Genomic DNA, 240201 nt, shown 5'->3' with positions numbered 1-240201 from the left:
CTGCACAGCTGCTGGAAGTAGGAGTCAAACCAGACGGGCTGTACACAAACAAACACAAAGCTCACAAAGTGCTCACATATGGATGCATTAAAAAGCAAAGCTCATCTAGAAGGGTGAGTTGTCCCAAAGTGAGGGGACGGAGGCACAAAGGAGGCCAAGAAGAGAGGGAGACAGAGAGAGAGAGAGAGAGAGAGAGAGATGAGACGAAAGGGAAGAAGGGTGGGCGTATTCATCCATGGCACGGAACAAAAACTCCACTTCTTCTCTTCAGAAAAAACTCACAGGAAACCAATGTAGAAAGCCCTTTTCCCCCAAACTCTGCTCTTCTCAGCCTTATCCTTGACCTCTCGCTTTAACCAAGATTTGAGACAGGTTGTCAGGTCATTTCACAGGATTGGAAAGCACATTGAGTTTGTATGTAAAATGGAAGTAATGGGATTTCCATATCAGTAGAAAATGGTGAAAGTTTTCTTTTTTTCTCTCCTTATTCATTTGGCCAACATCTGGAAGTGGAACAAACAGCCTGGTTACTCTTCTGTGTCTGAGTAAACCTCCCATGTCTTCTGCCATCATGCAGCTCCAGCAAAACTAATACACAAGGGTAGAGTCACCTGACAAAATAAACAGCATACAAAAATACAGGTTAATAACGACTGTGCTGCTGTCAACTATATTAACATTTTAAATGAGTGATTACTGAGAAGGTTAGAGGTGGCGAAAGTTGGCTTCTTAATTTTACTGACACAGAACCATGACCACGCTTAGGTCACTGCTCTTTAAAAGCTCAGTCTCCTTCCTGTTCACTCTCTCGACTGTTTCCACGAAACGTAATTCCTATATTTTGGAGGCTGAGGATGGAGGCCTGAAATGAAGAGAATCAAATGTGCTTTCTTTCAATCGGAACATAGTCTGATATGGGGAGAGGCCTTGCATGAGATGCTGACAGATTTGATGGTGTGTAACATGTAACACATGCCATTCAGTGGAACTTTTATTAAGGCTGGGGATCACACAGTGTCATGGATGTGTGTGGACATTTTTGACATGAAAGGCCTTGCACAAAAAGAAATATGCGCTAATATCCTCAGTGGAAAAAAACGTTTCACCTGACTGAAACACAAACTGGCAGAATACAGCAGAACACTTTTGTTTAGTTTGGTATGTTATGGAATAACTTGTCAAAAAGTTGTGATAACTATTCCAAAAAAAATGTATGTTCCAGTTTTTGGCATACTTCAGTCAGGGGAACCAAGCACAGTTGTCCAGGACCTCGGGGCCCGGTCACAGAGAGCAGCTTCACATGCTCCATCTCACATTCCCTTTTAGAAGCTGCGATCTCTCACCAGGCATTTGCCCTCTTATGTCTGTGTATTCTTTGAGTGCTGAGTTGCATATGTGAGTACCAGCGGACTGCTTCATATAAGTCAAGGAGGTTTCCATAGTTACCCTCCTCTCTTTTGACCAAAACAAGGGCACACCACCAACTGGACTGGAAAGTGTTGTGCGTGTAGTGTCGTTGGCCACAGCGGAAATGGGAAGATGATGAAATTTACGTCACACACACCCTATAGTGGACCTCTGTGGACACGAGTGCATGGAAAGTATGAGCCAGGCCTTGTCGAGAAACAACAATAGTTTAAAGTGCATGAACAACTTTTCGTTCACAGCCAATAGTCAAGACTCGACTGATAAGAACAGTTGTAAATCAGGTGTGAGTATCTACGTCATCATTTTCAAAAGGTCTCCATTTCTGCCGTAAAATGGACAGCAAACATACCAGAGAAAGGTGACACGTTTTAAAATGAAAATGTGGTGAAAATGAGTACTGTGGATGTAAAGCCTGTCCCAAAACGTGGGAGACCACAGACGCAATGAATTTTGTCACCAATTGTCAATGTTTTAATCCTGACAAATCACAGACTACACAATCTAGTCAATACTTGGCGTTTAATCAAACAGTTTCAGAGAGGAAATTCCAGGGATTTGAAACTCTCACTTCAGAATATAAACAGACATGGACGCGCACAATCTCTGTTTGGTTGTGATACCTCAAGTTTGTCGGGAGATGGTCTTCACATTCATCTTAATGCCCTGTGGGCAGCTCATTGGTTACTGTGGGGTTCTGCTCACGCCCCAATCGCTGTTTAGTCGTAAATATCAAACATACTTATGATTTGAAATCGAGAAGACTCTGATGCGTCCGATGACGTTAAAAGTCTGTTAACCTCTCACACTTCAAGATAATTTGGCCAGATAATCTGTTCAAATCAGCCTAAAATCAAGAGACACCCACAATTGTCAGAAGAGCCAGATCTGGACCAAAATCCGGCCAATTATCCTCTAGTGTAGGGCAGGCTTAACCAGTGCTGACCCTGTTATGACTTGGCCCATGTACCCTGCATCTTGCCCAATGTCATGTGAATGGCTCTATGTAGCTCCTCCCATGATCAGCAAAGTACATCCAACCTGGCAACCCTGCTTATTTGAAAGACTAGGTGTGCCTTTTTTCCAGCAGGGAAGTTTTCAGATACAGCCTGATCCAAATCTGATTCTCCAAACAGACTGAAGCTGCTCTGTTCTGAGTCGTGATTTAATATAAACTACCAACACAGCAAATTTTGTTCTGTGTCGAGCATCGGGAGTTCAGTCAGGCTGAAGATAACAGTAGACAACAGTAGTGCCCCTCCCACAGTCTCTCTGCTTTTAGTGAATTACAGAACAAGTGGTCACATTGAACTTGGGTGAAGCCATAAATAAAATGTCCCTTTTTTGAATGCATGACTGCAGGAGAGAGAGAAATCACAATGTGGATGTAACAGGAAGACATTTTTCAAATGCTCCTGCAATCGTCTGGTCTTTAGCAGTTAAAAACAGCCTCATGCTGATGTCATACACGACTAATAATCACGTTGAAAGGTCAGACGGGTGCCGCAAAGACATGCCAAATTACAGCACGCAGCACTGGGTCTTCTCTTCACTCTCTCTCCCATCGGCTGTGACTCAGAGGGCATACAGAAAACAAAACAGCCCTCTCCATTAGTCGCTGAAAAACTGGATTAGGATGAAAATTGTTCTTAGGCACCGCAAGACAAAACCAGTTTCTGACACACAGCACACCAAAAACACACACGGTTGTAGCTACAGTGAAAAACACCTTTGCTGCAGAGTCTGAGGGAGACACAAAAACAGGTCTGGAGATCAAGCGCAGGCCTTTTTATGGCAGCAGCACTTTTATGACTCTGTGTGAACTTTGTGGTTTGAAAAGCCGCTCTGAGAATAGCATGTGCCTTTGAAAACCCTTGTGCTGGACCATGGCGATGAAATATGTGCGGCAACGTGTGATCCCATTCTCTGACTGTCATTTTATGTCTTGTCAGGGATTCTAGCACAAAGTGTGTGTCTTGTAAAAAAACAAAACAGCGTGAATACGCACGCACGCGGCACATGGGTGTTGAAAGAGCCACAGTATGGGAGGTCACAGTGATCCAACCATCTGCTGTTGCAATCAGACACTGAAGCAGTGGCAAACACAAGCACACACACACATGTGTCAAGTTCACATGTGCACACACCTTCAACACACACAGGTTTAGCTAAATATACATGCTGTCCTCAAAACAGTGACACACATATCAAACCATACACACACACACACACACACACACACAGTCCTGACACACATTTTGAAAGGGCTGGCTGCCAACACACAAACACACGAGGGACAAACACACACACACACACACACACAGTCTGCAGGCTCAGATTGCAGGAAGCTCTTTGCACGCAGCTCTGTCCTCAGCAGCCGGTATTAATCAGCACAATCCACCTGCAGATCGTTATGGATCGCTTACTGCAACACACACACACACACACACACACACACACGCGCACACACACGTGTTTGCGCAGCATTCGTAGTGAGGACACTTACTTATAGGCATAACGCATTCCCTAGCCCCTTACCCTAACCGTAACCATCACAACTAAATGCCTAACCCTAACCTAAACCCAATTATATCGCTAACCCTCAAAAAAGCCCCTTTAAGAGCGACAGAATGTGAGGGCCAGACAAAATGTCCTCACTCTCCATGGTTTATGTTTTTGGTCCTCACAAAGGCGGCAATACAAGAACATTCACGCACGCACACACACGCTCCGCTAAAAGACTCTCGTTGACTTCCACTCATTTGGACAGCCTAACCACAGCTTTATCCATAACCTTAACCATAACCAATTAATGCAGACCCATAACCTTAACCTGTCCACATTTCAAACCTTAGCCCTAAACTCAACTAGTTCTTCAGATATGAGGTTCTCCCAAATTAGGACCAGGTTTGGCTCTCCACGAGGAGTACTGGTCCTGACAAGGACAAGGTTTAAGCCAGAAATGGTCCTAAAGAGGCAAAAAGCACAAGAACCCGCACACGGGCACGCCTACAATCAATAGATCAATACTTGAACACAGTTTAAAAAACACAGCGCACGTGCTGCCTGACCGTAGATAAAAACGTCACATCATGCAAACGTGGACTCATTATAAATCAATAATCTACATAGACTGATTCATCCCCGCTCCTCTACATGGTTCGTGTTAGGACTTGGAATTGCTCACTGTGTTTACTCAAACAACAACAACCAGAAAAATCACCCACGTACACGCGGGCGCGCACACCCCCGCACGACCCCTGTTGTAGGGCTAACCGGTTCCCCACAGGCGCGCCACGCTGCGTTAGCGCGGCCTCACCGGGGATAATTACAGCCTGGCGCGGCAGGGCGAGAGAGTGGCTGCGAGCCAAACACTGCTGCTGCTGACAGAGAGACAGAGAGGAGAGAGAGGAGAGGGGGTTACTGGAGCAACTGAGAGACATTGATTTATGGATTAAGAACCTAATCAATAGGCTGCTAATTTTCATCGATGCAAATCAATCAGCGCGCCCGTAAAACAAAAACAACCGAAGAGACCAGTCACACTTGTCTTACTTCGACCTTGAGCCTCGTAAACGACATTTTCTCTTCGCTCCCCCCCCACAAAAAAAAAGAAATGAAAAGGGAAAAAACAAAAACGCGGACGCAGACGTTCACGCAACCGCTTCCTTTTTATATAAAAAGAATAAAGACTGAAACCTTCAAACGAGCCTTATCTGAGACTCAGAGGAAGGAGAGAGCGAGAGAGAGAGAGAAGCGGTGGCTGCTTTCAGCGCAGCACAACCAACAACCCTCCCCCTTCCCTCCCTCCCCTCTTCCCCTCTCTCGTCTGTCGGCCTCTGTCGAGTTCCGCTCATAACCTCGCCACCCACCCTCCCAGTTCCCCGCCTCTCCCTGCTTTCCGCTGCTGCTGCCGGCGGGGAGCGCGCGCGCGCACACACACACACACACACACGCACAGACTTCTTTATACCTCGCACTCACGCTCTGACACGCACCCACAAGCACGCGCACACACACCTTGAGCGCATTTAGGCGAGCGCGCAAGCACACACACAGGGCACACACTAACACACAGACGCACACACAGGCGCACACACAGACGCAAACACAGACACACACACACACACACAGGCACACACGCAGACGCACACACACACACACAGGCACACGCAGACGCACACACACACACACAGGCACACGCAGACGCACACACACACACACAGGCACACAGACACACAGGCACACACACAGGCACACAGGCAGACGCACACACACGCACACAGGAACACACATAGACGCGCAGACACACATAGACGCACACAGACACACACAGGCGCACACACACGCGCACACACCACACACACAACACACACACACACACACAGGCACACACAGAGACACAGCACACACACACACACACACACACACAGAGGCAGGCAGCGTCAATAAAAAGCCCAGCGCTGTGAGAGGCCGCCGGCTCTCCACTCCCCCCTCCTGCCACTGCGATTAGCGGAGGCTGGCTGGCTGGGGAGAGGCGCCCCTCTGTTATCTGGGACGGTGGCAGCCTGTGTGTGTGTGTGTGTGTGTGTGTGTATGTGTGTAAGAGAGAGAGAAGGAGAGAAAGAGCGAGCGAGAGAGAGATTGATTTAACTCTTTCGGGTCCGTATCGCTTCAAGCTCCGCTCGCTCTCCTGCTCGCTGATAAGCTCAGGCAGCAGCAGCGGCAGCAGCGCTACAGCCGAGCTGATATTAGAAAGAAAGGAAGCAGGCAAACGCGGACATTAAACGCACCGTTCTCACGTAAATATTAATTCTAGTTGGGCCACTGACTGAGGTCATGTCCTCTGAAGAGGTCACACATATTGATCAAGGTGGTTTTTATGGCTTATTCTGATGGGTTTTTTTGAGCAGTCACAGCTAGAACACAGGACTGTAACACATCATTATAGAGCAGGAACCATTAGGGCTAATTAAATAATTAATTAGTGGATCAACTTAGTTCTCAAATGTGAGGATTTGCTGCCTTTCAGGTGAATCAGTGACAGCCCAAGCTTTTATGGGAAGAATTTTATTTGACTGGGGGCCCACCGCTTTGGGAGTCACCTGTGCTTACAATGAGACAATCATTTGGTTTTTCTTAATGTCATGACATAAACACGTTAGTCTGACTAAAATTGAGCTAGTCTTAGTCTGACTAACATTGTCCAATTACTGCTGCATGCATACACTTAGTCAGACTGGAGTCAGACTTTGCATTCTGTGCAGGCACCAACATTTCTTCCCAACCGCTGCTCCTCCACATCGAGAGGAGCCAGCTGAGGTGGTTCAAGCATCTGGTTAGGATGCCTCCTGGACGCTTCCTTGGGGAGGTGCTTGGGGCGTATCCTTCTGAGAGGAGGCCTCGGGGCGACCCAGGGCCGACCCAGGACATGCTAGAAGGATTATATCTCTCGGCAGGCCTGGGAACACCTTGGGATCCCCCTAGAGGAGCTGGCAGAAGTGGCTGGGGAGAGGGCGGTCTGGGCTTCCTTGCCAAGGACCCGAACAGATGTGCACTAAATGTGCAATTTTCAGCTTCAAAATAAAACCAAATCATTTAACATAAACACAAGCGCTATTGGGGGTTTAGTTCGCTTGTGCCTTGCCAGCTGAACGTTCCTCATCACACCTACAGTATAGCCTTCAGTTAGCAGTGTTTGGCAGTGTTGCCAAATACTTTCAATGAACAGTAACTAAAGTCAGCCTGGAGAAGTGCTAGATATACTAGATATCACTAGAACACGTCCTGTCCTCGGCAAGTTCCGACACGGGCGTGAAGAAAAAAAGATTAACAGTGAAATGGAATCGGAAAATAAGGGAAGGAGAAAAGAAAACCTATTTTCACAGACAGCGTTTTTACTTGAATGAACAGAGGAGTGATTGTTCTGCACACGGTCAGCTGTACTGCACGTCCACAGCTCGTTGTCTGTGACTCTGGGTTGTCTGTGTGGTCACACGCTCTCTCTCTCTGTGTCTGCAGTCAGACCGACTCTCTGCCTGCAGTAAATACAGCTCGATGAAGTTCACTCGAACTGACCATTTCCACTTTTGGAAAGTCGTTAAGCTTATGCCACAAAGTCGCGACTCACTATATTTGTCGCTTGTTTGAAGAAAAAAGAAGACGGCGGAGGTCTGAGAAGTCGCCAAGTTTTCAACACCGTTGTTTGGTCTGTTTGCTTTATGATAACTTTTATTGTTTTTCTTTCCCATGACTTGGTTCATCCTGTCTCCATTTCTGTGATTTCTATACATCGTAATGTGTGTAGAGTTGTCTTCGTCTTCTTCTTCTCTGTTTTTGGTGTAGCATCACAGCGCCACTTACCAGCCTGATATATGTCCTACAGCAGTTTGAGTCGTTTTGGGGGTTCTGTGTGGATTTTGTTGTTTTGAGGCCTCCGTGGTCTCGGTCGCTAGTTTCAGGTCTTCTTCAATAGACCATGATTTTGTACATTATGCTTTCATTTACAGGAAAATGGACAATAAAGAATGGTGAGTGACAGCTGGTATTGTCCAATAGCAGCCTATACTGTTTCAAAAACGGACATGGCGCTGGCCAAATTGCAAATCTCAGTCAATTTTTGCGACTAAGTCCATTTTTATAATCATTATTATATGGCCCCTTTACACCTTGCATTAGAATGTGTTTTCTGTAATCACATTGCAATTGAATAGCACCTGACCACTTATCTGCAAAACCACTTTGGGAGGTGGCACATTGTGACCACAGTGAACAGAGGTGTAAATGCAACAAGTCTCCGATGTGTCTCTGCTCCTCCCACAACAACTACGTGAGCAGAAATACGTCGGTGGCTGTGAGCACAGCTAAAGGAAGCGTCAGAACTGCGCGGTCTCCTCTGCGTTCATCGTTTTTCTGCTCATCGAACGCGACTTCTTCTCCTGCCTCGAAAAGCAAAGAGGAGTCCATGCAATAGCGCGGCTTCATGTGCAGCTAACGTTGTTGTTGATATGGCAGCACACAGGATGTAATGGTGTAATCTGGGTTGACCGTGATAGGATAGCAATTGGATCTTGATGCATGTTAATACCTGGTGTAAATGCATGAAGTGCTATCAAATCGTTATATGATCACAGGAAGCACATTCTAATACCAGGTCTAAAGGGGGCCTCTGTGTGTCAGTGGTTTCGGGTGTTGTTGATTTGCATTTCCCCCACACAAATTAGTTTGTCAGAAAAAAAATCAAACAATTAAAACCAAAGCCAGGGATGTAAAATGTGAATTAATCAGACACATTTTTTTCCCCTGCATGCACTGCATACCATGCTAATCTCAACTGAAATGGCCTTGAAACCAATTAAATCACTTCTACTGACAAGCATTTAAAGGTCTTTAGAAACCACGACATTAACACCATTAATGTAATTACTTGTAGCATAATGAGATTTGAAAGCTTGACTTTATTTGTTTTACTTTTTTGGTTTGTACACTTACTCAAAGTCAAAGCCAACGTCAAGAGTAAGGGGGAATCCTCTTGCGTTCATTTTTGAACAGCTTTTATGTTTACCTTTCACAGAATTTAACACCATTAACCTATCAGAGAGCCCAGGGCATGAATGAATGAAAAACATAAAGAAAATGAATGCTTGTTGTTGTCATAAACCCTGATGTTCGCTGGGGCTTTTGGAGAAAAACTGGGGCTTTTGGAGGCCCCTGGGGATCCAGGGCCCCATTTTAGTTGTCTGATTTGAATGGTTGGTTATCCAGCCATGGTCCAAAGGCTGCAGTAGGAAGTGAGTCTGTTACAAATCACCAGTTCTCTTTGTTAAGACTCCTGTGATTTGTAATGCATGATGCTTGACGAAGAAATGTGAGCACATTTTAAAAATATAGAGCAGTAAAAGTCTGCATCAAGTGTCAAGTCACATTCAAAAAAGAAAGTATGCGGATGAGAATTTAAAAATAACTCAATCATTTTTAGGCCATATCCCCATTTAAAATCCGGGTTGGGATGATTTGTTTACATGTCACCCCTATCTTTATCTTATACCTCGTGTTTCCTGTCAGTCTCGCGCACCATCTGTCAAAGCAAAGACAAAATGCCAGAGAAGATCCTCAGAATGGAGAGAAAAAAATGCACGGAAAGAAATGTAAACATAACTTAAGGGTAAGTTTGGCTATATCTCTTTTTTTCCTTAATGTCAAGAAATCCCATGGAAAGACCGACGAGCTGCTGTTGCATTGGCTGACATTTTCATTCACTGGGATGAACAAGGCTCGGTTTATTTTGGAGTAAATCCAGCATTTCAAATACAGGAGCCATAAATACTCACCACAACAACAAACAGCTATTATTAAAAAAACAGACATGTTTTTATATAGTTGGCTTTGGTTTAAATGAGGTTATCAATGAGAGTCCCTGTTGCTGTCCAGGGTAACTGGAAATTAAGAATTTGAACATGTCTTGATTTTTTCAGAGAGTGCTTTGATTTTTTTTTAATTTGATTTTAACATGTAATGCAAGTCTGTAAGTTAAAATAGAAATTTGAAGAGGATAGTTCAGGATTGGCTGAGACACTTGCTCTCACTGCAAACACGGCTGCCAGTGAGGATGTGAGGAAAACCAAAGTTTAGCCACTGAACAAAAGGCTCAACTAATAAAATGGATGCCTGCTTATGTATCATAAGAATATTTCCACTGCTTTATCTCATCATTAGACATTAGCCTTTTCCAAAAGAAAACCTGAAGATTGTGTTGCTTTGCAAATGGCTAACAGCCCACACCAAGGTCCATAGAGAAAGTCCACACTTTAACATCATATTACACAGTTGTTGATCCACCACTGTCTCCATCAGTAAATTCCAGTAATCTGTTTTATGACAGATGTTATAAAACAGGTGTTGGTGTTGAAAGGCATCATTCAGACTTAGGTGACACAAACTTAGCAAAGGTGGCAGCAGTGTGGACCAGCAGCTCCTATGTCATTGCTAAAAATGCTGATTTTCTTCCTAGTTAGAAAAAAGCTAAGATATGTTTTTTCTTGTGTCCCCTCTGGCAGGCAGCCATCTTATCAGCGAGAGCGAGCCTCAAAGTCTTAAACTAGTTCCAGGCAGCAGCAGCAGCAGCAGCAGCAGCACAACAGGATCCCGCACAGTGAAGTCAGACTGTGTGACATGGCAGTTGGTGTCAGACAGGATGGTCTGAGTATTTCAGAAACTGCCGATCTACAGGGATTTAAATGCACAACCATCTCTGGGGTTTACAGAAAATGGTCAGACGTTGTGTGTGTGAAAATGTCCTGTTGTTGCCAGAGGTCAGAAGAGATTGACCAGTCTGGTTCAAAAGGATAGCAACCACCAGTTACCGTTTAGATACTGTAACCACTCTTTTACAACTATGGTATATGCATGTGTTGCTAATAAAGTGGCCCCTGAGTGTACTGGGTTTTCTCCACCTAAATACCAGCTGATTTTTGGCACAAAAAGGGCAATCCCACACCTTTTTTTAATCATACATTGTGAGCCTATAAATCCATGAACCGCCTGCAGCAAAATGAAACGATGTGACGCAAGAGCTACACCACACTTCAACATGTATTTATACTTTTAAGACATTATTTGTGAGGGCTGTAATCGCCTCATTAACCTCCTCCAGCCGCACTTCTCCTGTACACTGTCTGTTGTTGTTGTTGTTGTTGATGATGATGATGATGATGATGCTCTAATAAACAGCAGGCAGGGAGGAAGCTGTGCACAGGAGCAACAAACAGCCCATCAGCTCTGCCTGGCGCGCTGTGGCTCCGAGGTGACAGCGCTCCGGCTTGTTTTTCACTGTCTGCTCTGCTGCTGCTGCTGCTGTCGCCTCTCTCTGTCTCTCTCTCTGCCTGTCTGTCTGTGTGTGTGCGTGCGTCACAGCTAGGTCATGGCCGGACTCCAACAATGGCTCCGGTTACTCGAGACACAACACACACACACACACACATACGCGGGCGCGCACACACACAGATCTGACAAATGATAGGGTGGTGAAGCGAGGCGAGGTGAGCAGCTAATAGTAGGCAGTGCGCCTGCCGACATGCCCGTGGGCCGCGGGTGTTAAATTGTATCCAATTACGGCGCATGCGACGATATGAGGAGGGAATAATAATTCTTCTTGCGTGACAGGGAGATTCGCTTATTTTCCGGGCTCTTTATATGGAGGGGGTGCGGGGCGTTCATACGCCTCCGTGTCTGTGTGTGAGTGTTCTAGTGTGGCGTGTTTGTGAGGACCAAAACACTTTAAAACCAGAGGGAGTGAGGACGTTTTGAGAAAGTGAGGACATTTTTCCTCACGTTCTGTTTCCCCTTAAAGGGACGTTTGGTTGAGGTAAGGGTAGGCATTTAGTTTTGATGGTTAAGGTTAGGGAATTTATTATATTACTGTGACGTGGCGGTGTAAGTGGACGGTGGGGAATAACGAGGAGGAGCAGAACTGTGCTTTGAAGCTCAACTGAGCCGGATTTATTTCCTTGCTGCAACAACAGCTGACCCCAAGGTTGAGATGTCCCCAGGGAAAGCCAAACAGGATGGCTAACCCACTAGCTGTGCTATCTGTGCTCGTTGCTAGCTGAACTCCTCTTCCTAACAACAGGTGTATTCCTTCGCGAACAGACTTCGCCTCCTCACAATAACAGAAAACCCTCCACAGAATTACGTCACAGCCAATTACACACTATCGTGGACAGTGTACACCTCCTCCAAAAACTAGTCCCAACAACACGGTGAAGCCGCACACAACAGTGTCCTTACTACGAATGCTGCGCGTAGTTGTCTGTGAGGAACATTTTCCAATGTAAGCTATCTTTGTAATGAAGTTTTAAATTGCTGTAAAATATGTACGGAAACGTATTACATTCACCTAAATCTGTTTCTTTCTAAAAGATTTCTTTTCTGGGTCTGTCTTTGAGTTGTTTTTTTTCAGGTCTGTTTTTTTTATGAGATTTGTTTTTTTTTCGCTCCTAACGCACCAGGAGGATCATGTAGCCCACGAGCCGTCCACGCTGTCAATTAAAGACAGAAGAATCTCCCAATGTCTCAAACCCAAATCAAAGTAAAACTGGATGAAACTGAACAACTTGGACATCTCATTCACTCAGATAAACTGACCCCACACTTGTAAAAACAGACCCCGAAATAAATAGATGAATAAATATTTTTTTAGGTGAATGCAATATGCTTCCGTAAATATGTACGAAGAGATGTGAAGAAATTGTGTTGAAAGTAATGCAAGTTCAGAAATAAAGTGAAGTGGACTGATTATTAATCTGCACTATAGTTCAACATCCCCATGTTCACATGTAAACAATAATATTTGTAGGTTACATAAGGTTAGGGTAAACAGCTAGGAATGCATTACGTTTATGAGTGTCCTCACTAAGGGTGATGTACATGAATGTGTGTGTGTGTGTAGGAAAAGTCTGGTTTTCTGGAGGACACACATTTCATTAATCAAATTCCAGTTAACCAGATTTGGAGACACGGCAGGGTCCGACCAATAATTAATAACCATTATTTGGGCAGCTGCAGGTCTAAAGGATGTCTCAAGGCACATTCAAACATGCACACTGCACGCGTGTTCACACACAAATGGAAATGCACACGCGCTGGAGTGGTGGTGCTGGTGGCACGGAGGAATGAGGGATTGCATCAATGTGAAAATGAAATAAACACGCCCAGGCTGAGCTTTGTTATGAAATGTCTCTCCTGCTCATTTATTTGATGGAGTGCGCAGTCAAGTAAAACGAGCAACAGTGCCACAAATGGGTGGGGGCACACTGCAAACGTGTGTGCGAGTGTGTGTGTGTGTGTAATTCAGTAGTCGGCCTCCGTGAACTGCAAACTTAAGTTGCACTCCGGTGTCATTGACGCCCGGCAGAAAAGTTCAACAACCCAAGGGTAAAAAAGGGTCAAGTGTCGGTTCATTAGTTCAACTTGTCAGAGAGGCAGCTGACAGCAGGAAGCGTGCGCCACGCCGACACTGATGAAACCACCTACATATGGGAAAAACCAAATGGGCCTAGGTTGAATACAAAGTGACTCTATTTTCCTGCCGGTCACACCTCAGCACTGCTGACTCAGGACCAACCATCACACGCCGCTGTAGCCGTGTCATGTGAGCAGCGTCTGTCATCACTACCACCCTGTTTTGACAGGGACTTAACAGAGACGCATGACTCTTTGTGTGAATATGTGTGTGTGTGTGTGTGTGGGGAGGGGGTTGTTTGACTAACAAAGTACTGTTTAGCTGTTCTTAAGGCTACACATGTTATCAGGCTCTGCTCAACTGTCGCGTGAGAGGGGCAGGTTCAAGTCTTTTCTTTACATTCCAGTCCAAGGCACGTAACAAAAATAGAGTGTACACATAAATATATACAGTACATCGATCTGATATAAATATCGCGTAGAAAACACGTTTGGTATTTCAGAAACATTACAAAGGAATACTTTGAAGATGACATCAACAGTAATGTACAAGTCATATACAAATACAAAGGAGAGACTCTGTACAAGCAACACTGGTGTTCGGGACGTATTTATCCTTCCAAGTCATATTTACGCTTTTTTTTGTTGCTTTAAAAAAAAAAAAAAAAAAAAATTCCCTTCTATATTTTCTCAGTATCCCTCTCAGAGAAACAGTTCCGTGCTGGGATCAATCTGAAGATGCTTTCATGTCTGACAAACAGTTGTTTTCTTTCTCTCTCTTTTTTTTAAAAAAAAAGAAGAAAAAAAGAAGCTGCTTTTCACCTCATCTCCTGCAGAGAAGCAAAAAGGTGATTTGCAGCAAATGCTAACACCTTGTTAGGATTGCCTTTCAGTTGTTCTTTATGCATTTTTCTTTTTTTATTTATTTATATTTTGGGGGAGGGGGGGCAAAAATACTGCAGGACGCAGGAATCGAGAAGGTGATGCAGAGAGGAAAATCATCTCAAGACCTGTGAGATGCAGGCGATGCCTTTAACATTAGAGCCACTCCTTTCTCGCTCCTCTTGGATGATGGTATTGCACAGAGCTGCTGCTCAGCACAGCCTCTGTGTGTGTCTTTAGGATATTAAATAGTAAAGGATGGGGATTAATAATGAAACCTGACAGCTCATCTCCGGCTTCTATCTGCCTGACTGTCCCCCCAATCTTCCCTTCCATTCCCTCCCTACCTCTTTTTTTCTTCCTCTCAGTTTCTAATCTGCTGTGTTTTTCTCTGGCTCTGACCCTCCTTCATTTTCCTTCCCTCCAGCTCGTTTGTCTCCCTCTCTCTGTTCCTCTCTCTCTTCTCAGGGCCCTCGGCCTTTCAGGGTCATGTCAGGAGAGTAGAAGAGCACGTTGGTGTCGTCATCGTCGTCGTCATCGCTGAGGTCAACCAGGTCAGCTTGTGTGTAGCGCACTGCCCCGGGGTGGTACTCTCCGATGCGAGTCCTGTCACACAGCCGCGATTGCAGAGCCAGCTAGAACAAACAAACACACACACGCCGTTTGGAATCAACACATGACTCGTGCATTTGTGAAGAGCATTTTTACACTGAGCGGTCTAATTTTCAAAATGTGTCCTTTTCTCTCTGCTCTGTCCATCCTGACTTAAAACTGGGGATAATGTTCATTTCCACTGTTTCACACTGTTTCAGATAAAAAGAAAACATCTACAACATGTCGCAGTGCTCACAAGGAGGAAGGACCACCATTCTGTATGGTAAAACAACATGATACTGATGAGAAGTGATAGGAGGAGGAATCACTGAACACCATCTATGACCTCTATGTTTTCTGTCCATGTGACTCATCATGTTGCCACGTCCTGGTTTGACTTGCTGTGTCGTCATTTTGTAAGGAAAAAAAGACACAGAGTTTGGGAGTTAACTCCTGGCATCACGGTTAATGCCACGTAGCATGACGTCGTACCGGTGTGACAACAACGAACAATGACATTGAATGTGACACAATAGACAACAAAGGAGGACCATCCAGCAGCTCTTTTTCCCCCCTGCTTGGTTTGTGGCTGTTTGTCTCAACAAGAGGTGAAGCGTTGTATGAGAATAAACAATGGGACATTCACACTGATCGCAAGGGATTGACATTTTTCTGTCTCCCAATCAGCTGCCTGTCACGGGTGGCGCTAGACCAGCTCCATCCATGACAGTCAGACCATAGGGCACCAAAGAATGGAATGGTTGGGGCTGGTTATTTTGATACCATTGCTATGAAAAAATATATACATATACTGTTCATTCATCCAAAGTGCATACACACATTTCCAGTGTTTGTACACTGCATAACAAATGATGCACAAAAGAACAGTTTGACTTGTAAACCACTCACTCCCCTCCACCAAAGTCCATTGCAAGCACAGCCCAGATTTTGGAACCACGCACAAAGAGCGCGCCAGGTGCACGCGGACAGTGCAAGCGTGAACTGAACTTCCGCCCCACTGGTAGGTGAAGCATTAAGCCTCGCTCACCAAGCAGAAATTCTTTTTGCACAACAGAAACAATCGCCACAGATAGTCATCCGAGCCTCGACCTGGTGACCCTCGAACCGGCTGACACCCCGACTCTCCTCCCCAGCAGGCCTTTCAGCTGTGAGCAAGCAAATCAGACGTGTTCGAGCTCGCTGTAGCGTTGCTCTGTTCTTCTTTGATAGGAATGGTTCCTATTCCCTGCGTCTAGACTTGTACGCCGACCCAATGGTGAAGTGGACAGGACCCTGACGTGCGAGTATATCAGGGTCTGCGATTTGTGATGCACACTTTTGGCACAAGGAACATGTGCACGGAAGTATACCAAGGCCTTTACTGGTCTAATGCTGACTCAGTTTATTTTTCAATTTGTGTTACTTCAAACACTGACATCACATGTGAACCTACGGATGGAGGCAGCAGTGGATCAACAACCCCTGTGAGCCATGATGGACTTTGGTGCAGGGAGTGAAGGGCTTACAAAGCAAAGCATCCAGCAGGTAACAGCAATGAAAACATTTTTTGTGATGACCTGACCTCCATCATTGCGATACAAGGAATAACTGACGCTTTGATAACTCAAGATTTACTCTCAAAAAACACATAAACCTTGAAATAGTTGTTCAACGATTTAGGTTCAATAACCACATTGTTCAACTCTGATTCAAACCGGATTAATTTACTGTATAACTTCAAGTGTCTTGCATCTGACTGATCTCTAAAACTGTAAGCATGCACACAAATACTGTTTTGTATGCATCATCTACAAAAACAACAGAAAACCAGCACTCTGCATTGAAGTGGGAGATATGTTAAGATAAGATGGATCTGTATTGATCCCCATGGGGGAACATTTTCAGAAAAGGAGGCTATTGCAGGAAAAATGATTGAGTGAGTAACTCTAGAGGACGTCACTCTGATTCATTGATGTTTGATTTTGCTTCTGTGGTGTTGGTCAATTATGTCGACCTTCAGCGCACGCATAGAGGCAAAAGGCCACATGGATTCTGATATTTCTGCTCTTATTTGTGTCCAGTGGCCATAAGTTGGATAACTTTTTGACCACATACTGAAGTGGTACAGGTCTCATTTGAAAATTGGTAGAGGTGATGGGATTTCTGTGTCACTTCAGCCTGCTAATCTGAATGTATGTTTTGCATTGGATAATTCTTAAAACCCATGTGTCAGTACTCCACCTTTCATGGATCATATCACGTGACCAGCATGAAACTAAAGTAGACTGTTTATGGTCCAGGCACTTGCTCAGTGTAGACAAGAAAACACTAAGAACCTGGTCATCAGCTGCAGCATTAAAGATAAAACCGCTCCTGTTGACTATAATCTTCTTTGATGATTCCTTTAAAGTGTTAAAACAATCACTTGCACAATACAGCTGTCACATTGTACTAATGTTGGCTTTGTGTGACAGGCTAATGATCAAGCTAATGATCATAAAAAGTGATTAGACTGATGTTCCCAGTACAACACAGCAGGAACTGTTGTCCTGTTCGTTCTTTTAGTCCTTGTTTAATTGTCAGACACGTGCAAATGCAAACTTAAATTTGAATTTTTTTAAATAAGAGCAATGTTTAAGTCTAAGCTGAAGGCCAGTGGGCCGTTTATATGTAGCATTTAAAAATGCATGAAAAGTGTGTGATAAAAAGCCACAGAGGTGTTGGTTTTTGTTTCTGTCGTTATTAAGCAACCAAAATATAGGCGCTGCAGACGTGACTGAGGTTGCTGCAGCTTCACTGAATTATTTAAAACATTTACAAAAAAAAAAAATCAAGACAAAGGTAAAAGTGCTGCTTTTTCCTCACCCCAGCTTTGCTATTTGATGGGTTCAAATTTAGATAATTTTACCTTGGAGAGAGTCTTGTGCTCATCTGTCACACATCACGTCTGTGCACCCAAAAGGAGGCGCACGTGAACAACCCTTCAACATTTGTGAGCATGTTACGCTTTTATTCTGCCTTGCTGTCCTGAAGAAACTGGAAGAAAATAAAGTATGGGACATTTTTGTTGTCGCACAACGCCGATAAGTGAGACCGATGTTATTTAAAAACATGGGGAGCGAGCATGGTGGGACACATGGAGATGTTGTTGTTCTGGAAAGCCACCATGCAAACCGGGGCAGCATCATGTCGGCACAGTTTGGTTCAGGGTAAATCATCAAAGCCAGCATCAAGGGTCTCCCTAATGTCAATGTACTTAGATCTAGGCTTAAAAAAAGGGTTTAAGATTGAAGCGATACTGAGGCATATGAAACCAGAAGTAGCTTTTTCCTGCATGCACACAGATGAAGAAGTAGTGAGAGGTGAGCTCACTGCAAAGCCACAGGCGGTTCAGCTGTATGGCTAGAATGCAGATCAATATCAGGGAAGGATAGAGAGGAACGGGGGGGTGGGCGAGCACAGGTGGGAGGGAAATGCTACACAAAGGAGAGCGGCAGAAATAATGAGATAAATGCCAGAAAAGCTGTAGCGGGGTACAGGGAACAGAGGAGGAGGCAGGGGAAGAGACGTGCATATACAGTACAGAGAGATAGAGATAGAGATAGACAGAGAGAGGGAGGACGAGAAGACTCAAAGACAGCCGCGGAGCAGAGAAGGAGGAAAAAACAACAACAGAGGGCTCGATAAAGCAAGAGATATAAAGCAAAGAGGCAGCAGTATGTTTACATGTACACAGAAACCATAATCCTGGCAGAAATAGGGACATGCAGGTAATTTTCTTGTTGTGAAACCCTTGTACACACGCAGCAGGTTTGAAATCACAACTGGTTACTTCGTTTTAATTTGGGTTGCACCAGTGAAGTCCCAGATTAGCTTCTGCTTAACTTCCAAAAGCATGCACAGAAAACAAAAAAACAAACAGGTAGGAACACATGGAAATTGTTGTTGGTGCCACAATTCAGTTCTCAACTCTGTAGATAAAAAAGTAGGACACTTCTTTTCAGGCTCTTAGTGGCAGAATATCAACTCATGTGTGCCGATCTTTACAGGACAAACCACTGGCAGCAGAAGGTCGAACAGAGACGAAGATGCACAGATTCTTCATACTCCCACACTCAGGTGTATGAGCACTTAATTTGAATGAGTTAACAACAATGAATCGTCAGCATGTAAGTCTTTTGTGTGTATGAGGATAAAAAAAATACTCAAGTTGGTTGACAGTGTTTCAATTACAAGAGCTTGCGCTCATAACAGCTCACCCTAACAGTCAATATCCTCTCTGCTGCAGTGCTAGTATCAGGGAAATCTATCCTTATCTACGAGGCTGTAAAGGCAAGGAGGACTGATTATCAAAGTGAGCGACCTTTTTTTTTTTAAACTGAACTAATTTAGCCTGACGACAAGCCCGTTCCTAGTTGAGGTCTTTTGTTTTGCACTGACCAATCAGGAGCCAGTAACATATCCAGCCCACAGGTTTTTTAAGTTGACATGGAAGCTGCATTAGAACATGATCAGTTTAACAAAAGTGTTTTTTGGAATAAAAATTGTGAAGTTATTTCTGTAGGTTGACTTTGGCCCCGTCCAGACCTGGTTCTTAACATCTGTCCTCAGTGATCTGATGCATCAGGATAGCGGTAAGTACAATTGATCATAGCATTTTAAATAAAAAATGCGCCTCATGTGACTATATGAGATGGGATCTGGTTTCCCCTCACTCTGTTCGAAATACACTCTGTCCTCACGTCTGGTCTCGAGGGCAAAACTACAGTATGTTTTTATCGAGTGTCACTGTATGTACGTGTCTGCTGTCAGTGTGTTTGTGTGTGTGTTGGTGTGTGTGTGTGTGTACGTGAGTGACAGGGTGAGACAGAGGAAAAAAGAAGCAGGCAAAAGCTTGTGTGAATCAAAGCCCTACTCATGCTGCTGCAACATGAAATTAGGTATTGTGATGATCAAAGTTGATACTGTGGCACTAGCTACATATAAATTAACATATGAGTGCGGATTTAAGTAAAATTATGGCTCATCAGAGGACATCACCAGGACGACACTGGAAGCAAAATAAGTCTGTCTACATGCAAGTCTATGAGAAAATGATCCCACTTCTTAAATGATTTATCACGTCATTAAAAACACTTTCCTGAGTTTTTGTCTCAATTAGCTACTTTCAGTCTTGAATACAGTTTGGTGTAAATTTTAAGTTATGTCCCATTTAATATTCATCAGAGGGCCCAGAAACATCCATCTCTGCCTTCTCTTCCTCAGCATCTGGAGGAGTCTTCCTCATCAGACTCCTTATTCGTCTTGCCCAAGGCCACAGAGGGTCGAGCAGACAAGCTTTCTCGCCGGGTTTCCCCCACGGACAGGACCTCTCCTCTATGAGACCAGGATGGTGGGTGCTTGGATACTATGCAGTGTAGAGTCGTCTCCATTTGCTGGTTCACCCTCTCAATTAGGCCATTGGACTGGGGGTGGATACCAGATGACAGACTGACACTAGTCCTGATGAAGATGCAGAACTCCCTCCAGAAAACTGATGTGAACTGGGGCCCCCGGGTTGGACACCACTTGGGGGAGACCATGGAGATGAAACATGTGCTGGAGATCAGCTATCTCTTTGGCCAAAGGGAGTTTGGACAAGGGCACAAAGTGGGCCATCTTGCTGAACCTGTCTATGACCGTTAGTTTGTGGCGTTCCCGTTGGATGGTGGCAGACTGGTAACAAAGTCACCAAGGATGATGAGGGGTTACAGGAGTCCAGCAGGAGACTGGCGTGAGGGTTTGTGCGGATTACAGATGGGACAGGCATTCACAATCTCCCAGGTCCTCCTCCTGGGTAGCTCAACAGAATCTCTGTTGCAGGACCTCCTGTGCTGAATTCCCAGATGGCAGGTGAGTCTGAAGCTGTGGACCCATTGTCGGAAGTCTGTTCTCAGGGGCTGAGGGATGAACAGTCGATCTAGAGGACAGGAACTGGGACCAGATTGATCCTTCAGGGCAGCCTTGACCACTTCCTCCACTTCTCAGGTAACATAAGCAACCAGGTGAAGAGCTGGAAGGACAGTGTCAGGTACAAGAGCAGAATCTTCTTTCCCTATGAACTGGTGGGACAGAGCATCAGGTTTAACGTTGCGGGAACAAGGACAATATGAAAGGGAGAAGTTGAAGTGCACAAGGAAGGCCTGGCCTACCTCGAGTTTGACCTCTTGGCCAGGACTTGATTGCTAAGACCATGGCTGGGTCTGATGGTACAAACAACCTTAGCCTCTTCCAAGGCAAATGAGTAGGGTTGCAGAGAGAACAGGATGGAACAGTTTGTGTGGAAGAGATTGCAGCCTCCAGGTCCCCAGCATAATGTTCCGGGACCCCCACTTGAAACATGAGGAGGATCAGGAGAGGCTGGGGCTGCTGGTTGACTTAGTGCTGCCACAAGCTGTTAGACTTGAGTAATCAGTGAGGCTAACATCTGCTTACTAGCAGCCGCAGCCTGGCATACTTCCTGAGGACTGGCAGCCATCATAGTCTCCCTCAATTCTCTCTAACCAGGATGGGTTCATCACTGAACAAATTGTACTGTAACCCAATTGCAGCACACTGACAAGTAAGCCTTTATTACAATAAAAGCACAAACACACTGATCAGACCCCTGTCAGGCACCAGTACAGTGGGAGCAGGCAGGGGAGGTAATCGAGGGTAGCAGAGTCCAAAACCAGGTAAACAGTCCAACCAGACCAGAGTCCACACAGGCTTAGCCAAACAAGTCCAAAAAGCGTGACAGAAGGCAGGAGGGTTTACCGGGACTTAGGCAGAGAAGGCAGGTCACAAGCAGGTACGGGGAATCCGGGGAAAAAAGGCTGGAAAGTCTGGCATCTGAAGAGCGAAGAACAATCTGACAAGGAGCGAATGAACTGCAGAAGCTTATATACTGGTTTGTAGTGATTGGTGAGTAGTGGTGAACAGGTGAGCTGAGTCAGTTGATGAGGTGGGCGTGGCTGAGACAGAGTGAGGCAGAGGAGATGTACTGGGAAGGGAGGTGAGCCATAGAGCAGAACTGTGACAGCAGGTGTAGGTGGAGTGGACAGGTTCTCGTTAAGGCACACTACCACTCTTCCAAATATGGTAACTAATAGTTTAAAAAGAAATGTATAGTGACCAATAAACTTATCTCTTGGCTTCCCACAAAAATTTGTGTCCGTACACCTAGAATGCTTTTGGAATAGGAAGCACGTTAATGCTGGAGTTTACAATCCAGTGGATGATGTCATGGCAGGTTGCCATTTGGAAAGCCAACCACCCACTATCTCTGCCATGAGTTACTGTATGTTATGGGCTGCAACTTGACCACCCTGTATTATTTTACTTCCAATTTGCTTTATTAGAAGAATATGCAGTAGATGTAGAGCCAACTATCACTCAGTTCTAACAAAAACAGGAAAAGAATTAGCTGTGTCGTGGCCACTGCTGCTGCTGCAAATGCAAAGTGTGATGGTGAGGGGCCAAAAACAGTGGCATGCACATACCCTTTACACCACAGGTACCTTCTCCCTACACATTTGCCTCAACTCTTCTTCAGCACCAAAGGGTGGTGTTTGTTACAGTCCAATTAGCAGGAACATGAAAAGTTTAAAAACAAATAAACAGAAACAAATCTTTAATAAACTAGAACTAAAAAGGCCATACAGGAACACTGCCAAAAATTAATCAGTGGACGAAGAAAAGAAATCCTTCACTATCTTGCAAAGCTATTAAAATGATTTCATCCAAAGCCTTCGTTGAAATCCCTCATAATGAGCTTTTACTTGAGAAGAGACCTTAACTTTAAATCTACAAAAAAATTTTTTTGTAACATTATGAATTGATTCAGAATGACATTTCAATCACAGTCCTTAAACACATGAGTCATTTTGGTGATTCATGCCATAATTTACACATTGCAGTCCAGGTAGAGGTGGATCTCCTCAGTTCCAGTATGGACAAGAGGAATAATTATTCCCATTGTTTTTGTGTTTTTTGTTTTCTCAGTGGGACAGAGTTTAATTAGCATTCACCCTTGGGTTAAATGACTACAAAATGCACACAGGTTTTCCAGTTTTAGCTCTGACAGAAGATTTCTTCTTTCTCTTCTTTATTTTTTATCAGTGATGTAAATTCCAGCATCATTTCTGGCACAACGCTAAGGCGTGCATTCTTTTTCCAAGACTTTAGCACAGACCATAGCCCGAGATTATTAAAACTATTTTTGTTTTTGAAAACCTAGCTTTTACAACTAGGGACAGTGCTCAGCATTTTCTATTCATTTACTTCATTTTATTAATGACTTCAAATCATTCACTTGCTGTTGAGTTTGAACCAGGGACCAAAGTAATAAATACAAAAAAGTGATGACTGGAACATTGCCTCTGAGCTCCATTATATTGTTGTTTTCTTTGTCATGTTTTTTTGGCGTCACATTTCACGCAAGGGTGAAATTGCGTCTAATTATTTGTCTTCAATTTCTGCCAACTGAAAATAGTTTCACCTAAATTTTACACACTGGACGCTCAAATGTCTCTCAAAGCAGCGCAGGTAAAAAGAGAACGGTTGAGAAGGGTGGAAGTCTTGTCGGGTACAAAAGCACAGACTCGTTGAGAGATGAATGTCAACCCCCCACCCCCCACTCCACCATCACCACCTCCTTCTCTCTCTTACCCCTCCTCTCCCCAGCCAATCTCACACCTGATGTGTGGGGGCTGCTGGGAGTCACATGCCAAGATGAATAACAACCAGCTGTTAGTCACGATAGAGCACGACCACACATACCGCCTGTGTGCGTGTATGTGTGCGTCTCTCTCTTTCTCTCTGTCATCTTCCTTCTCACCTTCTGTCTTGCTCTCTCTGACGTACACGCGCACATACACACACACACAAACAGCATTTTCTGTGTGATTTACGAACACATTGGGATTCCATTTGACTCCTCATCTCTCTCTCTTGGCTCAACACAGTGCAACGTTGACATTTGGGTTGAAGGTCACACCGCACATTCCACTCTTCCTCATTGTGCTCCTGACCCATTATCAGCCGGGGTTGGTGATACTGAGTAAGTGACAATGTGTGTGTGTGTACGTGCGTGGACTAAGACCACAGAGAATGTTTTGCTTTTGTGGTTCGATATCAGGTCCTGCTCATATCCACAGATACTGTCAATGTTTGTAGATGGAGACAAATCTGCTGGGAACTGTATTGATTGTGGTGTTTATTGAAATGCAACCAGTGTGGTTTGTGGTTCAAATGTAAAAACATCCTCCTCTTCATTTCATTTCCCTAAAAGCTAAGTAAGAGACGATTAAAGATTAAAATTAAGTAAGAGTTTTCATTTTACTCTTTAAATAAGGGGTTTTTGGGAGTTCAAACTTTCATTTTAGAGTGGATTGAGCTTGTTAGTCTGTTTTTTGTTAGTTTGGTAGATGTATGTTGTTTGTGTATGTTTTGTTTGATTTCGAAAAATGGCAAACTACCTTTTTTATATTGCAATAAACCCACTTAATAATCACAAGATAGTTTGTACTGCATATGAGCGAGCTAACTAAGATCTTATTGGTTCCAAAGGCTAATAAATTACTACACTATATGAGACAATTTTCTTGACATCATGATGATACAATTCATTCATAAACATATATATTTGCATTCACATATGCTGTAGGTCATGTCTATAGTACCTATAGGACATAAAGATACCTACAATTTGTAATGCATGATATCACCAATTTACATCTTATGTTCATTAGTTCGAATATTTGAGCAATTATAGTTCGAGGATACATTTTCAGATTTTCTGAAACTTGAGTAACTATCTAAATACATTTTGAGTGAGTAGAAAACTAATGTAGACAAAATATAAGACAATATAAACTGAGCTAACCAGCTTCTAGCCACTTTCGCGCTCATTGTTTCCAAAGTAATTTCTTACTGGGAAGAAAAGTTAAAAAAAAAAACACACATCCCTCCAGATGACAGATAAATAAAAAAACCCACAGCTGTATACAGTATAACTGCACTGTTGGAAGCTATCCCAACACAGGAGCTAACACAAGCTAACTGTACACAGCCTGCTCAACGTCAAACAGCAGACAACTGTAAAACACCAGAAGGCTTGTATGTTTAACCAGGCAAAGACAGACCAGATATCATTTTTAGGAGCTGGCAGCCCTAAAACAATCGGATCTAAACAGTGAATAGTGAATGTTGGACATACAATAAAATGGTGGCCAGAAACACAATCCAAATGGGATTGTCACGTTGTACTGTTTCTGCAAGATGACAGTCGTTTACTAACATGTCACAACAACATAAATGTATGCTCATCAGGAATTGGCCAGATAGCTATAAACTTTAAGTTGAGAGGCTAGCTCAACTTTATTTCTTCAAGCTTGAATCTTATGTCGTATTTGTTGGATGCAGTTATGTTTGTTTGAAAGGTTTGTTTCTTTTAATAAGCACACATTATGAGGTCTACACATAATCGATATTACTTTAAAAAACGTTTTTATACATATTGATATGGTTACCATTGGGGACTTTGTTGTGAAATACATACAATACCAAATTACTGAGCTTCTTGTATAGAAAAGGCAGATATTCTACACTTCACACATTATATAGCAAAGAAAACTGTGGCTGAGAACATGTGAAAGTAAAGAAGTGGAATGAAAAACACAGACTCACATATGCGTACATTTTAGTTGGGACCAAAGCAGGTGAACGTGACACTTCTCTACATGTTTGTTGAACAGAAAGTTTAATCCCGGTGCGTTTACATTTATATTCTACACAAACACTAATGACTTGGGTCCCCAACTAAAGCGATTACACCAGTATGTGTGTGTGATGTGTTCAGCTCCTCCAGCAGACACACCCCCAGCATCTCAGAGCAGAGAATGTTGCTGAATTTTACATGACTTGCATTCTGAAAGGTGTTTAGTAACACACTTTTCTGCAGGGTGACAAAGTCAGAAACAAGATTCTTTTTTCACTTTACAGGGTCTTTAAAGAAACCATGTTGGCATGGCTACAATCTGTTAAACAACTTTCAAATTACTTCATTCAACCTCGAAATAAAAATCTCACAACGTTATTAATCCACCACAATGACAAAAAAATGATATCACCACAAGCACTGAGACTGGCTTTACCATTTCTATTGGTTTTGGTCTCAAGGTCTGGTTGCAGACATATAGTTCTTCTAAAATCCTCACTCAAAAAACACCTGTGACCCTGAAATCAGTAAACAAATATATAAAAGAGAACAAATGGAGAGTGAGAGATGATGCATCTGTGACATTGCTGACTGCATCTTTTTGTTTAAGTGATGATTTGTGGCTCTATAGACATTCTATGACAGTGTCAGTGCAGCAGTGACAGCATCTTGGAGATGCAAACCTACAGGACTATTTTCTTTGGAGTGTCTTTGGGTGACAGTAGCTCAGTGGGAGACTGGAAACTGGAAGGTTATGGGATCGATTCTGACTCCACTAGTCAATCAAGACTAGAAAAATGCTATATAAATACAGACCATTTACCATTTTCAAGTTAATTCAATAATTTCAAATACAGAGCTAAAAATGCTCATGTACATGAAGTATTAGTGTGGAGGTTGCTGTACCTGCATGCCAGTCGGACTCAGTAGGCTCCACCAATCCCTATCCAGGCCAAAGACAAAGGCATTGGCCAAGCCATGAAGTGGTGCTGACAGGACGTGTAACAAGGTGAGGGGGAACGATGGACCCTGTGGGTAGAAGGCGTTATGGAGCCTAGTGGGAGAGAAAGAGAGACAGAAGTGTTAAATTCATCGATAAAAAAAGTTGTAAATAAAGAGACAAGCTGTAAGAGAACTTTAGAGGTGAGGATGGAGTAATTGGAGGAAAAGTCAGAGGCAGAGACGGCAACAGGAAAAAAGGGAGAGTGTTTGATAGACGGAGGAAGAGAAAGAGAGGGAGAGGACAAGTGAGTGACAGAGTGAGGGACAGGGTGAGAACGAGAGGTAATGAGAGCGAGTGGCAGAGGCAGAACAGAGAGGGAGAGAGAGAGGAAAAGGGGAGGGTGAAAGAGCGACTGAGCTTTATATCAGCGTTTAAGAGCCCATTAGGCAGCGTGAGACGGCTGGGCTGACACATTCTTGGCTGCCGCTTCGACAGCACGCAGCACTTTACAAGGACAGGGAGAAGTGTAGCGCTCAACTCCCTTCCTCTCCTTCTCTCCCCTTTCTCTCATCTCAGTTTCCTGCTTCTCCTTAACACAGTTTCACCGACCCGTCTTCTCCTTCTTTTCCATTCCATGCACGTTTTCCAACACACCGCCTTCCTTTTCCACAATATCTCTCCCACTTCTTTGCATTGAGTTTCATCTCTCTGGATATCTCATTTTCATCTTGACTCATGAGGATGACCCTCTTTTCTTTTTCAATTCCCCTCCATGTGCCTATCTCCCTGGGTGCCCGGGGCATGGCTAGGAGGTGAACCTGATATTGTGTGGTGTGGCTGCAAACTAATGGGTGCCTCGGAGAATGATGGTGCTCAGCCATTAACCCTGGATTAACCCTGTATTAGTGCTGCTCTCCGGGTGAGCCTGCCGCTAATGTCTTTTATTGATCTGCTAGCAAGACAATCAAACCGCGAACAGCTTACAGCATTTTCCGCATGTGCGTTGTTCCTGGGTTTGGCGAGTAAACTAACCGGCCATGGTGGTCGACCCCAGGGTAGAGAAAGTCAACCCCACCCCTACTTGTGTCCCACTGAAGAGGAAAATACAAAACCAAACCATGTGCTGTGGTTATAAGGTTTAACGCATGATACTTCAGTCACTCATCACTATGTGACGGTCAGACAATGAGGCTTGTCCATTTATAAAGATTATCATTTGGTGAAGTCTTTGGTAACGACACTGCTCCAAATACAAAATGAAACACTTCACAACACCGTAGCAAATATTGTGACATCTCACATGAGCATCACACACATCCATCAAAACACTAGCCTTGGTGGCTATAATTATCCCAGCTGTGAAAAAAACCTCACTTCCATAAAGCACACAAACATTTCCATAAAGGTACAGTATGTGTTTTATAAAACAATGTAATGTGTTGTTACCATGTAATCACACACAAAAATGAATCAATGGCGGTAAAATTTAAATCTTAATTTATGTAGCTTCTTTAGATACTGCAATGTTTTGCAAATATAACTCAAACAGGAGTAAAAAAAAAGGAGTATTTGTTGGGCAGTATTTTTGGCTGAGGATCAATACCTATTTGGTTTGTTAATATTAACAGCAGCAGGACGGTGACTTTAAAATTTTTTACAAATTGTGTAAACACTATAGCCATTTTGTAAAGCTTTTAAAATTAAATGAGGTACAAGCTCAACGGGCAAACTGGTAGTAGAACAAATGCATCAGGTTCGGTCTTGTCGTGGGATTTGATGGCAACTTAGGCAACACAATTTGTTCCTAACTTTATCATAAAGTTGAAGAGTGTTTGTAAAAAATGAGTCAAAGAGATAAATTGCTCCTTAAACATGCATCTTAGTTTAATTTAATAAAGACCTTGTGTGCCTTACAAAATGTTCACAATAAAAAACTAAAACAAGCTACTAATCATTTTAAGCATGGTGTATTTTTTGAGAGACTTTTCGGAATTATCTCAATGACTTTGTTCAAATGATTTAGTTCTGAACACTACCAAAAGAACACCACTATTAACGGTCACGTTTCTAAAATACATCTGGTTTCTGACTTAATTATTGTACGTCTTTTGGTGCCGTGTCTTGATTTGAATGTTCGAATGTCCGCGATCATTCTGTTTGATGGTGCATGTTCTCGTGTTTTAATGGGTTTTCTCCAGGCACTTCTGTTTCTTCTCACAGTGTAAAGACAGTGCAGTTTGTGGGTATTTAGACTGGAGTCTCTACAATGGCCATAGGTATGAATGTTAACACGAAAGGTTGCTCATTTCTGTGTATTGGCCTTGGAAAGGACTGGTGAACCGTCCAGGGTGAACTGTACCCTGCCTCTCGTCGGATGCCAGCTGGAATTGGCTTCAACTCCCCCAAAGCCCTCGACAGATACGACGGTACATATAATGGATTTTATGGATGGATTTTATCACTTATATTCTGTCTACGGCACATTTTGGTTTATGGAGTATCTTCAGCAAACACTTGTGTAATAGACAGCCTTCCCTTCAGCGTGCCAGTGTCCATTGAGGCTTTCCTCTCCTCGAGGCTGTGCCTTCCTTGAAAGGCAGTGTTTCAGATGATGGAACAAATCAGTTTTTTCCCCTCTTGAAGCAAAAGCTTTCCAACAGCATTTATGTTTGGTTATGTTTTTAGTCTCAAAACAGTCCTCACATGTCCATTTGGTCACCAGTTTGTCTTCATTTGCACCCATACATCCAACTGTAATTTCTCCACTTTTTCTACACAATTACGTCCATCATAAGAACTGGGTTACTGGGTGCTCACAGTCATTAAAATTGTGACAATGCTGACTTGAACTGTAAAGGGTGACCCACACATAAGAAGACCCTGTACTGTGGATGTCAACAAAAGAAACACCTTAAATCAAATGTAGAAGACACTTCAGCTTTATTTAACTATCAAGCACAGAAAGTGGCTATATTTTTGCCTTTCACGAAAAAACCCTGCAGAACTGCAGGTAAACGGCACAGAAGATGATTATGGAGATTTGTCCGCAAATCCAGTTATAATCCTCTCTTATCCTCTTTTGCAACATGAGGTTGCAAGATTTATTTGCCATTAATCTGTCATCATTTACCCTCTTACATCTCCTAGAAAAGTTTAAACAGGAAGAAACACACACAGGTTTGGTTGGTCAAGTGTTAAGACAAATCTATAAAAAAAACAAAAAAACCTATCTACTGTCAACTTGATGCCTAAACACTGCTTAAAATAAATTCACGCTAGTGGAGTGTCCTGGCGCTTGTTGGAGTAAGGACCATTTGAGAGTGGCGCTGCCTGTTTTCTGGGTTAGCCTATGCTGTATCTCCAAGGACCAGACCAGCTGCTGCTCACATTCATTTCACTTCCCATTAAAGGTGAAATAAATCAGGACTCCCCACACAACCTCCTTGGAGACCCAGGAGACACACACACACACACACACAGGAAGTTGTACACATGCAGATCAACATGAACACAAAGCTCACCCGTGCATGAGCATAGACGTGCGTAAATACAGTGTAACCTAGGTCATATGCATTGAGAATGTCAGGTGGACTGGAAATACCGCGTGTGTGTGTGTGTGTGTGTATGTGCGTGCGTGCGCGCGCGTGTATGCGTGTGTGTTCCTCTGACAGCACAGCAGTGAGAGTGAGCGAGTCTGTGTGAAGGGGGGCTATTTCTGGCGTCTCATTTTTTTCCCCTGCTGCTGCAAAGAAACGCGATCGGCGTCCGGGAAACGAGAGCTGGCAGCAAGCAATCATCTGCCTGCCACACATTCATACATGCACACACACACACACACACACACACACACACACACACGGCACCTCACAGCGCTGAGCAACACGCGCCATGGCAACGGAACAGCCGCAATTAGAGGCGAAGAGCCTTTCCTCTCCATCGAGGGAGAGACGGAGAGCGAAATGAAAGGAAGAAAGCAAGAGCAGGCAAGAGAGAGAGAGAGAGAAAGACAGGAAGGGGGAGGAGGGTGGGTGCGTGGGGGAGGGAGAGACGAGTGTCAGAGAAACAGCGCTGCACAGGAAGCAGAGTGGAAGAGGAAAGGAGCACACGATAAAGAGGTGAGAATGTGCAAGAGTGAGGCTGCGAAGGGGAACGAGGGCCGAGAGCGATGGAGGACGACAAGGCGGGGGAGGCGGGGGAGGAGGAGGAGAGGAAAGGGCTGAAGGAGTGAGGCTGAATGGAAAAGACTTAAAAGCAGAGGAGGCAGCGAGCGAGAAAGAGAAGCAGGGGGAGGAGAGATATCCAAAAAAGACAGATAGCGAGACATGAGCGAGACAAACAAAAGAGATTACGTGCGAGAGAAACCAAGATAAGACGAGGGAGAGAGAGAGAGAGGGAGAAGGCGGGGAGGTTAGATAGAGAGAACGGGGAAAGAGAGCGAGCGAGATGGAAAGGCCTGTGGTGGAGGAGGGGGGGTGCTGGTTCTCCTGTGTGCGCTGGGCTAATGAAAGATAAATGAGGGAGGCAGTGGTGGGAAGGAGAATGTAGCTGCGGGCAATGCCTAACTGAGCTTATGTGTGTGTGCGTGTTGGTGTATGTGTGTCACAGTTGACTGACCGGTGTTGGACAACAGAGATGATATTGTGCACCGTGTAAACTCAGGAGCAATTGGTCAACAACATTCAAGCTCAGGTGTACTTAGAGGCAACTGTAGCTTTAAGTCCAACTGTGCTGCCACCTGTAAGCATGCAGTCAATCATTAGTACTCACATGGTGTCTCCGAGCCTTGCTCACTTATTCAGCTCTTTCATCTATCATGCTGTCAGTCACTCTTTGAGCCTGTCTCTCCCTCACCCTCCAGAGGGACAGACAGTATTCCTCAACCACTGCCTCTTTCCCCATCTTTTCCAATATCCCACCTTGCCAGTTTCTACCACTTGCCAACCCTCAACTTCACTCCTGCCTCCATCAGACTTCCCCTTTACGTCTGCCTCTAATTGTCGCTCTGCACATCGTGACAGCTGGAGGAGAAAACACACTGAAACAGCCACGATGAGAACTCCCTCCCGAGGGTGGAGCGCAGACAGACAGAAAAGTCATCTTGACCCTGATCGCGCTTCCCCCTGTCTCTCGGTCTGACTGCCTGGCTTCTGCCACTGAGCCGCTGCTGACAGCAAATCTGAACTTTTCTCGGACTAAAGGGGATAATTCTGCCAATTCGAGTGTAATCCCTTGATTCAATGTGAGACCAGGGTGAGCGTCACAACTTTTAAAACATTTCTCTCAAATGTTTTGCTGCCTACAAAATATTGAAAAGACATGAGGCTGAGGATACCTTGCATGCATGATGATAAAGCCACTGCAACTATGGTGCATTATGGAGACATTTTCTACCACTTTATCCTCCACAGGAGGATAAGGTTGCGATGATAGGCACGGTCACACACTGGACAGATCGCCAGTCCGTCGCAGGGCCACACAGAGACAAACAACCATTCACTCTCACATTCACACCTACGGTCAATTTAGAGTGAACAATTGACCTTATCCCCATATTGCATGTTTTTGGACTGTGGGAGGAAGCTGGAGAAAAAACGCGGGGGGGAATGGCCCTTGCTCCATACAGGGCTCGAACCCGGGTTTTCTTGCTGCAAAGGCAAGAGTGCTAACCACTACACCACCCACATGGCCCAGTCACTGTACAGTAGCAGACATTTTGGACCACCATATATTACAATAGCCCACAATGGACAAACATGTAACATGTTTTGATGCTTGCTAACAAAGTAAAATCCACTAATTCAATCCAAATCCCTCAAAGCTGAATCAGATCTTTGCAATTTTCAAAGATATAACAAGGCAATCAGAGATGGCAGACTTCACACCATACAAGCCTCTGTCGGCCTCTGTTGGTCATATTGGCAAGTGTGGAAACACAAACAGACAGACAGACAAACTCTGTGGAATGAAGTTTATATAAGTTTGTTGTCACCCTATGTCAGCTGAGATTGGCACAGCGCCCGCCATGACCCTCATGTGGAGGATAAAGCGATGGCTGGAAAATGGATGGATGGATGGATATAAGTTTGTCTCACAAGATTTTTTATTTTCACTTGCCTAGTTGTGTGATGGCCTCACTGCGCCAAAGACAGCAGACAGGACTTTTATTGTTCAGTGACAACATGTGACGACTGATGAGCCACTCTAATGTGCACAAAGCTCTTATGTTTGTGACCCATCTGCAGGAATATGGTGTTCTCTATGGACAGGGACATGTGAATGTTCTTTCCACTGCATGTCAAGATCTAAATAAACCATGGTTTGCATTGTGTGCATGAGTTTCCAACTGTGACATACTCTACTTTGCTCGTAATGGCCCGACACATATACACACATTTTATTGCCCAAAACCAGAGCGATCTTTGGCCAAACAATTCTTGACTCACTAAATTTCACAAAATATGTGCAGAAGCACACCTGCACGGGTGCATGCACACGCACTAACACCGACGAACAAAGAGGCACACACAAACCCTGGGGACTGAAGCGGCTAACGTTCACCAACAGAATAAAACCCAAACAAAGAGACATCCTGTTTCCTGGAACACAACACCACTCAACCCCTCGGTGCTGGGAGCAGCCAGTAAACACACCACACACACCTAAAATACACACACGCACTAAATCTGGTGCATGCATACTGCCAGGCATGTTTCCCAGTGTCTGGTTCATGCGCTGGTGTGTGTCTCTGTGTTCAGAGAGCAATGCTACTGGCTGTGCCTTCGAGTGGTTTGCGCCTGTGAGTTTATCTGAGTGAGTGGCTCTGGCTAGAATTGCGTGTGTGGGTCTGAGTGAGAGAGCACAACAGTGCAAGAGGGAAAGAGAGAGAGCGAGAGAGAGAGAGGGAAGGAGGGAGAGCAGATGATAGAGTAGGCTTTAGCGATTCCCTGGAGTGTGAGGCAGCGTTTACGGCACTCTCAGAGCAGCCAGAGTGATGAATATTTAAAGACGTGCCTGAAAGAGCAGGGAGAGGGGGAACGGGGTGTGTGTGTGTGTGAGAGTGTGTGTATGAGAGAGAGAGAGTGTGCATGTGCCTGTGAATGTGTGCACGTGCCCAAGTATGTGCGATGGAGGTTATCTAGTGTCTCCTTTGCCGTTTGTGATTTTACATACCACATGGCTACAAAAACGTGTATGTGTATGACTGTAAGTGCCTGTATGTGGTTTGTATATCTGCGTAGTCTGAGTAGTAGATCTTTCATATTTGTGTCTAATGTATGACGTATGGATCTACATATACAGTTGCCTATATGTGTGTTAATATTTGTAGATATGTGTTAATGTTTGTATTATGGTAAAGTTTACTGTGTCTATACATATATATATATATATATATATATATATATATATATATATATGCATATGCATGTAGTATGATTTATTTGTGGATGTGCACCACAGCAATGAATGGAGGGCCTCAGTGTGTGTATGTCTGTGTCTGTGTATAGCCTTGGTGAGTGTGTGTCTGCTCTGTGTGTGCTTCACGCAGCCCTGTAGGCCAGCGCTCTGTCTCGCTAAACAGGGATTAATGGTGGAGCGTCTCTGCTGCTCAATGGGAGACGAATGGCAGCGAGGCTCATGGTCTTCAATTACACACCAGTAGCTGCCTGAGATACAAAGACGCACACACATGGGCACACAAAATATGTATGGCCACAATTCCACCAAATGTTATAGAGGCCACACATACAGAGGAGACCATTAGTGAGACCTCCCATAACTCACATGTATAGTGGGGAGGCATCACCCGAAACTCTACCCATTTACTTTGAATGGGATGGCGCAAAGCGTTGCCAAACTCTGTTGTGGTTACATTGCATCACTTTGCTCACACTGCGTGCAGTAAAAGTTGGGAAACGCTCAAGATGTCATGTTGTGCATATATTCCAACACAGGTGCAGCCAAGCAAATCATATTTTGCTTTAAGCTCAGGCACTACACTGTCCAAACAGGGCTCTTGGACAAAACTGTCCTCCCTGGTGATTTTGTGCATCAGACAAAAGCAAACATTAACAACTCTTGCTACAAAATCAGCCATAAATAAAACGTGGATGTAGTATGCTGCTTCTGCCGAGGGTGCCAATGCGGAAATTAGAGTATATTGAATAGCCCCCGGGGGGCAACTCCACTGATTGAAAAAGAAGTCCATTTGAATGGAAGTCTATGGGAAAATGGGCTTCTACTTCTCATTTGATTTATAACATCAGTAAACATTTTCCCGAGGACCTAATGTTCTCAATCGCTAGTTTTGGATCTTCGTCAATATCACACGATGTTCCGATTAAAGGAGCCTGGTTGCAGGTGACACTTCTTGCTCTGTCCACATCACGATTATGGAGGCTTCAAAATGTGAGCGCAAATTCTTACGGTGACGTCAGGACCAGTTCCAACTTGGCCATGAAATACACGACTCTGCCTAGAGTACCAAACACCAGGCCCACCCACATCAAATGAACTTGATGTCCCCCTTTAAGTTATTATTACACAAGCAAACATGGTCACAGTAGACAACAGTAGACAACAGTACACGGCATCCCACAACACAGGCACATTAACTGATTAATTAACTCAGACCAAGTATGCTATGAATTTTCTATGTGCTAATCGGCAAGGCTTTAAAATTATTTTCAAATTTAAATAATCCTAACTTTGCTTGGCACATGTTTGCCTCCAAACTTTGAGGAGAAAAAAAAAACAACCTCTAAGCTATGTCAAGTTCAAAACTTATTTTAGAACACAGGCCAATGCTGTCACTCTCATAGAGTAAATTGTCTCTGAAGAGAAAGATACATTTTAAAAAAGGCTTGCAGACAAGCAAAGGTGAGAGTTGGAACCTCGCAAACTGCCTTCAGCATGTGAGGAGCTCACTTGTTCAAGTAACCAAAACACACCACAGGAGATATTAGGGCATACAGTACAAACCACACACCAGCCTACACACACGGAGGCACAAACGCACATCCATGTGCGCTGAATGCAAGATATTCCGAGAGGCGAGGAACGGAAGGAAGGGAGTGTGGAAAGAAAGGAGAAAGCAGGGGCAAGCGAAGGAGAAGAAGACAGTGAGAGAAAGAGCGCATCCGGGGATACGCAACGCCAAACACAGCGAGATAAGAGTTAATGTATCCCCCCTTCCCACCCCTCCTTCATCCCTCCTGTTTGGCTCTCTCTTTCCTCCTCCCTCCATCCATCCCTCCTTCCCGCCCACCCTTCCTCCGCCTCCTCCCCGTTCTCTTTGAGGGATGAATAATAACTGCTGCTCTGAGATTTCCTCTCTCGTTTTTCAAAGTGCAGAGCGGAGATGGGGAAGGTCTGCCTGGCCGCGGTTTGCGGGCGTGAGTGCGCACGCTCGCGCACACACACACACACACACAAACACACACACACACACACACAGAAAGTGCAGACAGGCACTGAAGCACGCAGACACATGCACACGCTGTGTTGTTCTCCCTGCTTGCCTGAAGCAGGGAAATCAGATCTCCTCCAGAGAAAAGCGGGGGGGCTTAGACACTGTAGGGAGCCCATACAAAAATCCCCTTCAAGCACGTATAGGCCTATACACACCACAAAACCCACATGCAGTATCAAGGGAACCCAAGAATAACTAGGAGGATGCAAGCTTTCTCCTGGAGCGACAGGGTGAACTCAAGGTTACAGACACATCACTGGTTCAAGTCCCGTCGCTGGGGCCACTCTATCCATGCTGATGTACCTCCTTGCACTGATTGCTCACAGGCAACTAGCACTCCCCCTGCCTTGCGTCTCCCTTTACAGGGTTTTTCACACAAAGCCTTGAAGAAGAGGAGAAAAAAAGGACACTAAATGAGGACGGCGGTTCTCCCTGCTTGTGTGTCACAGAGAGGAAGGGTGTTAACAGAGAGCAAAAAAGTCCTTGTAAAAGACGAGCAGTCTGTCCAGGAGGAGCACTTGCTCATCAAGCCACAGAAATCAGCAGTGAGGTTCCGAGGAGAGGGTTTATTTATGCAAACAGGCGTACAAGCACGCACAGTAGGAATCTAGACAAGCCTTGTAAACAAACACACACCCACACCATAAAGCACACAAGGGAGGCGATGTGAGAAGCAGACTGTGAAAACTCTAGTCGTGCCCGGGCAGTGGTTACACACACACACACACACACACACACATTTGCTCACAGAGGGGAGAGTGGCAGAAAAATAAGGAGTAACAGAAAACGGAGAAGAGGGAGGACATAGAAGTGCTTGAGTGCGAGTGCCTGGTGCTACGTTTGTGCTGCCAAATGACGGAAAAGTAAAAGCGTGTGTGTGTGTGGGGTAAAACGGTGTATAATGACTCGTCCATGCGTGTATGTAAGAGCGCGTCAAGGAAAAGTAGGAGCGCTTTCCCATTTCAATTCACAACAGCTGGTGTCGAATTAACACATTTACCAGTGTGCATTTGGAACAGATTAAAATTGAGTGTGGCGTGTGTGGCGTGACTGTCTGTGCGCACGCGTGTGTGCGGTAACAGATGAAGGCCAGAACAAGTGTGTTTGTGTGGGAGTGTCTGTGTATTAACGCAATGGATCACGGCAGGGAGAAATGGTGGAGAGGGAAAGAGAGAGAGAGCGATGCAGAGCATGTTAGGGGGTGGGTGAGAGAGAGAGAGACAGAGAGCGAGAGAGAGAGAGAGACCCTACCCAGCGGCTTTAGCTGCTGCCCTGGGCCGTCTCTCTAAGCCCTGTTTAGGAGGCTTTGGAGCTCAGATAGAAATAATCCCCCACTCAGACACACACACACACACACGCACGCACATGCACACACACGAGAATGCTCATAGACAGTCATGTAAAAACACACAAGTTGAGGCGGACAAACAAGTGTGCGTGCACACACACACACTGCAACAACCAGTGACAGCACATTCGCCTTGACACAAAGCCAACCACCCACCTACACACACACACACACACACACACACACACAGAGCAAAACACACTAAAGTCTGTCTACTGCTTCTACACGGCATAGCAGAGAGACATCGGCACGGCACCGTGACAAACACTTTACACACTCCAGCACTCAGCAGAGGGGAGGAAAGGAGGGAGAAATGAGAGAGGGGAGGAGGAGGCGGAGTAGGATATGAGCCGGTGGGAGGGAGGGAGGGAGGTGAGTGAGTAGGGGAAGGGGTAAGAAGGAGGGGAGGCTAACAAATTAATAGGAGCCGGAGATGTATACAGCCAGCGCTGCTGAGCGAGGGAGGCGGAGGGGGGGGCAGCAGTGGTGGAGGAGGATGACGAGAGAGCAATTCATTCCCGTTTTCTCCTCGTTCGCTCTCTGGAGAAAGGCAGAATGGAGCGGAGCGGAGCAAGCAGCGAGTGCTTGTTTGCTCAGAGAGGGGAGGGAGGGAGGGAGGGAGGGAGAGAGAGAGAAAGAGAGAGTAAGTGGCTGAGGCTGGAGGAGAGAGGAAAAGTGATGGAGGAGGAGGAGGTGGGGGGTGACATGAAGACACAGGAGGAGGAAGACGTAGAGCCCAAATTAGGACGAGTGGAAGTAAGAGGGATAGAGGGAATGCTTAAAACACAAAAGAGGAGAGGAAGAGAAAGTGATACGTACAGAGAGAAGGGAGGACACGGGGGAGTGAGGAAAGGGAGGGAAGAAAGGAAGACAGGGCGTTTTGGGGTTAGCGCAGGATGCAGTTTGTCATCTTCATCAGCCGACAGTTCGAGCACGACATGGAGGGGGGTGGGAGGCTGGAATGGAATGGATGGAGAGGTGAAGGAGGAGGAGGAGGAGAGGGCGAAGGGGGAGAAGGTGCAGAGGGAGGGGGCGCAGTGTTTGAGCGGAGCCTTTGAAAGACGTTGACCCTGTAATTGACCTGTGTCTCCGCCTACATCGCAGTGGCGACAAGCAGAGCCGCTGCAGCTAATCACTTGGTAACCCTGACCTGTCAATCACACCGGTTCTGTGTGGAAGGGGAGGGAAGAAGGGAGGCGAGAACGGTGGCAAATGAAAGAGAGAGGGACAGGGACAGAGTGAGAGAGAGAGAGAGAGAGAGGGAAGGAGGAAGGGAAGGAAAGAAGGAGTAATAACAGCACCGGGGGTTATCATTTACTGGACCACTCTCCTCCAACCCTCAGTTGATGAGGCCCTCTTTTCGCAAAAAGCCAATAAAATGCTCCATACCTCAAATACACACACACGCGCACACACACACACACAAAATCTCCTCTACTGTTTGTGCTGCTAAAGCGAGCGCACGGCTTTGTGAGAGCTCAGATAAGAGAGAGCAAGAGGAGGAAGGGGAAAGCGGAGCAGCGAGGAGGGGAAGGCAGAGGGTGACGGGTTGAGAGGAGATAAGACATGCAGAGTGAAGCCAACATGCAAAAAGCTCTGAGTTCTATGTGCCATACAGGTGTGTGTCTGCATGTCTTACCTGTTGATGAGGGGAAAGATAGACACCAGCAGGTAAACAGAGGGATACCACTTCAACGGCTTGATCTCCTCAGCCAAGGAAACCTGTAGGAGAGGAAAAACCGAACACTGAGGCTATATCTAGACTACCATGTTCTCATTATTAAAGAAAGCCACACATGTTGGTGAGGATATGCCTGCCATCAACATTACCCTGGCATTTTAATTGACTTGAGGTTTTTGTTTCAGTTTCAACTCACTGTCAAAACAGAAATCCTTGCTCTTCATTTTTTCCTTTCTTGTTATTGTAATCAACTTGTTTACAGTGGCACACGTATGCCCAGTGTTCATGAATGGCCACACATTTTTAGGCGTGTTAGTAATATGTGCGCGGATTTCTGATGTGGAGCTGAAAACCTCTTCTGGCCGTAGTTAAAAATAAAAGTCAAATTAACACTGTCAAACACACACACACACACACACACACACACACACAGAGTCAGTGTCTTAACAGGAGGATCAGTGAACTGAGGCAAACAACAAAGGCCAATTAAAACCTAATGAAATATTAACCTGCTGATAATATGCAATATCCACACAGTTATGAGGAGAAACGCGGATTCCAATTAAACTGGAAGCCAATACTTTTCCGTAATGTGAAAGGAATGAATTCAATATCTCGTGGACAAGCAGAAAGGCAGGCAGTCGGGCAGGAAGACAGAGAGATGTGGCAGCAGCTAAAAGTCGAGGAGGGGGAGAGGCTGGCTGGCTGTGGAGAGCTTTTACAAGCCGTTATCTAATTCCCTTGAGAGGAGGACTCTTGCGTCCGGAAGAGGCTGAGAAGAGCGAGCCCTGGATCGATTTTCTGCGCTGTGCTGTTTTTCCCCCCTCCTCCCTTAGGCTAGAACGCACTAGCCAAGCCAGCGCAAAGCCTGCCTTTCCTTCTCTCCCTCTCTCTCTCTCTCTCTCTCTCTCACACACAGACACACACACACAGATACACACACTTAACCGGAGCCAGGAGGCAGGCCTACAGCTCTGGTCTCTACCCCCACATGCTGGAAATTAATTACTCACCAGAAAGACCCTGAGGCGTGCAAGCTCTAACACAGGCATTTTAAACAATTCAAATGAAAATCACGAGAGACCCCGGGTGGTATTGTATCTGTATGTGTGTGTTTGCGCGTACGTGTGCGCTGCTGGGTGACTATGGAATGCAACAGCTAAGTTTCCACCATGTAACGGATACAGGATGGATGTTGTCACGCGACAGGAGATGCTTCAAATTTAACAACCAGTAACCGGTTGCTCAGACCTATTAAGTAAGCAAAGTTTCCACCAAGCTGTAACGTTTGGTTACGTTCAGTTTGTTTGGGAAAAATTGCGAAAGTTATCAAAATGACCAATCTGTCCCGTCGTACCTTTTTTAGCCTTGTTTCTACAGCTACGTAACACAATATTTTGCATTTGTTCATCAAACGTTACATGATTCTTTGTGTTTTCTGTACCATCCCACGTCAGGCCCCTTTCTACGAGGTTACTTAGCACAGTGGTTCAAGGGTGGAGCTAAGGGTGGAGCACACTAGAGTCCATTGATTGGTTGACGGAAAATCTTCATTGTCTAGCTGCAACAGTAAGGGAAAGGGAAAAACACAATATATGTGCCAGAAGGACGTGTTTCTTTTAAAGAATATCTTTGAAAAATATCAGTTTGCAGCAGTAATCCATGGATGATGATAAAGTGTGATGTCATGCTATTTATGTACCGTAGCTGGCGCCGCGATCATAATCTGGCCTACACACCCTCATGTTGGAACTACACAAGGAGAAAACACACATTTGTGTCAATTATTATAGGAAGTTCTGACATCTATGACCATGCCAATCTGGATCTATCTCAAGTGTGCGGGTTTAAATATGTGTGTATTGGGAGAACCACGTTGAGGTCAACAGGGAAAAAGGGTCTGAGGGATGCTGCACGGAGAAAGATGGAAATTTGTGGGTGTGTTTTTGTGGGGGAATGAAATGTTTCCAGAAATTGGGTTCAAAAGTATGCACAGAGCCATGGAATTTCTGACAAAATTTAGGTGAGGTGTAGAGGCAGGCATGTAAGGAATTTCAGTTCGCAAGAGACAGGATGTGGAATAGTGGAGGAGGAGGAGGAGGAGGAAGAGTCTCGTGTTTTTAATTACAGTCCTCCCGTGTCAGAGGCCCCTGCGCTGCTCTGGAAGCAGAGGGGAATGAAACCGTAATTATTTGCCGCGGGCACAGCAGTCCCAACATTAATGACGCATGCTAGATTACAAATGGTTATGGGGAGCGACCTATCTCATCCACAAACACCTGGACTCACCCTTGATAGCTTCACCCTCATCTCACTGAAAATCTACTCTATAAACAACACCATCAGGTTTGCCCGATAAATGTCACATTAAACCTGGAAAGTATTTTGGATCAAGATAAAAATGATGAAGTTTTTTAAGAAGTTTAATGTTTTTCTGTATGATAACAGCAACCCCCACAACCCTCAAAATCCAAGCAGTATAAGTTGGAAGGACAGATGTTTGGCACTGGATATTCTCCTCATGATAATCATCTACATCTATGTACAATGAAATTATTGGTAAATAAAATCATTGTATGTATTATTGTTTTGACAAAATTGCTGAGTCTGAATTTCACTTTTCAAGTACACACAAAATGATTCTAGAATTCCACATCAACCAATGTGACACAATGGTGATTCAACTGATACATATTTGACAATTTGTAACTTTCATTTTGAAACTATATAATACTTCCAAATACTTCCAAAGAGATTGAGTGCCACATTAGAATCCCATATGATTTTCAGGGAAATTTAAATCCCAAAGCCCAAAAGGAAACAGAGGAGAAGAACTGTAGCTGCAGAGTCCATCCCAAAAAAAAAGGAGGTACATATGATTTTTCCAAGCTATAAGTGTTTTTCTTTAGAGCTGTTTACAAACACAACTGTCCTTCCAGCTTTGGTTCTTCGGGATGTTGGTGACATAGATAGAAAAATGAAATGAGGACACACAAGTGTAGATGTGATGCTCAACAAGACAGGATGTTGTGTAGGTAAAAAAAAAAAACACACACACACACATCTACTGTATAAGCAGACACATCACATTGTGAGTCAAGGCAAAGCTTGTGTGGCTCAGTAAACAAACACCCTGGGAAGATAACGAACAAGCAGCTCGCTGTTTGCTCAGCCAGCTTTGTTGCTACCCGACGGGACTGAGCTGCTGTGTGTGCAGTTGTGCAAATGTGTGTGTGTGTGTGTGTGTGTATGTGTGTACATGTCATTCTATAATAGTGTGGAGGAAATTTAGCCTAAAACCATCACTGTGAGGACACTTTGGCCAGTCCAAACAAAGAAGGGCTGTTTGATGTTAGGTCAAGATTTGGTTTTAGGGTTTTGGTTGAGAATATTGTTTTATTTCGCATTATTGGCATTAAGCGTTATAGGCTAATAAACATATCTAATCAACCTGTGCTGCTGCAAGGTCTCGCGAGGCGCAGTAAGTGTGTGTACTCACGCAAGACCACAAACAAATCGTTCAAGACACCACAGATGTGTCACAACCATGTGACTGATGGCCCCCAATAACTGTCAACACAAGTTATGATACGTCATCACCACAGTCAGACAGACACACGGATAGAAGGGGGGTGGGGGTGGGGTGTAGTGCCGGGCTTAGTCAAAGAGAGAAAGCGAGAGGAAAAAAAAGATCAAGATCGGTGAACGGAGGAAACGACAAGTGTCAGCACGAAACATGAGGCATGTGCATGTGTGCATGAATGTGTTTTTGACACAGTAACAGAGAACATGTGAGGCGCAGGAGGAGGGAGATTTGACAGAGTGAATGGAAATTACCACAGCCAGAGGTCCAGCAGGAATCGCTTTTTCTCGCTTTCACACACACACACACACACACACACGCACACCCACCCTCACAAATCAGCACTCGCTGACTTGGCAGGCACAATCAGGGAGGCTGTTGTTGTTTTAAAGCATCACAGCGCGTGCATAAACTCTCCTAAATATTCATGTCCATGAACCTGGCTCGCTGCTTTATTCATGCTGAGTATAAGAACAAGAGTGCGAGAGCGAGCGACAGAGGGAGGGAGAGAGAGGAAAAGAGAAGAAAAAGGGGAAAAAAAAGAGTGTGTGAAGTGAAAGGCTAAGAGACAAACAGATGGAAGCAAGAGGAGCGCCTGGGGAGGAGATAATATGAAAAATACGAGGAAAGGGAGAGTGAGATCAAAAACGGCTCCCGACTTATTTACACTCTGTGCTACACATAGCAATTAGCCCACATGAATGGTGTGCGTGTGTGTGTGTTGCAACCACGACTGACATTGTTCAGGGTTACGCCAGTTCAGTGTGCAGTGATTACATCTACCACTTAGGGGCAGCATCTACATAACCTTAACCCTAACCTGCCCTCCACACCTCACCCTGCAGGGTGGAGCAGAGCAGAGCAAAGGGAGGAGGCGGAAACTAAAAGCAGGACAGTGAGGGATCTGCTGCTGCCGTCAGATGTTTTACTTTTCAGGAGTCGTGCTGCTGTAGCTACAACCTTTGCGGAGGACGCCATGATCAATTTTAATGAGTTGGCGTCTCCATAGCAATGCTTGATGTGAGAGCAAGTAAGGGTTCAGTGTCTCGCTGGAGGACACTTCAATGTCTGCAGCCATAAGCAGAGCAGCTGATATAACTTAGCAAGACGCTTTCAAAGTATCTCAAATAGGAAATACTTTACAACCGGCATTTAACCAGGAATCCATTCAAAGTGGTGAAAAAATGCAACTAATTAGGTATTTTTGTTCAACCATGAGTGTAATGCTGGCTTCTGACCAAGATAACCCTTTTAAATCTATTTTATCGGTCTTCCAAGAGTTCCCTCCAGAGCCCCAGATGCATATGAGTCAAACAAAACTAGTTCATCGTTTAATGATACTGTAGGATTGTTCACTGACCATCTAACATGTTTACAGCTGGTCAGCATTGAAAAACGTGACGAGACATAATACTAAAGAAATACAGTAACTGCTTATATTTCAGGGCCGTCTCTGCTGAAAGGCGTTTATAGTTCTAATCGACACAAATTGACATTTAACCAGGTCAGTGAAGGCTGACTGTTGTGACATGCACCTGTCATTGTACTGGACAAGTGCTAATAATTTTTTTCTAACCTGTATCCAGTCAATGCAGCTTTGATTTCACTGAGCTCAGAATGAGTGAATGAATGAGTGTTATTACAGCTCAGAATGGGTGTTGTTGATGACATGACATTAACAATATTAAGCACATGTGTACAGCTGGGACTGTTAACTGTTCTTTCCTCTTTCTTTTCATTAAGTGAAATGACTGAGCACCAGCTCATCATTTTTGTTGTTTCATCACATGACGCAGTTTTTTTTTCTGGTCCTTATGATTGTGTCATGTGAACAATGAGGGTGCATCAAAATCAAGTTATCGGCAATTTTGGCCATAAACTTTGCATCTCCATTGATGTGCTTGGAGTACAATGCAATTTTGCACCAATTACATTTAGAAAAATTTAGCAGCTAATTTCCCACCAAATCATTTCTTTATTTTTCCAACACCTTATGACACATAATCTGTCAATCCAGCCCCTTTGCCTTTGATATAGCCTGTTCAAGTTGGCAATGCTTCCCTTTTATTCTGCCTCATCTTTCTGTATATAAAAAAAAAATCAGAACAGGGGCAGTGGTGTTTCCCAGACATGAAAATGACAGTAGTCATAGAGCTGAATCAATGTCTACCTGATGTCAAGGCAGACATAGACCCTGCTGTTCTACACATTACACACCTGATTCCCAAAGACCTGCATTCAAACTAAACTTCACACATTGGGGAAGAACAATGTCGGCTCTGTTCTGTCAAGTGTAAACAAGTAAAGCTGATAAAATAAGGGATTTTCTTAATGGTAAAATAGTTGGATCTCTGTTTAAAAGTGTCAGTCTTGTAATTAATCCTTTCCCTCTTCTCTTCACTGCTAATTCAGTAAAGTCAGGAAGACATGCATAAATGCATGCCCATATTTATAGACACGTTCACGCACACTCACATGAAGAGAGTCAAGAGGGCAAATTTCTCCCCCGTTGGGTTTGACACCTACACAGCGTGACCGCAAATGCTAATCCTGCACACACTCTAATCCCCACGCCTGTGTGTATGTGCATGTATGTGTGTGAGTGTTGAGGAATGTGATGATCACACAGGCCATTACCTTTCGTCTCTCCCTCTCTGGGTTGAAGGTTCCCAACCATGACTGCAACTGCTCGAAAAGGACACACAGTGGAGAGAAAAGGTCAGGGCACTTACTTTTGCAAAAACAAACAAAAACTGCAAAAAACAACAACAGTCATTTGGTATTCATTACTAGACTAGCCCTAGATTTAAACACAGGTGCATAGAGTGATAAGCTGGAACAAATATCGCGTTGGTTTCCATGCAAACTCAAAATCCTTCCACCTTCTCCCTCATCCTTGCAAAATGGTAAGACGTTACAGGAGACTGCAGAGTTTGGAGGTAGACAGAAGTAGGGCTGCAATGATTAATCAATTATTAACAGATTAACAGAAATTAATAGTGGTTATTTAAAATAATTTAAAAAATCTCTATGATGTTTTTTTCTTCTTCAATGTGAATATGTCCTTGTTTCAAAAAGAAATAATTTAAACTGAATAATTTTGGGTTGTGGACAAAATAAGACATTTAAGAACATCATTATTTTGAAGTTTGGGAAACACCGATCAACCTTTTTTTGACATTTTATGGACCACACAACTAATTGATTAATTGAGAAAATAACTGACAGATTAATCAATTATGGGACTAATCCCTGCACAGGCGCTTCCAGCATGTCACAGAAGAGGGAACGGATCAGCGAAAGTGCACACAATATTCCATGAGAAAAAAGGAGATGCAGCGGGCAGAGAGAAAGGGGAGAAAATTGTTGTAAGTGTGAATGAAAGGGGGGGGTGGAGTGGAACAATCATGGCACATCTGAAATCTCTAGAGAGAACGTGGGAATACTTTTCCCTCTTCCTCTGACTCCTCTCTCAGGGGAATGCTGGGAAAATGTCAACAAACAAACACACACACACACACACACACACACACACACACACACACACACATGACTGGGATTTGTAATGGTGGGACAGCATGAAAACTAGAAGGTTTTTGTAACCTAAGACATCACAGACAAATCTCTGGAGGCCCCATGTAAGCGTCACGCACGCACACACACACACACACAGGAAAGGCAGTGTGAAGGATACACACTAACACTTCTTTTGTTCTGCTATTTATTAACTCAGCGTTGCCATGGTTTCTCTGTGCTGATGTGCCTGTGATGGTAAACCTATACGTGACTACGGTGTGTTCATGCAGTGCAAGAAAAGAAAATGGTCACAGCCATTTGGTCATTAGATCAAACTTATTAGTAGCAGCCACTTTGCTTCACAGCTGAACGCCACTACCCATCAAAATCAACACACAGTGATAATAAGTGGCAATATCATTAGGCATTGACCAGGTCTCTGGTGTGTGTACCCAGCTTTTGTTGTAATCTTGGTTAAGCAGTGACACAGAAAAGCAAGCAACCGCACCAGTTAGTGTTTAGGCGTGAGGCATTTAGGAGTGAATGAGGGAATCACACCTGTAAAACAAACACTCTCCTCTCTGTCCACCCTCTTAATAACTAATTAGCTTTCAAACCTCACTAGTTAGTAAAAGCTTACACAGTCACTGAGACTCTACGCATGTTTTTCCAAAAAACTTACTTGGTAAGCTACTTCCCATGCTATTACAGACTCCCCCTCGCCCTCTCCCATCAATCTCTGGAAAGTGGAGAAACTTCTGTGTCCAGCTAACATCCCACCTCTCTTCACTCAACCTCCTTTTTCTTATCCTTTTCCTCGTTGCATCGCCACCTACCCTGCTTTCAAAGCTTTTGAAATTCTTTCAAGTGAGACAGCCTGCAGCTGAAAAAGAGATAAGGCTTGAGCTCTTCATAAATATGATAGAGAAAGCAAAACGGCAGAGTGAAGGCGGAGAGGGGGAGACACACGGAGGCAGAAAAGAGAAGCTGTGGAAAGGGGGAAATGAGAGGGGGACAGAGACAGGGACAGGGACAAGCAGAGAGATAAATGGACTTAGAAAAGAAAAGAGGAGGAAAGTGAAAATGAGAAAGGTGGAAAACAGAGATACAGAGAGAAAGAGGAGAGGAAGAGGGGGATAAAGCAGAATACTGTGAGCTGAATGAGTGATGAGATGCAAAAAGAAACCCAGCAGCATTCATTCTTTCTTTCTTTTTATCATATTCATGATAAAGAGCTGTGTAGCCTCTTTTCTTTCTTTTTCTTTTTCAGCTACCTGCTGTCCGTCATTGACGGCGCCCGTCTGCAGACGGCTATCTGCAAAATCAGTTTCACTGAGCCGTCTCTAACTCTGAGGACAAAACACAGAATGTACACCTATTTATTCTCGGTCTGGGAAGGCTTCAGTTGGATTCTCTCTTTCTGTATTTGATGAAATCACATTAGAAATCCACACACACACACACACACACACACACATTATAGTAAACACAAGTGGCACTAAGGCCACATTGTGCGGTGCCGTCAGACTCGGGGAATGGCAGCTATGGGACATTTATGGAATGCTGCCTCTGAGCTAGTACTGCACCCTTACCTAACACCACAAACTACAAGCTAGCACAGAGTGAATAACTAAGTGTTTCCTTGATTAATCAGTGGATTATGTACTCTGATACTTAAAATAGTGAAAAACATCTATTGCACTAGTGATGGTAGGCAACAACTTTTAATACTTTATTGTTCCAGCAATGTAATTAAATCGAATAAAAACATTTTATAATGACTTGTGTAAAATATTGTTTATGATTAAGATTAAAGCCAATTTGTATGAACTTAAAATTATATTATTTCAAATTTAGTTCCACGATGTAGCCTGACTATAGACATATTTCAACAAACAAAATATTGTATAATATGATTAATCAATATTTTTGGCTTCTTGCACCTTGAATCTTACTTTAATAGATTTGTCTGTATAAATCTATTCTTCTACAAACATTAAATCCACTAATAAGTAAACGGACAATCAGATAAGGTTTTGCTCAAACAACTTGGCTAAACTACAGAGGCCAACTAGCACTTGGGTATTGTGTTTGTTTTGCCACGTCACCATGATCTAAGCAACAGCATATCACTTTGATCATCACACTGTTATCAACATGTCTAAGAAAAGATGATTGTTTGTAAACAGTACATTGTTTTGGCATTTTTTTGTTTTGTTTTTATTTCATTTTACTTTAATACTGAACCTGGATCTAACTCATAAAAGAATATATGACACATCTTTTAGAGAATTTATCTACCTTATATTTTCCCAAGATTAATTTCTCTCCCGGATCGAAAAGAAAAGGCAACTGGCAATTCTCTCCTATCTTTCACGAATGTCAATTTTCAAAAAGGTTACAATGCATTTGGATTAAGCCTAATTGCCGGTGCGTCATGCTCCTGCTGACCTGACGCATGAGAATCACTCACCCTCGCATTGGCCACACAGATGATCCTAGCGTAGCAGCAGATCATCAGGAAGATGAGGGTGAACAGAGGCACGTACCATCTGCAAAGCACATACACAAGAGGGGAGAAAGAAGTTGTTCAAAAATGAATCCTGTGGTTTTGTTTGTTGTTGCTTTTCTTAAGGCTTTTGTGAGTTCTGTTTTAGGAGCATCACAACATTTGGAGAAGATTTGAACTCAAAATCTAGATAATGCATTAAAACATCAATTGAAAACAGTTAAAAAAAATCCACAGGATATAATTTAATTTTCTATCTCACAAATACAGTGTTAATATATCCTAACAATATTTATGCCACAGTAGAACGTTATAGCCTGCCAGGTGTCCAATGTTTTGATATCATGGCCTTATAAAGAGATTAGATCACAGAAACTCATTTAATAAGATTCCCCCTGCAGGATCGTAACCAGAGAAGATTGTTGTTAGATCTGATTTGTTGTAGACCTGGAAAAAAGCTTGTTCTGGTATGACTCTTAAAATCATTATTACTCTATTAAAATAACTTGTTGCTCCATTTTCAGAATGTTCTTATCCTCAAGAAAAGTAAATTTCCCACTTGTGCAGTGAACTAAACTACTAATTTAAGTATATTGATGTATAGGTGAGAGGGATATAATGAGTGTAGGCCGCCGGAGGTGCAGTGGACACGCAGTATGTACAGTATATAAACGGCACAAAACAGATCTGAATCAGCAACTTTGCTGCACATAGATTCACTGAGTACAGGTGAGAGGTAGCGTGAGAACAAAAGACAATGCCTGGACAGTTTCAATACCTGCAATGCATGGCATTCCTATGGGATGAAGGGTTGACAAGGACAGGAGGTGCAGGGGGCAGAGTAATGTGTCAGGTATTTCTGAGCGGATGACAGACACCAAGACGAGCGAGGGAAACGGGATGATGGCCTTGTGTTATGCAACCACTAGGGAGGTGATGTAACCTCAGAGGAGTTTCAGCCTCTCCCTGCAATCATGAAACAGCCCTTTGTCTCACTCTGATAGACAAGTTCCTGGCCACCGCTTCTCTGTTCAACCTCGGTAACTCGGAACACTTGGATTCGTGCTGTGCAACACCCAAGTCCTCTGAGCACCTGGCACCCAATGCACCTATGGGAATAGCATCATGGATTGTGCAGACAAGGAACATTGGGGATAATTTAATTTTTAATTTATTAAGCTTGCGTACGCACAAAAGAAGGCATACGTTACTCTCTATGCAAAGGGATTTATAAAAAAACATGTGTACGCACATTTATGGGAGAGGGGAGAAACTGCGACTCCGATGGCAGAAGGAAGAATAACCAGAAACTGTTTAAAGTGACACCACGGTGTAAAAATAAATTCAATTATTGCTGCTTACAACAAGATTTTATTTGCGTACACGGACGAGATGTATATTTAAACAAATAAACGATCACCTGCTAGACTGATACTCCCTGAAATGTGCACCTTTCATACACACCCAAATAAATAAAGGCAAATGCAAAATACATTTTTAAATAAATGCTGTAATTATAAAATGCTTTTGTGGTATGAGATGCATAATAAGGCAAACAGGAGGACAGGTTACATTTACACAGATCGAGGTTTGTGTGCTTCAAGTGAGAAGTGATTTTCCTACAATTAATTATGTTGTGCTTCCAATGATATTTTCATGTTTTGAGTTTTCATGTTCTGTGAGCCGGTTCCGTTTTCCCATTGAGGCTAACATGTAAATGAGAGAAGGGGAGTTTAAATGGGAGTTTGAGACCTCCCATTTAGAGGAAAATAATAATGAAGCATGGCACATGTGAGTGGGCACTGGGCACCATTGTGATTGACAGCTGGTATCGTCTTGTTGCAGGTGACGTCTGTGATTTTCAGGTTGCAAAACCTCAACATGGCACGAGTCAAATCACCAATCTTGACGCTTCACAACAGGAGTTCAGATTCTCACGGGTGACATTACAACTGGTTGCCACATGGTCTTTAGGGAGTAGATTCTCAAAACTACGCCTTAAAAGTCTTTGGCATGTCTGCAAAATCTATACAACGGCCTACTGAGAATATCAATAAACAAAGACTACCCTCTTTGAACACGTGTGTGAGTGCATGTGTATGTGTGTGTCCACATGGGTTCAATAATGGCATGGGACAATGATGAAAACGTTTCAGGGGAGACCTGTGCGAGCGTCACCTTAGTGTGATTTAATAACCTGATCTCTGGAATAAACAGCGTCCAATTACGCTGGCGCACGTCCTGTTAATGATGGAGAGATGGGGTGGGAGGGGGGGGCGGCTGGCGGCTAAGGGGCAGGGGAAGGGAGGGGGTGGCCTTTTTAACAATAGCATGGAGGGGCTGCGTGGAGGAGAGAATGACGGGCGGCAGCTACAAAGTGCTCTAATTAGCATGATAATGATCTGCCATTAGAGTCCGCTGTGCTCTACAGCTGAGCACTACCCGGAGACAGAGCAAGAGGGAGGGAGCGAATTAGACAGAGGGAGCGTGAGGGAGAGAGCGAGAGAGAATAAAATCAAAGCAGAGAGAAAGAATTTAGAGTGGGCAGAGGATGATAAACGTGAAGACAAGAATAGAGGTGAGGATGGAAAGGTGGATGAATGATGGCAGATTGTGGGTCAGGACCACAAAGAGCAGAAATAAGAAAGAGTTGCTGGGTGATTAAAAGATGGGGCGAGGGATAAGGTCATGGCGAGAATGAAAGGAATAGCAGAAAAAAGCTGCAGCGGATAGATTGAATAAGGAGGAATGGAAAGAAAGACGGATAAATACAGAGGAGCTTCTGGGAGCTGGAGGAAAGTACAACAGCGAGCAAAGGTGGGAAAGCCTGAAACTGGCAGAGAGAAAAGATCATCACAGATGTGCACAGATTCAATCTCCCCTGCCTTGGCCTGGCCTTCCCTCTGGTACTGCTCTGAAGTGAAGAATGAGGCTTGGATGAAAGAAGCCTTAATTGAAGTGCTTGGTGGGGGTTGAGAGTGCGGGTATGGAGCCAACCATGAGGGTTAGTGCTCATCTGCAACTTTGACCCACAAAATCCTTCTCTTCAGTGAAAGATCACGATCTACCTGTTCAACCACTTACACCCAAATGGGAGTGCGTGAGACAGAAAGAGCAGGGTGTGTCTAATCAGATGCACGGAACTTAAAGTTAAAAGGAATAAAGGAAGGAGAAAGTGAACCCATCTAACACCCGAAGAGTGTGCTAGGAGTAGAAAAGTGAGCATGTATACATGGTGCATGCTAATGATATATCGTAAATCTATCAATATAAATATCACAAAATGACTAAATGTTACCCCCACATTTAGTCAACCACTGCGAGTGCGAGGCCTTGGGCCTCTGCAGTGAACAATGTACAGCGCTTCGCTTCTTAACTTTCACATTATTACTACTACTATTATTATTATTATTATTATTATTGCTTTTATTATAATAATATTATTATTACAGTGTTTCCACTACTATTCATTTGGAGCAACAATTGTTTTATCTCAGGTCACACACACGGAGTGGAGTGAAAGTTATCTCGGGTAAAAGATGAGTTAAATGCTTCTCGAAACGTAAAAACCAGGCTTCTCTTCCATGAACTGGGTGACACAGCTGTGCTGCAGCCGAGACTGCGTCTGTGAAACACACACCGCGGCTGTGGGGACATCCTTTATTATCCATGACATTAAAGAGCCCGTAAAGCAAATTCAGCATTTCTTGTCTGTATATGTATACTGTATATGTTAGAAAATAGTGGCTGAGAAAAAAAAAGAAATACATGTGTAGAGTGTAAAGAATTATGGAATTACTGAAAATAGTTTCTCTCCAGTAATATTTTAGGTGTGTCTAAAAATATTGCTTCATAACTCTTCAAACACGATGTTGATATAAAAAACTCTCAGAACTCCAGTCTCCCGTTCACGTTTTCACAGAAAAAGGGTGTAATTGTCAAATTACTCTGCAGGAGTCACAGGTATTTGTCATCTCCATCTCTGATCTGCAGCAATGGAAACATGACACCTTGGTGGACACGCTAGTTTTGGCCCCTTTCTTATGCTTGGTTTACATTCTACACTGGAGTTTTAAAGTACGTTAGAAAAGGAAACTGTGATTGTTTTGTAGTAAACATAATGTAACTCTGAATGATCTGACCATAGTTGACATGATTTTCATGGTCATGGTTTAACATTTTCATGGTAACAAGCTCAACCGATTAAAATTATTGCTGTCACCCCTAAGGCTTTTTTGGCTAGAGGAGTACTCTGTGATATTTTTTAAAGAATTTATCAGTTTTGGGATCAGTAAAGTACATCTATTCATCTGTATTACAAATAAAATGCTTTTAAAACACAGTTGTTTTGGTGTTTGGAACATCCCACGCTCCACACAAGGTGATTTAGCTCAGGATCGATGAATGGTCTTTTTTTGGGTTGCCAAATGATGGCCTTCTTCACCTGCATTGGACGTCATATTGACAATTTCAGTAAGAAGCTACCAAGCACAAATTCAACATGCAATCAGCTGCTCGGTCTGACAGGGAATCGTGAGGTAACAGGCCATACTTGGCCATGAAACTGCTTTTTAGTCAATTGTTCAATTATTTCTGAGCACCTGAAAATAGACAATAACGTATAAAAAATGCTTATAATTTCTCAAAGATTAATGCCATTTTTTTTCTTCAATCCCTTTCAAATAAAGAACCCACACACATTTCAAATTCTTTGTGGTGGTGTACGGTGGCAAAATTACAAAAATGTGTGTCTTTGTCCCTAACCGTATATCTGAGGGCAAACAAAGACACGTAGAGATGGGGGACCTCTAGGAGTGGTGACTCAGCTATGCTCAAGTGTTTCCAACTGCTGACTCAACCCCTGAAGGTCTCCACCTCAGTCACACAGCGCTGTCCTCTGCTTTTCATTCTCCTTCCTCTTTCATCCCGTTTCACACCCTCCCCCTCCTGAGCCTTCCCCGCCTCCTCTGTCCTGTCTGCGCGCTTCGCTGAACTCTGATGAAGACACACTACGGTGCGTGGGCAGAGACGAGGGCAATTTATTTCTTCGACTCTCCTCTCCTTCCCGTGCCAGTGTGCCGCTTCCCCTCTCGTGATGAGTAATTCCCCATCTCTCTAACTACACCCCGTATGTCTCTCCTCCCACCTTTTCCACTTTTCACCTTTAATACAACCTCTGGCCTCCTGCACCGCTCCCAGCGAGCCGTCAGCAGGGTGTGTGTATGTGTGGTTTGGAGTATATGTGTTTTTTTCCTTGACGGGTGCTGCCTTGGCCTCTAATCTCTTGTCTGGTTTGATGTAATTAGAGCTAATGAAGATTCCCTGATCCTGTGAGCAGCTCGTCCCCCTGGGCCATGACAGCATGGAAAACTAGAGAGCCGGGGCGCACTGATAAAAGAGACACAGGCTCGTTTAGCACAGCTGATAGCTATGTGTTGTTCTTCATGCGAGTCTGTCTGAGTGTATGCATGTGTGTGTGTGTGTGTGTGTGTGTGTGTGCGTGTGCTTATTTGTTTAGAAAGATTGATTCCCTGCTGATGCTGTGCGGAGCAACGCGATTACCTTGGCTTGTCGCAAAGTACTGCAGTGTGTGTGTGCGTGCGTGTACGTCCGTGTGTGTGTCTGAGTGTCTGTGCTGGGGGATTGGCAGAGCCCTTGCAGACTTAGGGCCAGTTGCAGAAAGCTGTAGACAGACATAATCCCTCATAGCCGTCCTAAACACTTAAATACACAGTGTAGCAACTCCCCTAAATCTGACAAGGCAGAGGCAGATACAGTCACATCCACATGCACACACACACACACACACACACACACACGCACACATCTTGGCCTTACACCAAGAGGGGGAAAAAACCCTGCAGGCTCCCCTGACATGCAACCCTTCACATTTCCCTGCAGAGACATCCCCCCCACACCCTCCCTCTCTCCCACCTCTCCCCCAGTGGGGGTGGCTTTGATGGCAGCGCTGAAAGGGTCTACTTACATCCCAAATCTCCAGGCTACGTGATCGTCTGTGATCCAGCTGGGGGAAAAGGAAGAGAAACAGAGTGAGAAAGAAAACAAGAAAGAGAGAGGGAGAGAGCGCGATGAGAGAGTTACAATGGAAAGGGAGAGTGTGATCGCAAGAGAGACTTGTGTGACTGCCGAGGGGGAAAGCTATGCAGCTGTAGCTATTAATAAGCCGAGAGTGGAAAGAGAGAGGCGAGCCCAGAGATTAAGACTCTGTCCCAATTCTCATTCCACCGCCTCTTCTCCTTGGCCTCTTCCCCTTTTCCTCACCCCCTTAACTGCCCTCCAAACAAATAATGCCTTTCTTGTTCACCACAAGAACTGGAGAGTGAGAGGGGGCGTTTTTAGTGTTCAAGGATGTGCTGATAATTGCCAATTTTTATCAAATAAACCCATATGAGGGACAAAGCCATGGCAGTCTGGAGCTGGAATGAGGCCAGAGCTGTGGCCTTCTTTCAAAGAAAAGACATTTACAAGAAAAAATGTCGCTGTCGCTGGCTGACAAAAAAAAAAAGATGCTCTAGCTGAACGCTTGGCTGTACTCACCACCACGCTCCCGCGGGGCCATAGTAACCCTTCAGCAGTGGTAAAGAGGCCATGACCAGAGGCACCCCCCACGCCATCAGATGGTACAACCTGATAAAAGGCAGAAATGTATTTCATATTAGCCCAGAGACCAGGGAGCTTTGCCCCAGAGAAAAAGCCCTATGACTAAATCAATTCTTTTCTCCTTCAGTTCATCCCTCTGTTGGCACGTGCATCAGGCTCATTTTTCAGGTGCAGTCAAACGCCTATACAGCCACACTGCCATTTACTCATGGTAATATGAGCCATAATTACCCTCAGTGCTACAGAGGAGATGATTTGCAAAGAAGATGTCTGCATCGGAACCACAAACAGGATGCAGATCCTTACTCAGTGGCTGATAAATGTGTAGATCGGCCATGGTAAATTGTAACAGGAAAATGTGCATTTATGGATTGCTCAGTAAAAAAACAACCTGTTTTTATTGATTACGGTTTAGGAAATCCAGAGAAGCTTATATCTGCTACCACACAAAAACAAAAAGATCAGAGATACCATCTATGAAGTTTGAAAAATCTCTACAAAATGACGTGTGTGTGTGTGTGTGTGTGTGTGTGCGCGTGTAAGTCTGACAGATGAGGTGTGTGCTCCAGTGTCTTGGGCAGCAGTGTGTGTGTCGATACTTTATAGAGCGCAGAGTGTCGCCTGGTCAATAGAGTGGAAGTCCTGCCCTGACTTTTCCAAGTGCGGTCAATCGAGCGGTGGCGACACAGCTGAGACACACTCAATCCCTCTTGAGTTGGCGCCACACACACACAAACACACTTTCTCTCTGTATTTCAGTGGGGCACAACATGTCCCCCTCCTCCCCTCTCTGCTCCCCCATCTGATAGACAGCAGGGCAAATGTGGGAGGTGGTGGAGAAAGAGCGATGCCTGGTGGTTTAAGTAGGACAAAATAGTGGGTGGGAAAGAGAGGGAAGAGAGGGAGAAAAAGGAAATGGTGGACTGGAAGCACTCAAAAAGAGGAAGCAATCAAGCAACTGAGCAATGACAGAGAGAGAGAGAGAGAGAGAGAGAGTGAGAGAGAGAGACTATGGTAGTGGGAGGAAGGATACAAATGTTGAAATCAGTGCTTCCAGTTCATGGCATGACGACTGGAGCAGGGAGGAGGGATTGTCAGGAAATCAATGCCAAGGGCTTGCAGACTCACAGACGCACACCAGCACACACACCGGCACACACACAGCTTTGAGAGGGAGACGTGGAGGTCAGATGCTGCAGCGCACCATGGGCCTAATGAGGCACAGCAGGACAGCTCACACACCTGCACACACACCCACACGTGCAGATACACACACGTGCCAGCAAGCTCATACAGAAATCTCTCCAGAGGCTCAATCTCATTTCTCACACCGCTTCTTTTTTTTACCCTCCATCTTCAGCATCACCGCTATCTCTGTGGCCTCAGCGTGCAACAGATTCAGTTTGTCTGTATATGACCGTCAAACAGACACACACATAGACACAGACACACACACACCATCCTCTTGCCTTTACTTCAATCACTCTTGGATCATTCAGTCTCCATTCTCCATCTCCTCTGGCTATTTGTTCATTCATAAACCATCACGATGTGTCGTCACAAGTGTGTGTGTGTGTGTGTGTGTTCTTGGGCTGAGGGGTAATTTTGCATGCATGCTAAGCCACACACACACCCGGGTGCCGAAACACATACAGCTTATCTATGTGCAGTCAAAACATGACAGCCCCCCTGATGCCTTGTCTCCGCTTCGCTCTAACCTATTAAGTGCGATGAGTTTTTTTTCTCCCTTCACATTATGTGTCACCAGCCACTAAAATACAGACATATCTTCCTCCCACATGACTCTCTGAGGTCTTACAGTAGGTGTGCAGCATGCAAGCCTCTGTAGAGAGCTGATTTTGGCCTCCTAGCCTGCCCCCTTCTCTGCAAACATAAAGCCGTCTTCTTCTGAGTTATAGCACTGTTATATCCTCTGGCTTATTGCTAATCACTGCAGGGATACCCCATGAGATGGGGGTAGGGGACACAGGCAGGAACAATCAGCTTGACATATACCCCATTCCCACGAGTCAAAAAACAGTAATTCCGGGTTTACGCGGGTTCTTTCATGATGGAAATATGTAGAAACTGCATTGACAAATGACTGCAATGCACGTGGATTTTTATCGACATAAGTGGGAATACCAGATCCAGGTGAGCAGGCTAATTTCTCCTACATCGGCTTCATTTTTGGCAGAGATGCAAATTCTGGCATAATTTCTGGCACAACGGTAATACAGACATTTATCTTCCATCTGTTAGCATCAATGTTTTTAGCATACTAGACATTTTACAACTTGAGACAGGGCTCATAATTTTTTATTCCATCTTATTTTATTTTATTTGCAACTTAAAATATTTTGTTCACTGTTGAGTTTGAATGAGGGCCTGAAGTAAAAGTGACAAAATAGTATCACAAATGCCACTGGGCTCCATTATGTTGTTGTTGTTGTTGTTTTCTGCTGCCTCATTGCAACTAATTTTGCGCATTTCACGCACAGATGATGTGGGGTGAAAAAAACCCCAATAAAAACCACAGGTCAGACCAACCGCTGGCAATGAGAATGGTGTTAATCGCCTTTTTTAGCAGGTTCACTTGAGTACAAAAACCTCAAGTAGACTTGCTAATTTTTGTGTGAACGAGGCTTTTGCTAACAGTGGCACTGCAAATGTGATAAAGCTGCCTTTTTTTAACCACAGAGTGCTTTTTTTTGGAACTGTATGTTTGTGTCACAAAGCTCGGTGCTAGGCATGAAAAATGAGAAAATAGCTCACACCGACACAAGCAAATTCACACTTGCTCTGTGGAGAGTGCTCATGGGAGTTTGAACGACAGAAACATAGCGCTGCAAAGCGTGAAGATGGGTGCGCACACACACAGACACACGCTGAAAGGCTGAAACCCACTCCCTTTTCAATTAGAGCGTCGGCTGGCTGGAACAGAAGAGGAGGAGGAGGAGGAGGAGGAGGATGGTAGAAGGAGGAGGGGGCTGTCAATTCTCTGCAGGGAGACACATGCTCTCGCAAACCAAACACAGGCACACACGTAAACACACGTGGGCGAAAGTGGCCACAAAAACAATATAAACATATACATTCAAAGGGAAACCCACAGCCAGGTGAGTGACTTATAAGTGCACAAAACACATCACTTATAGATGAAAATGTAGTTGATTAATTAAAAGAACAAATTGGTAGTAGTTCAGTTTTGTGACTGAAAAATTAAAAGTTAAATATCAGTATATCACCTTCTTGATAGGGGAAGTAAATGTCACTTGGTATCTTAGGTGTCCTACTCACATCTCATATCTGTTGGTGCTTATTTCTCGGACCAGGTTGAAATACAGATTCAAAGTGATGAGGCAAACCCAGGCCAAGGCACTCCAGTCTGCCGACACACACACACACAGAAAAACAACAAGGTCAAATTACAACACTGTCCCCCCGCCACACAGAGTGCACCTGCAAGTGTGTCCAAACGTACGTAAGTAGTACAGTGTGTGTGTGTGTGTGTGCGCGTGTGTGCGCGTGTGTTTGTGTGTGTGCCCCAATTTTTGATAAATGAAGGCCCATTCTGCAGTAATATGAAGGAAACCTGTGGCTTAGGGTGATGGATGAGAGGGGGAGCTCAGAGAGAGATAATGATGAACTGTGGAAAAGCAGAGGCAGATAACACAAGTGTGGGGGCGAGAAAAAGGAGAAGAGGAGGAGGCAAAGGTGCAGAGGCAAAGTGAGTGGACTAGATCCCACAGTGGAAAGACACTGTGAGGAAAAGAAGTGAAAAAAGGGAGAGGATGGTGCAGTCAGCAAAGGGTAAAAAATGAATGTATTTTACAGACACAAGGAAGAGATTCTAGCAAGCTCTCTTTGCTGTTTCTGCCCTCGTATTCAGTCTTAGTCCTTTGTGTGCGTTTGTGTGCTCAAGTTTCAGTTGACAGGACAGGCAGGGCCGGTCGCCACAATGATGGATTCGCCGAGCCACATACTCGGTTTCACACAACACACCCACCACACATTCACACACAAATGTACAAAGCACACACTCTCACACTCTTACACTCAGCTAATCTTAAGGAAGGGCTTGCTGTGACTGAGAAAGACGGAGGCTGGCTGTCTACGTCATGATCACAATAAATCACTGTCACTGTGATAGTGAAGCTGTCTTTATATAACCAGGCGGCAGCCAAAGCTTTGCTTTGCCTCGAAAACACCACCTGTCCTGCCTCTACCGTCTTCCTCCGTTTCAAACACATTTCATAAAATTTTATCGGCCCAAGTTAAAAGCGGTACTGCACTGACCTGATGCTTCGCAACAGAACAAAGTGCCTGTTCAGCCAGTGTTTATGTACAGCCGTTTGTCCTCAGCGTTAGGATCCTCATGATAAACTGAGGTGACACGCACAAACCCTGCAGCAGTAACTCACTGCCCATTACCCTCTACCCGTCCGAGTGTGTTTTTGTGCATGTGTGCGACACAAAAAGGAGGAAAACAAGCTTGGTGGAGAGTCGTATTTGTAACCAGTTCTAACTAAGAATCCTGGTGCTAATTAAAGCTAACAGAGCTGTAATTAGAGCAAGTGCCAGCAACGCAAATAAAACCAAGATTAAGCATCGATAAACCACCATGATTAACCCAAATGAAATGCTGTGGCTCTGTATTGCCATTGGAGGAAAATCCTCTCCTCATACAGGTGATGAAACACTCAGGCATCTGGTCTGAATGGCTGCAATGGGCCAATAAGAGCACAGCACACTGTTTGGCTTTCAAGTGTTACACCATTGTTAAGGGTGTGGTATTATTAGCAAGGGTGTGTGAATTCTCCTAAATGAGGAGCAAGTTTAACTGCAGACCTGGACGGTTACTGCACAGTAAATCCAAATGACAAGCAAAAATCAATAGCTTTTACTTTACGAACTTATAGGACACAAAGGCTGAGTTGGCAAAATAAATGCAATCAAGAAAGTTTGGCTTTTACACACAGACAACAGGCCCTCTGACCATAAGAGAAATACTTAAACCTTTTCAGCACTTTTACATAACAACGTCTGAGATCTTAAGCTACACAGCTGGTTTACAGGCGTACTGAGTGGTTTATTTTTAATACATCTTAGGATTTGCATTTTTTTTAACCAACAACAGTCTCAACAAATACTTTATAAACATAATTTTTGCAAAAAGAAAGAAAGGACTTCCTTCCTTGATGTGGCACTTTACAAATCAAATTGAATTGAGCTTAACTGGAAACAATTACACACTTTGCATTTCCCAAAAGGTCTGGATGAAAGATATTATGAGCTGGAACAATCAGTGTCAGGGCAGTTTCTGTCCTCAATCCAAAAGAAATGAACCGACTGCGATATATGAGCTCTTCAGCAGATGTCTTTGCTGGCTTACTCATCTCTGTTGTGTAAAGTCTGCCAGTGAGAAATTAATTTTTCTTTTTTTCTTACCGAAGTAAGTTAGCCACCAGGCCTGAAAGTCACAGAGGGATCCCTCTGGATGTGACTCCCCCTGGGGAAGAAAGGAAGAACAGCACAGTGAAACTTCCCCACAAACCTCAAAAAAAGTGTGCGTTCAGTGAAACAGACAGGAGAAACTCACCATGACATACGCTACACTGTCGAAAAAAGCAGCTACAGTCAGGCTGAGGATCATCTTCTGTACGGGGAAAATGAGAGAACAACGTGAAAAAGTCTCTCTAACGCTCACTGTATTTATATTAACTTGACCCAAAAAAGGGTTTTTCTGAGGTGTGGTTGTGTGAGATACTGACAGGTTACTGACTGATGACACCATGCTTCCCCATGCACCAGTAACCAGCTTGAGGCATGGACACTTGTTCTCACTGAAAACATGGCTGCCAACAGTGACACCAGGAAAAAAACTAACAGAATTCATGCTTGCTTATGTCTACAATATCTTAATAATATGTTAACTGCTTCCACACAATAATCTGATTGTAGTTTGTGGAGACATGGGAGCTGCTGTTCTACTACTGCCTTGTTTGGTCAGATTGTGCCACTTTGGTAAATCTGAACAAAGGATTTCAAACACTTCCATGTTTTTAGTGAGTAAGACTGTGTCTCAAGCCATCTTAGTGCAGGGAAAACCTGAACCATTCCAAAATATAGATCAAATTATCACAAATAGAAATCACTTTTTGTTTCCAATGTTTATAAATCAATAATCTACCTTAAGAAGGCATTTGCTATGAATGTTAGCTGTCAGTCTTAACTTGACTGCCAAATAAAGTGGCTGTGGTAAACAGCTGGGAGCACACACTAACACAGCCATACACCAAGTTATGTCCAGCAGTGACCCTGCCAAGGCCAGAGAGAAAGAGCAGAGGGAGAAGGAGGAGGAAACAAAAGAGAGGAAGAGCCCAGGAAAACCAGAGAGGACTAAAGAATATTGACTGACAGATAACCTTTGTGTGGAGACGAGGGTAAGGAGAGGTTTATGTGGGTGTAAGAGGAGGAGGAAGCAGAGAAAAAAGAGAAGGTGAGGCCACTGCATGCAGCCTAGACTGAAGGTAATAGGCTTGGTCAGGGCTCCATGTTGAGCTGTCTTTTACTGCAGATTGTGAGAATAAACCTGACGGACCTGCTGGACTGGCTTCAAAACAAAAGAGCCGCACACTCAAACCACACCATGTTCAAAAATTGATGGAATCTAGTATGAGATCATAACAATTATTTGAGAATGAGGAAAAGAAAAATTATTATGATGCTAATATTTTGGAAAAAGCACAGTCTGACAGAGATTACCACGCCCATGAATCAACCTTAATCTATGCAATCAAATCTGTTTCAATTATACCAAGTGTTACTGTTGCGAAGTGAAGATATTTCCTGTGGCAACAAAGCAAAGATAAACAGAAAGCAAGTGAGAACATGGTGTGTACATTGTAGAGTATAAATATACCTGAGCCAACGACTGATATCTGCGGAGCAGCCAGATGACAAACAGCATGAAAAGACTGAGAGAAAAGTAAGACAACAATGAGACATGTCATGAGTTATACATATGGCGCATTAATTCCCTCTCTTGCAACCTTTACTAAATCTTGATTTTCTTGATAGTCATGAAAGGATTTCAACTTTTATATTTGTTAAAATACCTGATAAAAACCCTGAACCGCTACCAAAATCCAACCCACATGAAAAAATATTGAAGCCAGTGTGAGCAGATGCTGTTTATCAACTATAATTTAGATGCCACCTCCTAAATCACAAACGATTGTTAAACAAATGAGAAAACCTCCCAGGCCATCATTCCAATTTGAAATCCACTTTTGGTAAGAAGACATACAGATTCCCCTTGTTTTAAGTTTCTATGATAGTTTAATAAAGTTTGAGAAACTCTGAAGAGGATGGTTTAGTTTCATTAGAAAACAACTTTTTAAATGCAAATCTTAAGCAACACTGCTGCAGTTATGTCTACATTTTCTGACATAGTTTTACTTCAATGGACAAAGAATTCTTGCAAGGTGTGCAAGAAGCACTGACTTGCAGCAAATCTTAGATTTTTCATATATTATACAAGGATATTTAACTGAATTGTGAATATAAATCAGTTGAATATTTAGTATTTAAATGTTTTCCTCAATAATACTTTTTTCTGATGTGAAACAGAAGTCAAAGACTGAAGATAAGACTGAAGGTGTTTGAGAAAGAAATATTTACCATCCAACTAAGGAGAATGTGCCTGCGGCTCGTTTTACTGTTAAAATCACCACCTGCGAATCAAAAACAACTCATGAATAAAGCAAGAAAATAGTGCTGATGCTAACATCAACAATCCTCACTGTGTAAAATGTTTGTTGTAGTTGCACTGTAATCATGAAGGTAAAACAAATTACAGGGGGTGACCAGACGTCCTTTTTGCTCAAACATGACTATTGTACATTTGCATGGCAGCACATTTGCAGTAAAAGGAATAGGAATAGTAAAAGGTAATAAAAACAGAATATAGTGAGCTCAAGCAACAGAAATGTAAAACATGAAGTAACACCAGACCCTCTCCGGTGTTCATGAATGTCACCGCCACATGCATTTGACCCATTTTAACACAGTACATAACAGGTTGCTGTTAAATGACAGCTGTATAGAATGAAATGCAGATAAGCCGCTGTTTTTACAAGGCTAGAACCTGACACGCAACATGTTTTGTGCAAAGCCATAGCCAACGTGAGACTTATTTCAGAGCAATAGTCAAAAGAGAAATAGTAGAAAAAGGTAAATGATTAAAGGAATCACATGAGTCGGGCCTGTTTCACAGACCATGAAGGGGCCAACGGTACAAGCCATCAGCTGCTATTACAGCCTTTAGAACAGTGTCATGCACCTTTAACCTTGTTACAGTCACAGCAAAGTTTGTCAGATAACCTGTGTTTACAAATTCACTGCTGAGTTTGTGCTGTTCTCTTTGTTTTACTGCCAATCCAGCAAACAAACATTTGAAAAAGTATTGAAGCACTGATGAAAAATATGGGAGTGGATTTCAAGAAGGTTTTGGCAGTAGCAAAAGATTGCAAACAGTGCTGGTCAGAGTGAAAAGGTCTGAATCGCAGAGTGGAGTATTTTCCTGATACTTCTTCACCAGTAGTACATACAATTCAAATACATGGGATTATTGATTATTATTTTCCCAGTATGGAGTTCCAGGATTGATAAAACTGCTAAAACGTTTGTTTTTTAATCGTTTTGTTTTTTAATAGTTTTGTTATAGGGGTTCCTCGTGTGACTAATTGTCAATTTCTTTTGTTATTATCATCATTATTATTATTTACTACACACTGTAAAGAAAATTTCCCCTTGAGGGACAATAAAGCTCTAATCCGAACTGAACCTAGTTAGCTTTGATCATATAGAGTATTTTCCGAAGTTAATTTTGATTGCATTTAAAAATGTCCGCCTTACTTAGCCTTATTTGACTGTCGACATCAACGCAAAGACGCGAGAAAATGAGCAGCAATGGCATAGGTTTCTCTGGTTTACAGACGCATGGGAAACATGTGTGTATGTACAAAACTTGCATACGATTAATATTTTGTCCGCCATTTTCATATGGTGTGTAATACAAAACTCAAATGAAGAGCGGGTTAGATCAGTGTGGTGAAGTCAGAGAATCAGCAGGACACTTGTTTACCATTTGGAGCCTTCAGCTAAACAGCAACACTGCAGCATTCTTCTGCTATCTTTTGACCAAAGAAATGTTACATAACCTGAAGCCTGTAGCTGCGGCCATGCAAACATAAACCTGCTGTCAAATAACTACGTGCAAACTGCAGCGTCGTCAAGAAACACTACGTAATGTACCATTCATAATGCAAAAGCATGTACCTAGTTAGCATGGTCACTGTTCAATTACACAGGTATAGTTTGACACAAGGGGCCGTGCTAGTGTCAGACATTCGAGTATCGCTTAATCAATGCATGAAGAATAAATAATAACGCACAGTTAGAAATGATCGATTCTAGCAAAGCCCTGAAGCAAACGCTCACAGGCTAATTAGCCACACAGCTAAAACAGAGTGCACAGCAACGTACGCTACTTACGCATCGATAGTCCTCTGAATGTGTGTTAAAAAATACGCAGCGTGAGTCGTTAGTCGCTGACATTGTATTTATACTCCCAATTTTGACTCAAATGTGATTTTTTTTTAGGGGGGAATAAATTCGCCTCAATGTGTTTATGTTTTACTGTAGCTTTTCTTGTACTTCCTGCTTCTACGGTACCCACTCAGGGACAAAATACTAATCACATTGGGATGTGGAAGCTTTAAAGAGCCAGTGGTAGACTTCAGTTATTCTAAACAGTAGGTTCTCTATTATGCGTTTGTAACAGTTCTGTTAAAATTAAATATTGTCAAGGATTCTTTTATATTATCTTTATGTTTTTGATATTATATTATACACTTTAACTGCGTTTAGCAGAAATTGTGTATTTTTACAATTAAATATTTATACAACATTGCAGATCAATGAAGCAACAGCAGTGTTTGGGTTTATAAAACAGATAGTAAAAGCAAACTGATTTTACCTCAAGGTTAATGATAAGATTATCTCAATGCACGTTTTCAGACACTAGCAACCTCATATAAAGTCAAATACAGGACAGCATTGTGACCACACTGACCTTAGAAATACTAAGGTAATAATATAATAGAGACATTAGTCTGGAAAGGGAAAAGATAAAAACAAATGTATTCATTAAATTAATTAAATATTTTGACATATTTAATGTCACTGATACTATCGAAATTGATTCCAGCCTTCAACACCTGACAAAAAGTATCAAAATAGTACAAAATATAGCTTATAATACAGTTGTAGCCTACATTATTTGACAGGCTACATCATATATCAATGATATATCAATTTCCTATTTTTTTTTCCGTTAAGGAAGTTGTCACATTAAACACATACAGCTGAAAGGTCTCTCTTTGTGTTCTCTTCAAAACATATTAAAATATACATATATACAGGCAAACTTAATTTATTCCTATATGCAGATACTTATTCTCACAGTTATTGTACTGTATATCTGGTCTATTCCACAGTCTGCACAGTCTAGACATTAAAAGCCAACAAACTGTACCACAGTCATTCCAATTGCCTTGCCTTCTCTTTGGAAGTTCAAGTGGTTCAAGGTGTTGTCAAAGGCAACATTCCTAAACCTACAGGTAATTCTCTCCACACGCACACACTTAACTTCATTCAACCTAAGTAAACAATGGTGTTTTTAATAAACTTTTTGAGGCGCTCCACCAGCACAATGGAAATAAATACTAAAATAGGAATGGAACTCTCAAGCAGCCTCCACTTGACGGGGATTGAGATTGGCTTTTATCAGCAAGTGTTTACCTTCTGTCTCAGCACATGAGATCATTGCATCACCTGTTTTCAAAGCTGAGGTGGATGAATCCAGAGACACATTTCCAAGCAGAAATGCAGAATATAGTGTTTCTGTCTGAAGCTTTCCTGTTTCATCTGACATTTTGTCAGTTTATTCTGTAAAAGCAGCAGGTCCTATCCAAAATCTCTGACTTGCACATCTTAGATTTTTTTTTTCAGCAACAGATGTTGTTAAACTTCCATGGTCCTGAAGAAAGAGTGTAACAGATTTGTTTTTTTTACTTCCATCGAGAATGTTGTTTTTCCTGTGTTTTTTGTTGGTTTGTTTGTTTGTGGCATTGCACAAAAAGTAGTACATTTGTCAGAGAAGAACCTATTACATTTGTGGTGCAGATCCAGTTAATGAGCAGATAAAAAGTTGTTTTTTTTCTCATTTGAATCTTCATGTAGAAAACTGTCATTTTTAGATGTTATGTAATTACGTCTACAATAAAGAAACACAGAGCTATGTAAAGGTTTATAAAACGTGATTTTTTTTGGTTCTACAACTACTTTGGTCAACTGTTTTATGACTTGACGTAATTAAAATGATCTTTCCAAATATTTTGTATTCATGAAAAAATCCATACACAACAAATAAGTACATTTAAATAAAAGTTTTATTTCATCGGTACAAAATTTTTTGCAGAAGGTGCATACAAAAGTATTTGCATATGTTGACAGATGGGACATAATTCCACTGTGACAACAAATTAATGACAATAACAACCATGCATCTCATGGAAACCATAATCCTCTATGCAGATGAATTATCTGTTGATTCCAGTTCATTGACCATGTGGGATACTGGGAGATCATAGGCAGCTGCAGCAGCGTGAGCATTGTGCCTCCTTCCATGCAAAGCACAATTTAAAGAAACAGAAGCATTAAGTTTGAAGGAGCACTGGTCTCACACACACACACAGAGACAAAATGCATATGAACCAACTAACATCATCAGCATTACTGAGAGGATGCTGAGTCTTTTGTTAGTATCCCCCTCAGAGGGAGTGGTTCACATGACATGGTCCTGCAGTTCAAACAGTCCTCCAACTTTGAAATAACATCTGGCTCTCAAACATACAGTGAGGTAATAAATTATACATTAAATAAAGGTTTAAATACGTTTCATCTGCGTATCACAGGAACTGAATGCATGGTGTGTACAACACTCTGGAGTGCAAAACATAGAGAGGGTGGGTGTTGAGTGTGACACACATGCTTTCTTCAAGATCAACGCATCTACAGTCAATAAAATACAGAGCAGACCAACACCATGTGGGCCCATGGAGAAAATAAACTGCCACCATTCAATGTTTGTCCAGTAGTCACAGCTACAGCAGCATTAAGGCCTATTGATAAGTCAGTAAAGTTCAGTTTCGCGGTGCAGAGACCTTTAATGGCCCCATCCCCCGATGCCAATCTCCTGTTTGTAGCGCTTGGTGAGAGAAACGGCCTGATGCGTGAGCTTGGACAGCACATCCTGTAGTCCGGTCAGGTGGTACTGGAACAGCTTCTGCAAATCTCCGTCCTCTTCATCGTCTTCATCGAATGACGACGATGACGACGCGGAGGAGGAGGATGAGGAGGAAGAAGACGAGGAGGAGGAGGTGGACGCGGACGAGTTCATGCGGGTGATCTTCATGCTCTCCTTGCGCCTCTCGTCGGCGGAGGCGCAGCGGACCCCCCACTCCATGTCTCTGCGGATGGACTTGAGCAGCTGGTAGTAGCTGTACATGTCCCCCTCGTCCTCATCCGATCTCATGGAGCTCATCATCTCACTGTCCTCGTCCAGCGGGACGTCCCGCAGCAGGCTGGGCACCATGACGGTCTGGTCCATGTTGTTCACGGCGCCGATGAAGCGGTTCATGGCGGTGAAGAGGGAGTTTTTCTGGTTGTGCGTTTCTGTCAGCTGCATCATCATCTTGGCGATTTTTCTTTCAGTTCAACAGATAAGAAATAGAACTTCCTTGTTTAATCTCCTTCAAGTCTGCGCTGATCGGCTTAAAGAGGCGACTGCTTGTCTTTAAATGAAGCAGTGGGTATTTGCTGTCCAGTATATCAGGCGAGCTGCACTGGTAGTTGAGTGATTCTTAGGCTTTCCTGTGTTGCCTGTTAATGCCCTTTTAGTTCCTGACTTGTCGGGTGCGCCTTTTATAATCCTGTTTGTTAGGCGGGTCCCACGAAGACCTGTTTGTCAGGTTTTCCCACTGCAACTGTAACCGGATCCAAATGACCTAAAATGGCACCCTGTTCGAGAGAGAGAGAGGAGGGGGTACATTTTAGAAGAGGAGTGGCTTAACTTGACAGTTGGTATTGTCCCAATAACAATACATTAAAACATCCTGGTCAATTTTAAGTCTAAAAACCCAGAACGCTTTATTGTGGCACCACCTGTATTAGCGCTGTCTTATCCCAAACTTCCCTTTTAATTATTCTACAACTTCCGGGAAAGCAAGTGACCGGCATAACATAACCACATCCCACATTCTGTTCCAATGAGACAGTCAAACAGAGAGAGAGAGAGAGATACGAAACGCGATGAACCACAAAGACGAGCGCAAAACCGGGTTATGAATATTCATTGAAGAAGTCATCAGCCCACTGCTCCAGCTCCATGTGAAGCCAATCAGACGCGTGTCAGAGGCGGGACAAAGCAATGTGGCACCAATGGCATAAAAGTCATTTACAGAAATCGGAGGCAACATGTGGTCGAGCCAGTTCTGGCACCAAGTGACTGAGGAAACTGTGAGGGAACAACTTTTGTCATCAAATAAAATTGAATTGATTGAACCACAGAATAACTTCAGAAAAAAAGTTAGATAACTTCAGATTACTGTCACAAAGTTAAAGCTGTAAAGTTACTTTTAAATACAAACATCTGTTCCTTGTATTCAAACAAACATGATCAAGTGATTTCACAAAATGCTGATTAAGCCTATCAGCTCCACCAGCTCAGTATTTCTCAGCACGGTGGTGTTTAGATCTTGTTTCACACGGAGACGTTCCCACGCTGAACACAGGAAGTGATTAGACAGACAGAGGCGACAGCAGCATTGGGCTAGTACACCAAAACGAGTGCAAACAGGTTGTAGTATGACTGATAGCACGAAAAAGCACCGACAAAAAGTTACAGAACTGAATTATTCTGCTCAAAAAACCTGTTCCTTCCAGAGTTAAACACGTCTTGCCCTCAACCCGCTGCTCCCTCAGTCAGGTCTGATAGTATTGCTTGTCATTCAGATGAAAGACGCGGCACACGAATAATGTTCCATCATATCTGTTCATAAAAACTAAACAAAAGCAGAGTTATAACATCGATCCTCATATGCCTGGGCTGGGTCAGGACCTGCTCAAGCTCTGTTTTACAGAACAGCAGTAAACAATACCTGAGGCGATATAGCCTGTAGTTTCATTGGATTCTCTCAAACCACTTCTTTAAACCACACTACTTCTTCGTTGGTACTATTGCTGTTAGATATAAGAAGAGCCAAAAGTAGTAGAAGAACAGTAATGTGTTTGCCATCAGTGACGTCTTCAGGATTCTGGAGTAACCTTTCATCTTCATCCGGAATCTTTCTTTTATCCTTATATCTTTCATCCTTTTAGTGGTGGTGGTGTTTTATAGCTGTTGGCATTCATGTTGTTGTAAGAGGAGGCAAAGAGATAAAGACAGTAAAGTAACTCTATGGATGCCAACTGCCATAAAACACCAAGAACAAACAAATATGAAGAGTAGCTTAAGCAGTATGTTGCTGTTGTTGGAGCTAGTTTTAACTACTCGATCCGGTGGATCCAAGTTTCGCCAGTCACGTGGTAATTCTCAGTGGCTGCGAGGCGATTAGCGGTATAGAAAAGTAGAAAACACAATTACATTGATAAAATGGGAAATAAAAATGTCACAGAACCACAAGTCCATTCTTTACTGAGTACCACATGCGCTCCAGAAGTCTCACAGAAATATTACTGGCCCAGTTACTGCCCCTCTGAGGTAACTTTATTCTTAAGCATTTGCTGTACTGTCAAGCTTTTCAGATTACATTTAAAACCAAACTGTTGCACCAGCCAGTTTTCAGCAGTGATGGAATAAAGTAGATTCCCCCCACTCCCCTATCTGTTGCTGCTGGTAAACTGGGGGACTCCCACACAGCGTCTGCATCAGAAATAGCCTTGGCACTTCATGTACACATGCTGCTGTACATGCGCTGGTGCAGTGCTCAGTTTGAAATGTGAGCTTTGGTAAACACTTCTGGTAAGACTGAAACTCTATGAACATGTTTTCCACTGTGTTATTGTCAACAAAGTCAAATCAGCCGTATCTTCTGTGCTGGAGACAAACAGGTCTGACTGATTGACATGACTGTTTCTCAGAACGTGTCCATATATCGCATTAAAAGACGCTTTTATGCAATCAAGCATCAGAGAGGCAGATATAGGGAGGGAAGGTGATGTAAGTGACTTTGAAAGTGGTGTCGTTGTTGGTGCAACTTTATTGGGTGTCTTATCTTTTCAGTGTGAGTCAGCTGTGTGTGTGAAGGTGGGCAGCTAAAGAGATTTGCATTACATGTTTGGGTCTAGTGTAAAGACACGCTATAATGTGAAATGTGTTCAGAGTGAAATGGAACACGAGGAACCTAGAATCCTTTACTGAACTGTTTTCATTTGTACAGTAAAGTAAAGAGTGTTTAACTAATTATAGTGTCCAGTGAGTGTATGCTCATAGAAATGGGCCTGAGCGATACTCGATTGCCAGGAAGCGACATCTATGGGCAGTTGGGTACACATTGTTCCAGATACTCATCGATGAATCACCGTTAAAAAATACTTGTTGTGCAAGAATTGCGATAATGTGGCAAAACCAGCTTTGTGAGTTTCTCTCTCTCTCTCTCTCTCTCTACCCCTCTCTCTTTCACTCTCTCTCGCTCTCGCTGTATCCTACATTATGTTGGAGAGATATTCAAAATAAAAGTAAAAATTGTACTACAATGACAATTTCTAAAATTCTCTGTTACAGGTAAAATGATCTCAGTGATATTCGTAACATAATCTACAACTCACTTTTGAGATAGAATTGGCCTCTTTCAGTGTTATCTAGACTAACTAATATATTAACATGTAATTGGAGGTCTTGTTTTGGACGATTAAATCTTAAATTAATGCATTTTTATTTAGTCATTCTTTTTTAAAAAAAGTGCTGTATAATCCTATAAAACTGATAATAAACACATAAGCAGATGTTTACTATTGCAGCCCCCTAAGAAGGAGCTGATTAGATTATATAATATTGGAAAGGTTAAACATTCATTTATACTATATTTTATGTCCATATTTGATTTGTTGAATCCTCCAAACGAACTTGTAAATGGAGCGATAAAATAAATGTAGTGAGACATATCATTTTATACTATAAGTGCCAGAATAGTGATATAAGGGAGCATAAAATTTAAATATTCAAGTATGAGCACCTCAAAATTATTCTTAATTGCAGTATGTCAGTAAATGTTCTCCCTGATCGTCCTACTCCATCCACATGCTCTCAACCTTAAATATGCCTTGGAAAGCAAAGCTTCACCAACACAAATGATATACCCTCTGGGAAGATTAGCAGACTTAAGATCCATTTAAGGGGGGAAAAGCAGGTCAGTAACGTGAATATGCACCACCAGTGAGCAGAGATCAGATAGGAACGGGAACTGGCTTTGCTTTCTCAACAGGGCTGTCAGTCAAGGCCCCACCTTGACTTCCTCCATTCTCCTGTGAAAAGGCCTTTTCCGGCACACAGTGCCTGCATGCAACAATGGAACCTGGTTCAGTTCTGAGGGGCTGCTCGATTGTGTGTCACGTCAGAAGCGAAGCATCCGCTGATTGCGGCGGGGTGTCATCATCATCCCACGAGGCTTCAAAGAGTGAGAGTGAGGAGGAAGTGGAGGAAAAGCTGGTGGTGCGGAGGGAGGGAGGGAGACGGGAACAGGGTTGCTGCACTATAGGAGCAGGCAGCTTGAGTGGAAAATCTAGTACATGTCAGTGCAACTGCATGCTACGGAAAAGTGTGAAGCAGGTGTGTCTGAGTTCAGCAGGGAAGCTGGAGGACGAAGCAGCAGCAGCAGCAGCGAGAACAACAGCGACAACAGCTAATATCACAAACAAACGGGTGGAGTGGGACAGGCCTGCTTTATTACTTTATAAGGTAATAAATGAGGTATCCAAACAGGGAGGCTCTGTGTGTTGCTTAAGTGCTCCCTCTGCAAGATTTTCCAAATCAAATTTATAATACGGTCATATTAAAGCAGTATTTCCCATCATGTATTTAATATGATCTCCAATCTGATTAAACTGCCATTTAAAAGCTGCTTCTTTTGATGCTGTTAGCCACTGATTGTCTTGCGCCGGTCATCTTCTCTTAAACAAATGATTCTTGCTGTATGTATATTTGGGAAAATGTTAGATGATTTGATCCATATTTATGCGGGGGAGTTTGTGACACCAAACATTCTCATATAGCCTTAAAAAAATCATATCGACATGCCACGCACGGCTCAAACCTTGTCGTTCAAACCCAGTTTTCTCAGTTTTAGGAAAACAAAATGTGTGGTTTGACTGTTAATGGTGGGCTAAGGCTTTTCAAAGTGTTTAGGGCAACCACGGTGAAGAAAGAAAAACTGCTGAAAGATTTCCCATAGGAAATTAATGGAGAGCGCAGATCAAAGGCAGAGGAAATTCCTTTGCCCTAGCGACCCATGTATTGATCAAATTATGTGCACCAGTCAGCGGCCACATTCAAAATGTCTGCTGTTTGTTTTTCAACTCCTTCCTTGTTTAATTTCTTTGTATAGTGTACACAGACGTTGCCATTACTGGAGCAGCAACCATACAACCTAAGGAACACGTATAGGCAGAGTAGATGTAGTAGAAGAGCCAATGAGAGTGCCTGCTCTCTCTGAACTGCACGGTGATTGGTCAAATCATTGATAGGACAGATTTCAGCTCAAGGCTGTAATCAGAGCCCAGAGGAGGTGGTGAGTGTCGTTCTCTTTCCCTCTCAGATTACTTGATTGCCAGCCCGGTTGGAAGAAGGGCCTTTCCGCATGGAATTTGCATGTTCTCCCTGTGTGTGCGTGTCGGTTTTCTCCGGGTTCTCCGGCTTCCTGCCACAGTCCAAAAACATGCAATATAGGGATTAGGTAAATTGGTCACTGTAAATTGACCATAAGGTGTGAGTCTGAGAGTGAACGGTTGTTTGTCTCTGTGGCCATGCGATCTGTCCAGGGTGTGACCGTGCCTATCACCCTATGTCAGCTGAGATTGGCACAGTACCCCCGTGACCCTCCTGTGGAGGATAAAGCGGTAGAAATTGGATGGATGGATGAAAGATTATTGATTAAAGAATTATTGATCAATTACTTTTTTTTCAAGCTTTAATCAACTTGAGTTTGGGGTCAAATTACCTCTGTGCGTCTCCACGTGACACTCAAAGGAAAAGGGATATTGATGATGGATAGATGGATGGATAATAAGTGTGCCGCTGTGGCCTTGGACTGCTGCCCACTCTGCACAGTTGGTACATCCAGGTTATTATAATAAATTAAATTTACTGAAATGTATTTATGTAAAAATGCAATCTGGTTGCTACCAGCTTTTGCGTAATCCTTTGGCTGCTCTTTAACGTGTATGTGCGCTCCTCAGCCAGGACTTGTGTGTGTCTGTGTGTGTGTCTGTGTGTGTGTGTGTGTGCGTGTGTGTGTGTAATAGCACTCCCCCGGTGGCATTTCCATCCCGCCTATAACCCATTAAGTATCCGGGAGGGAGGAGGGAAAAGGAGGAGGCGGCAGCCGGCAGGGCGCGGAAGCCACCGGCGGCACACACGCTCCATTAGCGGACACACTGCCGCGCTGCTCCGCTGGTAATTTGCGTAACGAGAGAGCCTGTTTAACGCGTTCTCCCCGAGTAACAGCGCCTCTGCACCGGCTCCGCTCCGCTTGTCCGTGCGGCCTGATTTTATATGCAGTTCACGGCAGCAGAGTGAGAGAGAACGCCTGCGTGTGTGCGTGTGTGTGTGCGCACACACACACTTATTTGTATCTTTGTGAGGTCCAAAGAAACCCGTCCAAACCTATCTTTGTGAGGACATTTTGTCTGGGCCCCACGACCTCACAACAAAGGGCTTTTTCAGGGTTAAGCGTTAGAATTCGGTTTAGCTTTAGGTTAAGGGATCGGTTCAGGCTCTAACTTGTGATTGTTAAGGGTAAAGTAAGGGGGGAAATGCGTTATGTCTAAGATGTGTCCTCACTAAGGTATACAAACAAGTTTGCGTGTGTGTATCTGTCTGCGCGCGTGTGTGTGTGTGAGGGAGAGACTTGTATTTGTTGCCTCTTAAGGACCATTTCTGGTAAACACACTGACCTTGTCATGGAGACCAAAACCTGGTCCTAATGAGGCAGAACTTCAATTCTGAAGGTTATTATTATTATATATATGATATTAAGGTTGTTTAGCCAAATGTGTGTCCTCAGAAGAAGAGCTGGGCAAACCTGCGTGTGTGAGTGTCACGCTCCATTTCCCACACATGCAGCCTTTCCCTTTCCTCGTTTCTTTTCGCCACAGCTCCCGTTTTGCACTGATACTCAAGCGCCATCATGTGGCCATGCGGATTGTGCTATTCAGTGTGGGATCAAGTTCAAAAAATGAAACTTTTGTAAACAGCACTGGAAAAAAAAAAATCCCGGCATAGAACATGAATAATGAATTAACTCAGCTGTCATTTTTGTGGTTTACACATATTTAAAAACTAATTTAAACCTGAAAAAAACAAAAACAAACCAAAACTGTCAGAACCTCAGCTTTATGACTGATTTATAACAAAGGTGGCTGCAGTGTTTTAGGGTTGCACTAATTACAGGTAAACTAGTCAGTCACACCAGTTGAAACAGGTAAGTGAACTGGTGTTAATGTTGGGGCTGATCAGGATCAGTGTGTTTTTGTCTTTATCAAACCATGCTGGGTTAGGGTTAGGGTTAGGGGAGAAAAGGTTGAAAAATAAGGTTTAAATGACATAATGGAAGCTAAAATGAAGAAGAAACACTTATTATAACCACTGGTGAGTATATTTTAGAGGTGCAACACCCTCACTTGTAACTACGGATAAACAAGTAGTGGTTACTGGATCAACAAGGTCACACCAAATTTTGCCAAAGTTTTTTTCTTCTACTTATTCTTTCCTGCTTGATTCCCACAGGTAACCACACATCTTGATTCATTCAGACCATATAGTTTATTTTCAGAAGTCCTTGGAATGGGACAATAATGGCCACACAGATTATCACCAGCAAAAAACAAACCTGTTCAAACCAGTAGATATTGATAATTATCATGATAAATTTGAAATAATTATCTACTGATTTTTGCTCCCGAATGAGAAAACCAGCTAACTGTGGTTTAAGACTTATTTATGCGCAGAAAATAACTTTGTTTTGTACAATGCATTAACATTATATCAATATACTTCAAGTGCCACTTAAACTACTATTGTCCTGAAGGAAAAACTGAAAAACATTAAATACAGTATTGCAAATAAGAACATAAAAAAATACTCCCATAAATAGGTAAATACTGAGCTTTTGTTATACTGCTGTTGAAGAACATTATATTACTATAAATAGTGATTTTGAAACATTGCCAATCCCTATCTTAACTTGGCTCAGAAATATGATGTACAGAGCAGCCTAAATCATCACATTTCACTCTGATTAATTTGGGCAGTCCGTGGCTAAGAGGAAAGGAATTGGGCTTGTTGCAGGTTCAATTCCTGGGAAGGGTCAAAGGCTGGGGTGCCCATGAGCAAAGATAAATACTGCCCACTGCTCCTGCGCCCAGCTTTTGTGTTCACTACTGGTGTGTAACAAGGACGGGATAAATGCAAGGGTCAAATTCACTATCACTAATTGGTGTGTGTGCAAAAACGACTGATTCTGATTCATAAATAAATAATACTCAGCTCGTACATTCGCTGAGTGACGATACCAGAGGGCTTTAAAGAGCGAGCAGAGCAGATGTAGAGCAGATTTCTCCTCTTGACACATTGTTTGAAAATAGTGTGAAAAGAAAATATGGAGTAAAGCCTGAAAACAGTTCATCTCAAGTCTTCTGTTCTGTATTTTTTTTTTTAAAGTCAGTAAAGTAATGATATAAAAACCTTTTATCAGTGCTTTACCTGTTAACTTGTGAGTAAAAGTACTGCTTTTGATTTGTTAGCTCAGTTGTCTTTATCCCGGAAATGTCTCACCTTGATGGAAAAACACAGAAAAGCTCTGCCACTTGATTTATATTTGAAAACTCATTTTGTAAACACTTTGTTTTTATCGTGTTTGGCAAGGTGGTTAGTAACACATTTTCCTGTGAAGCCACAAAGTCTGCACAGGAAAGTCTGAAAAGATATTTTTTATCACTTTGCCCAGACTTTAGTGGTCTCGGAGGAACCAATTGATCAACCACAGACAGAACAAACAACACTCTCAACCTACTTTGGTAATTTCTTATATAGCAGGGTCAATACACACGGAAAAACAACCATTCACACCTACAGTCAATTTCAAATCTCAAATAAACCCAACTACAAACGCCACACAGAAAAGCTTTGCTCGAAGTGGGATTCAAACCCTCAACATGAGAATGAACAAACACCAAACACAACTGTTATTTGTATATTTATTGATAATAAGACCACTGATGGTGACTTAGTCGATAGGAGACAGGATGGTGCAATTCTTTTGAGTGTCTAATGACCCCGTGTATGTGCTAGATGCTATTACAACTTAGTATTTACAGGACAATATCAGCTGGAGGAAGGAAAATAAGCTTCAGTGTTGGAAAACATACATTCATTAAATAAATTTACATTTACAGCTGTTAAAGCAACATTTTTTTTTAGAAAAAAAAGAAGCCACAACCAAATACTGAGCTCAAGACAAGATTCTCTCCCACACACTTATCAACCATCATCCGATCACAAGTGGATTTGCGAAAATCAAATTGTGTTTAGAGAGTGAGAGAGAAGGGCTGACATATTTTAATCATTTGTGATACAAATATAGAAAATCAATATAAATTTTTTATTTTAATGTTAATATTGTAACAGAGGACAAAAATAATTATTAGGACTGGGCAATAATTCAATATATATCACAATATCATTTTAGTAATGTGTTGTTTTGGTAACTGGATTACAGTCTACCATGCTTCTTATTTGGGGATACTGTTGTTATTGTCAAGTTTATATATTTTTTTCTTGTTTTGCTCAGTTGTTTTTTTTGGGTATCTTTTAGTGCATGTACTCGAATATTTTGAGTATAATCAGGCATATTTACATGTTGATGTTCCCTATTCAAATACATGTGGAATGTCCCTCAAATAAAAACTAAAACAAACAGATCGATACAATCTTGATGCATTACACAGACATAATGTAAGTTTTGCCTCAGTGTGTAACGTTTCTCAGTTTAACAACTATTATTATCTTTCACTGAGAAGCAAAAATCTTAGTGTTTAATTATCTGAGGTTTATTATGATAATTATTGATATGAACTATTTTAAAAAAGAAAAGACAAGAAAAGAAAAAAAACCTGGGACATATCACCCAGCCCTAATTTAAAAGTATGAGAAACAGAGAGGTGAAAATGACTTTTTGTTAAATGTGAAATACTCTCTGTACATGGTCTGGGTTAATCGGATCTTTCCTCAACATCAAGGTGTGTTCACGCCTGAAGTTAGCCCCACCCACTTGTGATCAAATCACTCAGGATGGACGTTTACACCAGGTCTGAACAGGGTCACACTCACACACAGTCAGTGAGAGAGAAAACAACAACGATAATAATAATAATGATAATAAGTAGAACATAATGCCAACCAAATCATAATAAATGTGGGGCTAAATTCAAATGATTACGTGCTACGCCCAACAAAACATTGGCCACAATTACTTTCCTCAGTGCAAGTTTCCTATGAACTATCAAACAAATACAGATTAAACAGCAAAACTCTCGACACGACATTTTACACATTAGCATATTTGAATGAGAAACATTTCATTATACAAATTACATTTCCAGTACATATCTACAGATGGTGCTGAAGATGGAGGCATGTGGTTGATGCACTACATAGAATACTGTCAATACCAGATGAGCACTGGTGGAGCCTCACGTACTGTGTCTCTCCACTTTGCTTTTTCAGCCACACGCGCTTCACACGTGTTTAGATGACAACTCGCCGAAAAGCTGCCGTAAGGAGCGCAGCCATTCATTCAAATTTAAATGGGTTGTGGAGTTTCAAGAGGCCCTGCCACACCAGCATTTACAACGTGAGCGCTTTCACTTGACACCTAGGGATCCATAAATAAATGGACACTTTAGTTCATTTTAGGGAAGAAGCGAGAGTGTGTGGTTGTTTGTCTCTTGTGGCCCTGTGATGGACTGGTGACCTGTCCAGGGTGTGACCCCACCTTTCGCCCTATGTCACTTGAGATTGGCACGGCGCCCCTTGCGACCCTCATGTGGAGGATAAAGCAGTAGAAGATGGATGGACATTTTAACTTGTCAAAGAAAGCAGGAAAAGCACAAGTGAAATTCAAATGGCTGCATTCCATTTAGCTGACAGTTTCAAGGTTTCCTGGTACGGTGCCAGCTATAAATGTCATTTACACCTGTTTCTATTTATGCTGACAAGTTATAATGTCCACCATGGAAAAAGTTTGAAGGACTCTCTGCACTATCACTTAAAGCAACTTTTGCTGAGAAACAGCACCCTCTGCAGGACCAAGTGGTTGTTAAATCTGCTGAGCTCCAGGTCCAAGCAGTTTTAATGTATGGAAAACAACATCAACCTCTGTCCCAGAGCTCTCACTGAACTCAAAACCCTATTTTGGACGTTTCCTTTAAAGTAATGTGTAGTTTAACATTACTCTTGAACATTCTGGGCCTGATACTGGAAGTTTGGGTTGCTGACTACCATGAAGTTATGATCGTCTTGCAGAGTAAACAATAAACAAGCTCCAAAGTTCCATACATAGTGCAAGAACAGAAGTTAAGGTGCAGAGTGGGGATAAACGAGGCTCCTTTCTCCCTATTTTAAAAATGCTTTTGTTATTTTAAGTTACTTTTAGGTGTGTCGGGGCCTTTTGTCCAGAAGCGGCATGTCATTTATTTGTTTGCCAGAGTAATATACTTCCCTTTCCTTGGTAAAAAGAAATGATTTGTCACTGAATACCATGTACAGTGTAAAAATAAGCTGTGAATTCAAGTAAAACTGAACGGTTCACATTTGACAATCTAATGTGCTGCATTTGAGCTCCAAAATCAACAGTTATAACAAATACTGATACTTAAATCTTAAATCTATATCTATAATCTGTCTATAAGTTAAATTAAATATTCATGTCAAAAACATATTGTACATTGTCTACAGATAAAAAAAAAAGAAGCTCCCCCTTTTCTTTCTGTCGTCAGTTTTCTCCCTCTTCATAGAATCTTCAAACATCGCCCTCAGTACAGTCAGTTCACAACATTTCACAACCATAGGAATATACAATGGTGAGCAATAGCAAAGTCAAATGCAAAACTAAACATAGCTATTTAAGTATTACTTTCAAGCTTTAGTCATGACAGTCTGTACAAAGATGTGCAGTGGTCTTCTGATGACATGCTGCAGCCAGTCACATGTCTGAGACCAACACCGCCATCAGCTCAGACAACTCCGGTCTACCCGACAGCTGCGGGCCGTGCTGATCCAAGACATGTGCTAGTGAGCAACTTCTACATCAAGCAGCAGTGTGACGTGTGGTATAGAAAGCTTAGATGCAACAGCAGTGAGTAAAGGAATGGTGCTTTACAATAAGATACATTTAGATATTACACTGAGATCACAGGCAGAGAGACGGAGGGAGGTCAATTCCACTTCAGATGTGGGACAGTGTTTTGGGGGAATTTACTCATATCATGTGTCAAGACTCTTTGTTGGTTCTTCTCTTCATCTCCCTAAAAAACACAAAGGTAAGAACATTATACACTGAACGTGGCCTCCAGTCAGAGGACAACCCTCTCTACCACTGAGACACTGCTGCGACCTCATATTGAAGTAATGTGACAAATGTAAGTACTCAGTACGTCTGTTTCTTTTTGGTCTGCAGGGCTTGAAAACAAACTCTAGAGCAGGGGTCAGAGCTGAGGTGTGTTTACATACTAGAAATGTTCATTAACATGCACTTTCCCCTCAAACTAAACTAGCAATTAAATGTTATCATTCAAATTTAGAACATGATGCACTCAAATTGCGTACACTTTAATTTGAGTGCTTACTCCTAATGATTATCACAATTTTCCTCAACAATGTCGATGATATTGTACTGAGTGATTTCATACAACATACACAGTCATCCTATGAAAACAAAACATGCACACGTTTTGTCTTAATATCAGCAGTATGTTTCACTTTTTCAAGTTCATACAATAATGCAATAATGTTTTCGTAAGGCGTAATCGTTTATCTAATTTACATATAAAGATCAGTTGATTAGACAGCAGCATAAACATTTCTTTCTCGCTTTACAGCTGTCTCAGTCAAGTCAAATATCCCATCACGCATTAAAAACATCCAGAAAGTTTCACCGACTGATCACAATAATCAACCGTCAGTAACAAGCCGGGTCAACTTCAGCCCTAAGCAGCAGCTTTATATTGTTTTTGACATGCTGACTGTGACTCGGTTCACTCAGTTATTTTTAGAACAGTGTTGGTGACCACAGCTCGAGAAGTTGTCTCTTACAATCTGTCCAAAAAAGCGGGGTTGGGCCTGAACACGACCACATCCACTACACGCCCACCAACACCTGCAACCATGCGTCTTTTGGTGAATGCCAGCTGTCAATCACACAGTATCCCAACCCCAATACACTTGGCACGGCTCGACTCGGCACGTTTTCTTGCTTTTCCATTAGTGACAGTACCTGCTACCTGGTAGTTTGTTTTCAGTACCTACTCTGGCAAGGTTCCAATACTATATGTGACGTCAGCAAACAAAAAGGTAGTGAACAATTCTGTGAACAAATCTTTTTTAATTGACTGAGTCTAATGACTCACTACACAGAAAAAATAACTGCTTTACAAGTCACTGGTCACTAGTTTGTGTGTGAGTTAAGTAATATAGGAGGTGCTATAGTAATGGAAAACAAACCAACCTGTATAGAGAAGAGCCGTGCCATGCCGTGACTGTATAGTGGAAAATGTATGGACTATCAATAGGACTATAATTTACAAAATGGTGTGGTGTGATCTAAAGTGTGTGGTAAGTTTCTCACCTGCCACGTCACATCAGCTAAACCATCTCATACTGATTGGCTGTGATGATCCTGGACAGACAGCAGGCCAGCAACATACCAATCAGCTGAAAGATAACAGGGGGACAAAAAAACGTCGGCATATTTTAAGTGTGAGGTTAAAATACAATAGTGAAGCCAATTTTGCCCTCTTACTTTAATGATCTAGTTTTCAGCATAATACAGAGCGTTGTCAGTAAAAAGGCCTCATTATGAAATGATTTATTTACATGAAAACACATGCTAATATTCAGAGCATCCCCTGCAAACAGACATTAATGTTTTTCAACTTTTACCTGTGAGAAGGCAATCCCAAACGTCACTCCTGCAATGATGGCCATGTTGGTTTCCATAAATGAAGTGACCAGCTCATAGCAGCCCTGAAACAAAGGTGGCAGGTTAGTTTGTAGAGGGAACACGGACATGTTACATGTGCAAATTAGGGGCAAGATGGAGATCTGGGAGAGTATCTGGGACATTTGTTAGTTTATGGATGAGGGAGAGGGTGTGGGAAAAAAAGTATATGAGGATGCGTCAGATGCATGATGACGTACATTCACTGGCCACTTTATTAGGTACACCTGTTCATGCTTGTTAACCCTTCTGTTAACATCCTATTAAATCTGTGCCAAAATCCGGCAGGATTTGGCACGCGTACTGCTCATTACGTTACGGTAGCCCTCAGGACTTCTGCGTAAAGACAATCCAATCACAGACAAGACTCAGCAGCTCGTCACATATGTGTGTGACGTCAGCTTCTCAGTACTGTGATTCCTAATTGGTTGAAATGACTGCCGGATATCAAAAGTGAAAGTTATCTTGAAAAAAGGGACAGAAGCAGTCACTCATTGAACATTTTTTGACAATTCTACAGCCATAAAATCCATATAAATCCAGCGGCCTGAATATCATAATAGTTAACATAGTCTTACAGTTTTGAAAGACAAACCCAGGTAGTAGGACAAAAGTAGCAGTTAGCCACCAGGGGGCTGGTTGTAAAAAGAACCCAGTTTAAATGTAATGGGAAAATGAGCCCCCACTTCTCAAGTGATTCATGTCCTCAGTTAACATTGTTCTGGTCTAAATCATTATTAGTTTCAGTTCTTTTTATAATTTCAACATTTTTTGATTATAAAATTTCACAATCTTGTAAATTATGTTACAATTGCAACTGTTAACAGACCATAAAGCATGGCAGGTAAGAGTAGACCCCAGTGTGGTTGAAAACTGGTTTCCACTTGCATAAACATGGCACCAGTCAAACTCCAAATCTCAAGGGTTCATTTTGCAACTGGAAGACTGAAATAAATATAATAAATAATAATAATAATATAATAAATATTTGTGGATAGTCTATACTTGGTAACACAACTATCAAATCATCACATGGCCAGCAACTCAATGTTTTTAGTGAGGTTGAGATGACCTCCTGAAGTTCAAACCATGCAGAAAGTGACTTAGAACATGGGATGGTGGTTGGTCTAGGTTTTTCAGAAACTGCTTTTTTATTATTACATTACATGTCATTTAGCAGACGCTTTTATCCAAAGCGACTTACAATGGAATTGAGTACAATCAGCGAGGGGTGGAATCAAACTTGCGACCATTGCGACAATGATGCTTTTCGCACATAGGGTACCGGTCTTAACCACTGAGCCACTCCACCCCCTTATATTATATTCACTCAAATTTGGTTAAAAATGTTAGAAAGAAAACAAATGACAAGACAAATTACAGCTTGAAACCGATGTGCCACTTTATAACATGTCCCGTGTCACTAATATAGTGGCTAGTGAGTGTATGCATCCATGGGCTATTTGCACTAGAATAGGAAAAACACAATAACATACTGACCTGGTGGTAGACCTTGCTCGGGGCTATAGTTGTATTACGGAGGTCTTCTGTGTTGCAGTCAGAGGGGTTAGAGCAGCAGCTGGCTGGGATGCCGTTGGATGGGTAATACACACTGGAAAGCCAGCTGGTGTAGTTATACACTCCACAGCAACGCAGCTGAAATCAGACAATGCATGAAAAAGGCTTGTTTTATTCAATGTCTCCGTTAATGCCCATGATAACTAATTACAATTACTGACTAATTCACTTTACTTGGATGCCACACACACACAGAGTATTAACACTATCTGGGTAGAGTAGTAGTAGTGGTGGTGGTGTAAGAACACATCCTATAATTAGGAACCGAGCACTGACTGGTGCAAAGCCCTATTGTATTCGGTGTGATTATTCCTTTTTTTATTTTTCTTACTTTCTTCTTTTTTCTTACTTTTTGGGTGTATTTTGAGGGTTTTGCCATGCACTTTGCATGGACATCAGGACCTGCAAAAAAAGAGCCCTACCTAGTGGTCAAAAGTATGTGGTTTGACCGAGCGTGTGTAGGGAATACTTCTACTTCTTGGGATTTTGACAAAGCGCTACCTGGTAGTTGATATATAACCATCTTGGACGTCTAAGTCCATCAAGGATGACAACATGTGGTGCCACTCACTGTGCTACCTACTGGCAACAGGAAGTAAGCCTTCACTACACCTATATGTGGCTCTGTAACGCTGCCACAGAAATACACCAAAAACAGAGAAGAGTATACCATGTGCATAATTCAAGAGCAAGAAAGAGGTGAGGTTATGACATCACTGCTTCATAAAGTAGCAGATTAGTTGTATACACGAAAACACAAAGGTGAGAGGTTTTTTACCAATCTGGGATCTGTTTTCCAAAAATAGCGTTTCTGTGCTCCCAAATGCCGGTTTTGTGTGGAGTAAAGGCGATATGCAAAAAGAAAACTTTGGTGGATTCTCCTGAACTCGCTTCCGTGTGTCCAGTTTCAATCTGTTTGCACTTTTTAGAACATTTTTTTTTATTGTTTGCTTTACTACTGTTTGCTCTAATACCTGTCTGCCTGTACCTCAGATCCCCATTCACTGGCCTGTCTGCTCAGCCATGTCCAAGCCCCTTGTCTCTGTCCAGTTGAACCCTGGATTGGAATCAGTCATGTGCTGATATGTCAGTTGTGCTTTGAAATCTGAACCCTGTCACGCTCTGCTCACCTGCCTGGCCCGTTCTCTGGAGACCCAGACTTCAGGACCTGATTCAGCCAGTAACCATCTCCTGATCAATACACCTTTTAGACATTTTGAAAAAAAAATTTCTACATGTCTATTCTCTTGAGTCTTGTGTGTCTGGTTTGACAGTTCAGTCTGACAGTTTCATTTCTTAAACACAAAATAAATAACATTGCTCAGGTCTATTTATATATATATGTGTGTGTGTGTGTGTGGAATGCAAACAAATGACTCAAAAACACACAGGTGCTCCTGTCATGATGTAACATGTACTGGATGTGGTTTTAACACTTTTTGGTCAACAGTGCTAGGGTAATACAGGCTGGTTTCACACTGTGTGCTAATCTGCTGTGTCTCACCTGTTGCTGAACTGTAGTTTTGTTTTCCATAACGTTTACCTTAAAAACAGTATTTAGAGTATTTAAAATACTCAAAATACTTATCGATACCCAACCAATGAAGCTGCACATCTGTAGGTGCCGCACATATTCCATCCAATTACTAAAAAAGTAATTTTTCCTTGTGGTTGAGACATTGGGAGATTCTATGTGTTTAAGTAACATCAATGATATTGTTATTAGTTTGTCAACTTAATGCAGGCACCTCAGGACTTTGCGGTTGTTCAGACGGAAAGAACATTCAGAACACTGGACATTGAAATGTTTCTCCAAGATAATTTACATACATATAATATGCTTTGTGGATAATAGATGAAGCACTTGATTGCATACAGGCTGGCTACATGGTGACACAAGAAAGGGGATGAGATTGTTAAGAAATACTGGATCCGAAGGGGGTGCAACTATGGAGCCGGAAAAAAAATGTTGTAAATTCAGAGGCAGAGGAATTGTATTTATTTGAAGTGAATGCATTATGCGTCTGTATAATAGTGATTTTTATTGCATATACTTTTTCTTTACTCTCGCATTAAACTTTCATCTCTTTATATTATTCTATTGTGTGCACTAGCCTGATTTCTGCTTTGTTTTAGAACTGTGCTAAAGCACATGGCAATGCATCAGTGTAGGAACTGTGCTATACAAATAAATTGCCTCGTGAATAACACAACAAACATTCACATGTTCAGAATTCAAAGGTTGTGTGTGTTACTCTCTGCATGTGTGCGATGGGTTACAGGTGTGCATACTTGGTTGAAGGACATGTGTGAGCGTGTGCAGATGGATCCTGGGAGCTGATTGGTCCTAAACAGGAGGTTCCAGTATAAGAGGCCTGATCATAGCAGCTGCAGTGGACTTCCCTTTGACCACAGCCAGATTACCAGCAGACATCTCATGCTTGTTTTAATTAACATTTAAAATGTTTTGTTCCTGGAGGGGAGCCTCCTCGTTCATGTTGCGATCAGTTAACACACCCAGGTTCTACCTTGTTGATGTCAGGGGCTCACCTTGTGCTGCAGGTTATCAACAGCACGGCTCGCCTCATCCTCAGTGTTGTATTTCAGGACCGCGTCGGTGTACGTCCTGTGAAAGGTTCCCTTTATCTGGAGCAAGCAAACGTACATGTCATCACACATTGGAATGCTTTGGTGCTTTAGTGCTCAGACTCATCAGGTCACTTCATGGTGGCATGCATGCTGACCTCATGACGAAACACAAATCCAGAGATCCCAGCCACTAACTCAGCGAGGAAGACGAGCGACAGAAACATGGCATACTACAGAGGGAGAGGAAGAAGAGACAGGAAGGAAGCAGATTTACATAGTTTGAATGAAAACCCTCTGCCTCAGGTGTGAAGCAGTTGCATAAACTTGCACGCACACTCACTCCAACGAACACACACACACACACAACCTCACACGATAGAGGTCAGCCATTATTCTTGCTATCATGTGACCTGAGGCTAATTGTTGAGCATCTACAACTCGCTCTCCTTCCTCACTGCAACATGACACCTCACGTATCCTCTCACCAGTTTCAGCATCCATGGGCTTCCTCTGCAGGTGGCGAAGCATCCAAAGAGGCCAAAAACGATGATGACGGTCCCAGTGCCAATGAGGACATACGGGGCGTTGGTGGAGTTGTCGGCTATCAGAGAGATGTACGGGCCCAGCATCAACTTCCCCCATACTCCCACTGCCAGCAGGATAGCTCCTGTTATCTAGAGGGCGAGGATGGAAAAGAAGGATGTAACAGAGAGACAGAGAGAGCACAGGAAACAGGAAAGCACGGAACAGGCACGTTATCTTCTATGGTATTACAATAGCTGTGTTTTAGCAGCACGCCAAGGGGGAGGAGGAGAAACAGGATCAAGGTGGTACAAGAGAGCAATTAGACTAAGAAGGAGGAAAGTGGCGACAGGAGACACACATTTATCTGGAGTACAGGATAGAGATCTCCTGCTTATGCCTGCGCTCACACACACAAAAAAAGAAAGAGACACAAAGAAAAAGGGACAAATCAAAGAAGCTCTTTGATCCGAGGCGAGACGCTTCCTCCTGTTGCGGCTCTCTTTGCATTTCAAATGAAGGCTCTGGATAAAAGAGCGTGCTGTACGAGGCAGCTGAAGCAGCGTGTGTCTCAGCTGGGTATGTCTTACTGGCATCGGAAAGAGAGCGGGGAGCGGAACGGCTGCTGATGATCTGACTCCAGCCAGGGCCAAGTCATCATCCTAACCTGCTTCCCCCCCCATGAGGAGGCTGCTCGCCATCCTGCTGCCAGGCTCTCTGAGTGGAGAGGAAGCAGACAGCACAAAATGTCTCCTTGAAACACGACGAGGAGAAAACACTCAGCTCTACGCAGAAAATGAGTCACTGTGACTGAGAGAGCAGCGGGGAAAAGTTCCCCCTTAGCATTTAGACAAAAATGTCCTCAAGCCAAATGTCACATTATGTAAAAATGACAAAAACACAAGCAGCGTAACAACAAAAAGATTCCTTTGCAAAAGGTTAGACTGCTGTTTTTCCTCTCTGAGTGTAGTTTAAACCAGCCTCTGCAGGTTAATGACTGTGTTAACAACATTTACACTTTGCCCCACTGGCAGAGTATGTGCATAATAATTGGGCAATGGTTTTACAAATCACCAGCCTCCAGCCTGCCTGTCCTTTTACTGCTGTATTGTCCTAATTGTGTTTGCACAGCCTAAATAGAGCCATTCTCATATCTTTGGATTATCGGCTGAGGCTGCTGATACAAACTCGGGATAACAGCTCCCTGTCCTACGCTCCTCTGATCACGCAAGCACAGACAGACACACTCGAGTCATACGCGACAGATGAAGCAAGGCATTCTCTCCGGCTCGGAAAACCATATTTTCACCAAAGGGAAAATATGATTGAAGGGAACGCCCCCTCTCTCTGATCTGTGCTGTGATTGGTCAATGTGTCTCATCAGAGACAGCCCACATTTTCCCGACGCTGTAAACAGATGCTGTGTTTCCATCATGGTACAGAACAGTACCTTTACTTGGTGGGCGGGGTGTGGGCTGTGCCTGATGGTTTGCCAGCTCAGTTTGTGGCTGTTTGTCTCAAAGTTTGACAGTACTGTACCAAACCAAACTGTTCCACTTGATGGAAACATGGCTAGAGTCTAGATGGAGGTGCAGAAGTCTTTCAAATCACATGATTAACACTATACCAAAGTTATTATGGAATTATTGTACAATAACACAATATATATCATGTGCACTGCACTGATATAAAGCGTATAAAAACATACACACATGCACTACAACGCAATGTGTTGTGCCAGAAGCACTAGGTATGTATGTACTTACAGTACGTATGGAAAACCCAAGCTGATAATTCACATAATTAAACAATTTAGATTTTAAAAGCAGTAACCCTAAAATTATTTGAATTTTTGCCATGTAAACAAACAAAAGCTTAAGTCATTAACTGATTAATAGTGTTGGCTCTACACAGTTTCCCCACAATATTGCCTCTGCATTTATCTCTGTGTCTAAGACTTAAACATGTTGCCTACTGTTATGTAAGCAACGTTTGTATAAAAGTGGGTATGATCGATGGTCTGTGGGCAGCGATATGTGACATGATAAATCACAACATTGCATAATATTTGATGGAGTTGAACCACGTATAAGAATGAATTGTCTATTTAAAATCACTTTATCAGTGTTTTAGTAATTGTTCATTTGTATAATGTAAACAATGACATGTACGTTTGATGATTAAATGATTTAAAACTGTTAATATTATTCAACAATGTAGATGTAAGCAACTGGAGCTGTTTGAGTTTTGTTGAAGACTTTTCACCTTTTCACCTCAAATGTCAGAAAATCATGTAAAAGACTTCCACTGTCTTCATTTGTCCAATCCACAGCCAAACCCCTCCCAGAAAGATTCAGAATTATTGAATATCGAAGCTGTTCCGTTTCATTTTGCTACCACTAATGACACAAGGTCTCACATCTCCATGTCTAACAAGCCTGAACCAGAAAATTAACAAAAATGTTTTCCGTTAATTAACTAATTGATGTGTAATAGTGGGGGCTGAGTCCTGAGTCCTGAGCCCCCACCTCAGGACTACAGCTTGATGATTTGATACATCACATCTATTGTTTCTATTACCAGTGATTCCAACAGCCTGAGATGACAGCGGTCCTCTTACTGTTTATGGTCTGCACCACCAGCAACAAAATGTCCCCCTAAAAGCTGCTACCACGTACAAAAAAATGATCATCTTGTCAACTGCCAGTGCTTAAGTGTCCATTTTAAAGCCAACAGGGAAATTAAAGTCCTAGAAGCAGGGGCAAGTCATCTAGACTTCCAGCCTGTTGCTGAATTCCAAACAGCTCCCCCTCTGATCTGCACGTTTTGTTTGAAATTCAATGCCTGGCCAGCTACCCTGGTTACAGCACTGAGTTTAAAACAGGTCACTCCTCTTCCCCCTCCTCCTCCTCCTCCTCCTCACCAGCCTAATAAAGAAACAGAAGGTGTGATGACAAAATATGCTGGCAAAGACACCACGCAGACTCTGCCACCTGCTCTGCGTTTTACCGTCCTGTGTGTTAAGTGCAGCAACACGGGTCATTCACACTTGAGACATTATTTGCCATGACAGGCTGATGACAGTGAAACTTGGAACTCAGTGCCAGCGACTTCTCCTTGCTTCACCCTCAGGGTTGGACTGAGCCACCAAACTGCGAGACACTGCATTTCAGACATCTGAAACCTGATGCTGTAGACGTACGGGAGGAATGGACCACCATTCAATCCTTACTAAATATAAAAGTTATAAAGTATCGGTGACACTGGCACATGCCAGGGGGACACACAGCACAGCTCTACTTTTTAAGTCTCTTGACTTATGCTAAGTTAATTTGAGTTTGTTTTATTCACTGCCAATCGTCATGACTAAAGCAAAGAAAGCACTATTCAGGCCCCGAACACATAATAGACAAACACCCTCCATGTGATAGTCCACAGTGGCTATTTATGGCTACTGTCAGAGACCAAAGACACAGGAGCCTATAACTCACGACTGTGGTCACAACTTATGGGCAATAATGTACGAAATTCAGTTAAAAGGTGTCGTGGTTAGTTTGGCTTTTGTGCATTCATTGTGTTAGATTTATATTGCTACTTGCAAGGATGTAATTAGCAAAAACGTGAAAGTAAAAGCATAGTCAAACCACTGACACTCACACAGGAAATAGGTGATTCCCTCACACTCAAGTCCTCGCTGCTCAAGGCAATTTCAATATACTGAATCCCAAAATTGGAGGCAGTCTCAACCAAATGTATTACCACGTGTACAGCTGAGAGATCGGCTGGAAAAATACTGAGGACACTTAATCCAGAGCTTTGATTACACTGTGAAAATTAAGCAGAATCTCTTCTTCTGGAGACTTTTTAGGTACATTGGTGACAAACAAACAATAAATAAGGAATGTTGGTTTGTGCATTACTGTTATGTCAGTGTGTGTCTCGTGCATTTGCTCTTTCATTAAACAGTATGCTAAAGTGGTGAGGGACACACAGTACGGCTGGGTTGGGGTTAAACAATCTACAAATACAAAGATAAGGAGACCAAACATGATGTCGTCTTCATACTAATACACATGTGTGTCACACCCCGTAGGTTGAAACATTGCATTGATACCGTTTTTTGGAATCTTGCAAATTCCAGCTAATAAAAGACTATTAGAAACAGTGCTAAGGCAACCAACATGATCATTTATTAGCTGGTTTGTCACTGTCTGAAATTTACACTACATTAAAAAAAAGGTCCCTCTGTATTTAAGTGAAGAGCTAAAATTAGGGCTGAAAGATTTTAAATAATTATTTTGACTGGAATTGCTATTCCGATACAATTCACGATATCAGAGGGAATGGTACTTATTACATAATTATTCTCATTTTCATTTCAGAGTAACATATTTAAAATGATAACTGTGTGATATTTTTGCACATGTGTGAGATACATGTGAAGATGTTTTCTTCACTCTGTAGAATATGATGGAAATTTGACACACATTTAGGCTTTAAGACATATTGCGCGTCCTGCGATATGAAAATTGCAGATTTAATTCTGATCAATTCGATTAATTATTCAGCCCAAGCTAAAATACAGTAATCAATCAGTCATTTAACCAGCAAAACCATCTCTGATTGCCCACATAATGTAGTAGTGTCCAAACAACAATGCCTTCATAAAGCTAGACTCTTGCCTAATGAACCTATAGAAAGCTCTCTGTAAAACTCTGAAAAACTAATTATTTACTCACTTATTTTTCTGCCAATAAACGCAGTTCGAGTATAATGTTTTTGAAATGGCTGGTTGTAGCAGAACATCAGAACAAATGTCTCATTAACGGTTAAGTTAAAAGTTAAAAGACTATAATGGCCTGATATTGGTATTAGTAGACAGTCAAGGTATTGAGCCATCCCTAATTGTTACTGCTACAGTAAACTGTAGGTCATTCTGAAATAATCTGTGTCATAAAACAATAATTAAAAAAAATGTTTAAGATGATCAGTGATATCTATCTTATTTTCAATGTCATTTTAAACTGATGTCTACATTAAAGCTGTAGTGTGTGACTTTTTAACTTAAACAAATGTCAGTTCAATTCAAACACATTGTGAAATTAGTTCTCCCAATGCGGATTTAATCTACCAGCTCTGCACAGCTCTCTCTGTCTTCCTCAGTAGAGGGGTATCAGAATCTTGTGTTGCCTGGTAACACAGATGGAGATAACAGTAACGTTGCAGTAGTAAAGTGGGACTGCTGCAAACAGGGTGGTGTATGACTGAAAATGTGACATAAAAAGATACAGAGGTGAATTCTAAGTATCAAAGCAACAGGGGCCATATGCAGCTCGACAGCATATAGTGTATACGCCTCTTTCCCATGATGCCGTATACACACAAATGCTCCCTTAGTCAAGTCCGACTCACACCTACATGCCACGTTACTGCTTAACGGTGGGCAGGCCGACACTAATGCTGTGTTTCCATCATGGTACCATTCAGTTTGGTACACTATGGTATGGTTTGGAATGGTAAAGCTATGGGTCAGGCTTGCATTTCGACTAAGAAAGGACAGTACCTTTACTTAGTTGGACGGGTGTGTGCTGCGCCCGATGCCTGACGTCATACTGGTGTGACCAAAACAAATAAAAGTAACACAACAAACAACAATGGTGGACATCCAGCAGCTCTTTCTTCTTCAAACTTTGTATGAGAATAGACATTTTTACTTTTGACAAAGAATGGTTGGGGCTGGTTATTTTGGTACTATAAAAATATGTAACGTACTGTACCAAATCAGATCGCTCCACTCAATGGAAACATGGCCTTAGTGCTGGGGTTAGCAAAGCAAAGTCTCTCATGCTAATGAGTCGCTAATCAAGACGTCTGACCAAGGCTTAGTGCACATGTGCACCAAGAAAAAATTAATTTTTTTTTTTGGGGGGGGGTTTAGATGACATGCCCATAATTCTATCCTTCTCTCAAATGTTTTGTTTTTTGATATTATCAGTATTAGCATATTCTCAGTATTAGCACACTAGTGTAAGCATGGCGTTAGCTTTGTGGACCATTTGTGTATTCACACTAAACAAGGCAGGTGTGAATACAGAGAAGAAACTGAGTACTGGGCATTGTTGGGTGAACTTAGGCCGACAGAAAAGCAACGAGAACAGAAAAGCAGGGCTCCATGTAGGCCGCGTTGGGTTTGAGCTGAACACGTGAAACATGGTTTGATTGACAAACGGAATTACACAAGTCACCCCACCACTGAAAAGATAAAACATGTCTCAACTTCTGACAAATGCAACCTGAGCAAAGCAATGCAATTGGTACACAATGTAGGTCGGTAACACTTGACGCCACTCCATTCAAAATGAATGAGAAATGTTTCAACTGACGCCTCCACCACGGTTTAACAGAGCCTGTTATCAGATGAACACATAAGACCAGACAAATAACACCATCCACGACAAAAAAAAACGTCAGAAGTTATGCGCTGCAGCTTTAAACAGCTGCGTGGAATCCTATCAAATCATATGGAATATCTTCCTAATCGTATCGTGAGCCCGTATCGAAGTCTCCTCTAAGGGAGGGTCGTGTGATTCATATTTAAATGTGGCGTTAAATAATCTCAGAATGTCTCATTGAACAAAGCAGGCCATTAACGCTGCTTTTAACAGAGCAACTTAAATCGCTGCGGCGATATTAACATCCTCCTCCTCCTCATCTACCACCACAGCGCTGTACTGACAGCAACCATGATGCACCACTGACGCCCAACAGCCAACGCATGTGTATAACCGTAATACACGAGTTCCATCATAGAAAACCATCCACATACAAACATATACACAAACAAAAGACTGAAAACGACGACCGCCCTGATAATAATGGTGAAACATGGTAATTCCGTCGAAGATGCTGTCTCTGTCCAGCCCTTCTTCTTCTTCTTCTTCTTCATCACGCTCAACACGGATCCGCTACGAGGTGGTTTTTAAAATGATACAGGAAAATTGGCTACGTACCCAGAAGACGAAGGAGTACACGATGAGGAGCGTTTTAAGGCAGGTGATGACCGGTTTGGTCTCCATTGTGGACGGTGCCGTGTGTGTGTGTGTGCGTGAGAGAGATCACAACAGCAGCGAAGGAGAAAAAACCGAAGCGTCTGTGGAAGCTGTCGCGTTGCAGCCACGCGCTGATGCAGCCACACGGCGTCACTGTAGCAGAGCACCAGCCCCTGTTATCCTCAAGTAAACGACTCTATTTCATATCAAATGAAATACACAACAATAATACTGTACTGCAGGGCCGGTCCTAGCCACTTTAATGCCCTTGGAGGGGGATGGACATTTGGTGCCCCCATCTCCACCACACCCAAAATAAATTAAATAAATATACCAACATATATAGCTTTTGTTGAATTCGAATTATTTCATAAACCTGCAAAGCCATTTTCCAAGAAAAAAAATTAAACTTAAAACAATCCATCTCCACATACATACACTACATATGTAGTGGACTTCATGCATTAAGTGTCAGTTGGGGGATGGGAAAGGTTGACTTACATAGTCAGTTACATTGTTACATAATGTTAGTGATTCAAATTTCTGCTATTGAGCAACAATATTTACATTGTCTTTTAGTAGTTGTTTTAGTAGTTAGCCCCGAGGGATTCAACATGGCCTAAAATTAAAATTTCAGCTTTGTGAGGGGAAAACAGAAACTTTTAGAATCAGATCAGGATCACCTTTATTGTCATTATACAGTGTAACGAGATTAAAGGACAGCTCTAGTAATGCAAGTGAAGAGATAAAAAAATGAAAAAAAGAAGAAACAACAAAACAGTGCACCAATACCTTCGATAAAAATTAGAAAGGATATGTTAAAAAAAGTATTTCAAAGTATTTACAGGGGGCGCAGTAAGGAAAATATATAGTATATGATAGAATATTTTAGAATATGTTGCTAAATACAGAAATATTTGTGCTGGCTTATTGAATACCAGGAAGTGACCGTACATATGTAGTCACTCTAAGTGGACAGTGGAAATGGGCAGATGATAAAATGTATGTAACACAGATCCTAGTGGACCTCTGCAGACATGGAAATGGATAACTGACACCTTGCAAGTCCAGTATGTAAGAACTAGTGGCATCTACTGGTCAAACTGCAGGTTGCAACAGAGGGCTCCCCTTCCAGAATGACGGAACTGCAGAGGCCTTCACATACCAGAAAGGATGTACACACACACTTGCAACTCTTTCCATGATTATGCTCTCTCTCTCTCTCTCTCTCTCTCTGCCGTTTGCACCTTCTCCTTTGTTAATTTTTCTATGTAAGCCATGAGATAACAGAAGATAATAGAAATTCCTCTCACCACAGCTAAAACAGTATTAACAGAGGGCAATGGACAGGTTGTAATCACCTCTTTTATTAGTTGACAGAGACACACAAGGACACATTATACATTAGATAACACAATATGTTATTCTATGGGTCTCACTGTGCTGCAAAATTATTTATAGACTATAATATTCATGCGTTTTTATTTCTTAGCTGTATATTTTTGTCACATTGCAAACAAAATGAATAATTGACATTGATAGTGATACAATTCTGTAATGCTCAAGTGAGGGATTTGGACGTCATCTTCAAAACAATTATAATAAAAAAGGTCTTTTACAACTCAGTGCTTCTCAGGAAATCTTAAAAGTAACATGTAAAATAGTAAAGATCCTCAACAGCCAACATTAAGTTTATTTTGAACACACCTGTATGTGCAGTTAGGATGGTGCAACAGGCAAATGGACACGTTTCCTATGTTACTTCAGTCTTTACCAAAAATACAGGTACATGTACATTGAGAGTCCAATTTTAAACAGTCTTAAACAGATGCTGTGCATGGTCATAAGTGCAGCCAAATACTAATATGAATTTGATGTTACTATTGTGATAGATCACCAGAAATGTGTAATTTCGAGACTGAGTCTCTAAATTGTTTTTTTGTGTGGTGTACCTTGCACACTAAAAAACATAGCTTAACAAAAATAATCCAAACTCAAGATGAACTTATTATTATTAGCTTTTTCCTGAGTTTATTATTACAGTGTTCTTGACTTCAAGTAAACTGACTTAAAGGTGCAATATGCGACATTAAACTTCACAAGATGTCAGCAAACAATAATTAATAACTATGTAAATATGTACATAGTAGTAGAGTATTGAGTGATGTCACGTCATCAAGCCTCTGTTTTGGCAGGCAGTCTGCTGGACAGTATATAATCATGTTGTGTTCAAGAGGCAAGCCATTAGAACACTCACACATGTTTTCTGAAAGCTCAGAGTTCAGGATATCGTGTAAACGGTTTCCATTCCATAATTTTTTATTCCACTTGAACACAGCACTAAACACAGCAGGTAACAAGCCATACAGTAATGTCAGAAAGTAGTCCACAGTGTCCAGCTGAAGGCAGCCCTCTGGTTCTGCTTGTGGTTTTTAAGTAACTTGATGCATTCAAAATAGCACAAATCTGTATTTATGGTTTGTTTTCATTTGCGCAATACTCTTGTTTTGGTCTGGTGCTCAGTTTTGCATTTTTGTACCTTTAATTCTTAGTATTTTTAAATTCTTGCTCAGCTCATTTAAGTCTGTGCAGCTGGACGACATGGACAGTTGTATAAAAGGTGCAACAAAAGGAAATTAAGTGAAAGGAGATTAAGTTATGTTTTCTCATGGGCACCAGTTCTCTCGTGTGGACTAGAGTTTACAAGCCCTCCTTTAAAGGGTCTGTTCTCCTCTAAATGGTTTTCTTGTCTATACTGACCCAAACTCCGCCATCCAAGCTTCGTACTTTTCCAGGTCAGCAGCAGAGACTGACTTGGAGATCTTCTTGAGTGCGAGTGTGAAGTCCTCCATTGTCACAGGCATCTGCAGCTCATCTTTAGAGAGAGCTTGGATCTCCTCCAAGCCCAGGCCATGGATCCGATGACGCATTGCCATCATGGATGCATCCCTGACATACATGTATGGACGGGAGAAGAAAGGGGCAGAGGACAAATGGCTGTTACTTGGCACACATACTGTACATGAGTATGCATCACTTTAATGTTTCATGTGGGCGGCCCTGGCACTTGGTGGCTATTGCAGCATCTTCCATGGCTGACTATAAAGCAAGAGCTTTAGACTACGTGGATTACAGTATTTCTATTGTTCTGAATTCCACATTTAGAGTTTTCCCCTGAAAAGGGGGATAAAGTAGAGGCTGCGATTAAACCCCACATGTTACAGGTGATGTGTAGATGATAGTCACACAAATTCAAGGTTACTGAGATGAGCAGAGACAAATTGGGCAGCACAAAATAGCTGTCATTGCCAACATAGTTATAGTAGAAAGAATGCCTACACCAAGGACACCAAGGAATAGTAGCAAGGTTTTTTTTAAAAAACAAAAACAAAAACAATATTCATTTACAGTTATTATAAATTAAATAAAAACTCTGTTATGAAGTATGTGGTCATAATTTGCTGTGGGCCTCCATCATTTCCCAGTACAAGAATCGCTCCAATTGATCAGTGGGGGAGATTCTCTCTGTGCATGTTTCTTCCCTTGTTATACAAAAGGTGTCCTTGAAACAGGGCTTTTTAGTACTTGGTTTTGTCTCCTACTGCAATCATGTTCTCTTTGGCTCATCATCCAAAGTCCTCAATAAACTCCAGTACACTCTGCTCACCCTAACCATCTCCTGAGATCTGTCTTCCAGACTCTTACCCAGCTTGCCCACTCCTACTGGCTTCCTCCGACCTGTGATTTTAACAGTTTAATGGCGTTTCCACCGGCTCTACTCACCTCACCACGCCATGTTGAGTAGGTACTTTTTTTGAAGTGGAGATGCAACCTAAACCGTGCTGTGCCGTGCCGATGTCAAGTAGAGTCGGTGGAAATACGCCATAAGTGTCTATGAGAGTCTTAAAAAGTACTCCATAAATAAAATATTATTATGTGTATACAACCTGGTAGAGAAGTAAGCATGTCTGAGGGTAGTAGGGGTCGAGCTTGCAGGGCTGGTTGGTTCTTCATTCAGCCACAGCTGGAGGTTTTAGGGTTAAGGGATGTGTTGGGATTATGTTGGGTGGCTCTAAGCAGGAAGCAAATTATGCTCTCCTGTTTTCATTCGCTGCTTCCGTCTTAGCACATCCGGCCTCAAAGACTGGCTCTATTAGCTACGTGTTATGATATGTGTGGTAAATTGTTTTTATAATGGTGGCATTTTAAAATTGCACTCCTCTGGTAATGGTAATATGAAGCGTACAGACAGTAACAAACACACACCTGCAGACGTTGGTGATATCTGCTCCAGAGTAGCCCTCCGTTTTCTCAGCGATGACGTCCAGATCCACATCAGCAGCGACCTCCACTTCCTTCAGGTTGATCTTTAGGAGCTCTGCACGGCCCACAGCTGCAGACACACAACACAACAGTTGATTGATAGTTGTTAAGTATTAATACATTCCTTGAGTAAATAAAACACTATTGATCATCATCCATTGTCGCAATCAATATTCTCTATGCTCTTATCTTAGATGGGGTGATTTGAGCAGCCTGTTAAGCTGCTTTCAGTTACACAGTGAACTCGAGAGATTCCCCACAGACTTTCCAGGGGGGCTGCATGTGTTAAAACGCAAATGTCTGCAGAAGTCTCCTGCCAGCCACATGGCATAATTTCTGCAGAATGTCTGTGTGAGCTCAGGCGAGAACACAGCAGGAGAAACTCCAGAGCATCAACAGCAAGTGAATGGGCAAGTATCCTGCATCCTTGTCACATTGGAACCTGTTGTTTTGTTGTGAACAAGTCTAACCCAGACAAAGTCCAGAGAACATATATATATCTATATAGATATAGATATATATCTATATAGATATAGACATAGATATATAGATATTATATATATATTGAGCCTACTTCTCACTTGATTTTTTTAACATTTTCCTGAGGAGTTAATGGTAAATATAACATTCTGTCAGTTTTGTAAATTCTGTTCCAGTTTGGGGGAAAATTGATGATAAAACACGGCACATGTGAGTGGACACTGTTGTGATTGACAGCTAGGTGACATCTGTGAACTTGCAGATTCAAAAAACTGACATGGCACCGGACAAATTGCGAATCTCACTCCTGCACAATGAGAGTTAATTTTGTAACCAGAAGACTATGTCCATTTTTACATACAATCTATGCTTCAGACTACTTCAGTGACCTTTGCTCTACTTTGTTGTGTTGTGACTCTGTGGGTGGTGAAGTTACCTGTGGGCAGGGGGATGTAGATCCTCTTCTCAAGGCGTCGTCGTAATGCCTCATCAATGTCCCAGGGGAAGTTGGTGGCCGCAAGAACCATCACCATCTTAGAGGGGTCATCATTCTCCGCTGCTCCCCCCACACCTTATTACACAATTCATATAACATACAATTATTTGTGGACTTTTTTTGCAGAATCCGTGGAAACTCCTTCATAACTTACTCACTACTCACCATCCATCTGTACTAGAAGTTCTGATTTGACCCTACGGCTGGCTTCATGTTCATCTGATGTTCCTCTTCTGCCACATATGGAGTCAATCTCATCTACAAAGATGGTTGTTGGTGCATAAAACCTGGCCTGAATGGAAAAAAAGAGGAAGGTTGTCTCACAAATATCTGAATAAAAGAATATAGCCTTTATCCAAAGTTACCTGCTCATGTAAAATAAGAGGAAATGTACTGTATGATTCACACTCTTACTCAAGGCTTTGATTAATTGTAGGAGAAAATGTTGCATAAACACATTAATACTTACCATTTCGAACAGCAGTCGAACAAGTTTTTCAGACTCGCCCCTGTATTTGGACGTAAGGGTGGAGGAGGACACGTTGAAGAAAGTGGTTCCACATTCTGTGGCCACAGCTTTGGCTAACAGGGTCTTTCCTGTTCCTGGAGGTCCGACCATTAACACACCCTGAAACAAACACACTGGTGTTAAAACCAAGATGCCTCAACAAAACACACGCAAACACAGAAAGGACTTTAAGTGGATAAGCAGTGGCGACAACTTTTCAAAGTCCGAAACTGTGACTATGACAACCCGGTAACAGAAAACTGCATATTCACTTCAGTATTCCTGCAAACAACAGTATGTAAGATAAGCAAGGATCAAGGTTGATAAACATACAAAAGAAAATTGAGATTGTGAATATAACACAATCTGAGAAATTCATCTTTTCAAATGTGACAGAAAACCAACAGAAACCTAGCTGATCAGATCTGACATAACAGTGGCAGGTATTCTCTGCTGATTGAATTTAAAAATATTGATAAATAATGCAATTTCTTGCATTTCACAAATATACCACTGTTGTTGTTTTTTGTTTCCACTGCATAATTTAACCAAAGAAACGTCTTTATTTATTGTGTTTACTGCTTGTGTACCTGTGTATTCACCCATAACCAACAGAAATAGAGACAGTGTACACAACTGGAACACATTTTTCATTATCTTTGGTAGCTAAAACCTCAAAATAATGACATATACGACAACACACAGCCTTGACAGATTCGTGAAAGCTTAAGAGAGAGCTGCAACACTGATTTGCAGTTGTTTTGTTCCTGTATTTACACCCATTACATTTAAATGTCAGTGATAAAGAACAGAACAGGACAGAGCTGCCACCCCTGATGCAAATCTCTTCAGTTAACATGAGTCAGATATCACTGCTGCTCTGATGTACAACATTTTGGCATCTGGTTTGTGTGCGTTGCCATGGAGATTACATGTTCGGCACTATGTAATCCCCACTGCCTTCATACACTACAGTGGCTTATTCTCCCAGCAGGACGGGGCAGACACATTTTCAACACAAAAAAAACATGAAAAAGGGAATTTGTCAGAATTTCAGAGTGTGTATGATGTGATGTACTAGAACGATGTTTGTAGTAACCAATCAACATAGACTTCTTGACTAAATAATGAAACCAGTGCACCTGTGTCCTAGTTTTACTGCACTTTCACTTATCTCAAAAATGTATCTGAAAAACTGCACTCAAATGAGTAAAAGCGTAAACAGGTCAGTGATGCATGTATGTATGTATCTGACAAATGGATAGCACTGTGCTGTGGCAAAATGATGAGTCCTCACATGGCAGGCCTGAGGGGAAGAGACTTCACATGACATCAGACTCAGAGCAGAACAGAAAAAAACTGTTTTAATCCTGTAGATACTGAGAGGAGGCATGGTCGAGCAGGCCCATTTACAAAGGATGTTAGTAGTGATGACATATGAAAGAATTCAAGTTGTGTACATATTTCAGCAAAATAACTACTGTATTAGAGTCAAATGTGGAATAGTACTGTGTGTGAGACACTACATCACTTCATATCTTAGAATGGAGAAAGTTTTGTGCTGTTGTATGCATGACACAACCATCCTCGCCCCAGAAAACAAAAACATACCACAACAGAAAGGATTCTATTAGAAATATTGTGGAGCTTCATGTGTAGATCTCTGGGCCAAAACTTCCATTTTCAATTTGCTGTGCACAACGGTCTAACACACAACTAACAAGTGTTTGGCTATCCTCTAAAGTAGCTCAATTAAAAAGCCAAAAAGCCAATGCATTTCTGTTAGTGTGTTCTACCACCGCTGTGCTCAACACGGACTGTTTAACTGCGAGCAACTAAAGCCTGCTGAAACCTTATTGGTCAACGTAGACACAGAAATTAGATGAGATACAACCTTAAAAACCATGTCCTTTTGCCAACAGATTTTATATTTTCACATTGCAGAATCTCAATATAGTGTTTCATGTGAAACTGCAAGCATTACTGTCTAGGGTTGCAAACATTTCCAAAATTCCTGAAATAAATTTCCTAATCCCATGGAACGTTCCTGGAAATTACCAAGAATTCCCCGCCCATTTGCAACCATATTACTGTCTCTTATTAATATCTCTTATTAATATCATTTGGACCTAGAGTTGGCAGTAATCTGAACTGAAAACCATAGGCTTCAGGAGTGTTGTGTGCATGGTTAAGACTACAAAGATGGCTGATATGTTCAAAAGTCAACAACTACATGAATTCAGGTTGTATTCAGATTGTACCAAATTTGATTCCAGAATAATTTGAGAGCCTCACCGCTTTAATGCATTCTTCTATTGGTCTATGTGATTTCTGTGTGTCTGCGAGAGCGACTGTACCTTCCAGGGTCGACGAATACCCTTAAAAAAGTCAGGCATCCACATGGGTAAAACTACAGCTTCTCTAAGCAGCTTCTTTGCATCCTCCAGATCAGCGATGTCCCCCCTACAGTTCACAAGGATAGTTCAGTCAGCAGTGCCAAAGAAAATAGCCCGTGCAGCAGACAGTGTAAAGCAGCAGCCAAGAATGAATGTTTATGCTGACATACCAGTGCACATTAGGGTTGCGGGACACAATATCTCTCTCCAGCATGTCCACCAGGTCACTGTCATAACCTGTGCCATCAAATTTCTTCTGATCGACATCTCCTGGTGAGTCTCCAGCTCCTTTCCTTCCCTGAAAAGATTGATAAAACCATTTTTTATATTTTTAGGGGACAGGTTGATGTAAAAATCGACTCAACCACCAATCATCAACAGTCTGACCTTATCGTCTTTGGCCTTTGTGCCTCGCGCATCTCTGTGTCCCGGCCGATCAGGTTTAGGGTTTGCCTGACCGCGACCTCCTGGTACCACCCCTCGATTCTGGAGACCTGGAGAGTCCCTTCTCTGCTGTTTCATTGCACTAGTGGGACGTTTCCCTGCAACAGGGTTCCTACCGTGAAACAAATACAGCTTTTATACATGGGTAAGAGCGGGACACACCTACAGTAAGATGATCTGCACTGGGGGGAGGTGTGGCATCTTAAAGCTGCTGTCAGGTGTCTTTTGGCAAACTTCCTCTCCAATGCAGCCAAGTGGCAACTGGTAGTGACACCACCCATAAGAATCTGAACTGTTTTGAAGCCTTGACATTGTTTAGAGCGCTGTGTTGAGGTTTTGCAGCTGGAAGTTTACAGATGTTTTCCTGGAACCAGACCCTTTTTGGATGACACCAGCTGTCAATCACACGTATCCACTCATATGTGCTGTGCTTTATTGTCTATTATCCAAAATACGCCAAAGATCTAAACATAGCAATTGAGACTATGAACTCCTCAGGAAAATGTGAACAGACATTATACACCAAGTAAGAATTAGGTTCCTTTTTCCATTATTTTTGCAGAGCAGAGTCGCCCCCTGGAGACTATTCAAAAAAAAAAAAATCTTACTTCCTGGTCAGCTTCAACTGGCAAACCAGAAAACTATGTCCACAGGTCTATGGTTGTAGCTGTTATTATTCCTCTCCATCTTACATCATCTTGTGAACTCATCTAGTAGAGTGGGGCATTTGTTCATGGTCAAACCGCCCAACCGCACAAGCTGAGGGGATTTGTAGAGTTCTTGCTCCTGAATAAATAATGTGTTGTGGGATACTTGAAAAAATTATCCTAGACTTAGACTATCAATAATAATCTCTTCTGCCAGAAACTAAGGAAAACAAGTCCCCATAAGGTGACTGTGTAAACAGATTTAGGTCCCCACAACATAAAGTATACCAGGTACACACACACACACACCTGTGTTCTGCAGGGATGGGTGGAGGCCAGACGACTGGATCCTCTGGTCTCTCGTCATACTGAAGCGCAAAAGGTGCAGGTGCATCCGCTGGCTTCCCTAACTTTAGGCTCTCCAGTGTTCCCATGATGCCTTTCACCTGCTCATATTCCTCGTTGAGTTCCTGCCTGACCTAAACACAGAGAACAGAGTAATAATAATAATGATAAGAGTATTAAATTAGCAGTACTGCCTCACAGATCATCCCACAATGAAAACAGCTGCTGATGTGTGTAGTAAAAGAAATCTGGGCTCATGGTAAAGCTTTTAAATAGGTTTTGTGTTTTTAAGATAATAATCACTCACTCATCCATTGTCTACTGCTTTACCCTCCACATGAGGGTCACCACCTGTGACCCTTGACCTAATTCCAGCTGACATAGGGCAAAAAGTGAGGTACAACCTGGACAGGTTGCCAGTTCATCACAAGGCAAACATATAAAGACAACCATTCGCTCTCACACTCACACCTACGGGCAATTTAGAGTGTCAATTCTCCTCTGCATGTTATTGAACAGTGGGAGAACATACAAACTCCACACAGAAAGGCCCTCGGTCAAACAGGGATTTGAACTGGGGACTTCTTGCTGTGAGGCAACAGTGCTATAGCCACTACACTGCTGTGTTTCCCAAGATAATAAAACAAAGAAAAGAAAAGATGGGGCTAATTTCCACTTGCTAATAGTAGCATGCTGAAATTACATAAGAAGAATTTACAATATTTGCCTCTGAGCTGATGTGCTATACACAGATGACACAGCAGAAAGTAGAAAATAGAAACAATCAAGTTAAGTTACAGATAGTTCAGTGACATTTGTAGGAGAGAAGTGGTCAGGGATTCAAGGAACTCACTTGTTGCCATTTAACTTTGAGTGCGGGGTCTCTGAGGGACTGATGGTGCTTGTCGATTTGTTGAAGGACGCCCTGGTAGTATACTATGGAGGAGTCATAGTTTCCCAGTAGAGCATACTCACGACCTCTCTCGGCATTGTCACATATCTCTGCTAAATCCATGATGAACATTAGCTAAATGTTGAGGGAAAAAACAAACAATTAAATACATACAGGTGAGTTGGCAACATGTGATTCTAAACATAGATGATATATTGCATGTTTACATGGACAGCAATAGTCGGATGTTAACAGTCTGAATAGACACTGCCATTGTCAGACTATGTTCTGGAATGCAGCTGCAACTAATTGTGATTCTCGGTTGACTAATTACTTGTAGTTGCTTGGTCCATAAAATGTCAGAATATTGTGAACAATGTCCATTGTATTTTCCCTAAACGTCAAATATAAAATGTAATAAAACCATAAAACAAAGCATGTGTCATGTCATTGAGGGGGAAACAAACAAGAACATTTTCACAATTAGGAAACTGAATGTGGAAAATTTTTTCTATTTTTCCAAAAAGACGTCTCCTTTTTCAAACAAATTCGATCAATGAACGATCAATCTCAATTATTATTATTGTTGTTATTTTACTACTACTACTAACAATAATAATAATAATAATTTATTATTATTATACTACTACTAATAATAATAATGTTATTATTATTATCATTAGTAGTAGTGGTGGTAGTATTATATTTTATATTATTACATTCAATTCATTATATCTATTCTGTATATATTCTTTTTACATTGTATATATTTTTCCTTTATGATTGCCTTATATAATATTTTTTCAATAATTGTATATACGTTTATGTGCAATACAATAAATGCAAACGTTACAATTCAAATTTGGAGTTTGACATTACACTAAAACTCTACATTCTTAACAACTTAAGTCCAAAGTACATAAACAGGCGTTGCTTTCCTAGTACGTGCTATATCTAGGTCAAAACCACGCTGTAAACCCTGTTTATGACAAGACGATGCGGCTCCACCAAACAAATACACAGAACCTGCTACACCCGGCAAAGCATGGCGCTGCTTAAGCTATCTAATTTTCATGTGAGTGTGATTTGAATTGGGTTTTTTTTTATTATCGCAGAGTAGACACCACACCAGACTGTTAAATCAGGCCACTATTCAAATTAGCCTCCTCTCTGCCTTGTCTGTTACCCTAACGTTAGCTTTGCTAGCTTACTGTTGCTAGGTCACATACACGCGCACAGAAAACAGTGTCGTTTTAATAAATAATGTAAACGTCACTTAATGCTCTAAACAGGATTGGATACATATACGGCTAAACAAAAACAACAATAACCGACCAGATAGACAAGTGGTAATCATAAACTAAATGTCGAAGCGAAACTAAATGGTCATACCTGTGTGAAAAGCACTTGGTTTTATTTAATTATCTGAGTTCGAGGTCCGCTGATGAGGAGTGTTACCATGGCCGCAGAAAGACGCCGTGTGTGTGAGAGGAATACTGACGTTCGCCTGCTGTGCTGCGTTCACTGACCTGTTGCAAGCTGGTAAACAATCACCGTAAAGGAAAAATTGTAATTGATCAAGATGGTCGCTGTAAAAGAGAAAGCAACTTTTACAAAGTATGCCATGGTCTTTCTTTCAGCAGCACAGTACATTTTACAAATGGAATACACGCGCAACATTTTACTTCACATTTAATCTAGAGGAAGAGACATCATGAAGGACAAATTACTAGTTTACATGGTTTCGTAAACATACCATCTAAACTGTGGCTATGCGTGAATGAACCACTGGATGGCAGTACAAGTCGAAAGTAAAACAACACATGAAGTGCTCAGACAGAGACATTTTGAATTTGACAACTGATCTAGATCAAATGATCATATAGGAAGCTTTATAAATGGACATTTTTAAGTGAGAATGCCTTTTCAACATAAAGTAGGATGAAGTTGCTGTTTTATTAAACATTATACAGGAATACTACACTAATAGAATAGCAAGTATTGTAAGTGTTAAATGCATTTGTTGTTATGTAGTAGATGGGTGTTGAGTGAATTATAAATTGAAAGTGACACATTGAAAGTAAAAATTCAGCAATTTGCAGTAGACTACTGCTACTATTACTACAAAAGTCTATCATTATTAACACCACTTATGAGGGTCACACAAGGAGATGTAACAATGATAATAATAATAATAATAATGATAATAAATCACTGACCTTTTGACAACCATGACTTGGAAGCACCAGAATTAAATGAAATATGTGCATTTTACCAAAAAATTCAGTTACCAGAAAATCAGTTGGGAATGCTGAGTCATACTAAGTAAGTAGTCGTGCTTTTGCCTTTTATTTGCACTTGATTTACCCTCCATGCCTTTGATCTGCCATCTCAGTTCATTGCCTATTGGACGAAAATTGCAGAAAATAAAAATGAATGTGATTACACACTTACAAAGATTGCTATGGGTAGTGTATTAATAAATTATCTTAAATGCTACACGCTGGACCTTCAAGTCCTCATATTGAGTCAGAATGATCTGAAACACCCAATGACTTCAAACAGAAAGAATATCCTAATGTTGCAGAATTCAAACGTGGTTAGATAAGTACAGTGTGCTGTTTGAGTGAGTATTGGTTAATGATGCAGCTGCAGAAAACTACCACAATTACCTCTCATTATTCCAAACAAAGAAGAAAACGCCACAGAAGGAAAAAATGCATGGATACATCAAATTTTTAATGATTTGCTGCTTTACATTTTGACAGACCTCCATGCTGTTGTTTGCATTATTGAACACATGCAAACTGTATCAGCATTTTTTGTACCATATTTCTATTGGGAGTACACATTCAATAACAGCATCAAAACTCATGCTGCAATCAAACTGTTATTAAGAACATAACTTTAAAACAAGAAAATGATTGCACAGTTTTCTTCACAGTTTAATTTTACCTTTCTAGTCCCTTTAAACACCCTGACATAATTTTTCCTTCCTTATTTAATTGCCCTCAACTCACTTGCTACATGTACTCTGCAATGCTCTATTTTGCCAGAGAGTGAGTTTAAGTGCAGTCTGAGCTACAAACATTTGTCGTAACTCCACGTCGATTTTTGCATTTCACTGAAATGTTGATTTAACATAGTGCAAACCTTTATAAACACTATTATCCATACTGTCACAGTTTCAGGCTGCAGGGAAAGTGTAAATCCATTCTGTTATTTCTATCTTTTGATCATGACAGGTCTTTGGGCAGTCAGCGTCAGGGTTTGGAAGCGCAGTTGAACTCCACTCAGCATCGTTATAGCTCCTGAGGGCACAGTGACCTTCAGCCACACTGTGTTTAAAAACCCCATTTCCTGAAAAGGTAGGAGACTTTATAGAAATGCCTTAAAACTCAAATCTGGACAAAAGGACAAAGAAAAGACTGGTTTCCCTGACAAACTCATACATTCAAAAAAGTTGCGGCCGAGCCAAGTTTACCACTGGGTCACATATCCATTTCTTTTAATTACACTTTTTAATTGTATGGTAATTGAAAATATCAGGTCTTGCAACTTTATAAGTGGAACTATACTTCCAATTCTTGCTACATACAAGGTCATCATTCTCTGATTCTCCTCTTCATTACTATGGCCATCACAGTAGGCAATGTGATAGTTATTTTGCTAAACATGCCGCTTCCTCCCCATCACATGTGGAAATAATAATGGAGACAGACGCCGCCCTCACCTGATTTGTATGCTGGTTACCACGGCAACCATGGTAGCAAATCACACACTTGAATGTTACAAGAACACACAGGTGTGTGCAGTGCTGACTTTGACATTGTTTGGATAAGAAATGCAAAGGTGCTGTTTTACTAGTCTTTTCACATTATTAAGTACTGTAATGACGGCAAAGACTAAGCCTTTGGTGGTTGACCTATTCATTGTGAAACTTTCCACAACAGCGTTAACCTTTTTAGTCTTGCAAGCGCTCCCATTTTTTTTCAAGTGTAGTGCAAACATGTTCTGTACTTCAGAACGAGGATGGTCAGTGAAAACACTGGAAATCTTGTCTTTGTACTTTTTGTCTATTGAATAAAGGATCAAATGATTCAACAAATTGCAGATTTCAGTTTTTAATGCAATTTGAGAAAGTGTCCCAGTTTTTCTGGAAATGGGGTTTGTACATAGAGTACATTAAGTAGATGGAGATGACCTCAGCACTGACAGGTTGTTGCTTCCTGCTCTCCCTGGTTCCACAGCTGTGTCACACTGCTCTCACTCAGTTGCTTCAGTCTCAGAGGTTTGCGACTCTTCAGCCTATAAGCTATGGTCAGAAAGATAGCATCAACGTGGTCCTTCTCAGCAGGGTCTTTGGCTGAAGTCTCAAACAATGGGAAATTGTAGCTGTCTGCAATGCACTGAGCAGTTGCCGTGGGGACCTCCCGGTGGTCCCTCAGGTCACACTTGTTTCCTACCATGATGCGAGGCACCAGGGGCCCCACACAATGTCGGCTGCACTCCTCAATCCACTCAGGGATGCTCTCGAAGGAGGTGAGACTGGTCACGTCATACACAAAGATGATGGCGTGGACACCGCGGTAGTAGTGCTCCACCATACTCCTCCTGAAGCGTTCCTGACCTGCTGTGTCCCAGATCTGCAACTGGCACAACAAAAACAAACAGTGGTATAAAACTTTTCATTGTAAAATGGTGGTGTTATTGCATGTTTTTCTTACTGTCAGCCAATCCCAAGGAAACACTACAGCCTATTGCACTGTGATGCTTCTTGCATCACAGTGGATATTGAACTTCAATACTTCAGTATCAATCGAACTTCAATAATTTGCGATATTACAGATATATAAAAAAATATGTGTTGTCATTCAGACCAAATTGCAATACCTAAAGAGTAAATCTCATCAGCATCAGCGAGCCAATAAAGATGCAGCATGCTGTTTGACCGAGATATAACAGTCCTTGTGATTGGCTAATAGACACGGCTTAACAAGTGTGTGTGTGTGTCTGTGTTTTCAGAGGCCGGTGCTTCTTTAATGAAGGAAGGTATGTTCAGAAGATCTAAAGTGTTCATCTGCAAGAAGACAATCAGACCAGTTATACCTGATAGATTTTATGTGATATGAAACGTTTTTTGTTAAATGTACAGCATTTATTGATTTTTTATTATTATTGGTAAGATCCCTCACCTCACCATCTTTAAACATGCAAAAGTAATGGAAAAGATAAATAAGATATTATAGAAGAGAGTTAAAAAGACATGTACACACATATAGTAATAGAAAAGATTGGCCTACTTGTATACTGTTGTAACTGTATTGCCTTATGTGGACATCACAGTGCAAATCATTACCTGTTTTTGATGTTAAACCCGTTCTTTAAATGTTATTGCTAATACTTTTTTATCCTGTGGACTTAAAAGTATCTTCAACAAATTGAAGCCATCAGTTTTTTTAATGTTGTTTATACTTAATGAAAGGGTGTGTGACTGGTTCATAAGATCAGTGGCAGTAGTATGTATTATTTTGTTGCTGAAGGTGTTGCTGTTGTTCATGACGACAGCATTATTCATTATGTTGTTGTTTGTGGTGTTGGGTGGTAGAACGTGGAGCCTTCCAGTGTTTTGTTTCCACTCACCTTGATGCTCTCTCCATCCAGCTCCAGCGTTCTCTCTCTGAAATCGACCCCGATCGTTGCTTCTGGGTTTTTCAGGAAAGTGCCACCGCAGAATCTGTAAGTCAAACACGTCTTTCCCACGTTGGAGTCTCCGATAACAATGATCTTAAATATTCGTGTTTTTGCGGTGTCATAATCATGCTGTGAAGAGAGCTCTAAAGAGTCGTTTCCACAGAAAACTGTGTCAAATTCCTCCCCGGGTCTGTTTTCTATTGCCATTGCTCTTCATCTCGCGACCGGCGCTGAGATACCGCGAGAATTTGAGAGAACACAAATGGCTGTCCGGGCTGCGTTTGACTGTGCACTGAAATCACTCACTTTTAACTGTGCATCATGTAAACTCACCCTCCGTGACAAAAATACACTGAGTTCACACATTTCATAATAAACTTTACCTTGTGTTTGTTTCCTTGTTTATTTGAATGCAATGTAATTGAATATGGTAACAGTAAAGGAAGCTTGAAAACTATTGTTAAACAGACAATGGATTGTAATCTTTTTTAGAATAAAATACAACTTTATTGTTTATTGTTTGGACAATAAATTCTATTCTATTCCAGAATATTATAGTTTAGTATAGCTCTGTTCATTTTTCTGTAATGTTACAAATGTTCAGTATGTGCTTCTGATAAATTATTTTACTTATTATGAATGCTTATTTTTACTAAATAAAAATGTATTCATAAAAATTAATAAATGTAATAATTGAAAAAACCTAGCTAAAAAAAACATTCTGTAATCCACATAAAGTATTCATGATGAGATTTTTACTCATACTTATATATAGTATAAACATTTGTTGAAAAATAATATTAAAAATGAATATGAGATCCAATGTTTGATGTTATGGCTCCTAAAATGTTTTGGAGATGATGTATGTAGGTTTATGTGTATGTATATCAGCAAATATACATAGGCCTACATGTTTTATATTCAAAATAAAGATACATATCTATTTAAATGATGAAATAAAGACAGTGGCCCTTACATTTAATTTTCCTTTCCTCTGTATTGGGTTCACCAATGTTCAAACATTCTCTTTCATTTACAATATCACATTTAATTTGTATTTTTTCAATTTCATTTTCAAACTCCAAAAAGAAATCAACAACACTATAATGCACACATGTTCTGCATAAAGACAGTCTATTTGACAGCAAAACAGCTTTAATATCCAGACCATGTGTTATCATAGCCAGCCAATCACCTCCCCCCAAACACACACAAAATATGTTACTCTGGCTTTCCATTATGGAGACACAACAGTGAAAGCTACACTCAGTTACCAGTTTATTAAGTACAATCAGCTAAAACTCATTATACTGATCACACCTTCACACAGTGGTTGTAATGTTAATTGCACTGTTTTAAAAAGGAACCAACTCTTTAATACAACACCAACTTGGTGTTGTATTAAGTTGTGTTACTAATATTTTGTCAACAACATTCATATCAATGATGTTGTACATTAAAAGCACTTCACTGTGAGTTACTACAGATTATAATCTGGTAACTGAGTGTATGTAGCGGCTGATTAGGGGAAATGGCTTTGTAAAAGCTGTTTACATGCAGACAAAATGTCCTCCAAGTAAGAGGATTTGCCAGGACAACACAACACTCAAAACACCTTGTGAATTGATTTGTGATTGCAACATAAATCTTATATTAAAATCATCGATACAAAATGCTCATGCACATTCACGATAAAATACTTTATAATAAATTCAATATGTTTAGAATTTGTCACCAAAGTCACACATTTTCACCATCTAAAAAAAGTCAATTATGGCATAGAGGCTTAAACCTGAGTGAACATACAATGGCTTCTACATTTCATACAGTAGTTTTCCATCCATCAAAAGCAGGTGTGCTCCTGTATTTAAGCTAAACACAAATACATCTCTCTGTATGTCTCTTTTTTTATATCATTTTAAAGCATGAACTGTTTAACATCAACATGTTGATTTATTTACCATAGGACGTATTATTTAGCATGTGCACATATTACACATGCAACGTTTGTTGTAGCTCAGGAAGAGCTTTGTCAACTGACGTCACCTGTGTATTTCAGCTCAGGTTTGCACACTAGAAGTGTGTAAAAAGATGTAATAAATATGTGGGCGCTATCCAATTACATCACACTGTGGCAGTGGTTCCCAATTTTTATGTCATGAAATGCAAACAAAAACACAAGCCACTGATAATGGACTCAGGAACAAAACGTATCTTTTCTTTCCTGTAAGCTCCTATTTTCCCGACATTAGGGATGCAATACAATACTTTGTATTGGTAAGATACTGGTCAAAATCACTGGATTACACTCACTGGATCAATCACTGAAAATAGCTATAGCACAAATGTGGTGTGAACAGCTTCATAGTTTAATAGGTCTAAAATGACTGTATCAGACTGATATCGGTATGGGTAGATATTTGAGTTTGTGATACCGTTTCAGAGACCAAAATGTGGTATCGCCAACCCTATTAAATGTTGGGTACTTAATTAAGCACATATTTTTAAAGTGTACAGATACAATCAGTCAAAACAGAGCAATATCACCAGAATCTCTAGGGGGCAGACAGTTTAGTCAGTGTTTCAAGCTAAATGACATTTTAATAATGATGGAAGGTTTTGAGTCAATCAAGATCAACAATAACAGCAAAGAGTTACATTATTACAACCTCTTGTCGGTTGTTGTCATAAACTCTTGATTCTGCACTGCCCTCTAGTGAATGTATTACTTGATAGCAAGAGAGCAGTGAGGGTGAGGGCTACAGAGTTACGATGCATCGCTCTACAAGCATAAAAGCACCATAAATGAGCCTTAAGTGAGTCTTGATAGCTTTGATTTACATGATTTTGATTTTTTTTTTTTTTACTTGTGGCAGTAAAAGCACTTCCAAATAAGTGACAGTGGCTCAGTTCCACACATGATTGCAATGCAACTCAGTGATTCATTATCTTATTTGTTAAACAGAGCTAAATTAAATATTCGATTTTGATTTTATGAGCTTAGAAACAAAAGTAAACACACAAACCTGGAAACAAAACCTCTCCTCCCTCAATATCTGTCCTAATTCTGTCTCATATTAATTTTAGGTGTAATACCTGCAATACCCCTCATTCAACCAGTGCAATTGTGCTGAACCTCCATTCTACATAGGAACTTGTTTCCAAACAGTTGCATCTCTATTATATGTTTTCCCGTAAAGTAGGGTGGTAATGGTACACATATTTTTTGTCATTCTGTTTGGCGGGAGATATTATGGTCCACTTTTATGTTGTGGTCCAAAATGACAAAGACAGAGGGAAAAAAAACCTCATTGCCATTCTGTACCAACTGGTTGTGTGTCTTTTCTTCCCTCCACATGTAAATCTTCCACTTCTAAGCATTTTGTGTATCCACTCCCAGTTACTGGTTCAAATACTGTATTGAATTTAATTCTGGATCCGTGATCTCCACTGGCAAAGAGAACCCTTAACATTCTGTGAATTACAAATAATTTAAAAGGTCCCTTTGACACGGTTTGAAAGTTTACTACCAGTTCTCATCTGAGAAAGAGCTAGAGCTGCCAGAATCAGAGTCTGCGTCTGTTAAACCATCAAAGTCCCAATCGGCACTGGAGCCACTGTCATCGTCCTCCTCTGTGGAGAAGCTGTGAGGTGAGCCCAGGCATGCTGGGTACACACGCGTTGAAACACACACAGGACCCAGCGTGGACACATACACAGCCATGACATTCTTCCATGTGTCCCTGGCTGGGTCATATTCATGGATGAGGACCCTGTTTTTGTTGTGCTGCAGTAAAGTCTGGGTAAGGAGGAGCAGCTTGTTGTTGTGCTGGATCACCTGATAATTTAAAGCTCGACTGTCAATCGGAATATCACCCAGCCTCTTCCATTCCCCCCTGGCTGGACTATAGGCTTTTATCACCGGGGTGTCACACACACAGATAATCTGGTCCTGAAACACGCAAGCCTTGTGAAGCTTGTCTCTTCTCAGTGACCCACAGTGGCGCCAGCGGTTCCTCTTGGGATCGTAGCAGAGCATTCTCCTTTTATTTACCACATACAGGTGATCATTTAATGTCACCACCTGCATTTTACCCAGAGAGTGAGGCAGAGGAGCCACAAATGTCCACTGATTCCTCTGAACACTATAACACTCCACCTCCTTCAGTCTGACATCCGTCACAGGATTTCTCCCGCCCAAAAGGTACACATGGCCGTTGAGGAAGCACATCCCAGAATGTATCCTCCCCAGAGGCCTCTCTGCCAACTCCTGCCAGCTGTTAAGCACTGGATTATACAGCCAGAAGTGTTTTGAAAGGTGGGAGGCAAGGTACAGGTTGTTTTCAGGTGAGGCACAGGCGATTAAGGACTCCATGGTGGAGCGTTTGTAATCCTGACTGCTGAGGTCCTCTAAAGGAGGAGCCACGAAATACAGGTCCTCTGAGTAGGGGTCACAACACAGGATGTGGTCGTTTGGCAGGCCGAAGAAGAGAATCATTTCTTTTGCACTTACACCGATTCGGTTTTTTGGTATGCCCTGAGTTTCGGGCACTCTACAGCTGTCATCTGCAGACCTGTTGAAAAATGATGCAAGGAATTTCTCAATTAGTGGCCTTTCCATGAGACCCTCCAGGTAACACCTGTCCTTATCGGTAAACAAGTTCCAGCGTACACACTTGAGCGCCTGCAATGCATCCTCCCTTTTCTGTGGAACATTGGCTTCTACCCACTGCAGAGCAGCTGAACATACGGTCCTCTCACAGTCCACGTCCAGAGTGTCCAGACACAGCAACTCCTTCAGCTGCACCAGTTCCAGATCACATAGCTCCCCTCCATCACACACCTGATTAAAGTTCCTGGCTATGAAAGCCTGTGCGTCCTCCTTCAGCTCCGGGTTGTCGTAGGTGTCTGCAAACTTCAGTATCCCCACACAGTTGGAGAGATCCAGCCGCCTCGTCATGAAATTAGAGCAGGCTTTCCTGATGTACTCCAGCTGCAGCATGTTGGCGGCCGCGTACAGCCTCTGCACGTTGCCCTCCGTGACCGTCACCATGCCCGTGTAGCAGTACTCAATGATGACGGACATGGACTCAGAATCCACGCCGCGGATGACCACTCGTTCCTGCACGCTCTCGTTAAGGCCGCCGGTGAACATGCTCTTGAAGTAAGGGCTGGCGGCGGCCAGGACGGTGCGGCTGCACAGGAACACTTGGTCGGTGTCACCTCCTGCTGACCCGCCGCTGTCACCCAGCGACTCCTCCTCGCACTCCACCCCGATGGTAACGTCAACGAGCAGCCGGCAGTCGTACAGTGACTTCAACTCCGCGATCAAACCCCGAGCGTGATTCACGTCCTCCAGCACCTCCGGGCCGCTGAAGCCACTCAGAGCCGAAGCCATCGCTGCGGAATATTCTGCTTTGCGTCGAATGGAAGCGTCAAATAACAAATAACATACTCACAATGGTCTGCGCCGACGAGACACGTTGTTTTTACGAGTAATAGTCAAACATATGATGTGTAGGGAGAGGTTACCAGCGTCTTAACGGCTGAGCGGCGTGAACGTCAACATTCCCCGACGTTCCCATTCCCATCTCCCGACGACCAAACTGTCGCGTTTAAAACAGAAACAATCCATACATTACACGCGACCCTTCACTGTAACCACAATGTCAGGTTCCTTAGATTAAATTATGACTCAGTATTGTTGTCTGTTTGAGACTTGTGAATGACAAGTAATGAAAAACAGTGTTATTGTAGGCACGGTTGGACTGAGCCACCACATCCGAGACATTGACAAAATAAAAGACTCATTCCAGGATGTCGTGCATGGATATTCGTTATTTCCCCGCCATTTAAAATCCAGAAAACTCTAAATGGTATTTGATGCAATTCTCTGCGTTCATAATATTCTAATAGTTGGAATGGACTCTTAAAATGCTAAATAAAGTATGTGTAATGTCTTGTTTTGAAGGCAATGTTGTCCTGACTTCCGCTAAAGGTCACCGCTCATCCACCCAACCTTGCTAAGCAAATCCTGGCCCCTGATTGGTTTGCGTAAGTAGGTCAAATTATGTTTGGTTGTGAGTGTCACCCGTGGTGTCACCCTGGAGTTGAAAGTAGTAGTAGTAGTAGTAGTCGTAACAAAAATAATTAATATCATTGATTTATCCTCATGGGGAAAAGAACAAGGGGTAGTAATGAATGAACATAGTATGCACACAGTACAATATACTGGAATATGATATAATATAATATAATACAATACAACACAATATAATATGTTATGATATGATATGATATAATATAATATACACACTATCGAAAATATATTAATTTAACATTTAAAATATTATAATGATAAAATATACATGACAAAAATCATGGTAAATGAATAATTGTTACATAATAGTAATTACTTAGCTACAACATGTTGTGACTACAATTGACTTGTTTTCTGTGCATATTATATGTTGATGGTAGTGTGTGTGTGTGTGTGTGTGTGTGTGTATGTAGCTCCCAACATACCATTTAACACATTTAACAATAATAATAATTATGATTATAATAATAATCATAATAATAATAAGTTTGATTTCTAAAGCGCCTTTCTTGAAACCCAAAGTTGCTGTACAAGAAAAAAAGACGAACCAGAAAGACTCCAGAGTTGGTGCCTGGTGAATTGCCAGAGGGAGTGAGTTCCAAAGTGTTGGAGCAGTGACACTGAAAGCCCTGTTGCCAAAGTTTTGCCTGTCCTCATTACACAGCGTATTGCACTCATACATATTGCATAGCTCTCATTTCTAATCTGCACATCTGTGAGCAGGATAATGAACTTTTTAAGAGTGACATAAATGCAATAACAGGAATTCAAGATGGAGCCTGAATATTGCACTTGACATCTTTATTGCAGCTTTAATGTCTTACTAGACAAAAAATACCACAGTAATATACACACTCTATTCTTGTTATGTAATTCAGTGATATTCAGACAATTTAAGTTAGATCACTTTCAGTGTGCACTGTACTACGATATATTATACATATATCATAGAACTATGGCAGTAGATGCATTTTCACCCAGTGTATCTACGGTTGAGCTCATTGATTCTGCGTAGTGCGTCTTGGTTGTGGATGGTTTTATGGACTGTGATGAGGAAGGGAAAGGCGGATGGCAGCTCCACCCTGCGGCTCAGCTTCTGGTGGCCCCAGTGGAGACAGCGCAGCTTTTCTGCCAGGTCCCTCCTGCCTGCTCGCTCCAGTCCATCCTGCAACAGCTTGGTTTTATTGGGCTTGTCCCATGACCGCTCATACCTGTAAAGTAAAAGTCCATATTTGAATCTTTTTGATTCCCTAACCCCTTAAATACACTTTTATGTTAAGTGTTAATCCTCAAAAGAAAAACCCTGTGTGCATCATATTGATTATTATGTACAGTAAGTAATTTACAGTATCTGCTGACAGTAAATACATGACAGAACAACATGATAAACACATGCTGTACCAGCTCTCCAACATGGTTCTGGCTTGGACAATCTTCTCTGTGGATGTACAGTGGAAGCGGCCAATCTCTCTTCGGTTGAAGCCAAGCTCATAAGCAACTGTGGCCCACTCAAAACCAAGCTGAGTGGAAATCTCCTTGAGTGTCTTCAAGTTAATTACAGCATCCTAAAAACAAAACAAAAATGACATGCTGACTGCTCGAGGTGGAAAAACATAAAACTGCACCATTATTAGTTTAATAAAGGTGCAACTCATGTCAACACATGCTCATTTACATTACATATGGATTGCACATACCTCCTGAGCTTTGTTGGGCATTATCTCAAATTCCAAAAGATCAGCAGTGCAAGTCGCTCACTATGTACTTGTTTTCTAAAATTAAAAGTAATTTGATGAGAAGAGAAAATAGGTAGGTCCAAAGTTCCAAACAGCAGAGAGCTGTTACTCTCTATGTAAAATGATCATGCTGTGCGTGTTACTGGGGAGATCCAACATAAACACACTGAGCAGTTAAATATTACACAACTTTCGCTCCAGAATTCCATGTGAGAATTCTGTCAGGTTTAAACCGCTCCCCCCCATTATGTACAGTAGGTATGCAGATGCAGTTTGTTTTCATCTGTACAGTACTTTGGTCAACAATGTTGTTTTTAAATGTGCTTTATGCATCAATTGGTTTAGAATGGATATGTGGCCTACAGCATGTCCACAGGCAATCTGTGAAACTTCTTTTCCCTTATGTGTCTTTACAACATAGTAGAGCTGAACAATTTAGGGAAAATGTCAAACTGCAATTTTTATTAGGTATTGTAAGTATGATTTAATTTGCAGTGTAATTTAGTGTACTTTTATGTTTATTTTACTATTGTCTGTGTAATAGATCATTACCACGTGACCATCGAAACAATTACTACCGTGTATCCTACTGCAAGGATGAGAAATTAAATATAAATAAGTTTCCAACCTGTATGATTGACATGATAGATATAGACAGATAGATAGATAGATAGACAGACAGATACATAGATAGTTAGATAGATAGAAAGCTATCCATTAATCCCTATTGGAAATTAACTACATACAGGACAGACTCATAAAACACAAAGTACTTTGAAAGGCGTTTATTCATGTTAAAAATTCACCTCTTCTTTAAATTCTTGTCATCATGAAGAGCATCGTGGCTCTATGTGCAATATCTTTGCAGCGGTTATGTTTATGAAAAAACATCGAAAATCACAGCATTTCATGTAAACGATAACAAAAAAGAAACTGGCCAAACACTGATAAAACACACTTCCATTAACCAATGGCATACTTTACCTTAAACTTGAGCAGATGATTAATTTCAACACATTAATCATAATCCTCTTGAAAAAAAAACGCTACGAGGTCCAGAGAATAAATGTAACAGACATTAATTTCACTGTGTTTTTAACAGGCACAGTAAGTACAAACTTTAAATTTAGGTTCAGTTTCATATCTCATGTCACAGTCTAACAGGAAAAACAAAATTAGTCAGAAAAAATCAATTAAAGCATGTACAAAAGCTATGGATTGCTAAACTTTCAACTGGAGAGAAAGTTGAAGTGATTTTGTTGAATGAAAGCCTTAATAGAAAAAGAAAAAAAAACATCAAGGATGATCCAGTTCATATTTAACAACTGAATAACAGAATATTGCCAGGTTATATCAGTCTGATTCAGCAGATCGTTTCACATAGATCCAGCCTGCTGGACCCATACTGTTCACAGTCTCTACGTTTGTCCTTCAGCAAAGAGTAGTGCTTTACAGAAATATTAACAGTCACTCTCTGGGAACCACTAACAGCAACACTTTAAACAAGCTGGGTCCCATGCAGCGTTACCCTGTAACTTCTGTTTATTTGGGGTTCAATAGCAGCCATCTTTCCAGCTGCCATCCCTCAGGGCACTCAGGGTAGAAATGCTCTTTGGGGGGGTCAGCAAACTACAGATGGAAACAAACCAGTCAATTAAAATCCTACATTTAATAAAGTAAAACACAAATATGTGACATTGCGTGAAAAGCAAAAGCACCTCACTCAGTGCTGTGTCCGTATTATAAACTTGGTGTGGCGTTCACAGTAGAGTGCAGCAACTAACAATGGTTTTCATGCATTCCTTTCAGATATTTGTTTGGTTGATAAACATCAGGCAACAATAACTATTGACTAAAAACCAATCACAAGCACAAGCATATTCCCAAAAAAAGCATTTAGTTTGTAAGCCAATGAAAAATATGAATCCGTTTGGATTACACAGTTAGTTACTCGAAAAAAAGACTTAACGCTGTAATGCACAACTTCTGGTGATTTATTTTTGCTGTTGATGATATTATTATTCTGCCTCTGTTTGGTCTTTGTCAACAGAAATAATTTATCATTATTTGTATGTTAAAGGAATACTTCACCGATTTGTATTTAGCTGCGTATTACCAGAATAGGGGTAGTATTTTTAAAAAACTGTGAATCTGCCCTTACCTGCGGGTGGGTGGGGTGAGTTTGCTTGCACGTAGAACTCCACTAGTTCCTACAAAGGAGGCTGGGCGAGGAAGGGAGCTGCGAGGGACTGTTTGGTTGGGGCTGGCTTTTAGGGGCTGTGGTGCCATACTGTTGCTGGGTTTTACAGGCTGAGACAGTGCAATGCTGCTCGGGATGGAGTGCAGACTGGTAGAGGTGGACAGAGTGGGGCCCTGCTGCACTGTGGGGCTAACGTAGGCTGTGGCCTTCAGCGGGTGTCGGGGAGTAGTGGGGAAGTTTGACACACTCTGGACCCGCTGGCTCAAGCTGCCTGGTGAAGGAACTGGAACACAGGAAGAGTGTTATAACAGTTGGATGAAAGCAGCTTTAATATCAGTGGGAGAATTTCAATTACTGCGGTTGAAATTGCCATGCCTTCAAAAAAAAAGCACTCTTTATTAACTCATGAATAAAAATGAGCCTTGAGTGGCTGATTTATTCATAGAAGTGAGGAAAAGTGTCTTACTGGAGGACTGGAGTCGTGCAAGTCCACTTGATGAGTCAAAGCTCTGGCTGTTTCGGAGGGAGGATATCATTGGCAAGGAGGAGGGGCCGTTGGAGGGTGGGGTGATGGGGGAAGCCAGGCACGGAATGCTGGGAACACTGGGCATGCTGGGAGCTCGGATCAGGTTGGGCATGCTTCGCCGTAGCTTGTCTATGCAACCAAAACAACACACCAAATCGCGTTTTTGCAGGTGTTGACTTGGAATTGATTGATATTTTGGGGGGAACAGGCAAATTAAGACTTCTAGCCAAGGACTTTCTGCATGACTATTTTAAACAAAACAAGATCAATTGTGTTTATTGTTGAGCCTGAGGGCCCAGTGTCATTTAGGAGGATTTATTGGCAAAAATGTCATATACTGCCAAAATCTTTTCATGCTTTAGGCACCGCCATGTTCCTACCACAACCTGAATAGACAAAACAAACCAGAGTAGGTACTTTTTTGTAGTGGAGATGCAACCTAAACTGTGCCATGTCGAGCTGGGTACGCCATTAGTCACCTTTGGGCAGAGTACGTCTAATTGTTTCCCTCTGTTTCGGACCTGCTACGCTATGCAAACCAGCTGCTGGCTGAGTCTTGATATGCTTCACAAAGATATGAGAATCATATCAAACTGCTCATCAAATGCTTGGCAAGAATGCAAATATTTCCAAAAATGTCAGTATACATCGGATGTGAATGTCCTAATGTATTTCCCGATGTCCAGGCAAGTTCAAATTAGATGACAACATCAGTCACTCTTGCAACTGATGGAACAGGGGATGTGTTTTAAATCCAGCAAACAAGAGCCCTTCTTAAAACCATCTTGGCACAAACATCTTAAATGCGGGTCATTCTGTAAAGAAGATTTCTGTTTGAATTGGGACATTTACTGTAAGTCTATTTCAGAGAAAAAAAAATCTAAACTCTTGCAGTGACTTTGTTATGTAGGAGGATATTAAGTCACCTTACAGTTGCAGGTCATGACACACTCACCTGTGCTGCTCCTATAACCTGCATGTGTTTCTGTGGTAAGGCTGGAAGGTCCAGAATACTGGGAGAGTCCACTGAGTGAAAACTGAGGGGTGGACAAGTTGCGTCTGCAGTCTCTGATACTGGAGAAAGTGTGAGAGTGGGGTAGGCTGCCCCTCTGCATAGACTCTGTGCGGAACAGTCGAGGCTGGGGGGGAGGGAGCTGGTCGTAGCCTTCGTCCTCCTCGTCCTCCTCCTCCAGATCCATCTCACTGCGCCTCAGTGAGTGTAAGGAGAAGCTGGAGCTGCGACGACTGACTGTGGCTGAGGTAGAGGCGTAGTCCTGTCGGAGACCTACGAGGAGACCAGTGCTTTAATCTGAGGGAACCGTGAGCCTCAATGCCATTAACCTACAGTACATAGTAAAGTCTGTCCTCAATCAATGAGACATTTCCGTCTATTCAAGTTCAGCTATTCACAGGTTAAAAATTAGTTTTAATTTTAGTCCCACACAGAGTGTTCCATTCCAGGCTCTACAGATGGATAAGCATTAGAACATTATTAGATTAATGCTTTATTTTCTGCCACAGGCAGATTTCAACAGGTTGGGATTCAGCGAGTTGCACTTCGACTCCTTGAAATGCGAATGTTATTTATTGACTTATAATGTTGAATACTGTATATTGTGTTTCCTTTATTCTCTTTTGACAGTTTGACAGTCAACTCACTCTCTTCCTGAAGTCGTGCCATGACTTCCACATCTGTCATGTCCTGCAGTTTGTAGCTCATGGAGATGGAGTCATCGTCCAGTTCGGACACACCCACTTCACTGTCCAGGGAAGACTGAGCGCTGATGGCTGCATGCCGGCGACCCGTGTCTAAAAAACAAAAAAGAGGTGTCCCTCCCTAGATATTTTTGCGTATCTTCTACACATGTGATTGGGGAGTCATACAGAGATGAATGACAGAGCAGAGAAGACAGAAAATCAGAGGAGTCTTACTGTGGAGAGTGGAGTTTGAGAGGAAGGTGGGCGCTCGGTCACTCAGGCTGCAGCTGGTCCTGAGCGGGAGATTCGGGGGTAAAAGTGACTGACCCGATGACGGTGATCGGGCTTGAAAAGAAAGAGGCACAGAAAAGGAGGAAGAGGATTCATACATGAATAATCACTCAAACATGCAAATCTAATTTTGCTGCCAAAACTATAATTATTCACAGTAGCAGCAGAGAAGTATTACACAAGCATTTTGTTAGCGCACAAATGATGCATAGTGTTAGTCTACACTCAAACCCTTACATCTACATATGATTTTAAGAAGCCCATAAGAAGTTAGAGTGAGTGTTTTGTGCTTATATTGAGTGTAATGTGTGGCTAGCATTATTGCCTCACAGTAAGAAGGTCATTGGTTTGAATCCTGGTGAGACCAAGGGCCTTTCTGTGTGGAGTTTGCATGTTCTCCCTGTGTGCGTGTGGCTTTTCCTCCCACAGTCCAAAAACATGCAAAGGTTAATTGGACACACATAGGTGTGAGTGAGTGAACAGCTTGTTTGACATGTGATGGACAGGTGACCTGTCCAGGATGTACCCCACTTTTCACCAAAGACAATGAAAGGATGAATTAGTTGAGTTACCTGGGGTCTCGGTTTGTGCAGCAGATTTTGTGTAAGGCAGGGCAGGGCAGCTGAGGGTGGACAGCCCCTCTATGCAGCTGTATGGACGGACGGAGGGGAGTCCTCGCCACCGCTTATCTACACACCAGATCACAGGGAAGGACAAGTGAGTGGATTTGCTTTGTCGTACAGCCTCATACCCACATTCAGTACAGTGATTCTATTTTAACACACTTTAGCCAAATGCTGATCTGCTTTTCACAGATAAGTATTGATGTTTTAAAATGACCGGGACACCGTTCAAATAGTAAGATGAGGTTTAGCTTACTGCTGTGGCTTACTGGAATAAACTACAGATTGGGATCTGAAGATAAACAGGGATTTTACATGTAGGCTACGTTCATGTGCCAAAATCAGAATTAAATCTACTTTGGGATTTCTAATTTGATGCTTCCCGTATTATTCATTTCATGAAACACCAATTTTATAACATATAAAAAGGTTTATAATGCTTTTATTGATGACTTTAATCATTGTTAAAAGATAATTTATGAGGTTTGAAGATCAGTAATATAAAACACTCCTTTATTTCCAAGGCTTTGCTTTCAAGTTGTAATATAATTTTATCATGTATTTTTACATGCCAATAATTTGCAATTCATAAATTTATAATGAAGTGGAACTATTCTCTTTTTTTTTTACTAACCCGTGCTGAGTAGCACTGAATAGCTTCAAATGACATGACTGGCTGGAGGTAATGTGTCTTCACTGTGTAAACACAGAGTTTCCAAACACTGATTTGTAGTCAGACTGGCACACACCTGACAGAGCAACACATTTGGCATTCCTGACACAATTAGCCTCAAACACAGGCATTCACAGCAAGTTATACAAACAACTCCTGCTGGGACAGTGATGCATTCATGACCCAGAGAGGAGGAGAACCAACCTTCAGTGAATACCACTTTAGAAGAGGACCTTGAACTGCACACACACTAATCAGCACTTCAAAACACAAACATGCAGAAGTGAATTACACTGTGTGTGTGTGTGTGTGTGTGTGCAAAACAGGCTTATCATGTGAGAAGACCTGATATCTGCAAAATTAAAACATGCACACACATCAAAGCAGCATATATAAGAGGCTCTTGTGTAGGCTGCTTTGAATGGAGTGCTGGACAAATCTTTCTCAAAAGCCCAGTTAATGTAAGCACGGTTTCTATGGCAACCATATCCCCTTGCACTAGTGCAGCAACAGTTAAGCACCAAATATGATATCGAGTCCAGCAGTAAATGTCATTTAATAGTACACTCGTATCCGATTATGAAAGGGTTTTGTCGTAAGATCCTGTAATAACGTATTAGTGCTTATAAACATCTTATCCTTGTTGTGGAAACATTTTAATATTTTGGGGTTGGAAATATTGCAATATTAAAAACCTGAATGTTTCACAAGAATAACTGGACAACTCTTTTCTGAAATATCTAATCATTCTAGAGTAATTTGAGGTGATTGTAAAGTAAAGGGCATCTGTATAGAGAGGAAAAATCATGATACACACAGAAGGGAACAGCATAGCAGCATTTGACTAAATAAATATTTTTGTTTGAGTGAAGCAGAGGTCTATTCCATCTATTTAACCTTACATTGCATGTTCCCTGCGATGTGATTATTGCACATGCAGCATAATATGATGATGATAATGTACCAAATGTTACTTGTGGATGTATTGTCACGTTAGTAAACCTACATTCAGGATGATTTGCTGGAGATAGAGAAGAAAGTCAAAAATCAAAAGGCTTTCATCCTCAGCTATTGAAACTATTCAGTTAGTAAAAAAATGACATTTATCGTTGTGTATAGGGACAGAAAAGTGTAAAGTGATTTTACTATGTTCAACGTTCCAGTGTATTATTCTAAATATAATTTAAAACCAAGACACCAGTAGAATGCAAGACTAGTACAAATCGGTAGGGGTTTCCTGAAGGAAGCTCAATGTGGAGTTTCACTTCCTACTGAAGGTGTCAGGAGTTGATAGGGAAAGATGGAAGAGTTGAATAGATGCAAAGTTGGATAAACCACTTGTTAAAGATGCAAGAGTTTGTTTTCTGCCTAACACAATTGTAATTCCAATAGCATGGAATGGATTCTTGTTTTAGATCTGCAATTACAAACCCCTTTAACTAATCTTTATTGTTCTCTGGAAACACTGATATGTGAAACACTTATCTAGAATCACTGCTTGGGAAGTCAGCCGTGGTACTTAAAAACCTATAAATGTGAATAAAACGACACGACTGAGCCACGTGAAGTGAAATGCTCCCACGGCTCGGAAACCGCAGCTGAAATCCTGTTGCACGTGGAGACATTTTGTGTCACAGCTTATAATCACATGTCAGCAGCCACAGAGACAGATGTGGCAGCATATGATGACGGCTGTTAATCTGACGACGGTGGCAAACGCATCGTACCTTGGTCTAGTCTGTGACAGAACGTCATCTTGGAGAGCGCTACCTCAGGCCCCAGATGGTCCAGGACCTGCCTGCACCACTGAAGCGGCTTGAGTAAACTCTCACCCTGCAGCTTAGCTTTGGGACTCACGTACAGCCTGAAACACACAGAAAAACACACAGTTTAGTCTGGCTTCCTTCCGCTTTTATAACACAGTTGCTTTACAACGAGATCAGGACTGAATAAAGCTGGAGGCTGTTGTATTTTATTTGTAGAACAATCTGCGCCCACATAAAATACCAGTTTATAGTGTCCATATTTCTCAGACGCACAACCCAGTACTGTAAAGCTTCTTTCTAGCGAAACTAAACCTGTGGCTGTGTAAAAGGATGATGAAATACAAACGCCAATACACACATAAAGTGCAACAGTTCCACAAAGAGCAATTAACATTTTATTGACAAACAGCGTGAGCAATGAAACCTAGACTGTAACATAAAAATTAAAGTGGTGACAGCTTCATTCCGTGCAGTGATTTATAAGACATTTATACAAAACTGCTATGGTGAGAGGTTTGTGATATTATCGGTGTAGGAGGATACTTGTAAGGTTAAATCTATGAATACGTTCTAAAATGTCACTATAATATGTTAACTTAGCTATTGTATTGCTATATTTTATGACGACCTTTTATTTGCAATACATCGGTTTCATGTTATTATAACCTGACACCAGGTTTTTTGTGTTGCCACTGAAATAAACAAATGAATAAATAAATGAATACAATAAATAAAAGATTAATAGAGGAAAACACACCATGCATTCATATTATCTGCTGCTATTCTATACTCGTAACTTCTACCTGTTTGTTGTGTTTACTTATATTTTACTTGAGAATACTGTGTTTTTGTACTTTGTTACATTGCATATTTTATATTTTGCATATTTCCTGACACAGACACAGACACAATTTGGCTAAGGGTTGTAATTTTGTTGTGCTTTAACATTTGAGTGCATGTGCAATATGTGAATATGATATCATTAAAAATAACCTAAACTGAGCTATAAAAAGCTGTGTGTGAAAGAATATGAGACCAGACCTGACCTGATATTAGGAAAACTAGGCCATGGTGTTTACACTGACTTAGGGGGGTCAGAAAGTGATGTTAAATTAACTGAATATTCACTGACACACTCGATGGATGTTGGATCCCATCAGTGCTACATTTTTCCACATCATCACATCAGATACCCGGCGCTGCAGAAATATCGTTTCATACAGTACAGTGTATTCCAAGCCTGAGGCTGAACACTGCACACAAAGACGGAGCTGTTTGATCACAGGCTGAAGAAGCAGGTCATTGTTTCTAATTTCATCCTGGTGCTGTTTTACTCGACACTGATACTGTACCTCTGCTGCACACACAGCAAAGCCCAAATATATGTGTCCAAAACGAAGCCACTCTGCCTGCAAGAATTCTTGAGGAGGAATCAATTAAGTGATTAATAACAGGATACAGTCTCACTTAGAGGTGTGGTTATTGAAAGACCCCTGGCCTATGAAGTAAAATAAGAAAACGTACGACAATGCTGAACATCGCAATGACAATATGACAGGCAATTTGTTCCGGGCAATAATTAAATAGCAACTCGTGTCAATATAACAAAGGTTCAATGTATATTGATATATAGTTTATACATTGTGCAAACACATGTTGAGACCAGAGCTGAAACAATTACTCTATTATTAATCAATTACTAAATGAGTCGTCAACTATTTTGATAATCGATTAATCGGTTTGAAGCTTTTTTCATTATTAAAACAAGCTTTATGATTGTTTCAGCTTCTTAAATGTGAATCTGTTCTGGTTTCTTGGCACCAGATAACAAATACATCATTTAAACTGAGTCATTTTGGTTTGTGGACAAAACAAGACATTTTGAGAGCCTCATTATTTCCAGGTTTAACAAACAATGATCACCATTTTTAATTACTCGATTAATTGTGGAAATAATAGTTAGTTGCAGCTCTAGTTGAGACATACATCTTTCTATGAATGTTTTGCCTCAGATTTGTGAAATGTTTCACTGTTAAACTCCAAGTGATTGTTGGTTTTGTTCCATAAAGGAAGATTTAAACCACAATTAACTGGTTTCTATAACTTTCACTCAGGAGCCGAATCTTCACTCTTTTATTATCTATTATTTATCATGATAATTACCAGTCGACTAATTTTAAAAACTATTGTTGTAATACCATTTTTGGCCATACAGTCCTGATATACTTGTGATAAACAAACAAATGCTTAAGTATAAGTGCTCTTTCTGCTGTGGGTTTCATTCTAACACAGAGCCCCAGACAGTGACAAATCAGATTTACTTAATATGTACTGTATGTAAACATAACAATTTAAATCCAAATGTATTGCCTGTCATTACCCTCTGATTTTTGAGCCCACCAAGTAGTGGGGTATGAGGGTGTTGCATGTATGATTTATAGTGTTATAATAACAAGTGTTATTGTAAAATCGCATAAATACAAAAACAAAAATCATTCCTAGGGATGATCAGTATCCAATACTGGTCAAAATAACGTCTTTTTGGATTTACTACATATATCGTGCATGCTGATATCGTGATTATGGTTAATTTGGGATATTTTTTTATATATGTTGTGAAGCATTCAATAAACTTCAATGATGTTTTTTATCGCTGTAACTTATAATTGTTTTTCTAATAGATTAATCTTTTGATTATTCTGTCACTTGGACTATTGGTTGTTTGATCCATTAAGTGTAATAAAATGTTGAAAAATATTGGTTGTTGTTTTCCAAACCTCAAAAGAATGATTTTCTCGCGTCTTGTTTTTTCCACAAACCAATAATTAAATTTTGATCATTTCTTTGTTATGTGGAGCAAAGACAAAAGAATATATACACATTTAATAAGCTGATAAATCAAATTATTATTATTACTTATTTTCATTATTGAAAGAAAAGCACAAACTTACTATGATTATAAAAATAGTTGCTGTCTGTATATGCATATACAAATATAATGATTGATGTTTAATGAGAGTGGTTACCAGGTTTCAGGCTCTCCAACAGGGAGCAAGGTGTTCAAGTCCAAAACATCCAGCTCATCCAGAACAGTGGAGGCTCCTCCAGCGCCTCCAGCTCCTCCAGCAGCGGCGCCTCTGTTCTCCACGGCGGCATCAGGAGACACCATGCTCGGCTGGAAATAGGCGAACTGCTCCTCCATTGGACTCCGGGGTTCTGGGGCACAGGAGTACGACTGTGTCGGACTGGAAAGGACATATTTGCTGTGGAATGTGTCACTCGTACACGCTGTACCCCCGTGCAGACACGACAGCGACGTCTGGACATGATGAGGGCCCACGGAGCAATTGTTTACAGCGTTCGCTCTGGTGCGCAATTGTTCGTTTTGCTTCTCCAATTTTCGCACCAGCTCCTGAAGCTTCAGCACCTCCAGCTCCGCGTTTGAGGTCTTATTGTTGCCATTGACGTCCGCCATCACCATCTGGGGGTTCAACACTTCTGCTTCCATTTGGTGACAAGCACATTGAGACGGGCAGCAGAAAGAGGCAGAGGAAGAAGAAGCACGGCCTGTCTGCAGAGGGTCCTTTTCTGTTCAGAGACGGTGTCCAGATTTACCCCCCTCACCCACACACACACACACACACACACACACACGCAGTGATGCTGCTGCTGGCATGACTGCATAGCCTCGTTCTCATTGGTCAGCAGCTTTAAGTTCAACTCCCATCACACCACTGCTCAGGAAGTATTTCTCTTATTTTCTCTTTCTGTTCAGCTTTCATGAAAATTACATTTTAAAGATAATAAATAATAGAAAAAACAGATTATTGTGTTATCATTGTGTAGACTGTTGTGGTTTTATAAGCAGTGTAGTACTGTGTTCTTTTTAGTTCAGTGAGATTTTGTTTTGTGGTGATGCAGTTTGTAATTTTCCTGTATGTTACTGTGCAAAATAAATCAATTGAAAAAAAAAAATATATATATATTCATCAAAATAAGTTAAAAACAGGAATTTAAAGTTCCACCGTGTAACATTTATTTGTTGACTATTTATTAACAGAAATTGAGTAAACTACACATAAGTGTATAATCACTTTAAAATAAAAACTGTTTGGTATTCATAGCCTTAGAATAAGCCTTTTATATGTACTGCAATGGGCTTTGCAAAATGGCAAAGGCTGCCATATTTCTATAGCGACCCACACAGGGACTGAGTTTAGAACAAATAAAAAAAGAGGAATAGATTAACTAACTGCACATAAATAGATAAGGCCGACTTAAACCAATAAGTAAAATAAGAATATACTTACCATATATCATATATTTAATTTATACTTTTTATTTTATGATGTGTAAATATTGGCTTTAAAATCGAGACAGTGCATGAGATGGGGAAATAACTCTGATGGGCACCAAAGAAGCAAACTCTGGTCCGCCTAAAACGCAGTTTCTCAAATGCAGGAAGCAGACTACAAGCAGGGCATTGTGGGTAAACACAACAAAAACATACGTGCACGTAGAACGATAGTCCGGGAGAAAGGGCTGAGCCCATTGTTGTATATGTGTATATGTTTGCATGAAACAAAATAAAAAACCCAAGACTGATTTGATGCAGCTCCATGTTTTGCTCTTACGTGGCAGAAACAGAAGTTGCCCTGCATTAACCAAGATATGAGTGCGTTTTCTTATGATCGGTTTCCCTCAGGGTCATACACTTCTCTACTAAGGTTACATTTCAAGTAATCATAAAAGTAACTTGCAGGGATGCACCAATATTGGTACTTCGCCACTGCAGCTAACATTTCTGATATTCAAAGTGCACAACAAAGAGTTTAAACAAGACATAATGGGTGCCATGCACAGGCTCCTCACTAAAAACAATATTGTGTATATACTTGGCCCTTTATGGCCCCCATCTTCAAGAAAAGTCATACATCCTTATGCATATCACCAACATTATATTTACTTTAATTTATAAAAGAGATATACTCCTTAACTTTGTGATAAATATTCCTTCACAGCAAAAAACTGCATATTTATATGACAAAAGTAGCAACACATTTAGATAAAAATGTTTATTGCACACAGAAAAAGCCCCCGGCCCTAAATATTCCAATCTCTTTTCAATATATCACACAAAAGTCTCCTTACAGACAGTATTCTATCAGAAAGACTATCTCCCACCTATGATAGAGTAAAAACAACACAGATACAAAGCAGCAATAGTTGGTGCCACTCAAAGTAGTTATTTACCAAAACACCCAGATTAATATCCCCCAGCTTGTTTAAACTGAAATAGAGGAGAATCAGTGCCACCCAAAACATGCTTATTAACAGTTAATAATTTTATCTTTGATCATTATTGCTGTATCTCCATGGGAAGTTTTGGGGGAAACTCAGCGTCGCCACTTATCTGCATAGGGAGGAGAAGGGGAATATTTTCTGTCAAAGTCTAGGTGTTTTCAAGGATATAAGTACATTAATGAAGTTACTGTTTTTTTTCTCTTTACCTCTGGTGACCTCAAAGCAGTTCTCACAGTGCACCATTCGTTTGTAGATCCACATGATGTCCCCAGCTTTCAGATGACCCAGACTGCAGTTACACACCTCGCACTGTTCCAACACAAACAAACACATGAGGATAGAGGGACATGCTGAACAGTCAGCTGCACAGCTCCACATTATATCCTGATGTTGCAGAGTTTGACCAAACACACTTGCACAAATGCTGCATTTGAGTTAATTTTTCGGCCATTTCCACTGTACTTTTGCTATCAAATGCAAATAGACGTGACCTTCCTCTTCCAGCAAAGCCGATGACTGTGAACACCTTCTCAGCTGTTTTCAATCCATCTGATTAGCTCTCTGCTCAGGTGTAGGTTATGTGGAGCTTCTCAGAGAATAACGTGTTTTAACATCACAGTCCACACAGTCATGTTGTCAAAGCTGACTTGGACACTTAGGCCAGTATGGAGATCTATGCCATTGTTGTTGTCATTTGAGTCATGTTGTGAGTGACTCAGAAGACACTTTGAAATCCTATCTCAGCGACTGAGACGTTTAGATTGAATCAGATGTGTAAAAATCTGACCAGAATCACATTCAAAACCATCTCCATATGTGGTTTGAATGAGCTTTGGATAAAATCTCTCTTTCGTGTTTTTTAGCTGAATCAAGCTGGATACAATCTGGATTCCACGTTCGGATAAAACCAAAAGACAGTATATAAAATGTGGACGTAGTCTTCTGGATTTCCTTCTGTAGCCATGTACATGTAGTGCTTCCCCTAGTAAAACAACTTGAAATCCATGGAAAAAAGGCTGACTTGATTTACTGATCAGTGGAAGTGAATGGTCTCTCAGTCATTCGTATTGTGTCTTTTGAACATGATCTCAATTTTGTAAATTATCTTCCGAAGTACAGCACATATGATGGGACACCAGTGTGATTGACAGCTAGTAATGTCCTCTAGAAGCCTGGTTGCAGGTGATGCCTCTGAACTTCTGGTTGCGGAACATCAACATGGCACCGGCTTAATTGTGATTCTGGAGGCTTCAGAACGGGAGTATGGATTCTTATGGGTGATGTCCTGAACTGTTGCTACTTGGGTAAAACTGTTGCCGTTGTTAATGTTGTTAGTCGTCACATTGCCGTACTTGAGCAGAAGCCTTACTAGGTAATAACGTGGTTTAAAACAAACACTCATCTCATCCTATAGGTCACCAGCTCCCAATATTAAAACACTGCTGCTTCCAGATTAATGAAGTGACAGTAACACATGTACAAATAGAGCATTTCATAATGTTAAACACTGAACAAAAGCTCACTTTGAAGCAGTTAGCGTGGCAGTTGATCCTCATGTCATCCAGAACCATCTTGGCATCACCAGTGAAGGGCTTACGGCAGGAAGAGCACAGGTCTCTCTCAAGAACCGTCCTGCAATGGAGCAGAAGTTAATGAAGCCTTTTAAAACATCAAGCGTACTGTATATATTAGAGTCATTCTTGACCCCAGTTGTAGTTTGAACTCACAAACTCTTATATATTATGTAATATGTAGGTGGAAAATGCTTGTAAAGACCTAATACCTGAGATAATATTCAATGTGTATGTGAATGTATCCATGATATTTGGTTTATTCTTGGCCATCTATTCTCCTCAGGATTAATTACACAAACTTCAGAGAAACTTTTCATTTAGCACTATCATGTTTTTTCTGCATGTAGGAGTTCAAAGAGAACCTTTTCTTACCGCTCAGGAGGTGCATACACACTCTTGGTGGAGGATGATCTAGAGTAGACTGAGTCTCCCATATTGTCATCTGACCTGCTGTTAGAGTTACATTTATCAGCTGGAGTTGTGATTTAATTTCATATAATGCATGCACATCAATTTGAAACCCATATAATCTCATATATCGATGAGGTACAGAAACTGGTGATATTTCATTTATAGCTATACAAACACAACGTGAAGCGCAGCTCACGTATGAGATTTATAAAAACAACAAAAACAACCAAAATCCACCATTACAAGGTCTTACCTGGAGTAAGAGTAGGTCTTGCTGCTGTAATCCTCACTGGGGTGCAAAAACAGAGCGAATTAAAACACTTCAAGCCAGAGCGTATAACAGCTGTATCAGAGATAATGAAAGCTTTCAAATGTGTACCTGGGCTTGGAGCTGATGGTGTAAGAGGTGGTGCGGGTGGTGGGAGACTCATCACCGTATGAGCTGCTGTACCTGTGTATTGAAAAGGCAAAAACAATTAGTTCAATACAACCTGTATCTAATATATATTCATTCATATATTCATATGCTGTATATATTTATCTGAATTCATGTTAGGCAGTAGAAGTGAGGTTTTAAAACTTTTGATGATAAATGATAAATGGTGAAATCTGCCCCCTAGTGGAGTCCAATAAATACCTCCAAAAGCTTCCTGTTAGATTTTTGCTGAATATTTTTGCAAAATAGTCAAAAGTATCTCACATACATGCTGTACACATTTTCAATGCTGCTTGTTACAATTATTATACATTTTTAATATTGTATTATTCTGACTGTTTTCTTCACATTGTCATTTTTTTTTAACTTTTCAAAGTTTTAAATTTAGCCTTTTTTGTCTAGTCATCTTTTACAGCAGAAACTTGTTTACATTCATTTTTGATGATTATGACCATCTCAGACATGTTTTACTTTGAGATTTATAAAGGCTCTTTTGTCCCCAATGCAATGACTGTGATAAACCAACTGAGTGTAAGCTGGATATTATGGTATAAATATACTAATAGGCCCTGTGATTGACTGGTGACCTGTCCAGGCCCCCTCCTTTTGTCTTATGTCATGTTAGACCAGGGGTGTCAAACATAAGGCCCGGGGGCCAGAACCGGCCCGGCAGAGGGTCCAATCGGCCCACAGGATGAATTTGATAAAATTTCACACTAATCTAAACGTAATGTCAAATGCTCCAGATACCCGTGACTAAATGTTTGTGCCTTTACAGATCCAGTGTGCTGTGTAAATAGTAAATTTAGGCATGATATTGTTGAAATTGCACTTATATTTCTCAAGAAATTTCATGTTTTGTAAAATGATCCTTCAGTAAATGTAAAACAAAGGAGAAAAAACAAAGGGGTTCTTGTTGTTCATAAGTTATTATGCTATTATTTTACTATTTTTACTGGTCCGGCCCCCTTGAGATCAAATTGTGCTGTATGTGGCCCCTGAACAAAAATGAGTTTGACACCCATGTGTTAGACAATGAATGGATGAATAAACGAATGAATGTACTGATGTCCTGAGAGACTTACTATGTAATCTTTATTTTGTTAATGTATGTTTATTGTTCTCAATCATACATTCTGATGGTGAGACCAAAGGATTTTTTCCTTTTTCCTGCTCCTGTTCGGACACTATTATGTTATTCTAAGATTTCAAAATGAGGAACAAATTAAAAGGCTGTATATAGATTAATTTCTTTGACAATATTTGATACTGTTCCAACATATCAACACGCCTGTTATTTTTTACCTTCTTGACTTATTGCTAGCACAGAATCAATATGTTTACCTGCTGACTCTGCTGCTGTAGGATGGTGATGACAGAGTTGGGCTTTCGTCTCTAAACGGCACAAAAGAAAGCTGAGATAAATAAGTTGAGCAAAGATCAAGCACATTCTTAGACATGTCTTTCTAAAGGTCACCCTGTGCTGCTGTCCACTGTGACACTTTCAGTCTTTATGACACTTGAGGTTTCTGTGGCAAGGACAAATTCCAGTTTCACTCACTCTAACTTGTATCACGACTGTTTTGTGAAAGGTTGTTTACTGAGGAATCTCACCTGGTAGGAGATTTAATGCCCATAGGCAAGAGGGTGTCATACAGTCCATCCTCAGCTCTGTAAAAAAAAGTATTATTCTTAGAATATTGGGGATTATGAGAGCAATCATTATATTATATTATTATAGCACTTTTATTTTAAAAAAAGATTGGTAAAAGGTTAATCTTTACGAAGAGGAAGTCCTTGAGGTGCGTGTAGTTTTGGTAATATCTCTGAGCAAAAAAGAGAGAATTATGAGAATAGAGAACACTTTCATCTTATTTCCTGGTATTTAATGTCATGGTGATTGTGCACATGTTGTTCTGGCAGTTGTAACTCACCCATTAGTGCTGCTTTTTCTCCATTCACTACTGGTGACAGTTGTTTTGCTGCAGTGAAGCAAATACATGTTTATTTTAATGTATATGTATGCATATATATATATATAATCAATAACAATCAATAAATGTGATTCAGTTTAAGAAACATGGAGCTATATAAGTACATTTTCAAACTTAACATTTATAGAAACTGTTTATTTTGCTCTTGTAATGCTATGATAAGCTTTAAGTAATGTGTTATGTTTAGTGTTACCGGTGAGATCAAGGCCACTTTGCAGGTTTTAATAGAGCTTGCAAACATTACCTTTCTGTTTCGCCATCTTTTATCGCTTTGGGAATGAGTGTATCATAGAGATTGTTCTCAGCACTGCAGAGGATAAATGATGTCTTAATTAATTAACATAGTTTCATTTAGTTACAAGGTCTGACGTGTCACAGTCATTTATGGAACTCACTTGAGATCACTGCTGCTTCGCACTGTCACAGTCTCAGTTGTAGAGTAGGATTTTCTACTGTCAAGAAAAAAAAAAGACAAGTATTGATGCCCTGGCACTACAATCAACAACATATATAATTTTCTATGTTCAACATGTAAAAATATCACCTGTCTGTAGGTGAATAATCATCCCTGATGGACGAGGGGATGAGGGTGTCAAAAAGTTTGTCCTCTGCACTGCACAGATATTGACCAAAAACAGATTTAAGTGTACAGTAGGTGATGCTCATTTTGGAATTCTTCTGATATTTGGTGACACACGGGAAATATCATACTCATTGCTGGAAAGGGTTGTTTCAGTCACTTTTGTTGTTCGGTTAGGTGAGTAACTTGAGTATCTGCATGAAAAAATCCATTTCAAAAAATTCATTTAAACACAGATCCAGCCAACATCAATAAAGTCTCGCGAAAGTCTCTATAAATGAATCACCTTTTGCACTAAACTCTGGAAAATACAGTGGAAAATACCTCAATTACAATATCAACAGTCATTTAATTAAGTGAAACAACATTATGCTGTAGAGTGTGTACATATCTGTGAAATGCGCATTACATAAAGTCTATTTTTGCATTGGACAAATCCACAGAGACAATAGTTTTTTACCTATTGCTTGAAGACAAGACCCGCTCACTGAAGGTATCAGTCTTGGTGGGGGATCTAATCCCAGAAGATATGCAAAAAACAAACTTTCAGTATTAATCTGATACAAACCCAATGTGCAATGTGATAGTATGTGATAATACTGTACATGTTGATGAAAAAGAGATGTTTTTTTTACCTCACACTTTGGGTGGTGGTGATGGTGGTAGTTTCAGTGGTATTTCCATCTTTGGAGAAAGTAGTGGTTGTGGTGCTGAAGGAGGAGGCAAACAGAAGTTATGAAAATGCTTCACTGTACTATGTTGACTTGTTGGCTTGAAGTATTTTCTTTGTGTACCTTGTCTTTGGTTCCTCAGTGACAGATGTCCTGCTGCTGTATTGACATGATAAACACAAAGTTACACATAAGAACTAACTGCTCTGGTGGGTTTTGTGTAATACATGGAGCTTTACATAAAACAGTAAAACAAATCACTGGATATTGTGCCACAATTTGTGCTATTGTGCAAAGATACCTTCTGGTGTAGGTGGATGAGCTCCTGCTGGAAGGCAGGGTGCTGCCAGTAGTAGAGAGGTATTGTTAAATCACAGGACTGATTAAATTAACTGAAAGGATTGGAGTGAATATTAACTATATGTATCTTAATCGCTATGTCATGTATTTCCTTATCTCTTAGGATGAATTTTTTTGTTTGAATGTTTCCAAATCAACCCTGAAACATGCACTTGTACACATGGCAAAGATGGTTCTATACATTTTAAGGCGAAAAAGTAAAATACTGTTGGCACACTACACTGACCTGCTACTTGGTGTATCAAATTGTCCACTGAATCTGCAAAAACCAAAATCACAAATGATGTTCTTATCTACTTACATGATGTTTATATATATATTATAGTATACATACTTGTATTAGTAAAAAAGACACCAATAGATTTATATAAACGATACCTCTGAGAGAGAGCATGCACAGACGAAGATTTGCTTATGGTTGTGGTGGTTTTTGTTTCTTCACCATCAGAACTATGAGCAAAATACAATAAAATGTGTTAAATGAAATTATTAATGACTCTAATTATCCTCTGCACCACACCCATTCTCCACAGTAAACCATTGCTTTACATTATTTTGACATTTCTTTGATGTGCAGATTAACAAAACCCATACGCTTTACCTGGTTACAGTATCACCGGTTTTGTAGTGGCTCAGAACAGATCTGCCAAAGTTTGGGTCGCGGCTGAAGGAGGAAGAAAGGTAAGAAGTTACTTACACTTACACTACCAACTGTCTTCTAGTGGAATATCGGGTATGGAGTTTCTGTGTTTCAACTGTTTTGGTTTAAAACGACAAAAAACTCACTCAACATCATCATCCTCCTCGTCATTTCTTCTGATCCAACTGTTGTCTTTCAGGAGACTCGTTGACTTCTTGCTGTCGACCGGCTGACTGGAGCTGGTGGTCTCTGCAGGCACAAGTCAAGGAAGCCATGAGTCCACTTGTCGATACACTAGTGAACACATCTACATTAGGGCTGGGATAATGTGCTTTTGTCACAATTCAACTGAATAACCCACAAGTCTCCAAAATCAATGCTCATGTCAGGCGTCAGTTAGTCAGACATTTATCCACATTGAATGGGAGAGTTGTACATGATGTTAATTTAGTTGAACTGCTATATCTAGCTGCTCCTGCTTATAATGAAATAAATGCAGTCAGGCCAAGTAGAAAATACAGTGTTTAAGTAATTTTATTTTTTATTGTTTTGGCTTTGCCTCGTCAGTGTTCACTGAACTCGTGCTGTAAGAAAATAACCCGCTGGACCAAAATGAATAGCACCTCTCAAAACACCTTCAAATGAACATTTGAAGAAAACAGAAAAATGTCTTTTCAAAACCATGGATTGCAGAACACCAATAAACACAACTTTCAAACTTTTTTGAGGTAAACAAGCTGTTAATATCATGGTTCTGGGGGAGAAAACTGAATATTTTTATTGTCTACATATTGACTCCTTCCCCCACCCTTCAATGTACATGTACGGCATAAGAAGTTCTGGCAGAATGTGTCATTTCAGTCTATTTAATATTTTTATAATTGGATATTTTGTCAGTACTTACTGGACTGGTATGAATACCTGCTCATTTTGTAACTTCACCTGCGGGTGTAAAAGAACAAGAGAGGAATTCATTACAACATGAAACTACAGTACATTGTCCACTAGGTGGTATTGTGGACTGAGACCTTTGATACACAGTGCAGTTCCAGTTGTGTGTTGAAGTTTAACTCACTGTCAATGTGTAAACTGTTTTAAATCTGCAGTGTTTCTGTCTTCATTTGTTTCAGTTTCTGTCAAGTCGGGCTTGTCCCTGCATTTCAACTCTGCTCAACCCCAGACCTGCTGATTGGGCCTCAAACTGGTTTGTCCAGATCTGAACCCACATGAGGGCATCGTCCCCCCCCCCTGCCATTACACACCTTCTTCAAACACACCATTGTCAGCAAAAGAGACCTGTAACGTGCCATTAACTGAGCGATAATAAAGATCATGTCCATGTCACTATCTGCACACTCCAGAATAAATACTTTCACATCCAAAGCCTGGAGGAGGACATTTACAATGTTGTGAAAAATAAAGGAACTGTAAATGAAGCATTTATCCAAATTATTACACGCTCAATTCACTATCTGACTGCTTGCATTTGCCCAAAACTTTTTTGAATTTGTGTTTGTGTGAAGTAAGTTTAAATTAAACTAACTGATGTAAGACTGGCCCATGTGAAACACACATATATCTTAAATGAAAGACACAAAACATGAATTTTCTTGGAGGTTTCTGAAATACTGGGTTTGACAGTAATTTTGGAAAAAGTAAACTGTGAAGACCTTTTAAAGATTCAAGGTTCAAACACTGTGTGTGTCGTACAACAAAAATGTTTTTTGTGACAATCACAGAGTTGCATTTAAAATCTCAAGGCATTCATTAAAATCCCAAGGCATAATATAACAAAAAAGAGTGATCATTTAAAAGACAGTTCCAGTAGAATCAAACGTTTGAAATAAAACAATTTATAGTTATAAATCAGAAATATTCTCTGTAATTTCATTTAGGAAACAGGAAACAACAGAACATGCTCCACTGTACAGGCTAAAGTAAAAAAAATAAAATAAATATTATACAACCCTCAGTCCATATCAAGTCATGTAAAAAAGACAGGAAATCCTAGTGTTATATGTGTATCCCTATTAGTGTATTCGTAAGACATGCATTTCCATACTCATATTGACCATCGTTTGTTTTTGAATGTGCTTATTCAGTAGCCATCAGCCCAGAACTGTGTCAAACAAACTATCAGAGATAAAATTATAATTTTTCCAAGAACACTATCACATTATTGTAATCACAAGCAAAAAACAGACTGAAAATTGGCAGGTTACGTACCTCCACTGAATTCACAGCAAACAACACAAGCACAACAGAGTTCACGTCTGGACACCTGTCTATCAACCTGCGGTATGCAATCACACCCCGTCACTCCTTGTGCTTTAACGCAGAGGGAGGAGATTTCACTGCCACCCAAAGGTGTGGCTTCACATAACAATCAAAGACTACGCTCTCTCTTTCTCTGCCTCTCCCTTACACTTGAGATTTTTTTTCCATCATCACCATTCACATCTTATTACTACTCTGTTTTCTCAAAAAAAAGTATTTTGGGTGTGGTGCTGAAGGACCTGTAATTCAACTTAGGTGTCAGGGAAGCAAAGTTGCAAAAATGCAGTAGGGTTGCTTCTTGTCTTTATCTTGTCTGACTTAGTTTGAGTTTATTTGAGACACCATTAAACATAATGCAAATACATTATGATAATATTAATAGTACACTAGTATACTAATAATATATAATAGTATATGCTATGAAAGTGTTACATTGCATTTTAGCAGACTTTTCAATACATTGGCTGGCGATCAGTGGACTTTTACACACATGCTAATAAACGTGCTGACAGATAAGGTGGTTTCAACATCATTTTCTCTCGCAGGTTAAAGGTCTTGTTGAGGTTTCATGAATTTCATAATGTCTGAGGTGAGTACTGATGCATTGGCAGGTCTTGCCACACCATCCACGTTGAATAAAATCAATGTTTTTTAACACCATGTATAGTAATATTGAGCGAACTCCAATGACATCCAAAGAGGAGTACTATGGGATATACACACAGTCAGTCCTACATTACATGGAATGCTTGATGTTTTGACTAAAACTTTACATGTCATGTTGTCTGTGTATTAATGTATTGACTGTGCGTTGAGTTGCAGGGAGTGCCGTGTCTTGATGATTAAAGGTATGACAGGTGCATAGCATGCTGGGGTGTAACGACACAAAACTGATAAGTGAACCTCTCCTAGTCATGATGACAGAATGACAGGAATGTACACTTCCCTGTGGCGAGTGACCCATCAGGATAAGTAATAACAGGTAAGGGAAAATCTTACCTGATTTGAATAATAGAGCATTTTTACGTGAACAATCGTGACCACATGGAGACTTTCTGCATTCATTCAATTAACCTTTAAATGAGACAGAAATGTGCTCATCAAAAATAACCACAATTAACCCCAAATGCAGCATATTAGCATTGCTCTCATTCATTCATCAGCTAAAAAAACTTCAGCTGGATGGCACACATTTGAACAAACAAATGAGGAGCTGCTCAGGACAGCTGATCACAATCCTATGAGTCCAACAACCTTTGCATATGTTTTTACCAGCCCTTGTTCCTGGATGTGTTCATGCCAACGGTTTTTCCTCTGCCAGCTCAGCTCATGTTTGTTCCCTGACCTTTGGCATCCTCTTGAGATATACAGAGGTACAGCCCCTTATCTCTCCATCCATCCTGTACCAGGTCAGACAAGCAGGGGTTAAGATACAGCCTTCTATGTAAAACCCACTAAGCAAAGGAGGTATAATATATATGTCTGCAGTTTGTTATCCAGCACATTTATGGTGCTTTTACAACAGACTTCAACTAAACTCCTTTCCCCCCCCCACACACACTATTTCAAACTGACAACCCAACTATACAATTCTGCAGTTTAATGCGTGTAAATTCTGCTGTGAAGAGTCAGTTGTCATCAGTGATGCATGGTAGGGCTGTGACACTGCGCAGGATAATCTGCAGATGCTTCCTGGGTTGCTATGAGGAGAGACTGTAGACCGACCCCTCTCTTGTCATTGGGCTTTTGCAAAGCCTTACAGCCAATAAAGCACCACTAGGTCTCTCTCTCTCTCTCTCTCTCTCCCCCTCTCTCTCTCTCATGCACATCTTACCTACATACACATGCACCAACTTCTTAAAATAAGAACTTTAGATTTCAATTTGATAACAGGTAAAGCATCAAGAAATTCTACTTATTAAACACTGTATATGCTTAAACAGGACCTGTACAAGTCACAACACATGTACAATTGATGAGTATATAATACATTTTATGTTATTTCCATGGCATCTGCACTTTTCTCTTTGCTCACCTTTGCACTGGCTTTCAATGACACAGTATTCCCCTGCAGACTGGCTGTTTCTACCACTTGTGCACCCTTGTCAGTTGAAAAATGAAATGTTGCCATCCTTATAATCAGCGTGATGTATGAGTGATGCACCCCAGTATCTGTGTCATTAAATTTTAAGGCAGAGATAGATAGATGGATGGACGTATGGATAGATATGTGCTTCATGATTGAAAAACCTGGAATATTTTTGGATTATAGCATCATGGCATCGGGCACATAACAAAATATTAAAATATAAATTAAAGAAAATAGTTTAAATGCAGACAAATTACAGAATAATTTATATGAATTACAGCCATAAAAAGATGAATGAAGTGAATGATTACATTTTAATGATGTCATGCATGGAAAATATGCCCAGGTCAAATAAGCTTACAAAGACACCAATTTAAGAAACAAGATACAGTATAGAATATATATCACAGATAATATTACACAAATAAGCATTACTGGTGTTTTTTAGGCTTTTTCCAGGCTTTAGGCACATGGGTAGACACTAAACTTATATTGTCATCATCATTTGCACCAGAACATTTCAGTAAATGTGTTCTTAATTCATCATAATGGAGAAACCTCTTTTCTTCCTGAAAATTTTTAATTCTGACAACTTTGAGGTTGAGGGAAGGATTCCTCTTTGCAACTGAGCTAATAAAAAACTTTGATGATTAAGCACAGTAATTAAGTTAGCTTTGAATGTATGTTTGGAATTTTTGCTATAACAATTCACACAACAGTGATTAAATCAAAAGGTGGCTGCAGACCTTGTATTATATGAGTAGTAAAATAAGGCATGTTTATGGATGCATGATCAAAGGACATCATCTGATACACTGTGGTCACTGGACAAGGAAGTACAAGTACAAACAGTAAACATTGTTCCCGGTAGCTCCTCTTAATGGGTTCTAACAGAATTTAATCGTTTTTTAAGCATCACAAGTGTGCCAATTTTAGCTCAAACTGGGAGGGGCTCTGCAATTTAAATGTCCACATTGTGCAAACTGTGCACAGTTTGCAAAACAGCAACCCTCTATTTGTTATACTTTCTTTCACTCAGACATATGTCTATAATTAACATAACTACACACCAGATGCGTTGTGGCAAAGTGAGAGGTCATTGTTTAGATAAATCAATGATAGCTCGGTTTGGTCGTATGAAAATATCCCGGCATGCTAGCGACGCAAGGCTGAGCCAGGCAGGCAGGCAGGGAGGGGAGGATGATGATGGAGCTAAGATGGCAGCCCTGCTGAGGGTGCTGCCTCTCCGGGGTCAAGAAATAATCAAGGAGCGAATGAAATCAAAGATATTTTAGGGCGGATTTTTGGGAAATGAGCGGCGCCGTTTATGTCATCTGTCAAGAAATTGTGTTAAGGCTCGATGTGATACATTGTCCCGGCGACGAGCACCGTATTGACGCTGTGGCTGCTGGATCAGAAGACCGTAGTTGCGCCACCAGATTGGCTACTATTTGCGCTCATAATCACCGTGGATGTTAATTGTGGTATTTGTGCAACTCGGAATGGGCAATTGATGTGACATGTGGCGGCTTTGATGACAAGCAGATTCCTTCTGATGGCTAGATATCGTCTAGCCGTGATATTATTTGAGTGATATATGCATTGTTCTCCAAAACGATGATGTGTGCTGCTGCTGCGGCAGCGGCCGCCGCCGCCAACGGTGCTGGTGCTGGTGGTGGAATTTTACCCTCTTCATCGCCGTCGATGGGGCTGGGTGTCCGGGTCATTTCTGGAGCAGGAACCGATCTCTCCACTATTGGTTCGGGTATGGGTTCTTGTCCGGCACCAGGAGCCCAGTCGGACTGTCGGACTCGGTACCAGCTTTTACTCTCAGGACGAGCTCTGGCGGAAAGATATAGACGGATTTATACTACAGCGATCAACGACAAAGAGCAAGGGATAAATCAAGGAAGGTGTGTGATTTACGTGTGAAATTAATTAATACTGATAATGTAAGAAGCAGGGCTGTCATTTGTGGTGCTAACTGGGCTAAGCTAACATTAACCCTTGCTCAGCGATACGTCGCAACACCAGCAACATTCATGTAAAAGATATATTCATGGCTCATGACTCAGTCTGACCTTTATCACGCTGGCCATTGTTTTCTTTACTATTAACCCATATTTTGATGCATGGTTAGTGTGCAACTTCTTTAAGAGAGCCACCTTGCTAGGTAGCATTTAGGCTTTGACTTCCCTAGCTTATCCGTGACAGCTAAGCTAACATTTGTTAACCCTCTACGCGGGGTATTTTCAGTACTGCTGCCCTCTCGACGTTATAAACGTTGTTTCACTGAATGAATCAATGAAGGGAAATTAAAAATTATACAGCCTTTAATCCAAAAACAAGCTAGCTGGACAACTGTCATCATGGCAGCAGATTGTCAATTTGTTATGAGTAAGTAGCTGCTACTCGGCTGAACGTAAACAGTGTAATATAATGCTTTAATTTCGTTCGTTAGACATGTCCAACACGCATCATTGTTACTGTCATGTTATGTATAATTTTAGCAGCGCACATATTATGCCAAAGGCGTCACATTATGGTTAGCAAGCGGAATAAGGAAGGCACTGACAGAAAGGAAGCTTAAATGCAATATCACGCAATGCCAACCCGCTGAAAACCAAAGAACGCAGAAAGCTAGCAAACCACAAAATACGTAAAAAAGCACCAGCCCTTTCTCTGCTTATGTTAACATCTCGAGTTTTACTTGGATCAAATAAGGGAGTGATGTGCACTCAAACTATACAATTTTATCACGCATCGTGATACAATACTAGTGAATTATTGTGAAGGGGAGCCTGCGTATTTCTAGTCAGCCTTGTAATTTTAGTCATTTATTTTTCTCAACATTACTATACCACGTTTTCTGAAAGTGATATAGGTAAATGGATTTTACTAGTGCTACAAAAATACTGACATCACCAAACAAATATACGAATGTTACAAAAATAAACTTACTAATGGACCAATTGTAGGTGGAGTACAACACAAAAAAGCATAATAACTGGTTTAAGAGCCATTGTCAGAGTTTATAGCGGACCTTTACAGATATAATTGTATTGCAAGTTAAAATAGTTTTACCCAGGATAATTGTGAGATGAAACCTCATATTGTCCCATGACTAATTTAAACACACACACACTAGTGCTCTGGTAATGTCAGACATGTTTTGAGAGAGGATGTGTTAGGAGGTGGATGAACTCATTTGCAGTCAATACAGTTACGTCATTCTGGCCGGTCAGGTTGTGGACTAAGTAGCTGTGTCGTCGCAGCATCCTCCCTCCTGGATTTGTTTTTCTCAGCCCATCAAGTACAGTTGCTTCAAGTATGGGCCATTGAAGCATGGGCAATGAACACAACTCCTGCTGCACTCACATTTTGTTGTCTGATGTTACAAAAAAGAGAAACATAATCCAACTGTTATTGTGGCATATACTAAAGTTTTAGCACCTTACTTATTATGTGGGTGAAACTCCTGGTTTGTGGTCGTGTGGAATATGTAGAGGGGGGATTTGATTCAGCCATATATTAGTATAGTACAGTATAAGTTGTTGATGCAAATTTAATGCAGCACGTCAGGAAAGTGAAACCAACAAGAAGCTGGGTTCGTCCCTAAGGCCAATACATCATACTGCTATAGGTTTAGGGATGGGCCTTGCGGTCCACCTGCTTACTTGAATGCATATGCAAAACAACCTCAGAATATCTCAGAAGTTGAAGTTATCTACAAGAAACATTCAGGAAGACTCCTAAATTAAGAAAAAAACCCAGACCTGAGTTGATTAAAAAAACATTTGCAAGCCGTGACATCTGCCAGAAATGGAACAGAACAGTAAAGTTTGACTTAAACATGCAAAAATGATTTGCAGGTCAGTGCATCATAGCACCACAAAGCCTTATTTTATTGATTTATGTGTATATGTGTATACTAATCAGCAAAAAGACAACAACAGACGACACAAGAACAACTTAATCTTCTTCAAATAAATCATTGTATATTGATCTCATGACACCAATCATTCTTTATCTGATAGAGGAATGAGTTGCATGTGGATAATATGTAGACAGCAGACGAAATTGAGCAACAATTATTAGTTAATGGATAAATTAATTAATGTGCAACTGTATTAATGCATGTGTAATAATTTTAACAATGTAATGCCTCTCTGTGCATGAGTAAATTGAAAACCTTTTTCTCCTTTTTTTTTACTGTTCAATGACAAACAAGACATCAGTAGAGGTCACCTTGGTATCTAGAAAATTATAACAAGATATTTTGACAGTTTCACATTTTGTAGATGCAACAGTTGAATGAGGGACTTGAGGAAACATGAAGCAACTTTTCCTGTGACGAACCACTGGAAATTAAATTAAAGTAATAAAATGATGTAAAAAAAAAAACATTCAGAGATTTATGCAACATTGTACTTTTTTGAGACTAATAATAATTACAATTGAATGAGTTATAGAATTATTTTTTTCTTACATCATGACTTGGCTTAGTTAATTGTGATATTATAAAACTACATTTTGTTCTGTGTGATTAATTGTGGCTTTTACTTCAGCATGTAGTATGTATTGCAATACTAAGTGATCACTCATTACTTTCAGGGGGAAGAAGGCTTTGAGTAAGAAGAAACTGAAAAGGCGACAGAAAATCAAGTCAAAAGTCAAATCAAGAACAAAGGTAAGAGATATTTTATTGTCAAATAAATACACACAGATTAACACTTCATTCATGTCATGCTTCAGATGCTGTTATGAATATGTTCGTTGAGGGTTTGAAAGGCCAAGGTGATGTTGTACAAGAGCTGCATTTAAACCTTTACCACGTTTTCAAGATCACACTATGAAAGTTATTGCATTTCAAACCACACATATGTGGTGTAGCAGTGCTTTAACAATTTCATAGAAACAGATGTCTGCTTTTTTCTCTTTTAAAAGGTGACAATTATTTTTATTGGCTGGGTTGGTCAGGTGTCAGGGAGCTCATCCTCACATAATGCTGGAGAGATGGATATAGGCAGAATGTGAGAAATGGGAGTGGCTCTGGCTTTTGCACGATGTCCTGTTGCTGAGCGACCTAATGTGTTCCACATCTCCACGGCAACGGTCCTCCTTCATTCAAAGCAGGAACCTAGTCTGTATCAGAGGATGCAGTTTTGTTTATTTTTTTTCTTGTATACTTGTATACCAGTCGATCCTCATATTATGTCAAAATAATCCACTGTGACTGTAGTGAGTCACTGTGACTAGTGAGTTCTTGTTGTTTTTCTTCTTCTTGCCCTATAATATTGTTAGTCAATGCTTGGATTTAACTTTATTACAATTTTTTGCAGCAACTTGCAGGCAGAAGCAAGAGAGATGTGATAGTGGCAGAGGAGGACTGAGTTATTTAACAAAGAGTGACCCGCTCATTGAGTTGATGTCCTGGAACATTAGAAGATATTATTTGTTAGAGACAGTGAATACAGTGGTAGGCAAGACAGGCAGGCATGAAAGCACGGGTAGTTACACAGGCAGTTATGCCTCTCACTCTGATATAGTCAGACGAGTGAGATTTCAAAGGGTCTCTTCTCCCTCTTTTGTCTCGAGTCTGTGCTTCTAAACCTTTGAAAGTGTTGTCAGATTAAAAGACAGAGCATAAACACTTTGTCATCCTAATGAACAGAGTTATGTAATGCCTTGTATGCAGGCAGATGAGTTATTTACCTTTTTCTAAAACTATAATTATTATAACAACATAATGGCACAAAATAATACATTCAGTGGAAAATAAATAGTGAGCTGACTTGGAGTGTTGGGCTTTTCCTACTGACTGCTCGTTTGATAAATGATTTAGCCTAAACAGTTAATATTATGTCACCAGGGAGGGGATGTAAACATGCAGCATTCAAGCAGTTGCAAGATGGCTTATTGATAGTCTTCACATGATTTACAATGTCCGTTGTTGTGCTAGATATCCTGTTGTGCTGGGCTTACCCAGCACTTTTCAAAATGTGTTGATATTTCTGACTTCTTGATATCTTTTTAGCTTTGTAACTTGTAAGTCTGTCACTTGGTTTTTTTAAACGAGAGCTGTTAGGCACAAAAATGTAACTAAGATTAACATTGTGCAGATTTGATGAGAATGAGTCAAGGTTGATGATGTGATTTTACAAAGTTAAATCATGTAGAATCACTCTTTTTCAGTAATAGATACACTGGGGCAAAGTAACAGTTAACACAAGCATCTCACAGCAAGAAGCTTGTTGATTGAAGTCCTGGTTTGACTGGGGCCTCTTTGCCTGTTCTTCCTGTGTCTGTCATTGTTGTGTGGGTTCCCCGGCTTCCTCCCATAACCCAAAGACATGCATAGGGAGGTATGGTTAGTAGGAGACTCTAAATTGACTGTATGTGTGTGTGTCAGTGTGGAAGCATGTCACTCACTGTATGTTGGCTCTGTGATAGGCTGTTCAACCAGCTTTTTACTGAATATCAACTGGGACTGGCGCCAGCTCCTCTTACAACTCTCCAAGGAAAAGCAGTTTAGATAATCGATGGGGGTGACTAATACCCAGAAGTGACTATTGTCATTTTATCTAGTGTTATTGTACTGCTTAAGAATTGGTAACTTCTAATGGTGAGACTTCAGTGTGCAGCAAATAGAGGGCTCTCACACTTGTGCTTACTCCTTTTCTGCAATACGTTAAGGAACCACAGTGGCCTTCAGATGCCAGAAAGGACGTAAAACACTCTTTCCCAACTCTCTCCACCCTTTCTGCTGTTTCGTCCTTCTTTGCTGGTTTATACATTTGGGTTTATGTTGGTTAAGCTGGTCTTCTTCATTTGTGTAGTAAGCTACTTGTTCAAACTGCACATCCATAAGGTCTGCTTTAAAACATGGCGGCACAAAATGGCCACCTCTGTAAAACAAGTTTCTTGCCTGCAGTACATATACACGTTTTTTTTCTTTCAAAGCTATGCTTTGTGTAGTAGCATTGACATTCATTTTGAGTCACATAGTAGCTAAGCATCACTTTCTCTGAAGGAAAGACTCACATTTCAATCCTTTAGAGATGGATGACTTACCCTGTGACTGGACTGCACTGGGAGCAGTGAGTTGAAATGTGCAGATGTCTTAACTGTGGTCAGAGGCTCCATGCCAGCCTTTTCTAAAGCTTTTACATGGCCATTAAGTCATTATCGAAGTAGAGTCTCAAAGACGAGAGAGAAACCATCAGATGAGCTATGGTAAGAAGGAAAGTGATTTACTTTAGTTCAGCCATATAGATATGTGGCAATATCTCAATATTATAAGGATATTGACAAAACCGATTAGTACTAGATATCTTTTAAAATTAGATTTTTATTGTTTGTCATTAATTGTTGCTTATCAATGGACACACTGTTTAGGTGAAAACACTATACTATGGTGTCGACACAATGAACTCTGGGTAATCATTCAGATACCCTGCTGTAAGGTAACTTGTGCAGCATACAAGCAAGAGTAAATAATAAAACAATTTCAAAGACTTGTTGTCTCCATGTTTTCTCCCTATTAGCATAACCACACATGGCTAACATGTGTGGCAGGGAGGAGAGAGGTCATGTGATCACATAGGCCCACTAGTGGTCATTTGACACTGAATCCTGCTCACTGCTGCAGCAGCGAGGAGGGCTTCTGCTGCAAGCATACGTGAAATGTGACATGTGTGTGTTTAATCTTTTTTTAGCCAAGTAATTTAAATATTCAATGTCAATTTGCATATCTTTAAAACGATAATCACAATATTATCTTGGACGATATGTCTTGCCCACCTTGAGTGGACAACCACTCTGACATTATCCTGTCAGATAAACTTGAACTCATAAAATAATTCCTTGGTTTATAATTTAACCTTCATCACGTTTTAACTCTGGGATGATGCTTTGATATTTGCATCATGGTGTCATATTGATATGTAATGCTCTTTGGACATCATGCTGATGATTTTATTGCTCAGAGAACTTGCATGCAATACATGTCATGTGCTTCAGAATGACAGGTACACAGATAACCGATGTGTTGAAACAAGCTGTGTGGCTTTGAGGCAGGAACATGCACAGCCACAGCCAAAACTACAGATATTATGGCGAAGTCTGACTGCTTGTCAAGGACAGCTGATGGATTTTATTTGACTCTCCACCAGCCCAGAGACACTGTGGGATTTCTCTTGATTTATTGTATTGTTGTGGGACAAATTTGAGTAGCTAGAGTGTAGAGCAGAGGTTACTAATCGGGGTATAGTAAATAACTCTATTAGTCCAAACTAATGTTTGTGTAAGGGTGACTCCCTGATTCTCTTAAGGATTACACATGTGTTGTTTAACTTGTTATTTCTGACTCACAATAATGCTTACTCTTATTTCGTGAAGGAGACAACAGTCCATTATAATAATATAGTATTTGACCTCATAGTGGCACACCAAATAGAAGGATTTTCCTCAACTCATCAATTCAGAGACCAAAATATCATGACGAAGCAAGCACACAAATCGTTAGCAGATACCCCTCTGGTACATGTTCGCCAGAAATGCAGAGCTTCCCATCTCAGTACATTGGTGTTTACTCCACCCTTTTGTTCTGTTTATCTTCCTTGTAGAAACATTTTCTCTTACATCCTATATGGGTTTATAAGGCTTTTTTGCTCTATAAGTGCTCTTTCCAGACAGTTTGTTCCTTTGTGAATGTGTTGCAATCACTTGTACACAAATGCTACATTAGCAGCAAGGCAAAAGACCAATATACTGCACTGTTAGATGAGAGGGAAGCTAATATCCTTCTCCCCAGTGGATTGAGCTGAGAATGAATGACCCCTCTTCCCTAATAGATGACATCACCCACTATGATTGTGATGCCAAAAGCACAGCACTGCAAGAGAAGCACAATTGATCAATATGAGTCTGTAGAGGTTGCCTCAGGACTGTAGTTTAAAAAAAAAAAAAGAAAAAAGTCCTTGCTTAGTGAGTGACAAGGGGAACGTTTCTCAAATTTCTCTGTGGAGCGTAGTTCGTGTTTTCATAATGATTATTTAGATGCAAGTACTTAAGCTTCTCTGTAATGGTTGTATAGTAAACTTTCCCTCTTGGCTTGTCCATCTCATTTACAGTATACCAGTGAGGGTAGACTGGATATTACAATATCTCACACTTCAACTGCACCATTAACTACTGACACCTTACAAAAATGTTTCATCAACCCTGAGCTTTAGCAAAGAGCAGTAGCAATGGATTCAACTCTTACATTCAGTATCTGTCCATGTTTGATTTGTGCCTCATATCCATTTTCTTTTCAACAGTTGAGGTATTTTGTTTTTTTACACAAGGATATAACACTGCATATTAACTTTACCTTTACCCATTTAACCTGAAGGTATCTTACATACTGTGTGGCCATTGTACTCTAGTAAAAGTGTACCTCATAGCTTCTGTGTTGAATGAATAAATCATACATTTCAATAGTATAGTTTCACAATGTCATATCTGTCTACAAAACATACCACACTCTCTGTAATGTTGGATAATCTAATTTACAGTATAGTGGTGCAAGCTTTGTTGAGGTGATCTTCAAATGGTTTACGGTTTATAAAAGTGAGTGAGTGAAAGCAAAATTAAGAGTTATTTGATTTCACACTTTTGTCGGTGATTAAACACGAAGACAGTGTCGGAACAAAGTGTATAAAGACAAATTCATGCAAATAGACGGCTAGTCCCGTAGGTTTATATTTGGCCTTGTTTATACTTTTGCCTTGTGAAACCAGATGAGTAATTACCACACTTACTTTGACAATTTGGCATGTAATTTGGTCAGGGGCTATTAAGAACTGATCTTAGTAACAGTTCTTTTATTGCTGTTTATAAAAAAACGCAATATGACAAAATATGCATTTTGTTAGGGATCAACCTTACTTGGCTTCCCTTTATAATACAGTGGACACAAACAATTGACATTACTGTCTAGAAATGACTCTGTGGTTTGGTTAATAGCTGATCATGACTTGCGGTACTTTCTGTTCTTCCACAGGCAGAGAGTATAGATGGAGCCCTCTTTGTGCCAGACATCAAGCTACACAGCAACCCGTCTGCATTCAATGTCTACTGCAATGTGCGACACTGTGTGCTGGACTGGCAGCAGAGAGAGGCCTCCCTGGCACTGGCGTCCAGGAGCTCGGTGCAGAGTGGCGACTCTGACAGTGAGGAGGAAGAAGAATACCGCGAGCCAGCAGTCAAGTTGCCAAAGGTATGAACGGGGGGATGCATTGGTGGCTTACATATTGGTAGCAGCACTTGCTATCAAGGTGAGAGCCATTCTGTGCTCTCTATCTTGGGGATGTACTGATCCTCATTATTTTCAATGTTATGATCATTTACATGATATCAAAGGTTTGAAAACCCCATCCTGTGAGGATTACAACTCTGTTTCCACCAAGTCCCTCATCTACTCTGCACCTGCTGATTCATCTTTTTTTTTACGTGGAATCAGAGCAGTCACTGTTTAATTCAAGTAATAAACTTTCCAAAAATAAGAAAAGAAAATGTCTTTTTTAATTCAGTATTCACAATGTGCAGTATACTGTATGCACAGTAGACAAACAATGCACTTTCATCCTTATTCATATATGAATTGATAAAGCCTTTTCTGAATTTAAATATAGGGAAATTGGCACAAAAGTTTTTGTCAGGCGAAATGCCGTTTAATATGCTAAATTAAAGAATAAATTTAAGATTTGGGTTTTGCTATATGTGTTTGGGTCTTGTGCTAGTTACTGCATTTTAAAAAGTAGAAAACCATTGACCTGTTGATACGAATACTTTATATTTTGTTCTGCCTAATCCTGCTGGCGAGATTTTGTTTACATTTAATTGTTCCATGATATTTTGTTTTATACATTTACTTACACCCGCGACCCTCTGGTGGAGGATAAAACGGTTACATGATGACTGACTGACTGACATTTACTTACACTATATCATTCTATGCTTTAAGTTCAGTTATTTTAGAAGTTCTTCACTGAGAGAATATTTGATCATTATTTTATAAGCCTTTCGGAGAGAGGGAGAGAATGACAGTCTCGTCCAAACATACTAGTCCACACACTCAAGTGGGTCTGTCTTTATACACAATGGTAATGGAGGATGTCAAAGTCCCCTGGATAAATATAGGATGCCTTACTGTGGCATGGTGAGACTATGCTATTTAAGAAAAACATTCCAAGCTTATTATGTCAGTACTGTTTCATCACAGTATAGTATACTGCTTCTTTGCAGAGTGTCATAATATTTAATACTCATTTGCTCGGTGGTTATTGCAGCTTGTGTAGTTGGACAGGCTGTGGAATGCCATGATGGTGTCCCATTATCTCATAGAAATGTGTTTCTCTGTGTGTTCATGCAGATCATTGGCATTGGCCTGTGCGGGGTATTCGAACTGATAAAAGAGACCCGGTTCTCTCACCCTTCACTGTGCCTGCGTAGCCTGCAAGCCTTGTTGGACATGCTACAGGGACAACAGCCCGAGGGCTTCCAGACCGAGCCTCCCGATGTGCTAGGTAAGGCAACAGTTAATTAGGAGCACATTTACAAATCATCTGCAAGAATTGTACAATATTAAATTATATTGACACCTTCAGATGTACTGTATTTGGGTTAATGATCATTTTGAGGCCCTACTTAAATGTTATTGGGTCATGTTATATTAAGATATGTTTGTTTCGTTCTCAAATATCTAACCTCGTCTTTCCCCTGTTTTCTTTGTCAGAATCTCTTTTCCAATTGTTGTTGGAGACTACAGTCCGGAGCACAGGGCCCAATGACCCAACAGGACAGGCGATCACAGCCTTGTCCTGCGCTTGCCTCTTCAGTCTAGTAGTGTCCTGGGGAGACACGGGAAAAATCCTGCAGGCCGTGTCTGCCATCCTCACTAACAATGGCAGCCATGCCTGCCAAACAATACAGGTATCAAACTGTACAATTTAACTACACAACTGTATTTCTACCTCTTGTCTATTTTGGAAAGCTTCATATGAAATTAAAAATTAGACAAAAATTAGACATTCATGGGTTATTTTGTTATGCTAGGATTTGCTGGTACAAGGTAACTATGAGTACTATCAGATATCTAATCTTTGTGCATATATTACAATTTGATTTGGGATATATATTCTTTATGACCAGCTTCAGTCAAATGTATACTATAGAAAAGGCAACATTTTAATTAATTTTGTATATTATTCTGTATATAAATGTGTATATATATTTATGTATATGTATATATATGTATATATACTGTATATATGTATATGTATGTATATATATGTATATGTATATGTATATATATATATGTGTATATATATACATGTGTGTATATGTATATAGAGAGATTTTTATTATTATTGACAGAACATGGAACAGTCAATCAAAATTGGAAAACGGTTAAATTGTAGCCTTTGCGAGTATTTAAAATTGTGATTTTGATTTGAAAGTGATTAATTGTTCTATCTAGTCCTATTTTCTGTTATCCATTAACGTGTTTTGTTCAGAAAACTAGTAATGGTTTAGAGCAGCAGAGTGCCATTTGGGTGAATGAAGTAGCCTTTGGCTCCTTCAGGCATTTCCTTTGAGCGGAGAGGCTCAGAGCAGTGTTTGGACAGCACAAATTGAGTTTGGGAAAATGTCAAGCCTCTCTGATTCTTCTGTTTGATTATGTTACCCTGGCTGCATTCTTCCCCTAATTAGTCGCTCTTCTGTTGGCATACATCTGCAGCTTGGCCTCTCTTTGTTTTGTAATTGTCTATTTCTGCTTTACTATGTTGCAAAATATTGTGAGAAACAACCAATAACTGCTCATTTCAAATTTGTTTGACAGGAGACGATTTCACATTAACTCTCATGTACATTTAATTCCTACATGTGACGGGGGTTACAAAGGGACTTTTTTCTGACTTTCTTTTTCCTTCTTCCTCATTACTTTAGTTAATAAGTAGACTGTGTTTCAAGACAGTGGGATGCAGGCTGGAGAAAATTGTAGGTTTATGTGTCATGCAAGGCTGTATGTTTGTGTTTAAATCAAATCACACCACCTCTCCTCTGTCCCACATATTCTCCTTTCACCCCAACCGGCCAGACAGATGATTGCACATCTTTAGAGTCTGGTTCTTCCTGTTAAAAGGGTATCTTTGACACCCAGTGCTTTCTCGTTGTGTACAGTGAACTGTTGGGTTTTTCTTCTTTGTATAAGTTTGCAAAGTTAGGTAATGTACGTTGTAATTTGGTGCTATACACATAAAATTTGATTTGATACAATTTGACTTTTAACATTTGCAGTACCTCAGTCTTTTGTCACTGTATTTTTTCTTCCTAAATCTCACCAGGTGCCCACCATCCTCAATGCCCTACAGAGAAGTGTACAGGCTGTTCTAGTGGGAAAGATTCAAATTCAAGATTGGTTTGGAAATGGCATCAAACGTGCTGCCCTGATGAACAAATGGCTCCTGAAGGAGGTGACCATTGACGAGGATGAGCACTGTCTTCTGCAGACCGATGGCTCCTTTCTGTACTTGCTCTGCAAAGATGGTCTGTACAAAGTGGGCTCAGGATACAGTGGCACTGTCCGGGTATGTAACACTTACAGATGCATGCTGTTGATTATTAAAATCACATTTAAAACTTGAAATTTGAAGCTCAACAATCTTCGCCTATTGGAGATGTATTTGCACTTGTTCTATACGATTATAAGTTGATTAGAAATAGGAGTTATTTGCTGTCTGTTTTAGTTTGTATTAGCTTAGGAGAAATACAATAGCAGAGAGCCATAATGCTGCTTTAAGACGGATAGCTGTCTGACTTTTTAAAGACGTTTGTTGCTTTGACAAGTTTCACTAAAACCCCAGTACCCCACAGGGCCACGTGTACAACTCCACATCCCGAATCAGGAATCGAAAGGAGAAGAGGTCATGGCTAGGTTTTGCTCAGGTAGGTAATGGAGCTTTTATCGCGATGCTGCATATAATTGTTTCAGTGGAGTGGCTTTAGGAAGGGATTGAGTGTACAGTATAAAATGTGTTGTTCTTAAAATTATTATTAAGTAACTTGTTTAATACATAATCCTATTATTTTTTTATTTTTTTATTTATTTAAGTAATGTCATGCTATCATTGCAGAGCAGTAAAACAATGTTTGTGTTGTCTCTTCAGGGGTTTTTGTTGTATCGGGACACAAGTAACCACAGTATGTCAGCCATTAAGATCAACCCTGAGACCTTGGAGCATGAGGGGACTGTCACCATGCCAGGTGCTGAGTAGAACCACTTTAGATTAGTAATTAAAGTGGCAATTAACAAAATGCTGCTTATACTCACCATTGCTTACCGTCCTTCTGCAGGGCAACACTCAGATGGACAAAACATCATCTTCACAGACGGAGAGTACATCAACCAGATAGCAGCCTGCAAAGATGTGAGTTTAATGTTCCAGCTAAAGCAAAATGTACTCTTGTGCTTTCGGTGGGGCTAGTCCTCGGGAGTTCCTCCATGTTTAGGGATAAAGGAAACCAGAAAACACCTTGGAGTCAGATTTTATGACAGAGCAGTTGTTTTCCTCTTTGAAAATCATTTTCCTAGTTATCAGTTCTTTTTTTCTTTCCTGTGCAACTGAGTAAGATCAATATGTGTTGTATCTTCCATGAAAAAATCTTTGGTCAGGTAAAATGGTTGTCATAGTTGTGTCTTTTCCTTAGCAGTTTTAAGGACACTCAGCTGATGATCAGTTATGCCACATGAGGGTTGGGTGAGGGTTTGTGCTGTGCATGCATGTGGGCGTTGCAGTGAGAGCAAAGTGATCATATGTGGGTATTCTCCCAAGGGCTTAATCTCTCTCAGGCAGCGGTCAATCAGCATAAGCACTCTGTAATGTTGGAGAGGGGGGAAGGGAAGATCACAAATCTGCCATTACAGCTAGCCTCTCTCCTAGGTAGGAGTTTTATGGCTAATCGAGTTGGTGGGTTCCTCAGAAGCCAGATCACTATTGGTGATCAACCCAGCAAGTACAGAAGCTGAGAAAAGAGAAAGAGGATGATGTGTATGAACCTTCAGAGGGGAAGGAAGGAGGTGGGAAGAGGGAGGAAAGTCAGAGCCAGAGGGTGCAGGTGTTTCTTTAATGATTTGAGTGGCACATGTGCTCTGCACTGCAGGGGTCAAAGCACAATAGATGAGCCTGTCATCATTACCGCACAGTGGAAACCAGACGATCTCCTTTCTGCCTTTCATCCCATTTTTTATAACGCCGTCGTCTCCCTATTATTTTCCGCATGACCTCCTCTCTAAACGCTGTTCCTTTCCTGTAAATTGTCCTTTTCTCTCATGTCCCCTGCAGTCTGACTAACCCACATCTCTTGCTGTTGTGTCACCTGTTACATCTACATTGAGTCACAGTGTGTGAGTTGTAAACACATGTCACACCCTTCATGGTGTTAAGATTTGTGGATTTGCTATCGACTCATGGCTTAAGTTTTAGGTTGCTATCCTCAGGAGGTTATAAATCCATGAATTACTTTATCCTTTAAAGTTGTGTTAATCCAAACATTTGTGTCTTCATATTTAATGTGGTTTTATTTAATTGTTTTTTTCTTTTCTTCTTATCCTCGGCACTATGCCTAAAGTAAATACATTTGTACCATTCATTCATTAATTTGAATGTGTAATATATAAACTGATATGTTTTCATTGAGTTGGTTTCCCACTTTGCTGTGTTCTTTATGCTGTTAGTTGGACTCTGAGTGCTTTAATTTAACAGTGATTCTTCCTGCAGGATGGTTTTGTGGTGCGAATCTATACCATGCCATCTATATCGTGCTCTGATCCAGGCCTGCAGCAGGAACTGCAGCTGAAATTGGCAAGAAAATGTCTGCATGCCTGTGGCATTTCTCTCTTTGACCTTGAGAAGGATCTGCACATCATAAGTAAGTGATAAGAGATAAAATACTATATACTTTTATGAAGTTGTGGCAAGTTATATATTTGTGTATACATGCGTTAGAAGTAACTGAAAACACAGGAATAAAAATGTAATTTCAAACCTTGTTTCCTTATGTATTTGGCCCTAAATAGTATGTTGTTCTTTAAGGCACCGGCTTTGATGAAGAGGCAGCATTGCTTGGAGCAGGCAGAGAGTTTGCTCTGATGAAAACTGCCTCAGGAAAGGTGAGAAGAATACTTATCTGTAACTGTGCCTAAAATGTCCATTGAAAGTGACAAATGCAGCCGTTAAGCTCTTTGAATCTTATGTCTCGTGAATAACTGAAAAGACATTTGGAGTGTGAATGTAAGAGGGAACATTTGTAAATTCATTGTATTTCTGTATGAGTGGGACATTGTCTACACTATAAACACCTCCTTTAGTGTTGACACCTGTTGGCAGTCAGCTGTAGTCTGATTTCTGAAGACCTTTTTTGGAACAAAGCATAACGGTAAAGCATGTCCTCTTGTTTTGGAAATAGTAGGTGGCATCTTGTTTTCAAACAATAAGAATGAGGGATCTGTATTTGTTGCATGTTTACTGTTTATTGTGCAGTTGACCAAACTGTTGTAGTATTATAGTATGCAGTATTTTCACCCAGTTTAACAGTGGCTCTGGTCTATACTGTAAACAGATAGATTCCACTCTATTATAAGTCATATTGTCATTTTTACTTTCTTTGTTTCCTTTGTAATCCAGCAAAGCAGGACCAATCACTTTTGAGAGGCAGTGCCTTATTGAAAGAGATATTTCACATTTTTGATGACTGTTTTAGTAAGAAGAGAATGCAAAAAATGTAGTTTGTTGGGGTGGGTGTGGTTGTGTGTGCCTGTGCTTTAGGTGTGGCGCAGTATGCGTCTTTTGTAGATAGTAGCACAGGGTAGTTGCGTGGTGCACATTTCTGTGTTTGCATAGAGTCCTAATCTGTCGGAGCACTTTATGGACAGATTACCCTAACCTAAAGAGGCTGGATGGGTAAAAATAGGAGCAGCTGACCTGTGTCTTGGCACAAAGCTCCCTTAATACTTGTGATACTACAAAGGCCCACAGTTTCAGGCCTTAAAGGCTGCTGTTCTCTCTGCATGACACATGTTGTTGTTGTGTATTTGGCAAATGAATGTCAAATGATTTGAGTGATAAAATGTGCTTAACTCCCAGCAACAGTCAGTATACGTGTGTCATCACAAGTTGCCCCTGCTGTTTTAGATACCACAGTGCAGCACACCCATAAACACACAAGAGAAAATCTGTTGCTGCCGTAGATGACTCTGGTAAACAACACAGCATTGTCCAAAAATTGATTGTTGCTCAGCCTTTGCTGCAGCACTTAAAAGATTTAAACATTACATTAGATCCTGCTCTTCTCAATAATGGCCTTTAAGTTTTTTTACTTTTCTTCTTATGAGTTTTTCTTCTTTCACTACATTTTACATCCTTCCTCATCCTCCTTTTTTTATAAAATAGATCTACTATACAGGAAAGTACCAGAGCCTTGGTATAAAGCAGGGTGGCCCATCAGCAGGAAAATGGGTGGAACTGCCTGTTACCAAGTCTCCGAAGATCATCCAGTTCTCAGTTGGTCATGATGGTTCCCATGCACTACTTGTTGCCGAAGACGGAAGTGTGTTCTTTACAGGTTCTGCCAGCAAGGGAGAGGATGGCGAGTCCAGTAAGTCCCTTTTTGACAATCTTAAAACAATTAAACAGTTGATTCTGTAAAATTTTCAGTGAGCACAGAATCAGGTTGATCTAATTTGAATCTCTGGAGTTGATCTGTTTTGTTTTCCCTTTCAGCTAAAAGCCGGCGGCAGCCCAAGCCGTACAAACCCAAGAAGATGATCAAACTAGAGACCAAAACGGCAGTGTATACAGCATGCAACAATGGCAGCAGCAGCATTGTCACCAAAGATGGAGAGCTCTACATGTTTGGCAAAGATGCCATTTACAGTGACAGTACCTGTGAGTTGAGTTGAGAAGATATATATTTTTTATGTTATTGATTGAAATAATTATAAAATAAACTTTGGTTTGAAACCACCATTCTCCTCTTCACAGGTCAGGTGACAGACCTCAAAGGTCACTTTGTAACTCAGGTTGCCATGGGAAAGGCCCATACTTGTGTCCTGACCAAGAGTGGTGAAGTTTGGACATTTGGTGTGAATAACAAAGGCCAATGTGGCCGAGACACTGGAGCCATGAACCAGACGGGGAAAGGTGAGATACTGTAACCTAAAAACATGACGTGTCATAGACTACATATACATACAGTATTCAAATATTGAAATGCTTTATGGTGCATTCATTCTACTGCCCTTATGCTTGTATAGCGTTTGGTGTAGAGAACATGGCCACAGCCATGGATGAAGACCTGGAGGATGAGCTGGAGGAGAAGGAAGAGAAGAGCATGATGTGCCAGCCAGGCATGCACAAGTGGAAGCTGGACCAGTGCATGGTCTGCACGGTATGCGGAGACTGCACAGGCTACGGTGCCAGCTGTGTCAGCAGTGGACGGCCAGACAGAGTACCTGGAGGGTAAGAGGACACACTGATATTGTGCTGTCTGGAGCCTGGAGTCAACTGACTATGTGGATAATCTGTAATCTTTTGTTATTTCATTTTCCCCATTGATCAGTATCTGTGGCTGTGGGTCTGGAGAGTCTGGTTGTTCAGCATGTGGCTGTTGCAAAGCCTGTGCCCGTGAGCTTGATGGTCAGGAGGCGAGACAGAGAGGCATCTTTGATGCTGTGAAGGAGATGATTCCACTGGACCTGCTGCTTGGTATGCCCACTGACAACCCCGTCTGACATATGTCCCACCCTGTTTTTTTTTTTTGACATCTCATCAGTGTCCCCGGTTGATCTGTTTACATATTGCTCGAAAGCACAACATCTGATAAGCGATCGTATGTTGCACTTATTATGCATCTTTTCATTTATTTCAGTCACAATGAGTATATGTGTATAAGCCGTATATCCTGACTTGTGCCAGTGTGCTGCTACTTAGGTTGCACATATCACACTTTGTGTCTGTTGCATTTGCTTGGAAGCAGTGCTTTTGCACACTTGTTGTCATGTTACCTTCACTGTGTTCATGTGTTGTGCAGAGCCATTGCTTCTCCATCGCATTCTCTCCATCTTTCATTGATGTGTGTCTTGTTTTGTTCTGCTCTGCTCCATCTTTCCTGCATCCTGTCTGGGCTGCCTGTTCCCCCGGGGCCTTTTGTGTTTTCAGCTGTGCCTGTCCCTCCCCCTCCAGGAGTGAACATTGAGGAACACATTCAGATCCGTCAGGAGGAGAAACGACAGAGGATCAACCGCCGGCATAGGCTGGAGGAAGGCCGAGGTATGGATCAAGGCGAGACAGAATGGTTTAGGAAAAGGCTGAACAGGCTTTGTTGGCTTTAAAGGGTTAGGATTTTTGTGGTCATTCGACATAGACAGACAAGTGTAGGGGAGTTAATGAATAGGGCAAAGTTTACCTTAGACCCACCCTGTTAAGTGCCAGATAACTTTCCTGTGCTCTGTGAGCTTGGGTGTTGTGCCTTGGTGACTTCCCCCTTGCTTGTGTCTTTATATTTTTTAGTGTTTGTGTGTATAGTTGTGGTGTAGTATTTTCATGTGTTCTTTCCCATTTGTGAGCATTGTGCATGCATGTGAAAGTTTCTTTCTCCCCCAGGCCCCCTTGTTTTTCCTGGTCCCATTTTTATGAACCAACGTGAGCAGGTCCTAGCCAGAATAAGACCCCTTCAGGCACTAAGGCATAAACGGGACAAGCACAAAGGTACTATGGTCTTCACTAACTGAACGGGTGCAGAGACACCCACTTGACTCATCTCCCAATCTGGCTGTCCCGCCCACCTCCTCTCTCACTCTCTGAAAGCAGGACTCTTGTGTCTTCACCAGGTCTCATGGTAACATAATTAGCACCAAGTATATGCTGTGACTCACAGTGGTGGGGATATGACTGAGCCTTTAGACCAGGTTAAAGTCCAGTCTTTTCTAAAGGTGTCTTTTTTGATTATTGATTATTTTATGTTGTTATGTTATGATTGCATAGGCATGAACCAAGGTATAATAAAGATTTGCTTTGTTATACTAGTCGATTCTCTGGTTTAGAGTAGAGTAGAGTAGGGTAGGACGCCTGCTCTGCCCACTGCTTTTGTTCAGACTTAAATATAAACCAATGTTCTTGTCTAACTGGATTTGCCATCACTCCCTTAGCTGCCCATTTGTCACTTTGTGTGTACAGTTGCAGCATTTACAAAACATTGAGCACTGTGGAGAGCACACTTTGATGAATAACAAGCTGACAAGCCGCACACGAAGGAAGCAGAGTTGTTAACTTCAAAAAATGTTTAACAGTGTTTAGAAACTTCTGAAAATAAGGCACTTCTCCCTGAGACATAGAAAAATTGTTGCCAGGTGTGTACCGTAATAATATGATTAATACCTGCATTAATTATTCAATTCTAGTACAGCAATGACAGATGACATAACAATGTGTTATTGTTTTATCGTTTTCCTCTCTATCTCAGCCCCCTTTGTGTTCTTTCTTTGGAAGAAAATTGTGGCTGTGCTGTTGGATTTTTTTTAACTAGGGCAGAGGACACAGAGTGGCACTTACAAAACCATACACACATTTTTAACCATATTTTTATTGTTATTATTATTATTATTATTATTATCATCATTGTTATTGTTATTAGTATTATTATTATTACAATAATAATATTATATTGTTATACACAGGACAATATGCTTCATATAACATATACATTCACTCAAACTCACACAAGAAATATAGAAATGCTGCATTTATGTCTACATCTTACCCTCCTTAACTGCTGCTGCTGTGACTTTTCTCACTGCTAGGTGGCACAGGTTGGTCTGACTCGGTAGTAATATGTCATTGGTTGGGCCTGATGTTTAGTGACTAGCTTTAATGACAATGTGCCCTTTCTCCTTAACATGTACAAGTTGAACATATCAATAGGAACTCTTTGTTAAGTTTAAATTGTGTGTTGTTGTTTTTTACCACTGTTATGTTTTTAAATGGGAGTGTGATGCCACAGAAATCAGTGCTGTTCTATTTTGCAGAATATATTTTCTTTTATCATAGTTGATGCTCAGTTGTATCTTCGCCATTGATCTGAGGTGATTTGTGGACCTCTCTTCATGCTACTCATGAACAAGAATGTGTCCCCTAAATATCCCTAAATCTCCTCACCTATTGTTCTTTACTGGATTTCCATAGCATCTTTGTGAGTTTTACACATCACAATCACATCCGTGCACTCATTAACAGGTGTGTTCATGAGCTGAACTTTCAACCCTCTCCTTTGAATCTTTGGGCCATGAGTCAGTTGGTATTTATTTTACATTTACTGTGAAGTGCAAGCACTGCAGCTGGGCTTGTTATGTCATCTGGCTGGCCTCGGTTCCAGCCTCAACACAACACAATAAGCTGGTTCCTGGTCCAAAAAGGTATTCAGTCACATTTACTGCAATGCAATGCATGGGTCTCTTTTCAATTTCCCCCACTCACCCACACAACGTAAACCTCTTACACAGGGCTCTGGGTAAACCAGATCTCCTTTTCCTTATTAAAAGATGGAAAACGAACAATCTGTCCATCTGTAATGCGACTGGTTGCCAAAAGCCTTTCTGTCATAGAGGTGTTGTTCCCTCCTTTTTTTGGCATGCTTTTCCTATTTTTCCACTTTTCCCTCCAGTTCTTTTTTCCAGGACTGTGCAGAGACATCAACCTCAGCGGTCTGAAGTTGCTCACTAAACGTCAGTCTCTCCCTCTTTGCTGTATTGTGCTGACCTGAGTGTTTACTTTGTAGATGGTAGCAGTGAACGGGGAGAGAAAGATGCCAGCAAAATCACCACCTACCCTCCGGGAGCAGTGAGATTTGACTGTGAACTGCGGGCTGTGCAGGTCAGCTGCGGGTTCCACCACTCAGGTAGGTTTACTTTTTTCTGCTGTTTCTCATTGATTTTCTCAGAAGCTTTGTCAAAAAATGTTCTTTTGACAAAGAATATTTTTAAAACATTCACCATGGATAACCTCTGACATTGGTGTAAAGAAAGGGTTACCTAAGAGCCTTGTTTATATTGCTTTACAGTGGTGTTGATGGAAAATGGAGATGTCTATACATTTGGTTACGGCCAACATGGGCAGCTCGGACATGGAGATGTCAACTCGAGGTACTGCTTCTGTTGATTCACATTCAACTTATAGTGACATAAATGATTCATAATATACAAAACGTATTACAAGAAGATAGAATCCAATTTTTCAGTTACCATTCACAAATGTCAAAATATTTGTTTTTATTTGAAAATGTAATCTGGTTTCTTATGTTTTCATCATTTCAGTATTTATTTTAAATGATGTTGCAATCTTTCTGCACTTTCTTTCTGCTAGGGGTTCTCCAACTCTGGTGCAGGCCCTTACATGTCCGAGTGTCCAGGTGACAGCAGGCAGTAACCACACAGCCGTTCTCCTCATGGATGGGCAGGTCTTCACATTTGGCAGCTTCTCTGTAAGAAAAATATTATTCCTGATAACATTAGTAACCAACTAGTTTTCTCAATTAATGTGCAATTTCTTGAAATACCAAAGGTAATTTTTTCATACATAATTAGAGATTACCCTTGAAGTGTACTTTAGTTTCTAATTTGTAGAAAGTAGCCACAAAATGTTCTACAGGGCAAATATTTCAATATATATGTTTTGTCTTCTTGTTGTCCAGAAAGGGCAACTTGGCCGGCCCATTGTAGACATGCCCTACTGGAACGCCAAGCCCTCTCCGATGCCTAACATTGGTGCCAAATATGGACGAAAAGCTACCTGGATTGGTGCCAGTGGAGACCAGACATTCCTTCGGATCGATGAGGCTCTTATCAACTCCCATGTCCTGGCTACTTCAGAGATCTTTGCCAGCAAACACATTATTGGCCTTGTGCCCTCCTCTGTGTCTGAGCCACCTCCATTTAAATGCTTGCTTATAAACAAAATGGATGGAAGCTGCAGGACCTTCAATGACTCTGAGCAGGAGGACTTGCAGGGATTTGGCTTGTGTCTGGACCCTGTGTATGATGTCGTATGGAGGTCAGTCCAGGGATTAATTTCTCTTAATAGTTACATAGCCATACACTGTATATGACATATACATAGGCGTATAATGTGACACAATCATTATTCCCCTCATTGTTCTACCCTTCTGTCTTTCTAGGTTCTTGCCTGCTTTGAGAGAGATGTGGTGCTACAATGCGGTGATTGCTGATGCCCGGATGCCCTCTGCTACAGATCTACAGGCTCGCTGTAGCATCCTCAGTCCAGAGCTTGCTTTGCCCTCAGGATCACATGCAACGACCACTCGCTCTCACGGAGCCCTACACATCCTCGGTATACCTCTGCACTAACCATTCAGTCATTAAAGTATTTTATTAATATCTCATAACACTTAAATGTGTGCTACAACACATAAGTTGATGGGTCAATGGACCTGTGTGTGTATTTAAGTCAAATTCTGGTGACAGTTTAGTCCCTGTAGCTCAAGTTCTATTTTGCAGTGAAGGACATAGCCAGACATACAGTTACACGTTTTGTCAGAGTGATAACTGTGGCTTAGGAACTGTGATGTGAGTCACTGTTAGATGCCAATAAATATACTGGTGTGTGCATTTAGGTTGCCTGGACACTTTGGCGGCCATGCAGGAGCTAAAGATGGGCGTAGCCAGTGCAGAGGAAGAGACCCAGGCAGTGATGAAGGTCTACTCTAAAGAAGACTACAGTGTGGTGAACCGCTTCGAAAGTAAGTGGGCTCCTACAGAACACATAATGAAAACTCATTTGGTTATTTTAGGTTTTGATTTGATCTTGTCAATTTAACAAATCACACTGTTACTGCAAGTAAAAATGTTCATTAATGGGTAAATTGTCATTGTTAATAAACAGTGTACCCTGTACAGACTGTCCCTTTTTTATTGATACCATGTGTGATCCTGTAGGTCATGGTGGTGGGTGGGGTTACTCAGCCCACTCTGTGGAGGCCATCCGCTTCTGTGCTGATGCTGACATCCTGTTGGGTGGCCTTGGCCTGTTTGGGGGTCGTGGGGAGTACACTGCCAAGATCAAGGTGAGCACTATTGTCTTACTCAGGGCCATTTGTTCATTGTCATTTTCCATTGCATATTTTTGTCTTAATTAAAGCCAGTTAAGTATTAGTGCTGCTAATATGTACAAAACATGTCAATATTGTGAAAGTGATTTAAGAGCGATGCAGCTTTTTTTTCTTTTTTTTCTAAAGTAGTCACTCATACAACTTGATACTCTTTTTAGAGTTTGATTTTCACAACCTCTTGACAAAATATTTTTGTATAAAGCTTCCTGTAAACTAAATAAAAAACACTAAAATCCAATACAAAGGGGTTTCTCTTGTTTGTCTAGGGCAGTAATACATTATGCCATTGTTTGGAGTCATGGAAGCTATTGGAAAAATATGTATATAATTATTAAGAAAATGTAAGATACACATAATTGTGTATGTAGTAGCTTGACCATATTAATTGAAGAGCTAGAGTAAATACGCTGTAGGAAGCTCACCACCTGAAGAAAATAAGGATAATACACAAGATGTTCACAAATTAGTTATTGAAAATATTTTAATTGTTCTGTTGTGCAGCTTTTTGAGCTGGGACCTGATGGGGGTGACCATGAGACAGATGGGGATCTGCTGGCTGAGACTGACGTACTGGCCTACGACTGTGCTGCCAGGTACTGTTTATGACTGCTTATAAGTATTTATGAAAAGAAATTCAGAACTGATATAATTGCAACTGATATTTGAATAATGGTGTTTTATTTGAAGGGAGAAATATGCCATGATGTTTGATGAGCCTGTGCTGCTGCAGCTGGGTTGGTGGTATGTGGCGTGGGCCAGAGTGTCAGGTCCTAGCAGTGACTGTGGCTCTCATGGACAGGCTACAATTACCACAGACGATGGGTAAAATTACATTCAAACTTAATCACTTTTAAACTTTTTTTTTTGTAATTTGAGCCCATTTAGACAATGTGAGGATTAAAATATGTTTCTTTGTTCCTTTTCAGTGTGGTCTTTCAGTTCAAAAGCTCTAAGAAGTCGAACAATGGGACGGATGTTAATGCAGGACAAATACCCCAGCTACTTTACAGGCTAGTAAAGTTCGTCACAATTCCTTACTTGTAATATTAGATTATTTTGTGTAGAGACTTGTCAAATATATGATTTGGATTGTTCTCTCGTGTTCATAACTTCAGGCTTCCTTCTAATGATGGCAATGCATCTAAAGGAAAACAGCAGACTAGTGAACCAGTCCATATCCTTAAACGCTCCTTTGCTCGAACAGTGTCAGTGGTAAGTACTGTCGCTATGTTTTCGGTTGTGTCTGGTCTCCTCTTTGTTTCTCCCAAAGCAATGTAGCTTTCATAGACCCATGTGTGACTTGGTGTCTGCCTCTGTGTCTTCACAGGAGTGTTTTGAGTCTCTGCTCAGTATCCTGCACTGGAGTTGGACTACCTTGGTTTTGGGTGTGGAGGAGCTGCGAGGGCTGAAGGGCTTTCAGTACACAGCCACCCTGCTTGACCTAGAGAGACTGCGCTTTGTTGGCACATGCTGCCTACGTTTGCTCAGGGTCTACATCTGTGAGATCTTTCCTATTGCAGGTAGAAACACAGAACTTGGAAGTATTTCATCTATTATTATCTATTGGTGTATTCTCAGCAAAAATGGCTTTTTAATTAAGAATAGTGTAGACATACATTCTAACTGAAGAATAATTGACTTAAATCATCAGGTTGTAAATTATATGTTGTTTGATGCAGAGTAAATCTAGCTGCCTGCTTGATGGAGAGGGGCAGACCCGACGCTGTTGCGTGCGTAACCCCCGACACTTTGGGCATGTTATTGTCATTTTTGGAACCCTTTTATATGATGCTCATAAATAGAAATATCCCACTAGCCCATAGCATCAACGGGCGCAGCTGTGCGTCAACGGCATGCGCACCAGTTGGGGGGGAAAAAAAAGTCCATAACTGATCTCCACAAAGCTGTAACATTCCTGTGGCCGAAATTCAACAAGTTGTGGATGCTGCCCGCTAACCAAAGGGAAAATGTACAACAGTACGTGAAGTCTCACATGTTAACTGCTTCCGGTACCAGAGGACCCAGCTAACGCGAGCCAGGAGACGGATGCTGCGTCAACAGCAGCAGCAGCGCCCGTCTCCCGCTGCAAAGAAAACACCACGCTTCGATCACTGGGAAGGTGTGGGGGCGGGGGATTTTGGGCCGGGTCAGGTTCAGGCAGACAATTAATGCTGGCGTGTTGGGCCGGGGCCGGTTTGGTCTTAAAGACCTGCAGGCCGGGTCAGGTCGGGTTGTAATTTTCAGGCCTGTTGAGAACTCTATCTTAGATTAATATCATAATGCAAAGTGTATCTGTCATTTACTACTTGTACATGCTTGACCCTCTAGATTGTTTTTATATATCATATCTTGTATAAAATTAAAAACGTCTAGAATTTTCTCTACCCAAAAAGACATTGTTGAGGAATCTTGATAATAGTGAAACCTTTGATGTGATTTGCAATTGTCTGCTGTTTGATTTCTAGCTAGCACCAAAGCTGTGGTGGAGGAGTCGAGCAAGCTGGCTGAGTGTGTGGGAAAGACACGCAGCCTCCTGAAGAAGATCCTGTCAGAAGGCATGGACAATTGCCTGACCAAGCTGGACAATGACCCCCAGGGCTACTTGTCTCAGCCTCTCACCCTGCTGGAAGCTGTGCTGCAGGAGTGTCATAACACTTTTACTGCCTGCTTTCACTCATTCTATCCAACCCCAGCTCTGCAGTGGGCCTGCCTCTGTGATCTACTGAACTGTCTTGACCAGGTAATTAGTCTGCAAAGCATCTTCTAACTCACTCTCTAACTCTCACTGTAGGCCTTGCCACTATACTCGAAAGAGGTTATAAATAGGGCTGCATGTAATATTTTCCATTTTCAGCTAATCAGTTGATCTATGATGATGCAGAAAAGAACAGCCATCTTTCCTAAAACTGTAACTATATCCTTGAAACATTAACGTTTCCTAGTTTTCTTCTTGCACTTATAATCCCTTTTTATTTATAGGATATTATTATTATATTTTATAATATTGCATTTATTTAATATACATATCTTTTAGATGGTAGGGGAGTGAGACAAGCCTATTCATCATTGTCCCTGACAATATTTCCCTGATTGTTGGAAAAATATCAGCTGAGTTGAAGAAAATGGATTTGAAATGTATTCTCTGTTTTTCAGGACATTGCGGAAGCCAACTTTCGAACATCCAGCAGCCGTTTGCTGGCAGCTGTGATGTCAGCTCTGTGTAACACTTCAGTAAAGCTGACGTCCATCCTGCCCATTGCGTATGACGGGGAGGTGCTGCTGCGCTCACTGGTCAAACAGGTCAGCACAGAGAATGACTCGGCCCTTGCACACCGCTTCCCCCTGTTGGTGGCCCATATGGAGAAACTAAGCCATGTGAGTATTTGCATGTTGTTTTCTTTACTTCAGATATCAGTTCTTATGGGTGCAGGCACTTTTATTGTACCCTAGAATAATATTTTGCCCCTGCAGACGGAGGAGAACTTGATGGGCATGACCAGTTTTCGTGAGGTGTTAGAGAAGATGCTGGTGATTGTTGTGCTGCCCGTGAGGAAGAGTTTGAGGAAAGAGGTGGAGCTATTCTCTCCACACCTGGTCTCCAACACCTGTGGCTTGCTGGCCTCTATTGTCTCCGAGCTCACTGCCTCCGCCCTCGGCTCTGAGGTAACTCATATTCCCCCCAACCGTGCTCACAACATAGGTCAGGACACGGGGTGTGTCCGTGGCATACATATACCAAACATAGTGTTCTTTAAAAAAATACACAGAATCATGTGCTTTATGTGTGCTCTTGTTGAGCTGCAAGTCCTTCAGTTACAAAATGCTTTCCTTATTTTGTTTCCTCATGGCATCATTTTTATCTAAGACAATTTTGTTATTGACGTAAATTGTCACTGTAACAGCCACATCTTCCTTTGAATCAGTTGGTCTCTTTATTATTATGGAAAAATTAATAAAAAGGGGTGCGTTGGCTTTTCTGTATTATTCTGCTGTCATTCATATAACCGGGGCAGATATTGGTCACTGCTTCTTTTACACTATTCATAAAATCATCATAATTTTTCTATTTACCCTCATATCTGTGTATTCTAAGCAACATTCCTTAGCTCTGGTTGTCACAGTAACCGTCACTCGACGACAGCCTTCGACATCACTGTTTTTCTCCATAGTCTGTTGTCAGGGAAACGACTCATCCTCCCAAGAGCACCTAGATAAGTCTCTCTGCAGCTATGTCTGGCTCTCTGTTGTCAGCAGGCTGGTTATAAATAATATTTTAATTTACACAAGCTAAACATGGCTTATTCTTATTTCTCATTCACTTAATTAATGTATTTTGTAGAAGCCATGCATTGTCTCTTTGCGCTTTTTAAATCTCAAAATAAACTACATTGCCGCTCTTTGCATTAAGGTAACATTCCTTATACATAGAGTCCTAACACTGTTTTTTGTGCTTTCACTCATGGAATGCTGCTTTAACATTTTCCTTTGCATAATATTTATACAAAAACATGAAACAGAAAATGATTTAGATTAATTACTAGTATTATTTTGTCACGTTAAACACGTAAAAAATCATTAAAATGTTTTTTTCAGCTGTACGTGGTTATGAAGTAACTTGTGTAATGTATTCTTGCTCTTAAGGTTGACGGTCTGAACTCACTCCACTCTGTGAAAGCATCTCCCAACCGCTTCACTAAAACAAGCCAGGGCCGGAGCTGGAACACAGGCAATGGCTCACCGGATGCCATCTGTCTGACTGTGGACAAGCCAGGGGTTGTGCTGGTGGGCGTCTGTGTCTATGGAGGAGGGGGCATTCATGAGTATGAACTAGAAGTGTTGGCTGATGATGTAAGTGATAAGCAAATAATTTTTAGCTGTAATTTAGCTATATTGTCTCCTGGCATTGCTTAACAAATTTTAATGCTTTGTTATGTCATTGTTTTGTACCCACACCCTTCAGGCACAGACAGAGCACCCAGGGGACTCGGCACATTCTCACAGGTGGACCTCTCTTGAGCTGGTGAAGGGCACCTACAGCACTGATGACTCTCCTAGTGACATTGCTGAGATTCGCCTGGACAAAGCTGTGCCACTTAAGGTGCTGTTACTGTGATTACTGTCTGCTTTAGTTCATTTATTTGCTGGTTTGCTAGACATGCAGATGGTATCAGTGATTTTTTTTTTTTAAAAATGGTTGCAGGAAGGGGTAAAGTATGCTGTGAGATTGCGAAATTACGGCAGCAGGACAGCTAATGGGGATGGAGGCATGACCACAGTGCAGTGCTCGGATGGTGTGTCCTTCACGTTCAGCACTTGCAGCTTGAGTAGCAATGGGACCAACCAGACCAGAGGACAGATCCCCCAGATCCTTTACTACAGGTAAAGATAAAGAGCTAGAGTTATGTAATATCTTGACTGTGGAGTGTTTGTTTTTTCTGACTCGTGATTTTTGTCATCATGGAAGGAGTGAGTATGATGGCGACCTCCAGTCTCAACTGCTCAGCAAAGCCAATGAGGAAGACAAGAACTGCAGCCGATCCCTATCTGTCGTCAGTGCTGTGGTCAGAGCTGCAAAGGACCTGCTTCACAGGGCATTTGCTGTTGATGGTAAGCACAGCCAACTTACAGAAGCAAGGGTAAATGGATTGAATTTAGATTGAATACATTCAACCTAACCCTAACCCTTTATCTGTTTCCTTTGTTCTTCACAGTGGATGATATTCCTGAATTATTAAGTTCCTCCAGCTTGTTCTCCATGCTTCTGCCCCTTATTTTGGCCTACATTGGCCCGGTGGCTGCATCTGTACCTAAGGTGGGTGGTTAAAGCAGGAGTGAAAGTCTTCCGTGTCAAAGATACTCTTCCTGATGAGGAATTGAACTTAAATGTCCCCCCTTTCTCATCCAGGCTGCTGTGGAGGTCTTTGGACTGGTCCAGGAGCTGTTACCTGCTGTCTCTGCGCTCAACCAAAAATACGCCCCACCCACCTTCAATCCCAACCAATCGACAGACAGCACGACTGGCAACCAGCCTGAACAGGGCTTGTCAGCTTGTACCACCTCCAACTACTACTCTGTAATGGAGAGTGATCACCCTTACAAGCAAGCAGGTGTCACACAATACAAGGTGAGGTACCATCCTCTAATTTATTAGCAGGTAACATACATTTGAAGACGTAACCGTCAGTTAAAATCAGCCTTGCTCTCTCTCTCACCTTGCCTCAGGTATCATTTCCAGAGTGTGTTCGTTGGACCACCATTGAGTTTGATCTACAGTGTGGCACTGCACAGCCAGAGGACGTCCTCCGCCTGCTCATCCCAAGCAGAACTCTCCACCTGTCCAGCCTGGGAGGCAAACCTCTGATGCATGACACCATCAACACCTGGACTGAGCTGAAGAAGTTTTCAGGCATCACAGGCTGGCCAACCACCGTGCTTGTGCTGCCAGGCAAGAGAAGCTTAGCAGTTCAGCTTTTAATGGACACACACCTTCAAGTTTAACATATGTAAAGTTAAATTGCAAAAAATAAAGAAGCTATTATATTTTTTCTTTTATCTCCATTTTCAGGAAATGAAGTTCTCTTCTCACTGGAAACAGCCTCAGATTATGTCAAAGATGAGAAAGCTTGCTTTTACGGCTTTAAGTGTGTGGCAGTGGGATATGAGTTCAACCCGGGCGCTGATGAGGTACAGTCACTCCTGTGAAGTATCAGGAATAAATCTTGTGACGCTTTGCTTGTGCTTCATCCTGTGCCATTATAAAAACTACATTTCTTACAAGGCATTTATGACATTACAGGGTATCATCCAACTAGAGAAAGAGTTAGCCTACCTGGGCAGCGTCTGTGCTGCAGCTCTGATGAAGAAAGACCTCGCCCTCCCACTTGGTATGTAAAACTGGATACGAGAGTGTGATTGGACTAAATTTAGATTAATCTTGTATGGCATCTTGAGTGAACTGTACATACGCTTCTCTAATCTTTTCCTTTTAAGGCAATGAATTAGAGGAGGATCTTGAGATTCTTGAAGAAGCCTCTTTACAGGTACGTGATCTGTTCAATTTAGGGATATGATATGAAAAACTGGTTTTCGTTTTGAATAAAGACATCTCTGCAGAATTTTTCTCTGCTTCATTCTCACTTCATTTGCACTCACTTCAGGTGTGTAAGTCCCACTCAGGGATCCTGGGAAAGGGTCTGGCCTTGTCTCACTCCCCTACCATCCTAGAAGCCCTGGAGGGGAATTTGCCCCTCCACCTCCAAACCAACGAGCACTCCTTCCTTGAGGACTTCATCACCTGTGTACAGAATTCAAGTGGAGGACGTTTGGCCAGGCAAGAGTTTGTGACCTGCCTGCACAGCTCAGGCTGTTTCTTGTCACATCCAGCTTCATTGCAGATTACTTGACTTGATTTAGGTTTACGTTTTCATTTATTGACATATAGGTATGTTTACATATTCATTGCCTTTTCTTCTTTCTTTGGCACATCCAGGTGGCTGCAGCCAGACTCTTATGCTGACCCTCAGAAGACATCTCTCATTCTGAACAAAGATGATATACGCTGTGGATGGCCAGCTACTGTGGTTGTACAGACCAAAGACCAGTATGGAGATGTGGTGCACGTTCCCAACATGAAGGTTAGGGATATTTTGCGTTGGCTTTTCTGCTGCTTGTTTAAATCCGTTACCATTTTACCAGTGTTCTATAGTTTTCTGAATGTGTTTTTGTTTTGTGCAGGTGGAGGTGAAGGCTGTACCCGTTTCCCAAAAGAAGTCAATGCAGCCTGAGAATGTAAAGAAACTCCAGCGCCTACCTGGAAGCTCCTCCCCTTCGTCCTCTGGACCCGACCTTACCTTTGGAGGATTGCCAATGCCCAAGCTGGAGTCCACGTATGAGCCTGTGATTGTGAAAGAAGCTCGATACATTGCTATTACCATGATGAAGGTCAGCATTGTGTAACTGACGCATCACTCACTCACAGACTCATAATAAACATTAATTTGGCTGCAGATTTTCCACTAGGGAGAGTTATTTGATACCTGTAGGCAATAGCAGGTTAGTCCTGCAGATGTTGACACATCCCTTTTGTCAAATATGTTTAAAAAGGTGGTCAGTTTCAGCATAAACATGTGCCCCCTCTTAGACTTACAATTCTGTTGTTTCAGGTTTGCAGTTCATAAAGGTGCTTAGTCTCGTCTAGGAAAATAATGAATGGCAATTTAATCAGAACAATCAAAATGGCTGAGTAAATGTCATATAAGTACTTAATTCTGCCAAGAATTCACACAAAATTACAATTCACAGCATTTCATATGGATGGACATTTAAAAAAACAACTGATAAAGATTCTGTTGGAATGACTGAATTATATTGGCAATTTGTTTTAGGTAGAGCAGTGATTCTGTTGTTACCGTCACAGTCATGCCTTTTCTCATCCTATGATTTTAGGCATATGAAAACTACTCCTTTGAAGAGCTGCGATTTGCCTCCCCCACCCCAAAGAGGTAAGTGAGATCATACTGGGAAAAAAACCGAGTCACTGGTTAGTTACAAACTAATTACTAATCATTTTCCCACTCAGACCCAGCGAGAACATGCTGATTCGTGCCAACACTGATGGAACCTACAGTGCTAACTGGACTCCAGGAGCAGTTGGCCTCTATACAATCCATGTAACTATTGATGGCATTGAAATCGGTAAGTTGGTTTAAATGCCTGTTGATTATAATCTTTTTTTTTTTAAATCCTAAAGAAATAACAATGTATTGCCATATATTACCATTTTAAACTGTAAATAACATTTTCATATAGATGCTGGTTTGGAGGTTGAAGTCAAAGATCCTCCAAAAGGTATGATACCACCAGGAACTCAGATGGTGAAACCGAAGGCTGAACCTCAGCCTAGCAAGGTGAGCTTTTGCTTTACCGTCAGAGGCATGAACACACACAAACACATGAATAGAAAAAACATGCATGCCCTCACCCATGGAATTCCACACAGACCAGATACAGTTGGTCCTGTCATGTACCTTTTATCAACAATTCGTAACTTGACCTGCTTTATCTAAAGTCTTAATCTAACCCTAGTTTGGTATTTGAAACAAGGCACTTTCAGAAATGTGAAATGGAATGATAATATTGCCCATGGTATTTACACTGAAATCTGACATTTTTTGTAGAGGGAAACGTCCAGACATTTACATGTAGCAAGGAAAAAGAGACCCCAGTATTTGCAAATAAGCAAACTGCTGGCTTTCTAGAGCAATATCTGTTTCATCTTGTCCAGTAGTAACATTTAGTCTAGTTTAATGATTACATTTATGGCTAAATATTTCTAAAAATTGTAATTTGCTTATTATGTTGGAGCGTAGAGATTATGTTGTTGGCTCTGGGTTTAAGATCTCCAAGGTTTTTGTATTCTTTTTGATCTTTTCCATTTTTATTTCCCTATATTTGAGACTAATGACTATGGGTTTGGTTACTCTTAGTTCGCTGGTTGTTTTGTGTCTGTAAACATACTGACTGCTGCTGCTATTAGAGTTAGTTGTTTGTTTAAGCTGCCTAGTTTGACTATGTTTAATAAAAGGGAAAAGTGTTTGGAAATAGCACTAAATTAGATGGACAAATGCCAAAATGCACCAACATTATGCTCATCATCATTTTCTAAAACATGTACCTATTTCAACTCTATAATGGGGAAACAATCAACACTTTTGATAAACACTGTATGTACAGACATAGATGGGAGAATCTGGATCAAAACGTTGCCCTGAAAATAGAGCTGCCCAAATCTCCTCATCTTTTGCTCTGTGTATGTGTTTACTCGAAAGCAAGCTCTGTGTGGGTTAAGGCATGTCGTCTCCCACTGTCAACTTGTCCGGCTTCTTCTACTTTCTCTTCCTGCTGCACTTCTTGTCTTTTGTTTTTTTCTTTCTGTTCCTTGCTCCTGCCGCTCACAGGTCTCCATCTCCCCTCTGCTTCTCTCAGGTCCGCAAATTTGTGTCCAAGGACAGCGCAGGCCTGCGTGTGCGTAGTCACCCCTCCCTGCAGAGTGAACAGATAGGCATAGTGCATGTCAATGGCACCATCACTTTCATTGACGAGGTAATTGATTTTAGACCAGGTGGAATATACGTAGACTAGCAAAAGCACTATCCACTTTTAATCTATTCCTGTATTTGATTTCTTCTTTGACTCTATAAGGACTAAATCACAAATATTAAAATCCTTTTTTGTCTGGATTAACAGTTACCAGTAATTTCTTCCTCAATGATTTCTGTGTATCATGTAATTGCCTCTCACAGTAATGATAACTACTTTCTTTTAAAGCTTATCAATTTGTTGCTCTTACTTTGTGTTGCTTCATTATCTTGCAAAGCATTCTGAGGCTACAGAAAAGGCACCATACATGCAACAGATGAAATGGGTTAAAATATAAAATAAAAAACTTTATGATAGAACTGTGAAATAGCTTGCATCAAGTTTATTTACCAGTCCTGCGCAATATCTGAGCACTCACACTTTGATAGCAACACTACTGACATGTTTCTTCATGTAGTACTTGCACCATTGTGTAATCTGTAGTACTTTTCTGTGGCCTCAGCAGTGTGTGAGTGAGTGTGCGAGCAAGTGAGTGACTGAGTGAGTGAGTGAGTGTGTGCTGCCCTTCTTGCTTCCATAGTAACGGGACGGCATGGCTGTGCTGTGCTCTGTTGCTTGTTTTCCTGTAGATCCACAATGATGATGGTGTGTGGCTCAGGCTCAATGATGAAACAGTAAAGAAGTATGTTCCCAGCATGAATGGGTACACTGAAGCCTGGTGCCTCTCTTTTAACCAGCACCTTGGCAGGAGCCTACTGGTCCCAGCTGACGTAAGTAGAAGAAGGCCTGCTGAGCTGAGTCTGACTCACTGTAATCATAGGAGAGGCTCCTGTGTTGTTGGGGGAAAGAAGCTCAGCGATCACTTATGTGAAGGGCTTAGTTGTGGTTGGCACCCACTTCTCTTGCATAAGACAATGTGACAAGTAATTTTTATTAACACACTGTACAAGGCAACAGCAGCTGGGAGCATGCATGCGCTAACTCATGTTTAAGGGCAATATTTAGAAGTCTACCATTATGTGACCACTGTGTGTGTAGTTGGATACAAATGCTCACATGCTTAGGGAGTGTAGTCGTGCACTGAAGTGTTCCCCAATGCAGGAACTTCCAAACAAAAAAACTTGCATAGTAAAGGAGCAATTTCATCCTGTGGTGAAAGGCATTAGTCTGCACTCTTCAGTCCTCTCTTCTTTGTTGCCTACTCCTCACATTTCATGAAAGCTTGCACTCTCTATGGCATGTGATAACAAGGTTTTCTCTCACATTTTGCTCCATGCCACAAAAACCGCCACAATGTGCAACAGAATCAAATCAGGAATATGACTGGATCTAATTATGGACATGAATATTGCTGTAGAAAGACATGATTATAATATGGAGGGCGGTTTTCTGTCATGAAGCATTCACTGGTCCGTGGAAAGGTGTCAATGGGAAATTGTGCCTCTACTGCTCTATAATTCCACCTTGGCATTGGGTTGCTTTAGGTGCGAGGTGGCTTCCATACAAGGTCTCTGTCTGAACAGCATGACACACTACATCATCCAAGTTGGCAATTTTTTTGGAAGTTTCTTCTTTACATGTATTTGATTTGGTCATGGATTTGGAAAAAAATACTGAACCTTCATTTCTTTCCTGCAACTAGGTTTTCTATCATTTTAAATGCATTTGACTCAACACTCATAAAGTGACAGGGTTGTGCCTGTGTTTGCAACCCTCTCCACAACTAACCGGCCTATTACACCACTCAGATTCTGTCCTGTCTTCTTCACTTTCTCAAATAACCTCTGATCCTGGAAATTTCAGACGAGCCAGACCCAAAATATTTTATCTCCTTCCAAAAAAATACACAAGCAACCCCCCATCTGTCTTCTCTCCTTTCTCGGGCCGTCTACTGTTTCCTGACTGTCTCACAATCTGTTGCTCAGAATGTCTTTAACGCTAGCCAAGGAGTCAGGGATATCGGCTTTTTGTCGTGGACCCCCTTAACTGTATTCCCACCACAGGTGAGTTGTATAATGGGGGATGCATAGCTTGATTGCCCATAGCTCATTATCTACATGTTGTCTTCTTGAACCCCTTGTGACATTTTTTTTAGTTTTTCCACTCTGTTAATCAGGCATATGAGGACGAACCACAGTTGCATGGTTGTGTGTAGTTGTGACACTGAATGTCAGGGAATACTACTATTTTATTGATGGCAACAGTGTAAGGGTCTCATGTTGCATGGGGATGATGATACTAATATCCAGTCTGTTGCATGAGGTCTTGTTTGAAAAGCTTGTCAACCATAGTCCTGTATCTGTGTGTGTCTTAGCATGTCTCCCTTTAGCTGGTTTGAAAATAAGTGAACTTTGTACTTAATTTGATCCTGTCTGTTGAATATCGGTCAGTTAAATATATATATAAAAAAAACTTTTAAATATGACTTAAGTCTCTCGAGGGTCGAGGTGAATGGAGGTTTTCTGTTATCCTTTAAATTTGATATATATAACAATCTAATTTGGAATTGACTCATTAAAGGAATAGTTCAACATTTTGGGATTTTTTTGATAATTTGCTAGATAAGGAGAATCTTACAGCTCTCTGTCCAGGAAATGAAAGGCTATAGGTTAGTGTATCGCAGCATACAGACCACAATTAATAATAGGCAGCTGGCCCACCTCTGGCTTAAAGTGATAAAATAAGTCTGTGGTGCCCTACAGCTCACTGATTAATGTGTTATGTCATATTTGTTTGATCTCTGCAAAGCTAGACAGTGTGGTTTTACATAGATAATGTGCTGGACAATATATTTTCAGAGAAAAGTAATGTATGTAAAGTATGTTTCTGTTAAAATGTCACAGTGACTCCAAGAGCAGCAATCAGCCAAGAAAAAAACTCATACATAATTGTCTCATTTTAATGTACAGATTAAACAAACAAAGCATGACAAGGCCATCTATTTGCGTTTGTTTATGTTAAGCTAAGCTATCCAGCTGTTGGCTGTAGATTCATATTTAACTGACAGATCATGTGCAGGTGCTCATGATTAGCGTTTTCTTGCTATGACACATAATCATCCTTCAACCAAATTATCCAGTAAATGTATTCCAGGAAACTCCCTGTTACATTTCTAACAGTGGCTTTTCATTATAAAACAAATAAATAAAACAGGACTTAGTTGCCTGACCCTCGACTTTTATGCAACATGCAACCTGTTGATGTGTTACTCTGTTTCTAATCCATGCTCTTGCCTGTTGCAGGAGGTCAGGGGCCAATCGGAGGAGAACGTAAAGGAGGTGAGCAGCTGCCCTTCCCATGAGGCCCCCATTCGGGTGCAGAACAGGGCAGGGCAGGGCGGCGGCCCGGGGCTTTATAAGGTAGTGAAGACCGGCCCCTCTGGTCACAACATCAGAAGCTGCCCAAACCTTAGGGGTATCCCCATTGGAATGTTAGTACTTGGCAACAAGGTCAAGGCCATAGGCGAGGTACGCACTCACCCCAAATAATGCAATGTGTTTCTTTGTGGCTGGATTTGAATTAATCAGTCTGTTTAGATCCCGTAATGTACTAGAGCTGATGCAAGTAGATTGGCCTTCATACTCAGAAATTAGACTTCCCTGTTTTTCCTAAACTGATGTTGGATGTAAAGAACATAATCTGTTTTTCTAAGGGGGTATATCAGGTGCTTCTTGGTTTGGGTGGGTCTATCTTTCCACTTGTTGGGATCTAATCAACATCTGTGGCTGCAGCATTGTTATGTGCTTCCTGACCTACTAATTTCAGTTTGTCTATTAATCCATTGCAGTTTCAGGGTGTCATATTCAGCTGCCTCAAGACTTCTCTGGGGAAGTCTGATCACAAAATGCTGGAGCTTTTCTGTGCCTTGACTGTATCTTTCTTGCACTTTCCACAATTCTGTCAATATACTTCATAAACGCTATGCAAATTGCCATGGCCTGATGATGAGTGGAGCTTACCTTCTTTTGGATATGACCTGTCATTGGCTGATGTGGTGTGTCATGCTGTTCAAAAGTTTGAGCCTGTACTAAATGCCTTGCTGAGATGCAAGACCTGCAACCTGCAGATACTAATACTTCCATCTTTGTATTTACCCTTTTTTTTTAAAGCTGCATCTTGTTCTTATTCCCGCACTACCTGCTGATACACTAAACTAGTTTCATATGATGTTTCATGGTTTTTGTGCAGTAATGACATGGATAGATGTGGGTTGATAGGGAAAATGGCTACATCTTTTTTTTTGATAGACAGCAGCCAGACACGTATTTAAATGTGACACAAGTGTCCAGTGTGTGCGTGAGTTCAGATAAAGAATGTGGTTTGTGTATCAGGTGGTCAACTCAGAGGGAACCTGGGTTCAGCTGGACAAGAACAGTGTAGTGGAGTTCTGTGAGAGTGATGAAGGAGAGGCCTGGTCATTGGCCAGAGACCGTGGAGGAAACCAGTACCTTCGCCATGATGAGGGTAAGCCACAACCAGACCTCACTTTCTAACACTGCTAACAAACTCAAATTAATTTAAAACAGGAGGAAATAATTTGAACTTCAAAGTATTGATTAATATAAGTTAATAAAATCTGATTTGCTCCAACAGAACAAGCTTTGCTTGAGCATGGGGCCCAGACTCCACCACCAAGCCCTTTTTCTGTGCAAGCCTTCAACAGAGCTGCAACTTCAAATGGAGCACAGGGCTTTGACTACGGCATCTCCAACAACAAAGGTGGGGTCAACAAGCATTTTTAGAGTTTTTGCAAATGTGTCCTCAATCTTCATATCACTTTGCTTTTAACTTCATCACATTCTATGACTCTGCTCATTTATGCTTGATATTTTTAGGTCCTCAGCCTCCAGTCAAAGATTTTCAGTGACACTTTAGTTTCAAATCTCACATATCTCTGCCCAATTGTGTTAATTATTCTCTGCCTTATTTAGCATACACTATCTCACTTCTTGACAAATGAGTCAGTCATTGTCATTGGTCACTGATCTATAATGTCTTTTTATTTATGCATGCTTTTTGTGTTGTGTTGTTTTGTGCTGCTATTGTTATTTCATGCCTAACATCTCTACAATGTCAGGCATAATTCTGTGTATGTGTGCATGGGCCAGTCAGTGTGCTTCTACTCATCTGGACAACTAATAGACTTTGTTTGGTTGGGTATTGGCAGGTAATTGACCCCGGATGTGTCTCTGTGCTTTTCCCTTTATTTTATATTTAATTAGTGTCTTATAAGCCATTTGATCATTCACTCAAAATATGGATGATTTCTGACAATCACTTGAATGAGGTCATCAGTTTTGTTACTCTATCAAAGATAAGGTTGCTCCAAACAAGTCTGTTTGTCTTTCAGCCTGAATATTGTGCTGACTGCTGACCCTGTGTTGGTTATTTTTTCATATGGCGATTCACCTCACTTTGCTTTAAAAGGAGATTAATATGTTCATACTCCTAGTCCTGATAACCTAAGAATCATGGTTGGACAAATCATTAATTCTAGATATACTGTCACACTGCTGTTTTCGGAACTTACCTCAAACGTTCATTACACAGTGTGCTAATATGCTACCAAGTCTTCTACTTGACTGAAAATGTTAAATATATAAGAGCTGTTTATTTCTGTTGGCTTTTTTGGATGCCACAAAGATTATTTTTGAGCAGCTATTAACACGGACACAACCTTCTAAATGGTGACTTGTGCAGATTACTTTCTGGTTGGATTTACACTTTGTAGGAGCAAAGACTATGACATGACTTTGGTTTGAGCATCCAAGTAGCAATCAACCTCACATTCTTCGTGGTTGTTATTCTGCCTTGGTTGTTCAATGGTGGATGATTTGCACCAAGTTGTAAATGTGTGAAATGGGTAAAGAACATTTGCCTTGTCCATCAGGATCCACTTCCATTGTAGATGCTTCAGTCATGCAAAAAATCCTATCCTGGATAGCAACCCCTCCTGCCAGTTCTACTCAGCCCCCTGTGACAAATTTCTTTGAGCAAGTTGGAGAGGCAATCTCATTGTCAAAAGTATAAATCCATAATGAAAAATGATGGGAGGTTGAGAATGGTGAAGCAGTTGATGCAGCGTCATCCTTGTGGTGTGGAAAATGACATGTTTTTTCCCTGCACATCTTCTGATACGGTCATGCAGCTTTCTGTATGTCAAAGAGTGATTGTTGAACTTAAAATTTAGAGAGAAAGTCACTCTTTTCAAAAGGTCCAATGAGAGCTGGGGTGTTTTGCTACTTTAAATGGGAATACAATCCCTTCAAATCATGGCTGGATCATCTAAAATTCTCCAAGAAACCGAAGAGGCTGAAAAACAGTATTGGTGCAATCAATTGTGTACTTTGCTTTTTGCTTGGATCCTCCATCAGAATCTCAGTTCCATCATTTCTATTTTAGTTTTTCATCTTCACACAAATTCCCATATTCCCATATTCTTGGCTGTTTAGATCAAAGAAGCAGGGCTTTCCTGATCAAGCTGCTCAACCACCCTTCTTCTGGCACTTAGTCCAGCAGAGTTCCATACCCTTATGGCCACTTGGTTAATGTTGTCGGTGTAGAAAATGAGCACAACTTAAACTTCCAGGACCCTGAATCCCCATAATAGTTCCTCCCATTCTACACATCTACTGTGTTCGTGACAGAAGACTGGATGACTGAAAATCAACAGTGAATGACCGTCACCCCCTTTGGAAACCTCAGACCATAGTATAAGCTGTAGTTTTTCCCCCTTCCTCTGTCTCCATGTTTGCAGGTGACCGGTTGAGTGCCATACTGAATTCCATTCAGTCTGGGCCTTTCCTCTCAGCAGCTCCCTCTTCCTCCGTATTTGAGCAAGCCGCCCAACCTCCCTCCTCCTCCTCCTCCTCCTCTTCCTCCCTTGTCCACAGCCCATTTGTGTTTGGACAGTCCCCCTCCCAACTGTCTCAGCCACAACCACAGCTTCTGAGTAAGTCTGTCCTGCTCTCTGACAGCACTCGCTTGCAAAGGTGTTGCTCCTTTTGCTTCACAGCTTTTTGTTGTTATGTTTTTTTCTCTTAATTTTGTGTTTTTTTTGGGGGGAGTGCATTAGGGATATGTTCTACAATGCAGAAATATCCAAAACAAGGCAATGTGTCTATTATTCAGTGTTTAAATCTTGTTTCTAAAAAGAACAACTATAGTGACAATTTCTTAAAAGTGCATTATAAGTGATTGTCACTTTTGTTTTGAGAACAAGATTTGCAGCATTAATTTTAGACCTTACACCTTGTTGAACATAATATTTTTGCCACTTGCTGGAGAAGTAAGTCTGAGCTGCATTTGTTTCTTTTGTTGCTTCTTTCACTTTGGATCATCTTTAATTAAAACCTTATTTTATTTCTCATCTCAACCAGCCCGGAGCTTCACTGCATGGATAAAAAAATGAAAAAGTTGGTTATTGGTCAAGAATCACTTTCTAATACAGATGTTGCATATAACAAAAGTTCTTTATTTAGTCTCTCTAAATAATATCACAGTGTAAAAGAAATGAAACAACAGCAACAGCCTTTTCAAATCTGTTTTCTCTCTTTCTGTCGATCTTCTCATTTCATTTGAAAGTTTGTTGTCAGTTTTTACTCACATAGTTCTATAGTACTACTTCCCATGGACATGTCACAGAAAAAAACATGGGTTCGATGTTGGGGAGGTTTAATAAAATGTCATTATTTTGGAGACCTTCATAAATGTTGCCTTTGTTAAACTGCAGACTAACTGGATGCTTTGGGCCAAAGATGTTCCTGTTATAAGACGAGACCAGACAAAATACTGTATCATAATCAATCAAGAGAAATGGCACATTCAATTAGTTTTTTCTCTCCATGACACCTCTCAGGTTTTAGCAATTTTCCCTTTTCACCTTTAAAGATGGGGTTGGAGATCCTGGAAAAACTGTTAGAGCAGGCTACATTTGGAATTCAAAAGTCCAAGCCCCTTTCCTCAGACTTCCCTCTGAAGCTACGCCTCCAGTGCACAGGAACACTCGACGAACACGGATTCACGAGCACTGTGCAGCATCGGTACATTTGGTGACGCTTACTTTTTTCTGATACTTTTTCAAATGACAACAGGATGCTGAAAAACAACAAATACTCTCAAAAGACCACAAAGACACGTGACAAGTGAACCTACCTGTCAACTAGAAAAAGGGCCACCATGTCATCACTTGGCAGCCCTTTCGTCAGTTGTCGCCATTGTTCAAAAGCAGCACCAATGTTCACTCTGGTCTAGGATCACTCTGATCACCCTTGGCAGTGGCTTTCCCAAAAACAAATGACCAAAACCTGTTGTTGGCACCTTTTCTGCCATAAGGTTTCTGCAACTGTCTCATTGAATTTTTAGCAAGCTAGCTTAAGCTCTGGTGTCGCCGTCTGAGCAATAAATGCAGAGGGATACATGCATGCATGGAGGGAGGGAGGATAAGATGGCAGTTTAATTGATGCATCACAATCCAATTATTTCTTTCGGTATCCAATATGGTTAGATGGTGTTTTTACAGGCCTCTCCGTTCCACAGCTCCGTTTTTCATTTTTGTGACAATTATTAATTAATTGGTGTGAAGAGGATTTTAAGCAACACAGTAAAAATGCTCCAGAAAATTATCTCCCGCCCAACCTTTAAGTATTCTCTCTTCACATCTCTCATTTTCTCTACTTATCGATTTATAATTGCTCCGAAACATATAACATGTTGTCCTTATGCCTCTCTATTTCACCTTCTTGACTTGACTCCATTGCTTATTTGTGCTTTCTTTCTTTTTGTCTGTGCTGGCCTTGCATTCCATGGCTTGTTTGTTTACCTGCTCCACTGTTTTTCGCTGTAGATGGTTCATCTCGCAGCCTTGCTTCTCGTGAGCGCGCGCAAAAAAGCAGTGTGTCTGTGGCTGGGCATGGCACTGCTCTCTCATCTCTTGCTCTGAGGCAAAAGGGTGGGTAATTACATCATGCATGCCACCTTCAGACTAAACTGAAGGGTGGGTAGGAGCTCCTGAAAACTTACAGCTGCTTCTGTTGGAAATGATAATGTCCAGTGCATTGAACTAGTGAAAAATTACATTTGGGCCATTGTGTGTGAGAGCTATTTTAACCTTCAATACTAATGAACTTAGTACCTGATAAACAAGCTAGTTTTGAATCCTGATTGACTTTCAGACAATTTTAGTACATTACTACTCTAACTGCTGTTTTTCTGGTCAAGACCAAGGCTTGATCCAGTATTTGTTGGAAAGGTCCTAGAACTGGGCTGGAATCCATCTTGCATTTCTCTATGGTCCACTAGTTCATCCATATCAGAGTTTATTTGGCTACATACAAAGCAACTGTCATTACTTGTTTTTGTTTTCTTTACAAGGTTTTACATCTTTCATTTTGAGGACGTCTCTATCTTTCTGCCCTTTTCATCTTACCATATCTTTTTAACATATGTTTTTCATGATGATTGTTTTATCTACAGTTAAAGTTTGTAGTTAAACTATTTCCAGTAATGCTGTGATTGTTGGTGGCGTAACAGTTTGGATTTTTAATTCTAAGGTGACAGGGGGAGCCTGATGTCTGGTGCACGGCCGATGTCCCCATCCTCCAAACACCGTCAGGAAAATCGCTCGTCCAAACAGGAAAGTCGGGGAAGCCGCTCAGTCGAACAGAGCAGGAGCAAGACTGGGGAGGGTGGACTCTCAGCCAGTGAAGCACTCATCCTACGGTCAGATACAGCCAAACTGAGGTCTGACTCTCACAGTCGCTCTCATTCGCCCAATCACAATACTTTGCAAGCTCTGAAGGCAGATGGTAGAACTTCGGGACTTAGAGCTGAGTCTCCAAACCCTGGCTCTCGCTCCTCTTCTCCCAAACAAAAAGGTGTGTCCTCCTCAGGCAGGCTGAGTCCCTCCAACACCACCTCCCAGCACTCCTCTTCACCCCACCATGACAAGAACCTTCCATCAAAAGTTAGTCCCTCCTCCAAAGCCCGATTTGACCCTCCCAGAGAGAGATCCAAGTCAGATTCTTACACTTTGGACCCAGACACACTCAGAAAGAAGAAGATTCCGCTTACAGAGCCACTTAGAGGCCGATCTACCTCCCCTAAACCAAAACTGTCCCCTAAAGATCCAAATCAAGGCGTAATCAACAATGCAGAGAACCGTGTTCCTTCACCTCATGTAACTCAAGAGAACCTTCATAGTGAAGTAGTGGAAGTATGCACATCTAGTGCTCTCCTCTCTGAGGACGGCAATGATGAAAATGCAGAGGTCCACAATGCTGATGAAGACTCATGTAAGGTGCACTTTAGCATCGGCAAAGCTCCTGTGAAAGATGAATTGGAGAGCCGCTCTTCACCTAAAGTTAGTCGCAAAACCTCCAGTCGACACACACGCTCAAAGAAGGACAAATCTGGGCCTCTCTTTAAAGGTGAGAGTACATCAAAGGTCACAGAGCCTGTCAAACAGGCCATGTCACCCTCTGTGGCAGAGTGTGCGCGAGCAGTTTTTGCAGCATTCCTTTGGCATGAAGGTATCGTCCATGATGCCATGGCCTGCTCGTCCTTCCTGAAGTTCAACCCAGACTTGACCAAAGAGCACGCCCCGATACGCAATTCTTTGGGAGGACAGGGTGCTGAGGAGAAGGAGAGTAAGTTAAAGAACCGGCACTCTTTGGAGATTTCCTCTGCACTTAACATGTTTAATATTGCTCCACATGGTCCAGACATCTCTAAAATGGGCAGCATCAACAAAAACAAGGTGCTGTCCATGTTGAAGGAACCCCCATTGCCAGAGAAGTGTGAAGATGGCAAAGGAGACGCCATTTCCTATGAGATGACTTCTCATCCTTCTATGAGGGCAAAGTCAATCCTACCATTAACATTACAGCATTTGGTGGCCTTTTGGGAGGACATATCAATGGCCACCATCAAGGCAGCAACTCAGAACATGATCTTCCCCAGCCCAGGGTCCAGTGCCATCTTAAAGAAGAAGGAACATGAGAAAGACAGTAAAAAGGCAAAGAAGGAGAAGAAGAAAAGGGAGAAGGCAGAGGTGCGTCCAAGAGGGAATCTGTTTGGAGAGATGGCCCAGCTTGCCATGGGTGGACCAGAAAAAGACACTATCTGTGAGCTGTGTGGGGAATCTCACCCATATCCTGTCACCTACCATATGAGACAAGCTCACCCAGGTACGAGTGTGCAAGTCTTTGTTCGGCTTTTTATAATACATGGGTAATCTTTTTCACATAAGTTCTGGTCACTTCACATCTGCACCTTGTATTTTGCCAGGGTGTGGACGCTATGCAGGAGGCCAGGGCTACAACAGTATTGGCCACTTCTGCGGTGGTTGGGCTGGGAACTGTGGCGACGGAGGCATAGGAGGCAGCACCTGGTACCTGGTCTGTGATCGCTGTCGGGAAAAATACCTAAGAGAAAAGCAGACTGCTGCCAGGGAAAAGGTACCTCTGCTCCATTTTAATCTCTTCCCCCTCTTTAACTAAAACACTTGGAATCAAACTCAATCTGTATGGTCTTTGCTAGGTAAAGCAGTCAAGGAAAAAACCCCTTCAAGTGAAGACACCAAGAGCCCTTCCCACAATGGAAGCCCACCAGGTGATCAGAGCAAATGCTTTGTTCCTGCTGTCCCTCAGCAGTGCTGCTGAGCCCAGCATGCTGTGCCACCACCCTCCCCGGCCCCTGCATTCCCAGCTGCTCCCCAGCCTCAAGGAAGGTGTGTCGGATGAACTCCCCAATAAAATGGGCTGCCTCTACCTGCAGACACTAGCTAGGTACGTGAATAATAGCCACATTTTAAAGATATGATATGATTATAACACTCATATATAATGATAGTGTAATAAGTTTGAGTCAGTCTCTTTTCATTTCACAGACAACACACAGAGAACTTTGGGGCATACCAAGATGATAACCTCTTCCAAGATGAGATGAGGTATTTGCGCTCCACTTCTGTTCCTGCGCCATACATTTCAGTCACCCCTGATGCCTGCCCCAATGTGTTTGAGGAACCAGAAAGCAACATGAAATCAATGCCTCCTAGGTGAAACCTCTTATTCTTACTACTACATACTCGACATATTCTTCGTTACTGTGGGTAACTTTACAATTCTGTCAATACATAACAATTTTCTCATAGCACTACCATGAGCTCAATAAGGTTGCATTTTGTTTATATAATTGGTAAAATACTTGATATTTGATATTTTCTTAGCCATTTATTTTGAGGTTTAACAGTAGTTCTTTGTGTTTGTCTTTATTGGCTCTCTATTAGTCTGGAGACCAGTCCAATCACAGACAGCGACACGACTAAGCGCACAGTGTTTCAAAGGTCTTACTCAGTCGTTGCCTCCGAGTATGACAAGCAGCACTCGCCCTCTCCAGCCCGAATCAAAGCTGTGCCCAGACGCAGGGTCCATAGTGGCGATGCAGGTAATTACACGCAGCTTTTAAGAAGTGACTCTGAGGATTAAATGATATACAGTGTTATTAGCTACATTCACATTCTCTGCCTATCACTCAGAAGTGGGCTCTTCCTTGTTGAGGCACCCGTCTCCAGAGCTCTCTCGGCTCATCTCGGCACACGGCTCCCTCAGTAAAGGGGAGAGGAACTTCCAGTGGCCTGTCTTGGCTTTTGTTATCCAACACCATGACCTGGAAGGCCTGGAGGTGGCCATGAAGCATGCACTGAGAAAGTCCGCCTGTAGAGTGTTTGCCATGGAGGTACAACTATCAGGGTGGCAATATCTGTCTCAGTCTGGGCTTAACTATGGTTTAATTACTGTTTATTGTTCAACTGTGGCTCAGGGTAATAGGCAATTACTTGGCTGGATTTTATGAAGGAATCAGTTATGTTTATGTACTACATTAGCATTTTAATTTTACTCAAGTATCGTATCTATGTAACCATAAGACCAACTGGTGTGATTTACTCTGACAGGCTTTCAATTGGCTACTGTGCAACGTAATCCAGACCACATCACTGCACGACATCCTCTGGCATTTTGTAGCATCGCTCACCCCGTCACCCTTTGAACCAGAGGATGAGGAAGATGATGAGAACAAGGGGAACAAAGAAATTGTGGAACAGGTATTGAATGGTATAGTAGAAAAGTGTGATTGCTTTGTTCTGCAGCTTCTGATTATGAATTTATGCTCTGTGTTCCCCAGGAAAGAGACCTTGGCGTCTGTGAACACCCTCTGTCGGATATTGTTATTGCTGGGGAGGCAGCTCATCCTCTCCCTCACACTTTCCACCGCCTCCTGCAGACCATTTCTGACCTCATGATGTCACTTCCTAGTGGCAGCTCACTTCAGCAGATGGCACTTAGGTAACACGTTTAGCATGAAATATGACAATTTAATAGGGTTATTGTATTTTTTTTTCCCAGTTTTATATTTCATTTGATTTGTGATTTGTGATTTGTAGCAATTCAAATATGCATTACTTGTTTTTATAGGTGTTGGAGTCTCAAGTTTAAGCAGTCGGACCACCAGTTTCTCCACCAGAGCAACGTTTTCCATCACATCAACAATATTTTGTCCAAGTCAGATGATGGAGACAGTGAGGAGAGCTTTAATATCAGTGTGCAGTCAGGCTACGAAGCAATGAGCCAGGCAAGACAACAACCACATTCTTACCCGTTTACTCAATTGTACAACAGATCGAAACAGATCAGACTGCCAGTGATTTTCTGTGTTGACCTGTTTGTCTTTGTGATGATAGGATCTTTGCCTGGTGACCTGTCTGAAGGATTTAACCAGTGTAGTTGATATTAAGACGTCCAGTCGTCCTGCCATGATTGGCAGCCTGACGGATGGCTCCACAGAAACCTTCTGGGAATCTGGAGATGAGGACAAGAACAAAACCAAGAGCATCACCATCAGCTGTGTGAAAGGCATAAATGCCTCCAACGTGTCTGTACATGTGGACAACTCCAGAGACATTGGGGTGAGGCAGCATCTATGTGTTTAACAGAAGATGTAAATTTGTGGTCACAGTAGAATTGAAGAAGACGGTGTGTGTATCTATATATGTATATATGTAATGTATGTATATATATGTATACATATGTTTATATGTGTATATATATATGTGTATATATATATATATATATATATATATATATATATATATATATGTGAATATATGAATTTTCTTATGTTTATTCTTCCCACCATAGAACAAAGTCACATCAGTTACATTCCTATGTGGAAAAGCAATAGAGGACCTCTGCAGAATCAAGCAGGTGTGTACTGTTTCTGGTTTTTACAGTAGATTAATTGAAAACAAAGTATAAATTCCATACAATTAAAGAGTCTGTTTTAAGTTCACCATGCTTTTTCATCCCAGGCTGACCTTGATTCTCGTCACATGGGCTGGGTAACAAGTGAGCTCCCTGGAGGAGATCATCATGTGATCAAGGTGGAACTGAAGGGTCCAGAAAACACCTTGAGGGTCCGTCAGGTGAAGGTGCTCGGTTGGAAAGAGGGTGAGAGCATCAAGATTCCTGGGCAGATCTCAGCCAGCATGGCCCAACAGAAGAACTGTGAGGCTGAGACCCTCCGGGTTTTCCGCCTCATCACCTCACAGGTCTGTCTCTCAACTGCTTCAGCTACAATCATCTGTCTCAACCATATATTTGTTTTTGAATTGCTGAAGTCCCTGAAACTTGGCTAATGCATCTTCATTGTTTACATTAGGTCTTTGGGAAGCTAATCTGTGGAGATGCAGAACCAACTCCAGAACAGGAGGGGAAGAACCTGCTTTCATCTCCAGAAGGGGAAGACAAGGTCTACAATTCAATAGTGAAACTGACCTGCTCAACTTACATAGTGCATGTAGTTCATTTTAATGTAACTGTACTCTTCTCATATTTTTATGAATAGGCGCCATCTGATGCAGACCTCAAAGAGCACATGGTGGGAATAATTTTCAGCAGGAGCAAACTGACCAACTTGCAAAAACAGGTAAATAATCAGTTCTTCTAATCATTCAACAATCACACTTACAATCTCAGACCTCTAACCTAAGATGTGTGTACTCCAGGTGTGTGCCCACATCGTCCAGGCCATTCGTATGGAAGCCACGCGTGTGAGGGAGGAGTGGGAGCATGCCATATCCAGCAAAGAAAACGCTAACTCTCAGCCCAGTGATGATGACGCCTCCTCAGACGCCTACTGCTTTGAGCTCCTGTCCATGGTCCTGGCTCTTAGTGGCTCCAATGTGGGCCGCCAGTACCTCGCTCAGCAGCTTACACTCATGCAAGACCTGTTTTCTCTGCTGCACACAGCTTCTCCACGTGTACAGAGACAGGTGGGCAACAACATGTACACACACAGCTTAGGGCTGATCATGTGTTTAAGCATACCCTGTGGAGTTTTCTTGTAAATTGTCAATTAATGTTTACATTTACTGTCTCACGGCAGTTTTATCTATGTTCTCGGGCCCATTAATGTGGGTCTTGGCATACTACTGCCACCAAATGTCAACTAGTGGAATAGCTTGATAATGTCAGCTGTAATGTCCATTGTATTGCAGTATTGTAAATGCTCAAATACCCCTAATGCATAAAAAATGTTGTTCACTAACAACTAAGTTATTTACTGTTTTCAGTGATATTTAAGTTGGAATTAGTTTGTATAATAACAATGTTTTTTAACAAAATTTATAAAATAACAATATATCTGTTGTTATGGAGCATATATGTGGTATATATATGTATAATATAATATATATAATATATATATATAATATACATATGGTGTCCACTTGTAAATATGACAAAGGTCCAGCTGTGACAGACTTATTGTTTTCTGGTTGTTTTAACAATTTTTGTTGGTTGTCTGATCTTCTCAGGTGACATCTTTGCTTAGGCGTGTCCTTCCAGAGGTCACACCAGTGCGACTTGCCAGCATCATCGGGGTGAAGGCTCTGCCACCAGCCGATATCAGCGACATCATCCACTCCACAGAGAAGGGTGACTGGACCAAGCTTGGCATCTTGGACATGTTCCTGGGCTGCATCGCAAAAGCCCTCACTGTGCAGCTGAAAGCCAAAGGCACCACCATCTCTGGCACAGCTGGCATGGCTGCTGGAAAAGGGGTCACCACTGTCACACTGCCCATGATCTTCAACTCTAGGTGAGTTTTGGTTGAGTCATAACAAAACAAATTCATTAAGTTTGTGGCAAAAAGCATTTCTTTTTGTGACATGTTATGCATGTTTTTCCTTCCTTTTCCAGTTACATCCGCAGAGGGGAGAGCCACTGGTGGATGAAAGGCTCTACCCCTCCTCAGATTGCAGAGATAATCATAAAGCTTGTCAAAGACATGGCAGCTGTAGGTTTCCCAATGTTGTTATCAACCTCACATTTTAACTGTCTGTACCTTCATTGTGTTTTTGTGATAAAAAAGTATTTTGAAGAGAGTCATGTTCTGTTCTTAGGGTCACCTGTCAGACGCTTGGTCCAGAGTCACCAAAAATGCAATAGCGGAGACCATTATAGCACTTACTAAAATGGAGGAGGAGCATCGGTCACCTGTACGCTGCATCGCAACCACAAGGGTATGAATGTCTATTTAAATATATTGATGTTTATTTATGTTTAAAAAATACAGACCATTAAGAAATCATATAATTCCATCTTCTTCTCTATAGCTGTGGTTGGCCTTAGCATCACTGTGCGTGCTCGACCAGGATCATGTAGACAGGCTGTCCTCTGGTCGCTGGATGGGCAAAGATGGACAGCAGAAGCAGATGGTGAGAGTGATATAAATGGCTAAGTGTTACAACCGAAAAAAACAATTTAAACACAGTCAAAAATAATAATCAATTATGATCTTCTGCTTCCATTCACAGCCCATGTGTGACAACCATGACGATGGTGAGACGGCGGCCATTATACTGTGTAACATGTGTGGCAACCTTTGCACCGACTGTGACCGCTTCCTCCACCTGCACAGACGCACACGCTCCCACCAGAGACAGGTTAGTTCAGGATGGTCACCTAATCAAACATACAGTATTTACATTATAATAGATGAAATGGAGGAATGTGCATTATAGCCTGGTTTTAGACTTGTTTACTTGGCTGCTTCCAGGTGTTCAAGGAAGAAGAGGAGGCCATAAAAGTGGATCTCCATGAAGGCTGTGGGAGGACCAAACTATTCTGGCTCATGGCTCTGGCTGACTCAAAGACTATGAAGGCAATGGTGGAGTTCAGAGAGCACACAGGTAACATAGGAACAGGGCATATCAGTATCTCTCTATGACGCAACTTGGTGTTGGTAGCATGTTATTGAAAAGCATGCTTTAATTGACCATTTGTTTAGAATTTCCTCAGCACATGTAAACCTGGTCTGATGGATCTTTATGTTTGTAAATGGTTTTAATATAGGTAAACCGGCATCCAGCAGCTCAGATGCCTGCAGGTTCTGTGGTACGAGGAATGGCACAGAGTTGTCTGCAGTGGGCAGTGTGTGCTCAGACCCAGACTGCCAGGTATGTAACATCTAGTCATCATCTGCTGCTAGTCTTTTTTGTGTGTATTTGTATGTATATATACTGTGTGTGTGTGTGTGTATATATGTATATATATATACATATATGTATATATATATATATATATATATATATATATGTATGTATATATATGTGTATATATATATATATATATATATATACACATATATATACATATATATATAAATATATATATATATATATATATACATACATACATGTGTGTGTATATGTATATGTGTATGTGTATATATGTATATATAGGTGTTTTTTGTTTTAGATGTTTGCTGTTATTTATGAATTTAAATGGCACACCCCATGAACATGTGCACAAAAACAGTGACAAACGTAATTTTTTTTACTCCTATTTAATCCAAAATCTGTTTCTTCATTTCATAAGTACAGGTGGATTCAGGTGGAATTGCAGTTATATTTTCAATAATTGATTAATTAGAATTGTAATAAGGATAGAAAGAACTTGCCAAGTCAAAATGTGCATGAGATTTTATTGTTAAAGTGAGGCTTTTTCCTCAAAGCATGACATTGTAGTTTGGAATGCTGAGTGGGAAGATTGTTGGAGAATAGCTATAATAATTAACACCATGAGTATGATTCACACATGATGGAGCTGAAGAATGCTCACCACAGACTTGGATTTGAGGCAATGTCTCAAGTCAGTGGTGAGCATTATGTATGCTTCATGAGGTCATGTGAACCCACAGATGAACAAATACTTATTTAAGAAACATAGTGGTCAATGTATAGATTGTCAAGTGTATCTTATAATATTGAAATGAAAGACCAAACAAGAGCTAGTGTGTAAGCCCTACCGTTTTGTCTTCTGTGTTCTTTGCTAGGAGTATGCCAAACTAGCATGCAGTAAGACTCATACTTGTGGCCATCCCTGTGGAGGAGTTAAGAACGAGGAGTCCTGCCTGCCATGTCTGCATGGCTGCGACAAGAGCACCGGCTGTCTGAAACAGGATGCAGATGACATGTGCATGATCTGCTTTACTGAAGCCCTCTCTGCTGCTCCTGCTGTACAGGTAGCTCTAATTATGACTGTCCGACAGGGACAAGGTTTTCATTCCTGGATTAAAATGTCCCCTTATTTAAAATTTCACTCTTTCTCCTGTCTCCAGCTGGACTGCACTCATGTGTTCCACCTTCAGTGCACTCGTCGTGTTCTTGAAAATCGTTGGTTGGGGCCGAGAATCACGTTTGGCTTCATGTTGTGTCCAATCTGTAAGGTGAGATGTTACCTGAGTCTGTTTGACTGAAGAGACAGCTTTAGCAACTAAAGGGTTTAAAACCACGCCTTTAAAGTGAACTGCTTTACAGAAAAGCCTCAGATTACTGTGATACGTCATCTTACACCTCTTTGTTCACAGTCGTCTTTGTCACAAACAGTGCCTCAGCAGAGCTTTCTCAATGAACATGGAGTGGTTTGTTTGTGTCACTGTTTTGCTTCCAGAACAAAATTAACCACTCGGTGATCAAGGACCTACTCGATCCTATCAAAGAGCTCTATGAGGATGTGAGAAGAAAGGCTCTGATGAGGCTGGAGTATGAGGGTCTGCATAAGAGTGAGGCAATAACTACACCAGGAGCTCGATTCCACAATGACCCTGCAGGATTTGCCATGAACCGATATGCATACTATGTCTGCTACAAGTGCAAGAAGGTACTTTACAAACTATTTCAATATAAATATTGTTTAGGTGTAGAGAATTAACAATGTCTCCTTTGAAACCAGGCGTACTTTGGTGGAGAAGCTCGCTGTGATGCAGAGGCAGGACAGGGAGACGACTACGACCCCAGGGAGCTTATTTGTGGAGCATGCTCAGATGTCTCAAGAGCACAGGTCAGCATATGATTCCCGTGAAGATCCCAGTTATACAACAACCAATAAATTAAATTTTGGGAAACACACTTATTTATACGATTCATATTACTGAGAATGAAGCTGGATGGCAATTTGCTTGACTTGGCACAAAGACTGGAGATGGGTAACAGTTAATGCACTGTCCAAAAGTTACAAAATCGCTGAATAGTACATTTGCAGCTCACTCATGAATATGTCTTGGTCTTGTTTTTAAAATCTGTGCAGGCAAGTGTAAAAATGTCACATTGTGGTTAGACCAACAGTAAATTTGCATCATTCCCCAAATGCTGAACTACTTTAAAACGGTGCTCATTGTTGTTTTATTTTTACTATCACCAGATGTGCTCCAAGCATGGCACAGACTTCCTGGAGTACAAATGTCGGTACTGCTGCTCTGTGGCTGTTTTTTTCTGCTTTGGCACCACACATTTCTGCAACGCCTGCCACGATGACTTCCAGAGGATGACCAGTGTCCCGAAGGAGGAACTACCCCACTGTCCTGCAGGTACTTAATGATTCAAGTGACTTAAATCTTCTGGTAAATCTTAAATTATTCACACACAAACCTTGCTAAAACTAAGACAAATCAGCTTGATCCTCGAATGGCATTTATTATTCCATTTAAAAATGACAGTTTGCAAATACCAAAAACCTGACTGAACTTCTTTTCCTTTTCTGTTACAGGACCTAAAGGGAAGCAGCTGGAAGGTACTGAGTGCCCTTTGCATGTGGTTCACCCACCAACAGGGGAGGAGTTTGCCTTGGGCTGTGGAGTGTGTAGGAATGCCCACACCTTCTAAACAACATGAGACCTTTACTGAAAACCAGTTTTCTACTGTGATCTCTGGCTGCAGCTGCAGAAGCTCAGCCGTGAAGCTTGGCTCTTGCTTTGTCAAGTCTCCTGGACACTGGACCAGGTTTCTGCTCTACGCCAAGAGTCCTCAGGTCTGCTCTTCTACCTACATCAGTAACCCGGCCCTGCTGCAAAGATGCACTTGGCTCCTTTTGGATTCAGAGTGACCTGAATGTGGGGGAAAAAAGAACAATATAATTTAAAAAAGAAGATTAAAAAAAAGAAAATAACTTGTGACGTGTTTGCATGCGGCCGTTGTATTCCCTCGGCTTCTATAGACGTTGCACACCTTCAGAAGTGTAACAGTACAAGATTAAACATTGAAAATTAATTTGCTTAAAGGCAACTGTGGATCAGCGTAAGTATAAAAAAAGGAACAGGCCCTATTTCCAGCTTCCTAACTATAAATTTAAAATGTTGTATGTAAACCTTTTTTCGTAATCTTGTACAGTATTCTCCACTGTCAAGTGCATCATTGATAAACGGACAAAAAAAAAAGTCGGTGGAAAAAGACTGTTAAAATAATATTTGGGCAAAATATAGTGTACGATTTATCTAATCTTGTATATAACGATACTATTCAAAATAGCTGTATTACGAAGTTGCTACTCTTCACTTCAGTTTTGTTTGATATTCTGGGTTATGTTTTGAGCCAGAACTTTTAATGAAGTGCAATACTGGGTGTGCCTCCTATTTTGCAGCTGTTTAACCTATGGAATGTATGTCAATAAAGCCACTGTACATTTTTATACAGTAGAGAGTTGTAATTTCCCCCCCTCCTCTAAATGTCACATTTCTTTTGTTGTGTTGAAATGAGAAGGAGGAGCCTGGCACCTGCAATGAATGATGACGGATGTAAATCTTATTTCCAGCTCTGTTTAAAAGAAAAAGAAAAAAAAAAGAATCACCAAATCATATGGTAATACAAAAAACCTCACAGTAAGACTGATCACAGCTGAATGATTGGAGGGACCAGTCTTCACACCAAATAAAAATTGTGTACCTGTAATGGTTTTCCCCCCTGAGTTGGAAGCAAGGGGGAGCAGGGAGTTGGGGAGGGTCAGGGAAACAGAGTATGGAAAAAAACAGCTGCTGTTATATAAAAAAGCTTAATACTTGTGAATCTGCTCTGTATTATCTGTGGTGGATGGAGTTGAATGGTAATAAACCAGGTTCTCTGTTTCACAAAGTATATGCTGTGTGATTTTTAATTAGTGGTCACCTGTTAGCCTTTAATATCAAAATCAAGTGGAAAATTGTGTCTGATTTATTTAATATTGTACATAATGATAATATTTAAATAGCTTTTATTACAGAGTTGCTACTCCTCAATTCAGTGTTTAATATTCACAGATAAGGTGTGTGTGTTTTCACTACTGGTGTGTAGTGAGGATGGGTTAAATGCAGGGGACAAATCACTATCACTATGTGTGTGCAAAAAACAAGCCATATAAAGTGCAAAAACATTAGATTGTATCTCATTGGGTTGTGTTAAAATATTACAAGTATTTCTCACTTTTCTCACATTATTTAAATGAAATTATGAAATAATAATTACATTAACTGAACGTTAATGTTAATGAGTTACAGTCAGGTGAGCCATCGCTCTGACAGAGACGATCTTTACCAACAGCCATTTTGCATTGCATTTCCCATGATGCACTGCCACATTCATAACAACATTTCGCCATTTCAGATGCAGGGGTGCCATTACTCCACCGAAGTAGGTCAACCGGGCGGGGGTGCCAAGATCCGGCTTTTTCTTCCACGATAAACATTCTCTCCGTCCTCTTTTAAGTCTAACGGCTCGATCATTGTGCTCCGATGCATGTTATTTGGTTGATGCGAATGAGCTTTTCCTGCGTGGGCCCGGGCTGAAAGCATTACGTCTGCAAGTAGTCGGATTTTCCTGCTAACAGCTAGTCAGCTAGCTGGGTGTAAACAACGAGGTATGCTGTTTGGATGAGCTGTGATAAACACATAGTAGCTCAGCATGGAACGAGCTGTAATGTATTGTGTGTTTAATGCATTTGTTATGACGCGAAGGCTGTTTTTATTCTATCACCAATTTGCTTACTAAGCAACGTTAGCTAACAGCTATGTTTATTTACTGCGTCAGTGTCTGACTGTGAACGATTTCCTGTCAGTTACCCAGAGCACTGTTGGAGCTAGGCAACTTGCTTACTCCGCCATCTAATACTGAATGTAATGTTCTGACCCTTGTGTAATCTCATTATATGGGCAACCCACGCCTGGGCACTGGTAAATTTACCAATGATTTTTGCGTCAGCATATAAATAGGAAATAATGCGTAAGGGTTCATCATTGGGGCACAGATGAATGGTGATTTGGCCACAGACTTATCGGATGTCTAGTATTGGCCACTCAAAGGGCAATATATAAACCAATTAAGATAGATTGATGCTCGTCCTAGTGTTGTGTGACAAAGAACCTCAAGGTATTAAATAAGTTATTTCTTTACTTCCAACATGGCGGCCTAGCACATTTTACTCAACACACAAAATTAAAGAATGGGCATGCACTTGTATATTTGCTTGTCAGATTATCAGGCGGTAACGCAGCAATAAATAATGCAATAAAATATTGCTTTATTCATTTGATAGACTAGATCATCAATATAATAATACGAAAGGACACGCTATTTGCCCAGATCTAACAAGGTTTGAACCAATCAAGCAACATAATAAATGCTTGGTTGCATGTCCATGTGAGGTGCATACTGTACTGACTGGTTTTGAAGCTAGGAGCATGAAACAAAATGACTGTTGGATAATGTTTCACATCAGTTGTGATTAACCTGCATGAACAGAATAATCAACATCAATCATTAATGTGTCTTGCTCAGCTGGTTTATTTGTGTGTTTCAGTATGAAGCGGATGAAAGGAGGTGAGGAGGTCAGCAACGACTCCTCTAGTAGGAGTCCACCAGAGGCACGCAAGAAGGTTCGAAAGCAGGTGAGCGAGGATCCACATGCTGTGGAGGCCACAAAATCACCAGACCATGACTGGGCACTGTTGCCTCAGGAGCTCCTGCTCCACATCTTCCAGTACCTTCCATTACTGGACCGGGCTTACGCCTCTCAGGTATGTCGCCGGTGGAACCAGGCTTTCCACATGCCGGAGCTGTGGCGATGCTTTGAGTTTGAGCTTAACCAGCCAGCCAGCTCTTACTTGAAAGCCACACATCCAGACCTCATCAAGCAGATCATAAAGAGGCACTCCAACCACCTGCAGTATGTCAGTTTCAAGGTGAGGGAGCAAAAGATGTTGTGTCTGTGCAGAAATGTGCAACACAAGGATTGTTGTTGATCTTGGTCTTGTTTTCATGTACTTCACGCAGTATTCCATCTTTGTTTTTGCTTGCCAGGTGGACAGTAGTACTGAGTCTGCAGAGGCTGCATGTGACATTCTTTCTCAGTTGGTGAATTGCTCACTGAAGACCTTGGGGCTTATCTCCACTGCCAGGCCAAGTTTTATGGAGGTTCCAAAGGTATGATTAATACAAACTCAAGATGTCTGTGTTTTCATTGTGTCACGTTTGTACGGAAAGTCAAAGGGGTTTTATAGTGTACATGCTTATTCGATTGCACACAGCTAATGCACTTTTGGCTGACCATGTTTGTGATCTCATCTTATCGTAGGATGGGGCTGAATAGCAGTGTTGTTGTTGCTTGTGGTGTGCTTTGAAATCTCAAATTTCTCACAAATAAATGAATAAGATTCTGACTGCATTATCATCACAGCATTATGAAACTCAACATTTACCTCCAAATGCTGACACCTGGTTGCCGTCTTGGTATTTTTTTTTTATTTGAATGCTTTTTAATTACTCGCGTCATCTTTTCCCTTCCACAGTCTCATTTCATCTCAGCTCTGACTGTGGTGTTTGTCAACTCCAAGTCACTGTCTTCACTGAAGATTGATGATACACCAGTTGACGACCCATCTCTGAAGGTGCTGGTGGCGAACAACAGTGATACCCTGAAATTGCTGAAGATGAGCAGCTGTCCTCATGTTTCTCCAGCAGGTACAGATAGAGTGAAGACATGGGCATAGTTTTTTTTTGGTTGTTTGCACTTTTTAGTCTCGTCACAAGGATTTTTCCATTCCGTGGCCCATTAAAATGCTATCGTTTTTTTTATCGTTATGGTGGATTGGCTGGGGCTGCACTATATTTTCTGAATTAACTATTGTTGCTTTCCTGGAACTGTTTCTAAATTGCCTGCCTTGTCTAGAACTGAATTTGACTTTGTTTTCAAACCACAATCTGTATTTGTAGGAATCCTGTGTGTTGCAGACCAGTGTCATGGGCTGAGGGAGCTAGCACTGAACTACCACCTTCTGAGTGATGAACTTCTGCTGGCCCTCTCCTCAGAGAAACATGTCCACCTGGAACACTTGCGTATTGATGTGGTGAGCGAGAACCCTGGCCAGCATTTCCACACCATCAAAAAGAGCAGCTGGGATGCCATGGTGCGGCACTCGCCCAAATTCAACCTGGTCATGTACTTCTTTCTCTATGAAGAAGAGTTTGGTCCTTTCTTTAATGAGGAGATCCCCGTAACACACCTCTACTTCGGACGCTCAGTCAGCAAGGAGGTTTTGGGCCGCGTTGGCCTCCACTGTCCCCGTCTGGTGGAGCTGGTGGTGTGTGCCAATGGCCTGCGTCCTCTGGATGAGGAGCTGATCCGCATCGCAAAGCACTGCACCCAACTGTCAGCTATCGGTCTGGGCGAGTGCGAAGTTTCCTGCAGCGCATTTGTGGAGTTTGTCAAGATGTGTGGCAGAAGGCTGTCCCAGCTCTCCATCATGGAGGAGGTGTTGATTCCTGATCACAAATACTCCCTGGATGAGATTCACTGGGAGGTTTCGAAGCACTTGGGTCGGGTCTGGTTTCCAGACATGATGCCAACCTGGTAAATTAAAACCAGAGAGTAGTCTAGTACAGTGTAGTATGGCGTAAGGCAGTCATGGCCTCCATGTTTGCACTGAAAAGCTTGCCGTGGTGGAATGTTTGGTGCCAACATGGAGAGCGTAGGCTTGCTGAACCCCTGTGTGGAGTTAGTGCAGCTCAGGGGTTTAATGTGGCACATAATTGCTACACATCATATATTGCAAACACCACAAGTTCTTGCCTGTTAGTTTCAATATGGATTGTGGTAACCTTTTTTTCTCTAATGCGGAGAAAGAACTTGACAGGTGGGCTTCTTCTCATATTCTACACAGACCAATGCAGGTGGAAACAGCTGACAAAAAAAGCAATGTTTTTATAACTGCGAATGGAATTTTGTGGAAATTGTTGCTTGGTTGTGTTTATCTTTGTTATGAGAGGTGTGTGTGTGTGGCTTGTTTATGGAGTAATTTGGGACAATTAGGTACACAATTGCATGGTATCACACTTACCACTTGGCCTACTTAAAATTCAATTTGAGATGGCAACTCTGCACTCTGTAACACAATGTGGCACCGGGGGTTTACAAAGTGGCTGCAATGTTATTTGTATATAGGATGTGTTTGGAGGTGGAGCTGAGGGTGTGCTCACTGAGTGACTGTGTCCTTCACCTCATTTGAATCTAATTTAAACAAACAGCAGTTGCAGTGTTGCAATGTGTATATAGGTCTCTGTTTTTGTGATGTGAAGGTGTATGTTGATTGATGTCATGGTTTTTTGTCTCAAGAGTTACGCAGATATTTATTTTTACTGCATCGTACAACAATTGGTTTGACAAATTATTCAAGGCTCCATAACACTTATATTTCATATAAGCACCTTATGTTTATACCAAATGATCATCAGGACAAATGGCGTCCTTTTATCCTAATTAAAAGCAATGAAATTACCTTTATAATGCTCCAGTTTGTCTTAGTTGGACACATCTTTTAATGCTAATTATTTCTTGTGCTTCTGAGTGAGATGACAAGAACAGTGTAATGAAGTGGTGAAGCTGTAATTATAGATTAAAGAATCAGAAGTTATTTTATGATGTAAATACAAAGTGTGCAGACATGTCTGAATTTGGAGGTAGATCATGACCCAACCTTCAAAACTTGGATTTCTTTGTAATGACTCAACAGTTAACTAATCTCTGCAACTGTGAGCTTATAATGTATGCTGAGAAAGCAAATAAACAACTTAGTGTGTCACAGGTGCATTAAATATATTTCTAGGTTTCATTTTTATCTTCTGCTATTTGCCTATTCAAGCTCTAAAAAAACCTGTTGAGAATATCTGTCCACCTGTTCCGCACATTTGCTCTATATCATGTTGTCACATCGAAAAAAGAAAAGGAAGTAGAAATACACAGCAAAGGAAGCGGAATTCTGATGTTTTTATTACAGTCGGTCTTTCCAGATTTCCACAGCGCTCCTGTTCCAAACATCCATCCATTACAGTCAGAAGAGATTTGGCAATTCAGATGAGTGAAACAGACTTTTTTTTCCTTTAAGAAGGAAGTCAAATGCATCTGTATATAAAAACGCTGTGTGTTTGATTATTATGAATAGAAATGTACTTATTTCTTTGTTTCACCCTCTGTCAGGGTTTGAAGTTTCCTTAACGGCTTGTGTCTTTTATATAAACCAGAGTGCAAGTTATTCTTTACTAGATGGATACTGAGAGAGGCTTTTCTAATTCATTTGTTTTTCCATTACACAAAAATGTATGGTTATAACCAGCAAGCAGGCCAGAAACAAATTATCACCACTTTTGGATTTTACTCATTTATCAATATACTGAATGTATTTCAGTAAGGAAGCACCTTGCTGAAGATTTGTGGATTTGTTAGCTTTCCCTCCAGTTACCAGAATCCTACACTTAGGGAAAATGTAATGACAAAAAAAAAAAGGTGCAATATCTGCAGAATCAGGTGGAGGACACTAGGAATATTGAGAACTGTTAGCACAATTACAATCAAAGCTTTTGTCTGTGATGAGTGACATGGGTTTGAGAGGTCTAAATTGTTAAATGTATTTTTATAAGTAGATATCAGAAGTGGACAGCATTGTATGTTATGTTACCCAGATGTTGCTTTTCTCCATGATTCCATTCCCTTTATGGAGACATTTTATGAAGCCTAACAGTGACATAAACTTATCTGCAGGAAGAGTAGGGTTTTCTGGGTGATATTCCAAGCAGTGTATTGATCGGATTGGTCTCTGATCACTGACATATGCTCATTGTTTGTCCTTGTGTTCATTATCTTCATAATGTGTGCAGTGCATTAAACTGAGGCAATGACAGCAGCTCCAAACTCAAGGCTTTTTTTGAAAAATTTAGCTGCTAAACATGTTTCATATAAATGTCAGTTGAAAAGTAATATAAATGATTTATATTTCATCTTAAAAACATCTCTTGAGAGTAATTGTTATTTTAACCTCAGGTTGTGAGTCCTCCACTTTGGAATAAACTGGTGTTGACAATGTTGTCCTTTTAGTTTTGCTTCTGTTTGGCAAGTTCTTTCTCTGCTTTACTGGTCACCTGTCTTGAAATTAAAGTTGTTTTGGATATGTGTTCCCTTACCAGTAATAAAACATTGAATGTACTTTTGTCATCTGTCATTTCATTAACACTACAGGCCATTGTCAAAACCACGCCCACCCAAACCAACCAAGTTATTTGCATTGAAATTCTATTTTATCGATGCCATCAGGAAAATGAAGGTTTCAACAAAAATGTTTCTGAATGTTTCTCAGAACGAATCCACAGAAAGTACAAATATAATGTATGTTCCATTCTTTCTGGAAACTACTTAAATACAGCCTACATACTATACCTGTGTAGTTTAGGGTTCTCGCATCTGAACAACGTTCAGTTAGCCACTTATGCAACTAACAGGAAATTTATAAAGAAAAAGAAAATCTCTTGTCAAGCCACAAGTAGTTTACATTATTGTTATATGAGGTTCAACTGTAGCAATGAGCCAATAAGGCAGGGAAGGCAAAGGCCCTTTGAGAGGATCTAAACAAAGACAACTGTAAAACATTCAAATCAAAACATGAGCTGTGAATCCAGTTAACCTTTTTTTTTATTTTCCACACAGACATGTGAAAAGCATTTTGATAAGAAACACAACATTGGTTTATTTACAAGATACTGCAGCAGGCACTTCAACATCAATCAGCTTCTATCGTCAGATATTTTAATCAATCAATTTAATGAATTTTAATGAGCTGGTTAATCTGCTTGTAATCAAATTAACCAGCTCATTAAAATTCAAAAATAATTGTGGTCCATGTGGACTGTTAAGGCAAAGGCACCTCTTCATATACAATCTGCACATAGGGAGGTTTCATGGGTAGATGCCAGTACTCAAAGTTGTAGTAGAGGTAGAAGCTCTTGTCCAACACAACCTTTTTATAAGCCTCCAACAGACTAATAGCAAAGTCTATAAATGACTGATGTGGCCTGAATGTGTGATAAAATTTACGGATGTCTACAGCCAGATTCTTCAGAGCAGGCTGACTGAATATAGCGCTGTCATTGCCGAGGTACGTGGGCTCACCGCTGTATAGGTAGATCTTGGTGTAGTTAGTTTGTGATCGGCTAGACAGTTCGGCTCCAAGCTCAGCTAGTTTCCGGTATGTGCGATGGACAAACTGGGAGCAGTCGTAAGAATCAAACCACATGGTGGCATTAGGCCCAGGGTCAGAGCGAACTGTCCATGTCTCGTAATAAATCCCAGTCACGTTGTCGTCTTGGACCCACTGGGCCATGTCATTGAACTGACTCCCTGAAAGGTAAAAAAGAAAATCATGGTGATAAAGCTACATTTGAAAATGAAATTATCCCTTCGTCCGACAGATTTCTCAATCTAATTCACTATTTGTGGGTCTGGGGAGGTTGTAGCTTTTTGCCGAATGCATTTGTGAGAAGGGTTGGCAGTCTTCGTGGTTACACCGGCTGAGCTGCATGTTTTAGTTGGAGGAAACATCTTAGCGCAAATGAAACAAAGTCAAACCCATAATCTTATTTCCACTGATAGACAACTTATCCATTGTGTAATTATGTATTTGAAGAGACAACACCAAGAGAGACAAATCATTAAAATATAAAACATCTGTGTATCAAGAAAAAAAACATTTTGTGATATAAACTATACAGTAGATCAATGGCCAGTTTAACAGAAGCGAACACCACTGCCTTTTCAGCCTTTTTTTTTTTTTAAGAATAAACAGACAATTCACAAACACCTACAAAAGGACAAGGCCGCTATTTTCCTTGACTTCTCTAACCTATAGTTATTGTTCTGCCCCAGCTTTTTCATTAAAAAACAACCCCGATTGTATTGATCTTAAAAGTGTTGCAAAAGTACAGTTTTAATTCTTTGGTAGTCTGAATTGTTTGATTCAGCACATAGGACTAAACAGCACACATTGATATATTCAGCTGTGGATTAATACACTCCTGTGACCATGGATGCTAAATTCTTACCAGTTATTTCTGCTATTTTCTCCAGTGTGCCATTCTGTGACCAGTGTAAATCATCGATGCCTTCGAAGAAACAGGCCGCACCCTGGTTGCACCAGAAAGGTGCGTACAATTCGGGTCGGAGGTGAGGGAAGGTGCAGTTACCCAGCTGAAACAGCTCGTACCATTCCATGGTGTAGTTGGCCCCCGTCTCTGAACTGCTGAACCCAATTGCATCGTGCATGATGTGCTGTGAATCACCCAGAAATATTACATTGGCTTTCGGAGTGGGGCAAGTATGTGCAGTTGTGTTTCTATGAATAAATGTAGCCCTGCTCTAATTCAGTACCTATCTGTGTTTTATGTAACATGTTTCAACATGAGCACACAGTTACAACACAAGGAATATCTGTCCTAACAATGGCTATTTAATCCCACACAAACTATATTTTATTGTGCATGAGGTAAAAAAAATATACAACAAAATGACATACAGTGATAGATCATCAAAATAAATATCTGTAAATCAAGACATGTTTTTGTGATAATGTTGTAAAGGCTTACTTTATTTTGAAGTTTTATCTGACCTATTATTGTTTCACTTTTTTTTTTTACTTATTCATCTTTCTTCATTGTTATCAACTTGATTTTTATGTTACTGCAACTGTTCACTACTTCTCATTACAAAATTTAATGTGTTTTTATATTTTCAGACCAATTACATTTTAATGACTGGTTTTACACGCTTAATGTGCACCGAGTAATCGCTGTAGCAAACCTTTGGTTCATTTCCAAAATGTCATTCACATGCACTTTGCATGAAACTCAGTAATGAGTCCAAAAGCTCAACAACCACTGAAGAGCCATATACTTACAAATTTTCCAAGCAAATCTCCAAACTTGAATTCCCACACAGGTGTTTGCAGTCTATAGACTGAGATTACATCAGTGTCTCTCATGTAGGGAATCCGTCCATCCTGGTCTCCAGTGGGACAGAACGGGTAGAGAGCTTCACAGTAGGAGTCCACGTCAGGACGATGGTCAAACCGTCTGGGGGTGACATGAGAAATACAGCAGACTGTTCCAAAGGTTTTCCATTAACATAGTTATGATCACATGCATCCTGTCTCATTATCTTGTAAAGGCTCTAGAGGAGAGCAAATAAAACATGCATGCAATATATTTTTTCCCCTCCAGTAAGGCCGATTACACTCCCATAATCAGTACAAAAATGTCTGTAAGAACTAAGCCCAATTAAATAGTTAAATTATTAAACTGAAAACGTCCTATAATTAAACACAAAACGCTTCTTTCTTTCTTTCTTTTTTGCTGTGTTTCTTATTATATTATGTACAGTATTTTTAATTCTTCTCTTGGTTTTATTTGGAGCAAACCCTGGACAATAATTCAATTTACGATAGATATCTTGATATTATTTTCTTTCTTTCAGCAGCAATATAATAACTCTCTCTATCTATCTCTGTCTATTTATAAGTTTGAATTTGTGAAATGTTTGTTGTCTGTAGTTTTAAACCACTATTAACTAGATCAAACTCGACCAAAATGAACACTTTATGGTGGTAACACCTTTAGTTTCATTGTGTGAAGCTATAATGAACCACACTGTGAACCTGACCTACTCTAAGAAAGAAAAATACTTAATATTAAAAACATTTACCATTGTTGTTTTAGAAGTTGAGTTCCAGCACAAACTCTCCTGTTTCGTCTCAGTCACATGACTCAAACGGTACAGAGATGAAACAACATAGTGATACAAATGAAAAGTTTTAGTGTCTACATACCTGTAGGGAACGGGCCACTCCTGCTGAACGTTACTCCTGAACTGAGCCGCGACATAAAGAAACAGGAGCAGGTTTAAAAACGCGACGCACTCCGAGTGAGTCATGGCGATAAAAAGTCTCAAAACTAGAGAATTAACAGCAGAGGAAGGATGATGGGCTTCCCATGACCCTCACTTCCTTATCAGCGGTCACGTGGTTTTGTTGATGACACGAAAATCACGTGACTAGTCCAAAGAGGAAACTAAAAATGTGGAGGAACACATAACAAGACTGAAAATGAAATACATATTATATATTAATCATATTTTAGAGTCTAATTATTTTTAAAATGTTGAGCTTATTTGTGAAATAAATAAAAAAAAAAAAAACATAATAATACAGATAATACAGATTAATAAAGCAGAAAGGGAGAAAGGAACAGTCTGGGTGTCTGTGAGCTTTACACACAAGATGGCGCTGCAGCTTAGACAAAACAATGTACAACATTTAAAGTGCTGAAGAAGAAGAAGAATAAAGGGGGCGGGGCGTTGTTTTGCATTGACAGATTCAGTTCAGTCCGCCATGCTCACCCTCCTTCACCACAGTGGTCGCAGTTTACTCACACTCAGGACCGTCCATAGCGTGAACAGAGCTCTTTATTCCACAGTCATGGGTAAACGCGTGGCCGTCGTGCTGGCAGGCTGCGGCGTGTATGATGGCAGTGAGATCCACGAGGCCTCCGCTGTTCTGGTTCATCTGAGCAGAGGAGGTGCAAGTGTAAGTCTGATGAACAGCTTTCATATTAAACGTAACTGTTTAATATGTAGTTTTGTATGTGGAAGGAGAGGGACAAACACAAAAGCACTGCTCTAGCTTCAATTCTATGCAACCTGTTTGACAGTTTTCCTTATGTTTTCATTAATTCAGAGCACGCATGTTTATTTTTTACAAAGTTAGTTTGTCGTGCAGCATTAATGGAGGTCAGGTCACATCATAACTGCGGTCAAGCTAGCAGACACTTCAAAATGTGTGCTCATTTTCTCTAGATATTACGGTACCAGTGCTGGCGGAGGACAACATGACGAAGATAATATTATATGGTAGAACACATTTATTAATAGTAATCCATATAATGTTCAGAACATCATCAATATAAATCTCAATATATCAATATAAAAAGACTGGATCTGTGTTAATTACATGTTTTTGAAGTGGTTAAATTGTACAGTTTTGAAAACATCTTACAGGGAACATCATCCCTATTATCATTAAGTATTCATAGTTGCTACTTTAAATATCGTGAGAAAATAAAAGGAAAATTCAGCTCCATGAAGAAACAAATTTCTTTTGCTGGACTATGGATTGCTCCAAAACTGCAAAGCAACAGTACCTAGTATCTCTACTAGTAGAACAAGTGTTAATAATTACACAAGTACTAAGTGCGGTAACATGAGAAAAATTGTCTACTGTATGTAGTCCATATCAGGAAATCAGGAAATATTAAGTCGTTTTTATGCCACACGGTAAAAACACTAAAATATATAATATTATTGTTTAATGTGGGTCCATGTGGGTATCAACACTCCACACAATACAATCCAGATTATCTACCGAGCACTACCAGAACAGGGGCGTCCCTGTCTATCTTCAAGAAACACTTGAAGACCCAACTCTTCCAAAAGCATCTTCTGTCCTAGCACTTACCTTACCCCCTCTTCCTGCACTGGATCCACTTCTGCACTCTCACCCTCTATCAGTCCACTGTTCCTATCTTGTTGATTTCTTTTCAAGACTTATTCCTCTTTTGCAAGTCGCTTTGGATAAATGCTTAAATGTACTGTAAATGTATATTAATGTCATTTGGTGCAGATCCCCATGATAGGCTGTGTCATCTGGTGGGAGGCATGACCTCCACTGAGTTTCCTTTTAGTAAAGTTATGTTTCATCACCTGCAGGTAAACATGTTTGCTCCCAACGTGGATCAGATGCATGTGGTAAATCATCTGAAAGGCGAACCATCTCAGGAGAAGAGGAACGTGTTGGTGGAGAGTGCGAGGCTGGCCCGTGGAAACATCCAGGACCTGTCAAAACTCACGGTCAAGGACCATGATGCTGTTATTTTCCCAGGTGTGCTCATATAACAACATCATACATACACGGTCTCTATGTCTTTACATCCAGCATTGATTTGTGTTAATATTGTTTCAGTGTTAGTTGATGTTTCAATTTTTGACAGGTGGTTTTGGGGCAGCGAAAAACCTGTGTACGTGGGCAGTGCAGGGGAAGGACTGCTCTGTTAACGATGAGGTCAAGGCTGCACTGCAGGCGTTTCACAGTGAGGGCAAACCCATCGGCCTCTGCTGCATCTCACCTGTCCTGGCTGCCAAAGTGTTTGCTGGTTGTGAGGTCACCGTCGGCATTGAGAACAACGACAAGTGAGTCTATGATATTGAAGCACGCCTAATGTGTCTTTTCTTTTTATAGATCTAAGGTTTTTACTTTTAATTTACTCCCAGGTTAAATAGTGAGATGTGGGAATTATGTTTAAGAGAGGTTTTATAGGGCAAGATACATGAGCTGTTAACAATTGGTGTGTTTCCACCAGCCTGTTTTTAAAAAGCATTTTCAATCTGCACGTTAAAACAACTGAATGAAACCAGAACATTTTTAATTAAAGTTTTGACGCTCAAGGGAGGTTGAAACACTGGGGCATCGATAATGGAAACAGTTTAACTGAGGACAAAATTAGAAATCACAGGACTGAAACTTTTTTCCTTCTGCATTCTGCTGTTCTGAAAAAATGACGACAAGAATGTATGCAAGTGGTGAGAGGAGGAACTTGTGGACTGATGAGGGAAACGCAACATTACACGACGTAGTGCAATTATGAACTGAAGCAGCAATGAAATGTCACCATATACAGTTTATCAACAGCTATTGGTGCTCTTTATTGCACCCATTTAACCTTCAGTGGTGACTTGGACCTTTGTGCCACCTAGTGTTTATCTCGATAAACCTTTTTTTTTTTTTTACAACAGTTGATGGAAACACAGATGAATGCAGTTTCTTTTATTGAATCTTTGAAAAGTTCGTTAAATTCTGCGCTACACTTAAATTCATGTTTCAATCAACTTTTATTTTGATTTATTTAGGAGAAAAGAAAAAGTCACTATTATTATTTCAGAAAACTCTGTTTTCTCTCACAGTAAAGACACACTTCCTAGTTCAGTTTTAACTTTCAAAAGTTGTCTGCGCACTTTTTATTTTTGTTTTACTCTTTCTGATATAAGATCATGGCCGACCTGTTGCCTTGTTTACATCCAGTCTGATAATTTAATTAAAAATGTATTTTTCCTGAGCTATGTTGCCATATTCTCAAATGCTTAGAATGTTTTTTCTGATTAAATTGCGTCGATAAAAGGTGAAGAAAAAACACACTTCTGTTCTAATGAATGAACTAATGATCTTGCATCTTCCAGAATATTTCCAACACTATTAAAGCCGCTGCTTTAGCAGACCTGAGGTCTTACAATCGAAAAACACAGATGCATCCTCTGATCCCAGATAACAAAAGCATTTTACTGACATAAAGGTCACGAAAACAATATTATTTTAATTGCTTCCAAGAAACTTTAAAAACAGACTAATTGGCAGAGAGACATCTATTGCAGTCGAAAAACTGTACAGTTTCACAACTCTGACTTATTCATCTCCTGTATTACAATCAGGGAAGAAGTTAAATACATTTTTCATATTAAAGCTGAAATATTTAGGGCAAAATTGATATCAATTTCTTCTGAAATTAGACAAAATATATAATTTATTAGACCTGGTCAGAACAAGGGCCTTTCTGCATGAAGTTTGCATTTTCTCCCTGTGTGTGTGTGTGGGGGGGTTTTCTCCAGTTTCTCCAGCTTCCTCCCACGGTCCAAAAACATGTGTTAGGGTAAAATTGGACACTCTACATTGACCGTAGGTCTGAGTGTGAGAGTGAATGTTGTTTGTTGTTTGTGGTCCTGCGATGTGATGGACTGGCAATCACCTTTCACCCTATGTCAGCTGAGACTGGCACAGCTCCCCCTGCGACCCTCATGTGGAGGATTAAGTGGTAGAAAATGGATGGATGGTATAATTCTTTAAGCTATCATGTATTTGGGCTTTTTCAACTAAAGAGCATGATATCAGCAGATATCATCAGTCACCTAAAAGAGGCCTTAGAAAAAAGAGAGGACAGGAAGCATAATGACAAGAAAAAAGTATATATAATGTTAACTTGCTTTTTTTAACAGTGTAATCATATTGATATCCAATGAAAAAAAGAGCTAAGTTGGGCTAAACCTGAACTTTCCTGTGTCAGCAAAAGTTTTATCCAATTCACTAACGGTTCTTTGGTCCTGCTTCCTCTTTTTCCTCACCAGATACCCCGACACAACTGGCACTGCAGCGGCCATCAATGAGCTGGGCTGCAAACACGTAAACAAGGGCGTCAGCGAGAGCCATGTGGACGAGAAGAACAAGCTGGTCACCACCTGCGCCTTCATGTGCAACGCCCCCATCCACGAGATATTTGACGGAATTGGATCGATGGTGCAGGGTGTTTTAAAACTAGCCTGATTCAACTGAACCACTTAGGATGACGCTCCTTTTGGTTCTCCAACAGGCTTTACGTTAGCCCCCTGCTGAACTCATTCAAAGAAAATCAACTATCATCTTGATTAGAAGCACTTCCAGAAGGATATACAGTATGTTTATAGTTGCAAATTGCACTGCATTGGCTAGGTTGTTTTTGTAGGTGTGTCTGCTACTTGACAAAGATCTGTTCATCTTCATTCTGCTTGGTTATATTCAGATGCAGTGGATACGTGTTAAATCAATCAAGTATTAAACAAAATGCAAAGGTTCACTGTTGTTTTACTGATGTTATTTTCACAAAAGTAAAACGGCGAGTATTAAGGCTGATCTTTTGTTTCCAAAACTATCACTTTGTAGCTTTTTTGAGGAGGAGGAGGAGGAGGAAGTTTAAAACCAAACAAAAAGCACTCATGGAAATTCTCTCAGATCCAGAAATGTTTATTTACAGAAAAAGGCAAACAGACTGTGCTTGACTTAAAAAAACCCCCCACAACATCAGTATAATCTATTAGTAGTCAGATATCTGTCTAAATCCTTTAAAACAACAACACATACAGATGATGAATCAATTATCGATATAGCTGGTGATTAAATTAGTAATCAATTAATCATTGCAGTCCTATTTGCAAAGTCTTAAACCCCTATGTATTGCACCACATTAATGTCAGTTTTACACCTATTTACTACATGTGAATTTACTGAACTGTTGCATAGCATGCTAGAAAAAAAAAGACATATACATTCCCCAACCTTCCCCAAGGGAGTAACATCAGTAACTCGGGTCCACAGGAGCCCATATTTGTATATATTCCATCTACTTATCTTGTAATCTAAACACTTAACACCAATTTATACATTTCCGTTGCCTCAGTGATCCACTCTGTCACATATGGTACATTTCACGCAATGCAGCTCTTCTTAATAACATTTTTTGTAACTTAATATAATGAGAGAAAAATGTTTTTAAAGCGACTGTAAAGCGGATGCAGAATTTCTCCTCTTCTAACATTATATATATGTCAGAAAATAGTGGCTGGGAACATGTGAGAAAGGGACTGAAGCTGTAGAGTGAAATTAATTATAAAGTAAAGACTGTCTCTGTAGTTTTCAGTTTAGGATTATTTAGGCATGTCTAAAACACCAGAGCCATCTTCCTCAAATGCTGTAACAGAAAAACACACAGAAAAGCTCTGCCACTTAATTCAAAATCCCTAAAGATGAGCAAGTGAAGTAGAGAAGAAGAACAGGAGGACCAGCAGACTCCTGTTGTGAGGCTGCAGTACCACTGATAGAATAGGGGGGAGACAGAGAGCAGGGCTGTAGCTAAACCAGCTCTGTGTTTGTCCTTAAACTGCAAAAATGTTGCTTCTCTGTTTGTTAAACAAGTGGTTTGTTATCGGAGTGATGAACAGTGACGTTTAGCTGCTTTGTGTTTAAAGCATTTCAGTGTATTTGTGTGTGTTCAAGGTATGTTGTGGGGACACAAAGCAAGTTCTCTCAATGTAAAGTATTACATTTTAAGGTACAGGCATGTATGGTTATGGTTAAAGTTGGTGTTAGGTCAGAAGTAGTTATGGTTAAGGTTAGAGTAAATCTCCAGGAATTGAATGTAAGTCAATGTAATGTCCTCTGAAGAAGATGGCAACCTGACAGACTAGAGTCTCAGAGAATGTGGTTGAATTTTACATGATTGGTAAACTTCATTTTTTAAAACATTTAAATTTGGTAAGGTGGTCAGTGTTGCATTTTCCTGTGGGTTGAAGACATACTTTCTTATCTTTTTACACAGATACTTCAAGTTTGGTCACAGTACCCTGCTGAAACCATGCATGAGAAAGCACTTCTTACGGCCTCATACAATCATGGACTTGCTCCTTCAAATGTTTCTTTTTCTGTATAACTGCTGATGTGGAGTACTCGTCATCGTCAAATATGCATTCAGAATCGAGCATTCACCCACTTTTTCAATGTTATCTATCACATCAATGACTCCTTCCACTCCCTCTGTACTCAACACTGAAGAAGCATTAACACTGAACTTATCCACCAGGTCTTTGTGACTCAGGGGCTTCCTCCAGTGGCCGTAAAAGGTATCACACTTGGCTGTGACAACCCCCTGATGTGTTTCGATCTCAATGTCACAGTACATCTTGTCAAAGCTGGGGTGGTTGTCCTCAGGTGTCTCCAATGTCACTTTGGACAGGAGCTCCCTCAGAGCAGGACGCTTCAGTTGAGCCTCGCTGAAGGAATCCACTGTAACCTTGTTGTCCAACAGTGCGGAGCAGGCATTGAACTGAAATGAGTGCCTGGCCTGGTGCTCTGTGTCTGGTAAAGGGCAATTGATGTACTTGGACGGAGGTACTCGTAGTGTGATGTGCCGGATCTGGCAGAGGTCAAAGTTTGCGGCTGTTTTTTCAAGCTTCCTGCGGGCTGCCAAAGCAGCATCCACAACCCAGTGCATCCCCAAATGAGCAGGGATGCTCTTGACAGCCACATTCTGATCTTCCAGAATCCATTTAAAGCCACTGGAAGAAGAATCTACAAATTTGGAGGGACTATAATCTTTGTAGTAAACCCCAAACCCACAGTCCAGGATGGCTGGATTCCCCTCCAGACCGATCTGGGCCAGCTGAGCAGCCTCCAGGCCTCTGCAAGCTGCATTTCCTATGTGGAGAGGTTTGGTTTGTGTGGCTGCGTTGGCTAAGGGAGCCCCAGCAGAGGAAGCAGCGATCGCCAGAGCATGAGTGCACTGTGTGGGGGACAGACCCAGGAGCTTTGCTGAGGCTGCAGCACTGCCCATCACCCCAACTACACTGGGAGGGTGGAATCTGAGGATGAGGAAGGAGAAGAAACTGGAATATCAGGATACATTCATGTTTAGGGTCATGATGGGAACATTTAGTGGCTGAGTTTTTTGTTTGCTCATTTAAAGGAGCAGTGTGTAAGGCGTAGGGTAGCTGAAATTATTTCTATTTGGCAGATATGACATATAAAATAATTCACATTATATACATTAGGAGCTCTATGGATAGAGCCATATTAGACCACTACTAATTACTAATGGTAAAATGTATTCAGCTGCACTATGCAACATCACCAATAAATGTTGTCTTAAGATGAGGTACTCTTTCATGGCTCCACCATTGGTAAATATGCAGCCATACATTTGCAGAGCTGTCATCAGATAAATTGGCTGAATACGTCGCAGCCTTTATAGAAGCTTACAATAACAAGTGCATAAAACGAAGCTGGGATTTATTTCTCTTGGAAACGGCTGATATATATGTGTGTGTCAGAATAAGGGTTTAATCAGCATCTTAATACTTTACAGAAATGTGAATACAGAAATAGCAGTAAAATTCACCCAGTATCATTATGCCAAAGGACGATAACACCATAGGTAAAAGAATAGACTGAATATATATGATAAAAACTGCCTCATATGAATCCATGTTCCACAGAACTGGTAGGAGTTGATGTGGATCTACTTTAATGCTTGAGGAGGTTTGCAAATTGGTTTACCGTCATTTTATTTATTTTACTGTATATGAATTTGTTTATTTCCTCTGCAGTCATTTTGTGCTGCAGAACAGGTAACATTTGCATATGTCTCACCTTTCAGGGATGTTGTATGCTTCTGTGGAGAATCTCATGAGTCTGCCCTGCACCTCGATACCAATGTTAAAGGCCAACAGCAGGTCTAGACCAGAAGGCCGGCTGGGGAGCGTCTCCGCCAGGGCCAGCACTGCAGGAAGCACAGCCCCCGAGGGATGAGTGGCCGGGTGCCATGTGTCGTCAAAGTCCATGGAGTGAACCTGTGACAGTGTGACGGAAGCAGTGATCAAACAGCACCACACAATGTTGTCTGTCTAAAAATGATAGATTGTGAAGTGTATTGTGCTTTTATTTGACCAAACTTACAGCGATGCCATTGACAAATGCAGCAAATTGAGGAGGCAGAGTTAAGTCTGATTTACCCCACACACTGCTCCTCTCCTCTGATGTGAACAACTGCAACCAGACAAAAGGATATTTGATTCATGAAAAACAGTTAACAACATTAAGCATTTGTGTGCAGTTAAATAGAGATGTGAAGGCAACAAATATCCTGCAACTCAAATTTGATGTTCGGACTGTGAAAAGTATGTGCATCAGTCTATGGGGTGAAATTGTGGAAGTTAGGAGCTGGAGTTAAATCCTTTTTATCCTTCCTTCTAATCCTTTTTCAGTACAACCTTGGCAATCTGATGAAAAAAAGAATTCATTTTCACCAACTATCTAAACACACCTGAGATAAACGTACTTACAATGTTTAAATAATGCGATAATAATTAATCATTACTTTGACACAACAAACATAAGAAGACGTGTTTGTTTTGTTCAGCAAACACAGGCAGAATCACAAATATAGAGAGAAGTAAGAAGAGCTTCAGTGGACAGCATACAGAAGTTGACAAAATGCGTTTGGAATTAAATGTAAGCCAGATCTTTAGTGTTTTCAAACTTTTTTTTGTTTAACCGTGCACTGTACCTGGCTGTGCTTGAGAGCCTTTTTAAAGACATCTGTCCTGGTTCCTATTAACCCGACACCCAGTGTGTCCATAATCATCCTTTTACTTCTGGTTATCACGCCGTCTGTCAGCTGGGCAGTGCTGAGTGAATGAACAGCAGCTCCAAAGCTCTCTGTAATACCCTGGTGAGATACAAAAACAATACCAGTTAGAGTTAGACCAAAACTCAAGACACAAGCATACCCAGAGACCATATACCAAACTATGCTGTAGTTATGTCTTTGAAAAAATGTAATTTTAATATTAAAAATGATATATATGTAACTATGACAAAAAACAAAAAAAAACAACAAACAAAAAAGCCCAGCATTACCTTGCGTAGCATTGCTGAAGCTCTGTTAACCTCAAGGTTGTGATGTTGTTAATGTGAGCGCTTACACTGACGCTACCTGAAAGTATCACCTGTCACAAATTTAAAAAAGGGTTATTATACCTATTCAAACCACACCCCTAATGAGTGTGTGTGTGTTTTTCGTTTGTTATAAGAAATAAGAAAGTTTACTTGCCTTTTCCTAAGGTTTCTGCACTTCAACAACGTTTTCAAGTGACAAAATATCCAAGAACAGAGACACTTATAAGAAGCAGACCAACAAAATTACCAAACTGTGGAAAAACCCACAACAATGAGAAGTGGTAACTTTCACAATGACTGGACATCGCCTTTGATTCTTTTGTCCCAACGTCTTGGTTGACAGTTCACGTGCAAATGTTCAGAATATCTTGGGGTTTTTTATTAAAAAAGACCTGCAGACATTTAACTTCAAATAATAAATAAGTGGGGTTGACTTTGTATGTTTTTGTATGCGCTTCAGAAAATCACAAAATGAAATAGCAATCTTAACAGTGATCCACTGCAGTATTAGCATAATGACATACATGACGATCTTATGGATAAATCAGATGACCTAAAGAAATACTGTCTTACACAATCAGTTAGTTCTTGAAATTACAGACTATGGAAATTCAGCTCTCTGTATGCAGGGAAGTTGTGAACAGGGAAATGACTAGAAATCCCTCCATGACAATCACAAGACAAACAAGTGTCTGACATCAAGCAGCTGGGAAATGATTTGACCTCAGCCATAATGTTACAAAACACTGACTCAACCACATGTCATATTAAAAGCATGCTCTAATGAATGGATTACAAATGATGTAGTTATAGTTTGATAGCATTCAAGCTCAAGATTCAAAGTTTGATTTGACATTTGTATACTCGCAATCATCAAACAAAGCCGATAATTAGGAACAAAGCAAGCTTTACCTGTTTATTAAATTATAATTAAAAAATGTTTTAACTTCACTTATTTCTCTGCTTGCTGCCATTCTTGATGTCAAGCTTACTGCCCGTTTTAAATTCACTAAAAAAAATACATAGCACCAGTTATAATTCATTTACTTTACTCTTAAATGCAATTTTCTTTTTCCACATTTAATCAAGTCACGCCTTTAGTTGATCTGCTTTAATACCCAGTTTTTTAAAAAAAAGATGTTTGTGTGCACTTTTAAAAATGGGGGGTGGAATCACATCAGATGTATTCTCCATTTAATTTTGAGGTTCTTTTTTTTCATCCCTACTTACTGTACATGTTCCAGTAACTTTAATAAATGACAGACAGACAGACAGACAGACGACTTTATTGATCCCTTTGGGAGGTTCCCTTGGGGAAATTAACAGCTCCAACATCAGCACACAGCACTGAAAAGAGTCACACTTTTCAGGAGACTGGAAAGAGAAACACCCCAGTTACCAAACACCATAAAATATAGAATAGAATAAAATAAGCTAAAAAATAAAGTTAAAATAAAAATAAAAATCTAAGAGAATATAAAAAATATAAAAATACAAACATAAATGACCCATGCTATATATATGTATGTATACATACATACACACAACACATATATATACATACACATATCTACATATACATATACATATATACATACATACACATACACATATACATATATACACACACACACATATATATATATATATATATATATATATATATATATATATATATATATATATATATATATATATATATATATATATATATACATACATACATACACATATATACATATATATGCATATACATACACACACAGGTACACACACACCTACAGTTACCCCGTATTGCCCAGGCTTTTATTGCACTGTCTATAAGGTTTTATTCCACATGTTATTATGTTGTTATTGTTGTGGTTATTGCACATTTCACTGAGTTGTGATTATGGACATATGTTTGTTTAGTTTGTACTGTTTGTTTTGTTTGCCCTCCTCCCCCCCAGTGAGAAGTTGTACAGATTGATGGCCCGGGGGACAAACGAGTCCCCCAGCCTGTTGGTCCTGTACTTTGGGAGGAGCAGCCTATTGCTGAGGCTTCTGTGGCTCCTCTGGCTGCTGATGACAGTGTGCAGAGGGTGGCTGGCATTGTCCAGGATGCTCAGCAGTTTGTCCACAGTTTTTCTCTCTGCCACTGTCACCAGAGGGTCCAGCCTCATTCCTACCACAGAGCCGGCCCGCCTGATGAGTTTTTCTAGTCTGTGGAAGTCTGCCTTAGTTGTGCTTCCGCCCCAGCACACCACAGCGTAGGAGAGAACACTGGCAACCACAGACTGGTAGAACATCCACAAGAGCTTCTTGCAGATGTTAAACGAGCGTAGCCTCCTCAGGAAGTACAACCTGCTCTGGGCCTTCTTGTACAGATGCCTTGAATTGCTTGTCCAGTCCAGCTTGTTGTCCAGCCACAGCCCAAGATATTTGTAGGTCTGAACGACCTCCACCTCCTCTGCTCCTATTAGAACTGGTCTCGAACTGGGTCTGTCCCTCCTGAAGTCGATGACCAGTTCCTTGGTCTTTGAGGTGTTGAGCTGCAGGTTGTTAATGTGGCACCAGACAACAAAGTTCCTCACCAGGCTCGTATATTCCTCTTCCTCTTCATTGTCTCTGATACACCCCACGATGGCCGTGTCGTCAGCAAACTTCTGGATGTGACACGTTTCAGAGTTGTAGCAGAAGTCCGCAGTGTACAGAGTGAAGAGGATGGGAGACAGCACAGTCCCCTGAGGAGCTCCGATGTTGCTGACCACAGTGTCAGACGTGATGTCCTTCAGCCTGACGTACTGTGGTCTGTCTGTGAGGTCTGTCTAAATGCTTTCATTTCATGATATGTTTCCTTTCTCTTTGAAATCATTTAGTTTCAGATTTTATTTTCCACATGCCCATGCTTGGGTGTCAACATACAAATCCATTTTTGATATGTATCCATTTTAATACAAAAATAATAAAAAAATGTTTATTGTCGAAGCCATTTGTCAAGTTCATTTAATAAAATACAGTATCTAGCTCTCACTCTCCCTCGCTCTAATAAGATGCTGCCTGCATTTCCTACTGGAGTGCAATGGGTGTCACTCTTTCCATATTTTTCTTCAATTTCCTGATTTCAAAGCAGAGTTCATTCTGAATTCTGGTTATGACACAGGGCTTGAAAAAGAACATTAGAATTCTTTGATGAATTAAAAATAATATATCCATATCTATGTCTGTCTGTCTATCTTTTTGCTTATGTTTATAAGGAATAAACATTATGTTTTATTATAATTACAGGTATATCTCTAGCCCTTTCACCCCTCTGCACTTAACATGTTTTCATCACAGAGCGAGTGAATCCTTGCCTCCAGTTGATTCTATGTGCTTGAAAAACACATACAAATCTGCAAGAAAAGCTGGAAAGTGAGAAAATAAGATTACAGTCATAGTTTTGTTTTTAGAAAGACAGCCTATTTGCAAACCTTCATTGGTGCGTCATTGAAAGCTGACCAGCTTAACCCCTGCCTTGAAGACTGCTAGTCCACCAATAACATTTCCAATAACTTTGAACATTTGGCAATAGCCTTGTATGCATGGGTCCCCAGTATCAAATGTGGTACATGGAGATCAACATTTCCAGAGGCACCCCTGTAGGTGGAAGGTCACATCACATCCAACTGTATTTATTTTTCAATTATTTTTTAAAATAGGAAGAACAGATACATTATTAAACAATAGAACAGAAAAGAAAAACAATATACATTTATTGTAATTGTTCCGAAAAACAAACAAAAAAACCCACATATGACACAAACATATCGGCTTAGTTTCACATGGACTGCACAGCATCATATTTTGCACTGATTTTGAGCAGTACACGTAATAATCAAGACAAACCTACATCATGATTGGCAGAAACATCAGTTTCTATAATTCAAAAATGGTAATGAATCAGTTTGATCTGCTTCTGAATGCAACACTAACACACGCGCAGGATACTACAGTGCATGGCACAACACCAGTCTAGTAACTGAACAGTTAAACGTTGACTTAACGGTTAACCCATCATGCACGCGCACTCTCTCGCGCGGCAAGCCCTGGCTTCATAAACAAGCCGCCGCCACTTTGTTGCTCAGTGTTGCCTCTGATTCCATCGCATCAGTGCACCGGCTCTCACACGATGGCACTGGCTGATGCGGAGCGCGCTGTGTCCAGCTGCGGCGGCGGAGACTCATTGTCCTGCTCCCCGTTTTCAGAAATCATCGAGCTGAACGTCGGCGGACAGGTTTATGTCACCAGGTACAAAACTCTCGTCGCCGTGCCAGACTCGCTCCTGTGGAACATGTTCACCAAAAAGTCGCCCAAGGACTTGGCGAGAGACAGCAAAGGGCGCTTCTTCTTGGACAGGGACGGCTTCTTGTTCCGCTACATCCTAGATTACCTCCGGGACCTGAACCTGGTCCTCCCGGACTACTTCCCTGAGAAGAGCCGCCTGCAGAGGGAGGCTGACTTCTTCCAGCTGCGGGACCTCGCCAAACGCCTTAGCCCGCGGGTGAGTAAAGATAATTCCCTCAGCGAAGAGATCATCCAGAGTGACACAGAGGAAGGTGCGCAGCAGTGCGGCTCCTCCGTCTGTATGGAGACTTTGCGCGCAATGTCGGTCAGCGGTGCCATGCGCTCTCCATCGCTGGACTCCAGAAAGTCTGGCTACATCACGATAGGATACCGCGGCTCCTACACCATTGGAAGAGACATCCAGACCGATGCCAAATTCAGGAGGGTGGCGCGCATCACCGTGTGCGGGAAGACGTCTCTGGCCAAAGAGGTGTTTGGGGACACGCTGAACGAGAGCAGGGACCCGGACAGACCGCCGGAGAGATACACATCCCGCTACTACCTCAAGTATAATTTTCTAGAGCAGGCATTTGACAAGCTGACAGAGGTGGGCTTCCACATGGTGGCCTGCAGCTCCACAGGCACCTGCGCCTACACCAGCAATGATCCAAACGAGGACAAAATCTGGACAAGCTACACCGAATATGTCTTCTGTCGGGACTAATAACTGCAACATTCACGTGATCATGTTGATGTAAATAGAAGGGAATGTCTTAATTAATGTTGCGTTTGGTGTGTTGAATGGCAATGTTTGGCAAAAGCAAATTCCATTCCCATTCTACTTCAAAACAACCAAGCAGCAGAGTTAAAAAATACCAAAAAATACCAAAAAATAAAAAATACTTTAATGACACAGACACTCAAAGGAGTATGTGTTAAGAGAAGATAATGTCATTTGAATTATAAATTGAATAGCACATCATTTGAGATGTTACACTCATCCAAAGCCCTAACAGCACTCAAGGGAATTAAGTCAACTTAAACTGAAGTTGCCATGTTATGAAAAGATCAATTCAGATAACATGTTTCTTTGATTGAACTTTAGAGTGTTACCAAAATCGAGCTATTTTTCCCCCCCACTTTGTCAACCATTTTCTTGTTTCTTGTTTTGTCAGCGTTACTTGACAAAAGTGCTGTGTGAAGTGAGCGGCGTCCGAGGACTGGCGAGCAGAACATTCAGTGTCATTTTAATCTTGCTTGATCACGTTTTGCCACCTTTTTGTATCATGTAATTGTCTCTTACAGCAGACCTATCGCTGACATGATTGTAAGTGTATACGTGCTTGCCTGGTAGAGTTGTGTCTGTTAAACTTGCTCAGATGAAAATAAAATCTTCTACTCCGTTATTCTCAGCACTTTGCCAACCATCTTATCTTCTTCTCAACCAGTGTAGTCTACTTGATACATATGTGCCAGGAAGGGCCAGGATTGCTATATAACAACTACAAATGTGCAAATAAAAGGTGGGTATGTTGGTCGGTAATTGCGCTGGTGGTCTGGCAACCCGTGCTGCCTTGAGTGTGTGTATCTTTTTTGTATACCTGTATGTGTATTTTTCTATATCTTGATAGAGAGGGTTAGTTGTTTGCACCCTTATTGGGAAACCCATGCAGGCACAGCACAGTGATCAACTTTATCTTCACCCCTGTTGATTATTCAACCAGCTAAGCACCACCTTGCCAGGGCCAGTAGTCCTTATGAATACTAAAACCTGGTCCTAATGAGGCAGAAACTCAAAGTGAATCAAAGTGAGACACTCTGTTCAGAAACGTCAATACAAAAAAAGAGTAGAAATAACTAGAAATAATAGAGGCTGAGACGAAATTAGAATGGCAGTGACCAACGTCTCACAAAGTTCTTGATTGACTTATACTTTTCCACTTCACAAGAAAAACCTTCCACCTGTGAGCTCGGTTTGCATGTCAATATTGCAGAAGGATCCGTAGCCGCCGCTTCCATTTCTGTCACACGAAATTCAGTCGCATGCTGTGTGGATGCAAATAGTGCAGCTGTGCACACATGATGTCATTATCATTTCAAGTGTAAATAATAAAAGGGTCCAGCTGCACACAAATAGGAGGTTTCAATCTGACAGGTCCTGTGGATGAATGCTGAGATGATTGTGCATCAGACGATGCAGGAGCAGAATTATTTGTGTATACAGCCAGTCCTGGATTACGTGTTTCGCTTTAAAACAGACATGAAGAGGTTACCTTACATTTAGAGCCATGGGAGGAATTATAAAACAACAGGGGCTTACAGACCAGAAGCAGTGATGTATCATTTGTGAAGGTCAGGGGACATTTTCCCACAGCGAAGATCTAAGGGTTTCAATGTGAGATGCACAGACGTTTCAGGTGGCAGGGGCTCAAGTGAAAATGAGGATTGAAAAAAAATCTGGTTACCTACTTACATACTTCTTTATTTCACAAACCACTTTCATGAAGGCGTTTAGTAGGCCTACTCAATGAGATGCTATAAAAATACTGTGAAAAATACAGCTGTCTTGCAAAAACTAATTAAACCTTTGAGCATTAATACCTACTTTAAGTTTGGGTAGTCCATGATAATTGGAAAGGAAACTTGGCTTGTGACCCAAAGGTTGCTGGTTTGAGTCCCCACCCGGTCAAGCCCCGAGCAAGGAAACCATTCCCCATTGTTAATTGCACTCTCAGTTATCTCCAGTGTGTTTACGTCTGGAAAGACATCCAGTTTAAAATCTATGGGCCACGTAACAAAATACAATATACAATTGGATAAATGAATAGAAATGTTTTTTGAAATCACTATTTGTGGTTCATGTCCAAGGTGTCCATGTGGTGAATACCGTTTCCTTCCCATCCGGGGACACCTGATGTTAGGACAGAAAATGCATCTTTAAAACAGTGACCTGTCAATAATTCGGACACATCACAGTAAGCAAACCAATGATGGCTGAATTCCATTTAGCTGCTCCAGTTCACCGGGACACATGAAGACAACAGAGTCGTCATAAATATGTTATTTACTCTGATGCTTTTTCTGCCAAAGACTGTGAGTGACAGCGTAAATTAGTTCATTCAAGGTTTGTGCATACAGCAAGTTTAAAACAGGCTTAAAATACTAGTATAAAATAAAAATAATATGTTTGTATGAACAGTGAATAAATAAGCCGAAAAAGCTGTGTCATTTTTGGTTTGTATTGATGGTTCTTACCTAAGTTGTTTGATAAGCTTTTGCCATGAGTCAAGTTTCAGGATTAAAAAAACCCCAAACACTTGGTAACCCTAAATTGGTCCTTTCGGTTGCAGGTATCTCCTGGCAGCTCAGCTTCTTCTGTGGCATCTCAAAAAAGAAGCATCACGTTGCAAAAGAGGCAACAGATTTAAATCAATCAATCATTGAAATGATTAATACATCTTAGGTGAAACAATCAGACATCAACATCAACATGTTTGATTGTCAAATTAATGATGTTGTGATTTGAGTAATGTCAATCCTCGCTTTGTCCATTTCAAATAGCCGCAAATGTCTTTGATGTTTTTGTTTTTGATGTAAATGTTGAAACACATCAAACACTAATATTTACTAGCCTGTTGTTGTTTGCATCAGCCTTCTCGTTGGATCAAATGCAGGAAAAACACCCTGGACTGAGTTACCAGTTGGTCACAGATGTACCAGCCTAACAATGACTGTCTCACACCCACATTTACACCCGGCGAGTGCAGTGTGTCTCCACAACACCTCTGCTGTGGGGGAGGAAACACATTTAGAACATGTGCAGCAAAGGTTTACAATCATTGCTGAACAAATCATGCAACCTTGTTCAAACAGAAATGATTACATTTCTGCCATTTAATAGACGGCAGGATTTTCAGCGTCCTTGGAGATGCTCATAGTCTGTATTTCAATTAAATGATAAGATATTACAGATTAGTTACGTGAGTGAGTAATGTCAGCTGTACAATAGTCTCACATAGTGTACAGTGTATGTATTTCTAACTCGCATTTAGCAACACTTGCATCTTTAATATATAAATGTATAGTTTCTTATTGACTAAGCACGAGTATCCTCGCAAACATATACGGTAACATGCACGTGCGTTACAGTTTCTCTTTCTAAAGGTAACACATTCAAATGGCAAAAGAAAAAATAGTCCTGTGATTTTATAGTGACCTATTATAGTGACCTATTATTTGACTGCTGCTGAAAAAATGGACATGGGCTGATACCATTTTCTTGAGTTCATATCGTTGAAGTATAATTGTGCGCGGCCAGAGGCAAGGTTTTTCGGTATCCCTTTATTTTACAGTCCGCTAATCACCTGGTATATACTAAGAAACTAGATGGTAACAAAATTAGAAGTTAGAAGTATTCTGTTCTGGTCATGGGTGCTAAATGAACTGTCAAAGTGCCATGTTCTTTCCCGGTACTAAAATATCACTTTTTGTGTACTTAACATGTAATAGGACTGTAAAATAAAGCAGTACATATTTCCCTATAAATACAGAGTACGTTCTTACGAAGGAGATGCACATGATACTTACTAATAAACATCACAATACGTACATGTATATACCATAGAAATGACAACCTTAAAATGGTTGGATTTATTAAACCATCATCAGTCTTCTTTAACTTTTACACCACTTGTTAAAGCTCACAGATGTTCTTTTTATATAACTGAACACCAAATACCAAATACATTGATCAATTTTACCAAATAAACAGACATTCAAGCTTCACTGGCTTGAATTACTTACTGAATTGTGAATACAGGGGGAAGAGACTCGAAAATAAAAAACAATCCACCTACATGGACGTGTAAACTTAAGCAATCATTTCAATTTCAAATTTCTCACAAACACAAAAACTTGTAAAAAATCGGCAGTAGCTGTCCTCCTTTTTTCATTTCTTGACGTGACTCAAGAAACACTTTGCAGTATTTTGGCATAGTTTCTGAAATATAAGTGGTACACAATATTGCCAAACAAATAATTAGATAATTACAGATCATTTGCTAGTTGGGTAATTTAGAATAGCACAGTGTGCCATGACCAGAACTGTGCTATTCTAAATTGCTTATTTAGAATAGCACAGTTAGGAAATTGCTGTACAACTTATATACAAATTATAACAATTAGCACCATTTTTAGAACTATAACAGTTGTTAAGGGACAGAGTATTGACCAATTAAATACACTTATCACTATTTACATATTTTACATTTATACATTGCTATTTAACCAGTAATAAACGTTAGTAACGTGTGTATACCTTGCACTAGCTACCGTTAGCCTAGATGCGAATTAATTAATAACAAAGTGATGCTACTAGCATAACGTTCACATGAAAATCTATAAAGTACTAACTGAGATTAAAAACAACTCAAAGCACACATAATACCAAATCAAACATATACAGAACGTCTGCCCTGTCAGCCAGGTGCTAAAATAAATCACCATAAGTGTTTGAGACTCGTTTGCAGCCTTAATTGGCACCACGTAGTTTAGCCTTTCAAAAATAAATGCATCACTTTTGCACATATGACCTACCACAATAAAAGTAAGACAACATTTATCTAATTAACTTTGAGTTTTAGATAACTTGTTCTCCAACTAAAGCAGTGGTTCTCTATTATTTTCTGTCATGCCCCCCCCCCAGAGGACAGAAATGTTTTCACGCCTTTCTTTCTCAGTACATAGATTATATTACGTCTAATTTCCTTGAAGGTTTTAATGTGCTTACTAATAACTTAGTACTTACTATGCTTTCCGATTGGGTACTTTCTTAGTACATAGATTGTATTACATCTAGTTTCTTGGTAGTTTTTCATGTACTTACTAAGTAATGAAGTAGTACTTACTATCCTTTCCGTATGGATACTCTCTTAATACATAGATTTATTACCATCTAGTTTCCTAGCATGTTTACATGTTCTTTCTAGGCAATAACTTAGTAATTACATACATTTATTTTGGAACATTCCTATTAAATACATTTTGTTACCATCTAGTTTGTTCGTAAATACCAGGTAATTGACTGTAAAATAAAGGGTTAGCGTTTTTTCTATTAACAGAACAGAAAATAACAGACTGACTAGTATAATTCCAGTATAAAATGTAATCATTAAAATAAATACTCAACTAATGAGAACTGTTAGGCTACAAAAATATAGTGTGCACAAAGGATGCTGCAGATATTTAGCATAAATCCCCACGGTAACACAGTGAATGGTTTGGCAGGTTTTTCAGTTTGAGGGATGAGCAGAGAAAAAAATGAGGGAAGCTTTGAGACAAAGCGTATCGGGGACTGGCAGAAAATAGGGAGATCATGATAAAAATGATTTTTGATTGTCCGCCATTGTTACTGTTCTTTCCTTTCTCATGTTCTTATCCCTCTCTCTGCACATGCTCCGCTTTGAGCTCCCTGACTCGAGTCTCGGCAGATCAGGACTGTTTGGATTCCATGCATGGGTCCAGCCGGCGAATCAGCTTCCTGAGTTATTTTCGATCAAAGCTGCTTTCATTAGCACATCAAAACATTTACCCTGGACCAAAGGCTTCATTAGTGTAATTATATTCTGACTCAAAAACACATTTTAAATTTGACTTAACCTCACAGCAGGGGATATGTAACCGTCAGGATTCAGAGGACGGTGACTGCTGCTGTCATTCAAAAAGATATTGTATTGTTTCTTGAAGTGCAAAGGCTCACGGTGATAGAGTGAATAGCAGAGGATGATCTAAATTTTGGGCCACACTTTTGGTGTAGTGGTTAGAACTCTTGACTTTGCAGCAAGAAGACATGGGTTTGTGACAAGGTCCTTTCTGCATAGAGTTTGCATGTTCTTCCTGTGTGCGCGTGGGTTTTCCCTGGGTTCTCTGGTTTCCTCCTACAGTCCAAAAACATGCAGATCCGGCAAATTGAACACTCAATTGACAGTGAGAGAGGATGGTTGTTTGTCTTACAATGATAGGAGTGAGAGTGGGTGATCTTTATGTGGCCCTGTGATGGACGTGTACGCTGCCTTTCGCTTCATGTCAGCTGGGATTGGCACCAGCAACCCCCGCTGCCCTCATGTGGAGGATAAAGCGGTAGATGATGAGTAAGTGATCTAAATTTTGTCCACCTACTTTTATCACAGTCACTGTACATCACTATTCTTTCTATAACCTCCATTCTGATGGAAAGTGGTGGAATACATAACAGATGTATGCTCTTTTATAAGCTTAAACTGGCAACTAATCATCAGTTAATCATTAACTGATGATTAGTTAAGACTACCTAATGATTAGTTCACCCATGCTTTCATGTGGTGCCTTTTGGGAACAGGGTGTCATGGCTCAGCTGTTACTCAGCCGTCTCCTTTATCTATAATCTCTATCATTAAAAAACATTAAATCACATCAATTTCCCCTGCTTCTGTCTGCTTTTTTTCCAGTTAAAACAAGCTGTGAGGGAGGGTCTTATGATACGATAATACTTTATTGTCAGAACATGCCCGAAATGTGTCTTGCATCACAGCAGCTTGTTTGCAAATTAAACATTACAATAGCCCAGGAACCACAGACACAAACACACACATTACAAGATGAACAGAAGATGATGTTAAGAGTTCCATATTTACTTTCAAGATTGGCTGTTGTACAAAGGCATTTTTCAGTCGAACCTTATTGAATTGTGGAACCCTGTACCTCCGGCCAGATGGTCATAGTTTGCACGCATGGTTCAGAAAGTGGTTAGTGTCAGAGGCAACGTTCTTGGCCAGTCTCAACGTGTTATTGTGGTAGAATGATTCATAAAGTTTTTCAACTGGTTGGTTTTAATTTCACAGCAGTGGGCAGACTTCTGTACCATGTGGTATTACGATACTGCAGAACACTCATTACCACAGAGGTATAAAACAAAAGCAGTCGCTTACTTGCCTCAAAAGACCTAAGGCGTCGGAGGAAATAGATCCTTTGTTTTGTCTTTTTGCAGACCAGTTCAATGTGGTCTTTCCATGACAACTGCTGGTTAATCATGACACCCCAGTCTTTATGTGATACAGTAGAACCTGTTTGAACTTCATTCGCTCCATGTTGGTGCAGCCCAGGGTTGTCTGAGGCATTAAACACGGTGAGTAAAACATGGAAGACAGCCTAATCTCTTTTGTGGCATCTGAGAGGGATTTTTCTCAGGAAGAAGATGATGATGAGGAAATTTCTGGAGTGAGGCCATTTATTTTTGAACCGATACGTGATACGTTAGGGAGTTAGAGAAAAGTTCCCTTTCCTCTGACTCCCCTAGTAAAAGATAAATCGTCAAAATTCTCGAAGTGGATTTGTGGGCGGCTCATTTGATATTTTTAGGTGGTATTCAGTGTACCTCACCTTTTGTCCTTTGTCAATTTGGATTGTCTCCAGCCCCCCGTGACCTTCATGTGGAGGATAAAGCATTAGACATAAGCATTATTTCAAGCAAAAGACATGTGATTAAAGCACTAATGTGTTGATTTTGATGTGACTTTAATAGAAAGTAGAAAAGAATGAGACTGTTGAAAAACTGTTGTACAATCTTCATTCAGATTCAGGTAAACATATAGTAACTGCTGTGTTAATCAGATTCAGATAATGACCTGGAGCCTGCTGATTCCCACAATTAAAAGACAGGAAGAGTTTTAGTTTTCTCATGTTGAGAGAGAATAACAGCTGCAGGAGCAACAAAGAACATCAACAACAATAATAGCAGTGTTGCTACATTAGTGATAGCAATGATTATTCATTACATCCAGATGGATGATTCAGCCCAAAGACAAACAAGGGGGAGTAGATCAATCCACTGTAGTTTAATCTAATATTATTAGCTACTACGTATGCGTGGGCCTGCACTTCGATAAAAGACCCACATTTTAAATTCTGAATGAGATAAAAAAATGCATTGTCACCAGTGATTTTGTCATAACACTAATAACTAAGACCAAGCACATTTCACATATGGCAAATGATGTCTCCTGACAATGCACTGTGCATAAAATTGATATTCATGAGTGTCTCTAATGCTCATTGCACTCTTATTTTATACTCCTTTTATTTTGCCACCAGTTGCGAATAGCCTCCAGACTAATGCGATGATCTGATCATCTGCGCTGAGGTGCTGATCTATCCATCCACGGGGGCCATTAAACCTCACACCTTTTCATGCCACCTGAGTTCTCTCGAAAATTACAATCATTGAATAGGAAATGCTCTTTTCACAGCTGCTGCACATTTTTATATAAGCAGCCTTATAAACTTGTCTCATAGGTCTCACATGGAGACTGTTCATATGAGTGTTCTCTGCATTACTGAGGGGGGCAACGCTGCACCAGACTGCATACCAATATATCCATAAGCGCTTTTTTCCCTAGTTGATCCCTGTGACAAAATCTAGTCGTCTTTTCATATGCAAAAACCTTTTTGAACCTCTGAGCTTCTTTATATGTCAAAGCCTGCATAAGCACACAGTTAAAAGCTTTGCAAAAAGCTGGTAAGTGAGCTTTGAGTTTAAGGTCTAGGGTGTAAGATTTAGTGACCTCTAACGGTGAGACTTCTGATTACAACAAATGGACTCCTCCACTCATCCTCCCCCATTCTTAAGACCACCAGGGAACCCTTGTTTACTCCTTTGCTTACCAAAAATGATGCTCTTGTCAACAAAAGTGTCAAGTCAACAATATCACTTGTTTAATTGGTAAATGTTCTTCATTTGCTGCTACAAACAAGGCGCACTCTTAGGTTAGGTTTGTCACTTCACGCTTCACTCTCTAAGAGGGTGGACTTTGTTGCCTAAAGTAAATATAAAAGGCTTATGTAAGGTAACAAAAACCAAACCATAATTAAGTAAGATAATATGCACTTACTAAAGGGCACTCTATTCAATTTCAGCCAATAAACCCTCCAAAATGTTATACACTGGACCTTTCAGAACAACGTTACTAGCTCAGTTTTAACCTCTGTGTGTTCAGTCTCTTAACTTACAGTGACACACACATATGCTTTGGTGTTTACGGGAAAATAAAAAGCTCACATTTCCCCAAAAAAAACATACTTTTCAACATCTATTAAATTAAATAGTGCAAAGTCTGACACATTTGTCTTTTGTCATTGAATGTGGGAGTTCTTGAAGAAGAGAACAAGATTGTTCCTGCACAGTGTGATTTGCAGTTCTCACATGAATCCAAAGGTTTGTTTTTTCTAGTTTCTGGTTTTCCACATCTTCTGGGAAAAGCTTTTGTGACTGCAGAGGAGTGCAGTAACACAGAACATACTAACACAAGCGTTACTAGGCACATTGTTATTGTTGGGAGTAGTCTTGATAAATGCACTGATGTTTTACTTTGGACAGCAATGTAAATGCTGCAGCAACAGCTCCGCACTCTAGTCTACAATGCAAGTACTGATGCAGTAAAATACATGGTAATTGCTGTACAATCAGGAAAAGGGCAAGTGAATCTTAACAGCCACATGTTTTTTTCTCTAAAGCAGAGTGTCTCCTTTTTGCTCTTACAGTTGATGTTTTACATTAAGGGATGTGAAATTAACATTTGAATGCTCGTTGTTAATGACATGTTAAAAAACGTTTGCCCAAATAAAAAGAGTATTTTCATTTGATAATTATATAGTCCATTAATTATGTACAAAGAAGAAGATTCCCGCTGATAAGTTCAAGTGCAGAGTAAAGGCCCTGTAATTAAACCACAATCACATTTGCTTGTAATTAGACTGAATGTAGCAGTTTTTGAAAATGATTTTTCCCCTGGCACTTTTGGAATGATCAAAGAAAAAGACAGAGAATTAACTTCAAACTCGGAGTGAACGCAGCCTTTATACATGGTTTATACGCTTAACTAGTTCTACTGCCAGTTTGACCTGCTCAGAGGAATGGATGGCATGTTGGCACTCCTTCTTGCCAAAGGTTTAAATAGCGGATTAACACCACTCTTGCAGGATGAGCCAGCAGCTGGTTATGTGAGCTTTAAGACTGGAATTGGAATTGAAACTGTTACAAGGCTAACTGCTTTGATTCTCCACTGGTTGCCTGAAAACTATACTTCCGAGCAGGAACAAGCCCTGGGCACATTATCTTTTGACAGAAAGGTAGTAAACGGTTGTTTATTCAGATTAGATAAATAAGATTTGCACGTGTCACTAAGCTTAGTGATGATAGTTGGTTTAGAACCTCCTGTTAGAACCTACACATTATGAAATTAACACTTATATTGCACCCCCACACACACACTATATATGTATATATATATATAATCAGTATAATGATGCCAAAGTCTTGATTCCTGTGAAAGTTCAACCAGCTTTCAAGCGTTTCAGTGTCCTGCTGAGTCAGCCATCCAAACCATACTGTATAAGTGCTGCTGTGTGGTCAAGAACAATCATTTGTTTTGTTTGAGTTTGCACATTTCTGTTGGACAGAGAGCCAAGGACCTCATTTTTACCACAGAAGCCAACAAATGCATGAAACATATTATTTGCAGTCAGAACTAAATACAACCCCACCATGATTTAGCGTAGTTATATTTGCACAAGAGGTCCACCGCACTGACGGAAAAATAAATTTCTTTAAACACAAACTACGTGTTGGATGTGTTTCAATTTATTGGTCCATCTGTATGTAGGAAAGACTGTGATGATATATTGCTCTGTTTATTCTGTTTTCTTTGGAATTTGTCTGTTATGGGAGGACTACCGTGATCATTGACCCCACCACTAAAATATATAAACTCTCAAAACCACAAGGGGGTTGTCTTTTACAGTAAATCTTACATTTTCAAGTGACATCTAAATGCACAACTTACTGATTTCAGAAAGGGGCTTTAATTGCAATGAGATTCTTTCTTTGTTTAAGCTTTATATTTCTGTGCTCTTTTCTCCTTTATTTACTTCAATACATGCTCTTCCTAATGTTTCTACACACATAAATGTACAGTGCTGAGCTGGACTAATAAGGGACATTTTTTTTTAATCAATTTCTCTCTTAAACTCCCTGTACAATTATCTAAAATGTGCATTTACTTATGTTTTAAAGAAGTACAGGAACTGGGACATTGGGAAATGTTAAATGAATAATTCTAAAGGTCTAGTGCATTACATTTAAGAGGGCTTACTGGCAGAAACTAAATATACATCCCACAAAAAAGTATGTATATTAAAATAATAAACCTCAATTGAACTTTACATAAGCCTTTTATGTACTTGAGGCAAAGGTCATGGTTTTTGAAGGCTAGCATCTTGCACTGCCATGTTTCTATAGCAGCTTGAAAGAACATACCAGCCAGAGCAAGTGTTTCACATTATGAGATGGAAGCTTGCAACACAAAACATAGAAGAAAGACATCCTTTCTATGCAAAGGCCACTGAGGTTCATTGACATGCTTTGGAAATGGAGGGGTGACCAGAGGAGTTCATTTGTCACAGCACTTTCCAATCTCGCCTTTCGATGTCACTGAATAACACACACTGGACTGGAGAGATGTGACTACTGGTTAAATTATTTTAATTTGGCAGAAATCTAAGATAAAAATAATTATACTCAACTGTACACCTGATTGGGTAAAGTGTTCGAATAGATTTGATTGATTTTTATCAAAATAAAACATAAACAACATACAAGTGCTCTCTGTATTCACAAGGATATTAAAACAGAAAGGAAAATGCACCACCATCCAAACCAAAATGACTTCAGGTAGCTCATGAGTGCCCTTACCCCAAAAAGCAAAAAAGGCAACAGAAAAGAAACAAACAAAAAAACGGAGTCCCACCGCCACCCCCAACTGTTGCATCAGTCACCCTATACACATACTGTGCCTTCTCTCATCCATGTATAGTGGAAGTAAAAGTAGAAAATATACTAGTACACCAGACAATAAAAGGATGGATGACATTAAGAAAAAGAAATAATTAAATTAAATAAAAACAGATAAACAATAACATTTAATTTAAAATACCTAAATAAATTAAAGAAAACCATCAGTGCAACAAAAATATACATAGTCAAATAACAAAGCAAAAACAGAGAAGGTAAGATCTAGAGACTGGCAATAACAGATATAATAACATAAATCATCCAGTGGAAGTATTCCAGTCCAAAGCAAATCTCCCCCTATTTACAGTGTCCCGGAGGGGCGGGGGTAAAGTGTTTGTTTTTCATTACCCCAGAATGAGCCTTCAGCATTTATATCAGGAGTCCGGATCAGCTCTGGACAAAGAAAACATCTCTTGAGTTTTGATGCTAACTGAAGGCTACATCAGTTCAACACACTTGGAAGGGGATAGTTATATTATATTATACTTCACCAACAGCGGCATGCACCGATATTTCAGGGGCAAAAGCTGCATAAGCTCAAGTTTGAAGAAAAAAAACACCTCATGGTTAAAAAATGTTGCATAAATGTGAACAGTTTACTCATTTACATGTTTATTTATTTTTAATTTCCACACACACATAGATGTTTAATAGGCCTGCTCAAGTAAGTCAAAATTACTCTATAAAAATGTAATGCTGCCTGGCAGAAAGTAAAGCTCAAATAGACGTTTTGGCATTATTACTTATAAGCAATAAATAACAATAAAACATAAACCCAGAAAAAGAAACGAATAAAATGAGCCATATGTTTGAGCACCTGCTAGGGGGCTCTGTCTGTGTATGTCATGTTCACCAATAAATGTGGCCAGTGGTGGCCCCGTCCATAGAGGGCGCTAGGGTGCTGCCCCACCAGTCTCACATGAAGAAGAAGAAGATAGGAGTCATCTAAAATCATTTATAAAAACAGGGAACATTGAAATAAATGAGCTACACATTATACAGTCTGTGACTACTGTGTTTAATCTGCATTCAAGTGAAGTTTAAAAACGTTATCTCGCTTGTTTACAGCGAGTGCCGGTCAAGTGACGCATTTCCTCTTCCTTAAGGGAGCACATGTCTTTACCATAGACTTTCCCTATAGTGACGCATGCACACAGGCACCCCCTTACTATGCAAAAGATAGGAAAACTCTTTGGCGCAAAATTTAGACCACCAAGGACTGGCCCAAATAACCGGATATAAACATCTTACTTCGGTAACTACCAGGAGTCCGGGACATGCTCATGTGCGCAGCTGCAGATCTGTCAGTGTGGACACACAGCTTCTCCACAGCAGGTGAGACAGGTGATGACTGAGTCCGTCATTTCTTTAAAACTTTTGTGAATGTCAAACTAGTTTGAAACATCATACTGTCGCAGCAAGAGGCAACACTCCATGTGTGTGTCATCATGTCTGATCTCCAATCGATCGCATCAGCTGTTTTTTCTTTTCATTCATGTAGTGCTTCATATCAGTTTCATTAAAATATCCACATTCTTATGTGGCTACATTTTTGCATGCAGTACCTTTAAGGCTGAAAATCACAAACAGCTCTCTTAAAGGCTGATGTGATCACCAGGACAGCTGTGGTGTTTAGATGAAAAGAAATACATGTTTCTATAGGGTGACTCATTTCAGATTCAAAAGAAGAACTGGTGTTATTTGTACATTTCACAATTTCACAGGTGACTTCATCCAGCCGGCTTTGAACTCTGCTGCATTACTCATCTATCCACTGGCTTTCCTTAGAATCCACAATCTTCAGCATGAGAACAAAAACAGGGGAAGTTGATGGAAGCCCCAGCAGACATTATATAACCCATAATAAATCAATATCAGCCAACAGGGATACAATGCAGGTGGATATTGTGCTTCCTTTGGGTGTTGTTTTGCTCTTTAATTCTGGCACTGGTATCAAGTGAACATAGCAGCTGTCTCTGAGGAGTTATACCAGGTTGACAGACTGACAAACAGATAGGAGGTATCCATCAAGGTGGCTTTAAAAGAAAATAAGGAAATGTTGTCAGAAGCACAGAACTAAAGCCTGAGCTGTGCAGGAAGTCTGTGGTGTAATAGATGTGTGATCACAGCAATGACTGTTCCCATGTTGAGTAGCAAGGACGATGCTGTGATGATTTAGCGTGCAGAGCTATAGAAATTCAAGCTTTGCAAAAGCCAAACATCTAACATCTGCTTGACTCCTGGCAGATGTCTGCCTCCTCTGCATGACACGTTTATAGGTTACAGCTTGATTAGAAAACAGCGATGAATAAGCTGCTGACAGCTTTTAATTTTTCAAATGTGCAGGAGTCTTCTTTTGTTATGGAAATGATCAAATACATCATGACTAATTGAAATACATCATGACTGATTGAAGACCTAATAGCTGCATTTAAGCTATTATGTCATCAAATGAAAAAGACAAGAATAACAAAATGTGTGTGTTGTGGTATTAGATGCATGCATGGGCATGAAAGTGTGTTTATCATACTGTAGGATCCAAATCAAATGTTGTTCAACCTAGAAGCAACACTTAGGTTGCACGTATTAGTGGGGGATATTGTGATGTTTAGAAAACTTTTGCCAAGGAAAAACTTTTAAATACACATTTAGGTGGTATTGTATGTATATCTGCTGCCACAATCCTTGCAAAAGACACAAATGGAGGAATTCTCCCCTTTCCCCACAATAAATGGCACATGTGTGGGCCCTGAAGACCTGTAACTGAAATCGGAACCTGGGAAATAATAACTGAAAATAGATTATTTGGAGCTGATGTTTTCATCCAAGTGGGAATAAATGCAATTTTCTTGCCCCTTTTTTCAAGGACCTTTGCCACGGACAGTCTCAGAAGTAGTGACCCTCACTCCTTAGACAATTTGGTTTCATTTATATAAACAGACAAATGCATTCTTTGCTGTCTTTACTGGCATCAAATTGTGATTTGAACATTGAAGGATAAACTGGAAAAACTGTATGTATGTATGTATATGTATATGTATATGTATATGTATATGTATATGTATATGTATATATATATATACATATATGTATATGTATATATATATATACATACATATACTGTGTGTCATAAAGCTTAATGGTTGTGTGTAACAGTGATATATTATGATATCATGGCACATATTATGATAACATCATCTTTGATCACGATGAACGATGACATTTACTCTTGGTAGTGTGACATTTACGAAATAATTAGTGTCCATCTATTTCAGGAAGTAACTTCACATTCGGTCAAAGTAAAACTGTATATTGGATTCGTTTTTTAAACATTTCGATCATTATTAACATTATTTAGAGACAGGCTTGACAAGAGCAACATTTATATTGTGTATATTGTGTTATTTAGTCTAACATAAATCACTGCGACTCTACGTTGTCTTCTGTCTGGAAAAACGAAATAATTAATGAATGGAAAAAATGCAAGAAAACTGCCTTTGAATCATCTTCATTGTGGAAATGTTGTTCTTTGCTTCCTCTTTTTGACTTTTTGTGATTGGACGTGCTTTCAGAAAATGGATAATAATTGCAGCTGGTATGAAATGAAAAGTCTGACTAAAAAACTGGTGTGACTCAGTGGAGGAATCAGTCAGAGGTCCTGAGTCACCCAGGAGATGACACGCTGCTTGTTATTCTCAAACAGAGCACTGACCCGACTCTCACAGAGAAACCTTTAACGGTGTGTCAATCTTGGCCATTAATGCAGAGAGCTCAGCAGTCTGCAGTCGAATACCATTTGTGTATTGACTCTGGTGGCGGCAACAAAAAGTCTCTCACTTGGTTCACACAGGACATCAGGAAATCAGAAAGCCAGTTTGACTCTGGCAGACAGTGAAAGGCAGGTGGGGGATCCAGTGAATTGCCTGACGTCAAAGCACTGTTATTACATTGATCACTATATTTGAAGCCTGACAGAAGTCACTATACACACTGGTGCTTTACCAGCAAACACAGTCTCTGCTAGAAGGGTGATGTAGTATGTATGTAGTAACGACTGTATGTAATATTTACAAGGTCCCAATTCAATTAAATTTCCAGTTTTGATGCAATTAATTTAGAGATATTTCAGTTTCCATACCAATTTTGCATTGGTCTGAAAAGATTTCAACAGGTTACAGTATAAAGCTGCAACCTGGTGAATATACAGTAACCTGGAGCATCATTAAAAATATTAATGATTAAATTAAAAATTGTTGCGTGAGTGCACCTTTTATTCAAGATGAAGTGGGGGGAAAGAATAAGTGCCAGTACTCCCCTATGACATCCATATGAGGTGTATATAGTATAATTAAATCATGAAACACTAAATTATGAACTTTTTTACTAAATAAAAGATACCAGAAGATGTTAGTGATGTTCACAACATCTATTAATTCAAATATATAGTACATATTAAAATAACTAAAAACTACACAATTTAAGATTATGCTTATTATTATCAACATCGATTTAAACATCAAGCAAACAATCCATTTCATGTAGTGTCCTGTTATGATGCTCTCCTCCAGGACACAAATGTGACAAGAAGTCAAAGAATATCACTAACTAGTATGCCTTGTGGCTGCAGGCACCTAAATATTAGTGAATAAACACTTCCAATAGAAATCATTCTTGTTTAACAATAAAAATAAAAACTCTAGGCGCTATATACAAACACTAGACTCTTGTGAGAACAGGTGAACGTCATGTAGTGCACCCTGGGAAATTATTCTTCTTAATAATAGGTTCTGCCACCATGTCGTGCACATGGCTAGCACTGTTACCTCACAGCAAGAAGGCTGCCAGATGAATTCAATTCAATTCAATTCAATTTTATTTGTATAGCGCCAGATCATAACATACATTATCTCAAGGCACTGTACATAGACAACATCAAAGAGAGCAGAGAAGCCCAACAGTTCACACAATGAGCAAGCACTAGGCATCAGTGGAGAGAAAAAAACTCCCTCTTAACAGGAAGAAATCTCTGACAGAACCAGGCTCAGAGATGTGCGGTCATCTGCCTCGACCGGTTGGGGTGAAAGGAAAAATGGGGGACAGTGGAGAGGTGGGGGACAGAACATGGGGGGAGAGAAAGGACAAGAGGGAGATGAGGGAGAGACAGAAGAGAGAGAGGGAGACCAGCAGCAGATACACAACAACTGTATCAGGTTACAATTTTATACAGTTACTGATATCGACTTTTTAATTATAACATAATAATAATGGTGATGATAAGCGTAGCCTCGAAAACTGGATCTTGATCCTGCAACCTGCATGATGGGAATACAGAGAGAGAGAGAGAGGGAAGGAAGGAAAGACACAAACTAGGGAGAGAAAGAGACAAAGTTAATGACATATAAAAAGTCATAATCATATCCTGAGTGTGAGAGAGTGAATGTGCGTGTACCACAGGAAAATCCCCCAGCAGTTTAGTTCTATAGCAGCATAACTAAAGAGATGGTCCAGGTTTCCCTGAACCAGCTCTAACTATAAGCTTTATCAAAAAGGAAAGTTTTAAGTTTAACTTTAAATACAGAGAGAGGCTCCGCCTCCCGAACTATCATTGGAAGTTGGTTCCACAGGAGAGGAGCCTGGTAACTAAAGGCTCTGCCTCCCATTCTACTCTTACAGACTCTGGGAACCACAAGTAAACTTGTACTGTATTGTGACCTAAGTGGTCTATTAGGGTGATAGGGTAAGACTAGGTCTTTCAGGTTTGAAGGGGCCTGACCATTAAGTGCTTTGTACGTGAGGAGGAGGATTGCACAGTTAAACAGTTGTGCTAGAAGATGAGTCAGTCCCAATATGAGGGAGGAG

General features: G+C 40.9%; 15 protein-coding genes across 47 annotated transcripts; 4 read left to right on the top strand and 11 right to left on the bottom strand.

The window, feature by feature from the left end:
- Positions 1-13144: 13144 nt before the first annotated feature.
- si:dkey-100n23.5 (cyclic AMP receptor-like protein A) lies at positions 13145-65048 on the bottom strand. 2 transcript variants are annotated; one of them, XM_044017076.1, is made up of 13 exons: positions 64829-65047; positions 62954-63006; positions 62193-62247; positions 60870-60926; positions 60719-60779; positions 58568-58655; positions 55205-55294; positions 54633-54671; positions 48611-48689; positions 45259-45306; positions 38997-39079; positions 26504-26651; positions 13145-14900 (listed from the first exon to the last, which is right to left on the bottom strand). In XM_044017076.1, exons 1-13 carry the CDS (start codon positions 64889-64891, stop codon positions 14730-14732), a joined length of 1035 nt encoding a protein of 344 aa, XP_043873011.1. In that variant the 5' UTR covers positions 64892-65047; the 3' UTR covers positions 13145-14729. The 2 variants fall into 2 exon arrangements, with proteins under 2 accessions (XP_043873011.1, XP_043873019.1); XM_044017084.1 differs by lacking the exons at positions 62193-62247; positions 62954-63006 and having other exon boundaries at positions 64829-65048.
- A 1720-nt stretch (positions 65049-66768) lies between these two features.
- On the bottom strand, positions 66769-68410 carry LOC122784704 (mid1-interacting protein 1-B-like). Its single transcript, XM_044050021.1, has one exon. It carries the CDS (start codon positions 68088-68090, stop codon positions 67563-67565), a length of 528 nt encoding a protein of 175 aa, XP_043905956.1. The 5' UTR covers positions 68091-68410; the 3' UTR covers positions 66769-67562.
- Positions 68411-76853: 8443 nt separating this feature from the next.
- Positions 76854-93781, bottom strand: tspan7b (tetraspanin 7b). Of its 2 annotated transcripts, none has more exons than XM_044019081.1 (8): positions 93585-93781; positions 86538-86726; positions 86208-86282; positions 86014-86109; positions 83386-83541; positions 81828-81911; positions 81514-81599; positions 76854-80194 (listed from the first exon to the last, which is right to left on the bottom strand). In XM_044019081.1, exons 1-7 carry the CDS (start codon positions 93648-93650, stop codon positions 81531-81533), a joined length of 735 nt encoding a protein of 244 aa, XP_043875016.1. In that variant the 5' UTR covers positions 93651-93781; the 3' UTR covers positions 76854-80194; positions 81514-81530. The 2 variants fall into 2 exon arrangements, with proteins under 2 accessions (XP_043875016.1, XP_043875017.1); XM_044019082.1 differs by lacking the exon at positions 93585-93781 and adding an exon at positions 89155-89445.
- A 1189-nt stretch (positions 93782-94970) lies between these two features.
- Positions 94971-105746, bottom strand: katnal1 (katanin p60 subunit A-like 1). The gene is made up of 11 exons (XM_044018601.1): positions 105547-105746; positions 104116-104289; positions 103227-103396; positions 102214-102382; positions 101997-102124; positions 101788-101893; positions 99392-99550; positions 99088-99214; positions 98863-98997; positions 97890-98016; positions 94971-96572 (listed from the first exon to the last, which is right to left on the bottom strand). Exons 2-11 carry the CDS (start codon positions 104284-104286, stop codon positions 96374-96376), a joined length of 1491 nt encoding a protein of 496 aa, XP_043874536.1. The 5' UTR covers positions 104287-104289; positions 105547-105746; the 3' UTR covers positions 94971-96373.
- A 1126-nt stretch (positions 105747-106872) lies between these two features.
- zgc:101559 (Ras-related protein Rab-33B-like) lies at positions 106873-110115 on the bottom strand. Of its 2 annotated transcripts, none has more exons than XM_044018603.1 (2): positions 109798-110115; positions 106873-108806 (listed from the first exon to the last, which is right to left on the bottom strand). In XM_044018603.1, the coding sequence occupies exons 1-2, from the start codon at positions 110053-110055 to the stop codon at positions 108360-108362; spliced, it is 705 nt and encodes a 234-aa protein (XP_043874538.1). In that variant the 5' UTR covers positions 110056-110115; the 3' UTR covers positions 106873-108359. The 2 variants fall into 2 exon arrangements, with proteins under 2 accessions (XP_043874538.1, XP_043874541.1); XM_044018606.1 differs by having other exon boundaries at positions 106873-108800.
- A 710-nt stretch (positions 110116-110825) lies between these two features.
- Positions 110826-115640, bottom strand: kbtbd7 (kelch repeat and BTB (POZ) domain containing 7). Its single transcript, XM_044019898.1, has one exon. The coding sequence runs from the start codon at positions 115244-115246 to the stop codon at positions 113375-113377; it is 1872 nt and encodes a 623-aa protein (XP_043875833.1). The 5' UTR covers positions 115247-115640; the 3' UTR covers positions 110826-113374.
- A 1103-nt stretch (positions 115641-116743) lies between these two features.
- On the bottom strand, positions 116744-118379 carry wu:fc50b12 (uncharacterized protein LOC103911624 homolog). Its single transcript, XM_044019736.1, has 3 exons — positions 117646-118379; positions 117350-117513; positions 116744-117159 (listed from the first exon to the last, which is right to left on the bottom strand). The coding sequence occupies exons 1-3, from the start codon at positions 117664-117666 to the stop codon at positions 116922-116924; spliced, it is 423 nt and encodes a 140-aa protein (XP_043875671.1). The 5' UTR covers positions 117667-118379; the 3' UTR covers positions 116744-116921.
- A 75-nt stretch (positions 118380-118454) lies between these two features.
- Positions 118455-129084, bottom strand: slain1a (SLAIN motif family, member 1a). The gene is made up of 9 exons (XM_044019735.1): positions 128488-129084; positions 125423-125559; positions 122972-123088; positions 122343-122453; positions 122070-122219; positions 121366-121695; positions 120351-120539; positions 119846-120167; positions 118455-119313 (listed from the first exon to the last, which is right to left on the bottom strand). The coding sequence occupies exons 1-9, from the start codon at positions 128967-128969 to the stop codon at positions 119238-119240; spliced, it is 1914 nt and encodes a 637-aa protein (XP_043875670.1). The 5' UTR covers positions 128970-129084; the 3' UTR covers positions 118455-119237.
- Positions 129085-130521: 1437 nt separating this feature from the next.
- On the bottom strand, positions 130522-139739 carry scel (sciellin). Of its 5 annotated transcripts, none has more exons than XM_044019978.1 (25): positions 139658-139739; positions 138336-138373; positions 137578-137680; positions 137393-137455; positions 137170-137241; positions 137018-137050; positions 136733-136774; positions 136555-136590; positions 136396-136470; positions 136221-136274; positions 135892-135954; positions 135725-135793; positions 135576-135632; positions 135425-135487; positions 135121-135168; positions 134971-135012; positions 134801-134857; positions 134664-134714; positions 134531-134581; positions 133130-133201; positions 133004-133039; positions 132712-132789; positions 132289-132397; positions 130972-131074; positions 130522-130874 (listed from the first exon to the last, which is right to left on the bottom strand). In XM_044019978.1, exons 2-25 carry the CDS (start codon positions 138358-138360, stop codon positions 130858-130860), a joined length of 1419 nt encoding a protein of 472 aa, XP_043875913.1. In that variant the 5' UTR covers positions 138361-138373; positions 139658-139739; the 3' UTR covers positions 130522-130857. The 5 variants fall into 5 exon arrangements, with proteins under 5 accessions (XP_043875913.1, XP_043875914.1, XP_043875915.1 ...); XM_044019979.1 differs by having other exon boundaries at positions 135576-135629; XM_044019980.1 differs by lacking the exon at positions 134664-134714.
- Positions 139740-142976: 3237 nt separating this feature from the next.
- mycbp2 (MYC binding protein 2) lies at positions 142977-197586 on the top strand. Of its 25 annotated transcripts, none has more exons than XM_044018288.1 (85): positions 142977-143710; positions 146412-146487; positions 151846-152061; positions 153217-153370; positions 153580-153776; positions 155192-155434; positions 155721-155792; positions 156014-156110; positions 156201-156274; positions 157625-157775; positions 157940-158016; positions 159296-159500; positions 159626-159790; positions 159887-160045; positions 160159-160363; positions 160464-160609; positions 161087-161173; positions 161507-161611; positions 163677-163796; positions 163959-164040; positions 164261-164378; positions 164589-164947; positions 165072-165244; positions 165528-165653; positions 165850-165977; positions 166524-166615; positions 166710-166844; positions 166949-167041; positions 167138-167234; positions 167350-167542; positions 168488-168762; positions 169176-169397; positions 169494-169685; positions 170664-170870; positions 170983-171120; positions 171223-171401; positions 171487-171629; positions 171734-171834; positions 171928-172146; positions 172245-172467; positions 172588-172706; positions 172819-172906; positions 173013-173062; positions 173180-173352; positions 173512-173656; positions 173757-173963; positions 174468-174523; positions 174601-174716; positions 174831-174928; positions 176007-176123; positions 176750-176890; positions 178046-178123; positions 179363-179587; positions 180452-180584; positions 180714-180839; positions 182878-183072; positions 184966-185070; positions 185672-187306; positions 187407-187576; positions 187659-187906; positions 188008-188175; positions 188395-188564; positions 188656-188855; positions 189073-189222; positions 189303-189463; positions 189593-189749; positions 189859-190083; positions 190316-190381; positions 190486-190725; positions 190836-190925; positions 191022-191102; positions 191182-191448; positions 191992-192275; positions 192377-192473; positions 192580-192699; positions 192793-192894; positions 192994-193122; positions 193236-193368; positions 193532-193635; positions 194514-194702; positions 194799-194906; positions 195131-195340; positions 195413-195520; positions 195881-196046; positions 196226-197586. In XM_044018288.1, exons 1-85 carry the CDS (start codon positions 143415-143417, stop codon positions 196339-196341), a joined length of 14406 nt encoding a protein of 4801 aa, XP_043874223.1. In that variant the 5' UTR covers positions 142977-143414; the 3' UTR covers positions 196342-197586. The 25 variants fall into 25 exon arrangements, with proteins under 25 accessions (XP_043874223.1, XP_043874212.1, XP_043874237.1 ...); XM_044018277.1 differs by having other exon boundaries at positions 161063-161173; positions 166949-167032; XM_044018302.1 differs by having other exon boundaries at positions 161063-161173; positions 179363-179398.
- A 482-nt stretch (positions 197587-198068) lies between these two features.
- On the top strand, positions 198069-203956 carry fbxl3a (F-box and leucine-rich repeat protein 3a). Of its 2 annotated transcripts, none has more exons than XM_044017332.1 (5): positions 198069-198343; positions 199283-199664; positions 199783-199905; positions 200271-200442; positions 200695-203956. In XM_044017332.1, exons 2-5 carry the CDS (start codon positions 199284-199286, stop codon positions 201333-201335), a joined length of 1317 nt encoding a protein of 438 aa, XP_043873267.1. In that variant the 5' UTR covers positions 198069-198343; position 199283; the 3' UTR covers positions 201336-203956. The 2 variants fall into 2 exon arrangements, with proteins under 2 accessions (XP_043873267.1, XP_043873276.1); XM_044017341.1 differs by having other exon boundaries at positions 198079-198117.
- A 465-nt stretch (positions 203957-204421) lies between these two features.
- Positions 204422-207832, bottom strand: cln5 (CLN5 intracellular trafficking protein). Its single transcript, XM_044017352.1, has 4 exons — positions 207624-207832; positions 206697-206871; positions 205846-206071; positions 204422-205144 (listed from the first exon to the last, which is right to left on the bottom strand). The coding sequence occupies exons 1-4, from the start codon at positions 207725-207727 to the stop codon at positions 204657-204659; spliced, it is 993 nt and encodes a 330-aa protein (XP_043873287.1). The 5' UTR covers positions 207728-207832; the 3' UTR covers positions 204422-204656.
- A 312-nt stretch (positions 207833-208144) lies between these two features.
- zgc:162944 (uncharacterized protein LOC569993 homolog) lies at positions 208145-212503 on the top strand. Its single transcript, XM_044049247.1, has 4 exons — positions 208145-208379; positions 209558-209729; positions 209839-210037; positions 212021-212503. Exons 1-4 carry the CDS (start codon positions 208185-208187, stop codon positions 212214-212216), a joined length of 762 nt encoding a protein of 253 aa, XP_043905182.1. The 5' UTR covers positions 208145-208184; the 3' UTR covers positions 212217-212503.
- Positions 212504-213820: 1317 nt separating this feature from the next.
- On the bottom strand, positions 213821-217206 carry acod1 (aconitate decarboxylase 1). The gene is made up of 5 exons (XM_044051749.1): positions 217119-217206; positions 216766-216927; positions 216156-216245; positions 215850-216049; positions 213821-215062 (listed from the first exon to the last, which is right to left on the bottom strand). The coding sequence occupies exons 1-5, from the start codon at positions 217128-217130 to the stop codon at positions 214111-214113; spliced, it is 1416 nt and encodes a 471-aa protein (XP_043907684.1). The 5' UTR covers positions 217131-217206; the 3' UTR covers positions 213821-214110.
- Positions 217207-221234: 4028 nt separating this feature from the next.
- Positions 221235-222874, top strand: kctd12.1 (potassium channel tetramerisation domain containing 12.1). The gene has a single exon (XM_044048939.1). It carries the CDS (start codon positions 221308-221310, stop codon positions 222184-222186), a length of 879 nt encoding a protein of 292 aa, XP_043904874.1. The 5' UTR covers positions 221235-221307; the 3' UTR covers positions 222187-222874.
- Positions 222875-240201: the final 17327 nt, after the last annotated feature.

Source organism: Solea senegalensis, linkage group LG2, assembly GCF_019176455.1.
Source record: "Solea senegalensis isolate Sse05_10M linkage group LG2, IFAPA_SoseM_1, whole genome shotgun sequence".
Classification (NCBI taxonomy): domain Eukaryota; kingdom Metazoa; phylum Chordata; class Actinopteri; order Pleuronectiformes; family Soleidae; genus Solea; species Solea senegalensis.
Note: the sequence above shows the minus strand (reverse complement) of the source record. Positions and strands in the feature narration are given on the sequence as shown.

What these genes read in the sequence shown, in the direction of transcription:
- si:dkey-100n23.5 (XM_044017076.1), bottom strand. Translation starts at nt 64,891, where the DNA reads ATGTCAGCGACTAACGACTCACGCTGCGTATTTTTTAACACACATTCA. An exon ending in ACAGTGTAGCGTATGTCATG is followed by an intron (nt 60,780 to 60,869) that starts GTGAGTTTCTCC and finishes TTTCTTCCCCAG; the next exon opens with GGGGAGTCACATCCAGAGGG. An exon ending in AGCACCAACAGATATGAGAT is followed by an intron (nt 55,295 to 58,567) that starts GTGAGTAGGACA and finishes GCCTTTTATCAG; the next exon opens with GTTGTACCATCTGATGGCGT.
- LOC122784704 (XM_044050021.1), bottom strand. Translation starts at nt 68,090, where the DNA reads ATGATGATGCAGCTGACAGAAACGCACAACCAGAAAAACTCCCTCTTC.
- tspan7b (XM_044019081.1), bottom strand. Translation starts at nt 93,650, where the DNA reads ATGGAGACCAAACCGGTCATCACCTGCCTTAAAACGCTCCTCATCGTG. An exon ending in CGAGCAAGGTCTACCACCAG is followed by an intron (nt 81,912 to 83,385) that starts GTCAGTATGTTA and finishes CCTTTGTTTCAG; the next exon opens with GGCTGCTATGAGCTGGTCAC. An exon ending in TTGGGATTGCCTTCTCACAG is followed by an intron (nt 81,600 to 81,827) that starts GTAAAAGTTGAA and finishes GTTATCTTTCAG; the next exon opens with CTGATTGGTATGTTGCTGGC.
- katnal1 (XM_044018601.1), bottom strand. Translation starts at nt 104,286, where the DNA reads ATGTTCATCATGGATTTAGCAGAGATATGTGACAATGCCGAGAGAGGT. An exon ending in CGCAACCCTAATGTGCACTG is followed by an intron (nt 101,894 to 101,996) that starts GTATGTCAGCAT and finishes TGTGAACTGTAG; the next exon opens with GGGGGACATCGCTGATCTGG. An exon ending in CTACATCCCCCTGCCCACAG is followed by an intron (nt 98,017 to 98,862) that starts GTAACTTCACCA and finishes GTGTGTCTGCAG; the next exon opens with CTGTGGGCCGTGCAGAGCTC.
- zgc:101559 (XM_044018603.1), bottom strand. Translation starts at nt 110,055, where the DNA reads ATGGCAATAGAAAACAGACCCGGGGAGGAATTTGACACAGTTTTCTGT. An exon ending in TGGATGGAGAGAGCATCAAG is followed by an intron (nt 108,807 to 109,797) that starts GTGAGTGGAAAC and finishes TTGTTGTGCCAG; the next exon opens with TTGCAGATCTGGGACACAGC.
- kbtbd7 (XM_044019898.1), bottom strand. Translation starts at nt 115,246, where the DNA reads ATGGCTTCGGCTCTGAGTGGCTTCAGCGGCCCGGAGGTGCTGGAGGAC.
- wu:fc50b12 (XM_044019736.1), bottom strand. Translation starts at nt 117,666, where the DNA reads ATGCCCAACAAAGCTCAGGAG. An exon ending in TGCCCAACAAAGCTCAGGAG is followed by an intron (nt 117,514 to 117,645) that starts GTATGTGCAATC and finishes TTTTGTTTTTAG; the next exon opens with GATGCTGTAATTAACTTGAA. An exon ending in AGAACCATGTTGGAGAGCTG is followed by an intron (nt 117,160 to 117,349) that starts GTACAGCATGTG and finishes TTTACTTTACAG; the next exon opens with GTATGAGCGGTCATGGGACA.
- slain1a (XM_044019735.1), bottom strand. Translation starts at nt 128,969, where the DNA reads ATGGAAGCAGAAGTGTTGAACCCCCAGATGGTGATGGCGGACGTCAAT. An exon ending in GGCACGACTTCAGGAAGAGA is followed by an intron (nt 121,696 to 122,069) that starts GTGAGTTGACTG and finishes GTCTCCTCGTAG; the next exon opens with GTCTCCGACAGGACTACGCC. An exon ending in CTCACCCCACCCACCCGCAG is followed by an intron (nt 119,314 to 119,845) that starts GTAAGGGCAGAT and finishes TTCCATCTGTAG; the next exon opens with TTTGCTGACCCCCCCAAAGA.
- scel (XM_044019978.1), bottom strand. Translation starts at nt 138,360, where the DNA reads ATGAGCAGGTATTCATACCAGTCCA. An exon ending in TTTGATACACCAAGTAGCAG is followed by an intron (nt 136,775 to 137,017) that starts GTCAGTGTAGTG and finishes TACTACTGGCAG; the next exon opens with CACCCTGCCTTCCAGCAGGA. An exon ending in TCATCCACCTACACCAGAAG is followed by an intron (nt 136,591 to 136,732) that starts GTATCTTTGCAC and finishes ATGTCAATACAG; the next exon opens with CAGCAGGACATCTGTCACTG.
- mycbp2 (XM_044018274.1), top strand. Translation starts at nt 143,415, where the DNA reads ATGATGTGTGCTGCTGCTGCGGCAGCGGCCGCCGCCGCCAACGGTGCT. An exon ending in TGAGATCTTTCCTATTGCAG is followed by an intron (nt 167,543 to 168,487) that starts GTAGAAACACAG and finishes TTTGATTTCTAG; the next exon opens with CTAGCACCAAAGCTGTGGTG. An exon ending in AGACCTCGCCCTCCCACTTG is followed by an intron (nt 172,907 to 173,012) that starts GTATGTAAAACT and finishes TTTCCTTTTAAG; the next exon opens with GCAATGAATTAGAGGAGGAT.
- fbxl3a (XM_044017332.1), top strand. Translation starts at nt 199,284, where the DNA reads ATGAAGCGGATGAAAGGAGGTGAGGAGGTCAGCAACGACTCCTCTAGT. An exon ending in TGCAGTATGTCAGTTTCAAG is followed by an intron (nt 199,665 to 199,782) that starts GTGAGGGAGCAA and finishes TTTGCTTGCCAG; the next exon opens with GTGGACAGTAGTACTGAGTC. An exon ending in TCCTCATGTTTCTCCAGCAG is followed by an intron (nt 200,443 to 200,694) that starts GTACAGATAGAG and finishes CTGTATTTGTAG; the next exon opens with GAATCCTGTGTGTTGCAGAC.
- cln5 (XM_044017352.1), bottom strand. Translation starts at nt 207,727, where the DNA reads ATGACTCACTCGGAGTGCGTCGCGTTTTTAAACCTGCTCCTGTTTCTT. An exon ending in GAGATTTGCTTGGAAAATTT is followed by an intron (nt 206,072 to 206,696) that starts GTAAGTATATGG and finishes GGTGATTCACAG; the next exon opens with CACATCATGCACGATGCAAT. An exon ending in GAAAATAGCAGAAATAACTG is followed by an intron (nt 205,145 to 205,845) that starts GTAAGAATTTAG and finishes TTTACCTTTCAG; the next exon opens with GGAGTCAGTTCAATGACATG.
- zgc:162944 (XM_044049247.1), top strand. Translation starts at nt 208,185, where the DNA reads ATGCTCACCCTCCTTCACCACAGTGGTCGCAGTTTACTCACACTCAGG. An exon ending in TGAGCAGAGGAGGTGCAAGT is followed by an intron (nt 208,380 to 209,557) that starts GTAAGTCTGATG and finishes CATCACCTGCAG; the next exon opens with GTAAACATGTTTGCTCCCAA. An exon ending in TGATGCTGTTATTTTCCCAG is followed by an intron (nt 209,730 to 209,838) that starts GTGTGCTCATAT and finishes AATTTTTGACAG; the next exon opens with GTGGTTTTGGGGCAGCGAAA.
- acod1 (XM_044051749.1), bottom strand. An exon ending in AGGCTCTCAAGCACAGCCAG is followed by an intron (nt 216,246 to 216,765) that starts GTACAGTGCACG and finishes GTCTGGTTGCAG; the next exon opens with TTGTTCACATCAGAGGAGAG. An exon ending in CATTTGTCAATGGCATCGCT is followed by an intron (nt 216,050 to 216,155) that starts GTAAGTTTGGTC and finishes ACACTGTCACAG; the next exon opens with GTTCACTCCATGGACTTTGA.
- kctd12.1 (XM_044048939.1), top strand. Translation starts at nt 221,308, where the DNA reads ATGGCACTGGCTGATGCGGAGCGCGCTGTGTCCAGCTGCGGCGGCGGA.